Genomic DNA, 267,942 nt, shown 5'->3' on the forward strand with positions numbered 1-267,942 from the left:
TTTTGAGTTCACAGGTGAGGCACGCTGGAAGGGCAGCATATGTGGAAAGCTCCTCTATTACTGCTTGTACTTTTTCTCTTCTGGAAGTAAATAGAGAACATAATGCACCAGGGTTGTCAGTTTGGCCCCTTCTGCTAATGCTAAACTCACTTTAGAAGATCAGAAGTGTCAGCTCTTTGAATGCAAACCACATGATCAGCCCTCTGCCAAGACTCCATTCTCAAAAGTTACTGCTATATTGCTTGACCAAGGGACACAAGCAGGACAGGATTTCAGGCTGGAGGGCAACATCCTCTATCACCGAGGGTGCATATATGTCCCAGAGGGACAACTTTGGATACAGGTTCTGGGAGTCTGCCATGATTCTCCAGTGGCAAGACGCTTTGACCACAGAAAGAGTGGGAGACTCTTGGCCTGGCACTTCTAGTGGCCGAAGTTGTGGGCAGACATAAAAACCTATGTAATTTCTTGTGAGACCTGTTCCCACACTAAGATTCGCAGGGCTAAGCCCTTTGGTTTCCTGCAACCCTTGCTTACTTGTCCTCAGGTAGCTCTAAGCCACCAGTCTTTCTGATCTCCCCAACTCCGAGACTGGTTAGAGACAACATGAGAGGATCCCAGGTGAACTATGACTGTGCCACTTTGTGCACTGGTTCACTGGTGAAAACTCCAGACTTGTCTGCCAGATGCAAGTGTAGTAAGCTGTCTGCTGCTGCTATACCCTCCTTTTCTCCATCCTGAACCTGCTACCAGCAGCCCAGCCAGCTTTGCACTACTCAAAATTAGGTTGGCACTACAGTTGGGCAAGGCACTCTAGTTCAGTGCTGGATGCTGGGTGAGCAGCACACTTTTAAAAATCAGGTCATTTACTGGGATATCTAGATACAGATTTAGGAATGAAGGATCCATTTTGAACAGTGGGGTGAAAGCCGTAGAATCTGGAGGGTGTTTTCTTTTTAATGTAAATTAGACAGTGGAGTTAACAGTTTGGAGAAAGGAAGCTTTTGTTAAAAAGCCAATAAACCTGTCCATTTGATCTAGATATAAAAGCCAGTGATATATATTCTCTAGGACTGCCAATAAATCCTGCAGAAAAGACTAGACTTGACAGTCTTGGTATGTCCAAGATAAAAACTGGCAAAAAAAATCTTTTAAAAAAACAACAACTCTAAGACCATTTTTAAGCATAAAGAAGAATAAAAGTGAACCAATGTGAACAACCTTTTCCTGCTTTCAATAGTGGGGTTAACTTCAGAGCCTAACAATAAGGTAGATATAAGTATTAACTACTTTGCTTCAGAAGAAAATCTGCTTTCTTTCTCTGTTATTCATGCATAGTTGCAGATACCAGATCAGGGGAAACAGAGACAGCTCAGGTATTTGTATGAGCCAGCCATCAGTGATCTCTCGAAGTTAAGGATGATTATCATCCATGATTGTCTTATCTGTGGGTTTGATGATGGCTGATGAGGCTTATCCAGGATTGGCAGACTGTTGGAGCTTGGGCACATGTTCCCATGTGGTGTGGGTGGCTCTGGGTTCTTGGTCTGGTCTGTGAAATGCTGTTTCTGCTTCTCCCATTTTTCTATCTTCAGTGTTGTCTTAAGGTTTCAGAGTTCTGATATCCTTGCAGCAGGCTTTTCCTCCATTTGGGGTGGTACTGGGAGTTAATCTCCCAAGAGTTGATATTTTGCATTTTTTTTCAAGTGAGCCTTGAGGACGTCCTTGAAGCACTTTCTCTGCCCTTTTCTTAGGCTTCCGAGGCATGGGAAATGCTCAACATACTCCAGAGTCTTACCATGAATCTGAATTACCAGAGCTTGGGACTGCTTTTTAAGAGCTTGTTGATAGAGGGTAACATTAGTCTTCTGAATGTTAAGTGTCAGTCTCATTTTCTTGTATGCCTCAAGTAGAGATGTCAACTATTGCCTGAAAGTCCATTTCTGAGTATGTACACACTACAGCATCATCAGCACACTGGAACTCAATGACTGAGGTCAGGGTGGTCTTGGTTTTGGCTTGGAGTTAGCTGAGATTAAACAGCTTACTGTCAATTTGGTAGCTTAGCTCCACTTCAGTTGGAAGGTTGTTGGTGGTCAGATGTAGTATCACGGTAAGCAATATTGAGAATATATCAAGAAGAGTGTTGGAACCCTGGGGCAGACGGTAGAAGATCTTAGAAACTCAAAGGCTGTGAAAGTGGATGAAGGCTACAGCAGAATGAGATGTCTAGTTGTCTTGGCCTCCCTGCCATTAGATCAAAGTCCTGTTCTGTCAAGAACTGTGTGGAAGTTGAAGTGCAGCAGCTTCTCCATGATAAAAAATATCACACACAGGCGTATTCCATGGAAATGGCTTTTCCAGCACATTCTTCAAATCCTTTTGTGACTAGCTAGTGATGATCAGAACAGGATTGTGCAATCTGGAAACTCTAGTCATGAACTGACACAAAGGCGGCAGTTACAAGAAGGTCTAGCACTTGGAGCCAGGAGTGTGATTCAGCAGCTCTAACTATGACTGAGCAGCTCTCTTCAGGATCCACTCTGCTCACCCTACATAGGGAGGGGGCAAGAAAAGGTGCCCTAAACATAGTCTGGCTACCTTTTCCCTGACTGGATAACTACATCCAGTGGAATCATCTTTGCTGTGGTCAGAATCAACGAATGCACAACCAATATTGGAACTGGGAACATCAGGATCCTCATGGACAAACTTAACAGTGAATGCCCAGAGCACTGCACCACAGTCATAACTTAAGAACTCAGGCAACACAACACTGACATCACTCCACTGAGCAAGACCCAGCGAGTGGGAGATGGGCAGTTCAAAGAACAAGGAGGCAGCTATACCTTCTTCTGGAAGGGTAAACAGGAAGGAGAGCACCAGCTTCATGGAAGTGGTTTTTGCCATTAAGGACAAAATCATAAACCAACTCAATGAGCTCCCTATCAGGATGAATGAGTGCCTCATGACTCTCTGTCTTAAACTGGCAGGGAGCCAGTACACCACTATCATCAACACATATGCCCCAACTATTAATGCTGAAACCAAGGAAGTACTCTACGCCAACCTGCTGGTATGAAGAATGACGATGTCAAAATTCCATCCAAATGATAGAATCACAGAAAATTAGGGTTGGAAGGGACCTCAGGAGGTCATCTAGTCCAACCTCCTGCTCAAAGCAGGACCATCCTCAAATATCATCCCAGCCAAGGATTTGTCTACTAGGGTCTTAAAAATCTCTAAGGATAGAGATTCCCCAACCTCTCTGGACACAGTACTCCAGATGTAGCCTCACCAGTGCTGAATAGAGTGGAAGAATCACTTCCCTTGATCTGCTAGCAACACTCCTACTAATGCAGCCCAGTATGCTGTCAGCCTTCTTCACAACAAGGGCATACTGTTGGCTCATATTTAGCTTACTGTAAACCCCAGGTCCTTTTCTGCAGAGCTGCTGCTTAGCCAGTCAGTCCCCAGTCAGGATAGCTGCATGGAATTGTTCCATCTTAAGTGCAGGAGTTTTCATTTGTCTTTATTGAACTTCATGAGATATATTTTGATCCAATCCTCCAATTTATCAAAGTATCTCTAAATCTACTGTTCAGTACATCTACTATTCTCCCCCCACCAAATTGATATTGTCTGCAAATGGGAGGGAAAGAAATTCATTTCTGCCTCAGTACTAAGAGCATTAATTGCCTTCTCATTAGAAGAAACCCATACTTTTTTGCCTGCCCATTGTGTTGTCAGATGCACCCTTTAACTAGCTGTTAAAGATTTGAGATTCCATTCTGACTTTAGCATTGAAATCACACATTGCATTTTACATACAGTGACACACTGGAAATCTAGGGGCAGTGTTATACAAAAGGAACTGAGTATCAAATAATGTGTGGGCACTGTAGTGACTGGCTTCAATGAGGTTGGAGAGGAGGCCCAGATAGACTTGGCCACATAGTTCATCCTATAGAGTTTAAGTCTGATGTGCTACAAAGAATGTGGGTCTTGCATAAGACTTTTTGGATACTTAATGCAAAATTTGGTTATCTAATTTGTAAGTGATGCTCTGTGTATAAAGCAAGTTCTATAGACACTCTGAAGTCTGCACTGACTGGTGGTTTTTATAAACTTGTTTGGCCCTAAATGGCTTTGGTTCAGGGACAGGAGACTCCTCCCATGGCGTGGGTTGCAGTGGGGACAACCCACCACAACAACAAGAAGAAAAGCCCCAAGAACAGGACAAACTTAACTTCTCCAGGGACAGTCAGGCCAAATGAGTCACAGAGGGGCAGAGTGCCGGTGTGATTCATTAGCTGCTTTTCTCTGTGCATGGGGCCGGCACAGCCTGATGATGTCATCAAGGAATGCTGCCCAGCTGGGATAAAAGTTGGTGGTGAGAAATCAGCTGTGGGGTGTAGCAGGAAAGTGAGTGCCGAACCCTCCCCTAGGGCGAACAGAGGCCTCCCAACATGTACAAGGAGGGGCTGAAGAGGGACCCAGCAGAAGGATCCAGGGCTTAATTTAAAAGGGACACCCCAGACAGCGAGGGAGTTGGTCTGAAGGAGAATGCTGAGGGATGGCGAGGCCAGTGAATGCAGGATGTGTAAGTGGGGAGTGGGCGGAGGGCCCTCCCTGGAGTTTTGGTTTTTTATTTATCTTTAAGTTTACATTGAAAACCCAGGGCCAGAGAAAAGGCTGAAGGACAGGGACTGAGGGCTGAGCAGGCTGGGGCCACTCAAGAGATTCCCAACGTGGATAGGCTAGACCCATCATCAAGGCCACCTTACCACCCCCAGCATATCTGGCCAGCAGGGAGGAGGGCTGTTGTGACCACCGAGGGCCAGAAAGGCAGAGAGGGAGTGTGACACTACCTCAAAACAGAGTTGAACTGTCCTTTGTTCAGCAGCCCTGATAGGCTGGCACATGGCTGAGGTGTAGGGGAGGTGGAGCCCCAGGAATGCCCGCTAGTGATGATGCTCGGTATGTTCCCTGCTGTGGAAGGGAATCTCACTACTAAACATAATATTCAACAGGTGGCAGGCATCGGGGAATTCTCTGGGGAGAACAGAACCATGCGTCGCGACAGCTGGAGTCGTCTCTGTGGCAGACCACTAGCGCATGTTCCAGGGCCGCACGGGAGAGGCTCCATGAAGTCAGGTGGGCACAGACTTAAATTCAGTTTATCTGAGAACCTTGTTTTACTCCCTTGAAATACTAACATAGTTGTAATCTAAGGAGGGCTGGAGCTCCCAAGATCTTTGTTTGAACGACGGGGATTCTCAAATGTAGGACTCCAGGCTTCCCTTGGTCCAAGAAAGCCTACCATGCAGGCTGCACATCTCAACTATTTTTCCACACCTGTGGTGAGGGGGCAGCTGGAGGATGCTATTCATAGCTTATAAGGCCTAGTCTGGTCTCCTACACATGCAGACCTGAGAGACATTTCTTCAAGAAACCTATAATAATCCTTCCATCTGTGCTACAGCCTACTTTTTGGAAGGTTATTCTATCTTTATATAAAGGCTTTAAGTGACAGAGTCTACCACATACCTTAGGGAAGTTGACCCAATGGTTAATTTCCACAGAATGACTGCAGTTTGAGCATTAATTTCTCCTCAGGTCAGTTAGTTGGCAGGCACTGTTTGTGTCTCATCCAGGTGACTTATGCCCCTGCATCAATGAACTTCCCAGAGTTTTTCTTCAAACATCACGAAGGAAAGACTTCTCTCTATCATTATCCCCTCTGTTGGGAGGGTGGACATGGGAAAAGAGGACCCAAGCCACAAGCCTCAGGGTCTAGCATCCCAAATAGTGATTATCCTGCTTAGCTCCTGCAAGGACAACCCTTGGTTGGAAGGAGGCTGCTTCCCTAACCTCAGGATTTTTTGTGTCTTGAGTAGCAGAATAAATCTGAGGAGTTTATACTCCCAGATCTTTTGCATTTGTCAAGGCAAGTTTCTCCAAATCCTTAGCCAGCTTCCTAAGAGGTATCTGCTAGAACTAAGGATTGGAAGAAAATAGAGAATAGGACGTCTAATTGCTGGACACTGACAGGCACCTTGCTGCTGTGAGGGGGAGGCCTGCATGCCAATCTAACAGTGGCACTGCCAGCCTCTTCCTGTTCCCTTCTCTCATGCTCCTTGACCAGGTGCCAAGGTCTCCAGTCTTCCCTTACTTACCTGGGATTCACACATTTCCTCTTCAGTGAAGCAGCTGGAAGGAGCAGCTTTCACTGAGAAGGTGGCAAAATGTTGCTATAGCACTTATTATGGAAAATATAACAACAGCCAGCAGTAACAGGTTGAACTCATTTTGTTTTACTTGGATCTTTTACGAAGTTTCATTCCTTATACAATCACTTCACTTTCTCAGTCTTCTTTCTTCCCATTCCCCCTTAGTCTGCATTTTTTTTCAGCCCTTCTCTTTAGGAATACCTGTCTGTATTCAAGGACAAATCATCAGCTCCACCTAAGTAATGGCACTGCAGAGATCAAAAGGAGGATCAACCGTCCTGCAGAGAAACCAGATGGACTGACCCAAAGCTGCTCATAAACAGGCTATCCTGTTTTTATTACTAGGGAAACTGAGGTACAGAGTGGGAAAAGGACTTGCCTAAGGTCATTGTCAGAGTTACAGTGAAGGATCCAATTTGGACGGGAGTCCTATAGCAGGTAATGGGACTTAGGTTACAAGCAGACCTGTGTTTAATACAAAAAAAATCTGCATGGCTCTGTATGGGTGGCAGTTCTAGATAGGATGGCACAGAGGAAGTTATATGAGCGTTGTGAAGCTGAAGATAGGAGTGTGTTGTACCGTAGTTGTAATATATATTTTCTCAGAATCATAGGGTTGGAAGGAATATCACAGGTCATGTAATCCAATCATCTACACCGGAGGTGCTCAATGCCTCCCTGGCAGCCAGATCAGGAACAGGCCGTGTCCCTTTCTGTCCACCTGGCTGGGTCTCCCCTGTTCTCCAAGGCTAAAAACAGACAACTATCTTACAGCGAGACAGACTGGCTCAGTCTATGACTTGCACTAAAACAGGCATAGTCCAGCTGTTTATACATTAGGCTTAAATGGCAATTAAGTCAAATTAGCTGAGATTTTTCCAAGGTTAAATCATGCCCCCTGCCCCTACACAGCTGAATCAGGACCAAGCCATGACCCCTTCCTCTGGTGCAGCTAATCAGGGCTGGGCTATGCCTCTGCCCCATACAGCCAGGTTGGAGCCAAGCCAAGCCCCCTTCCTCATGCAGCTGGATCAGGACTAGGCTGTTCTGCTCTGTGCAGCTGGATGGGGAACCACTGCATCCACCCCAAGTGCCAGATCAGGACCACTGACTGGGTCTGGCCTACAGATGGATTGGTCACTGCTCATCTGGCCTGCTGGGCAGAAAAGCTGAGCACCCCTGACCTACACAGATGGTAGATGTGGTGTTCCTAAACCAAGCATTCTTATCAGTAGTTCCATAGGATTTAACAGAAATGTTAACTTTCTTCTAGATAGAAGCACATACAAAATGGGCTGAAAGGGACTTTAGAAGGTCATTTAGTCCAATCCCCGGCACAAGGAAGGATCGTCCCTGTCTAAATCATAAATGCTTTTAAAAAGGGGTAATCAACCTCTGGCCCATGAGACCATGTCACCTGGTTCAAAAATTTGGCAGTGGGGGAGCAGTGTCCACTTTGGCAGTGTCCGCTTTGCAGTTCCCTGCTATCAGATTTCCAAAGCTGTGGGAAGCACTGTGGGCTAGATGAAATGGCCCTGCAAGTTAGATCATGCTGGTGTGTGGTGAGGCCGGTGCACTGAGCCAGCACAGGGCAGGATCCGGCACACAGAGTTGGGCTGGCATGCAACTATCAATCCAAAACATGGCATCAAGCTGGCAAGCGGCTAGATCTGGCACATGAGACTGGGCCATGTGTGGTGCTGGGTCAATGTGCACAGCCAGGCCAGCATGCTGGATTGTACCTGTGGACTGACTCAGCATGCTTGTTTCAGCCCAAAGACTGGCTGCGCCTCACTCATCTGGCCCATGGGGCCAGAGGGTTAAGCACCACTACTTTAAACAGTTTTGTAGAATTTAACAGAGAATTAATCCAAGAGGTGATTAGAGTAATTTCTACAGAACTCAGTAGGTTTCATCACTCTTCAGAGCTCTTGAACACTTTTTTCCATAAACGCTGTACGTATTTATTAATAGTTGATTGTGTTGTTGTTTCTGTGGTTCGGAGGTCAACTCATGGTAATCGGGGATGTGAAAAATTGCCCCAATATTTTTAACATCTCTCAGACACGTTCTGAAAGTGACTTTTCTGGTAAATCTGTGGCGCATGCACGATGTGATACTGGGGTATAAATTTGATACACTGCGTCATACTGAAAAATTGTTCTGTCTGCTCTTGATGAATTCCAGGTCTTGTCTGAAAAAGTGTCGAGCACCCCCAAATCCCTTCAAAATCAGTGGGCATCTCTCAGGGGGTTGCTGTAGACTGCATTGCATAGTATAACACTGATGATCACTTTGCAGCTACACTATAATTCACGTAGTGGCTGATCTTGCACTACTGAAGTCAGTAGAGGTTGTGATGCTGGTAAGAGCACGATTAGCCCCATGGTAAAAGATGCTGCTGGAACTCGTATACTAGTAGGAGCTAGTGCAGGTAACCCCTATGGTTAAGGTTGAGCTATCATATTATTAGCTGTGGTGGTGGCACCCAGAAACTTGAATGGTCTCCACTGTCATGGGGTACAAACACAGCAGAATCGCTGCTGCTCCTTAAGAGTTTAAAGACTAGTTTTATAAACACTTAACATACCCTAACTTTGTGTGCCTATTACTCACACAAGTAGACCCAGGGATTAGATGGGACTGTTTCCATGAGTGAATTTATACAAGGGGCTAAAGTGTTTGTGAGTTTGGGGCTTAAAAAATACAGAAGTCCTAAAAACCAATTCTGAGAATCCTCTTTTACGTCTCCTCTATATATTTAGTCTGGTAATGACCCAAACTTTCCTCCCCTGTTCTCTAAGGCTAAAAACAGACAACCAACTTCAGTGTGAGACAGTTTGGCTCAGTCTATGACGTGCACCACAACAGGCACAGTCCAGCTGTTTACATACTAGGCTTAAATGGCAATTAAGTCAAATTAGCTGAGATTTTTCCCAGGCAAAGTATTAATCTGAATAATTCACAGGTACTTAATGTGGGGCATTGAGCTTGGTTGTCTGTTAGGTCTGGATTTGGTGTGGGCCAATATACTCTGGTGTGAATCAAACTGGTTGTCTGTTTGTAGTCCAACCCTGTACAATAAAATATAAGCTCATAGGCAATCATTCACAGAAAGTAAGGCCCCTGATCTCTTTTGTAACCAACTAGTACACAAAATTCTTCCATCAGAGAGGCTGTGAGCTCCTCACTTTCCTGCCCAAACATCCTGCTCTTACTAGTGTTGTATGCTGGAGGGGGGGAAAAAGAACTGGAAGTCTCCTGGCTAAAGTAGCCCGGGCTCCTAACTCCATCCTCAACCCCTCCCCTTGATGAATAGGGGTCAAAAGCACCACATACCATCTCCCCCAGACAAGGGGCAGTGGACTGACTTTACTGCCTTTCCAAACTTTTCAGCCCAACTTTCCCAGCTTCTGCTTCTCTGGGGGAGGAGGGAGTGTATAAGGATGATCCTGTGTCAGTATTTACATTCATCCTCTCTGCTGGGAGGAGGAGCAAGGAGAATCCATATGATGATTATCATCATTAAGGGCTGACTATTGTGGGTTATCTTCCTTTTAGGGTTTTTTTTCCTCTCATTCTTTTGCTCCTCCTCCTCGAGGGGGGGAATGGGAGGCTCCAGTTCAGGAGTAGCAAAAGAAGGGAATTGTTTGAGAGTTCAGTCATCCAAAAAACCTTCTTCCATATGGAGGGTCTGGCTTCCCGGCTCCCAGTGTATTTCTCCTCCTCCTACCGCGGCTTCCTCCTCCTTCTCTGAGCCCTGCAAACTTCCCTTCTCCCAATTTTTTCCCCTAAAACCCCCCAATCCCAAAACAACCAGCGCCAAAATACAAATAACCCCCTAAACTCAAAAGAACAACCACCAGCCCCAAACTCTGCTGCTGACTTCCCTGCAGATCCGGCCTGGAGCTTCCCAGCCCGTGGAGTTTAGTGTCTTTGTTGCTTCTCTTCATTTTGTGTATCTCTGTTTCCCCTTCCTGCTCCAGCAGAGATCTCGGGTGAGTGAAACAGCTGCAAAAAAAAAAGAAAGAAAAAGAAAAAAAGAGAGAAAAGTTTGTTTTAGAAAGAGAGAAGTTTTAATGGGTGGGATGTTTTCTCAGTTCTCTCTAGATACAGATTTCCCTCTAAGTTGCTGAGGGCACAGCAGATCTTTGTGTTGGGGCACGGGAGGTTGCTGGCTCGCTTTTTGAAAAAGAGCAGTGTGTGTGTGTGTGTGTGTGTGTTTGATGCAAAAATGTGGCAGGAGAGCAAATCGCCCAGAGGTGCCGGGGGGGGCGGGGGAGAATTGGCTGGAGCCTGCAGGTGGGAGTTGGGGGCTCGTTTGTTTCACTGTGTCTTTCGGGTCACTTTCCCGGCGTTAATGGAGGGCCCTGCACGTCCTCCCTGGTGCTGCAGCTCCAGCGCCTGCCCAAAACTTTCCCCAAAGAATCAGTCTCCCTTCCCCCAGGCAGCACGGAGCCCCGGGGGTGGGGGGAAGGAGGGGAGGGAAATTTAAGAAATTGATTTCTCCCCCCCCGCCTCCGACTTGCAATCTCTGTCAAAAACTGCTGGGAGCTCGCAGAGAAGCCTCCCCTCCTGGAAGTGCAAAGGCATCTTGGTTTGTGCTTGTGCGCAGGGGTTGCTGCTGCGGAGAGACGCGTGGGTGGACTCCTGTGAGTAAAATGTTTGTCCTCTGCTTTGCTTGTGCGGTGCTGTGTTTTAGTCCTTCCGTGAAGGGGATCAGTGAAATGGATTGGGAGGAGAAGGGGGTAAAAGAAAGTTTTATGGTGTGTGTGTGTGTGTGTTGCCCGGGGGGGGGGGAGAATCACTTTCAGCTTTGCAGTGAGACTTACAGTGTGTGCCTGTCTCGTTGCTTTGGGCTGCAACTTTGGCAGGTCCTTGTAACAATGCTGGTAAACAGAAAATGCAATAATTGTTTAGGAGAAGAGAAACGAGTCTGGCTTTCTAAGCTGCATCCAATTAAGCTTTCTTTCTTTTTCTTTTTTTTTCTCTTTTTTTAGAAAGGTTTTGAGGACTTTGCTAATCACAGTAATAATAATAGACCGAACAAACTGTTTTCTTGACACTCCAGCCTGGTAAAACTTAACACACATCTGCTTTTTCACTAAAGTTTCTTCCTGTGTTTGGGGCTCAATGCCCTAAATGTATTTCATTTGGAAGAGGCATTTCTGAGTCTATGAAGGGTTGTTTCCCCCTACCCCCCAGTTTTGTTCGTTTTAATGTAACTGTTATCCCAGCTTGAACTGTAGATCAGCTTGGACTGTTCTTGTCACAAAACAATTTTATACATGTAAAACACAGATTCATAAATATCTACGCACAGTATCAGGCATCATATTGATGTACTTAAGGCTCAGCTCTCTCTGTTGCTATGCAGCTATCTCACAGCACTGTACAATGTCTTTTTAATGTGTTCATTTGCAAGCTATCAAGCAAGTTTCATTTCAAAGGGCTAAAAATGTTCATCCCTAAAAATATTAAAAGTATGTGCTCAGCTATTTTTTAACAAGTTCTTTATTTTAGGGCTTTTTTATTTCTTTTGGGGACTGTTTTCTTAATCTGTCCAAGTTTGCTGGAGAGCATTTCGTTGGCCTATATATAGTGTATATAGTACACATTTTTTGATGGGTTGTATATTGAGGTTTATGGCTCTGGGAAAGGTTTCAGAAGAAACATTTTGAGGGTTTCCAAATGCAGAGGTTTTTTGTTTTTGTTTTTTAAATGACCTAAATAACTGAATGTGAAATTGCTTCCCTTGCTAATAGGAAGCATCCTGGAACCTGCTGAGATAAGGTAGGACAGTTTAGGGGTGGCCATGGTTTTCTGTAGGATGAATACATTTATCTGCAGCAAGAAATAACTGGTGTTTTGCTCTTTTTTTATTACTCCTTCACAGTTAAAAGAATTAATCCCATGCATCTGAGAGGCAGAACTCCCAAAAGGTGTTTTCTGTTAGTACTTCCCTTCTTGGGGGGAAATAGGGTTTATTCATATGATGCTCTGATGAAATGGATTGGACCCAAATGTGTATGTAACCACACATACATTTGAGAGATCTCTTGGTGACATCTGTGAAGATGGCTGATGTTCCGTGCACCACTCTTTTACTTGAGTGAAGGGTAAAAGGAGTAGATGAACAGGTGGTCATGTCTCAGCTGTACAGCTCACAGGGGTTGTCACATCCCTGTGTGTTGGAAAGCATAGCTTTTGTTTCTGTCGTGACTGGTACAATGAGATGGGTCACCCTACAAGGCACAAGACAGAATATGGACTGTTCCGCTTCACCTGGTTAAAGCCAGTGCTGCTGATGTCTGCAAGCCTCTCTGCAGCCCCTTTGGTGTCAGTCTGAGCTTTTCCTTTGGGGGATTGCCTGCTCAGAACACAGGAATAATTGCTCAGCTCTTCTTCTCTCTTGAAATTCCCACTCTTCCCAAAACTAACAAAACTCTCCTAGCTCTGCCATGTTGAGCTTTGAGCCCATTTTTACACTCTAAGCCATTGGCTCGTGCACAACTGAGACCCTTAAAGTCAAGTTCTGTGAAACTTAAGTCACTCCCCACAGAAGTAAGGAAAGTTTGCTGTGAAAGTTTCAGATCCATTGTTTCGCCCCACTGCAGAGAGGCTAATGGGGTAATGAGACTCCCTGTCCCCCTATACGTAAACCTAGGCAGATCCTGGTGTAGCTCATCTTTGAAAAGCACTATAGGCATGGCAGATAAAGTTATGAATATTGTTTTCTCCACACTACCAGATGCAAATGCTTGGGAATGAACCTCAGATACAAGCAGTGGGGAGAGGATCATCCCAGTTCTGGCCCTGTTACACTGGGTAAAAAGATAGGAATGCCAAGAAGGGCTTCTAAAAGGATTTCTTCATCCCAAGTACTGACAAAAGCAGATGCCTTCCCTGGACTCCCTCACAAGCCTTGTGCCTGTATGGGGATGGAGGAGAAACTTGAGGGGGCAAAGGTGGCATGTACAGGGCGAGGCCATAGGCAGCAACAAACAGAACTGTGGAGAGTCCAGGCAGCTCTGCGCCCTGTAGGCAACTTGGATAAATGCTAGAACCAGGAATGGCCTGTAGGTGTGTATGAATTGCACAGCACTCTTGGAGTGGCCCAACTAAAGCCACTTTAGTTGCCTTCCACTGGGATGGAATCTTGCACTGCTGGGCGGGGGGGTGTCCTACAAAACTGCTGGCCTCCAGGGGGAGCAGTCGAGCTGAAATCAGCAAGCCAGATTTTTGACTACAGCCATTACTGAGGTGTGTTGGTGTCGGTTGATTTGGTCTTTGCGAAAGGCTTTAATTTGCTGGTGTGTAGTGGACCAGGGATGGAGATCTCTTGGGTCAGGCCGTCAGCCTTCTGGGTGGACCCAGTCCACCTTTGTAAAATTCCTTCAGAAGGGTTTTTGGTGGATCTGGTTGCACATGGTTCAGCAACCAGCTGCTGGCCTTTGAGAGCACCTGGCTGCTCCCGGGGAGGGATCTCAATCATTAAGATGAGGTGGCTGGGACGGTTTTAAAGAAATCTGACCTGTATTTGAGCACTTCTAGTCGGGACAAGTGCTCAGAGCCTTGACAGCATATCTGTTCATCTGCGCCCTGAGGCGTTCCTCTGGGATGTCATTTTCAGTTGCATCTGAGTGAACTTCATGGTGCATAGTAATGAACGCCAGCACTGCTCATATTCATTAGTGCAGCAGAAGACTTGGTAGGGGATTGCAAAGGTAGATAGCACCATATGAACGCCAGTGCCAGATGAGGTATTCTGGAGGATGCTGGCAATAAACAAAGGGCATTGTGTTGGGGTTAAACACCTTTACCATCGTGTTGCTTCCTTGTTGTCCTAGTGGAACTGCAGGCCCTTGGAGATGCTGGTAAAAGCCATTCAGATTGCCTGCAGATATTCCTCAGATGAGTAGGTCTACAGATGAGTGATCATATGGAGCTGTGATAAACACAACAGTCTGAGTTGAGGGTTGCTGCATATACCAGTGGTACACAACCACAGCACTTGGCACAACAGGGTTCCAGTCCCTGATTGTCGCTCCTGTTGTATTTTTATAGTGCCATCTAAGGAAAAAACAATGCAGGGTTTATATGACCACAGCGGGAAGTGCGGGAGTGACTGGGCTTCAGGGAGCATATAACTGGGTTTCAGATGCAAAATACTTCCTTTCAGTAGGCAGAATGTCAGGGCACAGAAGAAAAGGCAGAGGTGAAATTTGGCTCTTAACCATTTTGCAGAGTCTTTGCTGGGAGGTACGGGGCCGGATTAAGGCATGAGCATACTAGGCACATGCATAGGGCCCTAAGTGAAGATGGGGCCAGTTGTGCTTCTTTTACATAGTATTATTATTGAGCAGAAAAAAATAATAAAATTTCATCTTCAGTTGGGGGCCCGTGAGTATGTTTGCCTAGGACCCACTAAAGGATTAATTGGGCCCTGGGGAGGTATTGGCCACTCCTCAGACAAGAGCAGTGTTATTGTGTCTAGTGACTATGTAGGCTTGTTAGGCCCACTCCAAACTGCACAGAACTCTCTGCCTCTAAGAAAATATAGCAGAGCCAAGGTGATGCAAGTTATGAGCTGCAGGGGCTATAACATTTGTACTGTGGATTGAAGACATCGGCATATCCTGCTTGGTCCACCTTCCCTGGAGGAGTTTGGTTGTTTGCCTATAACAGGCAGTAAGTCTCAACCAAACCCCAGCAGTGGTAATTCCATGTCGACACCCACGGTTCAGTCTGGCAAGAGGTTGGCTCTTGATATATCTTGTTCGTGTACAAAGTCAGGGTCTCTGGGGTGTGTGGATCACACTTTCAGGTGCTGACGTCTATTGATTGGTTGTCATGCTAAGATTTCTAAATAGGTTAGAGTCTAACTTTGGTATATTGGGATTGCTATAATAATGACAATTGGGTAGGGGAGGAGTGGGGGCATATCCCTCTAAGAACCATGTCATCAACTTTCTAACATTGAGACAGAAGCATTTAGGTTGTTTTTATTTTCTCCAAACCACTTCAGATTGCCTGAAATTAGGGTTTGGGGTTGTTTGTTTTTTTTCCATAATGAAGGATGGTGCCTTTGAAAGTTGGCAGGCAAAAAATGACAGGATAGTGAGCCAATGCACAATGCTAAATAAGGGCCTGCTATATATGATGGGAACTTGCACTGTGTGTAAGCACATTACAACAGCCTTATGAGTGGGACTGACCCAAGCAGAGCTTAATCCTTTAAGACGCTGCTATAAATGACTTGGGCACGACCTCCACTTTTGCCTTGTCATGTGATGTTGAGTTAGGGGGTCTGTACCCAGGTGCTTGTGTCACTAATATAGATATAGCCTAAAGCTAATTCCAAACAAAGCAGGTGCTACCCTTGCCTACACTGAGATGATGGATGGCCCTATGGTAAGGAAACAAGCTTGGGATCTTGGCAGTTCTCTGCCCTGCCATGGCCTTCTTGTGTGACCTTGTGCAAAATGCTGTGAACTTCCATTTTCTGCCTCTGAAATGAATACAGTTGCATCTTCTGTACTTCACAGGACAGATTGAGGATAAAATCCACTAGGTACTAAAGTTATGGCAGCCACAGTCATTCTTTAGATAGAAACCACTGTTAGTATATGGTGGAAATTACTCTCCATCCATTGGCAATGTGACTGGCCCCTCTCTATGGTCAGGGACTTGTGCCATGGAGATGGGAACTCCATGTGCTTTGTGCAGTGCCTTTAGATTTGGAGCACAAAGTGGGTGTCCTGCTATAGAAAAGCTGTTGTGTGAGTAGGACTATCCAGGAGTCTAGTATAGGTAACAGCAGAGCAAGAAATTTATGGCTTTGGGCCCTGGAGGTACAGAGGAGCCATTGTAATCTTATGTACCCGACGCTGTGTATCTCAACAAGCAAAGAGACTCCTGTTTTTCCCTCCTTTCCATCCCTTCATGTCTAGCTTCATGAAGTTTTCCTCCCTAATTGCAAATTTGGCCTTATCTTCAAAGAAGCCCTCTGATGCCAAACTTTTAAAGACGGACAGGAGGGAGGAGGCAAGTGAGAAAACATCAAATCCATTAACAGCCCCGTTGCCAGAGAAAATGTTTTCTAAAACAGAATCTGAAACCTTAGTGTTGTAAAATCCAAAGCCTCTATTAAATACGTGCTAGAGGCCGCCTCCCCAGGGAACTGCCACTCTGGGAATAATCTGGCAGGATCTGTGCCACAAGGATTTGTGCACACGTGCACACACGGTAGCCAGTAGGAGTTTGGATTATGAATATCTTCCTTCATCCATCCGAAAGAGCTCCCCCAACTCTTTGCTCCAACCCATCCACTGAAGGGCAGTCACAGGCTTGAGTGCCACCCTCACCCCCCACATATGTGGTATGTTGTACAACTGTAGGTGGCAAAGGGACTGTTGGCCAGTAGTTTAGGTCTGCCATTGCCAGGAAGAACCTCCTTTAAGCCAAAGGTCTCTGGTCTTTAGTTTTAGAAAAATCCTCTAGGGTAGCAAGACCATGCTCTAGCAAACTAAAAGGGTGAGTTGAGTTCCAAAGCCAAGGAACGCTCTTGGATATTGCACCCTGTGGGATTTGAAAAAGTATCTGAGGTGCGTTATCATTTGTTGAAAGTCTAGGAGACTTGTGTCACAAAATCCCTCGGGTGCTTTTGAAACTCCAGCCAGCTCGCTTCCCTGTTAAAGTCAGGAGCTTGTTAGCTGGAGGCCTCCTGCTCATCGTTACTTGGCTGTCACACAGCAAGTGGGGTGGTCTTTTGAGCAGTTGGATCTCCCAGCCAGTTGAACTGATCTGAACCACCCAGCTCCTGAAACTCACTTAGAAAACAAGTATGAAGCACCAGTGTGGTATGTTCTCAGTAGGAAGCATGGTAGGAGCACGTGTTAGTCTGTGAACTGACCCAGGGTGCTGTTCCAAGCAGAGGGAGTTGTCTTAGCGTAAACTTCAGGTGGCAACAGCATGGATTCTTGTATCTGAGACCTACATCCAGGAAGAGAGGGACACCCCAGCACTTCTTAACAAGCACAGATAAAAGTTGTGTCATTGTCCATATGACCTTATAGAGACCTGATCACCTTCACTGTAGTATCCAAATGCCTTGCAAACATTGAATTGTCTTGCATTCTGACACAATCAAAAGGTTACACTGTGCTTTACAAATACTTTAATGAATGTATCCTCCTAACACCCCCTCTTCAATATTGCTGTATTGTGTAGCCCTGACACTTCCTGTGGATCAGAGAGTCATTTATTGATAATAAATTGCTTTTACACCATATATTACAGATTATATACTGGCCCTGTTTCCATTGATTTCTGTGCCATTTAAAAGCTGGATCAAGTCTATAGCATACACCATAGGTTCAGCTGGTATATTTTTCACTATTATTCCATTTTTGCATCTATTACTGTTCTCCTCAGTTGTATCTAAGGTAGCTTATGATGCTAGCAGGGAGGGGGAAGAAATCTGAGTGTAAATAGGTGAGTATCTCTGGCAAAGTGGCAAGTTATGTTTATCATGCACATCTGACCACCTAACCTGCACTCTGCCCTCTAATCCACCTCCCCTGGGACTACTTTGGACATCCTAAACCTCTGAGCCACTTCAAAGAGTCACTGTTAAAAAATACCAACCAAGCAAACAAACAAAAATTTTAGCAGCCACAAAAATGTGAGCGTAACCCAGTTTTGCGTAGTTGAAGTATTTAAGATAAGTAGAGGTTTGTTAACTTATCTCTCTAGATGAAAGCCTAAGAGAGGTCTGTTTTTCCCTTTCTACTTTAAACCTAAATTATTATTTGTATTACGGTAGTGCCTAGAAGATTTAGCCAAGATCACAGCCACGTTGTGTTAGACATTACACTACTATGAGGTGAGATGCATTCCCAACCCTCCCTCCTCCTCCTTCATTTTATATGATGGGGCAAAACAAAGACAGGCATGGATACATGAAATGACTTGTCCAAGGTCATGCAGCAGGTGAGAGATGGAGGGTGGAAGAACCCAGGTCACTTGACTCCCAGTCCAGTGCTTTACCCACTGGGCCATGCTGCTTTTCTGAAGAGGTGGTCAAAGCCTAGCACTTAGGTTTTGATTTAGGCTCTCTGGAGCTGTGCCTCAGAGCTGTCTCTAGTCATGAGTTGCCTTTAGCACATATCCCTAGCCCTGATACTTTTATCAGCATAGAGAAAGTAGAAAAGAGTTGTGTTGGGGTCTCAAGGAAGACAGATGGGTGTGTGGGCACAGGGGAATGGAAGAAACCTATTATTTCCTTGGGGAACCATCTGATGGGAGAGAACTAGCTGAGGTATGGCAAGGAGTTATGAGAAGTCATGTAACAAACACGGATACTGCAGTCTTTTTCTAAATATCCCACCCCTTCTTTCTCATGGGTCTTATCCTGATCCTTCTGTTCCAAAAGCACAAGTTGTTAAATGTGCACTATAGGTAAACTCTGGTAATCACCTACCACTAGTAGGCCTTGTACTCCTCCCCCCCCCCCCAGCTGCAGGAGGGCAGCATCTCACTGGAACTCTTATGGCCGAGGCAGGAGCATGTTGTACAAGTACTTGTCACTTAGTGTCGTCCTGGTTAACATAGTTTCGTTATTACGTCACTGATCTATTAGGGAACATACATGTTTAAAGTCATGCAATGTTCGGTTATAACATTGTTTGGCCATCGCCTGCTAGTAGGTAACTGCTGTCATGCAGTTGGATTCGCTTAACATTGTTTCGCTTAGTCGCGTTTTTCAAGAATGTAACTACAACGTTAAGCAAGTAGCTGTATTATGAAAAAGAGAAGGATGGGACAGCAACTCAGAGCATGCTATGGGAGGAGAGGAAGGATAAAGAGCTACTCTCACTGAGAGTACAAAGGATCATTTGACTGGAGCTTAATCCTTTGAGCCCAGAGTGTACCAAAGAAAGCACTGATACACTAACCTGGTGGATAGAAATGAAGAGAAATTCCTACTCAGGTGTTGGGGTGGGATGAGGGAGTTATGCTTGGAAAGCTGGGTCCATTCCCCCTAATTCTAATATTATAAAAGCCTTTGTCTGGCCATAACACTTTATTTGCACTCTGATTGGTTATCTAAAACAATGAAGCGGAGTGCTCCAAGAGCCGCACCGGGCTGGAGGCAGGAGCAGTGACAGTGCAGGCCGGTGGATGGTGACGCTCTGTCCCTGCCCCCCCCCTCCCCCCCCCTTCTTGATGGGCAGTTGGCTAGTAGCTTGCAAAAATGTTTTTACCTTGAGGGCCCTGTGCCCTGTCAACTGTTGCCTGAGTTGAGAAAGGCTTGCTGGGGCTCATCTCTAGAGCCCCTGACAGCAACTCTCTTGAAGTACTGGAGGGAGCTGTCAGTAAAGGATAGCCCACCGGGTTTCCTCCAAGACCCAAACATGCAGCCTCAGTCATACTTCCAACTGTAATTGATTTTGGGGCAAGAGTCCAAACAAGACAAGTAAGGGCTGGTTCTGCTGAACAGCGATTGACAGAACTCGTGCACTGGAATCAAAGGCAGGGAGTAATTCTTGCAAGGTTGATCTCAGGAATCTGGCCATATCCAAGTGGGATTTGGACTGCGTGGTTTGAATCCAGTCTGTCTGTTATAGTCAAGTTTTTGTTTTTGTCTCCTCTCTTAAAAAATAAAATAACATAAAAGGTAGGCAGGAAATGACTTACGAAGGGCAAATTCAGACATGGCCCAAGAGAGCTGAATTCTGCTGAAGCCAGTGTACTTGCACCTGCTTGCAGCAGGTCTGGGTGTGGGCCAAGGGGTTTATCTGCAGTGTCTGGTGAATAGGCTGCTACTTGTCAGTGCTGCCATTTTGAGTGGTCCGCTAGGTTAAGAGTTCAGTGCAGTAGGGATTCCTGGTAATGTGACTGTGACTGCCTGAGGAGCCAAAGCAGATGCCCTTTGCATCATGGATCAGTTGAAACTGAGAGGCCATACCTGCAGCTTTTGGAAGAACCTGTCAAAAACAGATGATGGAGCAAGATGGCCACAGAGTATGTGCATGAAATATACATGTGCACTGGGAAGAATTAGCATTGTGTTTTTGCTAGTGAGCTTACAACAGAAATGTATCTTGGACCCCTGTTTATATTACTCGGTCTCTTCTTTTTGGGTGGGGGAAAAGGCTACTACATCCCAAACTACTCACCCAGACTACTTCACCCACTCCTTGTGTAGAAGATGGCACCTGCTGAATTGCATATAGCATCATGGTCATGCCATTGCCTCTCAATTTAATATGGTATTTCATCCCAAAAGATCTCAAAACACTTTACCAATTTTTAAATGTGATGTCTTTTCCATGCTTAAGCCTAAAACCAGATTCCCACTGTAAACTAAGGACTTACTACCCTTGCCATCAGGGCAGTTTCTAGATTAGCTGGCATAGACAGTTTTTACAGCATAGTGATAGTTTCTTCTCCTGGTGGTATTTGATTCTTTTGCATGGAAGGCAATCCCCCCCCGAGAATCTGTTAAACATCTTCAAAGTTATTTGGATGTTGCCTTCCCCAGGAGCGTGTCTCTTATCCTCCGATTTGTACAGAACTTTGGACTAAGACCTTAGTGTTGTCATGGATACAAATGTAGAAACAACAGCAGTACCAAAGGTTCATTACTCTGCTTCACTAGCCAGGTAGAGGAGGGATCAGTCCTAGCTGATTTGGTTTCTGGGAGTGTCTCACATTTTGTGTTCTGCAAAGGGACTGTTGTCTGGGAGTCGCCTGGGTTTGCCTTTAGTGAGTGGTTCCTGGGTGTCAAAGAGGTACCATCTGCGATGGGGACAGTCTTTTTAGTGATATTCTTGATAATGCCCTGTAGCCAGAGCTCATGCGAGGTGGAAAAAATAGTTTGCAACCCTAAAGAGTTCTAGTTCTGTCTCCAGCAGAGGAAACGTCTACCACCATAGGTGGAAGAAGACATTGTAAGAATCTCCTATGCTGAAGGCAATGTGTATCTGTTCATAGATGGACATTTGTATTTTCTTTCTTTCCTGTTTCTCCTGTCTTAGGGCATCCAAGAATTGGTAATCAGTGACTGATAATAGTATGTTGCTAATCCTTGTGTTCCTTGGCCTCTGGGTTGGGTAGAGCTTTGTTTAAGGAAATCTTAGCATTTAACTCTTCAGTGATTTGACACTTCAGCCCAGGGAGTGGACATTCCCTAAACATGTCTCTGTCCAAAGTGGCAAACAATCTGTTCAGAATAGCTTGAAAAGGAATTCCTACAAATTGGATTTTTCAAAACAAATAGGGCCTATTTGTTGAGAAGGCAGGGGATAGTCTGCAGCTTGGAAGTGACTCTTATAATACCTGAAGTAATCTGGTTGTGAAGTTAGTTCCCTTTTAGTCATGTCTGCATGAGACAATGCCCATTGGACTAATTCTACTGTGCATTAGTGTGGCTGGCAAAAACCATGCTAATGCTCAGTAGGTCAGTCCAGTGGGCATTAAACATCACGAAAAAGCATTCATCTGCACTAATGCACAGTGATGCCAATTGATGGTGCATTAAGTTAGTACCTGTAATAAAAGTTAATGTGCCATAATTACGGCGTGTTAATGAACCATGTAGCCGCACCCTTTGTAACTCATGTCCGAGGTCTCTGTGAGCCCAGGGGGAGAGTAGCTCTGGAGTTCTGAGTAACGTCCACCTGGGAGTTGATGGGATTAATTGAGGCCCCATCCTGGTAAAATAAGGCTTCAAGAAAGGGTTCTCTTCAGTGGAGGCCTGGCCTATTGCTCTGTGCTTATTCAGTGTCTGGATTAGCTGACATGGATAGTTTGCACAATAGGTCTTATTCTTAGTGCCCAAGGTGTTATCATAATATACGTAGCAAAGACAACTTGTTCAATAGATGTTTTTACTAGCCATCAGATTAGCATGGAGGCCAGAAGAGTTGCAGAGCCATTTTTTGTATCAGGTCTGCCATGAGACAGATGTTCATTTGCTTTCCCTGCTGTGCTGACATCTGAAATATTTAAAACAAAAAAAGTTGGCTATGGTGACAGGCACAGACCCTCCCTACTACCCTAGAAATGAGTTGCTCTGTAAAATCTGCTGTACAACTTGGTTATGCCTGAGAAATATGGGAGAAAGTTTGGCAAAAGTATATGGGATCATGTGGGAGAAGGGGAAGGACTATGGGATACAAACTTCTTATGTATGTGCAGCAGACTTACCTTTTCAGCTCCAGATGACTCCTGGGCTCGAGATTCTGCAATTCCTATTGGTGGAGCTCATCCACCAATCAGAAGCAAGCCAGGGTAAGCCAGGCCATGCCCTTTCCCCAAAGGGAGAGGGCAAGGAGCAGTCTGGACCTGGCTAGAGACTGCGCCCTGCCAGGTCTGGAGAACTTCAGGGGTGGAGCCACTGAAGCGTATAAAAGGAGAGCGTGCTCAGAACGCTGGGAGAGAGGGACGGCAAGGAGAGAGGAGCTCTGGAGACTACCGTCATCAGGACCCCACCTGAGCCTCGACGGTGCACAGATCAATACCCAGCGCTCAGACTCTAGGAGCCACTCGAGGCAGCTTTAACCTGTGAACCCGGCAAGTGACTGCTCGGGCCCACCTGGTGCGCAGGTTGGTACACGGAGAGCTGGCCCTGGGAGCAGCTTAAGACTGCTCAGGCCCCAACCAGTGTGCAGATCAGCGCATGGAGGGAGAGCTGGCCCTAGGAGCAACTTGAGGCTGCTCAGGTTAGCACCAGCTCTAGGCCAAATAACTGAAGCCCCGCAGTGGCTCTGCATTAAACTATAAGAGCCTCAGGGCCCAGAGCAGTGCCTGGGAAAGGGAAGGACCCCCAGTGAGGCCAGGGAACCGGAGCCAGTAAGAGCTCAGCTCCTGTGGAAGCACCCTGGGTGCCCAGTGTGTGGCATCAGGCCATCAAGAGGAGCTGGAAGCACCGACGGAGAGAGGCCCTTGCAGGACTGACCACCAGGGCATAAGCCTTGGCTGCTTTGGAGCGGAAGTTGCTGGGGAAGCGGGTCCTGCAGGGGAGTGGGCTTGGCAGAGGAGGGTGTGGCAGGCCAGTAGGGGGCACTCCTGTGTTGTGCCACCCACCATCCTGCACCTGACCACCTTCCAGGCTCCGAGTGCCTCCCTAGGGGTGCCTCGCATCTGGCTGGCCCCCTTCCTGAAGCACGCTCACTAGCCTGGGGGAATGTAAGCTGCCACCACCCCGAGAAAGGATTGTCTTGGCCCTGTGTCCTCAGGGAAACTCGGGCCTAATAGTCCTATGGGTACTTGACCCAGTACAGGCACTTGGGGCGCTTCCCCAAGTTGGGGGCCAAAAAGGAAAGTCTCCCTTAGTCCGCAGACCTAAGGGACCTCTTAGACATAATTTAGACCCACCCCTCAATAAGTCTCCTACACCGGTCACAAAGGCAAACTTTACTGATTACAGGGGTAGGGTGAAAATAGGGTACAAGATAGAGCAATATCATAGAAATCCCATAGAGCAAAACAGTCTGGCTGAGGTAGCCTTTTGATCAAGCATCTGAGTTACTGCCAGCTATATATCTAACAAGATCACAAATATCATCCAGAGGCTGTTGGAGATTCCCTCTGGAGGCAGGCCGTTCCTCACTCATGAGTTATGGGGGAGAGAGCCAGTTTCAGATGGTAAACTCCTCTCTAAGTCTGAGTCCCCCACATGGCTGCTGCCCCCTCCTCCTGGGCAGTCTTAACTTATATAGCCCCTGTGACCTCGTTCACCTGGTCCAATGGAGGCCAGCACCTGTTGGCTGTCGGCCAACCAATTTGAAATACATCACTAGTTGCCGGGCAGACTCTAGCCCATCAGGTAGAAGCCCCTCACCCAGGTATGTGATACCAGTCACGTAGGCAGAGGGAACAGGTTTCCCCCATCCCTCAGGAATGTATCCATCTCAGGTTACCTAAAGAGAGAGGGTAAAGGTGCGTCTCCTCTGCTGGGCCCATCCTAATCACATTGTCACAGCACAGAGATTTTGGGGAGAAACAAAGGTGGCTTCCTGCCACAGAGGGTCTGCAGCCTCCACCCTCCTCCATCGTGGGAGGGGCGTATCCATATCCTGGCGCCCCAAGGGGAGGGGCTCCAGGGAACACCGTGTGGGGTTCTGAGTGCACCCCCATATTTTGTGATTGTTGTTTTGTACTGTAGAGGTTAATATAGTTGTGGGTTCTCCTTAAGGGAGTTTTATATGGGTTTATCTGTCTTCATTGCCTATATGTGTTTATTACATATTATTGGAACTTATCTCTTATTGTTGCCTGTGTATGTCTATGGTATTGCTCCCTCAACCTACCTGGGTTTATCTAAGTTTAATGTTCATATGTGTTTGTGTTGATGCCTTGACTTGCCTGTTCCAAAGTGTTAATGCTTATTCTGTGCATATGCTGTGAACCACCCTGTACATGTTTTTGCAGTCCCTTGAAGTGGTGTAATATGTTGATTGCAGGTTATTGTATAAGGTATTGCATACTAATATTTAATGTTTCTTATTCATTTATTTATTGTAGCCATAAATTTGTATGTAGTTGAGTGCTTTGTCTTGGCCTAGCACTGTAGAGAGGAGAGGGGACTGCTCCCAGGTGTCAGGTCCCTCTCACAGCACTCTTGCCTGACCCCCATCCCTTCCACTGGTGGACAGGACACACCCCTGGGTGTACCTGGGCTACATATTTTTTTTGTTCCTGTGGTAGGAGAGGGGAGAGTCTTAGCTGGGGTAGGAAAGAGCTACTGTGGAAATGAGACTGGGAGATAAGTTTTGAATTATCGAAAGAAGATGCAGACCTGTTTTGGGTCTGGAGAAAGGGGCTACTTGCGTTGGGAAGAAAGAAAGGTAAAGTCATGTGGTAGGGAGTAGGATGGACCCGGGAATGTCATGAGAGAAGTAGAAGGCAGTGATGTCTCCAAGCTCTGGACTGTCAAAGCAGCAGTAGCATGAGATTTTCTTCCTGACTGAGATGAGCTTCATGCTTTGTAGAAAAGAGAGAGTGCCTGTCTACCCAAAAGATGGGGACATCCTCCACAGAGCTGTCCAAAAGCAGGGTTTCCAGTTTATAGGCAACTTCTTTTTTAATTTGACTGATTTTAATTTTGATGGACCGATCAGACAAAAACAAACAGGAAAAATCAAAATTTCCCACCATCTGGAAGTTTCACTGGGAAATTTGCGGTCCCCTCTAAGCAGCAGTTTATCCCATAAAAAGACCAACAGTGGGTGGTTTGGTCTCCTCTCTTTCTCAGGCACCACAGTGAAGCAAGTGCTGGTATGGAGAAGGGAAGACCAAGTTTCTTTCACAGAAGGAACAAAACCATTGCTAACCTCCTCCCTTCTGCTCCCCTGGGTTGCTCTTGGTTCTGCATTGGGCCAACCTTCTGTATTCAGCCCTTTCTGTATTCTAAGCTTTGCTTTAGCTGCTTTTGTGTGGGGTTTTTTCCAGTCTCCTCTCTGATAGGAGCCAGCCTGGCCTTTTGCTGTGACCCTGGATGTTGTGTCTTGGGCTCCACTGGCTAAGCCCAGGGTGTATCCAACATTAGAATGCATTCTCATGGGGGCACCACTGCCCAAGTGCCATAGAGTCATAGAAGAAGGAGGCTGAAAAGCACCTCAGGAGGTCATTTAGTCCAAACCTATGTTCAAGGCAGGGGCATCCCTGTCTAAACTATCTGTCTAACTTGAACTTTAAAATTTTCCTTAGAGGAGATTCCAGAACCTCTGTAGGTAAACTGTTCCACTGCTTAACCAAAGTCAGAATATTTTTCCTAATTTCCAACTTAAAATTTCCTTCTTGTAATGTAAACTCATTGCTTTTTTTCCTGTCCTTGGTAGACACAGAGGCAGGCTAGCCATCACCATCCTCTTTATACCGTAACTTCCTAAAGTCATCAGTTCATAAAGCTGTGCAGGATTGAGAAACGGACTCTGAGCAGAGGGAGGTGGATAAGAATCTAGAAAATGGCTGCTTTTAGCTAGCTTGCCAAATGTTAGCCAGGCTGTGATCGCATGTTTTTTCTGGTGTATCAATACAATGCCACAAAGTAGGTTTTCTGCTGGTGTAAGAGAAAGGGCTTGGGGAGGAGAGCACAGGAAGAATTGGCTGCTTCTGAATGCTCCAGGCTCCTCCTAACTCCAAGAAGAAACTCAATCCTCTTGTTTTCAGCCTCAGGAATGATCAGCAGAGATGGTGGTTTGTGTTCCCAGATCTGCAGGGTTCGGGTGGTGGTGGGAACCTTGTTTACTCATCCATCATAACTATAATGACTGGAAGTGGGATGCAAGTCAGGCAGAGGGGGGACCAAGAAAGAGAAGGGTGTATGCGTAGGAGATGAGCAGTCGGAGCTGAAAAGAAAAAGATGTTGTTTATGGTATTTGGAAGTGATATAGTACAGACCTGAGAATGTGAAGCAGTTGGCTCCTCTCCGTGGGAGAAGGAAGCTTGACTGGGGAATGTTTCCTCTCTTGTGACCCATTTGATCCAGACTTCAAGATAACATGGGCTACTTAAAAAATTTTCATTCCCTGCCATATCTTTCCCTACCACTATGGGTAATTTATATGCAGTTGTAACACCCTCTCTTACCGCGCACACACATGTGCGTGTGTATGAGTGTGTGTTGGCAAGTGTGAAAACACAAGAGGTGTTTGGACCAAGATGAAACTGGTTGAGGAATATGTTGGGCAGCAAGATGCTTTCTTCTGAGCCCTAAAGAGGGGGGAAGTAGAGGAGGGGGTGTCCTCTCCCAGGTGGATACCTTACCAAAGATCTTGCTTGGGAAAGCAAAGCATAGTTTTGAGGTTGTTCTGGAGTTAGCCCTTGGCCTTCCAAAATAAGAGTTGCTTCCATTAGAACAGGGAGACCCAAAGCCTAGCTCTTGGCACTGTGCTGCCTTGTATTCCACACTATCCTGGCTGTAGAAATGCAAAGTAGATATTTCCACAGGCCAGACACCAAGTCTGGTATTTCATTTGGGTCATGGTCATGCAAAATCTTAGATCCTTGCTGCTGCTGACCTTAACCAACAAGGCATCTATTTGGTTGTGTAGCAATTTCTCACAGTCAGGGCTCCTGGTCTCCACTTCCAGGTCTGTGCAATTTTGGTCAAGTTGATGATTCATTTCTGCATGCCTCATCTTCTCTGTAAGGAAGATAATCCTGCTTTCTGGACATTTTAAAGTGATTGTAGAGAGCCTTATCCTTCCATATCTTCTTGCCAGTAAAGACCTCAAATTAGTGCTGTTCAGGAATAATGGCCCAAGCCACAGAAAGTTTGGCACAATCCTAAAATCAGTATTGAGGTGTCCTGTTTCTTGAGCATCTGATTTGCACTGAGGTGGTGTGCAGAGCACTTGTTGGCATCTGCATGAAACTGGCCAGTCACATGGGGCTGATGCCTCTTTATTTCCAGCTGTTTCTGACTGCCCAGGCTCTTTGCAGCAAATCAGTCGAGCAAAAAGGGAAGGGAAAACATGCTTTGGAAGATTCTAATGTATGGTTTCTGTCTCAGATCACAAGTATCACTTGGCATATAATTCACTGCCCCAAGAACGTCACACAATATGACCTGGAGGGCAGAGGAGTCATCAAAGAGAAATCCCTCTGTTAAGACGCTGTGAAGAGTGAGTATCCACATGTCGAGACTCAGTAGCAGTTCACTCCTTTCCAATTAAAACCCAGAGATTGCTCCTGAGTGTCAGATTGTTTGTTTATAGAGATCCTCCTCCTTGACCTGGGTTGATTTCTCCCCAGGAAGCCCACCCCTTCTTCCTCTCAGCTCAGATGCTTGGAAGACCAATGTTGCATGCATAAAATACAAAAGTTTTTTTGTATAAAACCTGGCAAATCTCTGTTCAACAAACCTGGGAAGACCCTGTTTGCGGGACCAGCAGAGATCTCAACTCCCACAAATCTCTTTGTTCTGTTAAAGGGAAAACAGCTTTTTTAATCCCCCCATATGAACATCTAGTACATAAACACAATCCCCAGCTCAAAGGAGGTGTCAATGACTTCAAGCCAGGACTGTAAACTCCTTCCCCTCCTTTCACCTCCCACTTCTGGTACAACATGCAAAGTTTAACCTCTTGTGCTCAGGGAGGTCTGCTACAGACTCCCTGTGGAATAACACTTCGGATGCTTCAGCTCAACAGATAGGTAGGGTAGCCAGTAACTTGTACAGGGACATTTTCTCAAACACTGGCATTGCAGTGCCCCTGGGGTCTTGCATACTTCTATCCAGCCAGCGTTCTTAAACATAGTCCAGAGGGATTGAAAATGCAGTGCTCCCCTTTGGGGAGAAAGGCAGGGGAAAGTACAGGAAGCTAACAGGATCCAGCCACCAGGGCTCTGGACTAGGAGTCAGGAGATCTGGGTCCTCTTCCTACCTGTGCCACCCACCCTCTGTGTAGCCACAGGTAAGTCACTTCATCTCTCTGTGCCTGCGTCCCCTCCTGTCCTTTAGTCTGGTGCTTTAGATTGGAAATGTATTGGGGTGGTGATTGTGCCCCCCATGATTTACATGCCCAGTGCCTGGTCTCAGTTGGCACTCTAGCCACTATGGATTACAAGCAGTGTGTGACATTCACAACCGAACAGGGGCAGGCATTATTTTGGAGGAGTCCCAAAGCAGAATTTCAGGAAAGGACCCTATATCAGCTAATCCTTTCCACCTGCCCAGGGTGGTAATTGAGAACAAAGTTGTGGAGGGAGATTGCTCTAGCACTCCACAGGTGGAGGCCACACCTTTCCTGCCTGCAGTGTTTATGGGTTTGGTTGAACAAATTCAGTGCTTACTGAAAATCCCTTGCAGGCACTGAATGCCAGCTGTGTAGCAGAGTTTTAAAGATGGGTCTGCCTTTTCTAGTTACAGCGTCAGCCCACAACAGCTAGGCACCTAAGTGCCTATGTGCATGGCTGGAAGGTAGCAGCCAATCAGATGACATTTATGAACGGTACCCTGTTGATTTTACTGTTCCTGTTTACTTTGCTCTTGCCAGCTGGATGCTTCAGTGTTTGTTTGGCAAACACTTTCTCTGGAGTCTGTGATTAGGGATGGTTTAGTCTGACAGAACTCTGTTAAATTGCCCTGTCCTTCATTGTCAGCAAAACCTTTCCCTCCCTCGCCCTTTGGTTGCCATCTCCCATAACCACAATATTTTGTGTGTGCTGCACATTGATTTTTCTCCATTGTAATCATCATCCCACCCTTCCTTGCCTGATTCATTCTTCGAGGTTGCAATGCCAGAATGCTGACAGTGGAGTTCTGCTAATTCAGAAATCTTGGGGCTGTAGGGAAGTGGTGACTATAACGATGCTATGTTTTTGTCTAGCACCTTTCGTCCAAGAATCTGAGTGCCCCAGGATCTCAGTGCCTGCGTGAGGCTGGTCTGTATTATCTTCATTCTGCAGAATAGGAAACGGAATTGCAGGAAGGAGAATTAATTTGCCTAAGGCTATGGAATGAGTTTAGCAGCACCAAGAACTGAATCCAGCTACCCAGAGTCCTCGTCTCCTGCTGTAATCATGTCATGACACATACCTAAATACCTTCAGAAGAAAGGATGTCAAATTTTCTATGTCAATTCACTTTTAATGGCACTTTAGCACTGCGGCAAATTCAGTCCTGAAAAATAGCTTGCAGCTTTACTCCCCAGTTGTGATCAAGTATCTATAACTTAAACCATGTAAAAAACATTACTTAAGCAAACGCTTGTTGTCAGCCTATGTTGAGGCCACCCTGGGGAAGAATCACCTAAGACGAAATGGTCCTGGCCATTTAATGAGCAATAATTAGCAAGGGGCAGAAATCTGTCCTACAGCCCTAGGAACAGAATAGCAGACTGGGGGTGGGGAAGGGTGGTGGCAGCCGGGGGGGATATTTTGTATAAAGCCCAGGATCAGGTAAGAACTTGATTCTCTCCAGCCAACGTTCTTCAACGTTGTGCAGAGGGTTTGAAAACCCAGTGTTCCTCTGTGGGGAGAAAGGCAGAGGAAGGTACAGGAAGCAGACACGATCCATTACCCTTCTCCAACTGTACCCTGTCCTTTTCCATATTGACTGGACTCATTTTATAGTTTGGGGTGGAAACCATATGGAATTCAGCCGTTGCATGAAGTTTTCAACCCAAACCAGGAACATATGTTGTCTTTCGTGTAGTTACATTTTGAGATTATTGTGAGGGGAGATGGAAAGGGCACAGTGCAAAACCCCTCCATGTGTCCAAAAGTTGGTGTGAGGCCAACTGGAAGTACTGCAATTGTACTCCCTTGGCATTCACAACACACAGATGTGTGCCCAGTGGTTCTGCCTACCACTGTGGGGGATCTAGAGATTTTGATTCATTTTTTGCAGGGCTTTTAGAGCTGGGTCTGAGCCACAAAGTTGAGGCTTCCTTCAAATGGAGGGTGGAAAGATGTGTTTCAACCCACCTTGACTGTACACAACTACACAGTCCTTTATCTACCTGTGTCCACATCTATGTGCACAGTCGAAGTAGTGCTGGGGCTCTTGAATACAGTGAAATATGCCCCCACTTTGTTCTCCTTCTCCACTGCTCTTCTCCCTTCTTGCATGCTTTATTCCTTTTGTAAATAGCCTATGCCAAATCCAGCTTCACAGCTGGCTCTGCTCCACGTGTTTGTTTTCTATACACATGCAGCTCTTGCCAGCTTCATTGCACTGTTGCTCTAAGGGGGGGAAAGCAGGGGCTGGTGGGGAGAGAAACAGGAGCAGGCTGCTGCTTTCCAAACTCTTATTTGTTTAAAGCTTAAGTCTGTTTGAAAGATCTTTTGGAATGAGGGGGAAGTGGCAGGAGTGGGAGTGGGGAATGAAGAAAGTAAACTGTGTGTCAAGGAAAGCAAACTTTCAAGCTGGAGCCGCTGCTGCTGCTGCTTGTGTGAAGAGCCAGCAGAGATGCTCTTAGCGTCTCACTCCTTGGGTCTGTTTCAGAGAGCACACAAGTGTCAAGGGGAAAAAGTGTAAAGAGGAGGGGAAAGCAGTTGGCTACTCCTCCATGTCATGTGTTATCATTCTTCTACTGTATATGTTATGACTGTGATAGTCCAGGGAATGTATAAGAGACAGATTTGAAAAAGTGACTTAGTATCTTTTGTGGGAACCAACTTTATAGTTGTTAGAGATACTAGGCTAGTTTTTTGGGTCTTTTTTGAAGCCCAAAACCTCGTCTAACGTTTCTCCCAACTATACAGCTGGTCTAATAAAATACATCACTTCACCTCCCAAATCTTGCTTTGTGCGTCATTTATTGTTCATTGTAAGTGGTTCAGGACAGGGAGTGTGTCTACCTGTCTATGTACATGCAGTATTTAGTGTAATGAGGCCTCAGAGCTGTTCAGGAACCCTGGAACAACATGAGTAATAGTAGGATTAGTACCAGGGGCTTTAACGATCTATTTGGTTTAGCAGCTGTGCTTGCTAAGGCAAGGGCTAGTGCATGTCGTGTTCCAGGTTAAACAGGAATAACACCATGCTGTTATAAGGTACGTTTTGTTCAGTGACTTCAAAACATAATATGAAGGTGGATAATTTTCATTATTTTCCTTTAAGGGGTGGAGAAACTGAGGGACAGAGAAGGAGGTGATTTGCCAAAAGTAACATGGCAAGTTAATTGCAGGACAAGGAATAGATCCATAGTCTACGCGTTCATTAATGCGCCATAATTACAGTGCATTAAGTTTAGTACCTGTTATTACAGGTATTAACTTAATGCTCTGTAATTGGTGGTACTGCACACTAGCACAGATAAACACTTTTTGTGTGATGCTTAACGCCCATTGGACTACTCTACTGCATATTAGCAGGGTTTTTGCCAGCTAGGCTAATGCACAGTAGAATTAGTCCAGTGAGCATTAAGCATCTTATGTAGATGCACCCACTGATGTTTCAGCTATTGGACCAAACTACTTTATGGAGGAATCCCTTTCCCACCTACATATATCCCCACAACACAAGTGGGAAGAAATGTTTATTCTAAATATTAGCTACTGAGGATGGCTTCCTTTCATTTTTGTGTATTTAGCAGAATTTGCAGATTCATCAGGATCTGACAGGCCACGCCATAAGCGCTTCTGCTGTGGCCTCTAACTTGCAACCTCTGGGCTGTCAGTCGTGCTCCATAACACCCATGATGCATCACCCCTGCTGAAGACTACTAGAAATAAGGTCCTGAGCTTGGGTTGAATAATATGGCAGACCAATGGGATATTAGATTTGACTGCCTATGTAAGGTATTTACCTGTCCTTCATAGCCTTAGTATTTCATGTCGTTATTCTCATAGGACCCCTTTGAAATAAGGGTGTGTTGCTATTCCCATTTTGAAGTTAAGGAATTGAGACACAGAAGAATTAAGTGGCTTGCCCAGGGTGACATGGGAAATCTGTGTTGAGCTCTGATCTCCCCAGTCCTTGACTAGCAATTTCACCACTGCATAATCCAGACTAATGCTTGGGTCTAGTGCATCCACTCCTGCAGTTTGTTCCTCTCAGTTACTATGCTGTCTGGTCTGAATCTGAACAGGTGAAGATGGAAGGTCCTGCAAACTTGAGTCCCCGGCTATTTGCTGATCTCTGATTGATTGAAATTGTAGAGGCAAATTGTATATCAGGAGGAAAAGACAGGTTAGATAGCTGTAGGGCCACAGGGTTTCCTAACTTATCCCAGTGCTCTACAATGCAAGGAGTGACTAGCATCTGCCAGAGAATGCAGTGTCACCGATCTCATTTTCCTCCTGATGCTGCTGTAGATCAGTGAAAGCAGTTGGCAGGAGTGTGAACTACAGCAGGCACAAACGTAACCTGTCATTTCTGAAAAGTGTGTGTGCATGCGTGGAGGTGGTGCGGGGAGAGGTGTATCTTCTTAAGCCTTACAGCAGACAGGCCAATTGCATTATCTGCAGCAGGAGACGTGTGGGAAGCTCACATTTGCTGCCAGCCCTGCAGTTTCTCTGGCATTAAGGGAACATTGGAACATGTGGTTAAGAGGCCTCCATGAACCAGTGAGTCCAGCCTCTTGCATGCACGTGCAACAGTGTTTTCAAAAGCCTCCACAAGAGGGTCTCCTCTGGTCTCTCTTCCATACAGTAGCCAGGCACTGGAGAGTTTTCTCTGTACTTTTAGGAGCACCAGCATACCAACCTCTAGATCTGGTCAATGTCCAGTGCTTCAACCGAAGGTGGAAAAAGAAACCTCAGAAGACAAATGTATTCAATAGGGGAAAAAATTCTTCCTAGCTACCCGGTATCCAACCAGAAGTCCTGAAACATGAGATCATCAGACATATTTCATATATATTAGTAACCTACATGGAGGTCAAAGTTCCTGCCAGCCCCCCCATGGTGATATCAAACACTTGAAGCCATATATTATATACTCTGATTACTACGCCAAGATCATCTCCAACCTATTGCATTATCCCTTCCATAGATTTTTATTTCAACTCCTTGAAGGAATTCAGGTTTCCTATCTCTACTACTTGATGCAGAAGGCCTTTCTGGAACTTCAGTCCTCTAATAGTTAAAATTCTTCTGATTTTCAGTCTAAATTTGTTTGTGTTTGTACGTGTTTGATATTATGCCAGTGTTGTCTTGAACTTAAATAGCTGTTTTCCCCTGTTGTTCACCGTAAAAGTTATTTATAAGCTTAAAAAAAAGCCCGCCTCTTTTATCTTCCTCATATATAAGATACATTCTTCATTCTCCTAAATCTTTCCATAGGCCTTTTCTGGACCTGTTAATTTAAATAGCTCTTTTTTGCATATAGACAACCAGCACTGCAGACAATATTTTAAATGGGGTCTGACAAATACCTCTTACAGTGTTACTGATATTTCCCTATCTCTTCTAAAAATACATCATAGAATTGCATTAGCCATTTCGAAGCCGCATCACACTGGCAATTTATGATAATCTGATGATGACTGACCACTTCAAGGTCACTTTTTCCATTGTCTCCATACCATGAGCCTCCATCTTACAGCAGAAATTCCTGGCATTAGCCCTTAAATGTGTGACTTTATGGTTAATTTGATATCATTTGCATTACTTCACTCTATTAGACTATCTAATTTTTTCTGTCTGATAATTTTATCTCTGTATTAGTAATACCTCCCACTTTTGTATCTTCTTCAGATATCACAAGAATACATCTAATTCTTGCCTTAAGGTCACTGCCAAAAATATTAAAGAGGATGGATCCCAAGACTAATCCCTGAGGATCACAAATCCCTGAGAAATGCAAACAACTTCTCCAATCAGATAGCGCCTCTTTCAATACACTGCACCGTAATCTCCCTGTTAGCTCCTTATCTACCTTACAGTTACAACACTAATCCATATCTTATCCATTTTAGCTAATAATTTCCAAAAGGAACCATATCAAAGGCCTTGTTTAAACCTACATTGAGTTATACTCATTCAGTTGCCCTTATCTAAGAAAGTGGTTTCCCTGTCAGGGAAGGATACTGGATCAGTCTGATGCAATTTTCCTTACATAAAACCATGTTGTCTCATTCTGTTAACTCTATGTGCTTGATTTATTCTTTCCTTCAGTATCTGTTCTAAGACCATACTAGTGGTCCTGTAGTTGCCTCTCTCACTTCCTGGCCAGTTTCCTGCTGGGCCAAGATGACATCCCTGACAAGCCGAAAAACCAGATTGCAGAAGTTGGCTCTGACAATGCCATTCCATCTCTTGTTTCCTGGCCTGGGCATATGTCTACTTTGAGTTTAGACACTTCACCCTATAACTGAATGAAGGGAGTGTAGGTATCAGGAGAGGCTTCAATTTCTGATTATAAAGCTAGTTTTTTACTGACTAATGTTTTCACCCTCAGCCTTAGTGGGGCCATGTACTTTTGCACATTTACCTCTTTAGTTTTAACATTTTTATAACAAAGGTTTAAATGTCAAAACTCTCTCTCCCTTTCTTTTCCTCCTCCATTTTTAATAGAGGTAGTATACCTCTGTTTAGTGCTATTCTTCAGCCATGGGGCACCATCCCCAAATTCATGGATTCATTGAAGCTGCACATGCCAGTTTAAAGAGGTGTCCAGTGCATGCAGTGGAGGATAGGGAAGTTCCCTTATTGCCACCTGGTTGCATGGGCACTTTTTGAAGGGACACATATGAATGGGTAGGGAGAAAGGTCCCCCATCCCCAGCTTACTTGCCCATTTTTAACAAGCCACTTGGCCTATACAGCTGAGGATGGGGGAGCTTCCAGAGGTGCCACTAAAGTCAGGCACCTCTTTAAGCTGGCGCTTGCAGCTAGGAGTGAGAAGCTCCCTCATCCCCAGATGTACATCTGGCATCCTCCAGGGTTAAAGCAGAGGACAAGAGGACCTGGACCTGCCCGCAGCCTGATCCTGCCAATTGGGCAGATACGGCTTTGTCTTGGACCCCAGGCTGCCCAGTGCCAGATTCTGATGCTCAGCAGAGTAGTGGGATTCAGTGCTGGACAACCCTGGTCCCAGTTTGGACCCAAGGCAGTCTCCTATCCAATGCTAAGGACTAGGTGGGGGAGGGCTGTATTCCAGATCCCGGAGCTGCCCCATGTCCTGAGGCTCACTGGGACCCAGCACCTTAAATAGCAAGGGCTACAGAGTGATGCCAGCATTGGAACCAGAGCAGCCCCCAGCCAGATTCCAGGCCTGGAGCTGCCCAGGTTCCAATGTTGACAATCAGCTGATTGTCAGCTTTGGGATGAGGGCGTACTGCATGGTCACTTATAATCCAGCCACAAAGATGGCACAAAGCTCATTTTTAAGGAATATTTTTGTGGCTGGTTTCACATTTTATGACACCATAAATTCCATGAACACATGGCATGTTGCTATTTATGACATGATTAACATGTTAGTTGTGCCAGAAATGTAACGTGCCAGGAGCCTCAGATACAGTATTTTCTGTTGCTCATTCCGATTAGATACCATACTATTATCCTCCTACGCAGCTTCATCCTTGGTGAAGATTGATTCAAAGTATTTGTTGTAATACTTGAGCCATACTTAGCTTATTCTTTATCTCTCTCCGTCAGTATGTAGTGTCCTAACTTCTCCCCTTCTAGTTTTATTATTATGTAACTGATCAACCTTTTTCCTGCTTGTTTTTTATTCTCTTTCCAGGGTCTGGCTTGGGTAAACTTTGGGCCATTCTCACTTTATTTCTGTGCTTTCAGATGTGGCCACTCATGACCTGATATTATCCTTTCTCTGAAGTAGGCTTAAGTCTGGGTCTTGTGTGGAGGGATCCAGCCCTGTGTAAGGGAACTAGTATTGATGAAGTCTGGTCACAAATCTGTGAGCAGATGTGGTAACACACTCATGATGACCAGCATTGTTGCTGTCCCAGCTAATCTACATGCTTGTATTTCTGAAGACTGCCTTTTTAGGACTGTCTGTCCCACCCCTGTTTCAGCCACTATCCTGTTGTGTAGGTTTTGTCTTTAAGGTTGAGCTGTTCATAACTATGCTAGCAGGGCAAAGGTCACATCATTTTGTGTCCTAAAGAAAGAAAATGCAGTTTCCACCCGATCTTTTGAAAAAATGGAAATTAATCACAGACTATTGAGAACACTGTCATCTTCAGACCTTCAAGTTTCACCTCAGGTCCTTCAACTGTGGTGTCCCTAAGGAACATGCTAGTCATGGTAGGACAGGAAAGGAGGGACAATTATAGATTTTAATAAAACCAAAAGAGACTGTTAGACCATCTAGTCTGACCTTCTGAATAGCACAGATCATGGGACTTTTCTCCAGTTACCCTTGTGTTGAGATCAGTAGCTTCTGAGTAGCTTGGCTCAAACCCGTCCAGAGATTCGAGCTAGGGAATAGCAGAATTGGACTGGAACCAGTGAATTTCCCAGAGCACTGTTTATGGGCAGTAATTTTTCTCTTTTTTTTCCTGCTGACCTCTGGCATAGTTTTCATGTGATAGCCATCATTACCCTTATAACATTAATGACAGACCATTCAGTACCATTTGTGCATGGCAGAGTCAGAAGCTATTTATTTACTCCCATGTTCCTTTAGGTTTTCTCAATTTTAAAAAGTGGTTTAGAGTTGATGAAAAATATTATTGAAACCAAAATCCTTGATTTTAATCCCAACTCAAAAGGCAAAGTAATTTAAAGTAATCTGCAAAGGAAAATAAGATTGGGCTTTACCAGCCACCTGAATATTAAATGTTGTATTGGTGTCCCTGCTGAACACTTATCCTGCCTCCTTTTGCTATCCCATGTGGATTTTGATATTAACCATATTAAACTACCCTTACATTTATTGCTGTGATTTCTGGACTTGTTCCTATTGAGTCACAGCAATGTTACTTTACATTACTGGTATCATTGAACTGTGCCAAAAATGACCAGGAACTAGTTCCCAGCTGTTTTGGGACAGTGCTACTTCAGCAGATTGGTCACTTTTTATAGACCGGATGACTGGTTCTGAAGGGATTCCTTTACTAGTTTGGTGACAGTTATAGTTAACAAACACTTATGCTGATAAAAGGCTCAAAATTTAAAACAGCTGCCCAAGGTTTCTCCATGCTGGGTAAGAGAACCTGATTTCCTATGGAGATGAGAGACACCAGTTCATTTTTTGTAAATTCGTTTTGGCTTTGTTCAAAACGATTCCCTGTTGTGACCTTATGATTTTTACTCTCGTTGCTCCCTACTCAACATTAAGAACTGCAAAGAAATAACAAAACAAAGCAACTACAATGGAGATATTTAAAAAATGGGAGAGGAGGGGGTAGGTTCCTTAGGCTTATTTTTCAAAAGCATCAGCAACTGCTGGTTCTTATTCTGTAGTGTACTTGGTTTCAGCTGTTTTGAAAACAAGAAGTTCTGTAACCAGATTCAAAAATAGTTATTGACCCAAAGTCCAATACTTTGTCCTCTAGCCAACATGTTTTTACAGTATTTTTATGTGTTTATCAACTGGTGGTATTAGTTTGTGATAGTAAGTGGTTTCCTTTTTTTGATTTGGTTGACATCTTATGTTTTATTTGCATCAGGTTATGTCCATTGCTAATGAAACAGAAGGCAGTGGCTAGTAGGGCTGTGCGAGGCTTTGGACCGTGCTTCAGATCCGGAGAAACTTTGAATGCTTTGGCACCTGGAGCAACCCGTCCGGATCGAAGTGCTGGTTTCTTTGAGCTTTCCGAAGTGGTTCAGAACCGCATCGGAGATCTGGCTATAGGGTATAATGGGGAATCAATGAAATATCGATAACTTTTTGTTGTTTTTTGTCTGATTTGGATGAAACTTGCAGGGGTGGTAGCCTCTGCTGAAAGCATGAAACCTCCCAAGTTTCAAGAAGATTGGTGCAGGGATTTGGGGGGGAACTGCACCTCAAGCTGCTGACAGACAAAACTCATGCCATGGCTGACACTGTTAAGGCACAGCAGGGTGAAAGCTGCAGGGACAGTAGCCCCTGCTGCGGCCACAAAGTCTGCCAGCTGTTGAGGAGATCGGTGCAGGGGGGTTCTGGGGCCCTGCACCCCTAGCTGCTGACGGGCAAAGCTCGTGACATGGGTGTTTGTGCAACTGACTGTGTCCGTCTTGGGGCAGTTGATTGTCTGTATTGATTCTTTCCTCCTCTTAGTTTTGTGGTTTTGTAAGTGTTATCCTGTGCTCCTTAAGTTGTTATATAGCAGCTAGGTACCTGTATCAGCTGGTCCCTGAGTGAATCATGATTAATTAGTAACACAGTAGCTTACCAGCTAGGCCTGCAGGAATCCTACTGCCCCCCCCAAGACGGACACAGTTGGCATTTCTGGACAGAGAGACTCTTTTACTTTCTCTGCCCAATATTGATTTCTCTATGGAAAAGTAAATGCTTCGGACCAGAGAGAAGCTGGCTACCTAGTGATAAGGGCAGTTACTTGAAGTAGAATAAGCTCAGAATGAGGCAGAGCAGGGTCTCCTGTAAGCCAGATGAGTGCCCTAACCATTAGGCTCTTGAGTGGTAGAGCCAGATGTGGTGCAAGCTGTGCTTAGCTATTTTTGTGAAGCATCTACAAAAGTCTCCTTTGCAGCCTTCGTTAGAAAGAGAAAAAATTGGAATCTCAGATTTGTGAAACGTGGTTATAACTTTGTGGCAAGCCCTGCTGAGAAAGCAAAGCTGATTTCTCTTTGCTCATTGGTTCTCTGGTGTTTGAGACCACAAGGCAATGTCATGGGAAGTACCACGCTCCAACTCAAATACCCATCTCTCTCTCTCTCTCTCTCTCTCTCTCTCTCGGTCTTCTAGCTCCTCTTCTCTGTCTTTCTTCTTCCTGCCCCCTCCATTTCCTCCCATGCCCAGCTGGCTTTTTGCCCAGCATTGTTTCTTTTGTGCCTCCTTGGCCTGTCTCCTCTCTGACCTCCCTCCAACTCAACAGGCAATTAAAGCCGCAACCTCAGACGTAAAGACTTAGTTTTTGTTTGAAAAGCACAGGAATGAAAAACAAAAGCAGTGCCCTGAGTAATGTACCCAAGCCACAGGCACATCTGTGCTTTGGTGATGATGACTCCAAGTGGGCGGGGAAAGGTACCACCATTCTTTCCCTGTGCTCCTCTCACTGCAACTGTGGATGACAAAGGGGATGATGCTCTTAGCCTGCTTGGTTCAGAAACATGTCCCCTGAACTCAGTAGTAGATACAGCTTAAGTGGGGTCCAGACCCCACCCAATTGTCATCCTCCTGAACATCCATGGATTTTTGGACTTGTATCCGACAAATGCTACTGTCTCCCAGTCCTAATGCTAAATCCCAACATGCTGGCTGCGTTCCCCCCATCATTTGTTAGCTCCTTTGCTTCATTTGGAGTGGGTGCATGGTTCTCTTCCCAGTCCAGAGCCTGGATCCTGCCTCATTCCACGCTGCTTGGCTGCAAAAAAGAATGCTGTACCAGCAGTGAGGGGGATTTTGGGAGGGAAGAGGAAGATATTTGCTCTTCTAGAGTTTTTCCTGCTGTAAAAGATAAGATTGTGCATTACTCTAGGGCCAGGGAGAAAAGGAACAAAAATGGTTTTAAACTTACCTTTGCACCTTCCTCATTCTCAGCTGTTTGTGGGTCAAAATGCTCCTGCTGTAGCTTAGGCGAGTGTGCTAGCCTGCCTAGCGCCACCCAGAATTTCAGAGCACTACACTTTATGGGGCCTGTTTCTTACACAGTTTTCTTGCCTTGGAGCTAGATAGAAAGGCTTGTGAGGAGCAGTTCTAGTCGGGAGAAGAGGAGGGTTGAAATTTATCCTTTGGTTGGATGGAACCAACTTCTCTTCAGTCGCTTACCCCTGTCCCAGCCTGGCAGTCTCCTTCACATTCCCTCCCTCCTGATGTATCCATCTCCTATCCCTACAACTTGCCCACCTCTCTCTGTCTCCTCCTTTTTCTACCGTTCATTGTATGGGGATGATATGGTGGTGAGCGAATGGGAGAAGACAACCTTGGTGAATATAGGGCATGCAATGTCAATGTAAAAACAAACAAACATGTGAGTACAGGAAAAGCACTGTTATCTGGCATGAGTGGGGAATGGGGGGGGTGCCGGGTATCTAAAAATTTCAATTACCTGAGGCCGGCTGCTTTTGGCTAGAGCAGCGGTAGCACAGGGTGGATGTTTCAGCTGGATGTCAAGCAGTGGCAGCACAGGGTGGTGGCTGCCACTGTCATGTGCAAGTTCCCTCCTGCCCTGCGTGTCTAGCCACCCTGCCAGAATTTGGGTTAATAGAGTATTCCGGTTAGTAAAATGCCAGATAACAGGGCTTTCACTGTAATTAGCTTGTGGCCTGTCTTCCAGGAGGAGGTGGATGCCTCTTGCTTTGTCCTGTAGGTAAAATGCTGTTGCTGGATTTGAAAGAAGGATACGACTGGGTGGATGGGTTCACGACCTGCAAACATTTGGTTTTTCTTGGGACAGTCCCTGCTCTCCCAGGAGAAATGAGTATGCTTGTATCAAGGCGTTTACTCTGAGTAAAAATGGCGGCTCCAGGAATAAAATAACCTGGGGACAGCCCAAGTTCAATCACTCCTGGGAGAGCTGTCCATGATGTTCTGGGTAAATTTTTCTACCAGGAGAACAAATCTGGGGGAGTTCTCCCAGATTACGTGAATGTGTATACGTAGCAAGAATACAACTTTAGATGAAAGTAATCCCTTGAAATGACCCTGTTATAGCTCTCTGAAGCAAAGATTATTTACTACTCCTTTTGCTGCACCTATCGCCAAGCAGCCTCTTGGTGATACTATAATTCATATCGTTGGTGGAGAAATAGTCTAGCAGAGTGAGAAGCAGATGCTAAAGTAAAAGCAGAGGCTCCAATATCGGAAATCCTCTGCTGTTGAAATCAAAATGATGTTAACATGGTGTCAGGGCACACTGTCATTCTGAATCTTTTTTCCAACTGGCATCGGCTTGTGATGCCTCCTTGCCAGGTTTGTCAGCATAGCCAGAAAATAATGTTCCTTTCTTGCAAAGCCTCAAAATAAATTCAACTCACATATTGATCTGAGAGCTGAACTTGCATCACGCATGGGGCAAACCCACAAAAAAAAACAGGGAACATCTTATAAACTTTCAGAAGATGGGAAACTTCCATGAGCACAGCAGAGACGTTGCTGTAGATGTTATGATCTGATCCTTCCCTTCCTCGTTTTGGTATGCAGGGTCAGTTGAGTTGCAAAGTTGTGGTCTGCTGCTTGGAATCTTGTAGTATCATTAAGTTGGGTCACTATGAGATTTCCTTCATGCCGCTGCTGAAGATGCCCTTTTTGTCTGTGGGAACCATCGGGTCTTAAAGTAACATCCACCTAGTTGTTAGTCAAAAGGTTGAAGTTTCTGCAAATGGATTGTGGAGATGGGTGGTGAGAAGAAAGATGGCATAAACTGGGGACTGAGCCTGTGACTTGCTCTTCCATTTGGTTAAGGGTTTCCACCACCTCCCATAGCCTGCTCCGTGGTGCAGATCTGATGCCTGGTACAAAAAGGCTGCAACGCCCTCCTTATGCGGTCAAAGAAAAGAACAGAGAAAAGCCAGCTTCCCCTTGCCGCTCTGGGCTTGCTCACAGCAATGGCTTCTGCTTCCTTGGAGCATTTTGTTTCTGAAGAGACTTCCTAGCACGCTCCATCTAAAGCTTTTCAGTAGCCAGCGCTGCGTTCAGCACAGGAGGGCAGAGCTACTCGGGGCAAGACGGCTCCGCCGGAAGGACTCTGCCGCCACCTCTGTGCCAGCTCCGGCAGGCTGTTTGAATGAAGAGCAGGTTTTTTGAACATCTCGACAGCTGGCCCCACCGCATGCTTATTAGCTGCTGCTTTACTCTTGCACTCCGCTTCTCCTTCACCTTCCCAACCATCGTGCCTTGCCCTCCCCCTCCCGCCCAGCCCAAAACTCAGTCCCTTCGCTGAGCCCCCAGCCTCTCCAGATTAGAGCTCTCCAGGGACCTCGTCCTTTTGAAAGAAAGAAAGAAATAAAGAAAAAAGGGAGGAAGAAAGAAAGAAAGAAGGGGAACAGAAGAATGAAAACAGACCCAAGGGGCAATAGTTCCTTGAGCCATCTCACTGCATTACAATGAATATGGACTCTATTAAGCTCCGTTCTGCCTGTTAGTGTTTCCCAGGGCAACACAGCTCCCATATGGCAAGCATGCAGCAGATTAGGGTAGGCCTCTAGGCTTCATTGAAGACCTGAGGCTTGACTGGCAGTTGTCCCCCCTCCCCCCTTCTCCTCACACTTGACACTGCCTGTGTTTATCTAAAGCAAAAGGGGTGGTGGGTGGGGGGAGAAGGGGCATTTGCAAGGTTATTGTCCTGGGCAATGAGAGAGAGGAGAGGAGAGGGACCCAGGCAGGCAGGGAAGGAGAAAGGGATGTGGGGAGGGGTAAGGGATGAAGGAAGGGAGCCTAGGGGAATAGAAGAGGGCTAGGAAAGAGAGAAAGTGGAAGGAGGGGGGAGAGGACGGCTTCATAAATATTCAGGAGGGGTGTTGAATGGGCAGAGGAGAAATAAAGCAGATGGAATTCGTGTTAAAGAACAGCCACAATTGCTCTCCAAAAACAAGAAAAGAAAAGCGAACGGGCTTAAAGGAGCGTAGGGAGCGGCGTTTATCCAATTAGCAGGGTTGTCAAATTGAATTTATACAGAGATGGGGGGGCTAAGGGGGGGGGAAATTAAGTGCGTGTGGGGGGCCAATATATTGAAGAAAAGACATGGGTTTTTTTTCTTTCTTTTGCTGCCCCTGCACTCTGGCAAGGAGGTTTCATCCGTTTTAAGGTCTGAGGCCATTTTTGGAGAGGGGCAGAGGATCGCAGAATATGCTGTTTGGGTGCAAAGTCTCCATTTGGGGCAAGAAGTGGAATAGAGAGGGCTGCAGCAATGAGGAACTGGTGACGGGAAATAATTGCATCACTTTTTTTTTTGCCTTGCTTTGAATCTGGAATTAAATTGTTGAGCAGATTGTTGAACTGTTGAGCAATATTTGATTTGACGCCTCTGGAAACTAAAGGCCCTGGTAAGCTGACAAGGGAAGTCCCGGGACATGCCTTACTATCCCAACTCGGAGCGACTATTTGTGGGCAGAGAGAGGAGTGGTTCAGCCTCTGCAGCCAACTCAGCACTTACTGGGCCTGCCAAGACTGCCAGCAAGCGGGCTTCCTGGGGCCTGCAGGATGGGTGGCTGTTCACGAGCAGCTGACTTTCATTTCAAAGAGGTTGCTGAAGAGATGTCAGATAATGCTGATACTCTGTCACTACTGACCTGGGCCAGATTTAAACAAGCAAGGCAATGTTCCATAGCCCATTGCTGTTTCCTGAGCCATTTCATTCAGTCCCTCCACAGTGGTACCATAGCAGAGACTGTAGTTGGAGTGAGACTGCAAAGCCAGTAGTCTCATGTTAAGGAAAGATGAAACGCCCCATAACACAGATTGTAATATTGTAACATTATAAGATTTTCATCTGGGGTTTGGTTCTGTTTCTGTGAAATATTCTGCTCTGATGTGAAGACCAATTTCTACCATGAGCCTGCTTTATACCTTTAGAGAGGTACTTTCATGCAAATCCTGCCTTGTAAAGCCCTCTGATGATCCCACTCGTAAAACTAGCCCCCAGTTTACAAGGCAGATCCATTGAGCTGCACATCTGTGATGCTCTGCTTACTCCTAAGTATTTTTCAAACATGTTAACCTCATAGTGCTACAGGAATTTAATATTTCTGCATTGCGACTGCTCTACAGGTTCTAATCTCGCTAACAGCCATCAAGAGTCACAGAGGATCAAAGCCTGAAGCTGTCCCCCATCATTTACACTTATTTATTGGAGGGGTGGGGAATGTCCCTATTCTTAAGAAAGTCCATCCAAAAAACCTGCATGAATCAAAGGTTAGAGTGCAACAGCTAAACCTCAGAAACCCAAAACACCAAAGTTAAGGAGGAAACCCCAATCCTAATTTTGCTCCATGCATTGGGATACAGGCTTCAAATAATGTAGTACAATATCATACATTTTTTTTTTCTACAGTCTTACAAAAGCCACTCAACTTTGATTTCGACCCCAGCTCTCCCAAACATTTTGGTCCATTCAGTGCGTGTTACTGCTGTTGCAAAGAAGAACCATACTTTTCCCACAGCTGCACTTCCTACTCTTCAGACTCCTCCAGGGCAGCACTTGTGGCCAATATTGTGGCTCCGGTGAGAAGCACTAAAATTAAACCGTGTTTGGCTCTTTGGTAGGAGATTGAGGAGTTAACTTGCTTCCTAAAAATTCTTGCCTCTTCTGTGGCACTTTTCATTTCTGGTATTTCACAGTTTATTAGATAAGGCTCAACTAGGAGTCAGAAGGCCTTGGGTTCTATTTCCAGCTCTGCCACTGGCTAATAGTATAATCTTGGTCAAGTCGTTTCCTTTCCACAGCCTTCAGTTTCCTGTCTGAAAATGTGGCTGGCAGGACTGTTTTGTTTTTTTTTTTTATTAAGTGCTTTGGAGATCTACAGTTGCAAAGGACTATTGAAGTGTTATGTGGTGTTATTTATTATTTGCATTGCAGCTGTACTGGCTAATGATCCCAGCTGAGATTTGTGCCTTGTACCAGGCACTCAAGGGTGTAAGAGATGATTCCTGTTCTGAAGAGCTTAAATCTGATTAGACAAAAGCTAAGAGAGAGGTCTAGTATTATTCCTATTCTACTGAGACGCAGAGTGTGGCAGCAAACTGCTCAGTGTCACACAGTGCAGCTGTAGCGCAGATCTCGGGGGTCCTCCTGTTCAGCGACTTAATCACAAAAAAATCCCACTTCTCTGAAGGTAAATTATTCCTCCATTCCCTCACTTGCGTGAGGAAGAAACAGGTTGTCCAACAGGCTGGAACAGCCAAAATCTGGTCTCAGCCCATGAACATTAATTCTGCCTGTCCCATCAACTGCAGATAATCGCTTAAAATCTACAGATGTTCCCAGGTTGCTACATTTTGTATCTGGATCTACAGCCAGACTTCCCCAGTGTTTGCAGCCTGGGCTTTTGAGCAGACTGGCCTCTCAGAAAACCCATGTGCACAGACTGGTGCGTCTGACCTGAGGCTGATGATGTAAACTGGCCTTCTGCCTTAACTCCCTTGTAAATGTCACCAAGCAGCAGAAGAAATGGGTGATTTACTCTCTTGCCCGTGACCACTGAATTCATACCCTGGTTTCTCTGTCATGTCTGACCCCTGCGGACTACAAGATAAGTGTGTACTGCTAATTTTGTGTGCAGTTCCACTAAAGTGTAGTCTAAGGTTCAGCTGCTACAAGGTGGCATTTACGAGGAGGCCGAGACAGGAGTCCCAGTTTCCACAGGCTGCTTCAGCTCAAGAGGTGCTGGGCAAAATCAGTGCAGCTAGGCCTTTTAATGGCAGCTCAGCTTTGCAGCTTGTCATGGGGAGAAGGGAATCTAAATGCCCAAAGGAGATAAAAAAGGGGGACTTTGTATCTTTTTGACCAGAAGCTATACTGAAAGTCAGACTACCCTTGGAGAAGCTTCTTTAACTTGAGCTCCTTCTCTGTTCTGTTCTGGTGTCCATTCCACCACAGGGAAATCCATCAGCATTGTGCCAGGCTCTTGCAGGTACAGGTAAAAATAAAATCTGAAAGTAATGCTTAGCACTGCTGTTGCACCTTTTGTCCTCAGATCCCAAAGTACTGAAGGGGAAACTGAAGCATAAAGATTACATATCTTGACCACGTTTACGGAGTGAGTCAGTGGCAGTGGAATCAGCGCAAAACGCTGTTCCCATTCCTCTGCACTAGTCAATCATGCTACCAAGCTATATTGATTTCTTCCAGCCCAAGCACTGGTGGGGGAAGGAGTTCATAGTCCTCCCAAAACAGGACGGACTCTTGTCTTCAGTGCTTTCCTGCTTTCACTTTGCTTTTCGTTTCTTCTTCCTCACATACCTTCCTTCCAACCTGGAGCTATAAAGAGCACATTCATGTCCAAGAGCAGAAACCAGGGCTGCTTTCCATTTGGAAACCTTATAAATTACAAACAGTGTGGTAGCAACAAGAATTGTTTGATTGGGCCTTGTTAAGCAGGAGGGGGCCTGGAGCTCTGGGCAGCATTTCCTCAGTAAAACCTTCAGCTTGTAATCAGCAAGCACCTCTGTTGCTGCCTGTGTTTAATGCAAATCTCTCTGCTTCTCCTCCCTCCTTTCTCTCTCTTCTTATTACTTTGCTGTCTTCCCTTCTCTGGTTTACCTACCCCCACCCTTCCCATTTCTTCTGTGCAGTGTGTGTGTGGGGCAGGGAGCTTGGTTGACAGCTTTTACACTTCACACATCTGATGAAGCCCTCGTTAATCTCACTCTACTAATGGCCCAGCCTTTGATTTACTGGGCTGTCTGAAAGGGACTTACTACCTTCCCTCCACTGACAGGAAATTGTTATTTTAACCTGACAGGAAAGCATTAAAAAAAAAAACAGTGAGAGAGGAGAGCCTTTCCCCCTGTTGAAGCCCCTTAAATTATTTTAACTCTTTCTTTCCCAGAGCAGCTACTGAGGCCTAAGGTGGTGTAGGGACTCACGGTCTTAATGATTGTTGGAAAGAGGTTTTGCAAGAAAAAGGGGAAGTTTCTCAGGGAAAAAAGAAAAGGAAGTTAAGAGCATTTTGAGTGAGCCCCATTGTCCAGTTGGGTAGAAAGATGGAAAGTAGTTCATTGAAAACCTGTGATTTCCCAGTGCCAGGGGACCACATGCCCTGGATTTGCAAATGAGATGTAATGGGGGAATTGGGGTGGGTTATTTCCTTAAGTTGAGAGCTGAGCTTTTTCCCTTCAGCCCCTCTCTCTTACCCAGGTGCAAAGAAAGCCAGGGTGGTGACAGAACCTCAGTTGACAGAGGCATATACTTTTTTTTGTGTTTTTGCTCTGTGTTTAATGCAGACAGCTTCAGGGCAGATTTTGCAGAGCCACTGAGCTCCCACTTAGGCACCCAAGTGTCCAGATACTCAGATGAGCCTGATATAGGCTGGGAGCTGAATGCTTTTGCCAGTCTGGTCCTCGATGTTAAGCAGTAGTCGTGAGTTCATTAATTTTCCATGTTTTATGCTATGTGTTTACTTTTTTATCAGTCCTAGCTAAAAAAGGAAAGGTCAGTATCCTTGTGCCGGTGCTCTAGCAGAGGTTTGGAGAATTATCATACCCTTGAGTTGTGTACCACTCTCCATCCCACACCAAATCTCTTGAATCTACCAAGAACACTGATTGAATTTATTGGTCTCTCTCTTCAACCACCTGTGGCCCTCCTTCATTTGGTGGACTTTGTCAGTTTGGTAATTAATTGTGTATGCACATGGTAATCCTAGCTGTGAAGGGTGTATCTATCCATCTTGGTTTGTTGCCTCTGTGTAACAAGCCGAGATGTGTTTATGAGAATTACAAGGTGGTCTTGATCAGAACTCCCCTTCTCCCAACAGGTATTCCACAACATCTCTTTCCTTTTAACGTTCATTCCTCCCTCTGCCAAAACATGGTGAAACCAGAGAGGTGAAAGCTGGTTTGCTCTCCAGAAGCTTTCCAGAACTGCCAGGGCAGACTTAAATCGGCCCCCAAATTGTTTTGAGTTTTGTTTTGCTTTGGGGTCCTGAAAACCATTTATTTTCTTCTTATATCTAATAAACCAATGTTCCAGCCCTAAGCTGCTTGACAGATGCTCTGTGCTGGGGACATTATGTTCTCTTTAGCAAAAGCAACATAACTCACTTCTCTTTCCTTTTTTATTTAAAACAGTCATGACAAGAGGTAGGTATTAGGGTAGAGTGATAACTGTGATATAAAAGCCTCATGCTCTTCTCCAGACTCCAGGATACCAGTTGCAGTTAGCTACTTGATATCACCATGGCAAAAAATGTCATATACTAGCTTCCAGAATTAGTCCAGGCTTTGGCTTCTGCACCAGCACTACCAGCAGTTTTAGTATTAATAATTTTGAAACTCTTTTTTTAATTGGCACCTTGGGGCTGTCAGTTCCAGGTACTAAGTATCACTACAGAGAGAATGTGGCTAGAGGGTATTCAAAACGCATATTGTTGCGTTGTCTGATGGGAACGTTTCTCCTTTCCTTAAATCCCCTGCCCTTGGTTGAAGGTAGTTCCAACCTGCTGTGGGTGTTTGAACAATTCACCATAGGATAACAGGAGGCAGGGCTTTGCCTTATGTCTGCTGCTGTGCAGTAACTCTTCATTTGCCCCACAGCAAGTGGAGGATAAACCCGTTGCAACTTATTCCTCTTTTTTCAAAGGGCAGGTTGTCATGGTTTAGCTTCCACCTACCAAGGGCATGCATGTAGACCATTTTTATGCAACAAGCAACGTGCAGTAAAGCCCCACTTCTTTTACCCTGTACTAAATTGTTCTCATGTCCACACCCTTATTCTGGAATAAGAACATCCACACAGGGAATTAATTGAGAATAGGTGTTCAAGAGTAACTCCCCAGGTAGATGTGTCCTTAGATCAAATAGAGAAGTGTGCTTGAAACAGAGCTGTGGATTTATTGATAGATCCAGTGATGACTGGGTGGAGGACATATATGATGGTTTCTCCCCTCAGCCTGTCATAATCCCTGTTTCCCAGGAGTATGTGTACTTGCAAGGGGAAAAAACCCCCTCTTTATTTGTTTTCCCATTAAACCAAAATACTGTCTCTATAGTCGCAGCCAAGATGAAAGTCAACCCAACAGATATCCTAACCCACACTCTACTAGGAATGCTTATGTTTAGCTCCTGAAAGTCATGGTGTGTGCACAGTGCTCAGAGCCTGATGTATGTCCATGCATGTGCGATTCTGTCTGAGACTTGTGATACCTGACCAGCTAGGTGAACTTTGACATGTCCAGAGCATGCTAAAGAGCAATACTTTGTGAGGCACAGCACACCTATTCTATGCATGCAGTACACAGAAATGGATGCAACACAGCTACCCTTGAGCAGCACTAGGTATGTGGCATTAAATGCAGCCATGACAGAGCTTACCATTTTAAGGCAATTGCATTGTATCTATCTCTAGCTTGAGCACACATGTGGTGGGCAGGCCCTTAGAGCCCAGATTTCAGAAGGGCCCACAATTCCTTTAATGCCTTTTTGTATCTATTTCTTCTATCTGAAAAAATGAGGATGACAATGCATTTTAGTGCTTTATTGGCATCTGTAAAATGATTTGAATGAATTGTTTAAGAGAAGGTGCAAGTATTCTGTTATATGTGGCCCACTTTTGGCTTTCTGCACCTCTCAGGAGCTTAGTTGGTATTGGAGCAGCCCAGAGCATTGTTTTGCATTGGACTCTGGCCAGGGTTTGCCCTTCCTCTTGTAAAGTACCTGCAGAGAGTCAGTGATATCTGAGTTGGGATCAGGCATGGGGAGAAGTGCCATTGAGCTGACTTCTGTAATGTGCTTGGATCTTCAGTCTCGGGGATTTGCCAAGGATTGACAAAGATTATGAGGGACTTGTTTGACACCCCTTTCCCCCCACCCTCCTCGTTTTTCTTTCCTGTCTTCTGCAGGGCACCACAGGAAGCCACAGCACCTCCTTGAGTCTTCTGAGGCAACTTATGGGAACCCTGCCTGGGCCCTTCTGCTCCAGGCTACGCTGCATGGGATGACAATGACACCTGGAAGGAAGAGACCAGTGGCCACCATCCCCTGCCTTATCCTGGCAGCTGCTAGTTGCTTTGCTAATTTGGGTGAGTTCCATACCATTCCCATTTTTGCATTCTGCAAATGTAAAACAATTCAATAACTGAAGATCCCGAAGTGCCTGTGGGAGTGGACTCTGCTTTCCATCCCCAAAGCATCAAACTCCTCCCCACCCCGCAGTTGTAAAGGGACCATTTGCACTGTCATGTACTTGCAGAATGTGCAATTGACCCTGGTTCCTTATCCTTCCAAGGGAAAATGTCCCACTACAGAGGGAAATATGTCCCAAAGAGAATCCACACACCTGGACACAGCTCCCTTCCTTTAACCTTGGAGTCATCATTGATGCCAAGATGAACATGGGCCAGAGTGTGGGGATGCAGTCAGGAAAGCTAACCATACCTTGTCAGGCATCCACAGATGCATCTCAAGCAGGTACAAGGAGGTGATCCTCCCCTTCTATGCGACACTGGTCAGGCCGCAGCTGGAGTGCTGCGTCCAGTTCTGGGCGCCGCACTTCAAGAGGGATGTGGACAACATGGAGAGGGTCCAGAGGAGGGCCACTTGCATGATCGGGGGGCAGCAGGGCAGGTCCTATGAGGATAGGCTAAGGGACCTGAACCTGTTCAGCCTCCAGAAGAGAAGGCTGAGGGGGGAATCTAGTGGCCTGTTACAAACTAGTCAGAGAGGACCAGCAGGCACTGAGGGAGTCCCTGTTCCCCCGAGCACTTCTAGGAGTGACTAGAAATAATGGTCACACACTGGTAGAGGGTAAATTCAGATTAGACATCTGTAAGAACTACTTCACAGTCAGGGCGGCTAGGATCTGGAACCAACTTCCAAGAGAAGTGGTGCTGGCTCCTACCCTGGGGGTCTTTAAGACAAGGCTAGACAAACACCTGGCTGGGATTGTTTGACCCCAGTAATGTTTCCTGCCATGGCAGAGGGTCGGACTTGATGATCTGCTCAGGTCCTTTCCAACCCTAGAAACTATGAAACCTGGGCCAACCAAGGTCCAGCATCCCCATCTTCGTGCTCTTCTTAAATGGCCATTGGCCTATTGGACACAATGTCCACACCCCACACACCCACGATTTTCATTGCAGTGGGAAAGGGAGAGCTCCAGGCTGCTTTCCTGCCATTTGTAGGGAGCCCACCCAGGGAGTGTAAAGAAAGTTTCCTGGAGGTGGTGGGGGGGGCTTTGATTCAACATTGCTTGAAGGCAGTGCACTGGAGATAATTGGTGCTGAGGTTACAGACTCCAGCAGATGAGAGAGAAGCCATTGCTTCCCTGTCTTCCCCTAAGCTCAGATCAGAATGAGCCAATGGAAGAGCCAGGAGTTTCATGACTGCATCTTGACCAAGATGAATGGTGCACTCTGATGGTCAGGAGAGGCCAGTATTTTTCATGAGGGCAAAGTTTTTGTGGCTTTACCCCAAGTAGAGTGTTAATGCATTCTTACTTCCGTGCTTTGCCCGCAGGCTCCTGACATTTTTCTATGGTACTTTCCTCCTTAAAGGAGGCACCTTGATGAGGGCTTAGGCAATTCGATGCATCCCCAAGCATAAGTGATTCCCCATGTCAGCTTCAGCCACAGCTGAACGAAAGCTGGAAACAGCAGTTTGAACAGAAACCTGGAATCCAAACATTGCTTGAAGTTTCAGGGTCAGAATTACACCCTCCGCTTTCCAGTAGATCAAGCCAGACCCCTGGATCCCAGCATATTCTAAGCTCTAGGGTGCTCCATATCGGGAGCCAAGCTTCTCGGTCTAGCTCTCACTCTACCTGAGACGTAATCATGGCACAGTTCTAAGAAAGGCTATGTCTAAAGAGATGAGAGGAATCTGTCAGCACTAGCGGTGCTTGCCAGGCAGAGCAGGATGTGACAGCAGAGGAGCTCATCTTCTGTTCTGTGTGCTCATGCTCACATGTATTTCATCTTCTCTCCCCATCCACTGCATAGGCGAGTCTCTGCAAGTCACGGTCCAACCTGCCTCCATCGTCCAAAAATATGGTGGCGTGGTGAGTCTGGGTTGTGTGGCAAACCCCACAAGAGTGAACGTTACCTGGAGATTGAATGGGAAGGAGCTGACGGAGTCAGACGAGGTGCTGGGGATTCACACCGAGCCAGGGAAACTCGTCATCCTTGCTCTCAACAACCACACCGTAGGCCGGTATCAATGTATCGCTCGTGTACCTGAGGGGGTTGTGGCCAGTGTCCCAGCCACAGTGACGTTAGCCAGTGAGTAGCTTTTGTCCTCTACCATCCCTTCCTTTGTTTTAATCCCTCATGTTGATTCGGACTTCAGTCCTGGGGCTGTCAGAGCTTGTGATGCAGTGGGATAGACTGGTCCTGGGGTAACCATTGTGGCAGTAGGAAATCTTAGTTTGCTCCCAGGCTTTGAGAAAAGCATATTACTGGAGCATACTTGAGGGTGTGGGTGGGTAAGGAGTGCTCAGGGGCATTCTTTCTGGGACACATTGCCACTGTAGTGTAGACATACGATAAGGCACCTAAATATCGCTGTGGTATCTGAGTGAGCTTCTTAGTCATTTAGTTCACTACTGCCTTATTGACTGCAATTACCACTACCAAAAAAATCCCTTAATTGACCATTTTTCTTCTCATCTCATGATGACAGAGGAGTATGGCCATTTGATACATGATGCGCACACATCCATAATACCCACCTACGGCCATGTAACTAACTGGTCCACATGTCTTTTTAGTTGTCTCTGTCCTTGATCCTCAGAGAATGAGATACAGTTACAGTGCTTGCCTAGTGAGTCTTGGCTCTTAGCTCAAGCTAAAAGACCTCCTGTTTTTTGCTTGGCAAGTCACTAGTTCAATGCCTAGAGCCAGCCAAGACGGCAGCTATCACAGCCACATTGTGGTGAGATGATTCAGCTGGTTAAATTGAAGGATTCTCTTATGCCACCAGGTTGGTGGTGCAGGCACTGACAAGCTGACCCTTCTTGCATCACCTGGAAGAATTAAGAGGCTCCCCAAAGAAGGGACAAGGAAGTAAAAGAGAGTTAAATAACTAAGACAGCATCCCCCCCAGAATTGCTCTAGACATTTGCTAGTGGGTGAGTCTGCGAGAAGGACACTGTTACCCCAGTGGCCAAGGTACAGAGAGCTGCCTTGTAACCTCTCTCAGCTGGTAGTGAGAGGGCCTGATGGAGGGTATTGGGGAAGGGGATTTGTCTCAGAAACTGAGGGAGAAGAGATGTTTGTGCAAAACAGGGGCTGGTTTTGTTCTAACGCCAAGAACTATTGGCTTGTCATCGAGACATTAATCAGAAGTGAAATGTTTAGGCCGGGCTGGGTGGGAGGGAAAAAAGAGAAAGCGAGGGAGAGTGAAGTGGAGCTGCAGTTACTGCGCGCCAAGGCTGAGTAGGAGGGGGAGGCCATTCCTGGGTTGAATCCATGAGGGGATTTGGCCTGGGCTCTGCACTTAGATTAAGTTTCGGAGAGCACATTCCAGAGCAGAATGGGGGCTGTGTTTTGCTGGTGGCCTGATAGGGGAGGGGAGAGGTGGATGGGATTACTGAGGGCATGGTTTGCATTTAGGAAAGATGAGGAGAGCAGCACACGCACCACTCCTTAGTACCGTTGTTTGCCTCTGGGCCCTCCCTAGTGTTCTCTCAAATGTCATTGCTTAGACAAAGCCGCTGTTGTTCCATCTACCTGGGTGCTACCTTCCCCTTCCAGCTCTGGTGACTGAAGGGAGCCATCTCCAGCAGTGGCTGAGGTTGAGCAACTAGTGTGCAGGACAGTCCTGCTATCTCCCTCTGGACAGATCTAGTCTAACCACATCTAGTGTTGGGCTGGGACCCTGGGGATTGCCAGAGGGCTGATTCAGGTTCATCATCTTTGCCCTGACCTGTACCAAGCCAGATAGCAAATGGTGAATGGTAATGCTCCAGGCTTCCACTTAGTACCTCCCTGCCAATGCAACTCTATTTCTTGCAGCATTTACAAAGCCTTATACAAGGTGTAAAGGTCAAGGAGGCAAATGGTCCCTGGCTGGGGCCACTGAGCTGGAACCAGGAAAGGGAATAATGAGTGAGATTTTACCACTACTGCCAGCCTCCTGCTGCTGAGAGGAGGGAGGAGGACCAGAGGCTGCAGCAGGAGGGTGAGAGATTAATGGCTTTGCCTCCTCATAGGGGGGGATAGGACACTGATGTCACTGCAGGGATCTTGAGAACTGATGCTGAAGGTGGGTTAAATGAGCAGGTGACATCCCATGGGACTCCACATCCCCTTCCCCACAAAGTTTCAGTGCTGTGTGGAAAAAAGGCTGGTTCCCTCTGGAGCATATTGACACCCAAGAGGACCTCCCACTGATCCCCGCAGTCTTTGAGAAGAGTGATACAGGGACACAAGACAGCTCCCAGGTGTTGGAGAACCATGAAATAGATCCCACCTTGGGAAGAACTGTCTGGAAGGGGAAGAGCCTTCTTTCCTGTCTCAGGTAGGAGAGGTGGTAAGTGATCAGTCAAGAGCCGTCGTTTCAGTAGCAGCTTGGTACATGTCTGAAACACCACGTGCCAATGATAAATGCAGGCACTGATTTACGGTGTAGTCCATGGTTTGTGACTGGTTTCCATCATCCCATCTTGTATTCTTTCTCCTACCTCTGGAAGATGAAAGCCAACTATATAACTGCCATGCAATGGTTTGAAATGCTCCAGAGCAGGCTGTCAGTTATGGGATAGGCAAAAACCTGGATGGTCTTTTGGAGGGACTGTCCAGCATGTGTTTGGGACCTGAGCAACTGTGTCCCAGGACTCCTTCCAGCTTCAGGACTCAATAGGGGCACTGTAAGAGCTTTAGCCTGATCCAGAAACAATGTGCAGGAGAGAACTGGGATTGGGACATGCATGAGAAAAACAAGAAGCAATGTTTTTTCAGGGTATGATTTTTTTTTTTATTATTATTATGAGCTGGGGTAACCAGAGCATTTTCTGTGCTTTCTGGCAAACTCTTAGATACTTGTAACCCTCAGCCTTCTGAAAGGGATCCCTACAGTCCCCCATAATTATATGCATACTTAACCCACTGATAGTCTCTGGTGGCCCTGTTCACAAAGTGGATTAGCCCTGGCAATGTTTTTGACCTGTTGGCAGCTGTAGTTTAGCATTGGGACTGATGCCTAAGCTGATCTCTGTTCACCCTGCCTTGGAGGACTAGTTGAAACTAGCAGCTAATTCCTGCAGCAGAGATGAAATGACTGTTGTTTTGTAGCCCTGGGGGGAGATAGGGATTTGCAAAAGAGGTTGAGAGATGGATTTCTTAAAGCAACAGAAAGAGCATCACTTCCGTAATAGTCAAAGTCTCAGACGTTGCTCAGCTGCTAAAAGGTGAGTGGCGGGAAGGGTCTCTTGTTCAAATTGGCTTGACCCCTCTACTCACAAAGCACTAAATAGACTATGGTAACTTTGATCACTATAAATCCTAGATCCATTTTGAAAGGTAATCTGGAGATTAAAGCTCTGTATCCCGCCTGCAGGTCTCTGAGCTGTCCTCTGTCTCATCCCTTATAATGGGAGTGACTAGCCAGCCTGAAAGGATTATGCATGGTCACATGAGTGCTGAAGTGTGGATTGAGACTCTGTAAAGGTTACCTGGTGTGAGCTTGTTTTTAATATTATTTTATTATGTATGAAATATATCTGTAGTCTCTCCCCAGGGGGCACATATTTTATCATACCAAAATCTTCATTTCCAAACCACTTTTTCTTGTAGCCTCCTCAGGATGCTGTATCTGTGTCCTCCCTCCCCAGTCCCCACAGCAGCCTCTGGGCCAAAGTCAGCAGGGACATGAGCCTGTCAATGTAAACAGGTGGTGGAGGGGAGGTGGGTCTAGGGCACCTAGCAGGAACTTACAAAATAAGTAAGTAATAGGTCCCTGTCTGCCTTAGTTTGTCCCCATGGTCTCCCCAGCGCATCCATAGCCAAATATAGTACTGATGAAAGCTAGTGTAGCAGCTTGGACAATGGTAGTGATGTGGCCATTATCATATTGAGATGATTTCAGTCTATCCCATACCCCATTTCCCTTAGCCCCCATCTGAACGTCAGGTATCCATGTATAGCTGGGCTGGTGGAGGGTCATCTTTGGCATAAGTGTGAGGACAGGGCTCAAATTCATGCTTCTTGAGCCATAGTGAGATGTCTTCCCTGCTCTGCCACTGGGCCACTGTCTTTTCTTGGGAAGAGGGGATAAAAGGGAGAATTTTTATGGGGGAGGGGTATACATATTGGAAATGTGGAATGAGCTTCCAAGGGAGGTGATGCTCTCCCCTACCTTGGGTCTCTAAGAAGAGGCTAGATAGGCATCTGGCTGGGGTCATCTGACCCCAGTACTCTGACCCCATGCCTGGGCAGGAAAGACTCGATGATCTGTTGAGGTCCTTTCTGACCCTAGCATCTATGAATCTCTGGGAGTGGAGCAGATCATTCCATAAGCCTCTCAGGATCTGTGAGCAAAGGTAGCATAGTAGCTCTCCGCCTAGGGTGAGCCCATGGGGGCGAGCCTAGTGCAAGTGAAAGTGCCAGCAGGCAGTGACCCCTGCCACGGGTCAGGCTTGAAGTCCCTTAGGAATTTGCAGCTGTCTTTTACAGGCAGCCCCATTCATTCTCCTCCTGTCTGGGCCTCTCTTCTGATGACTCCCCTGACACAGTAGAGGTGGGGAACTTCAGCTCTGTATTGAAAAAGGATTTGCTTGCTGGGCTTGGCTCCTCCAAAGGCCTCCTGCTCCAAGGCCAGAGGTGAAGTGAGGAGGGGAGGGAAGGAAAACACAGGTGGTGCTTCCTGAGTCTGTCAACACAAGGGAGGCAGGCTGGCAGTGAAGATGAGGTGTGGTGGTTGTGATGTGACACCCAGCCAGACCTGGTGTGTGTGCACGAGGAGGAATGTGGTATTGGGTAAGGTGTTTGGAAGGGGTGGTATGAGGGCATTACAGGATAAGAGTATATGTGAGAGAGGGTGTGATGAGGTCTGTGTGTAAGGAGGTGTTTGAAGGGTGTCTGTGTCTTACCACTCGCTTCGTGTGTGTGTTTGGAGTGGGAGTTGCTGTGTGAGGTGAGGATAACCATGCATGAAAGGAGTGGAGGGGGAATGGGATTATGTGTGCGTGAGAGACAGGCTTTTGCTATGCTGCTGTGAAAGGTCTGTCTGTTACTTTTCACGTGGAGCAGAGCAGCAACTGAGACGCAGCTCTGTGCAGGCAAAAGCTTTACCCCGCTAGGGCTCTGGCAGCCGCAGCAGGGATTAGTGAGGAATACCTGACCCCTCCTTAGTGCTTCAGGGGCCTCAGTCTTGACTGTTTCCTAGTCTTTGAGGCTCTACCACCCTGCAGCAAGCCTGCTCTGCCTCTGACATGAAGGGAGTGGGGAAAGCTGTATTTTTGCTTTAGTTCTTCAAGGCCTCCCACTTCACCTGGCTTGATCTGATCTCTCATCTGGTCAGTCCCCTCACATAGTCTCCAGCACTGGAGTATCCTGTGATGCAAACTCCTAACCAATAGCTAACACTGGTTTTAGCTTTCCCCATCACTGGGCTGAGGCACAGACAGGCATGGAGGGTGACTTCCTTTCTCTGATTAGGGTCCTTCCTAAAGGAATCCAACGGCATCTCTGCACTTGTTCAAACATGGAGCCAGCATGCCCAGAACTCCCCATTTACTTTCCATCCAGCAGTCTCCAGTCTCCATACTGACACTGGTGTTTTAAGACACCGCAGCTCCCATGTAAACAGATGGGGATTTTAGGGCAAGGTTTGAACGGGCTAATCAGGCAGATGCATGGGAGGATTAGAGTGGTGGATATGGGGGGCACAGCCATGCAAGAAGAAGAAGCAAGCCAGGTGGTACAAGGCAGATATTGTCTCCCATTTAGCTTTGAGAGAGACTCCCGAATCCTGTCCTCCAGAAGGGTCCTGGGCTCCTTCCCACTCCTCTGATGCCTCCACACAGGTAGGGATGGGGTTGCACAAGTAGCATTGGCCTTAGCTTCTCAGCAGTGCCACACCATGGCTCTATCCCTCTGTTGGCCAGAACTGTTTGCATGGGTGCCATCTGTGCAAGCACATGTACACACACAGAGGGAATGAAGGGAATGTAGGTTCAAACTTTGTAGGCCTAAGGAAAAGCTCATAAAACTAAGTGGTGTTTATAGGGAGCAATTGTTTATGGTAACAATTTGGCGTTCAACTTTTCAATAAACAATAGTAAAAATGGTTTATTCTGTGTCCCAAGCCTGATGCTCCATATCTCTCCTTTCCTGTGGTGCCTTGCTGTCTCCTCAGTCACTGCTCTGGGGTGTCTTCCCTCCTGGTCAGGATCCTTTCTGCTCAGTTCCTTAACCCCAGGGCCTTTTGCCAGTCCCTGAGACCAGGTTGAGTGGCTGAGCGATGAAAGGAGGAAGGTTGTGCTGGTTTCCTTCTCTGGTTTGGTACAAGAAGGAGTTGTGAAACCAAAGAGTTTTGGCATTTCTGGAACTCTGTGGGCATACAGCCCCCTTAATGTTTTTGCCATCTCATGAGCCCTTGGCTCTACGCCTTCATAGATTCATAGATGTAGGGTTGGAAGGGATCTTGCAGATCTTCTAGTCTGACCCCGTGCCCTGGGCAGGAGAGAAAATTGGGCTGAAATGACCCCAGCCAGGTAAACGTTGAGCCTCCTCTTAAAGACCCCCAGGGTAGGAGCCAGCACTACTTCCCTTGGAAGTTGTTTCCAGATCCTAGCCACTGTGACCGTGAAGTAGCACCTTCGGATGTCTAGTCTAAACCTACCCTCTAACAACTTATGGCCGTTATTCCTTGTTACTCTGGGAGGTGCTCTGGGGAACAAGGTCTCTCCTATTCCCTGCTGGTCCCCCCCTACTAAGTTTATAGACAGCTACAAGGTCCACCCTCAGCCTTCTCTTGTGAAGGCTGAACAGGTTAAGGTCCCGTAGCTGCTCCTCATAGGGTCTTCTTGGGAGACTACACAGGAAAATTACTTGTGGTTAAAGTCACGTAACAAGTCAGCGGCCTAAAATAAAACTCCTCAGACTTGAATCCCAAATCTGTGTGTTTTTATCTTTCTGTACTACCCTTCTACCTCTGTTTGAGGTACCATCTTGTACACAAAAAAGTCTTTTAATTGCAGAAGTCTCACTGTAGTTTTCCATCTCCTAAAGAACTAAGTTCCCTGGCAAGCTGTCCTGCATCAGAGCTGTTGGTCTGTTCTTTCTCCTAGCTTGCTGGCTTATAGACCTCCCCTCTCCTGGGTTTCTCTCTGTGTAGGTATTTGCCTGCGTTGCTGGAGCCTGTGCCTTGGCTCTGAGATCTTAATTTAGCTATGATGAATTCAGACCACCAGGGTGGACGTTACTTTTCCTGATGTTCATTTATATTTTGTTGAACAGAGAAATAGATGTGATGTGGACAGGCAAACACTTGGTGCTCACCTTTCCTCCATCTCTTCCCATCTTTGCTTCACTTGCTGTTTTGTCTCTTCATCAAATTTTAAAGGAAGAAAGAAAAGTTAGGTCTCTTGTTCCCCACTAATGAGGAGGAATCAAATGTGCTCCAGACATCCTGCACATTAGGAGTTAACCTTCATCTGGCTTTAATACCCAGTGGAAACATGGCTCCCATCCTCAGCTTGTCTTAAAGGATTAATCATATTTCTGAAGTTCACTCTTATTCCTTTTTATTATTAATAGTATTTTAATTGAATGATGCCAAGAAATTCCTGAAGTATTAAGCATGTTCGCTGCAAATCATTTTTATGACATTACAAAACCTCTCCTCCCTTTTTTATCCTCCTGCCTTCCTCTCCCCTTTTCTCAAATCTGAGCACTAAAACACTCTCCAAACAACCAGCCTGACAACTAATAAGTTTTACATTTGGGGAGGTTTTTTACCACGTTGCCAAGAGAGCTGTTTTTTATTTAAAATTACAAAGAATATTGCTTTAATCAGAAAGTCTGTTTGAGAAATTTCATGTCACTTTTCCATGACTGTGGGTGGGAGAACCTTGGAGCCAGAGTTGTCTTTGCAGTTGGAGCACTGGTATAAATCCCAAAGAACAAAAACACATTTTTCCGCTCTCCGAGGCTGCCAAGGGAGGGTCATGTGTAGTCCACAATCCCTGTGCTGTTCTCTGTTTTCCAAACGGCCTCAGGTTACAACACCAAATAGTTGTACTGGTCCCAGTTGTATGTGCCCAAATAGTTGTAACAGGCAAAATAATTGTTCTATGATGACAACATGCTATTGTGTTGTGGTTGGTCAAAATGCACTGCTGTAACGCAGTGGTTGGAAGCAGCAATGTGGGCACGTCTCAATGCCCTGTCTTACTATTTGGAAAACATGCATTATTGTGACGCTACTGTATAGAAGATGAACTTTTATTAAGTATTAATGCAATGACATTGCTGGAGGTGTTGAAGATCTACAGCTTTTGTACCACCAAAACAGTACACCTCTACTTTTCCTGGTACATTTCTACTTTTGTAGGGCAAAGACACAGCCTACCATGCAGCTCATGCTACAACAGGCTGAAATAAATATTGGTCTTGAAGGACGCTCAAAAGAGTTTAATTCACATGTGAGAAGAAAAATGCCTGAATTTATTTGTGGTAAGCTTGAGCATCTTTTTAAACATGGGTTGTGTTATTCCATCACCTGGCTGGTCAAATTGTTATCAGAAACTAGTGCAGCTGAAGATCAAAAAACAATGTAGTTGGGTGGTTCAGGAAGCTTGATTACTGACCTTGGTGTAAGAGCGATTGTAGGCTCAGCTGATGTGTGTTTTGGAAATGTGGTGTTCTCCATGGAGCTCCTGGTGCTTCTCTTTCATCATTCACGTGTACACTAGGACACACATGCTAGGAACAGGTTTGGAAATGGGTTTCTGTGAGTTTCATTGGGATTGTCTAGTTTTAGATCCTGTGAACTTGGCATGCCTGCCATGACCAATTTGCGACTGGAACTGTTAGCATCCCCTTGGTATTTACTCTGATTCACTTTAAAAAGACAGCATTTCCTCCACTATTTACCCATCCCAAAAGGAAGAACAATGTATGTTGTTACAGCAAAATTTCTATTATGAGGCAGTGGCAGACCCTGAGTGCACCCAGAGGTTGACTTAAGGTTTTCTAGGCGGGGACAGCTGTGCAGAATGGTGAGGGGGCAGGATGTGGGTCAGTCAGCTCATGAAGACTGGTAGAGAGTCCTTGAAATGTTTCCATTATGGCCTCTCTGGCTCATGTGGAGTTGGTCAAGAAATGCTGCTGGAGAACTGTTGTCAGCAGGGGAGGAAGAAAGTAGCGGACTGGGCCAGGGAGGGCGGGCTGGGTGAAAAGCCCTGTGAAAACATTTCCTCCTGATGGATTTCTCAAATGTACCAGCAGGCAGGCACAGGCAGGTGTCATGTCAAATGCTTTCCCTGTGAAACCTGATCCACCCCTCTCTGTCTGCTATTCTCATTCTCTTTCAAGGCCCCTTCTCTCGGTTGTTTAGCCCCCAGGAATGTGGCGTGCACTAAGGGACTGGGCCTGGTAACTGGTTTAGCAGAGAAAAGACCTGGGACAAAGTCCAGTTCCTGACTACTCTGTTTCCTGCTATTTTCCAGTCTTGGTAACAACCATTTTAATTTTCTTGTGCAGAACTGCTTTTAGAAGCTGCTAGCTGTGTTCTGTTTTTAATACCATCCCCACCTCCACCATCTTCCACTAAGCAAACTAGGATGTAAGAACATCAGGTCATCACAGTAATCTAGTGGTTAACCAGCCTTTGGCTGTAGAGCATTTGACCCGGGCATGAATCCCATGTGTGGAGATGTTTGTTGTTCAAGCAACAGAAGAGTGTGACGTGATTACAGTCAGAAAAGTGGGCTCTGAAGAAGCCTCTTTCTTTTCATGTTCCATGTTATTTCTTTCCCCACTTGCTTGCAAGGTGGGAAGTCTTTCAAGTTTGTGAGTTGCAATAGGAGTCTTGTTTTCCCTTCTGTCCCAAAGTACTATGGGTAAACCTATTGAATCTGTCCTCCTGCACTCATCAGTCTAATCATACAGTCTGGAGTGTTCCTATAGCCTTCATCATACTATCCAGGAGCTCAGTAGGCCGTTTAAGCTTTGTCCATGGTGGCTTTTATACCTCATCATCTAGTTCTTTGCTCTTCCCTGGTGTCTTTGCCCCCGGCCCATGTGTAGTGTGGTGCTCTCAAACTATGCAATCAGCATTATCGCTGAGGACATGCAGGGTGCAGCAGAGCCAAGTTTGTCTTCCACAGCTACTTCAGTGTTAAAGTTCCTAGCAAAGTGTGGCAGAGCAGCGAAGACATAATCTGAAGATAAAACAGTCTACAGAGGGAAGATCGGGATAGTGAATATTTCACCTATCTCCAGTACTTTCCCTCAGAGGATCTCAAAGCATCTCATGGACACTGATGAATTAAGCCCTGTGGTGTGACATCTCTGGGATGTCATTATCCCCTTTTTGCTAAATTAAGACCATCTTCTCCTGGTTCACAGAAAGAAGATAGTGTTTGGCTCATAAGGAGCAGATCAAGGGGATATTGTTTTCTAACCATAATCATATTCCAAGTGTTCATGATGTACAGTAATTCTCTTTCCTCCGTGTTCTCCATCCTGTGTACTCTCTTGGAAGGGACTAATCTCACGATGTTAAACCTGCTTGTTATAGCTTCTTGGTAGAGTGCTACCGTTATGTTTGAAATGGCACCCTCTCCATACCTTTTTTCCATTTGCTTTTAAGTTTCTCAATAAGTTCCCTTCTCTGGCTAAAAAATTTCCTGCCGAGACACTGCCAAGAAGTAATTTATTCACAGAGTCTCATGATGAGCTGTTTTTGGAGTTATTCAGTCATAGAAATTAAAAAAAATAAAATAAAAACAGGCCAGTTCCATTAATTGCTGAGGGCAGCGCTTCAACACCTAATCTGTTCCAGGATCACAATAAAATGGAGCCTCTGACTCCAAGCCTAAGGTGGTGAAAGTTGTATTCCATGGAGGGTTTAATCCTTGCACCAGAAAGATGACCCAAACTTGACTAATGTTCTGCACCAAACTAGTTTTGTGTGCAGGGACATCAAAGTCCACACTGGCTGTGTTGGGGTGCTAGAAAATTGAATTGATTTACTATCATACAGTTCTTTGAGTTCTTAGTCTGCATGGGCCTGCTGTTCATGTACTCATACATGCATTTAATTACTGTATTTATTTAAATACAAGACAAGGTTCCCACCCCTCCGCTGGCTTGGGGGAAAAAGGGAAAAAAGCCCCTCATCTTGTAATCGCATACAATGAAATATAACTAAATACACGGTCTATCACTAAACTGCTGCCAAAAGCAGCATGTGTTCAGCCATGGAAACTAACTATGAAGTTGATTAAATGCAGCCAACACTGAGCATAGCTATAAAACACATGGTCCATATTAGGCAAACACGCTGATGGAAATCTTTATTTATTTGATTTATTTATTGCATGACCCTTAAAAAAAAAATGGGCAGTTGTTCCCCTGGAAGGGATTAAGCACCAGGCCTGGAGGTACTGAAGTACCAAACTAGCACGCAGTAAGGCCAAAGCAAGTTCCAACACCTGCTCTGGTGCCAAAAATGCTGATGGGAACTTACTGCAGGGATAGGTTAGTGCAACCTATCTGAATAAAACATATGGTAGTACCTATTGATTGCAGCCCCCCAGCATGACATTGCATACAGTTCACCTGGAAATCCCTCTGTTGGCCCTTCTCTTCGCCTGGCATATATGATTAATGGGCCCCTGCCCTCCATGAGGTGAAGCTGGATTAGGTTCCCTGAGCCCTATCTGCATGTATATTTTTGGAGTGTTCCAGACAAGAACACCCAGGTTCAGTTGTGAGTGGGGCCTAATTAGTGCACAGATTATTTGGGGGGGATCTGAAGTACATGTACATACTGAGCAGTGCTGAGCTATGGAGGTCAACGTGACTTGAAATGCTGTTGACTCTGGGGCCTACCCCAGTTAGCTGTGTGATAAATTACAAGCTTTTGGCTTTGGAGCAATATCATGCAGTTTGTATTACATACAAGTAGGTGCCAAAGTGTCACTCAAAAATATGTTTATGGAGTACATGTGCTGAAACTGCAGCAGTGTCCAGAAAAAAAAAAAGTTTATCCAGAATTGATGCTTGTTACCTAAGTGCATGGGTAGTATATGCAAATTGCTACAGCCCTGTTTAATTTCAAGATTATCATTTTTAAATTTGCTCCTTACTTTGATGTGCTCAGGCAGAGCCGGGTCTGGCAGTAGGAAGGGATTACTGGGGAAAAGGTTGGGGTTGGGAGGAAGCAGAAAGCAAAGGGCTATCTGACCCCCCAGATTTATTTTCCCTGCTGTAGCAGTGGGAGGGGGAAAAATTCAGGGCAAACCTCCAATAATTAGATTCTGTGCCTGTAAAATTATAACAAATTTTATAAATTTTTCATATATAGAATCTAATTACGGGGGGAGGGGTGTCTTATAATCAGTCATCTATTCAAGTAAATATGGTAACTAGTTATCTGGGATAAATGAGGGAGAGGACTTATTGCATGTCAGCTGCTCTGTAGTCTCTCTCCTTGTGCCTGCTCTTACCCTGTTGTGAGTGCAATTTAACCCATTGTAACGTAGGCCTCCGTGAAACAGTGGGTGCATCTACATGAGGCACTTACTTTGCAGTAGCCTAATAACACTGCTCATTGCGTGCTGGTCAAAAGCCATGCTAATAAGCTACTGCACAGTAACCCTCACAAAAAACTGTGTACCAGCACTACTGCACAGTAAATGTAGTTCCTGGGCATTCAGTTAGTACTTTGTTAAGGAAGTACTAAATTCATTGTGCAGTAAGTACAGTGCATTAATGAACATGTAGACTTGCCTAGTGGTAAGCAGTCACTTACCACAGAGTAAAAGCATACACATAGCCACCTACTGCAGAACAGCTGATGCACTGGTTTATCTCAGTCACTTTTCATATGTATTCATGTCCTTCATTCTCTTGTTCCCTATTGTATTGGAAGGTTCGCTTAGTCACGTTGAAACCTATGTTCTCTGCCTCACTACTGCGTCTTGCTGTTACCATCCTTTCAACAGATCTCAAAGACTTCAAATTTGATGGCCAGCATGTGATTGAAGTGGATGAAGGGAACACAGCCGTCATTGCCTGTGACCTGCCTGAAAGCCATCCAAAGGCCCTGGCGCGCTACAGTGTGAAACATGAGTGGCTGGAGTCCTCCAGAGGTATGATGCATTCAGGGACAAGGAGGTGGGATCCACCATTCTGTTTGTTTCTGTTTCAGTGAGCTGTGCCTTCTTTTCACACCCTTTGGCAATGTATTAACTGTCCTTACAGATTATTGCAGTCATGCAAGCTCCCATCCTGATCCCTTTAATTCTCATCCATCAGAAACTGAGGTCCTATGAAGTCTTGCCACCCATTCAGTTACTATGGTCTGTTATTCACCAAGTGTTTGACCACAACACCTTGGCTTATTCCTAAAGTGCTCAGGGCTCTATGATGGGCCCCTGTCCATGTTTTTGTCTGGCCCAGGACTGCTTGGCTTCCAAGATCAAGCAAGCAGGTGTACTTAGTCTGGCACAGCCACCCTCCTTCTCTGCCCTCTGCCTGATATTTATTGTTATCCCAAGCCAGCTGCTGAGCACAGTTCCTTTGCACGGTGCCAAAGAATCCAGGTTCAACAATGATTTACAAAAAGAAAAAGGAAACAGAATGAATCGAACATGTCCCAGTTTGGTTTTTATTCTGAATTATTCCTCTAGCATGTCTAGTGAGAGGGGGTGGGTCTGAAACAGAACTCCAGGTCTGAACCCCAAGGGAGTTTTGCAAGCCAGATCTGAACTCTTCTGGTTGAGTCCATCTGTCATCTGTATGTGCAGTAGTTTGACTTCCTGAGAGGCTTCATTTCCTTCCCAGTTCTTTCTTTTTTTTGCTCTGGTTCCAAGATGGAGTAGGATAATTTCCAGGAGGACAGATTTTGTCACTGACCCATCCCCCTCTCTTTCCCTCTTCCTTGTTTACCATAGCCCCTTGTTTACCTTTGCCCCTCTCCCCACCCCATCCTTTTGGGTATATTGGCTATGCTTATGGCTAAAAGCCCTCTCTCTCTTCTTTTTCCTTCCAGACAACTACTTGATTATGCCATCTGGGAATCTTCAGATAGTCAATGCCAGTCAAGAAGATGAAGGAACTTACAAATGTGCTGCCTATAACCCCGTGACCCAAGAAGTGAAAACCTCTGTCTCCAGTGAGAGGCTCCGTGTGCGACGTAAGATGCTCCCTTTAAAAAAAAATTGTGGTCCCTGGCGTCCTAGCTATCCCTTCTTTGCGTGAATTTCCTTCATCTTGGTATTTCTTGATCTCTGAGTGTTTGTCTGTTCAGCACCTGTGTTCTAGTATTACAGTCTTTTTTTTTCATGGACTGGCAGTGTTAGGATCAAGCAAACTTACTTTAGTACTGTATTTTTGACAGCAGAAGGCTGTGCAGTCTATTCTCTGTGCTACTCCTGCTGTCTGTGTCAGTGTAGACTAGGGAACTGTTATTCCCTCTGAAAATATTTTGACTTTGACCTGGGAGCTAAGAGTCTGCACCCTTCTGCTAAATTGTATCGGCTGTGGATGGATTCCCAAGGATCAGCCATGTTTCTCAGCTTGGAGGGTGCCCCTGTCTGTCCTCTTGTCCAGAGGAATCAATCTGAGGTGCTGCTACCTCAGGCAAGTAGTCTCTTGTGTCCTCCTCAGGCTCCATGGCAGAGGCAGCTCGGATAATCTACCCCACAGAGGCTCAGACCATCATCGTCACCAAGGGTCAAAGCCTCATCCTGGAATGTGTGGCCAGTGGGATCCCACCTCCACGGGTCACTTGGGCCAAGGATGGCACCAATGTCTCTGGCTACAACAAGACCCGGTTCTTGCTCAGCAACCTCCTGATCGACACCACTAATGAGGAGGACTCTGGGAGCTACAGCTGCATGGCAGACAATGGGGTGGGCGAGGCTGGAGCTGCATTCATATTCTACAACGTTCAGGTGTTCGGTGAGTCCTGCTGCAGCCTGCCGTCCCTCCCTCCTAGCAGAGCCTGGGCATTCCCTTGTTGCCTTTCTCAGAGGAAAGTGTTTCCCTATTACACTGTATAAGCTGAGGTGAAACACTCCTCACTGGTGTCCACATTTGTGGATTGTCCCAGGGAACCAAGCATCCTCTATCTGAGGGCTCCACCATGAGCTAGAAGGATGATAGTTCCCCCAAGGGAGTCCCATCGCTTGTCATTTATCTGTATTTAGAACAGCGTTTTCTGGGGTGCCCCTTACTGTAGTATCTGACACTGCCCAGCATGGTGGAGACCTGAGCAGGCATTAGTGGAGTATTTTTCTCCCCACTCTGCATAAGGAGGCTCCATATAGGGAGGGAAGAAGTTTTCAGAAGGGAAGTTTCAGGCATAGTCATGCAAAGTTTTTCTTTTCTGATGGGCATCATCTCAGACTTACCCCGGTTTCATTTTAACACACTGTTTCATCGGAGCTGATCTCTTGAAACCCCAGGAACCTCTTGGTAGCGGTGTTGGCTTTTCCTCTGTGGAAAATGATAGGCAATTGTGTATCACTGCCTGATTGTGGACACTGTCCACACTCTCCAAGTGATCTCATAGAGCTACTACAGAGCAGACTGGACAAGGGGGAGCTCTGTGCAGCCCTCACGGGAGGAGGAGAACTTTGGTTGACTGAGGACCCATCATCTCTGATTCCTGCTTGAAGGGAATGAATTGGATCATAATCATGTTGCGCTAGTGCTCGCGCAAGAGCTACCAGGGGCTTCTTGTTCACTGTTTTCTGCCCTACAGAACCTCCCGAGGTCACCATGGAGCTGTCCCAACAGATCATCCCCTGGGGTCAGAGCGCAAAGTTCACCTGCGAGGTGCGAGGGAACCCCCAGCCCTCAGTGATGTGGCTGCGCAATGCCATGCCCCTCTCTTCCAACCACCGCCTCCGGCTGTCCCGTAGGGCCCTTCGTGTGGTGAGCGTGGGGCCAGAAGATGATGGGATTTACCAGTGCATGGCTGAGAATGAAGTTGGTAGTGCACAAGCTATGGTGCAGCTGAGGACTGCTCGGCCAGGTGAGCCTTCAGAGGAATCTGCCAGCCCAAATGCTGGGGCTTTAAGTAAAGGGGCCAATGTACAAATCAGGTTCTGGAGCCCTGGAGAGCATAGAAGGGCAGTCATTCCTTGCTCATCCTGTTTGCGTTTCAGCTGTCTTGCTCTTCTGGCACCTTCATCCCTGATTTACTGGGCATCCCCAGCTCCCTTTTTCTCACTGGAATCTGTTATCTCACAGGCTGTGTTCCTAAGTACTCCCTACTTCCTGAGATAGGAATATGGGGCCCCAATGGGACTGTCAGTAGTAAGAGAGGTATTTCAGAGCTTGTATATGGCTCCCTTCTCCTGTGTTTAGGCCCCTCTCCTGTTTCCATGTGTCCCATTATCATTGGAAGGTAGGATGTGGGGGGAGGATGTGAAGAGCTTGATTTAAGAATTAAATGTGAAACTTGGCCCTTGTTGGGCACAGGAACAACTTACCACTGGATGCAAGGGATAGGGATTTCTGTCACTGCGGGCTAAGCTGCACCCAAATTAGCTGCAAGTTACTGCACAGTAAGAATGTGCACATGGGTACTTCCCACAGAGCAATTAATGCTGTAAATACTTGCCCCATTTTGCCTCGTGTTAAGCTGTCAGAGTACCCACTCTGACAGCCTTTGGCACAGTTGGGCTTTTTGGGAGGCTCAGTTCTGCTCTCCCCCAGGGAAGGTGGGTAGTCTCTTAATATCTCTGTGTCCACCAGTAATTTTCTAGTGGCATTTGTTCTGTGTCCCTGCTCCACTGCTCCATCCCCACTTGTCTTTTAGGAGCAACTCTGAATCCCTGGAGAGACTCCAAGCTGAGCTCAGCTCAGCCACCGACACCCACTTCTACTGACAATGATAAAGCCACACCACTAACGCCAGGGCCTACCCCACTGGCTGCTTCTCTCCAGTGCACAACTAACAGAGAACAAGCGTCTCCAGCAGAGGCCCCCATTATCCTGAGCTCTCCCAGGACATCCAAGACAGACTGTTATGAGCTAGTTTGGAGACCCCGGCATGACAGCAGGGCCCCCATCCTCTACTATGTTGTGAAGTATCGCAAGGTACTGCCCTCTGCATTGCTCCTCCTGTAGATATGCATGCTCAGTTTCTCATATGAGGTACTTACTGTCCCCCTGCTTTTGTTACTACGTTTCCTGGATCTGACTGATCAAGTCATGTGTGGCAAGGGCAGACTAGGTAGAAAATCTCTGGCCTTATCTATAAGGTTAGCTTAATATGCCTAGCAGGAACACTGTCTGGGCAAGCTGTCCCCTAACCCAGAAGGGTTACTTTTGAGAATCTGAGCCAGTGTCTTAAGCCCTAAATCAACAGGTCCAGTGGCCACTCTAAAATTTTGGGATGTTGTTGAAACAAAAATTTATTTGGTTTTTTTTTAATTTACGAATCATAGAAGTCGGGTCGGAAGGGACCTTGTAGATCTTCAAGCCCCCCCGCCTGGGCGGGAGAAAAAGACTGGACTCAAATGAGTCCAGCCAGGTAGGCATCAAGCCTCTTCTTAAAGACCCCCAGGGTAGGAGCCAGCACCATGTCCCTTGGAGGTTGGTTCCAGCTCCTAGCCGCCCTGACAGTGAAGTAGTTCTTGCGGATGTCTAATCTAAACCTCCTCTCTAATAATTTGTGTCCGTTGTTCCTTGTCATGCCAGGGGGCGCTAGGGGAAACAGTGTCTCCCCCACACCCTTCTGGTCCCCGCTAGTGAGTTTATAGACAGTCACCAGGTTCCCCCTCAGCCTTCTCTTGTGAAGGCTGAACAGGTTCAGGTCCCGCAGTCTCTCAGTGTAGGGTCTGCCTGCAGTCCCCAGATCATGCGTGTGGCCCTCCGCTGGACCCTTTCAGTGTTGTCCACATGCCTCCTGAAATGGGGCGCACAGAACTGGACACAGTACTCCAGCTGTACAAAGTTCTTGCTAGTTGGAAAATAGGGGATTTTTTTTAAAAATTGTAAATTCTGTGTGGGGTTTGTTTGTTTTTTTGTTACATTTCCTTCAGCATGGTTGGGCAACTACAGTAGATGACTTTGATTTTGCCTTCAGGTTACTATACACTGTGGTGTGTTTTGATTCACAGTCCTTGCAAAGGAAGGTTTTCAATTAAAATGGACACATGCACAGTTTCTTGGAATTGTTTAACTTCATGAAAACATTTTGCAATATAAAGCTTTATAATTCCTGCACACATCCTTGATTTTTTTTCTAAACAAAACTTAAATCTAATTAAATCTAGGGTTTAAGCTAACAGTCTCCTTAAACACCCAGTTAAAACAAAGAAGTAAGATTCAACATGAGACTGTAGCAGACAAGTTAAGAATGCCACTGGAACATCAAGTCCAGCCTTTCTGCCAGGACAAGATTCACCCCCTCCCACCCACAACCCCTTCCCCTCCCAACTTCGTATCATGTAACAAAACCAATTCTATGCATGATCTGAGCTTGCAAGCTGCAGTTTGTCCTCATTCTATTGGTTTTTTCAGTGCTTCACCTGGAAGGTCTGCAGGGCAGGGAGGGTCACCAAGGGTCACTGCCATTTGTGCTAATACATTTTCAGTGTAGTCCAAATTCTCAGCTGGAGACTTTCTCCTGTCTCTTTAGGTCCTTGCATATAAGGCTTAACACTTAGATTGCTGACATTTCCACACTGGGTGTTTGGAGACCCTAGTTTAAGCAAAACTAATATGAATAGAAATGGGGGGGTTTTTTTGGTTTACAGAGATGTTTAAAAAAATTCTGTGTGTGGGTGGGAGAGAAGGAGACGGAGAACATGCTCCACTCTGCTGAGAATCCACAGCCTGGCATTGTTCTTCCCCTGTAACCTGGCTTGCAGAGGTGCTTAATCCCTGCAGCTCCCTTTGACTTCAGTGAGACCTAGGTGCTGAGCACTGCTGAGATCAGGCCCCCTGCTAGTGGAGGGTGAAACAGCCCAGCCTATTTTCACTGTCCAACCTGAAGGAAGTGTCAAAAGTTAATAAACCCAGATAACGAAACAGAAAACAGGTTGGAAAAATGCTTTTTTGTGTTAACTGCAGCTGCTACAGGCAATAAAGGAGTTTCTAGGAGCAGCAGAATATTTTTTTTTTTTTTTCCGTCTTGACAGCATCCCCACCCTTTCCCGCTCCAGCATGGATGGGCAGTTACACCCCCCCACCCCCCCTTAAGCAGCTCAGCTCCTACACAGTCATTATCCTTGTTTTTAATATCCTCTTCCACACATTTACCCGCCCCTGCTTGCTCAAATGTAACATCCTTCAGGGACTTCTCGCAGTCCCACAGACTTGGTAATAGAAATAAAGCCAGGGAGAAGTTAATCAGTCAGTGTCAAATATTCCGAAGATGAATTATATTGTGGAGTCTTGGCATTTCCGTTTCATCACATTGCCTGCACTGCCAATGCTGTTTTCTGTACAGGGTCACTTAGGTGTCCTGCCTGTGTGCCTGCAAAATATTATCCTTGCCATTGGGGAGGAAGGGAAAGAGGAAATTGCCGCCTCCTCCAGTTTGGGGTACCCAGACCTTGCTGAAAAACGAAGCTGTGTTTCAAAGTCCTTCTGGAAGCCTTAGCCATACGCAGTAGCTTGATGTGGTGGGGTATGTGCTTGAGGCACTGTCTAAGGGTGGGGGCACAAGGACAGGAAGGAGGGGGAACCTCACCCTGGGTCTGCTTGCTGCAGCCTACCTCTGCTGGCTGCCTTGCCTTGCCTTGCCAAAACTTACTGAAAGCTGGTGCAGGCGATGGGTGGTATGGAGTGCAGAGCATTGTGGGAATCTAGTTCTGTAAAGTGGCAATGAGGTTTGCTGCTGCTGACGGGAGAACTGACCCCATTCTTTGTGGCCAAATTCAGTGAATTTTTTAACCTCTGTACATGGGCTTCAGCAGCAAAAGAATTGGGTGAATGTTTTGCTTGCCAGCAGCAAACTCCACTGCTGCTCTAAAGAACTGTGATTCCCAAAATACCTAGCATTCTGCCAGCCCTCTGCTCTGTTTCTGCACCTGGAAAAGATAGCAGGGGAGGGGTTGACCAGAGTGCATTTTTTTCATGCTGTGCCTCCAGCCACATGCTGTCATATTCCACAGAAAAGGCCAACAATCAAATATTAAGGTTGTACAGGTCGGACTTCAACAGTTAGGAAATGCCCAAGAACAGGTCACAACCTTAACTCTGCTCCGTTGTTGCTAAGCAGATCAATTTACTATTAAATTAGAGGACCACACCTTCTTCTTTATATTATACAGTGTAGCTTTAAATGGCATAGATTGTATTTAAGCCCCATACTAGCGAGGACAGGAATTTTCTCCGTAACTACAGGCTGGGATTTTCAGAGGAGCCTCAGGGAGTGTATGGGTGGCAGAGGTCTTTTGAGTTCATTTCTCCATTCATGCACCAATGGGGTAATCAGGCACAGCTCATGTAGGGCTGGGGGTGGGACTCAGAATCCTATCTTCCTTGCTGGGTGGTGAATTTTATTGAGTAACAGTTGGTCAGTGTCAGTGGGAATTCCCTACACTGGTAGGACAGGCAAGTTTAAGACCCCATAATAGCAATGGCTGGAGGAGGCACTCCCAGCATTTCACATGCTGTGGATGACTTCCTTGCATGGTATTCATTTACTTGATGGGAGAGGAGAAGCAAAAAGCTATATATGGAGATTTGGTATCCACAGGGTGGTGGCAATGGAGAGATATTCATTTCATAATACAAGAGATATGATGTTGGTTCTGAACAGGCTTGATTGTGACCTGCAAGCAGATAACTATTCACATCAGTGCAAAGGGGCTGATCAGCTAAAAAAAAACAAAACAAAACAAAAAAAACCCCCAAAGCAACTTGCACAGCAGGAAATGGATGTAGCAGTCACAAAAATGACTTGGGCCCAGACTTGCAAAGTGGATGTGTACCTAATTCCTTTTCAGATGAAAGGGACCAGGTATTTGGAGCCTTTGAGAAGGTAGGCCTGAGGAGCCTAGATCCTATAGGAAGTCAAGAGGACATAGGCTTCTAAGGCACTTAATTAAGCACTTTTTGCAAATGGTACCCTGATTTTTTCCAGTGGTAGCTTGCACATAGCAAGCATAAATGGTACAGGTTATGTTTTTGCAGACACGTGGTATAGCCAGCACTTCAATCAGAGCAAACCAGTATTAATATTAAAAGTGAGAGGATAATAGCAAGTGAAGGCACCATGGGAGATCAGTGCATGGTCTGACTGTCTGCATTGTAATGATGACATGGGGCCAGATTCTATTAAGTGTCTAAGTGGATTTAGATACCTATGTGTGATTCTAGTCTACATTGCTCACATCCCTAACAAATAGTTCATGCAAAAGGTGATCGAGTTCCTTTTCCTTCTTTCTGTGACTCAGTCCTGAGAGTAAAATGATGTGCATTACAAAAGTGAGTGCATTAATGTTTTTTCAAGGACTTGAGGAGGGTGGAATAGGATCCCAAATAGGTGCCTGATAGGTGGAATAGACGCTCTGCATAGTGTAGACAAAGAAGAAGCCATAGCTTTTTAAAGTGCAGCACCAAGAAAGGAAATTCATAATGGCTACAGAGCTAGGTATCTTTCAGAATCAATTAAGATAGGGTGAAATTAGAGAGAGGATAAACAGCAGCATGGAATGAACCTCAGTGGAAGCTGAAGACTTGACAAACGTATCCCAGCATTTAGAAGCTTTTGCTACCTGTATTTGAGTTATCTGGGCCTCTTAGCTTTCCAGAATTAGACTGGACAATCTCACTTAACAGCAGGGGAGAAAAGCAGTCCAAATGTTTCCAAACTTTTTGTTAAATTTTTTTCAAATTTTAAATTTAGATAAAAGCCAAATTCACCCTGAAGAGCAAACCAGAGCTCCTGGCCAGTGATTCCTATATTCTGATTTCATCAGGTTATGAACTCTTCAGACAACTGGACAGTCAGGGACATTCCAGCTACCCAGCACCGCCTGATCTTGACTAAACTGGATCCTGGGAGCTTGTATGAAGTGGAGATGGCAGCTTATAACTGTGCCGGGGAGGGGCAGACAGCCATGGTGACATTCAGGACAGGTAAAAGTCAAACCTTTTGCTAGGTATTGGGTGGAACTTCCTGTATAGACTGAGACACTATCTCCTGCCACCTGAGATGGCACACCATTTTAGAGTCAGCTTTTTCTGCCTTGCATTCTGCCATTGCATTTTAGATCACACTTGATATGTTTCTCTTCAGCATGTAGAGCCCCCCAGGTCCCTGCTGTGGAAAGACATCTGCCCCCAGATATACTGGGGAAAATGAGTAAGGTGAGAGGCAGACTAAAACATAGATCTGAGTAGCCTTGGGACTCCATGCCTACTTTTACCTGCGACTGGCTATGTGAGTCTGGGCAAGCCCTTTCTGTTTTCTGTTGTTAGGCCTCTGTGAAATGCAGCTACATAGTAATAATTGCCATCTTCTCAGGTCCAGCTGATGGAGAAAGTATACATTTTTTTCAGAAAGAAATAATGTATAGTTTTAATTGAGGGGAAAAAACAAGTAATTGTTGGAGATTTGAAAAATGTCAATCAGCTTTACTGCTAGAAGTACTGTGAAATCATTGGTCTACCTAAAGTGGTAATCACACGATAAACTATAACATACCACATATTCAATCAATGAAATGACAAACCAGTTGCAAAGATGTTCCACATTTAATTCAAACATGTAGCATGTTAGTTTGAAAGCATCTATATAAATTTTCTAGAATGCAGGGAGCTAGAGACCTCAAAGGCCAGGCTTCCAGGGCACTGGCAAGTTTAAAGGGGGGTATGAGAAGGTCAAGGCTTGGGAGGAGTTCCTCGCACACTGGCATATTTTAGAAGGTGCACAAAGAGTGGCTGAGAATTTCCCATTGTCCCACAGAGTGTTGAGAAAGACACCCCTAGCTGTAACACTTTCCTTTGCAGCTGTGGCACTGACACTGCTTCTTTCTTGTCTAGGCCGACGACCAAAACCCGAGATTGTCGCCAGTAAAGAGCAGCAGGTCCAGAGAGATGACCCAGGCACTAGCACGCAGAGCAGCAACCAAGCAGATAACAGCCGGCTGTCTCGTAAGGCCCTGCCTGAGTGGGGTGGGGAGTCATGGTGGGGATTGTCCGTTCTGTTCCAGGAATCTGAGGCCAGCCAGTATCGGGATGAGAGTGAGTCATAGGGCAAGGCTCAACATTGCTAAGCTTAAGTTTGTGGGTCCTAGTGCATAACGAGGCTTGCTGGGGCCATTGAGTGCCAGTTGTAGAGGCGGTTTTGTGCAGGAAGGGGCACAGGCTATTCACTGCTTTAGGACATCTTCAGTCTTAGCCCCAGCACAACCAAGCTGGTCCTGTTCATTGCATCTCATATCCTGTTTGACATGCATGCCAGTGAACAATACTATTGCACTTCCTGTGAAGAACTCTCTTGACTTTGTAGCTCCCTTTTGTTTCCATCCTTTCCCTTCCCCTTCCTTCACTCCTTTTCTCTTTCCACTTCCTTCGTATATGGGTCCATCATTTCCTCCCATTCTTAGTGGTTTTTCCCTCAGAGTTATGTCTACACAGTTTATAATGTTTAGAACTCCTTCTAAACTCCTTCTCATTCTCCTTTGCATTCTTTCAGTCTCTTCTTTCCTACATCAGCCTCTTCCATCTGTTTTTCATCATCACCCACACAGCCCCATAACCACTGCCTCCACATCAGTCAAGTCTTCTCTACATAGACATCCCTTGAAAACCAGTGATTTTTTTTAGATAAAGAAATGGTCTGAAGATAGTGAGTGAGGGGGCTATGTGGGTGATAAGTAAGAAAAAATGGGAGAGACTGGTACAGCCTCTACTCTGATACACTCATGTATGCATGGACACACATGTGCACATGCACACATGTGTGTGCACACCCTTCTTTTTCACCCCAAACCCTTTGGCTTAGACGCATGATACATTTACACAAGTATAAAAAGAAGTAGATATATACCTTGCAACCCTAAAGCAATGTAAATTTCCTAAAGTTTATCTAGAAGTACCCTGAGAGAAAAGCAGGGGTAAAGCTGAAGCAGCATATGTTACATTGGTGTGTGTGTGTTTGCTGCTTACGCTGGGGTAGTTGCTGCTTAAAGGCAACAGGTTATCTCCCACCTAAGTTTACTTTAGACAAGGAAAGGGTAGTGTTGCTCCTTCAGGCACAGAGAGAGAGAGACAGGTTGTTCTGATGTGCTACCTTGCTCCTCACAGCTCCAGAGGCACCAGACCGTCCCACTATATCCATGGCATCAGAGACTTCTGTCTACGTGACCTGGATCCCCCGTGGGAATGGAGGTTTCCCCATCCAATCATTCCGAGTGGAGTACAAGAAACTGAAGAAGCCTGGAGACTGGGTGCTGGCCACCAATGACATCCCTCCCTCTCGCCTCTCAGTGGAGATCACAGGCCTGGAGAAAGGTAGGACATGTTCTCATCCCCCACCCAAAGGTGTGTAATGAGCTCCTTCAATGCCCAGGGCAGAAGGAGCAAGGGAGTATACCAGAGAGGAACGTGTTACCTGCCACTGCTGTCTGCCAAGTGAAGGCTGTTGCTGCTGCTAACTGTGACTGTAGAAAGACCGGTGGCTCAGACAGCGGCAGCCCCTTGGCTGAGTTCCCTTGGAACCATCCCCAGTGCCCCATTTGTTCCCCCTTGCCTCCCCACATATGTTACTAGGAGTAGAGCTGCAGCTGCTGTTGTAAAGATGCCCTGGGGGTCTGGAGAGCACCATTCTGCTCTGTCCCCTCTCTCTCCCACAGATACACTGCTGGGTGTGACACTGCCCTGCCCAGCTCCTATGGTTGGGTAGGGGCAGTGCAGGGATGTGTGCGACATCACAAAGATTCCCAGATTCTCCAATGCCCCCTCAATAGTCAGCAGCCGGAGCTGGTGCCCTGCTCACCCTGCCCTAGTTATTAAACTGCCCCCAGCGCCTGCTGGGGACGATGGGGAATGACCATGAAGAATTGCGACTTTTATGGTGGGTTGCCATCTGTTATGGTGTGCATGGTGCCGCTGTATTTAAGCACCTTCATCAAGCAAAAGAAAGCCCAGCAGCCAGCCTGGTGAGATCTGCCAGATAGGCAGGGCTGTGGGCTTCCTTGAGAGGGTGCACAACTTCCTTTTATGATTTCCTGTTGAGATGGTGAAATTTCACGGCACTGACCTGAGGGTCATCCAGCCAGGCCCCCTAGGAGAAAAGAAGTGGCCTGAGTTTGGGACACAGCAGAAATCAGCCAACTCCTTTGTTTTTGGTGTAAAAGAGAAGCAGTACCCTCTCTGCATTATGTCTTAGTGCTCAGGTTTCTGGAAGAGACATAAGCTTTTCCTAATTTGGCTGTTGTGATGGCTACTGAAATTGGAGAGCCCCAGTCTTCTCTCATTGCTGTGGTTTTCCATCTCTCCCACCAGGCACCTCCTATAAGTTCCGTGTTCGGGCTCTGAACATACTGGGGGAGAGTGAACCCAGTGCTGCCTCTAGGCCCTATGTGGTGTCAGGCTTCAGTAACCGCGTATATGAACGCCCCGTTGCCGGACCTTACATCACCTTCACTGATGCCATCAATGAGACCACCATCATGCTGAAGTGGATGGTAAGAGAGTGTATCTGGGTCTACAGATGATGAGGGTTGGGTGGTTGGCAAGATAAACCCCAGGTTTCCCTTCTGGAACCTATTGCCCTCTTGGCTTGGCCTTTGATACTGGCCTTTCTCTCCAGCCAGCCAGGGCCAGGCCTCATCAGTGCTTGGGTGGGGAAGCTTGATGGATCTAGAAATCTCTGCTGGAGATTGATTGAAGAAATCTGTGTCCTCTGTGCCAGCTAGTGGTCTAGCTTGGTGCTTGGGGCACTGTATGGCTGGATGTGCCAACTTCCAGGCGGGGTATGAAGCTGGGGTCTTGGCCATTTATAAGAGAAGTGGATGGTTAATCTTGCTGTTCTAGCCAGATTCTTCTGTGAGTAGCTAGCATCACTTTACATTTCCATGTGGTTTCCATTGGGCATTGTCCCTCTTCACTTCCTGTCCTAATCTGTTGGGAAGCAAAGGGGGGAAGGTGTTGGTGACATATTTTATTGGACCAACCATATGTGTGTATCATTAGGAGATGTTTCTCTCAGTGATCCAGTTGGTCCAGTAAAAGATATCCCAAAGAAACCTCTTGTTTCTCAAATTTCCTGGAGTGTCAAAGGCTACCATAATATTCCAGCCCTACTAACCTGTTAGGTATTGTTGCTAAATAGTAGCCACAACCTACCCCTTGGGGGATTCTGTTTAGTGCCTTCTGGGAACCTCCAAGGCCAAGATGCAGTTGGAAGAGCCATAGTTTATTAATGTGGAAATATTAATGAGGGCCAAGGATGACAGGTCTTTGTGCTTCTGTCATCTTAGAGACAAAGACACTCATCCCAGGTAGTGTCCTCTAGCCGTGTTTCCTGGAGACATGCACTGGCAGCTGCTTGTTCTTTAAACAGAGGGGCTATAGCTCATGGATGGTGAGGGTGTGAAACACTTTTAGGAAAAACAGAGCCAATGGCCAGCGAGTGGGGTGAGGGATGGGGGGTGGCTATCTCCTATAGGTGGTTAGTGACCACCAGTTCTTCACAGGAAGCAGCTTGGCCAGAATGCTTAGACTTAGCAAGATTTGGGTATATGGTACAAGGTCCCATGTTTGACCAGATACATCCACTGTTGGAGCAGAACACATCGTTTACCTTCCTTGGAATCATTATCAGTCAGATATGGCAGGCAGTGTACTGAACACTTGGCTGGATGTACCAATGGACTGACTGATGACAAATTCAACCCTACGGCATCACAGCTGTTTTGTAGTTCTCAGGGAAGGGCACAAGACATCCTGAGGTAATAGAGGGGTCTCCAGACTCTTAAAGAAGCCAATAAAGTATTATACAACAGCAGCATGGGCAAGAAGAGGCTTCCCTGCAACTTTTTTCCAGTAGCAGGCAGTTCAGCAACACAGACATGTCTGCTAATTGTTGCTTTCTGGTTCCCTGCAGTACATCCCAGCCAGTAACAACAACACCCCAATCCACGGCTTTTACATCTACTACCGCCCCACTGACAGTGACAATGACAGTGACTACAAGAAGGACGTAGTGGAAGGTGAGACTGGCCCCAGCTGTCACTCGAGGGGTGGTTTACTTCCCGCTGAGAATGTCATCTGACAGGAGGGAGCTGCTCTGGAAGGGGTGCCAGGTTATAGCAAAGCATAGAAGCAAGGTTCATTCTTGGGGAAAGCCAAGATTTCTTAGGGCATGGTGAAGTAAGGTGCAGATGGGAAGCCACATCCAGTGCACCTCTGCCTTAGCCAGCAGCCTGAGTGTGGAGATGCACTGCTCTGTATTTGCCAGTTCCCCAGGCCAAAGAGGATGCAGCTGGTCCTTGCAATCAGAGGGAGCATTTATGCAGGAGGTTGAACTAGATGAGTGGAGGCCAGCCTTTATGACGGGCATTCCATGTGCCACTCCAGTCCCCCTCCCCACCCCATCTGCTGCTCTGCTTTCTGCCGTCTGTCTCTGATCTCAGGTCCCTCCCTAATCTGCCACATGGCACACACAGAGGCTTCCTGTGCCACTTGTGCACACATACTGTGGGTTGGCCACCCTTGGACTAGATGACCCTTATGATCCCTTCTAACCCTATTGCTTTGTAACCAAGCCACCTGCATTCCCTCTCCAGGTGATCGGTACTGGCACTCCATCAGCCACTTGCAGCCAGAGACCTCGTACGACATTAAGATGCAGTGCTTCAATGAGGGTGGTGAAAGTGAATTCAGCAATGTGATGATTTGCGAAACCAAAGGTAAGCAGTTGTGCTGGGTGGGGAGGCAGTCCCTGCCCAGAACTTAAAGCCTACGTAACAGCTGAGGGATGAATGACAGGCAGAGATGGCTGGAGATGAGGCATGGCTTGCACTGATTCCATCCCCATGTTCAGCTCTAGGAGGGGCCTTCTTGATGGTCACAGCCCCAGTATGCTACAGGCTATAAGCAGCAGAGCTCTTGAAATGATGGACCGGCTCGGTCTGGTGGCTGAACGATATATTTTGGATCAACATTAATTTAAAATAGCTTGTTTTTCCTCGATGAACTAAAAAACGTATCAGGCTCTCCCCCTCCTCAGTGTTGTTTCTGGTCGCTCCAAAACATTTTGTTCAGCCCAAAGTAAATGTTGTGGGTTTGATTTATTTATCCCTTTAAAAAAAAGTCACTTTGAAAAGAAAAATCCCAATGGCTTTTTTTTGTTTGTTTGCTGTTTTAAAGATGGGAAAATAAAAATAAAGTATTTAGACATTTTTCTCTCTTCTTTTCCTTTCCAAATTTTTTGTTTGGACCTAAATTTGTGTTCAATTTATTTATTTATTTATTTATTTATTTATTCTTTTAAATGAGTTTCCAGGTCACTGAAAAAATTCTGCTCCCCTGTAGTGCACACTCATGAGGGAGGTACAACCCCTGCTCCCACAGTCTGTTCAACGCTGGTCAAAGGCAAGAAATAGCAGGCAAATGAGACACAGACATACCTTGTTTGGCTGTGCAAAAGTGCCTGGAGAAGTAATAATAGTATGGTGCATGACCAGGGTGAGTTAGATCAGTTGGAGTGGGCCCCTTGGAGGACAGAAACTTTTAGTAGGCTTTAAATTGAAGAGGAGGTAGAGGCTGAACAGAGCAGTGGTTGAGGACACTGGAAAGCAGCCCACACTGATGTGTATGAGAGGATCTGATAAAATTGGTAGCAGGGCCAGTGTCATCTGTACAGCAGAGGAACCAACTGGGCAGTGCAGTAAGAGAAGGAAACTAGATGACTAGGGAAGGACGGAGATGGGTAGGTGAAGACAAAACCATCTCAACTAGGGATTGTGGAGAAGATGGGGACAATGGAGGGATTCAGTGCAGTGGTCAGTCCGATGTGTGAGGATTTTAGCTGTCTCGCTGTGGATGGACTGATGGGGGCAGCATCAGTGTCAGGGAGACTAACAAGATGTTGAGGGGGAGAAACTGTCCTCCAGATAGATTGAAGTGGCTGGCTTTTCAAGGGTTCTCCTGGGAGAAACAGCAGTCTAGGTATGTAAGGTGAGAGAGAGAGCTGAGCCATCAAAAGTGACTCCCAGAGTCTGAATGACAGGGAGGGGGAGGGCTGGTGTCAGTAGCAACACAGACTGTAGGGAGAGTTTGTTTTAGCCACATTTGCTGCGAGTTGGCAGTGAACATATCAGAGAGGAGATGTTGGGGAGGGGGCAGATTGATGTAATGTGGCACTAGAGGAAGGAAACAGTTTAGGAATAGAAAGTTACATTTATGACCTATCTATAGAGAGAGTAGGTAGAGCCATGTGAGTGGATCACGTTACTAAGCAAAAGGGTGCAGATGAAGAGACTGGCCAGTGACAGCCCTGTGGGACATTCCCGCCCTCCCAGAGAATATTCATTACCTCTAGGCTCCTTTACATCTCTCCTACTGTTCTCACTGGATGCAAGGGTCCCCTTCACTTCCTGTCCTAAATTGTTGTGCATGTTTGTGGGTGATGGCAAACTGCTGCCATTTTCATGACGAAGTGATTCTAATTACTGGTATATGAGGATTATAGTTATCACTGATATATAATATAACAATATGTAATATCTAGTCCACTGCCACTTGTGTAGGCTCAGGCAGCTGGTGGGAGCCATACACAGAGGATATGTCTAGATTGCAGGGCAGCATAATGATACCCCAGATGGCTTTACACAAGCTAACTCATGTCATGGAAGCTACCTAGTGTCCACAGCACAGCACAGAACTCCCACCAGCTAATTTACCCTGGATCACAGTGAATTAGCCCACACAGCTGTGTGTTACAACAGCTGGACTGTATGTGGTCCTGTGCTAGCTCTGGTGTCTCTACGTTGCCCTGCAGTGTGTGCAGCACAGACAGACGTACCCTGCAAGTGGGGCTGTCCCCTCCCATGTAGCTGCCCTTTGTCACTGGGTGACATCTCTTTCTAACCCTGTGTCTTCCTCTTGCAGCTCGTAAGTCCCTTGGGCTGCCTGGTCGCCTGCCGCCCCCAACAGTGCCCCCACAGCAGCGCCCACCAGTCGGCAGTGGGCAAAGTGGCCTGGGGACAGGGGCCATGGTGGCCCGCTCCAGCGACCTGCCGTACCTGATCGTAGGGGTAGTGCTGGGCTCCATCGTCCTCATCATTGTGGCCTTTATCCCCTTTTGCCTTTGGAGAGCCTGGTCCAAACAGAGTAAGTGGCTTTGTTCTTAAAGGTGCAGCTGGGGGCTGGTTTATCAGACCCAGTGTAGCTGAGAGGATCCAGGGCATGTTGGAAGTTAAACCCTCACTGTGGTGGGCAGCTCCATGCTGGGTGTATGGGAGATCTTCTCCCTGTCCAGCTTGTAACACCAAGAGGCAGCCCTGGACTTGCATAGATTTCATAAATATTAGGGGCTGGAAGGGACCTCGCGAGATCATTGAGTCCAGCCCCCTGCTATAGGCAGGAAGTCTGCTGGAGTCAAATGATCTCAGCAAGATAAGCATCCACATTTTTTAATGAGTCCAGAGTAGGTGTTTGCACTACCTCTGGACCAGGAGAGTCGAGTCAAGACCCTGGACACTCGGACTGTAAAGAAGTTTCTCCTTATGTCCAGTCTAAATCAGCCTTCCAGAAGTTTGTGGCCGTTAAACTTTGTTATCCCTTGAGGGGCCCTGGTGAACAACTGTTCTCCCAGATCCTGGTGCACCCCTTATAGGCTGCCAAGTCCCTCCTGAGCCTTCTCTTCTCCAGGCTTTTGAAAACTAATAACTAAATAGACATGGAAATAGATATAGAACTAGATATAGAATAGAATTAATAGAATATAGAATAATAGAATAGTGAGAAAATAGAGAATATAACAGAATATAGAATAGGAATAGGATAGAATACTTGGAAAACAATCAGGAAATCACCACCCCTACTCCATCAAACAGGTCCCATCCCTTCCCTGCAGGGTTATTTACATCTATTGCACTGGAGGGGGTGGGCATTTTAGCAGATGTTTGAGCCTGGTGTATCCCAACGCATCGTCCCAACAGTCAGCAGCCTTCCCTCTCCCAGTCTTATGTGCTCCTTCTTTCTTCTCTTTCTTCAGAGCAGACCATAGACATGGGCTTCCCTGGAGCTGGGCTGTTGGTGTCTTCCTGCCAATATACCATGGTGCCCCTGCGAGGGGTCTCTGCTCCTCGAGCCAGTGGACAGCCCTATTCCAATGGGGTGCACCTGAATGGCAGCTATCCCTCAGCAGGGATAGGCTACCCAAGCACAAAGCCCCGGGACTACTGTCCGGATGAAGTTCAGCAGGTAAGGTCTCACTTTCACACCCAGCTTGACAAGGGACATGAGCAAAATGCTGGGTGGATGTTTTAGTCAGGCAGTCTCTGGCCCTGTGGCCTCCTGGTCAGCCCTTTCCATGGGATTTCTGTCTTCTCCGGTACTGGTGTGGAAGGGGAATGGTTGACCAGACTCACTCATCTCACGCTGCAGCCAAGTGAATGGAGGCAGTGTGTGTGAGGGGAAATCCTTTTCCAGTTAACTATGGAGAAAGAGACTGTGCACCTGGGTCCTGGAAGGAAGGGAGCAGGGAAGCTGTTCCTAGGTGCAGTGAGGAGATGGAACAGCTCCTTGGCAGACTGGCTGAGGAGAGGGAGTGAGGGGCCCTCGCATCTCAGTGAGAAACGTTCCTTCCTTGCTGCTGGGGAAGGGTGTGCTGGGATTTTACAGGGGACCCCATCATTCTCCTGGGAACACAAGCCTAGGTAGCATCTTAACTGTTCTAATGCAGTCATCAAGGGCTGTTACTATGTTTAGCTGGAAATGAGTTTGCTAGTACTCATTCCACTTCCCAACAGGCACTCTGGCCTCTCCAGTACAAAGTGCAGGTAATCTCTGCTTCCCCTCTTTCTGATCTGCTATGCTGACCCCACTCCACCCTCCCATAGCACTGGCTTTGGTTGCTCCATCCCCTTAACCCTGGCTTGCATTCTTGCTCTTCTAAGATGTTCCTCCCTCTCTCATTTCAACCACAGGATGAGACCAACACCTTGCTGCAGGAAAGGGTGATGCAAAATGGCAACCTCCAGCAAGATTATCAGAGCTCCAGGTAAGCCCTGGCTCATGGGGCTTGGACATGGGTAGTGCAGTGATAATACAAGGACTTGTGAGACTTAGGGAAAAGATCTGCTAGGTTGGCTTATGTGCCCTCAAGAGTCATTCCCTGTTTACCTGGGCTCCAAAGTTTTGTCCAACCCTGTTAAAAAGTTTTAAGTAGTGAGGTTTCCCCATCCAGTTCTCTTGGGAGACTAGTCTACGTCCTAACAGATGTTGCTGCTAGGACTGTTCCAGGTTTCATGTTCTTTTCATTTTTCTCACACTTCTGAGGATGTTAGGGCAGCATAGGCCTCAGTCTGAAGATGACCTGTCTCTCTTTCTTCCTTCCCCTTTTCATGTTCCAGTTGGGGTTGGAGACTCAGGTAGGACCAGAGGATTACTGTTGACACTACTGATACAAAGCCACCCTTGAGAATCTCCCATCTGTCCAGACCTAGAGGGGAAACAGATGTCACCTTTGTGCTGTCATAAACATTTTTATGGTGGCACAAAGTGACAGCAAATAGGTGTCCCTCCCTTCTGTCACACCATGACAAAACGTAATAATAAATTGTGCTGCTGTATTGTGGTGTACATAGATTTGCTTTATGGCAGGAGAACATGGGCAACTGGAGCTTGAATGGGAATTCCTGTACCAGGCTGGGCCTCTTAAGCCCTGGGAGTGCCTGTCTGACTTTCCCCACTTCCAGAGACGTACCCCCAGCCATCTCTGGGGCATGTCTCTGCAAGTGGAAAAAGTTGAGGTTCCTTGCTTCTGGAGACTCATCCCTGGCATTGCTGAGGTGCATCTCTAGAAGCAGGGAAAGCTAGGACACTGGTGTGGTCCTAGGGCTGGCTGATTGGCAGCCCCAGCCCTGGACTATACTGGCTTGTCCCAGCTTTTCCCACTTCTAGGGACATGTCTAAGATCTCTGGGGAATGTATCTGGAAATGGGGAAAGTTGGGGTTCCCCGTTTCCAGAGACATGCCTCCAGCAATCTCCAGGGTTTCCCAGAGATTGCTGAGAGACACATCTCTGGAAGCAGGTAACACATTGCCTGTTGTCTCTCAAGATTGATGGGCCATATGCATTGCGCCCAGTGAAATGGATCAGCTCTGCCAAGTTGCATCTGGCACAGCTGATCCACTTTGCTGGGCAATGTCTATTGCTAGCTCTAGTCTCCTCCTCAATGCACCTCACTGCAGATTTCACTTCATTGTTTCCATCCTCTCTGGTCCTCTCCCTTCCTGCCATTTCTTCTTACACCCTTATGGAGCAGGCAGGTCCTGAGGACTCCAGACCCTATATTAAGCCTCAAGCCAGCAGGGAATTTTCCATCAGATTTCCAACAAAAATTCAGTTGTCACAGAATCACTTTATTGCTGGAAAATGTCTATGTGCCCTGCATATCATATCTTCCAGGCACCTCAGCCACCAGCTTGATGGGGGACTTGGCCGTCAGGCCTCCTTGATCTCCCAAGTCCTCCTGTGTTGGCTGGTGGGAGCCTTAGAAATTCCAGGGTGCCCAGCATCGTACAACAGAGTCAGGGCAGGGCTCCCTGCCCAGTGATCAAGCAAAGGCACTCCCATTTGGTTCTCCAAAACATAATTTTTTGAGATTTTTTTTTCCTATTAAAATTCTAACCATTTTTTTTCCCCTTTAACCATTTTCTCAACTTGGGACAAAATTACAAATAAACAAAATACCACTTTTTTTCTTCTTGGAAGGCAAACTATTTTCTGGCCTGCTCTAATTAAATTATATTTCCCCATGTAAGAAGAACAAGGCAGCACTTTTAATGTATCTGAATCAAATTCTGGGCCTGCCAGCCCTTTAGTACAGACCAGGGAGCTGCCTTCCAAGCGCTATGTGGGGCCTTTCTAGAGAGAGGCCGGGTCATAGAATAAGCGGGTGTGTATCTGAGTGTCCTTTTACCTCAGTCCCCATCGCACATGCACATACCACTTTTCCCCCATTTGCGGGCATTCAGTGTTGTGACACCAGGCTGATACTGTGTTTGAGCTCATGGAAGGCAGCACCAGGTGCAGGTCCCCCTTCAGAGGGAAACTTCCTGCTGAACCTTCAATTGGGTGAAAGAGAACATACCCCAATTCTCCTGAAGGACAAAGTATTTGGAGATAATGCCTTAACTGGAAGCCCTTTCCTGTCTTCCCTCCAGGTTGCCCAATTCCAGACATGAAGAACATTCTTTCTTCTACAGCCTCCCGGGTGATTCCACTCATCAGCTGCTCCAGCCACACGATGACTGCCATCACCTGCAGGAACAACTTGTTGGCCTCCATCGTCCAGTGATGGGAAGCAAGGTGGGAGGCCCTGGCCTGGAAGCCAGGAGGGACCCCATGTTCCACACAGGTCAGTGAGCAAGAGAGCTTGGTGCATGCTGCTGCTTTTCTTGTTTAGGTTCACCTTGAAGGGAAAGTGTTGTTCTAGGTAGGCTGGTAGAGGGCAGTGGAGATGATGCATAGTCTTTTATAAAGCTGAGTTCTGATATGCTGGCACTACATCTTCATGCCACACCAGCCAGCCATGTGAAGAAGCCAGCTTAGCAGGTGGAACCATGAGACTGATCCAGATGAGGCCTGACGCAGAGGAAACTGGCCTGCTTGGGAGCAGGAACCCAGCCTGGGTAGGTGACACCAGAGCTGTGCAGTCAGCTGCTGCAGTGCCTTAGCCTGCCAGCACTCCCATAATCCAGCCAGCCAGTCAGATGAGTGCAGGACACCTGAAAGGTTAAATCAGTACATTCCCCAGAAGGCTAGTCTGCCAAAACCATTCTCTTGTTAGGAAAAGCAGGCCCTGTGGTGTGAGGTGCCTCTGTGGGCCTGCTACCACAGAACAAGGGTGGGGAGGACCGAGCACTGTATTGGTTCCTCTTCAGCTAAAGCAAAGGTGGTTTGGATGCAGTGGAGCTCATAGCTAGTGAGTGTCCCTTGCCATCCCCCAGCACCTTTCTGTGCTGGTCAAAGCTTTGCTTTCTTTGTCACTGGTTCTTGTTCCTCTTCTTTTCTAGGTGCCCCATGCTGCCTAGGCCTGGTGCCAGTTGAAGAAGTAGAGAGGATAGGCTGCTGCCAGGCCAGAGGAGACCTACCTGTCCAGAACCCAGCGATCACTTGCCTGACCCAGGACCCAAGAAGGCATCTGTGCAGCAGCCCTCCCGCACATATGCCCATAGAGACTCCTCCTCCCACCAGTTAGGGACTGAGCTGCCTGTGCTAAAGACTTATTCTAAAGAGAGAGAATATGGGTATTTATTTTTGTATAACATCCCTATTTATATATTTATGCACTTGTAAATAGATGTATATGTGCCTTTTATAATGCTATGGAGATGGAAAGCATCCTGTTCCAGGTAGCAGGAGGGAATGAGAAACTGGGGCATCAGCCTGGGGTGAGGTGGGGCTGTTCATCAGAATACAGACTAAAAAAAGCAGCCTTCGCTCAGCACCGGCATGTTGGATGTTGCAGGATGTCAGTCCGAGCACAGTGGCAGCTTAGTGTCATCTTTGCAGCACAGACTGTGGAAAAGGTCCCATCTCTTCCTACAACAGGAAGAGCTCTCGTGGGGATGCACCCAATAGAACAGATTGGAATTATGCACTGTACTTATTGCCATTCACAGCCCTTCACGTACACGCCGCCTGTGGTAGCGCATCTGTAAAGACAAACGCATGCTTTAACATCTACAATAAAGGCTTTAGTCTTTGCTGTGGTTTGATATTTGCTGAACCCTTTCTAGTGAGGCAGGCAACAAGACTCCATTGGACTTGCTGCTTTTTTTGAGTCCCTGGGTGATTCCTCGTAGTCCATGATTCAGCAGAAGTGATCTGGCCTAATCCCTGTTCCAGCTGAGGTCAGGCATTGGAGAAGTAAGATTGGGACCTTGAGCTGACTGAGGCAGAGACTTCCCATCTTTAAATCCTTGGCTACAGCCACATAAGAACACCCACCCCACCCCCCGTTTTCTGTCTTTTTCCATAGTCCAGAGGCTGTTAGAGTCTGGGCCTGTAGATGAAGGCATTTTCTTCAGTGGGATATGAGAGTGTACCTTCCAGGAGAAGGCTGCTAGGATGCAAACAGGCAGCCCTAGAAACCTCTGCTTGGTGTGACTACCACAGCCTTTGGGATCTCTACTGTTCATTTCCTCTTCTTGACTACCGGGCTTTGCATTCATTAGGTGGGAATCTTCCCTGGTGCATGAAGGTTCCCAAAGTCTTTCCTCTCCCAGTGGCTACCATCCAGTTTTTTGTCCTTTTTCCCTGGCTTTCCCTCCAAAGTGAGTGTGGGTCCACAAGGTTGATCTTGGTTCAACTTAAGCTTAACTCACAAATAACAGCAACCTGGAAAAATTTACAAGAGGGGAAGAAAGAACTCATGGGGCATGCACTCAGTTTAACTGGTTTAAAAAAGCCCTTGGTCTTGGATGGGCTATACCTACCTCATAGTGAAACCTCACCACTGAGGGATCCGTACACAGGAAGACGGAAGTAGTTCAGAGAACCACAATCCTGATCTACAGAAGGCAGAATAAAATGGCAGCCAGGTCACAAGCTGCAGCTCTGTCTTCATACAGATTCCAGATCCCTGTGGTACTGAAAAGAAGCAGGCTTGCCCTGGACTCCTCTAAACAAGTTACTGCTCTTGTCTTTCATGTTTTTTCCCTCTCACTCCCCTCTACAGAATGAGCGGGGCTGACCCATAAGGCTGAAAGGTTTCTCTCTGACCATGCCCCCAAACTGCCAGCCCTTTCTGATGGGCCTGTCTAATGTCACCAACTCAGAAGAACTGTTAACTAACTTTTAGGTATCAAAGCACCAAATTACAGCTCGGCAGAACAATTTTAAGAGGGTGATTCTCACCCATCAGAAATTAGTCCAGTAGTCATCCAGTCAACCACATCTTCACTAACATTGCTCACTAACTGTGCCTGCATACACATGTGCCCCTTTTAATTTTCTACTTAGAACTACAATATTTGAAAACAAGAAACATGAATGTAACTGATTGTATTTTACCACATTCTTTTCCTACTTACTACTTAACAATACCTCACTTCTGTAGATCATCCAACTAACTGTGCTTCTGTCTGTACAGCTGATGCAGTCAGCAAAGTCCTTCTTGTGTCTCTGTCAACACACCTGCTATATAAAGTCCTTTTAGCCCTTCTTGTCCAGATTTGAATATACAGGGTTAACATCTGCTCTCCGAGCTGCAGGTTAGCAGACTGAGGCTCAATAAAATCCAAGGGCTGCAAGCTGAAGTCAGGAAAGAATCTCAGAAAAACAAGTAAGATGCACATTTTTTTAAGTGAGGATGATTAAGCATCAAAATGGCTTCCCATGGGACATGGCAAAGCCTCCAGCTCTTGAAAACAGGATGGGATATATTTCCAAATATCACACTTTGGTGCAACTGCAAGCTGTGGAGTTGGATGCAGGGTAAGTCTACAGCCTTCATTCAAGCAGGAGGCCAGATTAAGTTTCCCTTGATTCACATTTCAGCAGTTTTACCCCCCTGGGTCCCATCCTTTCTAGCCTTAAAAATCACCACATACAAAACCATCACAAAAGAGTGCAGAGTCCAGCCTGCTGCCAGATGTTTATTATCTACATTGTGATGCCAGCTTCAACACTGATTTCCCATGTGTAAAACTCAGGTCACCTCTCCCCATTCTTCCTCCATGTCCTTCTGCAAGACTGTGCAGGTAGAAACTGTTCCATGACGCTGAGTGAGAGGCGATAGAAAGCAAATTATGCATTAATGGGACACGCCAATTTGTGAGAATGCCAGCCAGCAAGGAAAAAGGAAGTAACTAGGGTAAGAAAAAGAGACTCAGCTCTTCTCTAGTGTAAGATAGTTGGGAGCCATGCACAGTTAGACACAGTACCAGCATGTGGTCATGGCTGGTAATACAACATATTTCTTGGGTTGCCAACAGTGGGCCTCCCTGCCTAGTCTGTTGAGTCTTGCAAGAGCAGGCCTGATTGTCATGAAGACCATAGTGATAAAAGCCATGGAAATACAGGAAGAGCCACTGTTGCAAGGATTCATATATTGTATGTGTAGGGACTGCACCTAATTTACCTTATGGCAGCCTTAGTGCAGCTTGCCTCACTGTAGCCTTGGAGAGCACAGGATCCCATGCTTCATGCTCTTGCTGGCTTGACTGGAGGAAGAACATTGCATGCTGGGACCTGAAAGACTCAGGACCTTCTGTATTTAAACTGCCCTATCGAAGACTGGTAATGAGGCAGCCCAGATGGAGACTGAATCCTGGAGTTCTGCTTTGACCAACTGTGTTGCGATGGGATGGGTGCTGACTGCACACAGACTTACACTAGCATCCAGGTTGGCAGGGACACGTAGAATGAATAAGGCTAGCACCAGAGGGAGACTTAATTCAGCATGTCAGTGCTGGGGGGTGGTAGAGGTGGTGGGAAGATGCGCCCGTCTTTTCTCCTTAAGAGAGTGATTTCCTCCTTCAGGACTTCTGCCTCTTGGGCCTGGAGCTGGACCAACATGATCAACCTCTCTCTGTCCTGGAGATCAGCTTTCTGGGGCCCCTGAAATTCTGCTCCCTGTTGGAAGAGGAAAAGGTGAGAGCTCCCTTTAAGTGCATGGGGAGACTGGACCCATTTCAGGTGGGAGAGTGAAGCTGTTCATTTGCTAACCCAAGCAACAGGCCAAGTTTATGCCTTCTCCACTGTCATCCTAACACAGAGGGAAGCCACTCAGCTAGTGAATGTTAATGTAGTCTCAGACCTCTGATCAGGGTAGGAAAGACCAAAGGAATCACATGCCTCACTTTTTCAGATTGCTCTGATTTACTGGAAGAGGAACCTCATCCCTTTTAAGTAGATATAGGATGGTTTCATCATGATGAGTGAACAAGGGAAATTTGGACATGGCTGCTCTAGCAAGAACATGGGTGAGACCCATCTTACAGTCATAAGAAGTGCAGCTGCCAGTCAACTTTACCAGTCCGTATTACTGACCAAGCCCGTGGATGCCCACAGCAGAGCTGCAAGAGACCCGGTGGGAGTAAACCGATGCCCCCTCTTAGTGCACAGCCCCCAGCCAGCAGCAGGCAGGGCTGCACGAAAGCTTACCAGATTGCTCTGTAGTGCATCCAGCTTGGTTTCGAGTCCCTGTCTTTCAAGGCAGAACCTGTTCATTTGCTGCAGCTTGCTGGTGTTTTCTTTCATCTTCATCATCAGACACTGCCGCTGCTCCAAGATTTTTTCCTGGGGGGCAGAGGGAAGGTGGAGGAAATTGGTGAGGAAGAGAAGAGGAGGATCAAAAGGTTTGAAAGGGGGAAGAAGGCAAGAAAGCAGGGGGCTCTCATGCCTTGGAGGGTTCAGTAGGCTACACTTGAATAAGTTACAGCAGGGCTCAAGGAAAATAGTGAAGCTTTTCTGTCTTTAGATCCACGTAAATGAATTGGAACCTAGGTCCAAGAGTCAGGACCTGCAGCTCAGGCGTGTGCAAAGGGCGAGCTCAGGCCTGCACCAGCTGGTGCCAAGGGAGCCGGATAGAAAAATGGAGCAATGTGTTTATGCCAGGATTTCACTCTCATCACTCAGATCCACAGGGGGCTCTCAGGTCACCAGTAGGAGCTGGTAACTACAAGCTCAACACGGGGGTTGCAAGGATGTTTTTTGAATGTGGGAATTAGCATCATATGGCACCATGTCACAAGGGGCTCCTAGTTCATAATAAACCTGCTTCTGCTCCCAAAGTCAATAGCAAAAGCCCCTAGGCCAGCTCCAGATCCAGGCTACACCGATGCAGAAAATAAGTAAAGCAGCCCAATGGAGCTGAGCCCAGAGACTCACCTAAAGATAGTTTTGCAATGGGTGTCAGTGAGAACAGGTGACAAAGGGGCAGTAAGCATCAGGTACATGCATGCAGGCTTTGATGCTTTACTTTGGGAGAAATCCTAAACTCTGGACAAAGGACTTAAAAATAAAAATAAAAGCCAGGCAAAAATTGTGCATGTTTATCTGGGAGGTTTTCCACATTTCATGTCTCCAATCAATCCTAAACTGGTTGCACGTGTTTTTTACGTCTTTCACACTTCTAAAATGACAAGCAAGGCCCAGACTTTCAGGGGATACTAGAACCTTGCTTTTTCACAAGACAGTAAGTGGATCCTGGACAAGATAAACTCTGACATCTAAAGCCAAGGGGTTAATAACAGAGACTGGGAGGGGGTTTCTTAGTCCAGGGGGTGGTTGCTATGGAATTAGCAGGAGCATCTTCCAAACAACTGTGCGTTTTTAAAACTATCATTGTCTTGGGGTAGCACTTAGGAGCACAAAAAAGGAAGCACTATACCCCAAAGAACTTGCAATCAAAACTGTAAGTGGGATTTTCAAAGGAAACTTAGGTGCTGGACTCCTAACTGAAAGCTGATGGGACCAATGTCCTATACCTACCCAAGTCTGAAAGGAAGGGACCCCACCCACAGAAAACATGGCAGTGTGGCAAGAGCCTCTACTACAATGTACCATGTAGTTTGAGGATTGGGAGGAAAGGTTGAAAATCCTGGCATCACAGACTCCAATGCAGCTGTCTGGTCTCCAGGTTTCCTAACTGTAACTCGCTGGGGGAGTGCTCCATCCCTTTCTCTGTCTTGCTCCTTACCTCCCACATTTTGAGTTCCTGGGCTTGCAACTGCTCTTTCTCCATAATTTTCACCTTCAGCTCTTCCAGGTTGGTGTTAATGGAGAGCGTCTGCAGTGCTTCCAGGTTAACCACTCGGCCAAACTTCGTCATCATCAGCTGATTACAGTTTTCTTGCAGCCCTAACAGGAAAGTCCACACATTAAGATGGACATGTCTGCTGGGCCCTCTGAACATTCATTTGTAAGCTCATAGGGTCCTTTTATCAGAGGATCTCAAGCACTTATTGCATTGTTCTAATTATAAATCAATCTTTCTTTTTCTTCCAAAAGAACCATAAAAGTACCACTCAACCCATATACGGTGGGGTGAATAATTGCCCCCCACTTTTTCCACCCAGTCTTGATTACTGCACTTGCAATAATTTGTGCACTCAGTAAAAATATCAAGTCAGAATTTTTTTCAGTGCCATTTTGACGTCAGTATTTTTAGTGCATTTTTATCGCAAACTCACTGGGTCTATATCAGTACTTAATGGGTTATATATACAGATAAGCTGTTTTTCATAAATTTGAACTATGGGGTCAACTTATAATCAGAACAGCGTGGCATAAGCATTAATTCATGCAAGTCTCTCTACGCCTTCATCTGGTAGGGTGGTGATATGAGAGGTGTGTGGACATATGCAGCAATTGAACCATTCCAAAACATCACTGATTGGGAACCGGTTCACAATTGTGTGAGGTGCTGTGACTGACACCAGGGGATGGTACTGAGCATCCAGACCAGCATGCCTGGCCGTGGAAGAGTTGGGGGGTGGGGGCAGTGCGTGCACCCACACTTGGGGAGTTCCAGGGGGTGGATGACCTGTGGCTAGGAGCATTTTCATGTTTGTGTTTTCCCTTGTTTCCTAAATATAAGTTCAGTAAACTTCAGAAACCTCCAAATGACCAAAGTCTGCTGTGTGCTTGCCCGACTTGGGGAAGGGACAGGATAGAGAGCAAGGCGTTCTTGGACCTATGCTTGGTTCCTGGGGCATGACGAGGGGCTACAATTGAGTAGGGAGTGAGGACACAGCTGGTTGTTAGCATTTGTTGAAGGAGCAGTGCAAGGGAGCTCACTGATAAAAAGTGTGAAGAAAAGGAAAACAAAGGGGGCAGTAAAGTCCTGGCTGTATACCAGAGCACTGAGTTGCAATAGTGTTGGAGAGGTGTGGGAGGGATAAGGAGCAATGCAGTGTGGGATGCTTAGAGGACCAACCAAACCCATGTTACAGTATACTTGGTGGCCGCACAGAGTGCGCCAGTTCAAAACAGTACCATATTTTTCTCACATACAACACACTCACAAATCTAATAGGTACCTTGTTTTTGAAAAGCACATTTTTTCAGTTATGGCTGCATTGAGTAGGGACACCCACATTTGCAGCTGACTCATCCTCTCTTTCCTGCAAAACTAAAGTTGAATCCCTAGCTGCTGCCGAAGACTAGTTTCCATGGGCATGTCCAGATGAGCACAGATGTGCAGTATGTGGTGCTGCAGACCTATCTGTGGTACCACACACTGCACATGCAGGCATTCCCCATGCTGCTAGTCCGGAGAACCCAGGGTCAAAAACCCCCATGCCAAAACAAAAACATGCTCCAGCTGCAGCTGCTGGCCAGGATTTCTGCTGTAGCTGCAGCCCTGGGAGGCTCCCAAGACCCCAGGTAAGGCTGCTGGAGCCAGCTCAGTTACCCCACCCAGGGTAACCTGCCTTGCAAGGTGTGTCACAGCTACTGATCCCCAGGGAAACAAATGGCCACTCTCGTCTGGATGTGCCCCATAGGAGCATCCACATTTTAAAAGAGTTAAAGAATCTGTGGTAGATAGCTAAAGAGGCTTTGAAACAAAGACACCTGAAGCAGCTAGTAGACAGCAAAGCTGCCCTAAGAAAGGTAGATTTGGTAAGTGGAACATCAGGACCAATAAAATGGAGATACAATTGTTAACAAAGGATGGAGGACAGGATTCACCTCCAAGGAGGATTACTCCGCGCTGGTCTGGTCCTGCAGGGACCAAACCAGGAAAGCCAAGGCTGCAACTGAACTCCAACTAGCTTCAGGCATCAAGGACAACAAAAAGTCCTTTTTCAGATATGTGGGGAGCCAGAGGAAAAGCAAGGGCAATGTTGGACCCCTGCTAAACCAGATGGGGCAACTGACAACTGACGCCCAGGAAAAAGCCAACCTATTAAATAGGTACTTTGCGTCAGTCTTTCATCAGTCACACGGGATGCCCATGCCTGCTATGGGACAGGGAAATCTGGGTGAGGGGGATCCCCTACCCTCCATCAATGCTGACCTCGTGAAGGAACACCTTGAGAAGCTGGATACCTTCAAGTCAGCCGGCCCTGACAATCTGCACCCCAGGGTACTCAAGGAGCTGGCGAGCGTCATAGCCCAGCCCCTGGCACGGATCTTTGAAAACTCCTGGCGCTCTGGTGTAGTGCCCGAAGACTGGAAGAAGGCCAACGTGGTACCGATCTTCAAGAAAGGGAGGAGAGTGGATCCGGCTAACTACAGGCCCATTAGCCTGACTTCTATCCTGGGGAAGATCTTAGAAAAGTTTATTAAGGAGGCCATCCTTGAGGGACTGGCCCAGGCTAACATCCTAAGGGACAGCCAGCACGGGTTTGTTGCGGGTAGGTCTTGTTTGACCAATCTCATTTCCTTCTATGACCAGGTGACCTGTCACCTGGACGAGGGAGAAGAGATTGATGTCATATATCTTGACTTCAAAAAAGCTTTTGATCTGGTATCCCATGATCACCTCTTGGCCAAACTGCCCAGTTGTGGCCTTGGCTCCACCACGATCCACTGGCTGGGAAACTGGCTCTGTGGTCGGACCCGGAGGGTTGTAATTGATGGCAGTCACTCATCGTGGTGCCCTGTGACCAGTGGGGTCCCTCAAGGCTCTGTCCTGGGACCCATACTGTTCAACATCTTCATTAACGATGTGGACATTGGAGTCAGGAGTGGACTGGCCAAGTTCGCCGATGACACCAAACTTTGGGGCAAAGCATCCACGCCAGAAGACAGGCGGGTGATCCAGGCTGACCTGGACAAGCTCAGCAAATGGGCAGACGAGAACCTCATGGTGTTTAACACCGAAAAATGCAAGGTTCTCCACCTCGGGAGGAAAAACCTGCAGCATCCTTATAGGCTCGGCAGTGCTACGTTGGTTAGCACTACAGAAGAAAAAGACTTGGGGGTCATCATTGACCACAAGATGAACATGAGCCTCCAATGCGATGCTGCGGCTAGTAAAGCGACCAAAATGCTGGCGTGCATCCATAGATGCTTCTCGAGCAAATCCCGGGACGTCATTCTCCCCTTGTACTGCACCTTGGTGAGGCCGCAGCTGGAGTACTGCGTCCAGTTTTGGGCTCCACAATTCAAAAAGGATGTGGAGAAGCTTGAGAGAGTCCAGAGGAGAGCCACGCGCATGATCAGAGGTCAGGAAAACAGATCTTACGATGACAGGCTGAGAGCCATGGGACTCTTTAGCCTGGAAAAGCGCAGGCTCAGGGGTGAACTGATGGCCACCTGTAAGTTTATCAGGGGTGACCACCAGGGTCTGGGGGAACGTCTGTTCACCAGAGCGCCCCAAGGGATGATGAGGTCGAATGGTCACAAACTCCTGCAAGACCGTTTCAGGCTGGACATAAGGAAGAATTTCTTTACTGTCCGAGCCCCCAAGGTCTGGAACAGTCTGCCAGCGGAGGTGGTTCAAGCACCTACATTGAACACCTTCAAGAGTAAATTGGATGCTTATCTTGCTGGGATCCTATGACCCCAGCTGACTTCCTGCCCTTTGGGCAGGGGGCTGGACTTGATGATCTCCCAAGGTCCCTTCCAGCCCTGATGTCTATGAAATCTATGAAACACCTGAGGAGTGAAGAACACTCTGAAAGCCATTATGTCAACTGACTCCCTCATCTGACTGAACAGTAGCACCACAGGTGCTGCACTGTAAAGCAGGAGTCAAACTGCAGTGTTTCCAACCCGAGACAAAATCAGCTTCGCTGCTTCATACATGCACCACAATTTCGGGGGGGGGGGTGTGATTTATGAGGAAAATGCATGGATTTTATGTGAGGAAATACAGTACTTGATTCTCTAGGTCCATGGTTCTCAACCTTTTTCAGACTTAAAGTACCCTCTACACATTTCACGCATTTTTTGGCTACAGAAAAATAATACGGCAATTCTCCTGTTGCAAAGAACTCAGAAAGACTACAACGGGCAAGAATCCTATTTGAAATCTCTGGGTTTAACTTGTGGATCAAGTATGCACACTTAGCAATGCCAACATTGCTTAGCACCCCACAATTGCCTTAAAAGGATGTTAAGGCACCCCAGGGTGCTGCAGCACCCTGATTGAAAATCACTGATCCAGGTACACTTTTGAACCATTCCAGGCAAATTTAAACTGGCTTCACAGGCTAGTACACCTGTCCACTTTAGGGTTAGACCACATTCAAACCATTCTAGTGTTCTGTGTATCATGTCCTAAGGAAACTGTTCTAGCATCTTGCTAGTCCTGTTTATTTTTCCTGTGAGCTCATCATCATATTTTCCATGATAATCAACCAGGATTACAGTGCTGGGGAAGGGGTAACACAGACAGCTCATGAATTAACTCAGGCTAGCAATGCATATTCCTTCTGATTGTCTGCAAGTGAGATATGATGGCTGTGCACACAGGAAGTGGAAGGAGTACTGTGTGCCCTGTGCAAAGCAGCTGAAACCCAAGTGTTCAGTCACTCACGTTCAATCCGTATCTCCATCTCCCTTCTGTCCCGGATGAGTTGCTTATGCTGTTCCCGGGCCTTCTTGTAGAGTTCCCTCTGATCTGTCTTCTCATGCTGCAGGACCATGATCCTCTGCTGAAGATATTCTAGGGACTGGTTGGTAAATACCAAAGCCTGGCAGAAGTCACTGGGTAACTCCCCATTTACTAAATACTCCACCTGCCAGAAAGAGCCAAAGGCAAGGCTGTTTATTACACTGTGCTGTGAATTCAAAGGACCCATCTGGCTGGCAGACAAGTAGTTATGCATACCATCACATAAGGACTGGCTGTATTTTTTAAGCACAGTTGTCTGAGAATGGGCCAGAGGAAGACAATTCCCAATGTGGTGGCCACGAGCATTGACAAAAACAGCTGAATGGACTCATATCTCTGAGGCTGCCTCCATCCTCCTCTAGTAACTGGAACAGAGGGAAGGAAATGCCTTATACCTAAGTGACTCTGCTTTTAGGCAGTCTGGTGTCTTCAGAACTATAAGACCAATCTTGGCACCTTTCTGATTTTTAATGAGGAAAATGGAGATGCCAGGGTGTGCTGGACCTGCCCCAGAGGTGACTAGGCTAGAGCAGTGGTGTTGTCAAGGACTGCCCTGATTTTCAACAGCCTCTGAATCAACCTCAGAACAAGGCAAACTGAAGGACCCACCTAGAGAACCAACACCACTGTATCAAGTTTGCCTCCCCATTTTTGAGTCATCAGATCCCATTAAGGCAACATGTGTGTAAATTAACCTATTGTGACCCATCCAGAGGTCCTTATCTGGACAAAGCTTCCAACAGACATAATGAGAACTTTGCCCAAAATCCAGGATCAAGACCACAGAAGTGTTTTGGGTGTATATCTGCAGCACACGAGCCACATGGTCACTGCCTAGCCTTGCTACTCCTTCTCTGGCACAGGCATAAGGGGCAAACAATAAGCACCTGAAATCCCAGGTCAGTCCAGGGCACCTAACTCCATGGAAAATAATTGTAAGCCAGAAATCTTGGGTCTGTAAGACTGATAATACTACTGGCTCTGTATTGGACCGTCCCTGGCTGGAACCTTCTTGCTGCTTCTAAGCCAGAGGTAATAAACAGTAGCGCACTCCTGTGTCACCTGATGTAGCTTCAGAGGCACTACTACATGCAGCTCATTCACCCTCTGCTGCTTCTCCCGCTGATAGGCTTCCAGGGCTCCCTCGGCGGTGTCAAGGCTGGCCTCTACCACTTTCACCTGCAGGAAGCCAAGCCATGGACAAATGTGAAAATTTTGTAATCTACAATTTAATCAGCCATTGTGGCCATGGCCATAGAAGGACACTCTGGGATGGGCTTAGATGTGTGGTCTTGGGCCCCTGGTTTTGGAAGGGGTTGGGTTCTGCATGGGAGTGGTGGCAACTGTTGCTCAATTGGAAGGGAATGCAGTGAGGAAGGGCCACATTAGTTGGTTCTGTCTTGTCATCTGTAGAGCCCATCCCTGCCCAGCAAAAGGATCATCAGTTTTTTAAACTGAGCTTCCATGCAGAATGTGTCTCTGCAAGGATGACCCGTTATTACCAAATAAGCTCTGTTGCTATACATATTGAAGGACAACTGCTTCATGCAATAATTAGAGCAGGCTCTCACTTCCGCTACCCCGCATAATCCACAAGGCCGCAGGAGCAAGGAGCTGAAGTCTGATTGTATCTACACATCAGCAACAGGATTGTGTCACTGTGTTCTGCTCGGAAATGTTTATTGATTCTGTCTGAGAAGGCAAGAGCCTGGCTAGGCTGGCAGAACCCAGGGTGAATTTGTGGTGTCGGCAGTTAGGAAAGGCTTAAAAAAATCCCACTTGTAAACTGAGTACATTTGCTGGAAGTTACAGGAAATTTGGAGCTTCAACATAGAAACACCCAGCACAGAAAGAACATGGGATTTCAGAGCAAGTTAAAATTGGAAGATGAGAGCACAAAAACAACCATTTAGAGATAATTAAACTTTGGTTGGGGGGTTATTTTGTTTTTTAAAAAAGAACATTGCAACCAGGCTGAGGTTTATTGAATGATTACCACAGCAAGTGCAGTGGACATATCTAAAGAGAAGATTTTTCTGAAGTTCATTTGCTCTTACTGCAAAGGATGTATGTACACACAAGGACACAAATTTCACTCTGCAAAACCTTACTCTTGAAATGGCTATGGCATAAGGCAAATGATGCAGCAGCCTAAGAACCTGAATTCTCAGAGTGGATCCAGTGACTTCAATGGCGCTATGCTGGTTTTCTCCAGTGAAGAATCTACCTTTATATCTTTACGCTGGGACCAAACACAGGAAGATGCACAGGGTAATATATTTTCAGATGCATCATGCAGTCAAATTACAAAACAGAGATCACAGCAAAAAACCAATATTTTTCCTCTCTCTAGTGATCCATTACATCCCTGAGTGCACAACACATGCTCCATACAGGGCTGGCTTCACCAGTTGCTAGCAGCATCAAATGCTGCGACTCTAGCAACACACAACAATGCCACATACTACTTCAGAGCAGGACAAAAAGACCATTGTGCCAAACTGTTAGGAAAGGGGGTATTTCTGCGAGCAGAATACCATTACTTTCCTTGCAGTTTTGCCTGGGCTTTCTTGGGTTTAGCATCTAGAAATATTGTTGTAGTAATCATCCAGTAAACTTCAGCTTTCTCAAAGTTAGCCTAAGCTGAGCCCCAAGATACTGCAGCTTGACAAAGTAGTAGCCAACCTAGCCTGGGTATGTCTATGCTATACTGCAGTCTTCAACATAAATACTGCCTGTGAGAGGTGAAGCCCTTGGGTTTCAATCCCAACAAAAAGATGCCAATTCCAGGAACATGGTATTCCCACCTGCCCACACCTGGCTGTGGTGTGCTGGGAGACTGGGAAATTATGCTACCTTTTTAGCCAAAGCATCATATTCTTTTCTGAGGTTATCAATAACTTTTTTCTCTTCTGCTAAGGCCTCCTCAATGTCCAATCGCTTCTCACGGAGCTGAAGAGTGTTTTCAAAGAGCGCTTCATCACAATCTGAGAAGGAAGGGCAAGGTTCAGATTAAACCAGTGGGATGGCTTTGGCCTAGTTTGGATTTTGTTACAATTATAAACTGAGCTGGTAGCTCCCCACCAGGATGAAGGTTAGGCTGCCCAGCACTTTCCATTACAAGACCTCATTTTCAATTGCTTATACATTTGCCAAACATGAACTACTTAGGTTGAAATCTTTTTTATGTTTGTTTCAGACTGGGTTTCTTTCAATCTCAACTGAAACAGTGCAGCGGTTTTCAAAAATGAGGACAGAACAAAATAAGGTGTTTTGCCAGTACTGAAAGTCAAACGCTCCTGAGTTAGGAAATACTGAAAATAAGGTTTCCTGAGCAACCTTACTTCAGGAGACAACTATGAATTACCAGAACGCATACTAATTTTCCCACGGGGCCCCTCCCTTATCCAGTGCACAGATCAGACCTGCTCATGGGATGAATTATAGCTGTGTGGAGGCTGTGTTGTGGGAGGAAAAAATATGGATACTAATACCTCCATCAAAGTCACAAAATAGTGATAAAAATATGCCTAGGCAACCTGCTTATCAAGTCTAACAAACTAGCCTAAAAAACCCCAACCTTAGCAAAGGGTCATAAAAACATATCGGCCTGAGCTCAGAAATGCACAAATAATTTTACTCACCGAAAATACGAAATTCTCAACTTTCTGAAAAGGGAGGTAGGAGTTTGCAGAAATGCTGTATAGACCAATTTATTTGAAAATAAATCCCTCAATCTTTGCTGCCAAATCTAAGAAACAGCCAGCAATACTTCCTCAAACCATGAGGTGGTAGGAAAGTGCTTAATTTACCCACCAAATTCAGAGCCATCCAGGATTTCCCCAGTTTGGAGAAATACAATCCTAGCAAACAAGCCTATTCTTTGGGTTTCCATGGTGAGAGTATACATTACATGTTCCAGCACCAGTCATGGAAATTCTGTCCTCTTGAGGAATCACCCTTGATATTGTGAGTTTTTCCTTCACATGTAATAATTAATTCTTAATAACTAGCCTTTTACTTTTTCCAGGGTTTTAAATAATTCCAGTTCATGAATTATTACACCACCCTTTAGCAACAGGTATTACTGCCTCCATTTTACAGGGGAAAATGAGCTACAGGGACAAAACAAACTTCTGTCCCCCTCCTCAAACTGGGTAATACACTGCCCTGCAAGTAGTAGTCCAATGTGTGTCATTGAAGTTACTTAAGGAGCAAAGTGCTACTCAAGAACTTAAATGGGGGGAAACTCTGGCTCATAAAAATTACATTAGACTACTGAAAAATCCTATTTTTCAGTGTAAATTTACAGTGTTTGCTCACAAACTAAAGGAGAGTAACAGCTCACTTACTTTTTGGGCAAACAGAGTCATCAAAGACTTCGTCTTCAGATCCCGAATCTTCTTCATCACTCTCGAAGCTGGACTCGTCATCACTCTCTTCCTCACTTTCCTCTTCTTCATCTAGGAGAGGAAGGTAAAAGTGTTGGTACATACCAAAAACAGGTTTTAATATGTGCCAGGTCCATTGGCTGTACTGCAGGCCAACAGAGCCCTAAGGAGCAACAGCATAGTAGTGAATACATCCCCAGTCATCCCAATGTTTTAAGGGTGATTATCTTGTTAAGTCCTTTCCACTAATTCACTGAATGCACAGGTCAAAGACGTGGAAGAAGGATCACTCACTCCAGGAACATGCACAGCGAAATAACGCTTTTCTTCCTTTTCTGTATTCCCTTCCTCAAGTATCTCCCCACTTTCTCTGTATGTAATGCAATATATTAGCTATTCTGAATTGAACAATTTGGAGTCAGTCAGCACATAGGTTTAACATTCTCCTGAGGAAACCAACAAACAGAAAAGATGTGTCCAGGTAGTAAAAGATGAATTGTGTGTTGTAATTGCCAAAATTTGCTGTTTATTTATATAGTACATAACCTCCTTGGAATCAAATGCCAAATCAGAGAACAAATACCGAACAAATATTTCAGACCAAAACACTGCCTAATCTTAAGCACTTTAAAACTAACACAGCAAGCAAAACCTGACAAATGAATGTGAATATTTTAATAATAAATGTTGTCACATGAGTGACATTATTAGAATGATTCTTACAGTGACTAGCCTATAATTATAGGTGGGGGGATGGTCCCATAGTAATCAAAAAAGACTGAAGGAAAATGTTATGCACATAGACACCAGACTAACAGCTATCCACACCTCTCATGTGATATCAGCAGCAGCTCTACAAAACTTTGTCCCTTGTTCCCACCCAACATTAATGTCTCTCAACACCGACCTACAGGAACTGCCTTTCAAGAGTCTGTTAACACTACAAATACTGTCAAATCAGGGGCCTGGGTTATAATGCCATTATTTCCCAAGGTGATTACAATACATTGGCCACATCTACCCAAGATGCTTACTGCACAGTAGCTTGTTACTACTGCACAGTAATAATGAGCTACTGCACAGTCAGCATCACAAAAAAGCCATTTGGTGACATTACTACGCAGTAACTCTAGTTACAGCACAGCCATTTAGTATTTGTTTATATAATTATTAAATGACTGCACAGTAAGGACTACACAGTCGGTGTCTTGTGTAGATGCAGCCACTTTGGTCCTGTAGAACAAATGGGATCTGCCCAGGTGATTTTTTTTTAACTAACTCAAGCAATGTATATGTCCAATGTTTCAGTGAATAGCAGTGGCTTCCATACTTCAAACATAATATATAGACCTAAAGAAATGGTATTTCTAACCTGCTTCTCCTTCTGTTTCCTTCTTCTTAACACGCCTGATCTTCTTTTTCAGGACCTTAGTAAGGAAGCTGGCAAAGTTGTTGTTTTCTCCAAGGGATGCTTGGAAGGTGGCATAGAGGGCTTTCTCACGTTCCTGAAGTTTTGCAATCTCACTTTTTTTTTCTTCCATCTGTGCAAGGTAGTTGTTTAATTTCCACTAAAAAAAATCAAAATCCAATCCTTAGGCTGAGAGAAGACTATTAGAACACTAGCCTTTTAAACTGCTGGTCCACTTCTGGTTAGCCAGTAATGGACTTGCAATGGGCACAGGGTCTGAATGAATGCCCAGCTCTCTGCCAGTAGTTCCCTGTGTAGTACCAAGCAAGTTGTTTTCCCTCTCTTTGGTTCAGGTTCATCGTAGGTAAAATGAGGATAATCACACCTGCCCCCCTTTGCAAAGTGTTTGAGATCTTCAGAGGAAACCCCTATACGAGTTCTTGTTTTGTTATGATTTAACCATTTCAGTGACTGAATTATCAAACTGTATGGATACATAAAGAAGAAACAGTTGTCAAAAATCTGTCATTAATCTTTACCTTGATCTGACAAAAGCCAGGGTTGATGGTAGTTTTACAAAGAGCTTAGATTATGGATTTACATGGGATGGTTTGGATAGGGATGATCCTGCCTCAGGCAGGGGGTTGGACTAGATGACCTCTGGAGGTCCCTTTCAGCCCGACGTTTCTAAGATTCTATTTTGATAGTGGTCACCCACAGCAGAACCACGGTAGGATAACAGCCTTTTATTTCACACTTCCCATAATCTATTACATACAACCTGAGGGACAAAATGGATTCTCTATTTAGGCTTAAAATGACTGTCTCTGCATGATAATTTAGGGCATTTTCTTTTCTTGGTATGCAGTACTAAGGCATTGGCTTGGTGCACAGAGAAGCAAAGGGATCCACCCTCTTTTTTGTAGCATATTTGTTTCCAGCCCCATCAAAAGATAAATCAGCTGCTCTAGCCTACATACTTGCATGCCCTCTTCCTCACTGATAAGACTGTTGACACGCTCCTGAAGAATGTCCTCATGTTTCTCAAAGTTCTTGAGGAGAAGCAGCTCCTCAAACCACGTGATGTGCCGTAGGTCAGCACACTTCATCTGCACATCCAACTTCAGCTTCTGATGCCTCAGGAGGCGGAGCTCAGCATCAAAGGTGACCATCAACTCATTGATCTGGAGCATGGGGAAGGGCAAAATTGAGCAGGCAGATATCAGGAAATGACGCTATGCAAGGCAACAGGAGCAGAAAAGCAAATCAAGAATTTGCCAACAGCATTTATGATGATTTACTTGGGTACTTAGGACAACAAAATTAAAATTAACTACAGAGAATGTTTTGGTATCACTGCAGAAGGAGCACATAAATCATCAGAAATGCCACAGATGCTTTTCACTGCTCAAACCACCCTCCACCCTCAAAATTATTCAAGTGAAGTGTTTCCCTCCCTATAGTGTTCTAGCCTGACCTGAAGAATGTCCTGCCTCCTGCAGCAGTAAATTCATGCTACTGACCCCTGCCTTCTAAATCATCTTGCAGAATATCTGCCAATGTCTTCCTTGGGCAAGTACACTTACTAACACCTTTCAATGGCAGGCTAACCAAACAGTATTTTTAGAGACCAGTTAATACTCACTGGGCATGTCTATACATGCTATTAATTCAAAGTAGGCTGACTGTGCAGTAAGCCTACTGAGAAGCATATCTACACGTGATCCCTCTTGGGAGCAGATTTGCTCCCAGTGGGAGCAGCCTGGTACAGGGCTACTCCCACCCTGCTCTGCCCCCCTGCAGCAGCCAGGGGGAGCTTCAGGCTCCCCCTGGATGCTAGCCCTGGTGCTGGCAGAGTGCATGGGGCTGGTCCCCAAGCACCCAGGGCCAGGACAGAGTTGTCTCTTGGCCCCATACACATTGGGAGGGGTCCTGATAGGCACGGAGCAAGAGAGCTGCTGCTGCAGAACTCTCCTACACTATGCACATGGGGACAAGCCCTGTGCCCAGCAGGGTTTCCCTGTGCAGCCTGGAGCTGGCTGGGACCTGCCCCTTCCCTGCAGTTGTTTCCCAATCCTGTGTCTCAGTCGGGCAATCTGGACAGGGGGCCTGAGAAACAGCTGTATGGGAGAGGGACTCTTCCCAGCACCTGGCCCAATCATTCAAACAGGGCACTGGGCTGGGAAACAGCTATGGAGGAGGGGCAAGTCCCAGCCCCCTGCCCTGATTCACTGGTGGGCAGCTTGCAGTGAGTCCCCTGGTGGGCGGGGATTGCTCACCCAGCCAGGGGCTTACTGCTGGCTGCCCTACCGGTAGCTCCCCACTCCCATGGGGAGCCAGGATTCCCACAGTGCTGAGACAGGGAGCACAGAGGGATCCAGTCCCTGCATTGATCTGCTCCTGTCTCCATTCATTTAGTACCTGTATTTACAGATACAAGATAATTGTGCAGTATACTAATTTACTGTGCAATGTTTTATTAGCATGGTTACTTAGTGACACTTTTCTGCACAGTAGATTAGTCTTGTGTGGACACACCCGCATTGGTCTTCTAATGCTCTTTCAGCAGTATAATGCATCAGCTCCACAGTTCGCTCCAAGCAAGGTCTCCTGAACTTCCAAAAGACTTCCAAAAAGTGAAAGAGTTGCTATTACAGCACTGGGACAGATGGGAAGAAAGCTCTGTGAACTGGTTTTGTTTTGGGGATTAGAGTGGTCAGTCACTTTTAATCTCCTACCCGTTTGATCAAGGTCTCCTGTAGGTAAATGTTTTTGATCCTTTCTTTCTTGAGAGTGTCCTGGTCCATCTCTGTTGGTTCTGCCTTTTCAATCTCAAAAACCCTTGGCTGCACTGAAACAACTGAAGATGCTGTTCTCATTGATCTCACACTTGAAGTCCGTGCAGAGATATCCATTTCCTTTAGAGAAGGAGAACGAAAAAAACTTGTACGGAAGAGACCAAATGAGGAAGACTCTCCCACCTGCTCTGAAAGCCTAGTTTTTTGGTCCTGCTCATGTTTGAACTTCTGGAGGATTTCATTGTCATACTGGAACTTTTTTTCTGGAATCTCCTCTGGGTGTAACTGAGGTATTGGGGGAACAGGGAGTTGTTCAGATGGGTCCAGGGCAGACTGTATGGATTTCAGTTCTTGCACTAGACAGTTGATCTCTTCAATAATGGCCACCTTGAGGTCCCGCAGGGAGATGATCCATTTGTTCATGTTCAATTTCTTCTCATGGATCTGGAGAGAGAAGGAAAAGCAATTTTAGCATGACTTCCCAATGATACTTCTGCTGTGTAAATTCTTTCCCGACTCAGGTAAGCAATCAAGTGCACAGTCAGCATCTCTGATTCAGTTAGTTTATAAGACATATGTCTACTCTGCCTTCTAACTTGCCCAGTGCAGAAGGGTTTAAATGCTTAAGAAGGCAAAGGAAGGGAAGATCTTTACTTCCCTTTACTGTTCCTTCAATGTGGCACCTCTGCATATTCACATTTGGGAGATCAGGGCCTCCTACTTTTGAGCTGATGGATTTCTCTAGCCAGCAGCATCTGTTAGGACCATTAGCCCACCCTCTCCCTCATCCAGAATTCCAAGGATAGAAATATATGACAGGGCCCCTAAACAGCCAGCAGTTCCTTCCCTAATTTGGGAATTTTCCCTCACTTCAGACACTTAGGTGAAGTGGGCAGAGTATGGCTACGATGAGGTGGCACTCTCAAACAATGATGGCTAAGAGCGAGTCACCTCTTTTCCTTCTTCAAATGAATTCCACATACTCTGAGATTAGCAAGAAGCATTACCCTTTAAGGCAGTGGACATCAGTTCTAGATGGCAAGCCAAAGGAGTACTAGGAGGGAGTGTTTGCAGATTACTTCAGTACCATTTAATTTATCTAAACAAATTCCTGGAGACTCTTAACTAGCATCATAAGAAGAAACTGAAAAGGAGAGTGTCGAGGACACCGTGTGGAATCTATGCTCTGTGCACTTTTGTTGGGTAAAAGGAGTTGAAAGGTGGAGGGATCTGCCCCGTCCCCCCCCCTCCATTATATACCCTCATAATCCACTGATATAGTAAGGAAAATGAGTGATCACAAAAGAAACTTCTCACTACAAATTTTCCAGAGTTCAAGTGCCAGAAGGAAGCAATCCTTCTTGTGGAATGTGCTGAGCCCACTGAAAAAAACAATATCCTCTTGGTGAGACTGTAACAAGGATCAGCCCCAAAGGTAGCCATTATGCTCCATGGTGGCCTTGTAATTCCTGCTCTGATCCAGCTTCCTGGGTCCCCTTCCTTTTCCCTCTCCTGCCACATCTAGATGTAATGAGATGCTTGGTGAAAAGGGAGGCTGCCCATGGGTCCCAGATGAAGTCATTGTTTGTTCTGCGGCTAGCTGGTCCCTCTCAGAACCACTGGTCCCAATCCTTCCCCTTACATGCTACATGGGTCAACTTGGCACATCCATGCCAGCCCCCACCCCCAGGGTACCTTTCACCTTAAGGGCTATTTGTGGCCTCTCACCTCCTCTGCAGTCACATCCACACCTCATAGGTGTTACCATGTATTCACTTTCCCTTGTAGGGGCCTCAGGCTTCCCAGCCTCAGCCCCTTTTCTCTCACTGGGCCCTTTCTGCCTAGACCCGCTGTGCTGGACCTGGCTTCTAGGTTCCAGCCCTGCCTCACCTACTCCAATTTCTTCTCCATCCTGGTTAGGGCACTGGGGTCCTGGCCCTGTCTCCACCCAATTTGTGTTACAGTTATGTCTTCCTCATTTTCACTATGCCGTAACCCCTCTCCTGGCCACCGCCTGCTCACACTTTGAACCCAGCTTCTGGCAGGGCTCAGGGCAGTCACGTGCCTCTCAGGCACTGCTGGGATCTCCACCTCCCCTCTTGTTCCAACCCAAAACATCAGTATGAATCAAAACATTAAAACAAACAACCGCTTTAACATAAACCTTCCTTCTGGGCAAACAAAACATCAGGAAAACAAAACTACCACTTTAAAAGGAAATCTCTCCTCCCCTCATCAGAGCAGCCCTGGCCCCTGGGAGCAGCCCTTCCCTTCCTGGGAGCTGTTCTCCCTGCCTCAGTGTAGCCAAACTGATTTCTTTGGCTTTGACACTGAGCTTATAAACTTCCCAATCCCTTCTAGTCAGGTGGCTCCTCAGCCATCCACAGGGGTTACTAATCAAAGCCTGATAATTATCTCTTGGAACAGCTTGCAACCACTGCTCTGGCCACCTTAACAGTGCCGATTGCCCACGCAGAGCTCTGCCCTACTGTCCTATTACAAAGCAGGTGGCACTGCAATAGGTACCCAGTCTCTGGCCTCTGGATGTCTATTTCCCTGTAGCCTGTCCATAATAGTCCCCCTTCCACCTGGGGACAACACTGTTGCTGCCTCTGCCTTCAAATAACAAAAACATTGAGTGTTTCTGTAACTGGGAACATGAGAAGGGTTTTTTTTGGTTAGTTCACTTAATTTCTGGGGAAAATGTCTCAGCCACTGGATGGTACTGTTCTCTGAAGCATGAAGAATATCTGGTGTTTCCATCAACATGCTAGAAAAGATAAATTCCCATGCTTACAGTATCTGCTTAGTTAATGGTTTGCAGCTAAAGCTGACTGTGCACGGTCCGTTCTCAGCAGTTCCTACCCCACCTCCATTCCCTCTCAAGCCTTTTTTGTAGTGGCTGGTTTTCTATACTTTGCTTTCCAAAACAGGTACAATCACAGCCCCAGGGAATCTGTTCCCATACCACCACTTCTAGCGAGGCAAGCTGCATCTTCTTCTTCTCTGCATTCATGCGCATGTGCTCAGGGATCTTATAGTTAGTGGCTGTCTTCAGTTTGAAATCCCCCATGTTTTCCTGAGCCATCTTGATCTCCTGAATATCCTTGGGGTTCTCATAATTATCACTGGGTTTGCTCTTCAATCTGTTGAGTGCCAAAAACAAGCAGAATGTCTTAGATTGCCTAAGATTCCCAGGTTATCCAGTCCAAAATTCCTGCCTTGTGCAATAGGGCTTGATATTTGATCTAGGAGTCAGCAGTGGGTTAAACAATGTTTAGAAAAATATTAATTCTTCAGAAGACTCTGTCTACATGTTTAATTTACCTATCACCCTCAGGTACTTGGGGAAAAATATCTCCTTCCGTATCAAAGGAAAGACAAATGTGTCTAGAAAGAGGTGGATTTTTAAAATTAAATAGCTCTCCCAGGATCTAGACTGAACCCTGGATGTAGCGGGCAGCCAGCTACAGCATTGCTAAGTAGATAGCACACTGTGAACCTGATTCAAGTTAGCAAAGGACCTGAAGAAAAAGGGGTGCACCAAGCATCTGCAATATGTCCCAAAATCAAAGCCCAGGGGAAGGGAATCATGAGATTCTGACTCAGCTAATGAGCATGGACGTGATCCTGATGTTCTCAGGGAAAAGCTTGGTGAAGTTCTACTTGGCTGCAGTATGCAGTATTGGGTCTAAACCTACAGGTCTAAGAAGAGTCAGAGCCTCACTGACTTCATGAGCTTGCACACTCAAAGCCCTGTTTTTTCATTTCTACCCCTAATGTCAGTTCACCCTCCAAACTGGTATTACTTAACAAGATGAGACACAGCAGCCACTATTAATATTCTAAGGCTAATACAAGAATCAAAAAACTTTGTGGCCCATTACTGATATTTGGAGCTGATCAGAATGATTTATTCCACCTCAGAATAATGTGGAATTATGTAAATGTAAAACTTTACAGGGGCACAGACACTGGGATAGCTTGGAAAGAGATGGTCTTGCCTTGAGCAAGGGGTTGGATTGGATGGCCTCTCGGGGTCCTTAGTTTTTAAAGATACTATGATTAGATTAGACCAGTAATTCTCAACCAGGATGCCAGGGCACCCTGAGGTGCTGTGAAATCCTTTGAAGAGTGCCACTGAGGTTTGAGATCAGCAGATAAGATCAAGCTCAGGCTCTGCTCTGACTGGCCACTCTCCCACCCCAACTGTGTCTCCCCTTTCAAACAAGGTAAGCACTGTAATAAATAAATTATTTTTTACAGTGGGGTGCAGCCATGAACCCTCCAAACATTATGGAGGGTGTCATGTGTCTAACAAGGGATACCTTTTCTAAAAAGTTTGAGAACCACTGGATTAGACAGATGAGCCAACTAGGATTATTTCAGATCATGATACAGAGCACCCATGAAAAAGACTGCAGCTTCTGATTCATGACTCACAGTTCTTCCCATTCGTTCTTTCTCTGCATGATCTTAGCTTTGGCTTTATCAGCTTTCTCAACAATTTTTCTGATTTTCTCAAGTTGGTTTTCAAGTAAACGGGCTGCTGCAGTTTGCGACTGTGTCTTCTTCTTCAACTTTTCAACCTCCATCTCCTCCTCAGTAACTCCAGCAACTGGAACTGAGATAAGAGAGAGGATATATAGATGTTAAGAAATTATATATGATAAACAAGCCAGTCACAGCTATTGTAAACCATACTGGTCTGTCCAACTGAGTGGTCTTTACTGCAGAGTAGACTAATTAGTTGCAGAGTAAAGTATCTCCATCTACACATGCGTCAGTATTAGGCTGCAGTAAATAAACTAATTTACACCACAGTAAAATAGTACTGTTGGGGACAGTACTGTGTTATGCTGAGGTAATTTACTGCAATTAAATGCACATGTAGACATTGACCATAGATTCAGGTATAAATTGTGCCTGGTCAGCCCAGGCAGCCAGAGGCAGACTCCTTCCTGCTACCTAGCCAGATGACTTCACACTTTCGTCACTCTTGTGCCCCAGCCACCCTTCCACCACCCAATGCTGCCACCTGGAGCCTGGGGCTGACCCCCCCATTCTCTCCCCCAGTCCCTTGCTAGCCTGGGCCTTCTCCACCCCAGCTTAAATTGCTGCTGTCCTAGGCACATGTGTAGATGCTCTGCTTGGGAGTAGTTTACTCTGGCTCAGACTGCTCCTGAATGTATTGCTTTGCATCACTTGCACACATAGATGCACCCAGCTAGTATAAATTTGTGGAGTTTAAATGAAGTCAGTCTCCTTAACTGATGTCATATTACCAATAAAAAAGGAGGCAACACAAGCTTATTTTCCCCTTTGAGTTAATGGAATTTTGTGGATATCAACCAGAATGTGAAAAAACATTTAGTAATAAAGGGTGCTGGAAAACCTGTTGACTGAGAAAATGAAGTGATGACTAAAAAAACATAGCGATACCATGTGATTGCATTTGACCACTGGGTTTCTGCATTTGGAGATGAGGTATTACAGGTACTGAAGTATTGCTATACGAAGAAATAAACCCAGTGAAAATAAGGATGGAAAGGACATAATGTAAGCATGTTTAGGTTTTTGTGCATGCCTTACTTGTCTCTTTCAGGGTTTCTCTTCTTTGTTCTACTTCTTTTCCTTTCCAATCATATTTGGTTACTCTCTTTTTCCCTGCCTGACCTTGTTTTTTAACCTTGTAATATTTCTCAGAAATTGCCAGAAGCCTGTATGTGGAGACTTGATGATTACTTCCCATAGCATGAACAACCACAGTATCAAATTCTAATGTATCCCGAAATCTGAGGAAACAAAATGGAGATAACGTTATTTACTGTCCGAGATATGCAGAAGCAAGTTATCAAATATTCTTCACTTAGCCCATGTAGCTATCCAAAATGACCTAAACAATTCATTACACTAACTATGACTATTACACAGTCATCATATCTGAGCATACAAACCAGTAAGTAACAGCACTATGCCTGTGACATTCATCAAATCTAGGGATAGAGCCACTTAAGGGATATATCAGCCACTATAGTTTGTATACCATGCTTATCACACTAGTTCTGACCATCCACCTTCCAATAATTAAGAAACATGACTTAAGCAACATGCCATTCAGATCTAATGTGTTTGTTCTATCATCCTCTCCCTAGGGGAAGAAATGTATGCCTTGTTTCAGGAGGTAGGTTTAGTTTGTTTTTAAAATAACCATACCTTGTTCCTATGCGTTTAAGATAGAGCAGGTATGTTAAAGAAGTGCAGACTGAATGAGGACAAATTTTGACAGACATTAATTAATCCCACCACCTTGGACTGTGTCAACAACACCTCATCCTTTATGATTTCCAAAGCACCACAGGTTAGCCCTCAAAGTTTCTCCAGCTCTTCTAGACTTCTTAGCCATCACCATTCAGGGAAACTGAAGCAGAGCACTCTTTCACAGCATAGTTGTGCTGCCACAGAAAGGGACAGCTTAATCAACAGTCAGGTAATTTTCTTGCTTTGCATTCCTTGTTTTTTTCTTTTTCCCCACCAAGAATCCAAAACAGGCAGTCATACAGGAAAGTCACAAAAATGACATGTATAAATTTTGGTTCTATAAACAAAAATAAAGTTGCAGTCTCATTTCTCAAGACAGATGAAACTGAAAGATCTAATGATGAAGGAAGGTAACAGAGAACTAGTACTTACCGACTTTGCAATTTCTGCAATCCAATCTGATGCTTCTCCTGTTCCCAAGCCAGTTCTTTCTGCACCTGCTGGATGCGTTGTGCTGTCTGCCTATTCATCTCCTCACAGATCCTGTGGTCCATTTCAAATTGCTGCAAACAAGTGAGACACACCGTTTCATGGTGTCCCAACCACTGAGCTATGGCACCCACAATTCTCAGAAATGTTTTTGTCCAGGTGCAGGAGTTGCCTGCACACTAGCATAAATATTCACCCCAGAGTGCAGAATCATGTTCTTTGAAAACACTTCTCTCATGACACACAGCATTAGCTGTGAGTTGCGGCTCCTGGTATATAGGGCCTAGGTATATAAGTACTTAAGGGACTAGACCCAACCCACATGGGCTGTGCATCAGTGACCTTGTAATGCTCTGGAGTAGGATGAGGGGAGAAAAGGTTGGCTAAAGTTGTAACACGCTGGATGCTGTTCCTTTTAAAAATGGGAGTCTAGTCTAAGGATAAATGACCTGTATGAAAACAGATGTACCTCTCTGAGTAGCTGCATGTGTTTTGGCAGCTCCATATTCTTCTGAAGCAAATGAAGAAACTCCTGCTTGAGGGCAGCTAGCTTTTGCCTCTTCTCATTCTTTTTGTCCTCTGCGGCCTTCATTATCTGATCATATTCCTTTTTCTTCTTGGCATTCTCAATACTGGAAATGCAGGACAAAGGAAATGGCACTGTCTCAGTGGTGGAAGCAAAGAGACATCAGCAGGCATTAGCCCAGCACCGATCACATGCAGCAATTGATAAAAGTTCCCTAAGGTGCTCCACTTTGGAACACCTTCATCTGATCCCTCATTAGGATGAGGGTTAATTTATCACACAATCAGCCACTTTTAAAGCACTCTGCAGCTATGCACACGTGTCACAGCACAGCTATAGATCACTTTCAGGGGGCCAATTGCATGACAAATGTCACTTCTGTCAGCACCCAGAGTTACCAGCACATGGAAAAGTCTCCTATCTTCATCACAGTCTATCCCACCTGTAGGCACTGGGATCCTCAATATCTTCGGCAGCTTTCTCCTTTTCCAGTTCTCTCTGTGGATCAAAAATATTATTTGTTCTTTTAAAAAAAAGCAGCAACACTCAGCAGCTGACAAGGGTGTTCAAAAGGTCAGGGAGAATGCCAAACTGATGTTTGTGAAACTAAATGAGACTTTCATGATGAACACCACAACCACCAAACATCAGGTTCAAATGTTCCTTTCAACCTAAAAGATGAGACCAATATTACCACTGAAAACAGTGGCACCAAACTGAACTGTAATACAGCATGATTAAAATTCTGTGGATTTCCATTACAGCCCTCAGAAAAAAATATGTCAGATCTTTGTGCTTCTCAGTCTGCAAATGCACAAGGTGATATTCTTAGTTTACTTAAGTGGGGGTGTCAAATATACAGCCTATGGGCCATATCTGGCTAGTGAAGCCATGTTGTCTGGCCCATGGGACTCCCAGAGGGGCTGGGCATTTGATGGTGATGCCTGCCTCTGAAATCCTGGGTACAAAGCCCCACCGGGAATGGTTGTCAGCAGTTGGAAATGAGCTATGGATGCATTAACCCCTATGGTCATCACTGCTGCTTACTCCACCACCATGTCTGGCTCTGACAAATGAGGGGCCCTGCACTCTGGATCCAGCCCACAAGGAGGGGCAGTCTAGCATCCCTGAGCTATAGGATTCCTGAGCCTTAACATCAAGAACAGAAGGAGCATTACCAGATATTTTCCCTGGATTCAAATTTGCAAATTTTGTATGAAAACTTCAAATTTTGTCATAAATGACACATGATGCAAAAGGTTTAGGCACAGCATTATTCAGCATAGAGAACTGTACAATGTTGAAGGACCTGACTTGATTTGGAGAATAAGTTGTAAGCCTCCCCACATGAACAACACGGTAAAGAAGAGTTTTGAAAGGTTTTCATTTAGTCACTTACTCTTGGAGATGGAACTTTGGCTCTTAGCTCTTTTTGAATGTCCTCTGGGGACAAGATAGTAAAAGTAAAGATGTTGCCATCTGCTCCACAGGTAACAAGAAACCGGTCATCATAACTAGAATAGATCCCCTGGATTTGGCCATAATCATTGTCATGTATGTTGAAGGACCAGTATCTGTCCAGGGTATCCACCGAGAGTTCTTTATCCTGGAGAGGGTAAACCCGCACTGCTCCATCCTTCATCCCACAGAACATCAACAGCTTGCTGATACTGCAAAGTGAACATAGGCTAGACAATTTAAGGTGCTGACCTAAAACAATTAATGCTATAACAATGAAGGTTAAATGGAGAGGTGCTAGGCAGGTGACTGACAAGCTAAGTGGCTGTCCAAGGGCACCCTTGCACTCCCTGAACACCATGAACTGTGTTTTTCACTGACCCATGCAGGATTGGTTCAGAAGATCACTTGGGGTGGACCAGGGGAAGGCTTCCAGGGAAACTGGGCTTATATGGTTCCAGCGGACACAATACATTGTGCAGTAGGAGCAGATTGATTGTAGGCATTATTTCACCCCATTGGGCAAATTAGCAGCTAAAGTAGAGCTGTGCAGCTGTCTCAAACCCTGGTTCATTAAGAACAGATCATGCTAGGCCTTATGCAGTACATAATGTGGGGAGGTGGCACGTAGTTCTCCCCTCCACTTCTGCGATTCACATAATAGCCAGGCAATGTGCTAGGCCAGGGGTGCTCAACCTCCAGGCCGTGGGCTAGATCTGGCCTGTGATACCAATCCAGCCCATGGGACTCCCCATGAGGTCTAGAAATGTGGCAGCAGTGGAGAGGTGGCACCACTCCCTTGTAGCCAGATCTCAGGACCCTGGGGAGCCCTGGACCCTGCACGCTGGATCCAGCACTCAATCCCAGAATACAGGGTCCAGTGGGGGTGATGAGGGCTTAATCCTAGAGTGGAAAGCTGGGAGGAAGCAGCGCCAGGCTCCTGGGACCCAATCCTGGCACACAAGGAGTGGTGCCTGGCCCCCAGGACCCAATCCTGGCATTTGGGGGGTGGGAGGAGGTGATATGAATCTATGACATTGCCTCCCCAAGACCCAAACCTGATGTGTAGGAGTTAAGAATGGGGGGTGGGAGGAGGTGATATGAATCTATGACATTGCCTCCCCAAGACCCAAACCTGATGTGTAGGAGTTAAGAAGGGGTGATACTGGGTCCCTGGGACCCAATCCCAGCATGCAGAGCATGGGAGGGTGTGGTGCCAGGCCCCTGGGGCCCAATCCCAGTGTGCAGGGGGTGGGAGAGGATGGCGGTGGGCCCTAGGGCCCAATCCAGCCTGAAGACAGGCACCATGCCAATCACCTGGCCCAGAGGACCAAAAGGTAGAGCACCACTGTGCTAGACTGTATATAGCTTGTTCTCTTGGTACTCTGCTCTCTTGGTACTCTGCTGTCTTGGATAATGGGGCTGAGAAACTGAAAGAAGCTGAGGTCTTGAGTGCTATCAAGGACTAGTGCCAAAGAGATACAATAGGCTGGACCCATGTATCAAGGGTAACAGTAAACTCCCAGTGCTTCACTCGAAGAGCTAGGATGAAGACTGCCCACGTAGCAAGGGTAACAGCAAATTCCCAGTGCTTCACTTGAAGGGCTAGGATGCAGACTGACCCAATGGCTGCCTTTGGCTTTTAAGCTTAATTGTGCCATTAGTTCTCAAATTTTTTCACCTTGAACAGTGCTTGAAGAAAACAAACAGTATATTCTGCACTGCTATATTCCCAAATCATGGCTGTCAGGAATCCCAACTCTGATAAATAATTAGCACAAGCTAGCAATGAACAGCACAAAACTCATCTTGAACTCTTGCAAATGGATATTGTCTACACTATGAGGAAAGAAGCAATATGCCATGGTTTCTCCAAAGCTCAGTATATTGGGCTTTAGTGCAAAATGACCGCTCATAGTGAATATGCTGTTTTACCAGAAAGAGATCCTTTGGATGGGGTTATCATCTGTGTACTCCATAGGAACCACTTCAAAGGGTTCATCTTGCCTATTCTCAGGGTCTTCCTGTTGATCATTTGAGGAGAATGAACAATGGTAAAGGAACCCAGAGTCATAGCCACCCTGAAGAAAACAAGAGCCATAAGGAAGTGGTGTTATTGTCTCCATGTTTTACACATTTTCACACATTAAAAGAGAACAATTAATTACCAAGGAGAGCCAGAATTTCCCTGGTGCTGAATAAAACCCACAGAGGATGGGGCTGGGCTCCTCTGGGGTATAGAGGGGTGGCAGCGGCTCCTCTTTTTCAGGCTCTTCTTCTGGCTCTTCTTCTACCTCCTTTCCCATCTCCTCTTGTTTCTTTATCCACTCAAGCCTTGCTTTCTCCTTCTCCTGTTTCTTTTTCTCTCTACGCTCTATCTCCTCTTCTCTCTATTACAGAAAAGCATAGACACAAAACAATATGAAACCAGTGCACCCCACAAGTCACTGATTGACGGGCTCTCATGATGAAAAAGTTAAAAACTAGCAAATTAGAGTAATATTTTCCCCTGCAACTGAACAAATATAATCCATACATCACTTGAGGCTGCAGTGGGAATCCCCTTAATTTCTTCCTCCTTTTATATTTGTTTCAAGGGGCTTGTGAAACAGCAATCACTCTTCACTGGAGCCCATCTATATGCAGCCTCCTCCAAGCAAATTAAACCCTGTATTAGCCAGAGAGGTGGCTTGACCGGGATAAGAGGTTCTCTTCAATTCGGTGACGGGGTGCCCCACTTCCACAGTGCTTCATCTAGACCCTGTCCTCTGTTTGCCCAAGAGGACAAAAGACCAAAATGAAGACTTACACCAAGGGTTGACAACCTTTTCCTCACCATGGGCCATTCTTTGCAAATGGGCTGGCACTATGGGCTGCCCATCCCCTGCTTTTCCCCAGCTGTTCCTGTTCTGGGCAGAGGGGCTGATCTCTTCCTTTTCCTCTGCAAACTGGGGCTGGATCCAATCTCTTTGCGAGCCATGTCCAGCCTGTGGGCTGTAGGTTGCCAACCTTTGACTTCCATCCACATGGCAGTGCACAGTTTGTACTCAATCATTTGAGGTGAGAAGAAAGCAGCTGTAATGACCTTCCTTGTTCTGAATACTGAAATGAAGACTGCTGTCCTCAGCAAGATAGATACAAACATTAATATATTTTCATTACAGCTTAGCACAAATATAATCCTAAAAGGGCTTTTTTCCCAGAAAAAAAATATTAGCCATATAAGAAACCAAAGAATTTTCTCCCTTCTGAGTATTCAGTTTCTCCTGATTATGATGAGTGCTGAGGTTCTGCCTAATCTTTAATAATAAGGCAGCATTCAAAATATCAAAAGTAGTCTACATGGAAAGGACTGACAAGAGGGGTCAAGAAGTGTTAATCACTCAAGAGGTAGCTCTAGGCTGGTGGACCAAACACCTTGTCTAAGGATCAGGTAATTGGAGGTCACTTTTTAAGATAATCACTGGCCTAAATCTGAGCTTCATAAAATTCACCACTGGTGAACATGGACAGAATTCTCATGATATCAAAGGAACTTCTGCAAATCCATAAAATGTATTTCTAGAACATAATAAAAAGCATCAGAAAAATATAACTGGTGAAAAATAATGGGTTTTCATATTTGGTTAAAATGGGACCAAACAGATGTTTATGAAACACTCTGAAAGAATTTCCTTTCAGGACAAGAGCATAGAGAAGCAAGCTCTCAAGAATTTTTTTCTGAAATATATATAAATAGATATATACATAGATAGTTTAAAACAGATGTGCCGTGTTATTGTAATTCTTCTATCACTAGTGTAAGCTTCTAATATGCTCTGTGGCATTTCTCAATGGGACATGTTTTGATTCCAGGGAATTAATGACAACATACAATTGTCAAGTGATGAAGCAAAGCTGTAAGTGGACTAGACCTAGTTGTCCTTTATGAAAAGATTAGCTAACCCCCTATGTTTAGCACTCCATAAAACAACTTGAGCCTGAGTGGTTTTGCACTCTGAAGACATTGATAGCTGGGGGCTAAGAGTGTAATTCCCCATAGGAGTGTCCTTTACCTTGATCCGGGATTTAATGCTGCAGAAGTGAAAATACCGTCTGGGCAGGTCTTTGATCTGATAGGTGGATACTGTGTCCTGTTCCCCAAGCATGGGACCAAGGACCTCAAGAGCAAAGCCGTTCTCGCAGAGCACGAGCAGCATGCTCTGTGCCTGTACAACAGCATATAAAAAACAAGCATGAGACAAGGGAACTAGGAAATGGGAGAAAATAAAGCTAAAGACCAGAAGGTGCTAAGCCTTAGAGTTAAACCAGTCAATGTTTGTTTTAATTGCATGCTTCCTTAATCAAACATACCTCTGCTAGAAATCAAGTAATTTTTTTATACAACATATTGCTGGCAAAGCTAATTGCTAATTGATGTAGACCCAGTGATGTAGATGTAGACCTGTCCAACTGCATGGATCATAGACCCTGGAGTCCTGCCCAGTGCTCACCATGTGAGCAGCCCAGCTTTCTCCATCCCAACTTCCCTCCTATACAGGCAACATGAGCAGCCCAGCTCTTCCCCTGTGCATATCTCAAACACAGGATGGGCAGCTGGGACTGCAGGCTACAAATACAACACAAGCAGCCAGGGTCTTCTGGCTGCTCATGCAGCATGAGCAACTTGGCCTCCTTCTTGCCAGCCTAATTCCTCTTTTGCCATACGAGCAGCATGGCTCTCCCCCTTGCTGTACATGCAGTGACCTCCCAGTAACCCACTCCAGGAGCAGGGACAGGAACCAGAGGTCAGAGGAGGAAGGAGAAGTCTGGAGACCCCAACTGCTCCAACAGCAGGAGCAAAGTGGGGTTAGGTGGCTGGGCGCCTCATCTTAACCCCTCAGACTGCCCTGCTATAGACAATACAAATATACTTCTAGAATGGTTTAGGTTGGGAGTGGAGCAATGATATTTTGCAAGTCTTCTCTTTTGTAAGAGATGAGACTGAACCAGAAGCTCAGATCCAGGGTTTGGGTTGGATAAGCACTTGAAAATTCAGAGGCTCTCTCTGTCCTCTGCAAATCTCTTTTGTCTTTAAAATTAGGCTAGAAATCTTGCAAAACACACTTCTGTTTTAACTTCTAGTCTAACACAGTCTAGCATTCGTTTGAATGTATATGTTCATATGACTGTCAAATACGAAAAGTTGCTAGTATATCTAAAGTCATTTTCACTGTTTCTCTATCCCTAAAACAAAATAAATGATCAGCTATACTTTAATTGGCATGATTTTAAGCCAGAGATTTTTTATGCACTGTTGTTTAGTTTACAATATGGGGATGCTGCCTCTTTAATAATGGAGATGGAGCCCTCTGGTACAGATACAGCTCTGTTGATTAAAGCTTTTCTGCTGTGAAAGTTACCCCAGTTCCCTCAAACAACAGAAGCTCTGCCAGCAGAAGTCTAGAGACTGCATAGGATACAGAGTCTGTTTAACAGCACCTTTCATCCCAAAGCAGCATGAAGCTAAGAGTTCTCTCCATTATCTGCACTACATTGCTGAGATGATGATTCTTGATCCCTGAAATCAGCAGTTCCCAAGCTTATTCACAGATCACCAGTGTTCTGCAGAGTAAGCTCAGTCCCTCTTTCCCAATTAAGTTTCACGATAAGATGGATTGTGAGAAATTCTGAAGGTTGACAGCAATCCATTGGTTCATATAATTTGATAACCACTGCTTAAAATAACAATACAGGATCTGTCATATTTATAGGCGTTGAAATGTTCCCAAAATAAGATCCAAGCACTACTCACATGAGATGGTGGAGACCACTGTAATGCCTGCACAGGCCCAGGAACATCAATGAACCCAATTGGCTCGTATTTGTCTTCAACAGTGAAAAAGAAGACTGTTTTGTCTTTACTCTGAGAAAAAAAAGAAAGATATCACAAATTCTTTAGAGAATCAACAAATCTTTCATCAACTTACATGCTTGAAATCCTCGATGGCTGCAAATATCTTTCAAGACAGTGAAAGAACACAACAGAATTGTTTTAATACTATGAATTCCTATTTGAAATCTCCAGGTTTATCTTGTGAATATCTTTATAAACCTAACAGTGTTAACATTGCGTGGCACCCCATGGCACCACTGAAAGAATCACAAGGCACCCCAGGGTATCGTGGCACCCTGGCTGAGAATCACTGAGCTAAGCCATAGGGAGAGATCACCAGGGGAGAATCTTTATGGTAATTGGATAGTTCAGGTAAGAGGCACTAATATATTACCTTAAAACATTTTTGATCTTTTTGGCTTAATAAAACCAATCCTTTGAACACTTCAGACCTACCCCTGTGGCAAGTACTTCCCCATTTCGTTCATAGGCCAAGGCTGTAACTACAGTGGTGTGAGGCTTGAAAGCTTGTTTCAGCCGCATCTCTGCCTTCTTTATGTTCATTCGTCCTGCAATGATGGTGAGTCCTTGGGGATCATAGATTTCAATAATGCGAACAACGCCATCTTCAAACCCAACAGCAATGAGACCTCCTTTAGGATTTACCTGGGAGTAGACAGAGGAAAAAGGATAGATACTAGATTGAGAAGAAAAGGGCAGTGAAATCTGCAACTTCAGACAAAAGATAAGCAGCTCTATGACATGCTGTTCTGGAATTAACATAGAACCTGTTTTATAGATCACTCCACATTTCTATTGTCTGAGCATATACAAACTGTTCCTATACAGGGAAAATGTTTTAAAATTAATTATAAAGGCCTATCAGTATTAGGGGAATGTTACTTGGTACTAGGAAGGTGTGCAATTACTATTAGGACAGCAGGAATTGGAAAAATTAGAAGGAACATGCTTGGAGTTCACGGGACAATTACTTTAGATATACCAGTGACTTTTGGTACATTTATTGAGGAGGAGAGTGAAATCCAAAGGGAGTGCTACCCCTACGTTCAGTCTAATGAGGAACAGTTGTCACATTATTTTGAACAAGACAGGTTTTTAAGATGATACTGATGACGAGTTAAAACAATATTATCAGGAAGGAAAAAGGCAAGGATAACTATACTTAAATGGCAGCTTTTTCATGAAGAGCTAGCATCTTCTAATGCTATAGCAAACCTTGGGTAAGGTCTCATTGTGAATGCCACATCGAGAATACAGCCATAAGAGGATCATTCAAATTAGTTTAGTTACAAATCCTCTCCTTTTACAAATACTATCCTCAGTGGTGATGCATAGGGGGTGCACAGCAGTGCCCATGCACCCCCTGAGAGCCCTGGTGCACCCCCTCACAGCCAGCACTCCCTGCTTAGGTGATGGGTAGTGGGGCAGGCGGGAGTGCCAGTGCCCCCCCTGCGAGCACTGGCTGCAGAGTGGGGGCACCAGGAGAAGCACCACTGGCACTTCCGGGTGCCCCACTCGATCAGCTGTGGGGGGAACCACCCCCGGTTGGCGAGATCAGCTGTGGGGGACTCCCCGGTTGGCACGACTGGCTGTGGAGTTGCTGACTGGCCGGTGGGGGATATGTACCCCCCCGACACAGGAGGCACTAATCACCCATGACTATGCTGCTGCAGAGTAAATTAGTTCACTCCAGCCTAGTAGGGGTGCATGTGTAGATGTGCAACATTTACTGTGCAACAAATTAGTCAACTGCACAGTTGGACTAATTCCAGATGTAGACACGTCTACACCTCATGTAGACATGTCCACACACTGCAATAAATCCCAGCACAATTTCTCTAAGAAGCATGGCACAAAGAACTTGCTTTTCTACATGTTTGCAAGTTCCCAGTTGAAAGGTTATCATCATAAAATAACCTCACTCAAAGCAATTCATGAAGCCCAAGGTGGGCTGGTAGTTTCTTTAAAGCCATGAGTAATGTACATTTGTGATTTCTGAATCCACATGAACATGCTGCAGTAGGGTAAACTTACCACACGAGGGGCCCAAGTAAGTGCTGTTCCTCCCTGTTTAAATTTAATCTCAGTCAAGAGACAATTGCTGATGAAATCATAGATACGCACTGAGCCTGTGTAGGACAATTAAGGAAGGAAGTAGAAAGGGGACAAGTTATTGTAGACATTTTTGAAAGATGACTTATTTTAAGATTGGAGGGGAAAATTCTGAGGCATACTAATGAAAACCTGGAAAGAAAGTCTACATCTACATTAGGTGATTAATGCATGAGACAGCAGGGGCCCCGGGGCCCCCAGATGCCTGGGTTTCCCCCCCACCATGCCTGGGATTCCTTAGAAGTGGCAGGTTTCCCCTTGCAGGCAGGCAGCAGTCCAACCTGCAAAGGGTCCTGATTGAGGCTTGGGGCATGGCCAGGAGCACACCTAGGCAGCACTCTGCAGGTAAGTCTAATGCAGGGAAGGGGCATGGCAGGGGCAGAACACAGCCCCCATGGGGAGAGAGGAAGTGGGGCTGGGATGAAGGTAGGGGGACCTGGAGCCAGGAGTGAGATACAGACAAGAGCGGCTCATGCAGGGGGTACGGGGGGGGGGGCAACTCTCTGCCACTGCACACATCCTCCAGGGAAGGCTTGGGGGTGGGCATGGGCACCCCCATATTTGTGCATGGGATAGATGCAGGCTGCACACTGTGGGCTTGGGGTTTTCTGCTGCCTTTGCCCCAAGGGCCCAGCACACTATGACCACCCAGCAACAGTGGGGGTGGCAAGTTGAGCTTCTAGATGGTGGATGGGTAGGGGGTGAGCAGCCAGCACAGGTACCCCGGTGCATCCAGTGCTAGCAACGTGTGTGGAGCTACCAGGCCATGGTGAAGCTGCAGCAGCTGGTGGTACATGCTGAAGCGTGCAACTTCTCGCCTGCCTACTGCCACCACCTAGCCTGCGAGGAGGTGCTGAACTGGTTCAATGAGGGAGCGCTGCAAGGTGTGGGCTGCAGGGCCATGCAAACATGGCTGTGGTTTGGTGCTGACCCACAGCAAAAGCCGGGCCAGTGGCCACTGCTACATGACAGCGCTGCAGGGCTATGGTGCCAGGCTGCAGACACAGTTGACCACACTGGAAAGGAGCTGAAGAAGGCAGCGCTGCAATGTAGACCCCACATCCCACTGCCATGCCCTGTGCCCCTGTGCCCAGGGCTTTGCTCCCTGCTACCCCCCACACGCCGCCTCCCCAGAAAGCCTCAGGGCTGGGGACACGGCACAGCAGGGAGAAGTGTCCTCAGTGGGATCAACTGGAAAGGTAGAGGGGGATGAGGGGAGGTCCCATAAGGGGAAAGTGTGTGTGTGTTCATGGCAGGGAAAGTGTGTTTGTGTCTGTGCCCATGTGCAAAGAGTGAGTGAGAGTAGAGCATGTGTGTCCATGTGCATGGCAGGGAGTGAATGAGCATATGGTGTGTATGTGTATGTGTGGGTCCATGTGCATGACAGGGAGTGAGAGTGCCCCCATGGGCAACAGCAGCAGACTGGAGAGTCCCTAACCCACAGCAGGCAGCCCACATCCACCCTCACCCCACTGCCCTCTGTTCCGGCCGTGGTGAGGGGAGTGGGGGTGGGAAGCAGTGGGGAGAGGTGGGCATGTGCCCCCCCACACCCTGCCCAGCCAAGTCCACCCAGCTTCCCCCATGAGACATAGAGGCCCACCCTGCCCTTGGCAGCAACAGCAGCAACAGGAGGGGAAGGTGCCCCTCTTCCCCTGGGGTCCAGCTCCTGCAGGGGAGATGGCCTCCAATTTTGCATTTTCCCAGGGCCCCAGTAAAGTTTAATCCACCTTTGCACTGACTGCAGGCATAAATTGCACTTGGTCAGCCCAGCTAGCCAGGGGCCTGACTCCTGCTTGTCACCTAGACACATGACTTCACTTTTTCAGCACCCTCATGCTCAAGCCAGTCCCTCTGTTGCTCAATGGCATTACCCAGAGCCGAAGGCTGACCACCCTCCACCCCCAACGCTTGCTAGCAGGGTGGGACTTCTCTGCCCCAGTCAAATTGCTAATGTCCCAGGGGATATGTAGATGCTGAGCCCAGCAGTAGTTTACTGTTCCAGAGCTGATTGCTTCACATTTATTGCACATGTAGATGAACCCACATTGTAACGGCTATTCATACTAGCATAACTGTTTCATCTGTCTGTACCCAGATGTGTTCTAAGGTAAAGTCCTATGCTGTCAGTCTAGGAAAATATGACGTGAACAGACTTGAATATGGCTTTAAGAAAAATGCTTGTCTGGATTCTTCCCCATTTTAATCTGTTTAATAACCAGCCTCATTCTAGCTGGAATTAATGAGTTAATGGAGACATCTATTCACATGCAAAAACTTCTATGTCAATTAGCATTGATGATGTGCCAATTAGACTCAGCTGGTAGAAATTTAGTATTCAGGCAGAGAAATGCATTCTTAGTAGCTGATAAGGACATGTCAAAGGCCATAAAGCACAAGTGATGCTAATGTCCTGGCCAACATTTCTTCTCTCACACTAACCAGTGCTAATGCTAAGTATGAAAGCTTGTACAGACACACACATATATATATATTTTAAGTTTTATAAAAGAGACATAAGTGTCCAAAGCTGGGTACAAGCTCTTTGCTGATAACAGGCAACTGCTAGGAAAGGCACAGGTATTAATAGGGCATTACAAAAGCTGGTATAATCATTATTGTCCCACAGAGCCTTGAATACGAAATCTTTTCAGTCATTTTCTTCTAATGAAAAAAGCTTGTAAAGCTTCCCTTTGAGAATGTCTTTTATCAAAGCCCAGTTATCAAAATCTGATACACCTGGCACTTTATTTCATTAATGATCTGTCCTATCTTTCAGGACACTGTCCCAGGAATAAATGACTAAATTTTACAAAGTAAAGGGACACATCCACCTCAAATCCACACCAGTTCAAACAGCGTCATTCTCAAGTATGGGTCAGAGCTACAGCCCTGCCCTTAAAACATAATACTTGAGATGAGGGAAAGAGAGAAAAAAGCTGTACTTACGGTCAAGAGCAGTTGTGGCCATGAGGTATGTGACAGGAGACACATCCATTGCTTCTATTTTCCCAGAATGAAAAGTAAATAGGCACTCTGGATCATGAGTCTACAGAATAAAACAAGGAAAGAGGTCTTGCTGTGTGAGGCATTATAAGCCTTGCGTTTAAACATGGATACCTCAGAGGAACTCTACAGTCTCTACAGACACATATCGTGCACATATAATACGTGGAGTCTGTGCATACAATAGATGCCAATGAATACAGTTTCACAATGGTGTCATGAGCAAATTTCTACAGGCATATTAAGCACCTGTACTTAAAATGTTGGCAGTGTCTACATAAAAATAAAACAGAATCATATTAGAGTAAGAAGCACTATGTTGGGGAAAGAAATTTCATAACTGAAAACTACTCTTCCAGAAGTTGAGAAAATAACTTTAAACCAACAACCAGGTAGGCCACTAAAAGTCTTCTCTATAAAAAGGTTTCTCTATATACTCCTATCTTCATAATGTACTTTATACATCACTTTTTGCCATAATAGCTTTGCAGTTTAATTCTTCAGTTTTCATTATTCAAAGACTACTGAAATCAACAAGAGTCTTCCCGTAGTTTTCAACTGCTTTGGGGCAACCCTTAAAGTATTTTATTTTAATTTTTCTGGTCAAATGACCCTCTCCATCAATATTTAAAATCCTGGTCAATAACTGTAAATGATGAAGCAGTTAAAATAAGTTATAACAAGATCTGGTCACAATTCTAAATCCTCAACTGTTCAAGGTAGGACTGCGGAGCTGTCTATTGTAATTATAAAATGCTATTAGGAGGGAAGTATATAAATCAGGGGGCAGAAGAGGAAAATAAAACTTACAACATTTGAAAAAGTCAGATCAAGCTTCCAGATTGCTCCATTGGAATCCTAAAGAAACAGAAACATTTAATACTTGTATGTCTTTTCAAACCGAGTATAAAAATTCAACCAGTTCCTTACAAACATTCTTTACAAATGTCAGTAAAACTTTCGAATGGTCTGTATGAAAGAGAATTTGGGCTTCAGAGAATCCAATTGTGTCAATCAGACCAGGTGCTCATGGTAATAAAGCTTGATTATCCTATTTCCACTTTCTCCTTTTGGTTCTCAAAGTCAGAAAATAGGCCCCAGTGTTTTACTACTCTAGGCGGAAACAATAGTAATTCTAAAGAAAAACAACAGATTACTTCACAGTAGATTTCCTCTCATACTGCATCATCACCTTTCTTGTTATATATTGCTCTGTTGAGCTGACACAAATGCAAATGATGTGTTACCTGGGCATACCAAACAGGTTGTCCATGGTCATGAATTTTCATCATGAAGCTCAGGTTGACATTCTTGCCAACTAGAAGTTCATTCATATGCTCCATCTCTAGTAGTCCAGTGTCGTCTACAGAGTCGGCTGTGTCTATTGTTTCAAAGTCCCATACCTTCATGAAATTGAAAGGAAAAATACTAGCAGAGCTTTCATCTGTCCAGATGTCAACATAACTCACATTAACAGATACAATAGACATATAGCAAACAATAAACCAGTGGCAGCTCCATACGTATAATATAGAAACATTTCCCTCCACATGGCTAGTTTGAATGCAATCAGCATCTGTGATGAGAAGCAGCAAACATTGGTAGCCTATGTAAAATGACCTCATTTGACTTTCAAAATGGTAATTATCATAGCACCCAAATTGCCAACCTGCCAATCACAACTGCAGCTCCAGAGCTGGTGCCATCATGTGGGTTTTGGCTTCTACAACCATGATTCACACTTCCATGAAAGAGGGATCCCGGGACGAGATGGTCTTCATCTTTCTTCTACACGTAAGATTTTATTCTCCTATGGGTTGGCTGATCTCCTCCAAAGGGCTTTAAACTAGGTTCATTGGGGGATGGGGAAGTAGAGGATAATGAAAACCTAGGATCAGTGAGCCACGATCAGCTCAGATAAGCACTAAGGTAAGCACTAAGGAGCCCGATAGACATCGGGAGATGGGGCTACCAAGAGCACCTGTCAGGGGGCTTAAATGTCTCTACTCTAATGCTATGAGCATATGGAACAAGGATGAGGAACTTGCACTCCTGCTTGCAAGCAACAACTTTGACCTGGCTGGACTAACTGAAACCTGGTGGGACCCTACTCATGATTGGGCAGTAGGCATTGAGGGTTACAGGTTGTACAGACGGGATAGAGTAGGGGAAAAAGGGGTGTGAGGGTTGTGCTCTATGTTAAAAAACAATATATATCCTCTATAATCAAGATGGAATCAGAGGAGGGACAAACCGAGGTACTGTGAGTTAGGATACAAGGGGGTCGGGGGGACTTGGTAGTGGGGGTCTACTATAGATGACAAACAGGTCCAGGGAGGTGATGCTTCCTCTCTGTGCAGCACTGGTCAGGCCACAGTTGAAGTACTGTTTTGAGGGAGCACTTCAAGAGGGACGCAGAGAATCTTGAGAGGGTTCAGAGGAGGACCACGCGTATGGTCAGAGGCCTGCAGGCAAAGCCCTATGAGGAGAGGCTGAGGGCCCTAGATCTCTTCAGGCTTCGCAAGAGAAGGCTGAGAAGTGATCTTGTGGCTGCCTATAAATTCATCAGGGGAGGGCAGCAGGGAATAGGAGATGCTCTACTTACTAGGGCACTGCCTGGAGTAACTAGGAACAATGGCCACAAATTGATGGACAGCAGATTTAGGTTGGACATTAGAAAGAACTTCTTTGCAGCAAGGGTTGCCAGAATCAGGAATAGGCTTCAAAGGGAGGTGGTGCTCTCGCCTACCCTGAGGATCTTCAAGAAGCGACTGGACAAGCACCTGGCTTGGGTCATCTGATGCCAGCGCTCTTTCCTGCCCAGGGCAGGGGGTCAGACTCGATAACCTACTGAGGTGCCTTCCAACCCTGACATCTATGAATCTATGAACTGGCACTATTCATCACCTGAAAATGATGGGAAACAAAGTATCTGCTTCCTCCAGATAGTGTATTGATGGAAGAAATGTAAAAGAAATATTGGAAAAGGTTGCACTGCCATTGCCTGCTCCAGATGTAACAAGCAGATTTCAGTTTCAAGAGCTGTTAGTCTACCACCTATTCACCCAGCTAAAATTTATGAAATGGGATAATATCAGTTTTTTTAAGGGGGGAAAAAAGTCTTGTCTGAAATGCACTGATATAAATGACACTTAGATATTCTACAACGGAAAGATTATATGAGAAATAACATTGTTGTATTCCTTGCTGTTTCAGTATTAAACTGAGCTTTGTATATACTCATTCTTTCACTGAATACTCATTCAACTTCCCATTTTTGGGGGTTTATCAACAATAAAGAAGAATACTTTCCTAAAAGAAAAGAAAAATGTGTAAAACTCCCAAATACTAGCAGGTGGAAGGAAAGGCAGGCATAGAACCTGAAATGATTTTTAGCTCATTTCTAATGGATTGTATTTTAAATTGAGAGTGTTCTGTTATTTTAAAATAGACAGTGATTTATTAACTGATTGAAATACATGCCTCTGAGATAAAAAATTGCATAGGTGCTGGTTAGTTACACAAATCTAACTGATTTAAATGAATGTCAAAATGATCAGAAAATTGCATTCAAACCCCACTGTCCTTTAAAATCTTAGCTAACACATTAATACAGCTTGAAAATGACAAACATAAATCCAAGTTACAAATAAGAAAAATTATGTTAGAGACTGGTCAAGAAAGAAACTTGTTAGAATCATCACTGAAATTTATACTGACACATTACAGCATAGGTTAGAAGTCTTTTAATACTGTCCGATCCAAAGGCCAACACCGTAGAAAGACTCCAGTTTTTATCCAGATTATGCTAGAAATTCATATTGAATGATCCGGAGTCTCCCTCCATAAACTAGCTAAGATAGGCTAAAGATTATTGTCTTCTATGAACATTTGCAAGCCCCTATACACCAGTTTGTATCCAGGCTACTACAAAAAGGCTCACCCTGACATAGCCATCTCCTCCAGCTGTGACCAGTTCACCCTCATCCAGAACCAGCTGATTAACCGGGCCACTGTGACAAGGTCTACGTCCAGTTCGACAGAGCTCTACTTTGATGAGGCCCCCTTCCCAAAGGAGTAAGTTGCCCCACTCTGACCCAGAGATCACCTTCAATGCAAGGGAAGAAAAATACAGAAATCTTATAAGCTATCCATGTACATGCATTCCTGGCAGACTAATACCAGAGGTTCTTTTTGGAAAAACAGGAACTGCTACACTTGTTGAGACATAAGCATTTGTTAGGGAATGTATAAATGGTGAGGGGATTGAACTCTTATAGGACCATTGGGATGGTTAAGGGTTTGGGGTTTCTTTTTGTCTAATAGTCTTAGCATTTTTTCTGTTTTGTTCTAATGTTTACAGCATTCAGCACAGCAGCCTTAGATAACAAGTCTCTTTTGTCCAGGAATCATGATAATAATTGATATTTTTAAATGGTTACAAAGTAAACCATCTTATTTTAATTTAAGATCTACACTGGCTTATGGGGGCTAACTGTGAGACTGGATTAAACTGTCAGAGCACTCATCACTTTGGAGTCGGCGGTAAGACTCCCATTGGTTTCACTGGACTCTGGAGCAGCCCCTGCAAGGGAGCAGTAGTAAACAGGTTCACCTCTTACTGACTCACCTTCCCATCAGGCAGTTCCACATACCCTACGATGTCAGTCACTGCTGTCTTACCAAATCTGCCCAATGCCCCCTGTAGCTTGAGGCCAGTGAAGGTGTGGGCCATCTTCCAGAACCTGAGCATAGGAAACAGAGCCTTCTGGGTTACAGGGGTTTTTTTTAAACATAATCTTTAGTATCTCTCAGTCTAGAAGGTAACCCTATGGGGATATGTCCAATGGATATCTCCAATAGGTGGAGAGTATGTTAACTTACTTATTTTTAAATATGAGGTTTTGTATTTGCTTTTTTTAAATGAGAGAAAATGTTATTATATCCACATTCATTCTTATAGAAGTACTTAACTCCCCAAAACTGTTCCCCTCCAACTCCCAGAAATAACCTATGTGAAAAGCCTTGGCCAGGGAAGGATGGGGAACCACTGCTCGCTCCTGTTCAGTGCACTTAAAACAGATCATAAACCAATGTATATATCCAGTCTTGCTGTATTTTCCACATTTACCTAGAAAAGCCTACTATTCTCTAGTTGAGCTTCAATGTAAGATGCTCACATGCTTATACCCTTAATATATACACAGTTAAACACTTTCTGCATAACTCCAAGGACTGTGGTAGGATTGCATAAATCTACATGAGCATACAGGTTGGTCCTATAGGTCCATAGCTACATTTAAACATTCAGAACTGTTCACCAGATACAGAAGTATCTTAGGAAGAATGAGTTATAGAGAAACTGACCTCTCTTATTGCAATTAGAAATAGTTATAGTTAGGTCATAGTTAGTCCACATTTATTTTAACTATGGTTGGGGTTCAGGGTTCGACACTGAATTGTGCTAAGGCTCAAGTATAGATCTGATGGCTCTTTTTCAAAGTGTTCCCAAAATGCTTTAACTCAAAGTGGAGGAAATCTTACATGAAATCAATCGATAAACTCTTCAAAGGTTTTGGACATATCTGATCTGGATATGGAAAATAAGCTCTTTTCTTGCTTTAGATCCAACTTGGAAGCAAAATGAGATCTAGGGATATAAATCTGATTCTCCTATAAATTCAAAAGGACTTCAAAATAATCACTGCTATCATTTTATAAGTCATTTGTACTGCAGTAGCATCCCAGTCAGGCTATTGGGCCTTATTGTGTTGAGCAGTGTTCAGACACAGAACAAGGATAGGGTCTGGTGCCCTACCTCACAACAGGTTAAAGTTTTTACTCCATTTTTAGTTGACAGGCTGGCCAAGAACCACTCCAAATGCACTTTGGATGGTCAATAGTAAAAATTCTTCTATCACCTCTTGGAAAAACCAAAGGCACCAAAAAGTAAGCTATTTGAGCAACCTGACTGTCTGTATGGTCTTAACAGCTTTTAATCATTGCCATTATTATTCTTAAATGGAACAGCATTCTCCATTGGTCTTCACCTGTTAGCAATTATTGTTATCATTACTAATCAGTCATCTTGTAGGATTCATGACTTTCTTGGCACTTCATATTCAGCACATTAAGCAAACCTACTTGATGTGTCCTGTTCCAGAAGTAGTTAGTTGCTCTTCGTTTTCAAGTGAGAATGTGACCTTATAAACATCCTGTGAAAAAGCTTTGGACCTCAACACAATCTTTTCCTGTTTCCAGTCCCAAACTGTCAACATGTAGTCAGGGCTGCTACCAACACTGGCTAGTAAGGTGCCAGAATGGTTGAAATCAGCAAATGTGTAGGCTTCCTCTGTCCCACCTGGAAGGACAAACCCCCCAAAAAAGAAAGAAAAAGAGAATGGTAGGACAGGCAGCTCAATGAAATCTCCACTCCTGCTGTCATTATTATTACTGTTTCAGCAGCTCATAGTCACCAATTGGCTATTGCTGCTGTTTGAAAACGTTCAGATACCCCAAAATGCAAAGACAATCATGGACAACTGTCTTTACCCTCATTTCAAGTACCTAAAAATATTTTTTAAATCTAAAAATGTGACATTACTCCACTTGCTGGAGTCTATACACACTGCCCTGACCACATAATATTGGAGAAGCAGTCCTAGGTAACATACCTCGCAATATTCTATAGGGCCTTAATGAAGGATATTCATAGATGATGATGTTTGGTTTCCTTCCTTTTTCTCCTACTGCAAAATACTGCTTACTAGGGTGTACCTAGAAAAAGCAAAGACCCTCTTAGATATTTTCCTGTTCTCTTGGGCAGTATTCAACTCAATATTGAGTTATATTTCACACATATTGCAGAATCATGACATAAATTGTGCAACCATGCATAAGCCTTTTTTTACATCTCATTTGCACCTTGCCCACCTGCCCATGTCCTCCTGAACAACTGTTGAGACGATAGTGTCTTTTTCTGCTTTTGAAGAAAGGAAATGTGGATAAGATGTAAAGAGCTGATGTGATTCTCTAAGAATTATTTACAATGTAACAGAGAAGCACAGGGCCAGATTCTGAAAGCTTTACTCATGTGGAATACTATCAATAATCAGTGGGACTAGTCATCAGGGCTGTGCAAAGTTTTGGTTGCCAGTTCGATTCGGAGGCGATTTGGCCCTATTCGGTGGCCAAATCTCCAAATCAGGATCAAACCAGGAGACCCATTAAAAGGTCCAAATTGAATCTGAAGCCTCTGAACCAATTCAGAGAGATTCAGAGATTCAGATTGGCCAGGGAGAGACAGGCACAGCCAAGGCTCTGGCTGGGGGCTCTGGGTGTTTGTGGCAGAGCTCTCCCCGCTCCAACGCCATGGGGCAGTAGGGGGGTAGCAGGGATCACCCCCCCATCCCTGCCTGGCACCTTCATGGCAGCTGTCGCATGCTGCGGTGCAGTGTGGTTTGGCAGGGCACCACACAGTGTCTGGGAGCTGGAGTTGCTGGGGTTGCTGGGACTGAGCGGTGCTAGGCTCCAGCTGACAGGTAGATACACCCCAGCTCCCAGACAGCATGTGGCACTCTCCCATGCTGTGCTGCACCTGCATGATGTGACAGCTGCCATGCGGGTGCCAAGCTGGGGAGGCACTCCCTGCTGCCACGTGCTGTGCAGAGGGGCTCTGCCACGAGCCCTCAGATGCCCTAATTGCCACTGCTGCAGCCAGTGAATGCAGGGCTTTTTATTTATTTATTTTTAAGTTCCAGGAGGCTGGGCCAGGCAGGGAATGCAGGGCAGCCGCGGGAGCTTCTTCTGCAGCTCCCACAGCTGGGGAGATGCAGGCACAGCTGGAGGAGTCTCAGGAGAACCTGCAGCTGCCCAGCTGTGCCTGCCTCTCGCTGGCTCTCTCCGATTCTGATGTGGCTGACTTGAATGGGGACAGTGATTCAAATCATTGAATCAAATCACTGTCCTCTAAATCAGCCGAATCTGAATCCGAATCGAATACTTCCCTATTCGCATAGGCCTACTAGTCATGGGTAAAAGGCTACTAAAATCAAAATAACTGTTTCAGGATCTGACCCACAAAAGCTAAAATCAAGCTAGAGGCAGGGTAGATTTGTACTTTACAAAACAGTGGTGCTCAACCTTTTGGCTTTGTGGTGTGGATGAATAGCACAAAGCTGGTCCACAGGTCAGATCAGGACCCAGGCATCAGGACTGGGCCCAACGCCATCTCACCAAGATCAGACCCTGCACAGCCTGCCCTGGTCCTGTGCATCCTGGATTGGTCCCCATGCACCCTGATCAGTCCCGCACCATTTCCACCTGGATCAGACTATACCACCTCTGCCTGCCTCAGTGCAAAAGGATTGTGCTCTGCCCATCTTCCACCAGGCCCTACATGCCCAATATAGCACACAGGGCCATTTAACTAGCTGTGGGACTCCAAAAGATAATACACACACACACACACGTATGCATTATGTATGTATATCACAAGCTTTTGTGGGCTGCATTTCTCATTTACCTATGTACTTGAAGTTCCAAATTTTAGGATAGATGAAACATTAAACTAGTATAAAGTGTAATTAGCAGAGAGGAAATATTGAACAAAAAGAGTTGGTTTTATCCAGGGCACTTTAATAATTAAAACATTAAAACCACAAAAAGTGAATTCCAGATGGCTCATCAGATCTTGTGAGTACATTAGTAATGTACCCTGGAGCCTAGACATGAATCTGCTACCTTTCTGCCCAAGTCAGGTAGTGTACATTGATTGACTGAGATATTTAAGATGACTATACTTTCTTGCCAACCCTTTAATCAATACTGCTATTTACTATTTTGTGCATGCCATAGTACAGCAGAAGTTATGGAAATCTCCCACTGAGGAACTCAAGCCATGCCTGTGTGATAAGCCGGGGAGAAGCAAACCCCACCTGCTCGCTCCTGTTCAGTGCAGGCCAAAACCCAAGAAGTTATGTAGTATAGCTAATTTAGAGCAACCTTGAGTATGTGCCAAGTGGTGCATTATGGCCACCCTTGAGGCTGGTTCTATCACATTTGGTGCACTGGTTGGGAAACACCTGACAAGGGGTGGGGGGTTTGTAACAGGAGCCTCTGCCCTTGTCACTTTCAGAGGAAAAGACTGAGCTGCCAGGGAACAGGACAGCAGGAGCAGGAGGCTTATTTGGGCTAAGGGGAAACACTTGTGTATGGTGGAGAAGCCATGGGACCAGAAGAATGGTGCCCAGAGGGGTAGAAGCTCAGCTCCTGAATGGGAGCAGCCAGTCTGGCCCTGCCCTCTGCAGGGAGAGGTGCTCCAAGGGAGAGAGGCTGCAGTAGATGTACCTGCAGGCCCATAAGGGCTGGAAGGAGACAGCTATGAGGGAAGGATGAAGAGTTGGGGGTCAGTGACCCAGAGTGATATCTGATTTTAGCTGGAAGTGTAGCAAAACCCCTAGTTTTACTTTTTTTTTTTTTTTACTTAAAAATACATTCCCTCCCCTTCCCCAACCATTTCTGACTTTCTCTCTGCCCTCTCTATCCCTTATAAGTAGTTATAAGTAGCCATAGATAAGCTAAGTTTCTGTATTCCATTACTGTGACAAGCCCCTTTTTATATTGTAAATAGTATTCTGTTATTTTTGTTTTGATTTTTACTGGTTTATATTATATTCCTATTATGTTTGTATTGATTTTTATTGTTTTATATTGATATTGTATGATTTAGGCCTGTTCCTGTAAGTTAACCAAAGTAATGTCAAGTCTCCATCTTGTAATGTTAAGTTTCCATCTTCGTGTCCCCTGCCCAGGCATACCCTATTGTAATTGTGTTGCAGCCGTAACTCCTATCTACCTCTCCTATGTAAATTGGTTCCTGGATGAATAAGAGTGAATGAGGGTGCTTGAGACATAATGGCAGCAGGCCTAAAAATAGCTCCTGCCAAATGACCGGACCATCAACTTAATGACCGGACCATCAACTTAGCAAATGGACCACTGCCTTGCATTGACTCTCCCTGAAACCACAGACCTACTCCCAGGTCCAGAGACAAAACTCAATATTTGAAAGCTAAAGACCCTCCAAGAAACCAGTAACATGGAAACAAAGAACAGAATAGAAACCAGCAACCCCATCATTGTATCCCACCAGACAATGAGGACACCTGGAACTGTATGACCTCATCTGAACAGTGCTGGCCCTTGCCTGGGCATGTCCTGCCCATTGGAGTCACAGGTAGCCCACCCCTATAAAAGGGGTGGTAGAGTGTGACCTCCTTGAGATGCCCTCTTCATCTGGACCAACACTACGCCACGCCACCTATCCACCCAGAGGCCCTGCCGGTGACCCCCTCTGGACAACACCTTGCTGGAGAAGACCCCAACTGGCTATTGAGGATCAACTCTCAGCCTGGCATAGGTAGCTATCACCCGCTTTCTTCCCCCAAGCAAGGGACCTGAGCTCTGTCCCTGCACACTTTGACCTCAATCCCTCCATTAAGCCTTTCCTCTCTTGCTATCATTGTGAGGGTGTATGAGAGAGTTTGTGTGTATGTGTGTGAACCAATAACTTCATGGGCTGTATAGCATGTTGCCTGTTTAATAAAACTGTTATTCTGGAACCCCGAGTTGGGTTTTGTCTTACTGATCTCCTAGCCCTGCTCCAACCTCTGCTGTCTGCCCTCTGACCTTCCTCCTGTCTCTCTGTCTCTCCCCAGCTCTCGGATCTTTTAAACCCACCATCTCCCAGCTTCCCCCGGTTCTTCCCTCTGCCTCCCAGCTCTCTGCAACCCTAACTTGCATCCCAGCTTCAGGCCTGGTTTTGCCCTCTGCCTCCCAGTTCCCCCACTTCTAGGCATCCTGGCTCTCTGATCTTTTAACCCTCACTGCCACCTGGCTTCTCTCTCTGGCCCCTGCAGCCTCCGGCTTCTGTCTCTCCCGGCTCCTTACCTCCCAGCCTCCTCCTCCTCCTCCAACTTTTGGCTTTTTCCTCCACCACCCCTCATTTCACCTCTCTGCTGCTCCTTCTAGCTTCTTTGATCGGCTCAGCTCTCTCTCTGCTACCCGGGCTTGATCCCCTGGCTCTACTTCTTCACCTCCTCTGTCTCCTGGATTTTCTTTTGCCCCCAAGTAACCCCAGGGCACCAAGTGACCCCAAATAACCCCAGGCACCAAGTGACCCCAGGTAACTCCTAGTGTTAACACACAAGTACCACTGAAGTACATGTTTGTGTGTATGTGCATGTGAGTGTGGACCCATAGTGTTGTATGTGTAGTTTGTGTGCATGTGTATAATTTTGTGTCATACTTTCCCGCCTAACAGTGTAATATTGAGATCCCGAGCACTGATCTGACTTATGTCAAGTCAACAGAAGCAGTTTGCTGGTGTCTTGGCTTATAATTGGAAGACCAGGTTGTAGCCATGGGAGAAATTTGGAGGCCATGCAGCAGAGTGCCAAGGGGGTACTCTGTGTTAAGTCCTGTATAGGGCAGGGATGCAATGAGGCCAGGGAGCCACAGCCCTAGACAGTGGACCAGGGCTAAGGGTCTCAGCAAGAGAAAAGGAGCCAAGATCAGAAGAAGGCCAAGGCTCAGCCAAAATGATTAGTGCCCAACAGGCAGAAAGTGCAGACAGGGCTGGCAAGTCCCACAAAAAATAATGGAGTGGTACATGCTAGACATGGGCATGACTATGGGAATGGCTGGAGGTCATGATTAATGCCCCTAAGGCAAATTAATGCTGAGGGTATGGAGATAGGCCAACAGGGCCCAATCAGCTAGGCCACATGGGCCCAGGGGGCACATACTCAGGGACTTTGGGAAACAGCCTCCCAACATAAAATAGCATTTCTACAAGATGTATCAAGTCGGACAGTGAGGAAGTTACCCTGAAGACCTGAGAAACAGGTAATTTGGCCACTAGGGGGAATTACAGCCACCTTTGGAGCTGGTCCTGTCACAGAGCCACACACCTCTGGCGCTGCCCATATAGTGTGGGGCAGATATTGTGGGGCTGTGTGCCACCAGCACTGTGTGCACATAGGGGTAGATCCCAGGAGCCCACTCCCCTAGGGTATAGCCCATGCTATCTGCAGCATGGGGGTTGCATGCTAGTGTTGCATGCAGCCCCTGGCCACACCAAAGTTGGAAAGCCTTAAGACACCTAAGCTGTTTTCACTATTATGAGTAACCTCTAGAAAACAATCTCTTCTGTAGGAAATAAAAAGTCATACCGTGATCACACCAATCCCTCCACCACTGCTGCTCCGGAGGTAACTCTGATATTTAGTTTTCATGACTAGGAGTACAAGTTGATTGCCAGCTATGTAGAGCAGTGTCTGACTATCCAACACCTGCAAGTTTGCCCGTCTGGTGCAGTCATAACCAAAAGAGTGTCTGACAACAGTTTATTAAAGAAAATAATTCATCCCAGATTTCTACTTTTATTTCTTCCAGGCAATAACAATAAAAATACCAGAAGAAACATGGATGGGAATACTGATTTGGATGGTCAAGATTTATTTTAACACTGTATAGAGTTAAGGTAAAACAAGATTTTATAAATGAGGAAAACCTAAGTGAAACCTTCAAAAGGTTGGTTTTCCATCCTTCTAACTCCATTGCACAATCTGCTTTTGCTGGCCTATCCAGATCCTCTATGGTTTCCCAAGTAATTGGTATCCTAATGCTCTTTTTCCAAAGGGAATATAGGAAGTTGATCAAATTATCAGGAAGTGAACTATAGGTAAGACACAGAACCAATGCAATGTCTTACACTCACTCACTGCCTCTACCTCTGCAAAGAATTACAAAGAAGTGTAACTCTTTGCAGATCTGCAATGTGGAGAGGCAAGGTTGTTTCCTACTCTCCATATTTCCCTGCATGGCCATGTTAGGGTGGGACACGTAATAATCCATTATAATAATTACTCATGCTGGTAAACTCTCTGCCCAGTATTAAGTGCCTTCAAGATCAACACTCTAGACTTATGTTTCAAGGTGAATTTAAACTTGACTGGCACAATTCAGACCTCAAGCTCACCACTTCTATATCAATGTGTATGAACACACATTTTCATGGGAGATGTCTTGGAAATAGGGTATGTGGTAACAGAGAAGTCAAGGTCTCTCACTACTGCTTCAGAGGTATGAGCTTGAGACTCATCCTGAATGCCACTCCTCAGCTGACCGCGGGAATCAAAGGTGGCTGGATATTATACAGGTCATGTCATTCCATTATGCATGCCATTGGCTACAGAAACTACCCTGCGTTAACCCCACTAGCTCAGTAAACTGTCAAGCCTGGATGGACCTTTGACATCTGATTATATCGTACTAGTGTAAGAAAAGGCCTGACTACTCCATATATGAAAACCCTAGTTCTTGGTCCACACAAGGCTGGACAGGAAGGATACATGAGAACAAGAAGGTTACTGGGTATCCCAGAGTCTGAAGTCACAAATGGACGTGAACACAAATCTTCATAGTTATAGAAGAAGGTTTCGGAGATTTTCTTTTCCAGCTTCTCAGGTTTATGTTTTTGCTCTGGATGTTTTTCAGTATCTTCAGGCTCCTCCACATCTTCCTCTATAGTTCAAAAATGGGAATGCATGGGAAAGTTTTACATATGATACTGATGTTTATACTTAACTGCAAAAGTGGAATCTTGTTCTTTCCTTTCCTCAGAAAAGTAATAGGCACTCCACATCCAAAAATGCATCAGCTAACTTCGCAAGAAACTAATTCCTCCACTAAGTTTACAACAAATGTTCCTGCAAAATATGAACATTTTGAAACTTCAAGGCCCTATATGCACAGGATAAAATTTCTGTATCTGTAAGATAATTCATCTTTATTGAACTTAAATTTTGCCATCTTAATTGTACTGAAACAATTTTAGTTAAACTCAACCTGATGTTTAGGTCACAGTGGTCATGTCTTCATAAGCACTTAACTGCAGACTAGATTAATTAGCTGTGGAGTAAAGCATCGCCGTTTATATGTGCAAGGGTATTAGGCGACCGTAATCTAATTAATGTCGCAGTTAGGGTACAGTGCTATCTTATGGTGGGGTAATTTACTGAGATTGAACACACCCATAGATGCTGACCACGGGCATAAATTGTGCCTGGTCAGCCCAGGCAGCCACAGGCCAGACTCTTGCCTGCCACCTAGCCACATGGCTTCATGCTTTCAGCACTCTCGTGCCCTAGGCAGGCCCTCTGCTGCCACCCAGAGCCCAGGGCTGAGTGGCCCTGGTATAAACTGCTCTGCCCTGGCTCAAATTCCTGCTGTCCCAAGCTTACATGTAGATGTTGAGGCCGGACACAGTTTGACATGGCTCAAACTGCTCCAAAGTGTATTGCTTTGATTAACTGCATGTGTAGATGCACTCAGATTTAAAAACTAAGCCAAGTTAAAGGCTTCAGTAGATATTGGGGGTGTTGGTTATAGCCCTATTGGTCTCAGATCCTCAAAGGGAATTTACAAAGCACCTTTCATAGACAAGCCAATGAACTTCACTTCATAAATCTACTAGACACAAAAAATCATGGAATAAATATAGACTTTGGATTTATGGCACAGTATAACCTTCCTGCCATCTGAAAACCCCAGGTAACCACTCTATACTTTCCCAGCTGCATTCTGTCACCTTCTTTTATTTTCCCCCTCCTCCTCCCTGCTCCCACCAACCTGCCTCACCTATTAACTCCTATTCGCTCTAAACCTCCATGCCAAGCATTTGCATTTCACAGACCTGCATTTTGCATATTGGCTTATGGTTCTAATCAAACCATAGAGAGTAGATACAGACCACCAGACTCTCCTGGTGCCTCAGGAAGGACACCTGAGCCCAAAAGCTTGCAAAGAACAATTTTTCCAACTATTCAGTTGGTCTTATAAAAGACATCACATTTACCCAAATAGCCTCAGTAAATATTGCACATATGTCATTATATGAAATAATCAGTACAAGCATTCAGTTCTTTGCTTACTTGCATATGGCAAGGTCCCCTGAAGTCCCCTGAAGACTAACAAAGTCTTACTGATGACAGATCACTCTGGACAGTTTTTTACTGAAACTTTATGTACTAAAAGAATAATATCAATGTGAATTCCAGTCAGTTACAAAAATGAAGTAAAAAATAGTTTCAAGTTTGGTTCCTCAAAATGAATTCCCTTTCCCAATTTTTGTGGATTTACAAAAATTGGAGTGAAGAGAGACTGTGGAAAGAAAAAGGTGGAATGTGCTGCATGGTTAGTGCTGTGAAATGCAAAAAGCACACCAGCAGGGGAAAAAAAGCAGAGAAAGATAATTAATACACTTTGGATGCAATGGCTTTAGATGACGTTATGTCTTACAGCAGTAGGCAAAAAATGCAGGAAGTAGCAAGATGTTTAAATCTAAATCATGTGTTAGACAATACTCACGTATAATACTGCTACTATCAGATTCACTATTTTCCACAGACTTTTCTATACCTTCTTCCTCTCCTTCTGGTGGTGGTATCCCTCCTTCAATTGGTAGTTTTTTTGGAGGACTACTTTTGCTCTCCTCTACAAAGAAAAATTTCAATAATTTCCAACAGACTGTATTTACCTATTTTACTTGTACTTGCCGTGACTGGAAAATAAAGCACATACAGCTCTAAAGCATTACAATTCCTCCTGTCTTGCAATGTACTTCCTGTTATTCAGAGTTCATTTAATTGATTAGAACTGTTTTATTTTTAGGAGAAAAGAACATTCTGAGAAAAAAAAATTGCATCAACAGAAAGAATGAAGTGAAAGATCAAGAAATAATGTGACAAAGCTTCGGAAAATACCCTCGAAGAGCCACACCAGGCTTATTGACAGGCCACATCTTCATGCTAACATCATATACTGATGCACAGAAATAGCAGCTGGACCCAAAGTACCTACACAAGACATGTCTACGAGAGTAACAATTTAAGCAATGATTAAAAAGGATTAAGTAACCGAGGGCTGTGAGAACAGCCTTCCAAAAAAAAAAAAAAAAAGGCCTTTATTGCAGCTCCAACTGGAGAAGCAGGTCTAACAAGCATGGGATGTCAGAGAAGTGGTCAAGAGAGATAACTTCTGGCCATGGAGATAAGTGCACAGCTGCTGTAGGATGTGCCATTACTGAGCAGGGTCAAGGAGGAACTGGGTGGAAAGTTCTGAGGGAGGAGAAAGAGACAGCTGGTGATTCACATTTACTGGTAAGAAGTTGATGAATTGCAACCTGGTCACCACTACTTTTGTCTAAAAAGGCAAAAGTCTTAAGAACTATGCAAGTTCCTAACTAAATGCTTAATGTACTGCCAACCACTATGTCACTGGGATACTGAGAGAATAGGGAAATGATGTAATAACTGGAATATATTCTCCCTGTAAACTTGGGAAATTCATCCTACCTTTTGCTGAAAGTTCAGGCCATCTCAGAGTCCTGCTCTCCAGCATTCTCTCCAGATTCAAATTAAATCACAGTTCCCCAGCATCCCAAGATGCTTTGCACCTTTCCTGAAAATCTCCCTCCCCCTTGCAGGGTGGGTGGGCTAGCCTTGGCTGAAACTGTCTGCTCCAGCTGAGCAGGGAGGCATGCTCTAGTGCCCTTCAGCTTCTGGCATGGGCCACTGCAGGCATGTGGCTGCATTTCCAGAATCAAAAGTGAATGTCTGTTCACTTGCTTATCGGTTCAATCTAAGCAGTTTAGATTAACCTGCAAAGACTGAATTGATTCAGCCTCAGGCTTTTTGACTGTACTTAGTCTAGATATGTAAGACTTTTCCCGCCCTGCCTGATTCTCCTGGTTTAAATTCTCAAGTGTTTTCTCATCAGATCTCTGTTTCTCTGGGTTTTCCCTCTCTCCTTTAAAAAACAAAAGCACACCTTACAGACAGATCAATACTGTCAGTAATATATTTCTATATTTACACAGATTACATGTGTGCATGGTTACATTCCCCATAATAAAAAAAAAATCTCATTAATCTTTTTAGGTGGTCTAATGAGAGTTATAAGTCTCATAGCATATGCTGCCATATCTCATGATTTCACTGCAAGTCCTTTACTACTGGGTATTTTTTCTTACAGCTGCACTTCCTGGGATCGTGAATCTCTGCTTCCATTTAAAATAGTAAAAAAAGCTTCTAGTTGCCACAAATGCAGAGAAAAATCTGAAACTATGTTTGCAGAAAGGCCAAAAGACAAAAAAGTGGAAACTGCAGTTACCTTTTAATGTCAAGATCCTTAACCAAATCTCACTGACCCTGTCTAATGATTGCTGAATGTTTGAGGCTCATAATACTGGAAAAGGATCTCCACTTAAAGAGCTAAAGTGAATTACACAGATATTTCTAGACCTGTTAAGAATGGGGAGTCCAGAGACCTGAACTCTAGCTCCAAACCTTCCACTGTCTTGTGGTAAATTTGTACCAGGTATTTCATCTCTGTTGGTCTCAGTAAACATTTATGTATTACGGTAATAATACTATTTACCTATTTGATATTTAGGTAGAGAAGGGTTTTAAAAGCCCAAATTAGTGCAGCTAAATACAAGATTTTGGTCTGAGGAGTAGAAGACAGCATTACTATGTAGTCAAAAGGCGGCATTTAAATACTAACTCATAAATGTAAAATGAACTGAGAAGGTTCAGAAATGTTTTTCTCCCTTTGGTCACAAGCCCAATGCCTGCCCTGAGGTTACATGTACATTCAAATGTGTGATTAATTAATAATGTGAAAACAAATTTACTGAGAAAACATCTTATTTATTTATGTTACCCTCCTGTGTCTTTCCCTTTTCTTTACTGAAAAAGTTAATTAAATGTAAAAAGCTAGATAAACACAATACTGAGGTAAACACAATGCTGAAGCTGGTATTTTAAATGTGTAAGAGTCAGCGAATCAACCAATCACAATAATGGAGTCTTCTATTATTTTTTGAAACTAAGCATATCTGGCAGTTAGGGCCAACGAATGAGAGTCGGAAAATCTGTGCAACGGGGGGGGGGGCGGGGAAGAGGGGGGTTGTCTATCCTTGCCCTTGCCACTGCCTGCCTATGTGGCCTCGGGTAAGACACTTCACCTTTCAGTGCCTCAGCTCCCAGGAATGCAAACAGAAATAATAATACCAACTTCTATTCAGCACCTTGAGAGGCTCAGAAAAAGGGAAGCAGAACCCAATGTTTATAGAATTATGTGTTTATAGTAATAATCAGTGATGAGCTGAATATGAAGAAGAGCAGTTCAAAGCTATGCCAAGCTTGTCTGATTTGATTTCTGACTTCACACCCATACTTAGCTGACAAACAGTTTTAGAGAACCTGGTGGCTTCAGAAGGTTTTGACTAAAATCAAAACTTACACAATCTCTGGATAGGTACAGAGGCCATGAAGTAAATCATGTGCTTTTGTAACAAAGTTTGTAGAAATGGATCTGAAGAGTCATAGAGCACCCTACATCCATTCCCTTATTTGACGCATAATGTTAAATTACACATTCATGTTTATAATGTTCAGAGTTTTTCCTTTGGAAAGGAGACCTTATCTAATGACCAAAATATTATACTACTATATAGTGGAAGCTTTCACTCACCTTCTGTTGAGGGTTCAGGCACCTTCTCTGAGACCAACTCTGCTTCAGCATCTTTGGAAGTGCCTGACTTTCCTCCATTTGCGAGTTCCTGTTGGTTTAACTCCTCTCCAGGTACCGCAACCTCAGGGCTCTCTCTTGCAGGGTCTTCCTTTTCTTTATGAACAAGAGCAAGCCATTGAGGCAAATCACTACATGTTCCTTTCAGTCTGCATCTTTTATTATAGGGCCGCTACAATACTAGCTCACAGCGCTCCTAAGGGGCAGAAGCAGGTACAAGCAATAGAAACTCTGCAGAATTTAAACTGTCCTTCTTAAAAAGAATTAATCTTCTAGTAATTTTGATGACAAAGAAAATCTTCCACCTGTGAGTCTGGGCAGTGTTGTTTACAGCTTTGCCAAACAGCAGCAAGATGAAATTAATCTGACTGGTCATTTTCTTGGCTGCTATTGAAAATCCCAGAGAGATTATAATTAGATTACTCATAGTACCGCGCTGCATTTATAAACCTGTTGCTGCTATGGAAAATTAAAGCAGCAGCATATGTGGATTCTGGGGCTGTTTATGATGGAAGTTATTCATCCTAAGGCACAAGTGTAGAAGAGGAGAAATCCTCCCTCCACCCTCCCCACAACCACAGAACTTGGGGGGAAGAAGTGTTGCATCCCTTCCTTCACACAGTAGTCAAGAGGCACTAGAGCAGGGGTGGGCAATTATTTGGACTGGAGGGCCACTGAAGGAGTTTTGGTGATCTGTTGTGGGCCGGGGGGGGTTGCTCACCCAGCCCAGTGCAGTGGGGGTCAGGGGTTGCTAATGCGATACAGTGTGGCAGGGTGGGGGTTCATCTGTGACCTGGCATGGTATAGCAAAGGAGGGTGCTGACCGGCCATGATGGGGGGGAAGGGTCATTTGATCCTATTCAGCCCCAGGCCCATCTGTCCCATGCCCACAACAGAGAGCTCTGGATGGAGTGGGCAAGCGAGGTCTCCATAGAGACTGGCCCAGACATCCATGGGCAGTGCACACTCAGCTGAGCACGTGGGATGGGGCTGCAGGCAGATGGGGAGCAGTCCAGGAGTGGGACAGGCAGGCAGGACTGGAATCTTGAGGTGGTGACCATCTGCAGCCAGGCAGATGGGATGGGGCCATGGGCAGGCAGGGTGAGATATCTGGGAGTGGGAAAGGCGACTGAGGCTGGGGCTGGGGCTGGGATCATGAGGCAGTAACAGCACGGGCCCAGGGTTCATGACCCGGGCCAGAGCTGTGATCCGCTCCCTACATATCTCTGCCCATAGAACCAGCACTCATCGCAGGGATGTGTGGGGAGCAGATCATGGCTCTGCCCCAGACCCCAGCCGCACACTGTCACTGCCCCACAATCCCAGGCCCAGCCCTGCCCACCTATCCCACTCCCAGATGCCACTCCCCACCCACCCATGGCCCCATCCCATGCACCCTGCCAAAAGCACCCTGCCCATGGGGGACTCAGATCAGTCTCCATGAAGATCCCACTTCCCTGCCCACTCTGTCCAGCACCATCAGCTCTGCATGCATGATGAACTGGCAGCAGCAGCCAGGCAAAGTGAGCCACCACTGCTGGGGCTGCCAGGAAGCTGAATCCAGCTACCGCACTGCCCCCACACCACTACATGCCCAGGGCTGGCAGGACTGGCCACACATACCATGGCCCAGGCTGCCTCCCATGCCTGAACCAGGCAGATCCAAGAAACCTGCAGCGGGCCAGATACAATCCCTTGGTGGGCTGAATCCAGCTCACAGGCTGTATTTTGCCCATCCCTGCTCTAGAAACAGCAGCAGAGATGGAAAACACTTTCCCTTCCCTAGAGGTTGGGCTTCAAATGAACAAGAAATCTAATCAGAGACTGGGATACAAAAGGTTCACAGATTCACAGAAGTTTAGGGCTGGAAGGGACCTTGTGAGATCATCGGTCCAACCCCTCTGCTCTGGGCTGAAAAGACTGCTAGGGTTAAATAACCTCAGCAAGTTGTGCATCTAGTCTCCTTTTGAAGATCTCAAGGTAGGTGCCTGCACCATCCCTGCTGGAAGTCTATTCCAGAGTCCGGTCACATGAACTGTGAAGAAGATGGAGAAGCCAAACAGGATTCAGGCACAGCATCCTTGTACAAACCTCTCCCTTTGCAGTACAGGGAAAGAATAATTGGTCACTATGAACAGTGGTTCTCTGGGTTGTGCGTCCTTTTTTAAGTAAGTTATATTACTGTACCTGTATGATTACACATTATAGATAATAAAGAAGTAAAACTGTTTCAAACTGTAAAACTTCTCCAACAACCAGTTCATTTTTTCCCCTTTCCCTCCTTTTCCTGCATTAGTATGAGCCCATTCCCATCTTCTGCTGTCCTATTCCTTTCTCTTATGAACCCTCTATGCATGTGTTGCAGTCCAAGAGCTAGAGTCACCCCTGTGTCAGAAAGACCACATTAGCAGGCAGCCTTTGCACCTTGCTTATGCGTTACATATGTATAAGATATTTACATGTTAAATAAAAATAGAATGTATGCACAATTCTGACATTAGCTGCTAAAACTGTCTATTCTCCACATCATCCAGATGCCCTTTTGTCATATAAGCCAAATCCTCAGCTCTGTTAAAATCTGTTGGTGTGAATAAAGGTTACTGTCAGGCCTTTTGTGAAGAGGAAACACAGAACAGGTCACACCAACACAGCAGTTACTCATTAACTTGCAATAAAAAGAACAATTTATAAAGGATCTTAATATATAGCAGTGAAATGTAAAACTGCAGCTGCAGCAAGTAATAAAAGGAGCAGTTTTGAACGTGGTCATGAGAAACAGCAGGCACAGCTTATTTCAGCTAAGTCAAGAGGAGCTGAAAGGCAGCCGTAGGTCAGACGGAAGTCTCCCGTGGGGCCCTACAATTCTCCCTACGATCAGTGCATGACAAGACAATCAGATGGAGCCCAACTTCACAAGACCTACAGTAGCTGTATGATGCAGGTCTTTTTTCTGAATAAGAGTACCTGCAACCTGTGCCCTTTTAGGAAATCAGATACAACCCCTGACTGAACGAATTGTAAATGCAGCTATCAGTTAAGACAGGGACTGAATGAACTTTGGTAAGAGAAGGGCTTGTTTTTCAGGCATGCCTCCTTTAAGGCAGGGAGTTGGTTTTTTTGCAGTTTTTCTAAGGAAAAGTTGCAGCACATTTGTGTTTATATATATATGTACAGCAGGGACTGGGGGCAGGGGTCGGTTCACTATTATCTGGTTCCTAGTGAATGAAATATTAACCGTAGTTCAATTTCCTTCTGCCTTTGCACTGTGGCTCAGGAGAAGGCTTTAAGAAAAGATACTGGGGAGAGGGGATAAAGAGGGAGAGAACTCCTTTTGGGATGACTGGGCTGCATATGCAGGGCTATCAAACTGGGTTGACCCTTGTCATTTAGGAAGTTTTCTGCTCCTGTATTCTGCTTACGGCAGCAGTTCCCAAACTCTAACAGATTACCCACCGACAATTTAAAATGATACAACCTTAACTACCACCAGCAAATTTTTGTCACATAAAGTAATTATAATAAATCTGTTAACACATACCACTGACAGGTTGTCTGTGTACCACTGGTGGTACCCGTACCGCGGATTGGGAACCGCTGGGGTATGGCAATGTCTTTTGATTTCTTTTTATAAGCATAATCCTTCATGGCAAGGTAGTATTTACCTGTGATAACTACAGGGAGGTTATTTCTCTACCAGCAGGTGGTTTCAGTGCACCGCTGTGTGCAATACCAACTTGCGGCTCAGTTTATAGCTAGACACATGCATGGAAGCTCCAGGATAGAAAGGAGATCTATTACAGATACTACCCAAAACCCTTGTTTCCCACTCAAAAAAATGGCATGTAATGGGGAGCCGAGTTTAGAAAGTGCAATGAGCTCAGAAAGCCCCTGAGGCAGCAGGGGCGGCATCCCCTGCACGGGGCACCCCATGGGAACAGGAGGGGCGGGGATCCCCTGTAGGGCACCGCTCGAGGCCGGGTCTCTGCAGAGGGGGCGCAGTGTGGAGCAGGGCGGGCCCCCCTGAGGCGGTGCGGAATGGTACGACCCTCTCCCCCGCGGGGGTCCCCCCACACCCGCCCCTGCACTCGGTACCTGCGGCCACCTCCTCCTCCATCCCTTCGTTTACCTGGCTGCTAGGCAACCGCTGCAGGACCGCGGCGCCTCCTGGGAAATGGAGTCCGAGCCCGGCCGGCGCGGATCCAGTGCGCATGCTCGGGCGTAGAGGTGGGGCGGGGCTGTGTTGCTCTCAGCAGTCTGTGGCGTGGAGTGTGCCTCGTGGGGGTGGTGTGTGTGAGAGACTGAGGGAGAGAGAGACAGAAGCGTGTGTGTCATAAAGACATGTGAGTATATGCGTGAGACAGGTGTGCACGTGTTATTAGGACGTGTATGTCATTAGGAATCGTGTGTGAGAGGTGGGTGTGTTTCAGGGCACGTTTGTGTGAGATGAGGGGGTGTGTGTGGGAGTGATTGGTGTGAGAGATGAAGGGTGTCAGGTCACTTGTATGAAAGATGAGTGTGTATTGGTAGGGTGTGTCGTTAGAACAAGTGTATGTGTCATTAGGATGTGTGTGTGAAAGGTGCATGTGTCAGGATGCACTTGTGCGTGTGTCATTAGGACACTTGAGAAGTGTGTGTGTGTCCGGGCACGTGTGTGAGAATGGGTGGGTATCATCCTGTGTGAGGACATGTGTCATTAGGACATGCACGAGACAATGTGTGTTTCAGGATGTGTGTGTAACAGATAGGGGGTGTTTCTTCTGCAGGCATAAAATGTTGTTGGCCCCATCTGTGACTTTTTGCCCCAAATACAACCAATTGTTTAAAATTCTGCCAACTTCCAGATCTTAGTGCTTTTACAATGCGCTCTCTCTCTCTCATAGTTTTACTTTGTAAAACACACTCTAAACACTGCCTCTGGCTGCCTGCCACTGTCTCCTGTGAACCAAACAAGGTGTCTCTTAAGATCTGATAGCCCTGCCTTAGCTTCAGCTTCTAGGATCTCTTACAGCAGTGAAGACATTTCCCACCTCATGGCTAGGGGCATAACTGTAATTAAGCTCTACACTAGAGTTGGGTGCAAAGCTGCAAGCAGATTTAAGTCTGTAGATACTTGAGCTCTCCCTGCCCTTCATTTGGTTCCAGTCCAGCTCTGCTTGAATACTACTACAGTTCCTTGGATGTCTTTAAACTATCCTTGAGTACGACAAAGCATTTAGTACCACACAACCTTGCAACATAGGGTCACAAGCAGTATCTCATTTTGTTCTTGTGGGTCTCATGTCGCACAGCTCCTGAAAGCACAGGCTTGGGGGCAGTGTTTTAACCAGCCCTATGCAAAGCTGGCAGTGATAAGACCTGTGCCAAGTCCAGAGATCATGATAATGCTCACAGGTAAAAGTATTGACGAGGCAAGGATTTCTTAGGGTGATATATTTTATTGGACCAACTGCATAGTTAAGATAGAGGTGCCTTTCCCATGATTTGTAGACCACAGTGACAACATCATCACTTTAACACTACTGTAAGATTATTAAACATTAATCTATTGTTTCCTGCTATTTCCACAGAGTCATAACAACTCCCCAGAACTTTCACCTTTCAGCAGGGTAGGTATGGGGCTATAACCATGATGGTTCGGATAATATGTAAGAAGCAAGGGTTTGGGGATAGGGGCCTGTTGGTTGTGATCTTTTATTGGAGAAAAATTTGACAAGCTTTTTGGGCACTCAGCTGCCTTTGGTCCAATTAATGATATAACCAACCTCTCACCCCCTTGTTTCATACCCTTTTTGGACTGAATTTTTCCAGGCCTAGTTTCAATGAGTGAATTTTTGTGGGAAATTTGAGCAAAATCTCTTCAGTGGCTGTTACCTCAGAAGTCCCTGGAAAAAAAGTTACATACTTACTTTTCTCTATATAAATTAATTCTAACCCTATTCTTTTAAAACAGGACTGCACCCCAAATGGAGGATGTTTGAAGCTGAAAATTTGGTCTGTACTAGAAAGGCTTTGCTAGGTTTATATTTACCAAAGTTATAAGCATTTGAAAATTACATCGTAAGTATGCATGAACAATTATTTCATTAAGTCTCACTTGAGGTCCTGCTCTAGCAGGCTGCTTCCATTGCAAGGGAACTACCAGGTATTAGAACCTGAAGTCAATTAATTTGGCTCACAGGCTGGGAAGGGGAATGGCTTTATTGTTTGCATGCCAATGTATTGTGCTTGTGAGGGTGCAGAGGTTGTTTAGCTAGGAAGTAAATGCAGGAAAAATGCTGAAGTTTCAGGGAGGAGATTGAGTGAGAAGTAGATAAAGGGAATTCTTCCTGTTCACCTTCTCTGTTGCAGGATGGGGTACAGAGGGAGGTGACTTGACTCAGGTAGGAAAGAATGTAAGGGCAGGGGTTTTACATTTCAAGAGGAGGGAACAGAAAGAGCTATGAGCTCTGTTGTTCTGTTAGTGCAGGAAGAGGCAGCTACAAAGGCAAATGAGACAGGGAGAAGTAACTTGACTCTCTAGCCCTGTGTTTAGGGCATTTTAAGGAGGAAGAGGGTTACCTGAGTGTCAGTCCCACTTCAGGGCCAGACTGTAGTTAGTTCTAGTTGTTTGGAGCCAGTTTCCACTTGTTGAGCTTCATAGGGGGAGCAGCAGCAGCAGATTTGGATTTAGCAAGGGTTAGAACTACTTTGCTGCCCTGCATCTGAGACTGCAGTGTGGTCTGACATGTGAAACCTGTGTTTTACCTGTGGTCCCACACACAAAAACTCTGCCTTGGTCCTGTAAAGCAGGGGTAGTTTTAGTTCTCAACACAGTAATGCAAGGCTACTGTCATCAATATTCATGATATTCAATTCTATTCAATATTCTGTTTAGTTGGTCTAATAAAAGTTATTACATCTACCCAAAGAACCTTGTCTGTCTCTCAATATTCATGATACATTCTGATGTTGAAAGGGACACGACTGCTCAGCTATCAAAGAGGCACCTCAACCTATTACACACGCCCACCTTGTGAACAGGGGGAGAAAGCATTTTTGTTGGAATGGTAAAACAGAACTATAGATTCCTTCAGCATGCATGTCTGCTCCAACGTGAAACCAGAGACATGGTGGTTTTCCCAAAAGGAAGTAAGAATTGGGAGGAGCCTCTGATGTAAACACACTTTAAAAAAAAGAATCTCAAGTACAACCAGGAGGCAGGGCTCTTCCTAAGCACTGAGAGCTGGGGTTATGCTAACATTAACTGAGCTGGACCTGTGAGTGTGCAGAAGGAGGGTGTGATCCACAGGAATATGGCTAAGAGCCAGGTCTTTGTTTCCAGCTGCCCTTGTGCCAGCTTAATTCACTCAGGCAATAATGAGCTGGGATGGGCAGACCTGGCCAGGGCTCGGGGACTTCTGTCTGGGGAGGATCTTTGAGTTGAAGAAGGGAAGGCGGAGTGACTCTGGGGAGGGAGGAAGCAGCTGCAGGTGACAGTGAAAGAGGGACAAGAGGAGGAGGGGTTTGTAGCCTTAGAGAGGAGGGTGCAACACTTTCAGGAGCTCTGGTGCATAGGAGATAGGAGGGGCAGGGAAAGTATCAGCCACTGCAGGTGGAGAGGGAGTGGCAAAGTGTGGGGGAGGAAGGACAGTTCCCTGGGGGAACTTGTTGCCTGCCAGGAATAGCGGGAAGTTGGGGGCGGGGAATACAGGCAGAAGGAGTGAGCAAAGTTGGAGGAAGCAGGGACATGGATTTCTAGCTGAGCCAGGTACAGGTGCAGCCAGAGCTAGGTGGCCAGCTGGGAGCCTCAAGGGTGACCTCTGGGTGAGCGATCCAGGCAGAAGAAGCAGGCGCCATGGCCTGGAGCTGGCGGCTGCAGCAGGTGCTGCTTCTCACCTGGCTGCCTGCAGGTGAGTGTGGGCAGGGGGCGGGCGCTGTGCAATCTTCCCCTGCTATTTGCAGCCCTCCTACCCCCTTGGGCACCACCTCCTCAGTCCCTTCGCTCTAGCAGTTTTGGGGCTAGGGGCTGCCCCTTTGGGAGCTTTCCCTTTGTCCCAGGGGCAGCACTTGCTACAGGAGTGGGTGTTGGGTTTTTGCCAGGCTGAGCTGGATTCTCCAAAATGGGCAGGCAGCTGTGGGAAGGAGTGATGCAGGGTGTCCAGCTCTGTGAGGTCACTTCTGCTGTGTAGAGGGGCCAAGCCTTTCACAGGGGAAGGGAGAAGGGAGGGTGGTGGTACTTGCCTCCTCTATTTTCGCTCCCCACTGAGCTGTGCTTTGCAGTGAGGGCCCAAGCTTCAGCTGCTGTTGGGAGACGAAGCCTTCCTGGGAATGGACCCTCTCCTGAGAAATCGCTGCTCTCAACCCTCCCCTGTTCCCTTCTGGCATCCAGCAGCCTGCAAGGATCCTAGCATCTTAGAAGGATTGCTGGTGGCTGGACAATTTCTGGATGATTTGGCCTCAAATATGATGTTTGAGAGCTTTGCTAGGGAGTTGGTATAGAAAACAAAATAGCAGGGTTTTGTGTGCACATCGCTGCTATTCAAAGAGCTGCATTACCATGTTGTGTTCTGGCTAAAATTTGGCTTCATCAATGAGGAAGAGCAGTGGCTTTTCACTTTCACAGATGAGGTATCAATAGATGGGTAGCATCTGGCTCTTCTCTTTCAAGCAAAGAGGAGAGGCAGTATACTCCATAGGGCACTAGGCTTGAGGCCAAAGCACCTAGATTCTTTTTTTTAATTTCTGAAACTGACTTAAATGGCCTTGAGTGACTCAATTAGCCTCATATTCTGAGCTGTTGAGTCCCTCCATATCCTAACTCTTTGAGGAGGTACTCTAGGTTCTTCATATTTTTTAAACTAGGCTTACCTTTTCAGCTCTTTTTCCATCTATAAAGCAGAGGCAGTGATATTAAAAAACATTTGTGGATCTTAAAACTTTATACAGATTAAATGGATTATTTGGATTCTAGCTATCTGATTCCTTCTTGAGAGAGATGGTTGCAGGGATGTTGTGGAAATGGATATTCTGTTGTTTTGACCAGATCAGTGGTTTTCAACCTTTTTAGACTTAAGGCAACTCTTGGTTAAAGCCAGATCTTTTTTTTTAAATTGTTTTTTGACTACAGAAAAAATACTAGAGTCATCACTCTGTTGCAGAGAACTTGGAAAGATAGGTCAGAATGGTTTTGACATTATGGCTTCCTGTTTGAAATCTTTGGGATTATCTCGTGAATCATGTGTAGATATTTGCACACCTAACAGTGCTAATATTATATGGCACCCTAAGGCACCCTTAAAAGTATCTTACAAAACCCTGACTGAGAATCAGTAGATCAAACACTGGAGAGGTTAGAATCTGATCCTCTGAATATATAATCAACTAAATACGTTGTCAGTAATGGTTGTTTTCACTGCAAAAAGTGTGTATGTGTAGTTTTTTCATGGCGAGATAGTCATCTTGCTGCAAAATCCTAGGTGGGACGAGGTGAGAGACAACCTTAGCTGTGATATAGCTAAGTGAGGTAGACACTTTACCTTCTCTCAGTCCCATTTTGTTGTGGTAAACTGTGGACTTCATATCCACAAAGGTTTTGGCAACATTTCTGCAAGACTTTATACCCTTCCATTAAGAGGATGCTGAAAGAAAGGTGATAGTAGACATGACCAAGATGTCACTGTGAAGTCACTCTCCCTTTAATGCTGATAGCAAGTGATGGAGGGAAACATTAAGACCATGAAAGCAAGGGGCTTGTCTCACTATGAATTTAAAATGCATGCCATACATTCAAATTAAAGGATGATACAAGCCAAGCACAAAGATGTTCCACATTTAACAAGCAATATCTTTTATGGCTGGTTTGCCATTTCATCACATGATAGATACTTGCTTGTGTGGCATGTTGCAATATATCACACAACTAACGTGTTAATGCTGTGATAAATGTAATGTTTTCCAGAGGTTTAGTTGTAGGATGATTGGGATACCTTTTGTGCCTTTGACAATCTCTGCCTTAAGCTTTTCCATTCTTCCCTTACCGTGCCCTTCCTTATACGGGGTACTGTATCCTACATTTCTTCCTCAGTGTTTGTATTACCTTATCTAAGGGTGCTGGTGATAGCTTTGCTATTATTTATAACAAGCATATCTCTCTGTGTGTTATCTTGTTTACATTTGATAGGGAAAACAATGGAATACATCTAACCTTATGTATAGCTTATTTGAAACATTTTAAAAACTTGCTCAGGAAATGCAATTATTTGGGATGTAAAATGACACAAAGGGACTGGTGCCTGGATGAGGTGAGAAGATAGCAAACAAAACGAAAAAACCCCAACAAAAAGCTACGTAATGAATAAAGAACAATTGATGATAAATAGATTGCCTTCGACTGGTCTGTTAAAGTGTACTATGGAAAGAAGCAGTGTTGTTTTATGTCTCTGTTGCTGCCAGAAAATATTGTGGCGAATAGTCCAACAATACAGAAATGATTGGGTGCTTTGTATCAGTGGTTCTCAAATGTTTTTAGACTCAAGGCACCCTTCAGCTCTTGGCTTTTGCTAATTTTTTGACTATGGCAAAATCATAGATCAATTCTTCTATTGCGAAGAACTCAGAAAGACCACAACAGGTCAGAATATATGCACACCTAACAGTACTAATATTGCACAGCACTCTGCAACACACTTGAGTTTCTCAGGTGCCCAGGTTGAGAATCACTGTTTATATAAAAGTGGGGTAGCAAAGGCTAGCAGGATAGTGTGTGTGTAGGAACATGTGCTTCAGAGCATAGAAGAATCACAAACATGGCTCAGGTGGACATTTCTCCCCATGATCTAGTACTGCACAAAGAAAGACAGTACGGGGTGCGTCATTCATACCTTGCTTTCTTTTCTCTCAGACTAGGGCCAGTAATGGTCACTTCAAATGGGAACCAGATTAGATGGACTAATGTGTGCCATATATAAGAAATGGGGAGTAGGTCCCCCCCAGTCCTAGTCCTGGTTTTGCTATTGTTTTCCTGTGTGATCCCTGGCAAATGTACCTGAGGTTTCCCTTAAAGTACCGTGCGGGAAATGCTATGATATCCTGTGGGGGTAAGTTTTAATAGAAGGGCACAATGTCGGTGCTGTTGTTGGTCTGCTCCAAATGGCTGTCTTTATGTGATATCCATTCCCATTGACTGGTGTCCTTATCCACAGGCTGCCTTTCCCTGCTGGTCACAGTACAGGATAAAAAGCGTTACACCATGCTCTTTGCATCTGTAACCCTCCAGTGTGACTACAGCACCTCAGCGCAGCTGCAAGATGTCATAGTGACTTGGCGCTTCAAATCCTTCTGCAAGGATCCCGTCTTTGATTACTACTCTGCCTGTGAGTTCCATATTCCTCCTCCCAGGGATTCCCCGTGCAATTGAGGGAGACATATGGGAGAGTTCAGGTGTCTGCTGTGAACTGCTTCCTGGACTCACTCAGCTTGTGGTAGGGATCCTCAGTGGGGGAGCAGTTTTACCTCACAGAAATCTCACTGCTAGCTGTATATCTTCCCCCTTGTCGTTGTATCCAACAGCAGTGGCACTGCTACCTTCACTGGCAGGCATGGAACCCAGAGGCTCAGAGCTCTGCCTCTGCAGCTGGAAACAAAAGTCCTGCAGGCAGTGATGGTTGATAGCAAAAAGACTACATCTGAGAACCATTTTGGTGGGGTGAAAAATATAGGCCCCCATGGTCCCAGCTGGAAGGCAAAAAAACGGGCACTATCATTTTTAAGAGAGTAAAGTAGAAAGACTCATGAATAATCACGTTACTGTCAGTGATGCTCTCTCTGGCTCGGCTACACTGAGAGTACCAAAGGTCAGAACAAAGAAGCTTTTTAATAACCATTCTCCTCATCTCTGCTTTGTGATAAAGCCCCAAGAGCCTAGCCCTGTTAAAGAGGGACAGGGGTAGCAAATACATATGATTAATTCCCCTTCATGCACCAAATGATTAATTCACCAGATCACCTGCAAGTGCAAGACTGTATTATGTTGCTAGCTTGTTTTCATACAAATAAAAAGCAACTAAACGACCACATTTCCCCTGGCTCTATTAATTATGTTCCCCTCCATTCCATATCATTGGAAAGACGGTGCTTTCCCTGCTTGCAAGCCAGGTGTCACAGAAAGGCTGGGGAAAAGGAAGGCAAAATCTGCATGGTTTTAAAAGTCGTGTTTTTTTTAAAAAGTTGAGGTTGCTTCAGTTGTTCCAGTGGGCTGTATGTTTCTGATTCCTTCTACACACAGAGGACTGATTTTTTTTCCCCCCCCCTTCCCCCTCCTTCCTGATTTCCCATTGTGTTAAGCACAGTGGTTGCAAGATTTTCCTTCTTTGCAGTACCTGCACTCTTAGCTAAGCAGAGAGAATTTAACTTTTCATCTCCATTCATTGTATTTGATTCTGTAAAAGATTTGCTTCCTTATTCCATTCTTTATGACCAAACATGGTGGGTCTGTGTGCATATTTGCTCATTACACAGGGATGTGAGATTAACTGCACCCTTTGTGGCAAATCAAGATGATCTTTTCACTCAAAGGTGGACTGATATCATTGCTATTTCAGTGGTGTAAGATGGTTTATTTGTAGCCTACCAGGCTGGTTTAGCTCTTGGCCAGGACCCATCAGATGACTGCAATGATAGTCAGCGGGAGGTCCGCAACATCATTCAGAAACGTGGACAGAATGAGCCTGTGCTTGGCATGGATTACAGGCAGCGCAAGATCACCATTCAGAACCGTAAGTCACCAGCTGATTAAGGGGCCTGTAAAGGAGGTATGCAAATGCAGTAACTGTCTAACATCTTTCCTGCCTGCCTGAAATCACTTAGTGAAGTATGAGTGTGGCCAGCTGTGTCTGTGACTTACACAAGTCTGTGAGTCAGAGCTGTAGCCAGATTCCTGCTAAGGATTATCACTGAACTATGTTTACAACTCCCCAAGCAAGAGCTCAGATAATGGCACTCAGACATCTGGCATGGTAAACTGAGTACTACAGCTTAGTGTTTATGGCATTGCATGAGTATTGGCTGCAGCCAAGGCTGAAGATGCTTTTACTGAGACTTAAAGCTGGAGGTTACTGGCTAGAGGGTCTTGCCCCTCTGCTCAAGGTCAGACCAATTGCTATATTTGCGGTCAGGAAGAATTTTACCCCAAGGTATGATTGGTACAGATCATGGGGGGGGGTTTCTTTCCTTTGTAGCAGGAAGTGTGACCCTCTTCCTGGGATCTCTTGAGCATATATTAACAACCTTTTACAGAAGCAAGACTTTGGCTGTCATGGTCCCCTTGCTTTGTGTATGGCAGGTTAAGACATTGCGTCTTGTGCTGTGTCAGGGTTGACAATAGTTTTACGAAGAGGTTAGATTATAGATCTGTATAGAATGATTTGGATATGGATGAACCTGCCTCGGGCAGGGCGTTGGAGTAGATGACATATAGAGATCCTTTCCAGCCCTACTTGTCTATGATTCCTACAATTTTCTATAATTTTTCTCATTCTAGAGTTTTGAGTAATTGGCCATTTTTAAGTGGGTTTCATTTTCTTCTGAAGGAGTATTTGGTAGCCACTCCTGCAATTTACTTATTGGGCTTAATGTGCATTTTATATCTGCTCTGGGGGTGAGAGGGTCAGCGCTTTAATTAGAGTGGCTCTGAGAACCGCTTTAATTAAAGCACCGCCACATCTTGTGTATACCCATGCTTAAAAATGTGGCAGGGGTGCCTGAACTAAAGCTTGTTTGATGAGCTTGTCAAACAAGCTTTAGTTCAGGTGCCCCCACTGCCATTTTTAAACACAGAGATGCTAATACACAAGATGCTGGAGGCGGCTGGAGCATAGCAAATGCCACACTCCAGCAGACTTGATTTGATCAAGTCTACTCCAACACGCTGGAATTCCAGTGCATCAGATCAGCTTTGCTGCTCATGTTTAGGCACCCGGTGTCCCCCTGTCCTGATTAGGCATAATTGAGAGATGTTGGGACACCAGCCTTGGTACATCAGTGGCTAGATCTGAAGTGGACAGGAAGTGTGATATCAGGGAAATTTTTCTTCTTATTCAGTAACTTGCTGTGATGTGGCTGACTGACCACCTTGACCATCAGGGTAAAACCAGAAGATGATTCCTTTGAGGGAAGAGAAATGATGAGCTGAAACCTAAGAAGCAAGAGAAGTGTGTACAACAGAGGTTTTGTGGTGTTTGCAGCAGAGACAGGGTATAGTACACTAATTAGTCATGTTGCCTTATTGGCACACAGGATATGGGACATACTTCTGTACCTACTAGAGGAACTATTGCTCAAGTTAAAGTGCAGTGTCCTGTGTTATTTGAAGATGAAGGGCACCAGCCCCCATCAAAGCTGCAAACACCAAGCACTCTTCTGTGTCATCTGCGGCACAAGTGTTTGTTACGCTAGGGTCTAAGAGCAGTGTCATCCCCAAAGTGCCCATTGCTCCTAGCATTTTTTCTCTCTCTCTCTCTCCTCTAGAAGCAGATCTTGTGATTAATGAAGTAATGTGGTGGGACCATGGAATGTACTACTGTATTGTTGAGGCTCCTGGAGACACATCTGGTGACCCTGACAAAGAGGTTAAGCTAATTGTTTTACGTAAGTGCCAGTGTCTGTTCTCCTGTCCACCTGTCACTCCTGCTGTTTACCATCTCTCATCCCAACCATCTCCAAAAATTCTCTCTCTCTATCTCTCTCAAACACTGGCTTCCCTTCTCCCCCATGTTAGATTGGCTAACCGTGATCTTCATCGTTCTTGGTGGTCTCCTCTTCCTCTTGCTGATTGGGGTGTGCTGTTGCCAGTGTTGTCCCCAATACTGCTGCTGCCATATCCAGTGTCCCTGCTGTCCAGCTCGGTGCTGCTGCAATGAAGAAGGTGAGGAGCAGACGAATGTATGGGTGCATATATATATTCCATGTGCTGTTGCTTTTGTTAGCATGAAATGTTTCATGCATAACATGTTTAGCCCTGCTTCATCCATGTGTTTGGAAGCAAACTAGTCTGTGACACTCTATTATACCCACATCATCAACCTGACAGTGAGAGAAACGGGTCTAAAAAAATGGCTCCCATACCCTCCACCGTGCCCCTCCACTTCCGAAGGAGTCCTCCACACGTTGCAACCCTGTCTCTGTCCTTGCCACCAGCTCCTTTCTTTCTCCCCACACAGCAACTTGCCACTGAGTAAGAGGAGCAAGGGGTTTGGTGAATGTTAGCTGCTTCATGGGGGCTCTTTCTTCATGATAACTGGAAGCTAAATTGTGGCAGCTTGTCCCTCAGGAACAGGGAGCTTTTGTTACCATTTCTTCACTTACCCATGCACATTCTGCTGGGTTAACAAAAATAAGGTGCATCAAAAGCTTGTATTAGCCAGGCTTGCCAGCTGAAGTGACGCTGAGTACCACTGGGAGTGGATTGGTAAGTAAGGAGCTGCCATTTTTTAGGATACCCTTTCAGAGACACATGGCTAAAGGTGTTAACTGGGTTGGGATTGGCAAATTTCCAGAAGCTAAGGGAAGCAGAGGAGCTAGCCCCCAAAATAGTTTGTTCAGCTATTTCTGGTGTGGAGTGTGTGCAGTGCAGTCCTTCTTCAGTGCGTTAAAATATTATGATGACTGTTTTAAGGACTCTAAAGTGAAACAGTTGACGGCAGAGGTTGAAATCAGGTAGGGATGCTGGTGTCCCTGAGGGGAATATTGCTGCTTATCTTCTTTCAGGCCCTGGGAGATGGGGAGGACCCTGAAGAATAAAGACCCCTCTTCCTTTCTCTAATTCTTGTAGTGCCCCTACCTGAGGGGGGATGTGGGTAGGTTCTCACTTAGTCTGGAGGACTTGGTTTGTTCCTGTACTGTGCTTACTAACTCATGTGGTCACTAGAGCATGGGCTGTTCTGCCCCTGTCTGGCTCTATGGTGAAGAGCACAGATCATTCTATTTCTCTTCATGTTGGGATCTGGGGGACTTAGACTCCAGTATACTCAGTGGGAGGAGAGGAGGTTTTGGCCTGCTGTTCCACACAGTCCATGCCATCTCATGCTCCATTCTCTTTTTCCTTTCTCTTATTAATTTTTGAGTGTTCTCTGTGAGGAGTCTAGTACATTTCAGCAAAGAAAGACTGGGATTCTGGAGGCATCTCAGGAAGTCCCAGTATCCCATAAAATACAGGACAGTCTTGATAGTTCTACAGTATAACAAAAGTATATGGTCTCTTCAGATGAAAATCCCCCACTAAAAGAAATGTACGGCATGGGTGAAATTTATAGTTTCTTGGCAAATACAAGCCACAAGAGGGTGCTCTACATCTTCTGAAACAAGCTAAGGTGCCACTGATGTGTAGGTGACTGTTATTTCAAAGCCCAGATCCTTATTGGGTCTAGTGTTGATTTTGGTCATAAAATCGAATGAGTTTTTTTGCATGGTTTGGAGGGTTTATTTTGAATATACAACCAAAGTATAATGGACTAGATTTATCCCTACTACAAACAGCTGCCTTTCCCATAGCTCTCACATAAGACCTTTGGCATGAAAGATGCGGGTAAAGTTACATGTTACACTTAACATTCCACAGGTTTAGTATGGTCTAAGTGGTGTTAAAGTTTAACCCTAGAACATGCCGTGAGGGATGGTACATTAATATGGCTGCTTGGCTGCACAGCTCTGACTTGCCACTAGTGGGCTGGTGAGCAGGTCCATGGCTAGGAGCCAGGATGCCTGGGCTCTACCCCTGCTCTGGGTGGTGGTGGGGAGTGGGGTATGGAGTAGTGCATCCTGGGATGCTGTAGGATTGCAAATGGCTCTTTTTCTTTTTTTCTCCATGGAGCAGACTGAAGTTACCCTAACATGAGCTAACTGGCACAGCCCAGAGTTCATCCTTGCCTGAGGTGGCTTAACTTTGAGATGCTCAGAAGGCATTTTGCATGACTTAGTGAGCTTTAATGTGCAGATAGTTGCATTTTAAGTATCCTTAGCATGGTGTAAGTTTAACACGTAACTTCACCCTCAGGGTGAAGGCATGTGTACATGACGTGCCTTCTTTTCTCCTGCCTTTTTCTGTTACAAACCTCTCCCACTCCATTGCTGAAGTAAATGATGCTTGTTCTCCATGTCTGTCAAATGCCAAACCAAGGACAAGTTCTGCCACATACACCTATTTTCCAACTCTCTCACACCAGCATTTCTCAGTCTAGAATTAGGACTAGCGTCTCTAGAGCCTTTAAAAGATGAAAAGTGAACCTTCCTCACATACCCACGGGATTACATTCTATTTGGTGGAACAGGGGAATTATTTTCTTTCCTAAAATCACTGAACTCAGAGCTGGGAGGGGGTTGGAGAAAGACAAACTGATGAGCAGGGAAGATAATTCTAGTATGTGTACTACGAAAGGAGCAGCAAGTGTGTCAGGGAGGCCAGAATGAGGGAGGTTGAAATTATGCAGACAAAAGTAGGGCAGGGTGGAGCTGAGTGCCATTAGCTTTGAGGGAGAGAAGAAAGGATGGCTTTTCAGATATACTGTAGATGATGGAATGGCTGGATTTGGAAAGTCTGCATGAAAGGGGGCAAGGAGCTCATTGTGACCCCTTTTCCTGTAAGTCTGGACAGAAAAAGGGAAATGGAAATCAATAAGATGAGGCTTAAGGAAGTAGAGCTGGGTTAAGAAGGAAGAAGGGTGCCTGGCACTATAAAGAAAGGTAACAGCATTAACCTCTTCACCACCCAGCCCCTAGCAAAAAAGAAAGTAGACTGTGCCTGCAGACATGAAGGGAGGCTGCTCCAACATACTGTAGTTACAGCACATCGGAGCAGACTCAATTAATCGAATCTTCTGGAGCATGCCTCTGCATCTCGTGTATCAGTGTCCTCATGCTTCAAAATGTCAGTGGAGCCCTTTAACTAAAGCTCAGAGCCACTCTAATTAAAGCACCCTCCCTGCTGCACATGTAAAAATACCCCTCATGTTTAAAGGTACAGTCTGTAACTATCGATGACACTGAAACTTTCCTAGATGCCTTTGGCTGGATCACAACCTCAGCTCTGCGGCATCTCTCATTCCATGGTGGAAACTTTTCCTCTTTGTTTCAGGTTTACCCCATGATGAAGAGAGCTGTTTATGCTGTTGCTCTCTTAACTGTTTGTCTATAGCTGACACCCACATGCTGACATCCTATGAAGGAAAGCTGGCTGGTGTGGGCTGCAGGGATGGGCACTTGAGATAGGGTCTTTAAATGTGTCTCTTCCCTCCTAGTCTTGGCACGACACCGGTTCCTGAAGCAGGCTCAGTCCCTTGTGCCATGGATGTCACAATCTCCATTCTACATGGGAGGTGACAAGAACTCCCAGCTCTCTACCTACCAGCTGAACCCGCTGCTGCAACGAGGTGAGGTCTTGGGTGTCTCTGAAGAGAGAGAAGGCTGGTAAATTGAACTGGGCCACTCCCTTGGGGTCCAATGGCTTGATTGTAGCCTGTAGGCCTTGGTGTGGCAGAAAGACATTACTGCCATGATTCAGATGCATCTTCACTGAATTGTTGTTCTAACTGCAGTGTAGTCTACACTTACCAGCATTAACTTTAAACTGGCGAACTTGAGTACTGTTAGCAGTGTGGCCACACCAGCCCAGAAGTCGGCACAGACTGCAAAAATGGCTTGAGAAGCTAAGTGACAATACTGAGGTGATCTGTGCCAAGCTCCATGCTGGCGCAGATAAATTCCTATGGGCAGCTGGCTTGCAGCCAGCTCTGAACTATGCTGAAGTGACTGTAAGCACTCCCTCAGCCATCTCATTCCCAAGGGGGGAAAGAATACAGTCTCTGTCCTGCTGTGTTTGTCATGGTCCATCCCTTATAGCAGACACTGATACAATTAAGTGGAGCGCAACTTGTTTGTGTGGTGCTAGTCTGCATAAATGACTGAGAACCAAATAGCTTTCTCTCCAATGACACTGGAGAGAAGACGTCCAATATTATGTTTAACTGGGAAACAAAGGAGGAGTTGAAACTTAATGTCTCTGGTTACATCTCTTTCTAGGTGGTCCCCCCTGCAAAGTGAATTAAGAGTGCAAATGTGTGTCAAAAACTGAAGGGAAAAATAAGAAGAATTTGTTTTGTTGTTTTTAACCTTAGCAAAGCAGGAAAGTATTTATTACAGGAAATAAAACAAAATATATAAACATTCATAAAATAGGGGAAAGCAGCATAATTTTCTCCCAAATAACTTTAACACTACCCTTGCTCACAATCAGTTTGAAACAAGTTTTACAAAGCAGTTCCACCAACTATACATCTATACTAAAAAACATCTTTTGTTGTAGTTTCAAGAGGTATGATTAGTAGATTTTGATTACATATTTCCAACAATGACTGCAGTGTTATTTTATGACTGACTTTGACTACCTTACTCCCATGCATGTTAGCTTTGGATAGCCAATCAGTTCTAACTCCTACAGTTCCTAACATCTTATACCCCAGTTTTGTGGCTACATTTAGATTTCTAGGCATGGTGTGCTCTATCAGCTAAAATGAGTCTGAGACTCAGCCACCATGATGTACAATGTGGGTGCTCTGACACTTTATGCAGGCATCCACCGTAGGTGCATACTGACAGAGGGAAAGGGTGGAGTTGGAGCTGCTTCGAGTCTGTATTTCCATTCTTCTCCATTTTTTTTTCTCTTAATTTTCCTTTAAATTAGTTTTCAGTCTGCTGCCTACTTTTAATGTCCAAAATGTTTTAATCACTACTGTAAGAGAACAGAATTTGTATTTAACTCCAGCTAAACAATATTTGCTGCGTAAACCAAGGCATTCCCTTTGGTTTTTGATGTAAGCCGTAAGGTAGTGAACTGTTATCTCTTCCCTACAGAAAATGGATTCTTCTCTGAATATATAAATTGGAACAGAGTTGTCCAGTTAGCAGCCTCCAAGCTGCATGCAGCTTGCAAGGGGCTAATATGTAGCCCCTGAGCCCCTACCAAGCTAACATCCCCCTTATTGCTCTGGCTCCTGCTGCCACCAGGGTTTTTTCCCTCCTTCAGCTTTTGCTTCCTGCTCCCACCTCAGTGAATGGAGTGGTGAAGCCCACAGCACTAGGGGAGCCCACAGCACTGTGCAGTGAGGAAGCTGAAGAAGGGGCAGCTCATATGCAGAGCAGCAATGTGAGGGGGAAGGGAGTAGGGCTGCCTGCACATACACTGCAGTGGTGGGGGGGAAGGTGCAGCCTGAAGGCTCCTGGCCCCTGCCTGCTTAGAAGTTGTCCAGCCCTAGATCAGAAGAATGGTTCCTAGACTGGCAATCCTAGGAAGTACCCAACAGAGTAGGTACTGTTCTTAAGCATGCCCTGTTCCCTCTGGCATACACTAGATCTGGAAATGAGGAGATGAAGGTGTTGTGGGGGCAGGTCCACCACCATTCCCTGGCTCCTTGTCTCCTGCACACTTGAGAGTAGCAATAGGGGATGGGTCCAGAGCAGTTTCACTTCCAGGGCCAGGGTAGAGGGTCAGGACATGTTTGAGAGCATCAAAGATGCATGTACACATATTATTCATGAACTCTTGCTGCTTAAGTTCCCCAGAGCATAGATAATGCTCTCACCCACTGATAGTTTGTCTTTGGTCCTCTTGACATGGTGAAGAAATGAGGGAACAAGAGGGTCACAATGAAGGGGTGGGTAAGGAGGAAAGAGAAGCTCTGATCTGGTTCAGACCCTTCGAATGTTAGCAGCAAGAGAAACATCTCACACTACTGCTCCCTTTGTCCTCTATCCACAGATGTCTCTCTGCAGAGCAGCCTCCCCATGGTGCCATCGCAGGGCCAGTTGCCTCCCAGCAACAGGGTCTTGGACTATCTGGAATCTGAGATCCAAAAATTCAACCCCTCCCAGCCCTTGCCACCCTCCCAAAAAATTGGGGCTGGCCAGCATTCCAGCATCCTTTCCTCCCTGGACACAGAGATTGTGGAGCGTAGAGTAATCCATCTGCCTCCCATCATCAAGCATGCCCCTTCCTCACAGAGGACCAGCAGCTCATCACGCCTGCAGCAAACTGCCTGGACTGCAGGATCCTGGGACTCCACAATAGAAAATGAGAGGGAAAACAGGAGGCGACACCAGTCTCAGGATGGAGATTCCTACTCCAGCTATGAGCAGGGGTCCTGGGACAGGTGGCGAGACCAGCATCCTCGAAGGCAGAGGGATGCCAGCTACAATAGCAGACACCAGAGCTCTCGATGGGACACATCACCTACAAGACAGCCAGAAAGGGGTAGGAATGGTGGCAACTTCAACTCCTATTCTGGGGAGGGAGAAATCAGGGAGTGCTCAGGGCGCCACTATGACTCAAGGCCCCCAGCCTCAGGTAGACGAGACTATCAGCGCCCTATCAGACGGAGCAACAATTCAGAGAACTGGAAGCGGCGGCGGCCTCGCAGCTACTCTCCACCATCAGGGAGAGAGTCATGGAGCTCTATGGATGACCGGGAGCATTCCCCAGGGACTCGCAGGCCACGCCACCACCGTTCCCCAAACTGGCCCGAGGACAAACCTCCCAGTTACCGCTCACTGGAGATCATCCCAACCAAGAGTGGCAAGCCCAGAAACAGCACAGGGCAGCAATCGGTGAGTTCTCTCTGTTTCACTCTGACAGGTTTGGTTTGATGGGTGTTGAGTACCCGCTGCAGTCTAGGAAATGTCAAGGTAGAGGTCAGGGAGCATTGGGTACCCTGCAGTTTGCCTGAGGAGATTGGGAAGAAGATGCTGAATTGACTGCACATTGACTGGTGGTGGTGGTCTGTCTCAGACAAATAGGTGGTTCTTCCTGGGGCTACCTTGGGAAGGAGGTCTCCAAGTTAGATGTGCTGAGAGTCCCCCATAACCAACCCCCTTTTTTTCCTGTTGCTTTCTTTCTATCTTTGCTATGCTTATTACTGCCATGTAAAAAAATATATATATACTTTGTCTGAGCAGTGATTCTCAGCTAAGGTGCCAGGGCATGCTGACAGACCTTTTTGAAGGGTGCTGTGAGGTGTGAGGGGGTAAGCGGGCAAACTGAGCAGGTAGAGCAGACTTAGGCTTGTCTCTGCCTAGATGATCCCCTATCCCCACTGCCAGCCCCACCCCTGCAAGGAGACAAGTACTGTAATCTATAAATTAGCTTCTGAATTTGGGTGCAATTCAATTCACAAAGTTATAGAGGGGTGCCTTGAGTCCAATAAGAGGCAACTCCAGTCCAAATTGGTTGAGAATCATTATGTTAGAAACACAATTTAGCATACTTGTATAAATACCACTAAGATTTTTTTATATGGCCACAATTTTCAAACATAAATGCTCAGAGTTGTATTTAAGTTCCTGTATTAGTGGGCCTCTTAAAAGATGCTGAACCATTCTAGTAAGGATATCTAGCTCACAAGGACCTATACTGAGAACTGAAGGTGAGGGGTTTTTGGCAATATGATTTTATTGTACCCACTGCATAGTTGAGACCAGATATTAGCCAAGCTTTCAAGCATGTTGCCCTGCTTCACATCTGGGCCCCTGGTAAATTGCTAATTTCAGTATATTCCATGTGGTAGTAGGGCTAAAGTGATGTTGTGGCCATGATGGTCCAGGAAATATAAAAGAGGCAAGGATTCTTTGGTGATATCTTTTTATTGGATCTCTCTCAGCTATACTTTTGGCTCGAGAATAGATTTTATAAAGAGAGAAAGGCCCAAAAACCATGGGCTAGCTTCAGTACAGCACCACCTAAAACTGAAGTTGTCACATAAGGCACTGAGCAGTCTTTCACTCCATTTTCCTTCTTCAGCCTGCAATGTGGTTTGTACTGGCAATCTGTATGGAAGACTTGATAGCCCATTCACAGCCTCCAGTTTTATCCAGTTTTGTTCCCTAATTATTTTTAAACCTTCCAGTTTTTCAATGTCCCCCATTTCACTTGTGTGGGACACTAAGATACAGGGCTGTTCTCACATAGGTCATGCCTCACAGTTCCCTTCAGTCTTCCCCATGCTACAGGGAGAAGTTTAGAAGTTTCCCCCTTTTAAATTTCCCCAGATTCAGCCCTAGCAGTAGTGCAGATATGAAGCATCTTGTACCCCTCAGCTCTCTAAGCTTTCTGTGCTTCCCATCACACTTCTGAATGTGTCTTGTTTTCTCTCACAGGATCGAGGAAGCTCCCGCAGTGGAAGAAGCGTTGTCATCTAATGTCTGCTGTGCTGAAAGGGCCAAGATTCCTTATGGTTCTGCTTTGCCAGGGTCCCTCTCTGCCTTTCCTGCACATACATTGACATGACTGCTTCTGATTTGCTGCAGGTATCCTGCTCAGGAGGATAAAGCAGGTTCCCACTGCATTTGACTGAGGAAATCTGTGCCTAAGGGCCACAAGATGCCTGGCTCATAATACCATCTAATGTCTTGATATCAGTTCCCTATCCAAGGAATTTAAGTAGTTAACAGGCCATAGTTTGAAAGCATTCCTTTTGAAGGGAAGACACTTTTTTTTTTCTGTGTTCAAGAGCATGTTCCTCTGCTATGAGCCTACCTTTTTATCCAGTTGGATGTCCTGGAACTAAGAAGGAAGCCCTTGGAACACTCCTCCTTTGCAAACTGCTCACCCAGTTAATACTCAGGCAGAGCCCATAGGGTGACAGGACAGTGTCTCATTTCTTTGATTCAGGATGCCAGCAAATATGGTGTGTGTGAGTGTAAGATTCACCAGCAAACATCTGATTGTACACTGTGATAATGAAGTAGTTTCCTGTTTGCCCCTTAATGGACTCAAGCAAACTTGTTTCTGTGAGGTAATGGAAACATCAGAATGCCTTACTGCATCTGGTGATAGCTGCACACACCCAGAGAGCTCTCAGCAACTTCTGTGCTTGATGAACATTACTAACTGGTCTGGTTTGTATCAACAAATCTATCTGCCCCAGCACAGAGACCTTCATAAGGAGCTTGAGGTGCTCTGTCCTGCCCATTGACCTGGACTTCAGTACTTTCAACTTGGGAGCATGTTGATCTACCAAGGTTCAGGTATTGCAGGCTGCTGTTTTGTTCTCAGGGCCTAAGATGGTGGGTAGCTACTCTCCTGGGTACTGCGGTCCTGACTTTTTTCCCTCAAAATTCCTGAGCTTGTCCAACCTGCATTTGAGGCCATGGGGAGCAGGAGATGCCCCAACAGCTCTGAAAATCATGACCTGTATGGATATCTCTTTGGAGGAATCTACCTTTTCCCCAGCATCTTCTCTGCTTAGCTTTCCCCTGTTGCTCCTTATCCTCCCAAATTTGGTATATGAGGGAAATGGGCTCTAGCAGAAATCTTTCAGTCTTGCATTCTGCTCTTAGTACTGCTGTTACAAAGCTAATCCTTACTGTCCACCCCAGTGATTCTCAATGAGGGTGTTGCAGCACCTTGGGATGCCTTGAGATACTTTCAAGGGTGTTGAGGGGTGCCACGTAATTTTAGCATGAGAAGTTTCAAATAGGAATCCAAAGTTAAAAACATGTTGACTTGTTGGGGTCTTTCTGAGTTCTTTGTAACAGGAAAACTGATTTATTGGTTTTTTTATTCATTTTTTACAGAAAAGAAGGGTGCATTTTCTGAGGGGTGTCTTGGGCCCTATTGAGGGGTGTTTCAAGTCTAAAAAGGTTGATAACCCCACACATTGTTCAGCTGATCTGTAGCATGGAGACTGCTGGATTGTGGGGGGGATAACCTGTTAGCTTACCCTGTGGGTGTGTCTACATGTACAATTACTGCAGACCAATAAACTCCGGAGTTTATTGCTCCAGAGTTACTTGTTCCATGGCATATCATTTGATCATGTGCTAGGGAGCAAAAAATTCCAGAGCAAATTGCCTCAGAGTTTACTCGCACACACCACATAGATCCTGTTCAGAGCAGTCCAGGTTGGCAGGGGACCCAGGGGCTCAGCCTGCCAGGCCAGGGCTGCTGTGACTGGGCTCTATGTGCTGCAGGGAGGCTAACTGGGACACAGAGTGTCTTAGCATGGGGCTAGCTAGCTGGCAGGCAGCCCCCCACATGGAGGCACACTGTGCCCCAGGCAGCTGCAGAGCAGCACATGAAGATGGGGGAGCAGCCAGCCCAGGGCTACTCCTCTGTCTCCAAGTGTTGCAGAGCCCCTTTACCAAGGCACGCTGTGCCCCAGCCAGCCACAGAGTGGCACCCTGAGACAGCTCTCCCATCTCCATGTGCTGCAGAACGGCTGGTTGGGGTGCAGGGTGCTTCAGCATGGGGGGTGCCTACTGACTAGCCCTGCACTGAGGTAGTCTGCCTCACCCTGTCAGTGCAGCATCTACACATGCACTGCTGCTCACAAAAAAACTCCATGGTGGGGGTTGTACTTGTATTTTACAAGACTACCCTGCTGCAGATTTTATTAGTTCTGTATGCCCTAAGAAATGTTTACTGTATAGTTCCTTGGTCAACTATGTAGTAAACTTCCCATGTAGATGCACTTGTATTTAGTAGCAGAGAGATTGCTTTAAAAAACTAATTTCTGTAGGAAAAACAGCAAGTGACTTTCTTGACGTGATTTGGTTTGCTACTTTGAATATGCAACAAAAAGCCCTTTCTTGGATGTTCACAGAATCATAGAAAATGAGGGTTGGAAGGGGCCTCAGGAGGCCATCTAGTCCAACCGACTGCTTAAAGCAGGATCATGCCCAACTAGATCATCTCAGCCAAGGCTTTGTTGAGCCAGGCCTTAAAAGCCTCCAAGGATGGAGAGTCTACCACCTCTTTGGATAACTTGTTCCAGTATTTTACTACCTTTACTACCCTCCTAGTGAGAGAATTTTTCCTAATATCGAACCTAAACTTCCCTTGCTGCAGCTTGAGACTGCTGCTCCTTGTGTTGTCATCACTAAGAACAGTCCAGCTCCACCCTCTTTGGCCCCACCCTGCAGGTAGTTGAAGGCTGCTATCAAATCCCCTCTTAGTCTTCTCTTCTGCAGACTTAATAAGCCCCTCTCCTCGGAAGTCATGTGCCCCAGCCTCCAAACCATTTTCATTGCCCTCTGCTGGACTCTATCCAACTTGTTTGCATCCTTTCTATAGTATGGACCCAAAACTGGGCAAAGTACTGTACTGCAGATGTGGCCTCACCAGTGCTGAATAGATGGAAGTGATCACTTCCCTTGATTTGCTGGCAGTGTTCCTACCAATGCAGCCCAGTATGCTGTTAGTTTTCTTGGCAACAAGGGCATACTGCTAACTCGTATCCATCTCACTATAACCCCCAGCCCCTTTTCTGCAGAGCTGCTGCCCAGCCAGTCAGCCCCCAGTCGGTACTGGTGCATGGGATTCTACTGCCCTAAGTAGGACTTTGTGCTTGTCCTTATTGAACCTCATGAGATTTTCTTTTGGCCTATTCCAAAAGACTGGATGACTGGATACTTCCCATCTCCACAGCAAAACTGCTTTGCAAAGGCACTTTCCTGAATTGAGGATGATCAGCACTCTGGGCACTGCTTGTGCATTTTGTAATCACAGGTCTTGACCAACCTAGTCTCTATGCATTACATCATCCAGTTAATTTTTTCAAGGTTGTTGCCATGAGGACATTTTCTACTGTTTGTACTAGTTTTAAATGTTCCAGTCCAAAATGAGAAGACATATAGTGGAGCAAGTGGCTTTTCCCTTCCCTGGGGCTGCATATACACCAGATAACTACACAGATATATGGATAAATATTTATCCTGGGCACCTCTCCCCAGCTCAATTCCATGGTTTTGCTTGCATTTGTACTGTACCATCGCAGTAGCAGTGTCCCAGTATGACTGTCTGAAGCAGTGGCAGCTAGGTTCAGAATCTGCTCGGGGGCTGGAGAAGATATTGCTTTCCCACAGTCCCCCATGTGCCAGTGATATTTCTGGGTCCATATCTTGGGATGGAGGCCAAGATAAACATACAACTCCCTCTTCTTGATCAGCAAGAAACTTTGCCAGGTTTTCCTTGGAGGTCTGCAGTTGGTGGCCAGTACTGCAGAGGCTGAAACAGGGACTTCCAGAGCTAAAAGCATGAGTCTATTTATGGCTTGAATTCAAGAATTAATCTCTATTCCAAGTGACTGTAACAAACTGCTTTCTGGCTCTTATGCAGAGAGGCATATGTAACCTGCACTTACCAATGAGTTAAACTTGTTCCATGCTGGGCTAACTGGTCTCATATAGTATTTGAGGGCGATGCTCATCAGGTAGAGATGCTCTTGCATCTGGTCAATAGCTGAAGGATGGTGATATCAAGTTGACCATCAAGTAGCCAGGAGTGGCTGGCTAACTTCAGGTGAAAGGACAAGATTTTGTCTGTGCTTCTGTTGCACTAGCCCTGACACTGCAGCAACTGGAACAGAAGGAAGAGGGCTGTATTCCTCCTGGGAAATGACCCTCTGAGATTTGATCGCTGTGGATGGATCTTGTTTTGAATTTCAAAAGACTGTAACCATGTGTTGGTGGCGGGACTTGCATAGTTTGGATGGCTTATGATTTTGTTGATCATGGCTGCTTAATAGTTTGTATTAGTTATGAAAAGTCTATGGATGTTTGCATTGATATTAAAGAATTACTTTCCTTCACAATCAGCATCCTGTTTGTATACCAGCAGTGTGCCTCTGCTATAAGAAGTAGCAGATGTCCAGGACCATACAGGTCAGTCTCCTTGAAAAGGGTAAATCATGGACACTGAGTATTCTTAAGCATAAATTGCTTCGTTAAAGTGTCCATACTTGCAATGAGATGAGCAAAGCAGCATGCAGTACAGTTCCTTTTTTTTCAGTATCAGCCTATCAGCCCTATTGCCCAAGTTGCAGGGATTAACACTGACTCTCAAAAATAAGTTCTAATTGGAGGCCAAGGCAGAAAGCAAAGTCCCCTTTATGCACAGCACTCTCTCCCTTCACCATCCTCTACCATGCTGCTTTGCTCAAACCCTTGCACAGTGTCTTCTCATTATACATTAAGAAAAAAACATGGAAGACTGTGTAACAATGCCACCTGCTGAATCCTGCCACAATACAGTGTACTGTATTGCAATATAATATTGCAATATACTGTAGTGCAATATAATTGTACTAATTGCTTAATTTAGGTTACTTACATCCAGCAAAGATAGCTTCTTTTTCTCCATTCCCACTATCTAGTAGAGAGAAGGAAACTTATTCTAAAAGTTCTAGAATTAACCATGTTTGAACCTTCTGTTCATATTTCTTGTTAAAATTCAAATGGAAAAAAAAATCTGCTGATATGGACATTCTTCAGGAAAAAATAATTTGAAGTCTGTAGCTGAAATGAATTTAGTTTTGCAGTTTTCAAATAAATTTGGGGAATTTAATATCTTATGTAACCCGGGAACAATAATGGTACCATGTGTTTTAGATATCTACTCTCTGTATTGGAGTGAGACAAATAATTGCAAAGAACAGCTGCAAATATTGCAGTTTGTTCACACACAGTTTTCTGACAGTTGTAAAGAAGTAGTATTCATGTGTCAGGCAGTTTGTGGTTAGTTTGAAGAATATTGCTACAAACCCTCAACGAAGTCTTCACTGTTGGTTGCTAATTTAGCTCTAGTTTTCATGGATTCTGTTGCACAGCTGGAGAGGAGCAGCCCTTGTCTATGAGAAGTAATTTTCTGTCCCGGTAGAGATGAAGTAGGTTGGAAGTGATTCAGGTATAACAAAACCTTTCATAATGTGAGTATGTGACTCTGCCATGGCAAATGCTCTTAACCTTCAGAGTAGCAGAAATCTTACAAAAATAGGGCTGTAAGGGACTACAGGAGGTCATTTAACCTAGCCTCCTGCTCAACTCAGTGCTTACCTAACCTGTGCTTCAAAAGCTTTCAATGTGGGGACTAAACAACCGCATCTGGTAACCTGGTCCAATGCTAAGTCATCCTCACAATTAAAGCTTTTCCTAACATCCATGAACAGATCTAGGATTGCAGCAAGAGGGTGGCAGATGTATGTGGCATGCATGCAGTGAGTTCTTTGACCTTACCTGCTGATCTCTACAATTGCCATAAGTTCTCTGAGCTCACCAGTTGATTGGCATGGGCTCTAGCCAAAGCTTCTACTTTCACATAGCTCTGGAGCCTGAAGGGTGAGTGTTATTGCTGTTTATGCTTCCTACCTTCCACCCCACCTCTCCCACTCCTCCTGCCTCCCCTGCTCAATTCATCAGCAGGGTAAAAGAGTGGAGGAGGAGCAGTGCACACCCTTAGAGCTTCAGAGCACCAGAACCCATGCAGATCAGCTGATGAACTTGGAGAGCCTATGGCATGTACGGAGTTCTGGCAGAAGGGGTGCTGACATGCCAATGAATCAGCTGAAAGGGGTGGGGGGCAACTGAGAGACCACACCCCCTTGGATCCACCTCTGCTAATATCCAACCTACATTTCCCTCCTTGCAGTTTAAGGCTGTTGTTCCTTTTGTTGCACAAAAGCGGCTCGTTTCTTTGGAGGCCCGCAAAAATCACAGACACACACTCAGCCGCCAGCATAAAAGGTTGTATTTGTTTGCAAACAAAGGTCAGAGCAGAGTCAGGTACTCAAATTACTCTGACCCCGCATTGGTATTTGCAAGTGGAATTTATCTTCTCTCTCCTGAGCACGTGTGCAGACACCGGAACTCTTGCAGCTACTTCCGTTTCATACAAGCATACATGTAGTTACATCACTACATACATCGCATGTATAGTATAATTAGCTACTTAAGTATGCAGGGCGGAGAGGTAAATATGCATCAGCTAATTAAGCATGCCCAGAAACTACAACAGGTCGCCAAGAGTTCAAATCCCCCCCTCTTTCAAGGACACAGATAATTGAATTCCAGCTTCTGTAATCAGCATGAGAAAGACTAGGGAGAAGCTGGGGGGAGATAAGAAACCTTGAGTAGCATTTCTTCCTATCAAGAGAGAAATGCAGGCTGTGCATTCCCCCCTCAAGATGCTTTCTGCTCCCCATTCTTAACTAGTACTCTTAACATCTGCCTTACTACTCACCAGCCACTTTGGGGCCAAAGGAAAAGCCCTCCAAGGCCACCGGCCTCCGGCCTCTTGGAGTCCCCCACAGGCCCAGCAGTTGGTGAGATTGAAGGTACCTGCAATTCTTTCCATCATGTCAACATACAAATTTGCTTCTGGGGGAGCAATTGGGGGAAACGGGGATATAGGGTGGCGGCTAGGGCGATTCAATCCTGCTTCTTTTACCACAAGGCATATTAAGATTCCCACCATATTCTCCCTCTCTTGAGATCAAATACAGCCTAAACTTTTTCTTTGTTACTTTCTTATTTGATTTTCTGGACTCTGATTAAGCCGTCTCAGGCACACTTGGAGATCACCAGTAGGTTCACAGCTCCACCTGCTGGCTTCTTGTTCTGAGGACAGCTCAGCTTCCGGAGTGAGCCCGTCCTGGAAGCTGGTGTCCTCTGACACTTGTGGATGTCATTTCACACGGGTATGGTGTATCCAATGGTCATGGCCAGCAATCTTTACAGCAGTGTGGGTTGTTAGAAGTACCTGGAAAGGACCATTCCACCTGTCAGTCAAAGGTTCCATTTTCTACCACTGCACCAAGACCCAGTCTCCCGGGCGGAAGTCATGTACCGGAACGTCTAAAGGCAGATGCTGAAAGGAGGCTGCATACCTGTGAAGAGAAGACAAGACAGACTGCAAAGCAATAACGTACATGTGAAGCTCGCTATTACCTAATTCAAAAGTTACATTTTCTCGCATCCCAGGAGGTAAGACTCGAGGGGGCTTGCCAAACATAATTTCATATGGGGTTAATTTAATGCCCCGTCGGGGAGTGTTTCGAATGCAAGTAAGAGCTAACGGTAATGCTTGAGGCTACTTAAGATGTACCTCAATACAGATCTTGGTGAGTAGAGTCTTTAAGGTCCTATTCATGCGTTCCACTTGTCCTGAACTCTGTGGTCTCCATGGTGTGTGTAGTTTCCAAGTGATCTTGAGGGCTTGTGCGACCTCTTGAACTACTTTTCCCACAAAGTGTTGTCCTTGATCCGACTCGATGGTTTCGGGCAGAGAATACCAGGGAATGATCTCCTGCAACAGATACTTCACTACTGTAGCTGCAGTGGCAGTCCTGGTGGGCCATGCCTCGACCCAACTGGAGAGTTGGTCTACCATGACAAGTAAAAACTTATGATCTCCGGACTGCGGGAGCTCGGCAAAATCAATCTGCCATGCTTGTCCAGGGTACGCTGCCCAGGGTCTACCTCCCATTGGCACAGGAGGTTTTGTTCGAGGGTTTACTTTCTGACATGTGATGCACCTGGTAGCAATGCGCTGAGCTTCTACATATAGCCCTGGGGCTACTGCTTGGCGGATCACTAGATCACCCATAGTCAAGCCTCCCATGTGGGTACTTGCATGGAGCTGATGCAGCACCTCCTGAAGCAATGGCCTAGGTATCATGACTTTCCCTCCTGGTACTATCTACCACCCCTGGGAGTTCTTTTCTGCACAAGCCTTCTGTGCAAATTTATCTTCTTCAGGGGAATACTGCGGGACTAGATCCCGGACGTTTGGCCATACGGCATGGGACAAGGCCTGCCTGGATACTTCCTCTGCCTCTCCTCCAATAAATGCGGCTTCTTTTGCTGCCGCATCAGCCCTTGCATTTCCAAGCTTATGCTTTTCCTCAGCAACCTTCCCATGGGCCCGCACCATGAGCTCGGCAATGATTCCCTCCATACTACCTTATCCAAGGTTACCACTGCACATCCTGTTCGTCTTTTTCCATCGATGACAGAGCTGGAGCCATCTATGAAGTATTCAGCATCTGGGTTTTCAATTGGGTCCTCAGCAAGAATTCAATTATCTGTGTCCTTGAAAGGGGGGGTGGGATTTGAACTCTTGGCGACCTGTGTGGTTTGATTCAGGACCTCAAGGCAGTCATGCGTTGGTTTCCCTGGTTCCGGCAGCAAGGTTGCAGGGTTCAAGGCTGTAGTATGTTTGAAAGTAAGTCCTGGATTAGAGAGCAAAAATATTTCATACCATGATTGTCTGGAGGGGTTGAGAAACTTTCCTCCCTCAGTCCCTAGAATCTGGGGAACTCCATGTGGGGTGTGTACTTCCATGTCCACACCCATGACTATCGTCTGGGCTTCTTCAACAACCACTGCTGTGGCTGCCACAGCCCGAAGACAGGCTGGCCACCCGAGTGCAACTGGATCTAGAACCTTTGAGTAATATCCCACGGGTCTCCATGTTGGGCCTGATGGCTGTGTCAGCACCCCGATGCGACCCCTCGATTCTCATGAACATACAGTCGATATGACTTTTTATTATTTGGGATGGCCAGGGCAGGGGGCTGGGTTAATGCTGCCTTAAGCAAATCAAAGGCATGCTGCATTTCTTTAGTCCATTTCCATTCAGTGAGACTCTCCTTAGTCAGGGAGTCATACAGTGGTCTAGCCTTTCCACCATAATCTGGTATCCATAGTTGACAGAACCCAGTTAGCCCTAGGAATGCCAGCAGCTCCTTGGGTGACTTAGGTGAGGCTAGACCTTGGATTGCCTGTATGCGATCTGCACTCAGGGCTCTGACTCCTTTTGAGAGCTTATATCCCAAAAATGTGACTTCAGGCTGACATATTTGGGCTTTCTCTCTAGAGACTTTATATCCTTTTTCCCCTAGGGTGTTTAGCAGTGATCTGGTGGCTTCCTCGCAGAGTTGCAAATTTGGGCTTGCAACTAGCAGGTCATCCACATACTGGAGGAGAGTCACTGCGGGGTGTGATCCCTTCCACTCCTCCACGTCCTTCTGAAGGGCAAGTCTGAAAATATGGGGGGCTGCTATGAATCCTTGTGGGAGAACTGTCCACATGACCTGGGCTTTATGGAAAGTATCTGGGTCCTCCCATTCAAAAGCAAACAATTTTTAACTCTCTCAGTGAAGGGGAATGGAGAAGAGAGCATCTTTCAAATCTAGCACTGAAAATATTTCAGCTTCCCCCGGTACTTGTGTCAAAATCGTGCGTGGGTTCGGGACTACAGGGTGGTCTGAAAGGACCTTCTTATTTACTGCTTGCAGGTCTTGGACCAGTCTGTATGAGACCCCATCTGCCTTCAGCACTCCAAGAATGGGGGTGTTATATGGTGAGGACCCCTCCACTAGCCATCCGCACCTCTTGTATTTCTCTATTAACGGCTTGAGTCCAGCTCTAGCCGCTCGGCTGAGTGGATACTGCTTTACCCGAACGGGCCCCTCCCCATCCTTGAGTATGATCCTTACTGGGGAGACCGACTTAGCTCGTGCAGGGGTTCCATCAGCCGATACCGAAGGGTCTACTCCAGTCATGTGATCTTCAGAACTTACTACAGGGCGTCAGTCCTCCAGGAGAGCCATCTGATAGTTCGAGCTCTGCTTGACAGGTAACTGGACCACCATCTGGTCGTCTCTGAAAAATATCTCAGCTTGCAGTTTTGTGAGTAGGTCCCGCCCAAGTAGTGCAACCGGGCAACTTGGAGAATATACAAAGGCGTGCTCAAGCGAATGATCCCCCACTTTGGTGAGGAGTGGCTTACAAACGGGGAGTCGGGATTGCGTTCCCTCAATCCCTTCCACAAGAACATGCTGCTCACTAGCTCCTGCATAGGGGGTTTTTTCTGGAATCATTGAAAATGTAGCCCTAGTATCCACCAAGGCTTCAAAGTTTTTGCCACCAACCCTAATGGTTACCATGGGATCTTCTCGGGCTCCAACCTGAAGGGTAGTGGTCTTAGATCCCCGTCCCCTTCATTCTGTGTCCTCACCCTTTTCCTCTGCCCGCATGAGGTGACCTCTTGGTTCACCCTCTCTCTTCTCCTTTAACTTTGGGCATTCCCTCTTCCAGTGTCCTTTCTCTTTGCAATAAGCACAAACGTCTGCTCCCACTCTTTCTCCTTTCCCTTTCTGTATCCCAGCCTTTCCAGGGTTACCTCCAGTTATAGCAGCCGCCATCTGTCGCTGAGCCTTTTTATCCTCCTTGCGCTCCTGCACTTGCTCACGATTCCCATATACCTTATATGCAATTTCCACCAGCTCTGAAATCGGTTTCCCAGCACCTCCCTCAGTTTTCTGTAGCTTCTTACGAATATCAGCAGTGGACTGACCAATAAACATAAGATTTACCATGCGTTGATTATCTGGGGCTTCTGGATCTAGGTCCGAAAACCTGCGGAACGCCTCATACAGCATCCCGAGGAAAGCTGAGGGATCCTCTTCTTTTCCCTGTCTCACTTCATACAATTTAGACAGATTAGTAACCCGAGGCACTGCCTTCCCCATTGCTTCCACTATAATCCCCAGATACCGTGCACTCAGCTCTCTGCCTTCTGCAGTATGATTATCCCATCTCGGTTCCTCAACAGGGCAGGTATCACGCAAGGTACGACCAGCAGCTCCCTCCGCTTCTACCCTGGCTGCTGCAATGCGCTCTGCTGTCCCCAACACTAATCTCCTCTTCTCTGGGGTCAGGAGGGTTTGGAGCATCATCTGGACATCAGCCCAAGTGGGTCGATGGGTTTGCCCAATGGATCGAAACAAGTCCCTCATCTTTTCAGGGTCTTCATGAGAAGAAGGGCTCTGATTCTTCCAGTTAAATAAATCTGAAGTACTAAATGGGGTGTAGACAAAAGTTGCATTGCCCCCCTCTCCGATAACCTCTTGCATTGGGCATTTCAACACTGGCTGTGATTCTACAGTCTTGCGCAAATAATAGCCCTTATTCCCTGATTCAGATGGGGCACTTGGCTGAGGCTCACACTCTGAATCATTAGGTATGCTTTGATACGCCGGTGGTGGTTTCCCTGAGGGAGGGAGCGGTGGTGCAGAGGGACTGGATCCCGAGGAGGTGTCTGATTCATCCTCGCTACCTGACAGGGTGACCGGGGAGCGGGTCCGATACTCAGCCAATTCAGAATCCCCACCCCTCCATTAGACTCAGGGAGTACAGGCGGTCCTCCTCGAGTCTTTCCTTTAACAATCATCACATGAGACTTTACTAAGCATTTCTTAATCCAAGGTGGCTGATTTTTACTCACCCCCAACCAACAATCTATATAAGGAAATTGGTCCCAATGCCCATCTTGCATAACTATTTCATGGATAGCTATCACTTCTTTTACTACAAAGGATCCTTTTGGGGTCCAGTGGACCCCGAATGTTGGCCACTCGAGTTGACAAAACTTAATTAAATCACCCTTTCTCATCTTCACCCCATAATCTGCCTGCTTTGCAAATTTACTAAAGTTCCGTAACATACATCCTAAAGGCGTACCTGGGTTTTCTACACAGGAGCGACCCGCACCCATATTAATGCCCACAAAAGTGCGCCCAACGCACACCAAATACCAAAAGATCCTAGTTACAGACCGTTCACAAAAGTACGTCTTACGCACACCAAATACTGGGCCAAAAATCCCCTGGTACAAAACCAAATCGAACAAATCTTTGCCCCCGGATCCAGAAACCAAATTGGGCAACGGAATTCGTATACTCACTCAGGTATCCCAGAGATCTCGATCAGAATGTTGGAATGTGTGTCTGGCGTCCTCAGAAACCAAAAATTTTGCACAGGTAGCCTTTAATCTCCCGGGTACCCCGACTCACGTCTCAAGCCCCCTGGGCGAGCCCAAAAAGGCGGCTCAGTGCGCACTCCCCATGGCGACAGGGATGATCTTGTCACTGGGTCCCGAGGTGATCCAAAGAACTATTAGTATAATTAGCTACTTAAGTATGCAGGGCGGAGAGGTAAATATGCATCAGCTAATTAAGCATGCCCAGAAACTACAACAGGTTGCCAAGAGTTCAAATCTTCCCCCCTTTCAAGGACACAGATAATTGAATTCCAGCTTCTGTAATCAGCATGAGAAAGACTAGGGAGAAGCTGGGGGGAGGTAAGAAACCTTGAGTAGCATTTCTTCCTATCAAGAAAGAAATGCAGGCTGTGCATTTCTAACACTTTAACCGTTCCCTGTAGCCACACATAATAGTGTATCATCATCTGCTTTATAAATACCCTTCAGGTATTTGAAGACTGTCATCAAATCCCTTCTTAGTCTTCTCTTTTTCCAGCTCTTAGCTCCCAGTTCTTCCAAACTTTTCCCTATGCCGTGTTTTCCAGACAACAATAAATTTTGCTGCTTTCTGCCAGATTTTTTTAAATTTGTCCACATCTTTCTTGAAGGGCAGTGTCCAGAGACCTCACAAATGCCAAAAAGAGCAGAAGAATCATTTCCCTGAACTTGTAAGTGGCACTCCTGTTAACAGCAGACTGGGTTGTATTAGCCTTTTCTTGCAGCAAGAACGTGCCATTGACCTATTCAGCCACTTTCATCCCCAGGTACTTTGCTACAGTACTGCAGCCAAGTCAGTCATTCCACAATTTACCCTGGTGATTGTTCTGTCCTACTGCAAGACTTTGCCTTTATCCTTATTGGATTTCATCTGATTAATTTCAAGTCATATTTCTATTTTCCCCAAGGTCATTCAGAATCCTAATCCTATCCTGCAAAGTGTTTGCAACCTCACTCATCTTGGTTTCTTATGCAAACATCCAAGGGTGCACTCAATTCCATCCTCCAAATCTTAAATGAAGATGCTAAATAATACCAGGCCCAGGAGAGACCCCGGGAAATCTGCTTCTATATTGGCCCCCTATTAGACATCAAGCCGTTGATGAATATTCATTGAGCATGAAGACTAGTTAAGTATCCACCTTGCAGTACTTTTGCCTACATTTAATTTTCTTATCTTACTAATGAGAAGATACTGAATACTGATCTTGGCAGCTGCTCCCCTCCAACCCTAGATTTGAAGAGTGATGTAAAAATCTCCCATTCTCCCTCTAACGGAATGGAACCACATGCATAGCTATCTTATATATTTGCAGAATGCCCATCATCACAGAATGTAGGCACCATTCCAAAAATGGAGCATGAGGGGTTCTTTGTTGTGCAATTGTTGTTTGCCTTGTTCGAAAAAAATCAATCAGCCCACTCTTGGCAAGAAAAAGGCCCAGATACAAGTTTTGGGGCTGCTATTCATGTCAGTGTTAAGTTGACATGAAAGGACCTAACTTGAGTAAGAATGAGAACAGTACAAAACATTCAAACTGCCTCAAGTTTCTGAGCAGCATGCAGGAGTTCTATTATAGGGCTGTGCGAAACAGCACCACTCCGATTCAACTTCCATTTCGCTGATTCAATGGAACAGTGTTTCGTTTTGAGTTTTGTTTCTTTTTGAAAGCACTGTTCCGTTTCGTCAAAACTGTTTTGCTGTTTCGATGCTATTTCGATGTTTCACCCAAAGGCTATTAAGGGGAAACATAAAATGCAGCAGGCAGGCACGCAGATCGGGGGCCTGCTGGCACCCCCAGGAGGGCTGCAGAGACTGCTGGAGTTCTCCAGGAATGCAAGCCCCTGACCTGCCTGCCAGAAGAGAGAAGCTGGCTGCTGTTGCCAGTCCCAAGCAGCAACACCTGGCTCCTGTCAACCATCAGGCAGACGGGGGTACGCACCCCCAGGACGACTCTGGCACAGCCCCTGCAGCCCTCCTGGGCGTGCTGGCGGCCCTGACCTGCGTGCCAGCTGACAGGAGCCGGGTGCTGCCGCCTGGGGCCAGTGGGGCCTGGGGCAGATCAGCTTGTGCGGGGCCCCTCCCCTGCCTTGGGACCGGCAGCACCAGCGATCTTACCAGTGCTGGTCCCAGGCAGCAGCAGCACCTGGCTTCTCTCATCTGGCAGACAGATCAGGGGCCTGCACCCCTGGGAGGACTCCAGCACAGCACCTGCAGCCCTCGCAGGGGTACGGGCGAGCCCCCAATCTGCCTGTCGGATGACAGAAGGTGAGTGCTGTCACCTGGGACTGGCGCTGAAGCCAGTAAGCCTGGCTTTCTAAAAGTTTTGAGTTCCCTTGTTTTGTTTCAAAACTGTTTTGAAGGCTTTTGTTTCATTTCAGTTTCACTGTTTTGAGCTTGAAATGCATCAAAACAGCTTTGAAACAAAACACCAGGCAAAATTTTGCACAGCCCTTCTCTATTGCTAGTTCTAGCAACCTTTGCTGAAATCCACACTCCCTGCCAGGCTAGACTGTTCTAAGTAAAAGTTCTACACTTATCTCTAGATCGAGTTTTGTATGGTGAGTTAGGGGTAAGACTGGTCATACCCCAAGTAAGCACCATAGTACAGATCAAGCCCTTGAAGTACTGTATTATGTTTAGTTTCTACAACATGCCTTATATCATTCTTCCAAAAATGTTCTACTATTACAGCTCTCCAGTGAAAAGACAGATGTTAACTATGTGGATTTTTTCTGAGTGGATTACAACCGACTGGCATCTCTTTTGTATTTGTATGTTTTGTTCTTTCTTTTTAGAACAGGAAAGTAGTCATGTGCTTTCAGCAGAAGTCCTGGAATCGGAGGATCTATTCTCATCTGGCTCTAAATCTTGCACCACTAGAGAGGGTTGGGGAATATTTACATTCCATCCCCAGGAAGCTTTTTTACTTTAGGAAAAAACTTTGTTTTTTCAAATAATAAAAATAGTGAAGGAAACAAGAACAAGATGAAAACCCTTTTTATTTACGAAGAGAAACAACTGATGAAAAAATTTAGACCTGCCTTCTGCAAAGATGTGACTTTAGCCAAGTCATTTTGCAAATCAGTGGGCACATCTACACATTTATTAATAAGCAGTGGTTACTGCACATTTAACTTAGTACTTGTATAATCCTAATACTACTGTACTGTAGCATATTAGCACCATTTGTACAGTGACGCACTACTGCGCAGTATTATCAGACTACTGTGCTGTTAGCGTATCATGTAGACGTACCCGGTGAGTCTTGTTTGTTAGTCTTTCTTTTACAAATGCGGGAAGCTTCTGGCTCTATGGCCCCTCCCTGTGCCACACATTGCACTTAAGACATGATAATCCAGTTAATCATAACTTAAATTGTTGTCCGACCACACATCTAAGCAATTAATGGTATCATAAAATGCAGAATAAGTTACAAAAGATATTTCACAAAAAATGTCTAATAACTTTGGCTGGTTGCTATGATGCCAGTAATTGAACATGTGGCCATGTGTGCCCCTGAGGCTGGGAGCCTGGGGGATCCTGGCAGTAAAGTGTAACGAGATCTGATGCTGAATCTCCCAGTCACGCTTTGCAAGTGAGCCATGGCAGGAAGTGCGGTTGTGTGGATCACGCATCAGATCTCATCGCACCTTTACCTGCATGTCTGGCAGTGCCTAAAATGCTTCAGGCTTTATACCAAGAGAGCAACTTTGGAGTTAAATAATGTTTTGATTGTTACTGGTTAGCTTAAATGGTGATTGAACCCTCTATTTCTTTTTTCCTCATGGGAGAAAGGCATCTGATTGCTTATTATAATTAGCGAGTATTGGTAAAGTAAAAAAATATATGGGACCTGCTGAGGCATTCAGTGGAAAAGGAGAGCATGAAGTAAACACTTGTCAAATGGAATTTGATCAGTTTGTGGAAGGGTTTGTCTGACCTGGTCGCCAGCCACAGCAAGGGACTCGATGACCCTGTGTTGCTGTGGTTCAGAGTTCAGGCTCAGCTGGACTGATCCTCCATTGCCAAATCCCAAACTGAGCAGGACTCAGGACTCCACACTTCCTGCCCATCCCACCCAGCCAACCCTCATTGCAAAAGAGCTAATGTGGAAAAAGCAAGACCTTTGACCCCTGCTGTCTCTATATTAACGTGGCATAAGCACTTAGCTTCCAGATGAGCATTTTCTCCCTCCTCTGCCTATAAGAGAGACAGGTAAGAGCAAATTCAGCCTGTAGTTTCCAGCTGCGTGAATTATACTAATTGGTATATATGGAACATCCAGAAGTCAGTAGAGCTAGGGGGCTATGTATACCCAATTTCCTTTGGCAAAGGTCTGATTTACTCAAGCTATTAGTTCTCCTCCCTATTTCCGAGGCAGTAATAGTTTATAAATTTGGGAGGGTAAAATTCATCTACTAGGAACAGGAACCCACTAATGTGTTTCATGGCAGGTCCAAGGCAGGAGGAGACAGACCAAGGTGCAAATGGTCTCTCAAGTCTGGAGAAAATCTGGCCATAAGATTAAAAAGTAGAAAGGAAACTAAGTGAACTATCTGTAAGCATTAGACAGCAGTTATCAACTGCCTAGGTACCATTAAAGGAATAGCATTTAAGGTTAGGAAATGTATACTAACAAGGCAACCTACAGCAAGCAGTTGCTGGTACACTAATCATGAGCCTTGATTAGTAGCCACTTGGCACAAATTCAGCAAACCTAGCCTTTTCAGGAGGTAGCCCACCCACCTTTCCTGCCATGAGCCACCTTAGCTTTAGTGACTTCTCCATATGTCCAGAGGTGATGTAACTTGACTACAGAGTTAACATCCTCCAGTGTAAATTATTCTTTTTGGTCTAAATAGTTGAAAAACTGTAGTTAACTTTAACCTTCTGGCTTTGACTCCTGTAATACTGGTTTTCCAAGGATCCTCTAGTAAGTATTCAGAGAGAAGAGACTGGATGAAAAGGAAGCAGTCCTCGTACTGCTTTGCTAACTGCAACAATACTAATGTTTTAGTGCACTTTTAATACTGCTTGCTAGCTGCATAAGCTTCTAGCAAATCCCAGGATAAACAGGACAGATGAAACCCTTCTGGACTTCTGCTTCCATCTTTTCCCTGTTGTAGAAACAAAAATGATTTAACCATTCCATTGTTCCATTTCATTCAGTCTCCTATGTCTAATAACAGCAATAAGGAGGTACTATGTGAGAAGATGCAAGAACCCCTACAATATTACTTTTTAAACTTTGTCTGTGCAGGTGGAAAGCTAATTGTTGTTGTTACTCCCTATCAGGTTAGAAGTTTGCTTCTGTCTGGCAATGTGGCAATTTAGATCCTCTATAGGATAAATAATTTTTAGTTAAACACATGATCACCTCAGATGCTTTCCTTATTCATGCACCTTTAATATAGCAACTTAATAAAATAATACTATATCATCATTTTGTATTGAATTAGGTTGGCTATTTAATAGAAAAAGAAAAGAAAAAACAGAATGCTAAATAGGAAGGAAAAAACCCTGCCTGCTACAAGTTAAGTGTGACATGTTGAATAGATATGCCATGATCAAAGGGTTAACTTGTGCTTCCTGCAGGTTTCTGTACCTATTGCTCTGAACTTGCACTACAAACCATGCTTCTGTCAAGGGCAGTGGCTATAGCCCTTGTAATGCTTCTCAGCACCAGTTTCTCTGGTAAGTCTGACAAAAGCTCTTCAGTCTATCTGGGGCATCCCTCAGCTTTATACGCATTTAGCTTACTCTTACCCAAGCCTATCCCAGCCACAAATGAAGGCAGAAACTTGAAACTTGGATTTTCACCATGACTTGGCAGCATGAGTGAATTGCACTAGAGGATCCCTGACACCTCTTGACTGATGGGTTTATCTTGGTACTAGTGCTCTGCCCAGTAGGTGCTACTGTCCACAGAGGTGCTTGAGCACTGGTGGTAGTGTGCTATATCAGGTTCTGCTACATACCTCCAGGCTCTAGGTGCCACTACTACTAGGTGCATGGGCTCTATTTTTGGAGGCAGGCCTCTGAATCATGGTGCACAGGAATTCTAGTGTGAGGCTCTGCGTCCTTGAATAGTTTCCATACAGTACCTTTCCACTGCAGACCTATGAAGGACTTGGTGCCATTGATGAGAATGGTCATTAGAGGTGCTTAATAGTCTTTTTCCCTTCTTCTCTCCAGAAGTGAGTGCAAAGACAATTGAAAAGAGACACGTCCGTCGTGACTGGCTGGTCATACCTGACACAATTGTATATTACATATATGAATCCGTGAACAAAGTGTCTCCTAGAGTTGGGCAGTTCTTGGCAGATGCTGTTCGGATACCAGGCATTGCTGAGACCAGGTATGAAATGGTTTCCGGATTTCTTTTTTTGACTAGAGGTAGGAAAGGAGAAAGGAGAGTAAGGAAATATGGTTATTCTCCAGAGACCAAGATCCTTGGGAGAACAGACCAAGCAACCTCTCACAGAGCAGAATACACATTCTTAATCCCGTCCATCAAAGTATAATTCTTCCCTCTTGAGTACATACATGTGATGACCCATAATCAGCTGTACTGGGCCTATCTGGAAGCACATGAACTGGTGGTGTCTGTTTTTAACTGTCTGAGAGAGGGAATCCCAGAGAATAAATTAGGACACATGATGGATTGATTCAGTTAGTAAATATTCCTCAGGCAATGGATGCTGGCAAGCAAAAGCCAGAAATGCGTTCACTTGAGAGGTACCATTCCATTCACAAGAAGTCCCCAGACCTATCCTGCCTTTTGAAGTGAGTCTTTTCAGGACAGCTGTAGAGCTCTACATTCACACTATTATGCTAAGCTGTCAGGCCAGATTAGCTTTATAGGCCAAGACAAGGGAACAGCAGCCTTTTGACTACTGAAAATAAGAGGTTCCCACACCCATCTGCATACCTTGCTAATACATCATTGTCTCCTGCAGGAACTTTTTGATCAAGGAAACCGCTAAAATCACTGTGATGGCTGAACAACTGGTGGAAAAAATAAAGGGTCTGTGGAAGAATGAGGAAGCCTAAGTAGCGGGATCAAGACAAGTCACGTCTCTGAATGTATAGCCAGTTTTCAACAGTGTCCTCTCTCCCTATGGACTGAGCAGAATATTCCTCATATTCCCCAATATTGCCACTAGAGGGGGTGGAAGCTTTAAAGACTAGGAAACTCATAACCTTGAAGAAAAAAATGTGGTACTAATAACAGAGCTGCCAAGTAGCTGTATCTCTGTAGCTGTTTAGGAAGCCAATTTCTCCTTTAACAGTATAGCCCTTTCTAATAAAACTTTGATTGCATTACAGTTCCTTCTGTTTCCTCCTTTGCATTCAATATTATACAACCACTGTCCACTTAAGCATCCTGTTCTGTGGAGAGAACTGATATACAAAGGAAGAGGCATGATTCATATGGTCTCGTGATATGGAGGATCTTCCAGGTGAGCAAAACCAAGCTCAAGAACTACTCCTTTCTTCCATAGCATCCACATGAATGTAACATCTCACACATGTGTTGGAGCAGGTGGTTTCTTTGGTGTCTGCAACAGTCCACAGACCTACAGATGCTTCTGACACTGAGTACTACAGATTTTAGCACCAGCTGGGTTCCCAGTTACTGCATCTAACTGCATCTACATCTAATTGAAACTAATACAGTCTGGCACCTGTAAAACATTTTCCATTGGAAGATACTGACTTACCTAGAAAAGTAATTGTGTATAAACAGTCTGTGCATAAATCTAGGCTGGGAATCAGAGGCTTTCTAATCAGCATTGCAGCAAGGTTCTGCAACAGCCTTTCAACAGGAGTCAAAAGCTCTCCTGCGCCTAACAACCTGTGGGGCTGGGTGGGTAAGGCATATGTTTTTGTCTCCGATGGCACACAAGGAGGTGAGATGGGAATTGGGAACCATCTTGTCTGTCTGCTTCTGACACCCTACCCTGAATGACTAGGTCTGCTGTGGACAGTCTTTGGCACAAATCCTGAGCAAGGCTTCGACTTCCTGTCTTGAGTGGCAATGAGCTGCTTTAGCTGCCCTTTCTTTCCACCGCACCCCTTCTGTCAAAATAAGGTGGGTGAAAAAAAATTTAGCTTTTAAGATGGAGCTTGATAGGTTTATGAATGGGATTTTATGATGCGATTGCCTGAAATAGCAAGGACTTACGGTCCAAAAGGTCCTTTCCACTTCTCATTTCAACCCTCTCCCAGGCTGGGTAAGGAAATCTCTATCTTACAGTTATGTAAACAGAGGTGTAGAAGGTAGGTGATTTGTGCATTATCACACTAGGAGTTTGGGGCAGAAGCTAGAGTAGGTGGCTGGGAAGTGTGTGGGGGGGGCAATGCCTTCTTACTCCTCAAGACAGGAAGATCCTTGCTTGGACTGTCAAAAAAAATCAGTCTTCCTATTGCAAAGCAAGCATTAGCTCTGCACTGGTGCTTGGAACCAGCTTTGTGGAACCAAAAACGAGGTCACTGGAATAAGTCAGTTCTTGACCACAGCCCTGTAAATTGCCTCACCTATTTCTCTGCCTTGGATCCTGATACCGCTGTCTTGACAAACTGCTTTGTGGACTTCTTGGTTGCTACTGGTTTCGTCATGTGCTTTTTGTGTTTCCTTTCTTGTGCACACATGTGCAAACACACCTCCTGTACCTCCTTGTATGTAGAAGAATGAACTGAGCAGAGTGCAACTTGAGCTGATGAAGGAGTTTACCACATGAAAAATAAAGCAGCTATTTCCGTTATAAAAACAATTTCCTACCTGCATGCCACTCCTTGTGTTTGACAGCCTGCTGTTTTGCTCTTTCCTTCTCTCTCCCCTTTCACTGTAGTCTAAGTCCATCCCTCTCACTGAGTCATTCAAGGAGCTAGGTTATTTCTCCAGCTGTACTTATCTTCCAATTATTTTGCAGAAAAAATAAATTTATGCTTAATAAGGCTGGGAGTCTGGGGTTGGCAGAAAATAGCCTGTATGGCACATGGCAGCTCATAATGCTGATTGTCCTATCTGTTTCAGAATGGATGATTTTTAGGTTGCTCTTTTGAATACGTGTATATCTATTTGTGAAGACACTGTTTTTGAAGTACTGGTAGTATACTGCAGCTAGTTGCTGTTGGGTTTTTCTTCTCTCTCGCCTGATGGTTGTAGGAGGCAAAGAACATACTTCCAATATGGATTTTCAGAGTAATAATCTGTGCTAAAATCTACAACGTTTTGGATGCTAATGAATACTTACTAGAAGTCCTTCCAATCTTCTTCAGTAATATACCCATTCTGAATCTTACCAACCTAAGTGATGACCAGTTATTTCTGCTACGTTAGCCTATGGAGAAATATGAGTAAGACGAAAGTTCTTTGTATATGCATCTGTTGAATTCCCTAATCTTTTTTTCTTTTCCACCAGTGCCTGCATGTGTGTGTTTAATTGTATTGAAAAAGGTTTTCTGTAATTTGCCAATCTAGCATAATCTACAAGTAGAAATAATGTGAATGCCTCTTTCCTCTACCCTTCTGCCTGGCTCCGCTAATTTAATTCATCTGTTTGGAAAAAAAATGGAAAGAATGAAAAGATGGCAGAGTTGGAACTGGGGCAAAGCAATGGTGAGCATCTGTTTCCAAGCTGAAACAGCATTTTGTGATCCAGTGGAATAGCATAGAAAATGAGAGTGGGGCAATGTACTGGTATATTTTACTCCCACAGATTCACCATTTGACTTTTGGACATGGCACTTAACTTCTTTATGATTTAGTGTCTACATCTGTGAAATGGAGAGGGAGAAAGCATTTCTCTGACTTCCCCCCATTTCAAATCATTCCTGCTAAGATACTTTGAGAACCTCTGAAAGGAGGGCTGTCAGAAAAAAATACAACTTAAGTGATACTTGCGTTTTGAGTAATAATCACCAGTTTGTGGTTGAGTTATTTCAACAATATCTCTGAATTAATTTTTTTTAAATTATTGACTTTTTTTTAGATGGATGAATTATGCAGTGTATGCTCCCAATTTCTGAAATGTCTTCTTTATGTTAAACTATTCACCAAATAGTAGGATGCATTGTTTTCAGAATCATTTGCAAACTGGCTGATTTTGGATACTGTTTGGCATAGGACAGTTCACACAATGTAGTTTCAATGACTAAAATCTTTCAAAGGATGAAGATTAACAAAAAATTGATAAAGATTGGATGTACTTTATTTTTATAATGAATAGTGCCAAAAATATTCAAATAAACAGCAACTTTATTTCAAGTCTTTTTTTTTTTTTTTTTGCAAAAAGATAAATTATGGGAAAAAAAGGAAAACTCATTAGGAAAGCAATCAGAACTTAAGTTACTAGGCTCAGTTAATTGCACCAAAAGTCAATCTCCTTTTTTAAAACATTTGTGTATTTTAATAGACCATATTAAAACATTTTTATTAAAAAGTTATAAAAATGCAATTACTGAAAACCCAGGTGTTAATAAATATGTTTCAACCAATAAAATATTTCAAGTAATTATTACCAAAAATATTACAGGCTGAAAATGGAAAAAAATGATGAGAAATAGTTGGGGAAAAGGTCACTTTTTCACAAAGGAACTGTTTACTGTAAACAAACTATAAGTGGCTTTAAATAGGACCAGAAAGCTGTTTTTGTTATTCGATTATTTCAAACTGTTAGCAACCCACAGCCTTGTTTTTTCAGGGGGGGTTTTGTTTTTGGGTTTTTTGGTTAGCAGGTAGTCGTTTACACAACACAGCTGAAATAAAGTCAATTTAATTACTTAGGTGCTTTAGACTTTGGTTTCTTGCAGGGTTTGGTCAAATCCCCCTGAAACACAGAATGGTGTTGCAGCCAGGTGAAAAAGGGGCTAACATGGGCTTGACACCCATAGAACAATGGCTACTCCCCTGTTATTGGGAGGGGGTGGCTATTGGGTATATGTCAACTGATTTGGGGGGATAACTGAAGAGAAAATAGGGATGGTAGTGAGGTCATAGGTTCAAAGCGAGTGTACCAAGCACCTCTGTTCTCAGTGGTGACAGATGACAGAACAAGGAGCAATAGTCTCAAGTTGCAAGAAGGGAGGTTTAACTTGGATATTAGGAAAATCTTTCTCACTAAGAGGGTGGTGATGCACTGGAACAAGTTACCTAGAGAGGTGGTGGGGTCTCCATCCCTGAAGCTTTTTAAGGCCTGACTTGACAAAGCCTTGGCTGGAAAGATCTAGTTGGGGTTGGTCCTGCTTTGGGCAGGGGCTGGACTAGATGCCCTCCTGAGGTCCCTTCCAACCCTCATTTTCTATGAACATCCAGGGAAAGGCTTTTCTGTTTCATATTCAAAGTGGCAAACCCATCGCATCAAGAAAGTCACTTCAATGATTCTGTGATTTTCTATGACACTGAGTAGAGCGCACCGGACAATGCCCACAGACTGGAGGCACCCACCCAGACTCTGTAGAGTGGAAGCAGCCCTCCGCAGACTTGAGCCCCCCTCAGACAAGACCAGCTCTTAAGTCTGGGCTTGTTTTTTGCCCATGGAGAAACCCTAGACCAGTTCTTCTGTTGCCAAGAGCTCAGAAAGGCCCACAGCAGGGCAGAAGCCTTTTACCCTCTGGCTTCCAAGAGCACAGCCCAACCGCAGAAGAAATTTCCTCTGCCTGGCAGGATTTTTTTTTTTTTTTTTTTGAACCCGAAAGCTTACTTCAATTCCCCACCCCCCAACTATTTAAGTCGGTCTAATAAAAGATACCAGATGCACCCAGAGACCCTGGTCTACTAGAAAGCTCTGCCTTCACCTTGCCAATCGTCGTGCGAGCACCCCGCCGTCCCCTGGGAAGGCGCTCCAGGTCCCCGCCTGGGAAGCGCAGCGGGAGGGGGTGGCATGGCGTGTGCACACGCCAGGTGCTCCGCAGCCCCCTCAGGGGGCCGGCCCACCTTCCCTGCCATCGGCTGGCGCGCTCTCCCCGCGCCGGGCTCGCGTGCGGGGGCCGGGCGCCGGGAGGCAGGAATCAGTCAGCGCGGGCAGCGCTGAGTCAAAGCGCGCCCAGTCGCCGCACGCGATGCCTTGCGGGCCGCCCGGCTCCGCACGCCATCCCCCCCGCTCCCAGCCCCGGCTCCGCTCGGCTCCTCGCAGAGCCAGCAGAGCCCGCGCCGGGGATGGCCGCGCTCCCAGCCCCAGGTAGGACTGCGAGCCCGCTGCCCCGCCGCTGCTGGGGGGTTGCAGCCCGCAGCCTTGTTCACAGCCCGCCCGCCACGGCGGAAGCGGCCTGCTCAGGAGGGCAAGCGGGAGTCCGAGCCTCCTGCTCCAAGCTTTTGTCATTGCTCATTGCTCGCCACCTGTTGCTGAGCTTGGAAAAATTGATGGGGAGGGAGGAATAGTGAATAAGGAACCCAATTCAGCCTCCCTGAGGTCCTGGGGGAGGCTCCCCTGGGAGCCCTGCGCCAGATCCACCTTCTCCTTTACATCCCTCATTCCCACTCCTGCTCCTTGCCCAGGCTCCTCCTGGTGCCGGCCTTTCCACAGGGCTGGGTGGAGAGCGGGATTTTTCCCCCATATTGGGCCAGGCCTGTCATCCTTCACAGTCAGGGTGCCCAGACTGTGGAAAAAGCTCTCTCCAGAGGTGGTGCAGTCTCCTACACCGGAGATCTTCAAGAGGAGACTGGATGCTCACCCCACTGGGGTCATTTGACCCTAGTTGTCTATTCCTGCCTAGTGCAGAGGGACTGGATCCCATGAACTACAAGGTCCCTTCCAGAACCTGACAGTCTATGAATCCTTCTCACCACTCTTCCAGCCCCCAGGCCGGGTTGGAGGGGGCTTTCTGTTGACAGGGGGCTGCTGAAAGCTATGGTGATGCAGGCAGCTCATGGGGTGCCACCTGGGGCAAGGGGGATAAAGTGGCTTTTTGGTGGGAGCTAACAACTTCCCTGCCTAACACCAGACAAGTCTGCAGGTGCTGCATGCACCCTATACACCCCGGGGTTTGGAGGATGGGTGCTAGAAGAGCAACTGGGCTGGAAAGAACAGGCCAGGGAGTTAGTCTAATCCTTGAAGTAGTGTTGCCCACAAAGCCAAATCATATGGAGGGAGTGGATTAGGTTAGACCCCCTGTAGCACATGCAGGCTTTGTTTGGAGTAGGGTGGATAAGCTCTTAGCTTGCAGCTGGACTGGGAAGAGCAAGGTAGGAAGTTAGTCTTATCCTTAAAAGATTTCTGTCCACAAAGGCAAATCCTAGGAGGGGAGTGGATTAGACCCTATGCAACACTCTCAAACTTTGTTTGGAGTAGGGTGAGTAAGTTGTTAGCTGGCATAGTCAGCTGAAACGACACCCTGTGGGAAGCATTATTTTTCCCCAAAGCACAGAAGCTGCTTTGGAGGTGGCTGGCATGAAAATTGCAGCTAGCTCAATCTGAGGATTCGGATTTAAAAAAAAAACCTAAGTAAGGATACCACCTTTTATCTGTCAACCTTCATTACATTAGTATGAATGCATACCTTTAGTGAGGGAGGGAGACCTGTAATTTGGGCAGGGAGTGTAGTGATAAAGACAGTGCTTGGTAAAACCTCTGAACTGTGTTATTTAGTTGATAGTACCCGATTGTGGCATCCATATTTTCTATCCTCATTTCTTTTCTTTGAGAGAATGTGAAGTTCCCTCCAGAAGCCATCTCAGAGAAATCCCAAAATTTTAGATGGCATATGCAAATTTAAATCTGTCCCCTTCTAAGTATGCCTTCTGATGCAGTCTTTAGTTATTAAGTCCCACACCACTACTCAAAGAATGTAACACACTGTGTTTCCTACAACACTAGATATACATCTATACATATCTGGCACCTATCTGGCATCTTGTGGCAGAATGCATTACTCGGGGTGTGCCAGGAAAAGAGAGTCCAAGAAAAGGATTCAAGTGAAAAGTACCATTGCTGCACCACTTGCTAAATATGTTAATAAGTGAAAGGAGCAGTACAAGCGTGGTGGAATTTCAATGTGACCTAAGACTGTAGGTACTTCATCTGCAAAGATGCTTCACCCCTCTTTCCCACCTTGAACTGTAACTGGGAGTTCCTCCTGTGTCTCCATGTGCAGGTGAATTAGTTTCATAGTTAACTGCTTCCATCACTAAACTCTACCTCAAGAGAGCTGGGCTGGAGGTTAAAGAGAAAATGTATTTGACATGGCTGTTGAGAAATTATTGAAACAGTTGCTTTAGGGAGAAGAGAAATTAACTCCTAAAAAAACTCTAAGAGCTGGAGTGCCCTTTGCCCTTGGGCAGTGAAGGAATTAATTAATTTCTTAATATTTTTTTCTGTTTTGGTAGTGGATAAACTATACCCTCCCAAATAGCCCATACAAAGAGATGTGTTAAGAACTGGGTATTATTAATTTTGCTTAAATGTAATATTTAGGACCTCTTGAGGATGTAAATGTTTGCAGAGTACAAGGATGCAGGGTACAGCCATTTAAGCCATGAGACGCTTATTATTCTTGGTTCTGTAATTCAGCATAATGCTGAAGTAGTTTTTAAAAAACAAATCTTTCTTATTATATAAAGCCAAATCTGAGGTTCCTTTACAGTTGTATTTAGTCTTTTGTCAAGAGAATGCACCACTGTAAGAAATGAGTTCGTAAACTATCTGTCTTATGGTTCTTCTAAACTGTTGTGCGTCGCAAAAGTGTCTGTCTGAGCACCTTCCACTAAATCAATAGCAAAGTCTCAATGTGACTTTCTGGAGTTTCTTGTGCTTCTCCCTTACGGTGGGGTGAGGGGGGGTGGTCAAAACTCTATTTGAGTTAAGTCTTTTTTTATAGCTGGTTTTATAGAGTGTTTTATACTCTTTTTTTTTCAAGGAAGGGCAAGGGTGTTTAAGATGTAAAATCAGGTATCACCATTTAGATAAGAATACAGGCTCAATAAAAGATGGAATCCAATTTTACAAATACACTTATCAGAGCTTCTTGAATACAGAGAATAATTTTACTTTGGATCACCAGGTTATTATTTCTTCCAAATAAAAGAATCATCAAGATAGCACAAAAACAATCCCTTGTATATATTTTCCTAGCAGATCAAGCCAGGCGCACTTTGAGCAAAGCGAGAGTCCATTCTCTGATAGCCATCATTGAAGCAACAAGTCATACACAAATGTTTTGCCTGACATGTTTATATGCACACGAACATATGTCAAAGTATCATCACGATAGCTCAAAAATAATCCCTTTTATATATAAAGGAAAGAGACTTTTGTGCTATCTTGATGATTTATTCTTTAAGATATTTTAAAAACAATGTTTCATGAAAAACCTTTGACTCACACTTTGCTTTTAGCAAGTGTGCCTGGCTTTATCTGCTAAGAAAACGCCAGTGTTGTAAACAGGATATAAAATGCCAAATAACTTCATTACCCATAAGAAAGATCTTTCTACTACTTAAATTCTATCCATTTGCTTTTAATTAATAATGGTCAGATTTTTAAAACTCTTCACTTAAATTATTTCCTCCAGCCTGTCCTGTTAGTCGTCAATTACTTGTCTATATATAAAATGGAGGGTGGTTTTGGGAGTTATGTTTTTTTGGGAGGTCTTTTTTAAACCCTTGTTTTAACATGACATAATTAGTACAGACCTTTGCCAACTCTAGTTAACTGGAATTTGATTAAGTAAAGAAAGCTAACAAGTTATAAAAGCTAATCCCTGGTTCCACAAGGGCTTGTTCCAGGACACAACAGAGTTTACACAGACTAAGGAGCAAACCACAAAGTTTTGTATCCTGGAAGAAATGTTTGTGGAGTGTCTAGACTAGCATTTAGAATACTTTGATTAATTTGTGTTAGTTGAAAGTCCAGTATTGCTAATATTTGTTCATAAATGTTTCTAAAACTTCCTTAGCTCTGTCTTTTTTTTTTAAATGAATGTTTCTAGCTTTTGTGGAGGGAGAGAAAAGCTTGAAAGTGCAACCTAAGCATAAACCTAAAAGTTCAAAAGCCAGAAAGCAACTAAAACATCAATTATAATTATTTGAGAGCTCATGATTATAATCCAATTTTATGATTGGGGGAGTGAGGTGATTATTAGATGCTCAGGTCAGAGATACTGCGCTCAGATAACTCCACGTTAAAGCATAAGTGAAAACACTTTTCTGGATGTAATATGATTGAAAGGAAAACACTAAATATTGTCGCTTGTCGCCTTCTGCCTGGGAAAGGCTCTGGCCATGGCAGTAATCTACAGCATTCTGACACCAACACTTTATGGATCAAACTCATCTGTTTCTCTTCCCCCTCTACCAACCATATCCCCATTTCTGCTTTTCACACAATAAAAAACACCTTGTTCATCTTATGCAAGAAATCTTTAGTTCATTTTTTATAGTAATGTTGCCACTCCCTGCTGAGGTTGAATCTAGCTCAAGACAAATGACAGCTGCTTTTTGTTTTTTTGTAAAACTGAAAGTAAATATTCTAGTGTGTGCTCTGTAGCACAGATCCTGTTTCCATTCTAATCTTCCTTTTACAGTTCTTCAGTACTGTTTCAGACAGCTTTGATTTCATGCCAGGCTTTGGGCTTAAAGGTGGAGTTTTATTTTTGTAGGGTGCAACAGATGTATCCTTTTTCAGGTTCTCCCCACTGAAAGTTTCCATCTGATTGTTCTATAGTGGAGCAAAGAATAAACCCTTCCCTTTTCCTAAAAGTGGAAGAGTATTTGACTTTCTAAACCAGGGAGCCCCCATGATTTATACCATAGTGTATCTACATTGCAGCTGAAGGTGTGAACATTAAGAATGCCTGTCTTCTAAATTAGCTTGCTCTGGTAAGTACTTATTATGAAGAAGTGGAAGTATGAGCCTCAAAGCAGGCTGGAGACCCAGGTTTCACAGAAGTCAGGGTAGAGATGTACCTTAGAGACTAACTGAAACAAAGATACCTAAGCTTTCTTGAGCTCTGAGTCCCAAGAAGACCTATATATTATGTGCTTGCAGGCCCTGATGCTGTGTTTTCATATAACCTATGCTAGCTAGATTGAATCTAGCAGGAAAATGATTACCTGAGCCACAGTCACTCCTAATTGTGCTAGAGACTTACCCATAGTGGATCTTAAGCTCTTCAGTTGAACCAAGGCCATTTGCCACCAAGGAGGCCACCTGTGCCTTAGCACTATGGTCTGGTTTCTGCTGATGTTATCAGCCTCTGAAGGAATGCTGTGCTACCACAAGTTCCCTCTGTGACCTACTTCCTTTCTAATTAGGGGAAAAATAACCAACAGTTACTTCTTTCTTTCCCCCTGACTAGAGGAGCCCAGAGCAGGGTGAGTGAGGTATCACCGTGGATCCAGAGATGTAAATTTGAGCCATGGACTAGTCATATCAAAGGCTGCCTCCAGTCAGTTGAGCTGTAAGTGTTGCATGATCACTCCAGCTCTGGAGCAAAGTCATCCAGGCGTGATGCGACATCTCTCCCTTGTGTGTTATGAGTAGGCCCTGTACCATGCTAGTGAGATAGACTATCAGGCTGAGGCAGGCCTTTGACCTTTTACTTTGATTGATCACATTCCTCTCAAGAAAAAAAGCTAAGATGCTGCCTCGCATTGCATCCTAGAGATGCATGCCTTTCATCAAAGTGGAAAGGGAACCATATCCTGATCATTATGTCTGTGCAGCACTCTTGAACTGTTTTGAGAGAAAAGCAGTGGCTAAGTTCGGTATGGTCTTTCTTAGATTTCTCCTTTTTCTGCAGATTACATCTGTACTTTCTACATTTTCAACCCTGTGTCCTGGCTGTCTGACTCAGGCTCAAAAGTTGTGTGTATGTGTCATACACACAGACACATACACGCACATGAAACTTTTGAGTCTGAATATTTAAATTGTGCATATATAAATATTATATAGATCTAGAAGTTTTATGTATACACTAGCCGCCTTCACCTCCAGGGAATGGCAGGGATGGAGTGGGACAGTGAAGCGCCGCCATGATGGCAGGGACAAAGCAGGTGGGCGGGGCCATCCCCTGCGTCCCCACCATCATGGCGCTCCACCGTACCAGTCCGTCTCCTCCATCCACCTCTGCCAGGAACAGAGCATCACCATGAAGGGACGGAGCTGGCCAGTGCCACTGCCGCCTCCAAGGAGCTGGGCTATGGGGAGGCGGGGGCAAGGCCAGCAGCGCAATTAAGGATATACCACTCCCATTGACTTCTCTGGAAGCAGAATTTTGCCCACTGACTTCAAGTTTCCATGAGTGAAAGTGGAGGTAGAGGTAATGTTAGAATCCATAGCTACTAGTAACTGGACATGAAACTGGAATAAAGAGCAGACACAGAAGATTACAGTCTCCCTTTCATATACTTCCAAGTGTCTCAGCAGTTTCACATAGCAATGACATGGAGCTGGGCTACAAAGTGACTAAGTTTACAAGGCCTCCGGCCTGTACTTTCAATTGCTCTGATAGAGCCCTGACTGTTAGAGGCTATTTGTCCATGAGAGAAGGAATTGTCCAGGAACATTTTTCTCCCTCTTACTGATCAGAAAGACCCAGATTAAGTCATCTCTGCATTTGGTAATTCTGCCCTAGAATATTTTCTCTTTCCGAGTGCTAGCCTGATTCATCAGATGTTTGTTGTTAATATATTTGGCTATTTGCCTTTTAAAATTGTTCAACTTTCTATATCAGAGCATAGCTTTTTTCCAAAGTCCTTCCTTAGTTTTGTCTGTTTATTCATTCATTGAACCTTTTTACTTCTCAGTTTCGTTGTGCCACAATATTCTTAAGGGAAAATAAGCTTACTGGGTGGAATCAATGCTTATGAACTAATTGTTCTCAGGGGCAGTGGGGGCTGGTGGGTAAAGCACCAGGATGGGAGTCAGGAGATCTGGATTGGAGTTACACCTTTACTGCAAGCCTGCTAGGTAACCTTGGACAACTCATATCATTTATCTGTGGCTTTGTCTGTTAAGTGCCCACAGCTGGAACTTTTTCTAAGGCTGCATCCAGAAAAGTAGGCATGTATGATTTGTGGCACTACAAACTGTATGCATAGAACATTAAAGTGTGCCCTGCTGTGCAGATTTGCAGTGCGGGGGCAAAACTGGTAGTGGGAAAAAAAAGCCGGGAAAAAGCAGCTCAGACCATGGAAAAATAGCATGTGCCAGAACAAACAAACGCTCTCACTAATGGCCAGAGCATCTCTGCTGCTCCATTTGTACCCGTGCTGCTCCAGCATGACAGGAACTAGGAGGAGCTGGGCAAGGGCAGTTTGCCCAAAGTGGGAAAATGTGTCCTTGAACATGTGCAGGGGCAGGCACTGAGGCACAAAGTAGTGCCACAGATTTGTGCCACCGCTACTTTTGTGCTGCAAGTGCATATCCTTGCTCATCTGGATGCAGTCTTAGTGTCTGTGTACAATATCTAACAGCATGAGGCTATTCTGTTAACACAAAGAATAAAGAACATCTAGATACAGGGTCTTCTGGCAGCCTTCTCTTTTGTTTCCTGGAAGTGATGTAGCCTTTTGGCATCCCCTCTTATAATTGATCATAATTAGCTATTCATTTTAGCTAGAAAAATGCATTTATACTAGGGCTCTTAAAACGGTCTCTGCTGTTCCCTGCATCCTCTCTTGCTCTGAATGAACTTTATCTGCTGCAGTCTTTTCCTCTTGTTTGTACGTATCAAAGTATTCAAGCTGTGTTCTATATATAGTGTAGGTGTTGAACTAGTGGCCTGTGAGGGGTTAAATCACAGTCCCCAGGCTCCTGCCTCGCCATGACTCCCCTATCTCTGGGCTTCCCTTCTGTCTTCTGGCTTTCCACATTCTGTGCCTGCCACAGCGGGGGATGCGGTGTGGCATGGCACAGTGCTGGGACACTCAGGCTGAGGCTGATGCTGTGTGGTGAGGCGGTGGGGCATCTGTGTTGTGCAGTAGTGGGAGAGGGAGCATCCATGTGGGATTACTTCAGCAGTGTGGCAGGGGGCATACAGGCACATAATACAGCAGGGGGAGGTGTGGGTGCATGGTGCATTGGGGGGCATCCATATGGCATGCAGCCTGGAGGCCCATGATCCCTACTGGTGTGGTCTGTGGGTCATGATTCCCCTGCTAGTGCAGTCTGTGAGGCATGTGATCCCCTGTCACTTAGAAGTTGGACAGCCCCACTGTAGAGTACTTGTGTGTTTTCTCTTGTCTCACCAAAGTGACTCAGTGGTTTGTGAGGGTGCAGGTAGATGTTTGTGTGGTTCTGTTGGAGCGGGGAGGACTGAGTGACAGGGAAAATGGGCATTGAGGGTAATCATGTGGTTGGTTATGCAGTTTTTTAAATCCACATACAGGAGAAAATTGGGTGTGTTTTGTCAAGCAGTTGCATGTGACTATATGGCAAATGCCCTGAGTGTTTGTGGCTGGCATCCTTGCTGCAAATATTGCACTTTCTTTCTAAATCTTGCTTCATGGACAAAACAATTTGTTTTCTACCAGCACTGCAGGAATTAGACTGAAATTAAAACCACTGATGCAGTTTCATTCTTTTTACTCACCAGGGTGCCACACAATTTCACAATTTGATTTACCTTTGCCTCAGACTGAGGGAAAAAACAAAAGGGCATCCCTTGTGTAACCATAGATTTTACATCATTAACCAGCCAATTGCCGGTCAAAAATGACGGGGGTGGGGGGTGGGGACAGAGCGCCACTGCCAGCTCCCAGGAGTTGGGCGGGGGGAGGAGCTTGCCCTGCCATCCTCTCTGCCCCCCTCGGCCAGCACCCCGTGCCATGCCACCTCCAGGGAGCAGGGCGGGGGGCGGCGGGGAGGGAAGAGGCCAGAAGCACTGGTTTTGCCCCCCGCTCCATTCCCTCCATCCCTGCCATCACCGCAGTGCTCCACCACACCGCCACTTCCTGTCTAGGATGCTGTTGGAACACTCTGATTGGTTGTTTCAGTGACCAACAGACTGCTCTAAGAGTGTTACAGACAGACAGACAGAAGGACTAAGCCCTTTATTACATTAGAATTAAAATATTGACCAATTTTTTTTTATTGGAAGAAGAAAACACATCATATTTTCAGGGTTTGGATGCCTCTTTTTTATTGATGCCCCATTTGAGATATCTTTCAAGGACCTGACCTTCAGAGAGTGTATACTCAGCACTTTCTGAAAGTCACTTCCTTCTCAGAGATGTCAATCACAATTCTCAGAAATTGAGACAATTGAAATCATTAGTTGCTACTAGAAAATCTCAGTTTTGCCCCCCACCCCATACCAAAGAGCAATTCAGGTTTAAAACATAGGAACATAAGACTGAAAAAGCCCCCCAGGGTCACTGAATACAGTCCTCTGCATTCACAAGCAATCATTAATTGAAAGAGTCCCCAAAATAACTGCTTCAAACTTTCTGTTTTGAGTATTGGGGAACATGACCTGAAACACAAAGAACACTACGTGCTGCAGGGAGATGAGAGCACTGCCAATACCCTGCCATTGTGAAGACAGAAAAGTTCTTTGTACACTTGGCTTCTAAGCTATTTTGCTGGGATGCCTCTCAGACAATCCCAGACATTTTAGGACACATGGAAAGTAGCTGAGTCCAATAAGGAGTAGTGACAGGAGCTGTTGGCTCCAAGTCTTCTCTGTAACCTGTTTTTTTTCCCTTGAAATGTGAGATTGTGATGATTAATAAGCACAAGGTGCAGTTGCCCCTGGAGCCTTTACAATCTATGACAAGCAAGACTGAAAGATGAGAGAGAAGGAGAAATCCTACAGTTAACATTAAAACAAATACCAGCACTTTCAAGTGGCTCTCTGTTTGGCCACTGTTAATGGGCAGTTTCTTGTAGGCATCCAAGTAGAAATTGGTCCTCCCTCTTAGTTATAACTTCTAGGAGGCCAACACTGCTTGAGGCTCCTTGTTCTTCCTATTCCTTCTTTTTTGTGCCTTTCTGCAGTCTTGTTCTCTATTTGTTATAAATTCCTACTATTTACATGGGATTTACAGAGGAGTTCAAGGGAAATTGATGTCTAAAACCCTTTTACTTTCATTGAGATTTGGGTGACCTATTCCTTTAGTCTTTTGTGAGAAGATCTGTATATCTCTGTGTTGATTTGTGCCTCTGTTGGTGAAATAATATCATTCCATTATGATGTCTGCACTGAAAAAAATGGTAGGCACTGTAGTTGCTATTGAACCTGAAGTGGTGATTACAGGGTGCATCTACACATCACCATATGGTGATGTTGCTATGGCACCATGCTTTAGTACTTCCTTTTGGAAGTACTAAAGGATGGTGCAGTACAGGCTGTTACTGTGCCATGTGCATGGCACACGGGTGGATTCACCAGCTGCATCACCGTAGCATGCCATACAATGATGTAGTAGGTCACTGTGTTGCCATAGGACATTGTATAGATGTGCCTACAGCATACTAACTAGATACTCTTTGGGTACGTCTACATATGAAATTAACATGCATGAATAAATTCTGGAGCTTATTCCTCCAGAGTTTATTGCTTTCAGGTGCCACTTCTTCATGTGTGCCCGGAACCACAGCATGGTGAGCCAGGTTGGAGCAGCCCCAGTTGGCAGGTGGCCCAGGGGATCAGCCTGCCAGCCCAGGGCCGCTCCCCCTGGTCCAGTGTGTGACAGAGGGGCTGGCTGGAGCACGAGGTTGCTTCAGTGTGGAGCTAGTTGGCAGGCAGCCCATGCACTGAAGTACCTTTTTGCCCCAGCCAACTGGAAGGCAGTGTCTAAACATGGGCCACTATAGATTAAGAAAATCCACAGCAGGATAGAACTGGTATTTACAAGTACTATTCTGCTGCAGAATAAACTAATTTACTCCAGTTTAAAAGGAGCACATGTGTAGATGCTCAATGTTTACTGTGCAGCTAATTAGTCTACTGCACAGTAAACAGCTCATGTAGATGTGCCCTGTGATGATTATGATGCTATTATAGCTAATAAAGGATAGTTTCTACTACCCCCTCCCCTTTAAGTTTGATACCTGTTTATATGATAATTACTTGGGGATCCATTACATGAGCTAGCAAGAGTTAGGGTTTGGAGGTTTTTTTCACTTATGATAAATACTTATTGTGAGATTAGCTCTGTTCCTTGCTCGCAAACCAATTTTTTTTTAATAATGTAATATTCCTGAGTATTCAGTGAATGCTTTTATGCCAGTGAATTTTGTTTCATGGGCTGCTTGCAAACTGTTTGCTTCGATGATATGGTAATCTGCAATGTTATATAATTCATGTGGAGTTGTTCCACTCCTGGTGGGATATCCAAATGTTTTAAATTGGAGAGTAACAGTAACTCACTTCTAAGTAGGGATAGCTGGATCCTTAATCCTGTGCACTAAAATTCCTGAAACTCTGAGATTTACATTTTTTTGGTGAATGTCAGTCTTCTGAATCCTCATGATTAAGATGATCTGAAAAATTGTATTTCTAAGTATTGCAGTAGCTCTATGTACCAATATTTGATTATACTAGGTACTGTACAGACATATAACAAAAACTGTTCTCTCCCCAAAGAATTTACTGTTTGGAGAGCTCACCACTGATGATTTGGAATAACTGGCAAACATTATTGGATTTATCCTCACAGAGCCCCTGAGATCAGCAAGCATTATCATCATCATTCTTCATACACAAATGTGAGGCATAGGTACATCATGGTGTGTTTCATCCAGGAAGTGTGCTGTGCAGAGCTGGGATTTGAAAGCCAAGGTGAAATCCCACAACCCTACTGAAGTCAGAAGTTTTGAGTTCTGATCACTGTTATACACACCTGTTGATAGGAACTTATTTTTCATGCATAGTGCTGGTAAAAAAGATAAGTTCCTAGCTACAGGTATGTAGTCATGATCAGAATTAATCCAAATTCTAGAAATGTTTGCTCATGCATTGCTATTTTTGTAACTTAATGTAAATCTAGTTTAAGCAGAAGGCAACCTCCAAAACAATTAGTTTCACAGATAGTCAGAGCGAAACCAGTTTTGAAGTGCATTGTTACAGCATCTCTTGGTTCAGAGATGATACCTTTTATGAGACCAACTCAAAAATCACAACAAAAATACCTTTTTCTCCAAGCTTTCGGGCTCACACGCCCTTCCTCAGGCTCAGGGAAAATTAAAGATGGTAAAAAGTCCCCATAGGTAGGAAATAAACTTCATTTTTGCACAGAAGCTGAAGATGGAAGACCATACCTCTGGGTCCATGAGAGTGTCTTTGTGAGTTGCTGTTTGTTGTGCAGATAAGGCAGATGGCAAATGGCAACCAGATAGGGAGGTATAGAAACCTTTCTTGTTGTTCAGCAATGAAGTTAAATCCAAAATCGGCTAAAATTCAGCATCTTCCATGTTTCGGGGATGTATTTGGTAGTTGTGTTGGTCTGAGACAAAAAGAAATACCTCTAATAAAAGGTATCATCTCTGAACTAAGACTTGTAGAGTTTTGCATTTCTTTTTGTCTCAGATCAACATGGCTACCAAATACATCCCTTGTCACTTGCACCTAATAAAATGTAAGCATGAAGAATTTTGTTGTGTTGGACTAATAGTTTCCTTTGCAGTTTTATCCTTCTAAACTAAACTTTTGCTATAGCTCTTGTGTATAAGTTTGCCTCATTCTATAATGGTCAGCACATTCATTCAGTTGTTTTAGAGTCAGATTCTGAAGTTGTAAGGGAAATGGCTGCAGTACATTTTCTCAGTAGAACAAATTCAATTCTGACTACCATTTTTATGCTTTCAAGGATTAAAAACAAAAGACTAGAGCTAAATTACAGTTGTGTGAAGTCTAATTTTATTTTAGGGACACTGATATTCTTCCAGTGGGTAAATGAGGTGAAGGGGAATAACTGGTATTGTAAAAGTATTTTAAAACATGATCATAGACTCATAGAAAATAAGGGTTGGAAGGGACCTCAGGAAGGCATCTAGTCCAACCCCCTGCTCAAAACAGGACTATTCCCAACTAGATCATTCCAGCCAAAGCTTTGTTGAGCCGGGCATTAAAACCTCCAAGGATGGAGAGTCTACCATACCTCTAGGTAAGAGAAAATGATGCATAGTTGTAGTGGAATATAATGAATAGGCTTCCTGGTTTGGAGGACTCAGCCTTATCTTTCATAATAAATTTAATCTGATCAGTACTTGCTGATAAACTAGTGCCATCAGCCATGAAGGTGGCCTGAGCTATGACTTTAAGGGTTCTGAATTAGTTCTTTTTCTTAGGAAGCTGGCATAGTGATGTAGATATCTTCTGTGGATTAGAGATCTGATGCTCTTGAGAGAGTTTCTCTTACAAAGTAGAATCTGATTAGGGATCAGAATGTGAGCTAATCCTTTGTTTCATTTCAAATGCTGTAGTTCTGGAGTGCATTTAAAGGATTATTGGGTTCAGGCTTCCTTTGGGAGGAATAGGAAGAATCAAAAATTGTAAGAGGTAAAATTAAGCAACCAGGGAGCAGGGGCATGAACACAATAAAAGAGAAATATACCTCATGGAAAGGGAGAAGTGAAGGGCAGGAGAGTGAAAGTCTAATAAGAAAAGATACTCTATTGTTAAAACTTTCAGAACAGCTGAGGTGATTTAGCCATAAATTTTCTAGTCAAAGTAATGGAAGAGCCATGAGGTAGTTCCTTAAACAGCTAAAGCATCATGTTTTTGACAAGCATATTCCCAGATTAAGAAAAAACATAATTTCCTTTTTGCAAGGAAAAAAATAAAATCTGAATCAACCCCTCACAGGTATTTGAGTGCAGCACAAGAATAGCAAAAAAGCCTTTTTTTTCTTTTAGCCAGTCATGTATAGGATAACTCTTGCCAGTGACAAAGTCACAATTTTCTTTAACCTTAAAGGGCTACAGCTGTCTTCAAGGTCTCTTTTTGTTTCTGTGGAAAAAAATCATGAATTGCAACACTTTGTTTTATCAAACAGTGATGATAAGACACTCCTGCTGTCTTAACGTATTGTAAGTTTCACAATAACTTGTTTTAGTTCTAGAAAGGCTAAAGGGAAAGAAGCAAAGATGACATCGCAAAAACTCAGGAAAACCATGTCTGAACTCAGGCACATTGCATATGGTGGATGCTTTATGGTATAGATTTATTACGACAAGCAATAACACATTAAGGTATGCATTTGACAGAAAAGGAGAAAAGCTGGGGCATGTTGCAGTCCGAGCTGATTGAACATAACTGATAGAGATTTACAATTAAAATAAATGCTAGTTAGCTAAACATGACACTTTATTTTTTTTAAGAGAGATTGGTATTTAATTTGCTGAAAAATAGAGGAGGGAAAAAGAGAAATATGAAGTGAGTTGTCTCTATAGAACACCACTGCTGGCTTGCCCAGCGGAGCTCATCTGCCTTTGCTGTGTGAACTGTGGAGCTTGTGACTTCCTATACCCTTTGTAAAGAGGTTGTTTCTAATATAAACCAGAGAGTCCTCTGTTGCATACATTTCTACAAGATTGCTGAGGGTTTAAACTACCAAGAAAAATCGAGACCCAGAGCTGAATAAATGCTGGCAATATTTTTTCTCTCCCAGTAATATTCATGTTTTTAACTTTGTGCCCCTTTTGCATGAGGCTTATCATGAAAGCTCACAGAAAATCAATTTGAAGCATTTAACGGCTTGCAAAACATACATGTAAATTTTGCTTTTCATGAGCATCCACACTACAAATCTAATTGGAGGAGTGTAGCTCTTACAGTCGAGGAATATAGTTTCATAGCTGTCGGGGTGGAAGGAACCTTACAGATCATAGGGTCCAGCCCCCTGCACTTGGGCAGGAAAGACTGCTGGGGTCAGATGACGCCAGCAAGATGGGCATCAAGACATTTTTTGCAGATCGCCAGTAACAACATTGTGTAACTCATGACCAATTGTAGAAATATAAACAGACTGTATTGGATTTTGAGCACCATGGACTGCAGTGTTACCAACCCCAGGATTCCAAAATCACCAAACTGCCATACAGACTCTCTAAAAATCATGAGATTACAACAAATAATCAATCTGTTTTTTAAGTTACATTCTGGACTTTCAGGTTTCAGGATGTTTGAGTTACATTTTCACCTAAAGAGGAATCTAAATGATGAAATTGTGAAATCTGTCAATTTTGGTAATGAGTATTACACAAAATAAAATACACAAAAATAAAAATAAAATATACAAAATAAAAATAGTCAGATAACTTTGACTACCAAGTACCTTCTGAGAGAATTCTGATTTGTTCATATTTATTCCATGAACAAAATATCAAAAAAGAAGCAGAACTCCAAATACATCATCTATCAGTTATTTTCTAAGCAACCTACGTATTTCAACTCAAAGCTTTTATCAATGTGACAAGAGAGTGAGAGATTGTAATCTAGCGATCTGATCTATCCTTGTAGGCATTTTGTACTGAGCACTGTGATTTTGTTTCAGACATTATACATATTCCTCTCTGCTAGTTTTGGATTTAGTCTTGGTAATGACAATAATTTGCAGGAACCTGTAGTTACAGTGTTACATTCAAGATAAGCATGTTGTATAGTTTACTGCAGGAAAGTATATGTTCTCTAATTAAACGTGCAGCCAGTTATGTTTCCCAGTTATGTTCTCTGTCCTTTTCTCTCTCACCTTTTTCCCCCCTTTGCTTATTTTCTTTTGACCTTACCTCACTCACCACCTGTGAGGTAAGTGCCACCCTCCAGAGTTTCTGTTTCTTGTCAGAAGGACATAGATCGTCTCCTCTTCCTGGTAGCATCCTCCCCATAAATAAAATAGGATAAGGAATGGCTCAGCCGAGTGTCCATAGTGTCAGAACTGCTCCTGACACTGTGAGCTTTCACTTGTGAATATATACACCTTGTCATGGCTCTACGCATATAGCAGTCAAAGAAGTAGTAGATGAAAGGGTTGGCACAGCTGTTGGCAAAGGCTAAGGGGCCGCTCACCTGCATACCCATCTGGGCAACCTTGTAAGGAAAACAGAATAGCGGGTGCTGGAGCCGAGAGATGTTGGCTAGCAGCTTGAAAAGGTTGAAAGGGATCCAGGAGAAAACAAAGGCAGCCACTACAATGAAGACAATCTTGATGGATTTCCTTAGCTTCCTGTCGTGTTTTCCAGATTTCTGATAATGCATGCAGAGCTTCCTTGTCACAGAGCAGTAGAAGGTCAAGATGCACAGCAAGGGGAAAAAGAAGGCCAGAATCAAAATTATCAGTGATGTGATCCACTTCATAGGCATCTGCTCACTGTCTGTGCAATAAGACTGGCCAGTCTCCTCTTCTAGCACCAGTTGTCTAGTCAGGAGGGTTGGCAGCCCCAGGAAGCCAGATAGCACCCAGATGCAGATGCACATTCCAATGGAATTGAATCTTGTTCTCACTTTTCTGGCAACAGAGGGGTGCATGATGGCCAGGTATCGGTCAGTACTCATGCAAGTGAGGAGCAGTGTACTGCAATACATGTTGACCGAAATAACATAGGAACTTCCCTTGCAGAGAAAGGAGCCTGACCTCCAGCTGCCCCCTGACTTCTCCTTGTCTACCCAGAGCGGCAGTGTAATAAGGAAGACAAAGTCAGAGGCAGCTAAATTGGCAATGAAGATGTCAATCAGCCTCTGAATTCCTCGTCTGAAGACGGCTGCTATCAGGATGGAATTGCCAATAATTCCCACAACAAAGACGATGGCATATAGCAGAGGAAGGAAAATGTTCGCATATGGCACAGGCTCAGCCTGGCAGCTTTCCTCAGGACTCTCGGTGGGAAGGCTGTAATCATAAGCATAGCTCGTCCCAGTTGTCACAGGGTAAAGATATTCAGAGTCCATCTCTGGCGTAGTTGTCTCCAGCCTTATTCTTATCGCAGGGGACATAGCAGAACTCTTGTAAGAAACAACTTAAATACCACCAATATTCACAATCTGTGTGCTCTTAACCAATCGTGTAAGTTGAGGTAGATGAGCAACGGAAGCATCTTTGTCTAATCCAGTCAAGTCAGGAGTTTGCTTAGCAGTTGGGGGGGGGGAGGTGTGTGCATGTGTGTGTGAAATATGATTGGTTTCAATGATTTTTATCTTCATTTTGCATTTTCATTTGACCAGAAAGACTTCTTTCTGCATTTATTGACAAGGGCGGGACGCAGATACCACAGTTTTGAACTCTTTTAAGAACAAGGGTTTGCTGTATCCTTTTTTTAAAGAAAAATATTAGCTGCAAATGTTTGAGCTTACAAGGTTTAGGAGTCAGGAAGCAATGAATTCAGTGGCCTGCACTTTAGTGCTTTTTCTGTGCTCTTGTCTAAATTGTTGTTTAGGCTGTCACAAACACACACACACACACTTTATATATGTATATATACTTTTTTTTCAGAAGCTTTGAGTTTTACACATGTACTTATTTTGTCTACTGACTTTTCTAGTTAGAATGGTTACTCACTGCCCAGAACAACATGACCAGAGAAAAATGTTTACAACCTTGTCTTCTCCATTCTGACCTAGTAGTAAATTCTTCCCACACAGCTCTGACAACGCTGTTCAATCCTGACTTATTGAGCTACCTGCTAAATCTTTCTTCATGGCTCTTTGTCTTGTACCTTTTCTTCTTCTGTTTCAAACCTTACTTGCTCATGCTTCCCCATTACCAGTTCTGCCAAATACTTCAATTCTGACCTCCAAATGTCTCTACCATTCCTCTCCTTTCCACAGGGAACTACCAGTTTGCAACAATTCTTGAAGGCATTCTTTCTTTATCTCACACACAGAGCTTTTCTAATTCACATCTCTGATCCAAACATCCTTTGCTCTCCCAATTCTCAGCTACACCACTCCACATGTATGTCAGTTTCATATGGTTCATAGGTTAAATCTCAGTTTTTGAAATCCTGATTACAGTACATCCTTGCCTAAGCACAATAATATGAAGCAGGTCTATAATGTACTGTTTTCCTGCCACTTTCTATCTTCCTTTCTACCCCTTTCTCTGCTAATATATAGTAGCTAATGGCCAGCCAAGTTGATCACAAGTAGGAGCCAGGCTTCTGCCAGTCCATCTTGTCAGACAAACAAATACTCCAGGATGATATGCAGAACAAGACCCAAAATCGATATGTATTGCCCCATCTTCCATAGCCTTGTCAGTTCACCCAGTCCTCTTGGCTCTTGCTGGGTTATCACTATGTTCTTTCTTGAAGGTCAGTATTGTTCTCTCACTGTTCTGGGGCACATTCTCACCCATTCTCTGAAGCACGCAGCATACAAAGAGAACATTTGATTCTTGATTCTTCTCCCTGGTTTTATTTCGTATACCACTGGACTAAGACGGTTAGTAGGGTTGTGCGAGGCTTCAGACAGAGCTTCAGATCTGGAGAAGCTTTGGATCCACTTCGGGGTCTGCAGCAGCACATCCAGGTCAAAGCGCTGCCTCGTTTGGCTTCCCGGAGCACTTGGGAGCCACCTCGGAGATCCAGCCATAGGGTATAATGGGGAATCAATAAAATATCTATAACTTTGTTGTTTTATGTCCAATTTGGATGAAATTTTCAGGTATGGTAGACTGTGCAGAGAGGATGAAGCCTGCCAAGGTTTGAGAAGATCAGTGCAAGGGTTTGGGGGGGAACAGCACCCCAAATTCTTGAAAGCAAAACTGTCACGTCTGTGTTACAACACGGTGGTGAAAACTGCAGGGATGGTAGCTCTTAGTGAGGCCACAAAGCCTGCCAAGTTTCAAGGAGATCAGTGCAGCAGTTTGGGGGGAACTGCCCCTCAAGCTGCGGACAAGCAAAACTGGTGCCATGGGTGCTGTGGGACTGACTGTGACTGTCTTGGGGCGGGGAGGGGAGGCCTGGCTGCTGAGCTGCTGTGTTACCAGTTACCAATCAATGAATCATGATTCACTCAGGGACCAGGGACTCAGGCAGGAGCTCAATACACAGGACCTGCTACTACATAAGGACTTAACAAGCATCAGTTAGCACCTACAAAACCAGGCTAAAGAGAAGAAAGAATCAATACAGACAATCAAGTGCCCCAGGACAGACACAGTCTTGGCACAAGTTTTGTCTGTCAGCAGCTAGGGGTGCAGCTAGGACCCCCCTGCACCAATCTCCTCCACAGTTGGCATGCGTCACAGTAGGGGCCACCACCCCTGCAGCTGTCACCCCGCTGCACCTTAACACATGCAGGGTCACCCATGGCATGAGTCTTGGTTGTCCACAGCTTGAGGTGCAGTTCCCCCCAAACCTCTGCACCGATCTTCTTGAAACTTGGCAGGCTTTGTGGCCTCAGTAAGAGCTACCAGCCCTGCAGTTTTCAGCCCCCTGTAGAGTAACATAGACGTGACATGAGTTTGGCTTTCAAGAATTTGGGGTACAGTTCCCCCCAAACTCCTGCACTGATCTTCTTGAAACTTGGCAGGTTTCATGTCCTCAGGAGAGGCTACCATCCCTGCAAGTTTCATCCAAATCAGACAAAAAACAACCAAGTTATATTTCATTGATTCCCCATTATACCCTATGGCCAGATTTCCAAGGTGGCTCTGAAACTTCGGAGCCACTTTGACTGGATCGAGGCAGACACCCGGTCCAGAGCTCCAGATCAGATCGCTGCCATCCGAAGTGGCCGGATCTGAAGCTAGATCATCACTGCTGACTCGCACAGGCCTAACGGTTAGCGATAGACACCAATCCAATTCACTTAGAATCCAAAGTATTTTTTTTTCTTTCCCAGTTATAAATACATAAGTTGACCATCGATTTCCCATAAAAATGAGTTGCCAAACTTTTCTTTCTGTATTTTCTCCTGCATTTGTTGAATGGCTTCCTTCATTGCTGTTCTTTGTTTCAAAGGTTAGAACAACTTTCCTGTCCAAACTGGATGGAAAGTCCCAGTCTGAGATCCACAGACAAATTCAGTTTTTAGATGGAGTATTACCAATGATGTTTATCATATCTTTATGATATTCATATGCATTTAAACTTTTCATAGCTTAAACAAAACCAACCAACTAAACAAAAAACAGACACACAACAGGACAAACAACACAAATCAGACAGACAAAATATTTTTTGCTGTGGTGATAAAACTGTAGCTTAGGTGAAGAAAATGCTGTTGATGGTAATGCGGCTTTATAGTCTTTCAGTCATCTTTGCTGCTAGATTGAATTTTATGCTATAGCTTCTGCAAAAGAAAACAAATACACACAAACCTGCCCAGGAAAACTCCTTGCCATAAAATATTATTCATATTTACAAATGTACAATGCTGACGTGCAGTAACAATGCACATATTATTACAGTTATTGGGGTGTTTTTCTTGCGTGTGTGTGTGTGTGTATGTGTGTGTGTATATATATATATATATATATAAAGTGACAAGGATTATTTACATTTATTTTGCTATTTTCAATGGTTCATTGCACCATTTTGGCAATTGGAATTCAGACCTTTACAAAAACCCTTGTTACATTTTAAACCAAATTGCCTTTTTAAAAATATTTTTTTCCTTTTAGAGGGACAGTTTTCCCCTTAGAATTGTTATGTAAAAAGTTTTTTTCCATATCTTTATTGCTGGGACATTACACAATCTTTAAGGTATTTGGATAAAACAATACTATTGTTCCCATGAATATCAGTTCCAAATTATACCAGCACTTCTGTGCTAAGGAAATAACCAACATATTATATTAGCCACATTCAGTATTAAAAATAATTTTACCCCGCCTGCTATAGCTGCTGGAACTTGAAAGTATTTTGCTATACCAGGAGCTACAACAGGTGTTACTGTTAAAGCTCTGAAGTTTATTGTCAGTTTTCAGGGTTTTTTGTTTGCCCTCAAAACAGACCAAAATTGGGGAGCTATACATATTAAACATCTATACTGTCATTTCCCACTTTAAACAATCTATTATAACTTTTAGTAGATAGTTTATTTCAGCCTCTAGTGAATATTTACACTGCCTTTGTGGGGGGAAAGTTTGATTTCTCATTTAAAACACATGCCTGTATTCTGCCACATTTAATTCTTTCTGACTGAGCCTTGAGAAATGCCTTCATTTACTTGTTTTGATTAACTCTATCAATTACAGTAAGAGCCTTAATAGCTGACACTGTGTTTTTAGAACCATCTTTTTTTGTCTTAACAAGTGGTTACCACTTTCCTCTCCAAAAGAGTCAGTTTCTGAAGAGTGCTGAGAGGTAAAAAAACAAAACATTTCTCACCCCCTTTACCAGTGAGATTGCAGATACTTATTTCCAGCAGTTTTACTGCCTTGCAAGACACAGAGCAAATGTACTACACTGCTCACACTCTTTGTTTTGCACCAACACCTTAACAGTCTTTGCAAAGCCACTCACTCATTAGACTCCTTACTCTCTGCTTCTGTTACAAACATTCAGTTTCCAACACGGGTTAATTTTTTTTGCTACTGACTTATGGGACCAGCAATAGAAGGTATTTTACTTAACCACTTCAGACACTCTCTGAGATCAAGTTACAACTTTCTTTCAAGGTTGCTATATTCCTTTTTGCTATAAAGCAATTATTTCTAAAATGTCATTCTCACGCTCCTCTCAATGTGGCACTAAGGTGTATTTCTGCCACACATCTCTTTTCCTTGGTCTTCACCAAGGGTTTTCCTGTTGAGGTATACTCTCCCTAGGCTTTTCCCAATAAAGGGTAACCCACAAGGCAGTGGGAGCTAGGGTTTTAAGGTGCTCTATATTCACCCCTGCCCATTCCCCAGGGTGATTATTATGCGGCCTTTTGCAGAGACTACCCCACTACAGGTAGCTCCACCACAATAACCATACCCAGGAGGGTAGCCATTTCAAGTCATACTCAGAACCAAACTCTCCACTCTCCTGTTCTGTGAGTCTGTTCTCAAACCCCCTTTAAAGAATCTCTCTCATTCCTCAACAGGTCTCTCCATCTAGCAATTCTCTTTCCACTCTCATGGCAATACTTTTTCCAGAAGATTTCTCTTTAGAATCCCAACACTTCCTTCTAGGTCTTATCTAACTTCCAGCTTTCCTTTTCTTTACTAGATCTTAACCATATCATTTCTGGTCTACAGGCTTTACAATCCATTCTCATTCATGGCCTCTCTTGCCTTGCACTTTGCAAACCAATACATCCAGCAAATCTTGATCTTTCTCTTTCAGCTTGTCAGTTCTTACAATGCACACACAATCTAGCAAGCTGTGTTCTAGGACCAAGAGAGCTCCCCCTGAAAGACTATGTGAGACGGATTACACACCACACACAATCCCCTCGGAAAAGCTCTTCCTACCTCCAAAAGGAATCCCTCAAACTATGCCTCTGTAGAGGAAAAACAAAACAAAACATGCCTCTGATAAGCCCATGTCTCTTTCTCTGCCCAGAGTAATTTATGGGCACTGATCTCTGTTTGCACAGCTGTACCCTGATGTTTCTCAAAACAAGATGTTACACTCCTGTAATAATCTCTTCTAGCCTTTCCACTGTTCTTGGAGAGGCAGGAGGAGAACTTGCATCACCAGGGAGTTGGAAGAGAATAGGTTGGAAAACTCCTTTGTTCCACTAAGGGTCTCTGCTAACATATCTTTTGCCTAGCAGAAAAAGCCCATAGGCTTCCAAAATGTAAATTGATAAACTCAGTTTGGAGCATCTAAACTTACAGTTCTGGGATATAGTTGTAGTGTGTAGTGTTTGTTCTTTAGCAGCAAAGGGCTGACCAGACCTGTGAACAGGCAGTAATCTAGAGAATGTTTTTCAGTGATCCACAGAATGAATCATTTTTGAGAATACAGCAGTGTGGGTTTGGGTGTTTCTGGAGGACAAGTGTTGCAGGTTCTCTTTTGAAGTGATCAAAGAACAGGAAAGCTGGAGACCCTTTAGTTTAAATAACAGATCTTTTCTCTCTCACGCTATGATACTGTGACTGTACAGTCTGGCAATAGTTGAAAATGGGAACAGAATTCATGCAAAAAAGATTACAGAAATTGTCCTTCTATTTCTTGAAAAAAGGTTAAAATTAAAAATGCACCGAGTAGCTCTAATGCTAGCTTGAAGACTGGGCCATCTTCATTCATTTCTACTTAGATATTTTTTTCTTTAATGAAAAAAACCATGAAAAATTATATCACCAATGGCACATATGACATGATTCCTTTGCTTCAGTACCAGTGAAGGAAATATGTTGAACTATGAGTTCAGCTGCACATTTACTCCAGTACCCCAGCAAACCCATGTCATCTACTCCTCTACTGTATAGTTAGATCTAAATGCATTCAACTCAAATCTGAGTGTTTTAAACAGCAAACAAAGAACTCTCCTGCCAGTTCTCCTCAACGGCTTAAGAATAATTTTTCCTTAAGAAGCAGGATGTCCACAAAAAATAAATATGTGCTTTAAGTACATTAGGAGCTAAAGACCTGCCTGGGAGTCAGTTGGGCCTTTGGATGATCAGGATGTAAAAGGGGCGCTAAAGGATGGCATTGCCCAAAAACTAAATGCATTCTTTGCATCTGTCTTCACTGTGGAAGATGTTAGGGAAATTCCATAACCAGATCCATTCCTCTCTAGGAACAAGTCAGTGAAGCTGATTCAAATCAAAGTTTCAGGAGATGAGGTCATTGAGGAAATTGATAAACTAAACAGCAGCAAATAACCAGGACCTGTTCGCATTCATCTTGAATGAGCTCAGATTACAAATTGTTGACCTCTTAATTGTAGTATGCAATCTACCACTAAAAAACAGCCTTGGTACCAGAGGACTGGAGGGTTGCCAGTGTGACTCCCATATTTAAAAAAGGCTCTGGAGGAAATGCAGGGAACTACAGGCCAGTAAGCCTAACTTCTGTTCCTGGAAAACTGAAAGAAACAATAATAAAAAAAAATAAATGTTCAGCACATGGATAAATATAGCTTACTGGGGAGGAATTAATTAACATGGCTTTGTCAAAGGGAAATCATACCTCACCAACCTACTGGAGTTCTTTAAGATTATCCATAAGCAGGTGGGTCAGGACAATCCAGTTGACATAGTATATTTGGAGTTCCACAAAGCCTTTGCCAAAGTCCTTCATCAGAGGCTCTTAACTAAATTAGGTAGTCATGGGATTACAGGGAACATCCACTTGTGGATTAGAAATTGAATTAGAAAGAGGAGTATAATGGCCAGTTTTCAGGATGGAAAGACATAAACATCAGGATTCCCTGAGGTTTTGGGTTGGAACTAGTGCTGTTCAACATATTCATAAGTGATTTGGAAAAGGAGGTGAGCAGCAAAATAGCCAAATTTGCAGATGACAAAACACTTCAAAATGGTAAAGACCAAGGCAGACTGTAAGGAGCTACACACAAGAACTGGCACTGTTGAGCAAATGGGCAACTAAATGGCAGATTAAATTTAGTGTAGATAAGTGTAACAGGATGCATATGGGCAAAAACAACACCAACACTCTGATAGACTCTACGTTAGCTGTCATGGTGGACAGTTTGCTAAAAAAACATCAGCTAAGTGCTCAGCAGCCATCAAAAAGGCAAACAAAAGTTAGGGATTATTAAGAAGGGAATTATCAAGAAAACTGTAGGTATCATCATGCCCCTTTATAAATCCATGGTGTGTTCATACCTTGAATACTGTGCCCAGTGCTGGTCCCCACACCTCAAAAAGGATATAGAAGAACTCCAGAAGGTCCAGAGAAGGGCAACAAGGATGAGTAGTGGTATGGAAGGGCTTCTGTATGAAGAGAGAATAAAGAAGCTAGACCTATTCAGTTTAGAAAAGAGATACTTGAAGAGGGGCGGGGCATGATAAAGGTTTACAAAATATTAAATGGTGAAGAGAAAGTAGGTAGGGATTTATTATTTACTCTCTCACAATACAAGAACTAGGAGTCACAAAACAAAACTAGAAGGTAATAAGTTTAAAACTAACAAAAGGAAGTTCCTTTTCACACAGTGTGTTATTCAGTTTTGGAACTCATTGCCACCGGAGTGAGTTGTGGAAGCTGACAGTTTAGCCAGATTGAAAAAGGGGTTGGACAAATTCTTGGAAGAAAGGGGCATCTGTAGCTATTGAGCATGGGAGTTAGGGATACAGCCTCTGATTAAGAACTTCCTAGACCAGGGATTGGCAATTATTTGGGCTGGAGGGCCACTTAAGGAGTTTTGGTGAGCTGTCACGGGCTGGGCCAGCACCCTCCCCCACCTGCAACAGCTCACCAAAACTCTCTAAGTGGCTGTGCCTTGTGCTAGTACAGGTAGATAGGATGGGGCCATGGGTGGGTGGGGAGCCAGATCACAGGGTGGTGACAGTGTAGGACTGGAGCCCAAGGCAGAGCTGTGATCTGCTCCCCGCATGTCCCTGCAAATGGGCACCGGTTCCGTGAGTAGGGGCATCAGGGAAGTGGGTTGCAGCTCTGCCCCAGGCCCTAGCTCCAAGTTGTCACCTCCCTGCGATCTCAGGGTCTCCATAGACCTGCGCAGGCAGGGCATGTGGCCGGGCAGGTGGGATGGGGCTACAGGCAGGCAAGGAGTGGCGCCTGGGAGTGGAATGGGCAGGCGGGACAGGGCTAGGACTGTAGTGTGCGGGGAGTGTATTGTGTCTCTGCCCCGGGCCCAGGCCCATGTCACTACACCAAGATCCCAGCCCCGCTTGCCTGACCTGCTCCTGGATGCTGCTCCTTGCCTCCCCACAATCCCACAACCCCATGCCATTTGCCTGGCTACATATTCTGCCCATGTGGGTCCTGGTCTGGTCTCCATAGAGACCCCGCCTGCCAGATCTGTCCCGCACCCCTAGCACTGGATGCAGGGTAGACAGGCCAGGGTGCCTGGGCAGTGGCAGCAGTGGAGGGCAGTAGTAGCTCCAACAGTAGTGGTGGCAGGGACAGGCAGTGGCAGCAGGAAGAAGCTATTGCTGCTGGGAAGCGGGTCCAAGCTGCCATGCTGCCCCTGCCCTGCTGCATGCCCAGAGGCAACGGAACTGGCTGCTCATGCCACAGCCTGGGCTGCTGTCCGTGTCTGGGCTGGGCTGGGCAGGGCTTAGTGATGTGCTGCAGGCTGGACAGAATCTCTTGGCAGGCCAGATCCAGATTGAGAGCCAAATTTTGCCCACCCCTGTCATAGTCCGTAACTGCTAGAGGCTGCAATTCAGAAAGGAACAGTGGAAAAAAACCCTGGTCATACTCTGTTCACTCTTGCTTTCAGCATTCATTTTCTGTCTGTGTGTGACACAGGATACTGGGCAAGGTGGGCCTATGGTCTGATCTAGTAAATGGCACTTATTTTTCTTTGTTATTTAAAAAATATTTTAATGTATCCATGCAGATGTATGCATGAGAAAACTAAGTGGGTGCATCTACACAAGACGCTTTACTACAGAATTGACTAATTAGCTCTGCAGTAAGGTGTCACCATCTACACATCCACCCCTATTTTTCTGGAGCAGGAGTCAGCAACCCCCAGCATGCATGCTGAACATGGCATGCAAGGCTGTTTTGTTCAGCATGCCACCACCAGCCCCAGCTCTGGATAGCTGCTGCCAACCACGGAGCCCCAGCTGCTCCCAGCAGGCCACTGGGAAGCTGCAAGTCCTGCTGCAAGCAGCCCAAGCTCCCTGGTTGGGAGCAGCTACCTAGAGCCGGGGCTGGGTGCAGCAGGCAAGCTGCAAACAGCTGTGTTGGGCTCCACAGCCCCAGCATCATCTCCATGCTGGAGTTGACTGTGCATGCACCTTGGAGTGGACAGCAGGAGGGCTGCGCTGCCTCAGGGCCAGGCCCCATCCCTGCTGTCTGGTCTGAGGTGCACGTGCAGTCACCACCAGCATGGAGCTGATGCCGGAGCTGTAGAGCCCGGAGCAGCTGTTTGCAGCCTGCTGGGCTCCAGAGCCCCACCATCAGCTCTGTGCCAGAAGCGAGGGAGAAACCAGGGTAGCGCTGCCTCAGACCTCCCTGCTCCCCCACAACTGCCTGCTCCAAGGCACGCTTGCAGCTGTTTGCAGACTCCCGGCTGCGACTAGCCTCAACTCAGGGTAGCTGCTGCCAACTACGGAGATATATATATAGAGAGAGATATGTATCTCTCTCTCTATATATATCTCTGAGGCAAGTTTGTAAGTTTTTAAATAAGACAGTTTTATGTAAAATTGTCTAAAGGTGCATTTTAGAAAACCAGGAATGTTGCAATAATGTATCCATGGAATTGTGTGACTGCACCTGAGGAATTTGAATCAAGAAATACTGCAAATACTGAGGATAGATAGATATATCCCAGCATATAAAATATTCTATACAAGTCTTAACTGATTTTACTACCTTTGGTTTTTCACTTTTAAGAGATCCATTTTTACAAAACTGGTGGTCCAAACTTTTATCTAGTATTTACCATCAATATTTTTTTAATTTTTGCCGTTTCACTTTCAAAATGCCAGTTTTTCTAAAGGAAATTTTAATTTGAAATAGCTATTGAAGCATCCATAATCTGGATTCTTTAATCCATGATCTGGATTAAAGAATCCATGATCTGGTAAGATGATTGATCTCCTGCTGAACTAAAATCCATGGTGAAGAGAAATTTTTGTCTTATAGCTTTGTAATTTTTTTCTAGGTTTTTTTTAAGATCAGGTAGTGTGGGAGGTCCCCCCCCGAACAAGCTAAATGAAAAATAAATTTAAAATATTCAAACAAAATATTTGAAAAAAAAAGTACAGTGCATTTTTTTTATTTTTTCCCCTTCATTTTTGAACAGCTATATAGATCATATAGACCATGCCAGGCTTTATAGATTGTAGAGCTAGATTAGATTAGGCAACAGTTCAGTCTGATAATCTCCAAAACAAATGTCACAGGACTTCCATTTAATTGCTGGTTCAACCAGAACATATCTTTTTAGAAAAGCAGCCAATCTTCATTTAAAAATTGCAGGTGATAGAGAATCAGACCACTTCTGAGTCTTTCCAGTCCTTCATTACTTTTGCTGTTACATAGTCATCCTTAACAGACTAGCTGAAGGCAACATCCTGAGGGATACCCAGCACGGGTTTGTTGTGGGTAGGTCTTGCTTGACCAATCTCATTTCCTTTTATGACCAGGTGACTTATCACCTTGACAAGGGGGAAGAGATCGACATTGTATACCTCGACTTTAAAAAAGCCTTCGATCTGGTATCCCATGATCACCTCTTGGCTAAACTGGCTAACTGCGGCCTTGATGTCCCCATGATCCGCTGGCTGGGGAACTGGCTCCACGGCAGGACCCAGAGGGTGGTGGTCAACGGGAGCCAATCGTCTTGGTGCGCTGTGACCAGTGGAGTCCCACAAGTCTCTGTCCTAGGGCCTATACTGTTTAACATCTTCATCAATGATGTAGACATTGGTGTCAGAAGTGGACTGGCCGAGTTCGCCAATGACACCAAACTCCGAGGTAAAGCATCCACACCTGAGGACAGGCGGGTGATCCAGGCAGATCTGGACAGATTCATGAAATGGGTGGACAAGAACCTGATGGTGTTCAACACCAAAAAATGTGAGGTTCTCCACCTTGGGAGGAAAAACCTGTACCATGCTTATAGGCTCGGCAGTGCTACGCTGCCTAGCACTACAGATGAAAGGGACTTGGGGGTCATGGTTGACCACAAGATGAGCCTGCAATGCGATGCTGCAGCTAGTAAAGTGAGCAAATCGCTGGCTTGCATCCATAGATGCTTTTCAAGCAGATCCTGGGACGTCATTCTCCCACTGTACTCAGCCTTGGTGAGGCCGCAGCTGGAGTACTGCATCCAGTTTTGGGCTCCACAATTCAAAAGGGATGTGGAGAAGCTTGAGAGGGTGCAGAGGAGAGCCACACACATGATCAGAGGTCAGGAAAACAGACCTTATGATGAGAGGCTGAGCGCAATGGGGCTCTTCAGCCTGGAAAAGCGCAGGCTCAGGGGTGATCTGGTGGCCCCTATAAGTTTATCAGGGGTGCTCATCAGGATCTGGAGGAACATCTGTTCACCAGAGCCCTCCAAGGAATGACAAGATTGAATGTTCCCAAACTCCACTGTGACCGATTCAGGCTGGACATAAGAAAGAACTTCTTCACTGTCTGAGCCCCCAAGGTTTGGAATAGACTGTTGCTGGAGGCGGTTCAAGCACCCACTTTGAACACCTTCAAGACACATTTGGATGCTTATGTTGCTGGGATCCTATGATCCCTGCTGACTTCCTGCCCCTGGTGCAGGGGGCTGGACTCAATGATCCTCCAGGGTCCCTTCCAGCCCAAAAATGTCTGTGTCCGTATTTTCACTTTTGTCCTTGTCTGTTATATTTTTTTCTTATCTATCTATCTATCTATCTATCTATCTATCTATCTATCTCTATATAACCTCAGTATCTGCAGTATTCCTTAAATTTTTCCTGTATAAACAGTGAGATTTTTTTTCTATGGCAGGTTTGGATCACTCAAAACCTGTAACAGAATTGTTTTGCCATAAAGCTGCATTAGCTTTTCAGACAATAACAGGGAAATTATTTCCTACTACCACTTTCAGTTCTGAAAAACTGACAGCTTTTGTGTGATGCCACTCTTCTAACCGTATGGTAAAATCAGGAATAAGATATACCGCTTAACTGTCAGTACAGGAAGTATGCAGCAACGTTGGTGCAATTTCTCAAACCCATACAAAGGTTTCTGTAATCTTAAGAGTGGTGATTCAGCATTTCCAATGTAAAATATGTTGACAAATCAGTTGACATCTTAGTTTATATTTACTCATTAAATGTTTTTTTATTGCACATTGTACATTGTCTTTGCTTATGTAAATTAACAAATTAATCAGATCAGTAAGAAATAGCAACAATAATAAAGAGTAAGAGGACACTTATGGATTAGAGGCAAATATAAAACAGAGTATAGCAGTTCACAGCAGGATTTGGTTTAGAAGGCTGCCTTTGGGGGAAGGAGAACAGGATTTGCACATCTATTTGAAAAAGGAAAAAAATTATAGTGAAAGTGTCAGGACAGTTAGTTATGGGAAGTGCATAATAGTCAATTTACAGATTTTTCTAATGGGGCCTTCCATAATGGAATTCCATAATTCCATTGTGATAGTAGTAGGCATGAGAGCTGATTGGTCAGGTCAGTCTCCCCTTTTGGTGCTGACTTAGAATTGCCTGAAGTGCCTGCCATGCCCAAAGTAGGTTCTCCATAGGGCCTTACAACAGGGAGAAAGTAAAAACTGTGGGTAGCTTCAGATCTTCCAGGTGCTTCATGCTGATTATGAAAGGTGTAGAAAACATTCTCCCTGTCTGGATTCTTCCACTTGTGAGAGTTACGTTTGGTAATGAAGATTTGGAAAATCATAGTGGTTCTATTGGTCTGCTGGGTCCTGAACCACTGATATAAAAATAATAAAAATGCACTAACAGTGAGAAGTAAAAACCAAAGTCTATCTAAAGAGTTCTAATAGAGTTCATGAGATTTTCTAGTGGGGTCTAGGGACACAGGCAGTCCTTGGACTTATGACACAATTGGTTCCTGAAAACCACATCTTAAGTAGAAACGTTGTAACTTGGAACCCATTTTCTCATAGGAAACAATGTTATAATGGGGGATTCGTTCCTGAACCAAGTCCTGATACCCTATTTTTGTAAAAAATAACCAGGAATTCTGTATTCAGTCAATGATAGATGAGTAATATAGCTACATTAATGTATTTATATTGTAAATAGCAATCATATTGATTTGGAAGGACTTCTTTAAGGTGACCTTGCTGGACTTTTTGAAGGGCTCTCGATTGGACTTTTTGAAGGGTTCTTGGTTGGAGTCTTCTCAGGAGTCTTGGCTACAGGTTTTTCTGGAGTCTCGTCTACTTTCTTAAAGAGAGTGTCCGAGGAGGTTTGGATAGATATTCTCCAGGGAGATGGGTGACACAGTGAACTTGTTCACTGGTGTGGCATTGCATTGGATCAGTCAGTGGGGATGCAGTCAGAAAGGCTAATTGCACCTTGTCAGGCATCCACAGATGCATCTCGAGCAGGTCCAAGGAGGTGATCCTCCCCCTCTATGCAGCACTGGTCAGGCCCCAGTTGGAGTACTGCATCCAGTTCTGGGCGCCGCACTTCAGGAGGGATGTGGACAACGTGGAGAGGGTCCAGAGGAGCCCACTCACATGATCAGGGGGCAGCAGGGCAGGCCCTACCAGGAGAGGCTACGGGATCTGAATCTGTTCAGCCTCCACAAGAGAAGGCTGAGAGGGGATCTGGTGACTGCCTATAAACTGGCCAAGGGAGACCAGCAGGCAATGGGAGAGTCCCTGTTCCCACAAGCACTACTGGAAGTAACAAGGAACAATGGTCATAAGTTGACGGACAGTAGATTCAGGCTAGATATCAGGAGGTGCTACTCCACAGTCAGGGTGGCTAGGATCTGGAATCAACTTCCAAGGGAAGTAGTGCTGGCTCTTACCCTGGGGATCTTCAAAAGGAGACTAGATAGACACCTAGCCAGGGTTGTTGACCCCAGCATCCTTTCGTGCCCAAGGCAGGGGGGTCAGACTTGATGATCTCCTCAGATCCATTCTGACCCTACCAACTATGAAACTATGGATTGAGTGTTGTAATGTCGAAACTGATGTCAGAAAGTTGAAACATGGTGTCAATTTATAAACGTTGTAAGTACGAAACATTTTAATTCAAAATGTTGTAAGTTGAGAAATGCCTCTATCTAAAAGGCGGGCCATTTGGGTAGATTGAAATTTTTAACAAAAAAGTCACTAAGTATGCCCCTTTTTACACTGATTTCTTTTAAATAAGTCATTTTTTTTGCCTTTTTTGCTAAGCTGTTATAAAGGTCTATATCATTACCAGCATATAAACATGTTCTATGCAAGTATTAACTTATTTTATTCCCTTTGGTTTTTTACTTTTAAGAGATCCATTTTTACAAAACTGGTGGTCCAAATTTTTATCTACTATTTACCATAAATATTTTTTAAATTTTTGCCTTTTCACTTTCAAAATACCAGTTTTTCTAAAGTAAATTTTAATTTGAAATAGCTGTTACAGAATCCATGATCTGGTAAAATGATTGCTCTCTTGCTGGACTAAAGCAAAAGAAAGAAAAAAGTGAAAATAAGAGATAATAAAAATTCATTGTGAAGGGAATTTTTTTTGTCTTGAAGCTTTGTAATTTTTTTCTAGGTTTTTTCTTTAAAGATCACGTAGCATGGGAGGGAGCCCCCCTCCCCCGAACAATGCTAAAAGAAAAATAAATTTGAAATATTCAAACAAATTATTTGAAAAGAAAAATACAGTGCATTTTTTTTATTTTTTCCTCTTCATTTTTGAACAGCTATATAGATCATATAGACCATGCCAGGCTTTATAGATTGTAGAGCCAGATTAGATAACAGGCAACAGTTCAGTCTGATAATCTCCAAAACAAATGTCACAGGACTTCCATTTAATTGTTGGCTCAACCAGAAGATATCTTTTTAGAAAAGCAGCCAATCTTCATTTAAAAATTGCAGGTGATAGAGAATCAGACCACTTCTGAGTCTTTCCAGTCCTTCATTACCCTCGCTGTTACATTTTTGTGCTTTCGTACTTGTCTGTTATTTTTTTTCTTATTTTCAACATCCAATGCTTTTGCCTGCTGTATTGAAGAAACTATTACCAAGTGTCTGTTTGCTATGTAGTTATTTAACCTTCAGTTTGATAAGCTAAATAGATAGGTATTTGGCTGAATTTCAGGCATGTTTTCTAGACTTTCAGTATCATGGCTTGTCTCAGAACCTCCTCCAGTTTATCAATGTCTTCCTTAAACTATGAGGACTGAATGCTGTCCCACTAGCATTTCCACTGGTGGCACATATAGAAGTTATATAACTTCTCTTCTGCTCCAGATTTCCCAGCCAAGAATTAATTTTGTCCCTTTGGCCACAGCATCACACTGGAAGCTCATGTTCACGTCTACCATTTCCTATGAGTCTTCTTCAGAGATACTGCTTTCCAGGCAAAAGTCATCCCTTCATAAGTATAGCCTACAAACTCTGCTCCTCCATTTTAAAAAGGTGATCCCAATCACTCTGTATCAGTTCTCTCTCCACTTAGTTATTTATTTCACCCCCAATCTTTATGGCATCTGCAAATGTTGATGGGATTGTTCTTTCCTAAGTGCAAGACTTTGCACTTGTCCTTATTGAACCTCATGAGATTTTTTTTGGTCCAATCCTCCAAATTCTTGAGGTCTCTCTGAATGCTATCTCTACCCTCCAGCATATCTACTACTCCCCACAGCTTGGTGTCATCTGCAGACTTGTGGAGGGTGCACTCTATGCCATCTTACAGGTTATTGAGGTAGATATTGAAAAAACCCAACCCCAGGATCAACACCTGAGGCACTCCACTTCATACCGACTGCCACCTAGACTTCAAGCCATTGATTGCTATTCTCTGAGACTGATGATACAGCCAGTTTTCTATCCACCTTACAGTCCATTCATCCCGCCTGTACTTCCTTAGCTTGCCTGAGAGAATGTTGTGGGAGACTGTATCAAAAGCCTTGCTAAAATCAAGGTATACCACATCCACTGGTCTCCCCACATCCACAGAGACAGACATCTCATAATAGAAAGCAATCAAGTTAGTCAGTCATGACTTGCCCCTGGTGAATCCATGCTGACTGTTCCTAATTACATTCCTGTCCTCCAAGTGCTTAGAAATGGATTCCATGATTTTTCCAGGGACTGAAGTGAGGCTGGCTGGTCTCTAGTTCCCTGGATCCTCCTTTTTCCATTTCTTAAATATGGGCACTATATTTGCACTGTTCCAATCATCCGGGACCTCTCCTGATCGCCATGAGTTTTCAAAGGTGATGATCAATGGCTATGCAATCCCATCAGTGAACTTCCTCAGGACCCTCAGGTGCTTCCCCTATGGCCCCATGGATTTGTACTTGTCAAGCTTTTCTAAATAGTCCCTAACCTGATCTTTCACCCCTGTTGACTGCTTACCTCCTCCTCAAACTGTGCCGGCAGGTGCAGTAGTCTGGGGCCTCTCTGGGGATCACCACCTTGTAGTGATGGAGAGGCTTGCATGTTCCAATGATCCTGACAGCAAGGCCGTCAGAAGCAGTCCTATTTAGGATCCATTCTTCTCACCCCACATGGTTCGAGGGGGCTAGAAAAGATGCCCCAAACAGTCTGATCCACTCGATCTGTTCCTGACTAGATAACTGCATCCCGTGGGATCACCTCTATGCAGTCACAAAGAAACAAAAATGATTTTTCAGAACCTGGAACATATGAACCTTAATGGACTACAGCAAATAGTGATTGCCCCAATTCCGAAGAGACAGCTGTCTCTCTGAACTGAAAAAGTTCAACATCACATTTTGCCCTATCTGAAACTTGATGTGCTGGAGAAGGACATCTGAAAAAGAAGGTGGAAGATACACCTTCTGGAGAGGGAGAGCAGAAGAAGATCCACAGACACATGGAGTTGGTTTTGCCATCAAAAATGAACTTGTGAACTGACTCTCAGAACTCCCAATTGGCGTTAATGAATGCCTCATGACTCTCCATCTGAAACTCGCCAAAAACCAACAGGCAACAATTGCGAGTGCATATGCCCCAACTCGATGCTGATGAGATCATGAAGGAGAACTTCTACTCACAGCTTGACACCATCCTCTCAAATATCCCAAGGGAAGATAAGATCATCCTTCTTGGAGATTTTAATGCCAGAGTGGGAAGAGACTCAAAACTTTGGAATGGTACTACTGGAAAAGAAGGCATTGGAAATTCAAATGCTAACAGGGTCCTTCTCCTGATGAAGTGTGCAGAAACATGGACTTGTCATCACAAATACCCTGTTCCATCAAAGGAACAAGTTCAAGATGTCCTGGAAACACCCTAGATCAAAACACTGGCATTTGATTGACTACGTGATTGTTTGGAGTCACGATCGCCAGGATGTCCTGATTATGAGAGTCATGACTAGCACTGACTGTTGGATTGACCACCTGCCTCATCCATTCCTGCATGTCCATCAGGATTACTCCGAAATGAAGAATGCAAAGGAAGCAGATCCCAACTAAAAGCAGAGAGAATTCCAGCAACTCCTGAATGAGACACTACCAACAGAGCACCCAGAAGGAGTTGAGGAGCACTGGATGGGACTCAAGATAGCTGTTCTCTCATCCTGTGAAAATACCATAGGATACAAGACCAGGAAACATCAAGACTGGTTTGATGAAAATGACACTGAAATTCAAGGTCTTATTGACAGGAAACAGAAAGCTTTCTGTGCCTGGCAGAATGACATCAACTCTGCCATCAAGAAAAATGCACACCAACAAGCAAAATCAGAGGTGCAGAGGAGAACATGAGAACTGAAGAATGAATGGTGGATTCAGAAATCAAAAGAAATCCAACATTTTGCTGACATCTGTGACACTTGTGGCTTCTTCAGTGCTACCAAAGCTGTCTATGGCCCTAGCACTCAAGGCCTTAATCTTCTAAGATCAAAGGATGGAACAACACTCCTGAAAGACAGCAAATCCATCAATGCTACTGGAAAGAACATTTCCAGGACCTTCTGAATCATGACTCAACTGTCGATGAAGATAAGATCAACAACTTTCTGCAAAAAGCAATCAGAGAAGACCTTGGTTTGCTACCTACCCTGGCAGAGGTCGGGAGTGCCATCAGGAAAATGAAGAATAACAAGGCAGCCGTGTTGACAGAATACCTGCAGAGATTTTCAAAGGAGGAGGAGAACAACTTATGTCAGCTTCACATCCTCATCCTTAAAATCTGGAACAAGGAAGAAATCCCAGCTGACCTAAGGGATGCCTTGATTGTTACTATCTTCAAGAAGGGGGACAGAGCTGATTGTGGAAATTATGAGGCATCTCACTGTTGGCCACTGCTGGGAAAGTCATGCCCATATCCTTGCTAACCACCTTCTCCCACTTTGAAGAAATTCTTCCAGAATCTCAAAGCAGCTTCAGACCATCTCAAGGAACTGTGGACATGATCTTTACAGCATGTCAAATCCAGGAGAAGTGTTGTGAGCAAAACTGACCTCTCTATTTGGCCTTCATCGACCTTTCTAAAGCCTTCGATTCTGTAAACTGAAGCCCTATGGAAAATCCTGTCCAAAATTGGCCACCTAAACAAGTTCATCAGTGTTCTGAGACTTCTCCATGACAACGTCAGCAAGGGTTCTCAGCAACAGGAATCAAACAGAACCATTTGAGGTGAAAAATGGGAGTGAAGCAAGGTTGTGTCATTGCTCCAACTTTGTTTTCCATCTTCATCTCCACCATAATGCACCTCATTGACAGAAAGCTCCCACCTGGAATTGAAATTGTGTATAGGATGGACAGAAGACTCTTCAACCTCAACAGACTCAAGTCCAAAATGAAGACCACAACATATCCATAATGGAGCTGCAGTATGCGGATGACAATGCTGTCATTGCTCAATCTGAAACGGACCTCCAAACCATTCTTAATGTATTCTCAGAAGTCTACAAGGGTATTGGTCTAACTCTAAACATCAGGAAAATGCAAGTCCTTTACCAACCTGCTCCAAATGGAGAAACAAACCCCCCTCCATTCAAATCAATGGAGAATTGCTGGAGAATGTGGATCACTTCACCTATCTTGGAAGCCATCTTTTATCAAAGGCAGACATCAACAGAAATACAACACCGCTTGAAATGTGCAAGTACAGCCTTTGGACATCTGAGTAAGAGAGTCTTCTTAAATCATGACATCCTTGCTGAAATGAAGCTCTTGGTTTATCAAGCCATTGTCATTCCAACTCTGCTGTATGGCTTGGAAACTTGGACCACATACAGAAGACATCTCAAGAGCTTGGAAAAGTACCACCAAAAGTGCCTTTGCAAGATCCTTTGGATTAGCTGGGAGGATAGACGCACAAACATCTTGGCTGAAGTAAATTTCAACAGCATTGAGGCCATGATCATCCAAAACCAACTTTGCTGGACAGGCCATTTTGTTTGCATGCCTGACTCCTGCCTTCCAAAGAGAATCTTTTTCTCTCAGTTGAAAGAAGGTCAGCAAAGTAGTGGAGGGCAAAGAAAGTGCTTCAAAGACACCCTGAAGGCAAACATGAAGAGGTGTAACATTCGACATCAACACTTGAGAGACCCTTGCTCAGGACTGACCAAAATGGAGGAAGGCTCTTTGGGTAGCACCTCAACACTTTGAAACAGCTCGTCAACAGGCAGAAGAGAAAAGAGGAACAGGTGAAAAGAACACCAGAACATCCAACGCAGCAACACAGTGCCCATCTGTCCTGAAACACCTGTCCTCACTGCGAACAAGACATGTGGATCTGGAATTGGGCTATGGAGACAATCTTACTCATTCGTGAGTGATCACAGCTGACCTCACTATTAAGATCCCTGGAAGAAATCTTACTCATTTGCGAGTGAATATATACACACACATAGAAAGAGCTAAGTCATATTCCCAAAGCATACACTTTAAGAACAATGCCGAAAATCATGACAGTTGGCAACACTGGTTATGAATACATTCAGTGCCTGTCTCAATCCCCCCAGCCTGTTTGGACATGGGACAGCCACCACTTTCCTTCACAGTAAAACAGCAGCCCTGTTGTTGGCAGAGGGGAAGCATGAAAACATGCCCCAAGCTCAACCTAAACAAGAAAGCCTTTTTTTAAAAGAACCATATTTATTTATGAAAGTGGTTACTGCCTAATGTGGCCATTTCCCTGTCGAAGGCATGTGGCTGGTGGAACTACAGGGTTGCGGAAGAGTGGCCCTGAGGGGATGGAGCAAGCCGGGCGGGTACAGGGGGGCTGGGCACGCCTGGTCCCTGACAGGGGATGCACTGGGTATGGGCACACAGTGCAGCTGCACAACATGCATCTACCCAAGCAGGGATGGACTACAAGTCCCAGCATGCCCAGCGCCTGGAACCCTTGGAGACGGTGGGGGATAGCAAGAGAGAGTCCCGTGATGTTTAGCGCGCACGCCACACCCTTTTCCTTCCCGGGGAGAGAACTACAGCTCCCAGCGTGCCTTGCGCGGCGGCCGGCCGACAGACGAGCCGGCTTCTTGGAACCCCAAGGCGGGGTGGGGACTACAACTCCCAGGGCGCCGCGCGGCGGGGGGCGGATGAGTGTGTCCGGACCGCTGGCCGTGCACCGGCTGGGCGGAAGCAGCGCTGCGGAGCTGGGGACACGAGACGGAGAGCAACGGCAGGTGAGCGCGGGCGGTTCAGCGGCTCGAGTAGGGACTGGAGGAGGCAGAGGGGGTGTGGCCAGAGGGATGGGCGGGAGAGGGGCTTGGAGGGTCCTCCCAGTGCGGGCGATCGTCACGGGATGGGGCGCGTGCTTGTCCCCTCTTCGCCCCCCGGCCCCGCCCCCCCCCCGGCCTGCGCATCGGGATAGGTACGGGGCTGTGTCCTTGCATGTCACCCCCTGACGGACGGGCAGAGATGGACATACGGACGGAGGGTCAGAGAGATGGACACACACATGGACAGGGACAGAGAGATGGACAGACAGACACAGAAATGGACAGAGAGACGGATGGACACACAGATGGATGTACAGGCAGAGAGACACATACGGACAGAGACAGACTGACACCCACACAGAGCTGAACAGACAGACACATTGAGACAGATAGACATACCCAGAGATGAACAAACAGACACACGTACATACTGACAGAGACAGACAAACAGGCAGACATCCACACAGAGACAGGTAGAGAGATGCACATACAGATATGCAGAGATGGACAGACGTACACACGCAAAGAGACAGACAGACGCACAGAAATGGATGTGCACACACACGTGCATATGCAGAGGTGCACTCAGACAGCGGCAGTGACCGATAGACATGCACACGTAGTCACGCTCTCCGTACCTACTAAGCATGTAGGAAAGGAGGGGTTAGAAACCCCTCTCCCTGTTTGTTTTGACAAAAAAAATTGTTTTCTTATGTGACCAGCCATCCATCTGAGCAGCTGTCACAGGGGATGGGATTTGGAAAATAGAACTGATTCCTGTTCTCCTGCCCCTCTTATGGGGTCCATGTCCTAGTCAGGGAGACCAGACTGCTCCATTTCACTTGGTTCGAAGTTCAGACTTGGCCTGCAAGCTTGCGTGTATGTGTTTTCACTGATTTTTTGTAATGTACCCCTTTCTAAAAGTTGTTTTAAACAGCTAAATGTAGGGCTTAAACTAGTGCTTTCCCTAGCTGCACTGAGCGGACCACTGATGGTCCCTGATGTCATGATCAGTGGTCTGCAGGTTGCTGTGTGCCTTACTCACTGGTACACCCCTCAGGCTCAGCACTGTAGTGTGGTATTTTCCTTGCCACATGACTTAATGCATCAGGCATGTCCCTAGAATGTGAGTGTGCAGCTGTCATAAAAGGGTAAGCCAAGGGAAGACCATTTGGTACAGGTTGAGAGACCACCACTCTGGTCTCTGTGTGTGTGGCAGGGATGTGTTGGGGAAGCCCTGACTCCTGAGAGAGGGAGGTATTGTCCACAAGAAATCTGGAAGGTTGACACTGGTCTAAAAATGTTTTGGGCCGTCTGGCTTAAACTGTCTGATTTATGTCCTTGTATGTAGATCTCTTTTCATGAACTGATGGTGCTTGAGAGAGAACTGAATGAATGGAACCTGTAGTTGAGACAGGAAACTTGTACTTCATGTTTTAAGCTTGCTGCAATAAGCAAAAAAATATCTGCCCCTGAAGTGCTCTGGGATCATTGGAGAAGAGTGCACTGTGGAGCAACTTCTTGTGCTTTGAAGGTAAAGAAAATGTCATGTTACTTGTTGCCAACCTCCCCTCTGAGCATGAGGAACAGTGGTCCTGTTCTCACCTTCATCTAGAGCATGGGTGGGCAAAATATGGCGTGTGGGCTAGATTCAGCCCACCAGTTCATTGGATCCGGCCCATGGCTGCCCCGTGGCGCTTCACGTGGGGTCCAGACCCACCCAGGTGGCCCACACCGTGCTGTATCCAATGCCTATGAGCTCAGTCCTAGCCAGCACACATAGCTTACCAGAAGGGCTGCTCCTGTTGCAGCTGCTGTTTGGCTTCCCTTACCTCTAGCGGCAGGCAACTCCTGCATCTGCTGTGCCACTCTGGGCCAGGAAGATGCTTCAGCTGGGCAGCTCTGGCTCCAGCTTCCAGCTGCCTTGCACCCATTCCACCTTCCCAGTGTGGGCATCTGAGCGGGTGGAAGTTACCCAGGAGCTTCAGGCAGGCAGCTCCTGCCCCAGTGCATGGGGCTTTGGCTCCAGCTCCCGGCTGCCTTCTGCAGACCTGTGTACTGGGGCAGGAGCTGCCTGGGTGAAACTTCCTCCCTGCCCAAAGCGATATAGCAGGAAGAGGAGCTGCTGCTGGTGGCTAGAGGAGCTCAGCAGTAGCCACATGCAGCCCTGCCAGTAAGCTGCACGTGCTGGCAGATGCAGGCTGGAGTGCAGTGCCAGCTGCCCTGGGTAGGGCTCAACTCCATGTGGAGCTCTGCAGGGGTAGCTGCAGATCACACCACCTGGGTGAGCTGTGCTGCATGTGCCCGGCTGCCCCTTCCTCCTACCCCTTATCCCCAGCTGGCTTCTAGGACCTAGCACCCAGGCAGCTCCGCCTCCCCCCCCACACACACGCAGGGCAGGGGCTGACCCCACAGACCCCACCTCCATGATCCTGGCCTCGCCCGCCTGTCTTGTTTCTGACCAGTCCTCCTTTCCAGCCCGTGGCCCCATGTCATGTAGGGAGTTTTGGTGAGTTGTTGTGGGGGGTGGAATGAAAGGTGCTGACCCAGCCAACAAGAACCCACAAGAACTCCCTGTGTGGCCTCTGGATCCAAATAACTGCCCACCCCTTATGTAGATGAAGAATCCACCACGTTGTAAGAGTTGGAGGAAAAGAGAGTGAATACAGGAATCTCATGGTGTTCCTCCTTTTCCAAAATGACTAATGAATCACTGCAGTCAGTATAAGAGTCACTTGTCACTGTGCACTAGGAGAAGCAAGAGGCAATTAAATAATGAGGGTCTGTGCTACCCTGGGTTCTTTCATAGTATTGGCTGCATTTCATTTTTTTCTGAGAGCTACCCTCCAGGGCATTAGTACCAGGAGGCACAGTGTAGGGAAGCACAACCTTTCTCTAATGTTGGCTAGAGTAGTCTGTTAATGGGTATAAAACCAATGCCCTGAGTACATGTCATATGTAACAAAGCATTTTTCCTTCAGTTTTACAAGGAATTTTCAGCTAGGAAAAATGTGTAAATTCTGGCTAGATGGTTCTAAAACTCTTCATTGTTAGGTTGCGCTGCTGGTCCCACTCAAGTAGTTAATACTTAGCTTGTATTGTGTGCACGTTCTCACTGGCCTTCTATACCTCAGTCTTTCCTATTATCCAGTACTACTAAAATTATATTTTTAAAATAACTTTTCCTTTCTTAGTCTGACCATAACTTCCCCCTTTTAAACACCAGTGTATTTCCACCCTCTTTTAAAAATTTTCCTTTATCCTTTCACTCTTCTCCTGACAGTTATGGTCCACATAGGTCAATCTGCTTCCCTTACTTTTAAAAACTGCACTTTAAAAACCAAATATTTTGTCAGGCATTTCTGTTTTGGTGCCCAGGTCCTCCTAAAGTTAAGCATCTGTTCTTCTGTGCTCTGTAGAGTAAGCTTCTTCCTAACGTGTTTCCCACAGCTCATACTGTACATGACCTGACTTTGTATAAACATGCCTTTTTTTGTAGAGCAATTTGAAATCTTTGTTGACAAAGCCAAAAAAGCACGGATCCCTATTGTTTAATGTTAATCTTGATAATTCCCTCTGCCCTTCCTAGTATCAGAGTCATTTGTATTTAAATCTCATCTTAAAACACTTTCTATATACTTTTGCACATAACTTACACTTTCTATGAGCCTTTGTATGGCATAAGCATTGAAAAGTATACATTGTATTATTTGTGCTCTTGCTTTCTGATGGCTGCTTCTTGGTCCTGCCTAGTTCTGCCTGGGGCTGAAAGCATGATTGTATCTTAGATAGCTGAAAACACTTAGTGTAAATGAGTGTGAGTGGATACTAGTGGCAAATGAGGATGAGGCAATGTGGGGGGGGGTGTATGTATGTATGTGTGTGTGACCAGACTGTAGAATAAACTCCCAGTCAGGGTGGTACAGGCACCTACCCTGGAGATCTTTGAAAGGAGAGTGGGTGCACACTTTGCTGGGGTTATTTGACCGCGGCAGTCTTTCCTGTCCAGAGCAGGGGGGCTGGACCCGATGACCTCATGAGGTCCCTTCCAACCCCAAACTTCTGTGAATCTGTATATGGGTTTCCCATCCTGCAGTTCCCACTGAAAGTCTCTTTACTTGTTTTCTGTATTCACATGCAGCCTGAGCACTTAGGTTCTGGAAATCTCCCTGCCACAACTACTCATAACCTCTCTCCCCAGCCACTTTACAAGTAGCTGTGTGACACAGCACTTGAATGCTGATGTTCCCATTGTTCTTTCTTCTTGTGTCCCTGACCCTTCTGCATACCTTTCCCTTCACTTTTTACTTCCTTGAAGCTGGATGGTACTTCTTAACTCTCTCCTCAGTGTTTAACTTTTCATTTTCCTCAGGCTTTCCCTCACAGTCTTACCACTTGGAGCTTGCCAGCAAACCTCAGTTTTCCCAATCTAAGGATATACTTTCATGTCTAGTTAGTTGGCCAGAGGAGCCTATATATGCTTTGCTGAATATCTGGAGGGATCACTGCAAGTGCGATATTGCTTAGAGCAATATTGTGCAATTGGAGCACACTTCTGAACCAGTTGGTTGAGCTGGGCATATACAGATCCAGGTGGCAATTTGTTCCTGAAAGGCAAAGGTCCAGTAATGCTTCCATTTTGGCTCCTGCACATGGTTGCAGAGTTCAGCTTGGTGCTCGGAAGTTGTCAAAGCACCAGAATCACTGATGAGTCCATTCTTGTGTGGTAGTATTGAGCAGGGGTGGGAGAGGGAGAGAGGAGTGAGGAAGAAGCAGAGGGTGCCCAGGTTACAACTAACTGATGATAGCACCCCACCTCATGGCCAAACCAGAACGGCCTGCTCAGTGAATTTATTCCCTTGGTCATTCTGGGGGAATACTTTGAGACCTAGTGCAGTCGGAAGCTGAAGTAGCAGCAGAGTAACCAGAGCTTATGCCTTACAAGTGCTGCCTACCATGTTCATTGCTTCAGGGTGTAGGGATTTTCATATGCAGTCACGGTTAGTAAGGATTTGGGAGCTCCCTGGGGTGTGATCAGCTTCTGTTTGGGACAGAAGCAATGTAAAGAGTTTACTCAACACCTTACTGTTCTTTCCTTCCCTTTTATGCAAGATGGCCGCCAAGTCAAGGCTGGGAGAATGAAACTCACAAGCCACATGCTAAATGATTCATAGTTTTGTTTTATTGATGGGGGGTGGGGTTGTGGGGGTTTAAGCAGTGTACTTAGGCACACATCTTTGATCTTATATAACAGCTCTCCAAAGATCTTGACTTTCTAATGCATTACTCTGATTTCTAAAAGTACACACAGTTCATAGAGTACGCTGCAAAGAAATTTGTAGAAATGGATTTGACTGTTAACCTGAAAGCTATACAGTTACCTCCGTTGACCGTATCTGTCAGTACTAAGTCACCAGAAGTCAGTTCTGTCCTTGCAAGTCTCCTTCCAAAGAAACAGTCCCACAGGGAACTAACTATATCATGGATAAGCAATGTGATGTCCCTTTGAATTAATGAACTCTTTTTAAAAACACTTCATAAAAATATGTGTGTTGAGGGGGAGAAGGGAGTTGTCTTGGTAACTGTTCATCTGTAAAGTCTGGGCAGGAAAGTTCACAGATGAAAGAGAATGGCATACCAAAATATATAAAAGCGACTAACTGAACTCCTTATAAAGAAGTAACATGGAAGGAGTTCTTTTTTTAAAGAAAACTTTTTCTCTGAAAACACTTCAAGGTGTGAAGGGTTTGTTATCCTGCCCAGGAACCTGAACATGTGGAGTTTGCTACAGGGACCAGAACATGTGAGCTGTGCATGATACTGGCATGGAGCTGCTATAGGCACAGAAAGAACAGGGACAGAGAAACTTGGAGAGAGAGAAGTGTATTCATGGAATAAGTGACTAGGGAAAAGAGGCAGAACCAGGAACTTGGAGTACCTGCTTGTAATGGTACTGAACAGATCCCAAGAGCCTGCCAGCCCCCATGCAGACTTGCAGCTCTGCAGCATTCCAGTCCAGGACCAGCCAGCAAAAGCCCATGCCACTCCTTTTTCATTTCCAGCAGAAATACATATCCCTCTTGTGATGCAAGTCCCTCTCCAAATGAGTTTGAACATAAGGAACTGTGGTTTGCTGCAGTTCTGCCACCCTTTCCAGGACTGTGCTATAATATCCACACCATTCTGAAGGTGGGATCATTCTTGTTCTCTAAGAATAGAATAGCCCAAGCTGACTGTGGGGTGGCGGGGAGAGTAAACAGTCCCTTCTTGCTTGACCCTTGTACAGTGGCTTTCCATGTGTACAAGAAGCAGGAAAGGAAAACAAAATACAAGGGGTTCTGTCAGCAGCTACTAGCAACTTTGCAGCTTACCTGGATATTGCGTATTATTGTACTTTACTCTTAATTTGTACCCCAAGTTTCCAGGTTGTACCTTGTTTCAGAGTTAAAACACATTTTGCTTATCTGCTCGTGGCCAGCAGAGCTGAGTGCATTGTGAAGTTTTCCCTTTTATAGTTTTGTGTTCTGTGTGTATTCAGCCATTATTTTCCTCTCCTTTTGGTGAACATGGGAAGCTGCAGCAATGTTGAAAGGTCTCTCTGAAGTATTAGCAAAAAGAGCAAACAGTCTGCGCTAACCAATAAAATGGCACCTCCTGCCCCCAGACTAGCAGGCACAAGGTTAATTTAAACTGATATTTTATTTGGCACAAAATAACCTGTATGCATTAGTAGTCTCCTTGCCCAGAAGTTCAAACAAAATGGTAAAGCAGGCACTTTATGAGAATATGACATGAGAAAGGTAGTTATCCTGAAGTCAGGGTACATTTGCACCTTATAGACTCTGATTTAGTTAGTCTTTAAGGTGAAAATCTACCCTGCTATCTACATGATTGTGATATTCCACAGCATTCTGATATCTATAAAACTGTACATACATTGGTAATATATTGCTCATTAAAAACACTGTGTGTGTGGTGTGGGCATGAACACACATGGCCTCTCTAACTTTTAGTTCCCTTGACACTGGGGCTAGTATTGCTTCCAAAGGTGTTTCTAATTGATTGACTTTTCAACTAGTTCATTCAACTGTCCATGCTCCACTCCAGAGGAGATGCTTACTTCTAGCTGGATGTTGTACAGGTTGCAGCTGGTCATCATTTGTACAATGTTCATGATGTTCAAGTATTTTTGAAAGCAGCACCATCTTGCCTTCAGTCTTCTAACTGTATGTTTAACCACTATTCTGTAACTGCTGAGAGCATAGTTAAAAGTTTGGTGCAGCCACTTGTCTGCTTCAGGCTTCATGAACTATGTTTGGAACTGATAAGGAGGACCTCCAGAGTTGCAGTGGGTACCTGCACCCCAGTGGTAGGCCAGGTCACTGAGAGGGGTAAGATTGCAGCTTCTCTAAGCCTATAAATACCAGGCCTCCCCAGAACCCTTTTGTTGTGCACCTGGCCTGGACTTCCTGCATTGTAGTGTGGGTAAAATGAATGCATGTCAGATGTGCAGAACTGACCAAGCTGCATATAACAGTAGGCTAAAATAACTTCTACACTCAGGAGTGTTATGGAAAGAAAAAAAATTGTCCCACTGTACACTCCAAGCCAATTGCTAAAAGGATTGTGCAACCTCTGCTGCTCAGAAACCTGGGCCATGCTCCCACAAATGCTGGCACCAAATGTGAATAGCAGTGTAGGTGTAAGTAATCAGGGCTTGGTCTGGGTTGGACAAGTGTCCTGGGTGGGAGAATGGAGGTTTGCTTGCCTCAGGCTCCTAGGCCTCACATCAGATTGTTTGATGCCTAGTGATGCAAACATATTCCTTGGTCCTTCACTGTCAGTGTTGAGCAAAGGAAAGAAGAGAGACTACAATGTATCCTGGGGGAGATTGGTCAGGGGCTGAGGCAAGAAAAGCAGGAACAGGAATCTTAGTTGTGTCTTCAAGGAGTTACTGTCATTATTCACCAGTCCTCTGTGTTTCTCATATTTTCTTTTGCAGCAGTTGGGACACCATGATGGATAACCGCTTTGCTACAGCTCTAGTAATTGCTTGTGTACTCAGCCTCATCTCCACCATCTACATGGCAGCTTCAATAGGCACAGATTTCTGGTATGAGTACCATAACCCAGCTGAGAACATCAGCGAACTTGGCAAGATCATTGTGGACGAATTCATCAGCGATGATGCAGATGAGAAGACATATACGGATGCACTTTTCCGATGCAATGGCACTGTTGGATTATGGCGCAGGTGTATCACTGTGCCCAAAAACGTACACTGGTACAGCCCACCAGGTATACTCAATCCATCCTCCATCGAACATTACCTCTCATGTCCCCACTTCCCCCTTTCCCAGCCTCTCCTGCCTGCCTAGAACCAAAGGTAACTTTCTTAGAACACATCCATGCAACCTTGTTTCTCCAGAAAGGTTATTCCTGACTCCTCTAGTTGTTAAAAACAGCCATCCTAAATCTTTAAAGAAGCAAAAAGTTAAGTCTGATAGCTGTGACGAGTGTTACAGAGCCATGATTTTGTGTGTCAAGATTCCACTTACGTTGAACTAACTTAACTGTGGGCTTGTTCACAATTAGGCTCTTTTCCAACTAGGGGAAAGAAGCTATTCTGAATTAAATCTGGATGGACTCTGTAGTTCCCTAGATGGGATTTATGTTCTAAAGAGCTATCCTGATTAACCCAAAACGCAGTAAGTGCCTCCATTTTGGTCCAAGGCCCCCATGGGCAGGCTCCTTCCATGCTATTGTGTATGCTCAGAAGTAATCCAGTTTGCTTGCTTAGTATCTAACCCCACATAAGCTCTTTTGTAAGACAGATGGGTCACTCTGGGAACTTGGGAATTTCCCCAGCAGCAGATCTATTAAGCATGCTTGGAGCATATCTATCTCCTGTCAACAGCATGGAGTTCAGATCAGAAATCTTCTCATCAATGGGTGATAATTGCATTTCTCTTGCTGTGTTCTTTCTAGGCCATGAATCCTGCACTCTTGGCCGCACAGTGGCCTAGTTAAGTGGAAGGTGCTTCCACCCATGTTAATGTCTAGCTTAGTAGTTAGGGCACTTACCTGGGAAGCAGGAGATGTAGGTTTTAATCCCTCAGGTTAAGGAGGGCCTAGAACCCAAATTTTTCACTTCCTGGGTGGCTGCTCTAACTAACTACTATGCAGAAGGTGGGCAACACTATCACTTATCCTTTCCCTAAGGCACTTTTTAAAAGTTTTTGGAGGAAAACAGTGTAATCAGAAGCAAAGCAGAAGTGTGGTAGGCATAAAAATCCTTCTAGGAAAAAAATTAATATATTTTTTCAAACAACACTTGGCTATGGAAAATTCTCAGTAAATTCTATTTTAATGAACTATCTTAGTTGAAAATACAACAGCCAACTTCCCTCAAAGGCACATTTTTTTTTTGAAGAACTTCAAATCAGCCTTGGGCTTAAAAACTCAATGGGGGGGAAACTAAGACCCCTTTACATACATTTGTAACAGAAATAGCAGAAATAGAAATTTTTTAACAAGGAATGCTTATTTTACAAGAAATGTTTAACCAGGTGTTTTGAGCTGTGTGGTGAGAAGTGCAGTTGCAATATGTAGGTGTCTTGTCTTAAGAATGTTTAACAAGTATCAAGACTCATGCTTATTTGTTGTTTTCGTTAAACTTGATAAAGATCTCTAGATTTACCTGCATGTACATGGAGGTTCTTTGTTTTTCTGTTGCAAGTCACCCTGTGAAACAAGTTCACAATATGCTTTAATGATCCATCAATATATAGTAAAAAATATATTCAGGTGCATGACTAAATACTTGGACGTTGGAAGGAGCCTGCCCATAAGGAATTAGTGTGATCTGTGAGGAAACGCTCTCTTGAAAAATACAATAGCCTGTGTTTTTGCTGCAGAACACTTTGTGTTACAATATCCCTTTTCCATTTGTTCTAAAAACACTTTTAATGGACTTAATTTTAATTCAGTGACTTCTCTTCTGCCCAAGATACATATTTTAATAGCTGTCACTGCTCACATATTAGATGCATTTGCCACCAGCCCAGCAGCCTTCCTGAAGTGGTTATACCTGATTATAAAACCAGCTAGGCAGGAGATTGCCAGTGAAACTTTTCATTATTACTGTACATTATGTATTACATCATACAGTAATAAACTGATTGTGACTCATAGAAACATCTCATGACCAAAGTATTACAGGGTTGTTTATCCTTCCCAGAAGGAGAAATAGCGCTTGTGAAGGCATGAGGACTGGAGATCTGTGGAGAGGAGACCACTATACTTGCATTGGCTGGAAAAGTGTGACATGAATTGATCCAGGAAGCATTGCTACCAGTGGGATAGGTGGGAATGGCTAGTCTTTAAGGAACCAAAGTTATAAGAATCTCCTCAAATTGAAAGAAATGCCAGAAAAGCTGGGGATGTGGAGGGGTGGTGTCGAAGGGGGTTAAATTAAAATAAATAGACTAATAGCAGTTGCTACTTTTTTGTTCCAGAAAATGAGATGACCACAAAGTGCATCAGTTTTTCCCTCTCTGATCAATTCATGGAAAAGTACATAGAACCTGGGAACCACAATAGTGGCACAGACTTGAACCGGACTTGTAAGTGTTTTTCACCTCTGTCAGGTAGACCTGTGGGATAAAGGAAAGGAAAAGATTTCATAGACATTAGGGCTGGAAGGGACCTTGGAAGATCTTCAAGTCCACCCCTCTGCCCCAGGGGCAGGAAGTCAGCTGGGGTCATAGGATCCCAGCAAGAAAAACATTCAGGTTTCTCTTGAAGGTGTTCAAAGTAGGTGCTTGAACAACCTCCAGCAGCGGGCCATTCTAGACCTTGGGGCCTAGGACAGTAAAGAAGTTCTTCCTTATGTCCAGCCTGAAACGGTCTTGCAGGAGTTTATAACTGTTTGACCTCGTCATGCCTTGGGGCGCTCTGGTGAACAAATGTTCCCCCAGGTCCTGGTGAACACCCCCATAAACTTATAGCTTGCCAAACAAATTCCTGGTCCAGCTTTTGTTTCTGGTTATGAAGTCTGTAGTAGACTCCTACCATGGTGTCCCCTGTGCCGCGTTCCCTAAGTATTTTAACCCAGAGGGACTCCAGTCATCCTCCCTGGGTTCCAATATGAATTTGCAGGGACGGGTAGCTTTCCTTGACAGAGAGAGCTACACGCCCCCCGCTTTATCTACACGATCTCTCCTCTACAGCGTATAGTCATCTATACCTGTGGTCCAGTCATGGGTGGAGTCCCACCAGATCTTTGTTATCCCTATGAGATCATAGTCTTTCTTGCTTAGCAGGAGGACCAGTTCCTCCTATTTGTTCCCCAAGCTCCTGGCATTGGTATACAGACACTAGTGTTCCATTGGAAGTCCTAGGCTTTTTGCAAGAGAAGGAAATCTGGAAGGCAAACGAGCCCCTTAAATTGGGATGTCTGTGGGAGGGGAGGGGAGGACAGCTGCAGAGTAGCTCTTCTTATACAAGTTACTTCTGTACTCATCTACCTTGGCCACCCATCTTGATGGATGACTATAGCTGCTACCACCCAGGTGCAAAAAAGGCACCCACCCATGGTGGTTTCCTGCAGTCCCACTACAGGAGGCTGAGCTTTTTGGTAGATGTGTTGGAGAGTCCTGAACTCCCCTCACTTGCTGTGCTGGCTGTGTCGCTACCTTCCTCCTCCCTGGCTCTGGTCCTGGAAGCCGTCTGGTCTGAATGACAGCGATCAGCATGAGAAAGAAGTGGATGATGAAGGACAGTTTCAAGGGAATTCAGATGCACAGGCCCTGGATAGAATGTCTTCACTTCCAGACACAGCACTAGTGAGAGAGTAAAGAAAGATACGGTTCTGTTTTGACTTGTATATCTCAGCAAATTATATAGTCATACTGTGTATTGGTCCTGATTTGAAGGTGAGGCTAAGGACTCTATTTATTTACTTCAGGAAAGCTGTTAATTCAGGAAGAAGTGTTGTCCCCCTTTTCTCACAGGAGCCTTTGGCTCTTAGCTAATATTGGAGGCCTCTGCTGAAGGGGATGGGATGAGCATAGTTAGGTAAAGAGAGTCATTCATTAGTCCATCTTTGACATATTAATAAATGTCAGTGTCTTTCTCACATTCACAGACCTTTGGCGTTTGCAGTTCCTCCTGCCCTTTGTCAGTCTAGGCCTGATGTGCTTTGGGGCTCTCATAGGGCTTTGTGCTTGTGCCTGTCGCAGCCTATACCCTGCCATCGCCACAGGAGTTCTTCATTTCCTTGCAGGTGGGTCCTGTTACACACACACACCATCTCCTTTCCCTCACAGAGCAGCATCAGCCAGGGTATATTGTAAGCTGATTCTGCTTCTGTTTCTTTCCCCAGGTCTCTGCACGCTGGGTTTGGTTGGCTGCTACGTAGCTGGAATTGAGCTGCTCCACCAGAAGTTGCCCCTACCTGATGGTGTGAAGGGTGAATTTGGCTGGTCCTTCTGCCTGGCCTGTGTCTCAGCTCCTTTGCAGTTCATGGCAGCTGCCCTATTCATTTGGGCTGCCCGCACTAACAGGAAGGAATTCACAATCTTGAAAGCATACCGTGTAGCATAAATGGGGTGCTTGGTTCATGGCCACTTGCCACTTCTTAATACTTTATTTTAATGTTATAGGCCTCTTTCCACCATCACCCCATAATTCTTTTTTAAATTTTTTTAGACAGGTATCTGTACTGCATGCTTCCTGCTAGCTGAGGTTCAATAGCCTGCGTATTTTGTGGGCTAACTTATCAAATCTGAATGGTTTTCCCCTTGCCAGAAGTCTGCAGAATTTTAACAGGCTTTTTTATTGCATATTTTTTTAAGAACACTTTTTTTATTTAGCTTGTTTGAACATGGACCTCTTCTTGGTTGAGAGATATTCCCCTTCCAAATTCTACTGTTCATTGAACTGGACTATCCCCCATTTCAGTCTGATCGGAAAAAAACGGAAGCGCTTGGAGTACAAGAGACATGAGCAAGAGTGAGGACTGGAGAGCATGAGTTATACCGGGTTGGGCAAAGGCCAGCCCTTGGGCTGCATTTAGCTGGCAGTGGACTCCAGTTCCCAGCAGCCAGTGCCCTTGTGGCTGGGGCTGGTTTCCATGGAGATCCCAGCAGCTGCCATGCTGTAATAGTATGGGGCCAGGATTTCTGTGGAGACCAACCCCAGCAGCACTGGCAGGCAGCAGCAGCACCAGCCTCTTTCTGATGGGGGGCTGTGCTGCAGGTGGAAACGGGGTAGGCTCAGCTGCCACTGCTTGTGCAGGGCAGGTAGCGGTGGTGGCATTGCTGGCTACGGGGGACCACAGGGCATTTGGGCTGGCTATAGTCCACCTCCCACAAGCCTCCCCCTAGTGCTACCCCTGCTGGCAGGGCATGTGGAAGGGTGGGGAGCTGCTCCAGAGCTAGTCTGCTGTGAAATGGAGTCTAGCTGCAGGCCAGATCTGCCATTTTGCCCACCCCTGAATTATACTGAATCAGCACTACATATAATGAGACCCCCTAAGGGCACTGAAGAGAGGTGTACAGAAGTGAGATGTTGTAGTTACATCAGTGTTGTAATTCAGTCTTTGTCTCCAGCTCTTGCTAGTTTCCCTTCTTTGCCTCTTACAACCCAGACTGGTGTAACTGCAGCAGTTTGTTTTGGGTGTGTCTGCACTGCATGCTACAGCATTTGGGAGAGATACCAAATTGGTCTACACAGAGCTACTGAGGGTAGACTGCTTTCAGTATCCAAGCTGGTTTTGTATAGAACTCACTAAAGGATCTCTTTACTGTGCTGTAGAGTTTTTAGACAAAACTTTGTGGTGCTTTTGCTTGCTGCGAAACCCAATAAATACCCTTTATTGGGTTGAAGGGATAGCCCCTTGCAAGTTTGAATTTCTAATTTGGGTGTGTGTGTGTGTGTGTGTGCGTGTATGTATGTGTGTATGTAAATATATATATATATAAATAAATTAATCTAATGTTTTTTAAAGCTTACTTATTTATCCAATGTAGCACAAAACAGAGTTTTTAAAAAATGTGCTGTTCTTTTTTTCCCCACCATTCCCCAAACCTTTTGTTTACGAGAAATAAACCAGAGCAGAGGCTCAGAAATTTTATCAGAGTTGTGTGAATTTGATGGGAAAAGGGAGTGGCTTGGAGATTTTCAGCTTTGGTGAGCTGATGCCAGTGTTCAGACAGAGAGATATGGGTAGTTTGTATACAATCAACCCTTTTCTATGCTCTGGGGAAACGTGCCTGGATAGAGATGATTGGTTTGTGGGTTTTTCTAAAATCCTCTTAATTTTAGAGGGTCTCTTCTCTTTAGGTCACTTATTTTCAACCAGGGTACCATTTCGGAGGTGCTCAGCTGGTGGAGATTAATTCAGAAGTGTTACATCACAATTTGTTTCCAAAGGAAAGTGTTCCTTTGATCAGGTGGGCAGTGAGGAAGGAAGGGGTTTAAAACTTGCTAACCAAATTGGACCTAGAGGATGGCAGATATGCATAGGAAATTAGCTCACTCTGAAGTGCCTTGAGGTGATTTTATGGGTGCTACACTGTGTGAGTACTGCTAGGTGAACAAACATGATTCACAAAATTAACCCAGAGATTTCAAAGAGAAATTCATAGTGTTATTTCTAAAAAGGTTGAGAACCAGACCTTTTCCTGTTTTCTATGTGGTTAACATGGGAAGACCTTAATTCCATCTGCTTGGTAGTCACTCTGGGTGTGTCTCCATGTGCAATTAATATGCCTGAACTTTCTGTTCAGAAAATTCAGGCTTATTAAAATGGTCCCCAGTACAAACATACACATGTGCCCCTGTTGGGAGCAAATAGAGCCCAGCAGAATCAGCCCAGTCCAGGGCTGCTCCTGCCCTGCTGTGCTTCCCTTACAGCAGCCAGGGGGCGGGCACTCCAGGCTGTCCAGGGTGCCATCTCTGGGCTGGCAGGGGGCACAGGGCTTAGCCCTGAACTCCAGAGGGTGGGGGGAGGAAGAGAGAGATCAGCCTGGCCCCAAGTGAAGCTGGGGTGGGGAGGCACTGACCTGGGTGGGCAGACAGCTACCTGCCAGCCACATGGAGATTGGGACCCATCCTAATCTCCATGGGGTTGGGAAAGCTGTCCCAGCTGCCAGACAACTTCCTCCCAGCCACATGGAGATTGGGACCTGGGTGGCAGCTGGGACAGCTCTCCCAGCTATGTGGAGATTTGGATGGGTTCTGATCTCCATGTGGCTGCCTGGTAACATTCAGCTAAGCCAGGACCTTCCCGCCCCCTGTGGCCCCCTGCTGCCTAGGTTGACCAGGAGCAAGTTCCTCCTAGTCAGTGTCTATACATGCAGTACAGTACATTAGTTAATGAACTGTTTTTCTAGTAGCTGTATCTAAGGATACTAGAAAATGGCACATTAGACTAATATACTGCACAGTAATGGTTATATACATGTAGACAATGAGGCTTTAGTGCACATTAAATAAGTCTAATACTGTACATAGTAGTGTCTCACAGATGCACCCGCTGGCCACATCCTTATGAGCAGGGGCATGTGGTTGCTGCAGGGAAAAAAAGCAGCAACACAAATTTGTGCCACTGCTTTTTGCCTCAGCGCACACCCCTGCACATGGGGTTGTGCTGGCCCCAGCAGTCTTACCTGAGGTCCTGGGGGCCTCCCAGAGCTGCAGCAGCAGCAGTCTGGGCACACAGAACCTGGCCAGCAGCTGCAGTGTGTCTGTGGCCAATCAGGCTCTGGTTTTGGGTGGTGCACGCTGCTTCCATGTATACCACACCGCTTGTTTTTGGTGCAGTTTTTTTTTTACAATGGAAGATCCCGGTGCCAAAAAAACACTGCTATGTTGCAAATCAGCAGTGTAGTGATCACATGAATTTGTGGTGCATGTTCAGTTTGCAGTGCTGTGCTTTGTGGTGCTGCAAACCACGTGTATGCTCATCTAGACTCGCCCTCTGACTCCATCCATACTGTTGTACTTAGTGTGTTGTGGGAAAGAAAACTCAGGATTCAAAGAGTCATCTAGTTCCAAGTTGGTTAGCAAGTTTTAAATCTCCTTCTTCCTCACTGCTCGCTGGATCATCTTTCCGGAACTGAATTGTGTTGTTGCACTTTTCTGAGTGAATCCCCATCAATTGAGCAGCTCTACAATAGTATCATTAGTGCAAATGCCCCATGATGCCATGGGTGAGTCTGTCATGGATACCCTGATTTTCATTGCTTTGCTTTTTTCGACTGAACATGGGATTTTGTTCAGGATGCATTCGATTGTTCAGCAGACCACCCTGAAACCCGCTGATGATGAGACTGACTAGATCAAGTATCTTTAGATTAATCTGGTAAGGCTGCTTTCTGGGTTTGCTCTAATTCTCGTCTCAGCAGGGTGGTTGGATTGACCTATTTCTCTATCCCTGATCCACCAGCATGGGGAGCTTTGCAAAATGACATGAGGCAGTTGTGGCTGTGATGCCCAGAAACCATGACCACCCCCACCCAACATCTGCAATGCCAGCTGTTGCAGAGAGAGAATTTTTCCCCTTTATTATTTAGCAGTTTCTTTTCCTCTCTTAAACGGCCTTTCTTCCTTCCCCAGAATGTCCCAGTGTAGCCATTCATACCCCAGCAGAGTGCATAGAAGTCCTCTGTGTCAAATCTAGTACTAACAAGAGCTCCTTTGGTATTGGTGTGATCTGATTTCTGTCCCTGGCCTATGCATTCTTCTCTTGAATTGTCTCCTGCCCTCATTTCTTCCATTAATAGACTAGTTGAAGCTTTGCCATGACTGATCTGGCTACTTGATCAGAGACAGAAGGTGGTGCTGTTGTCTAGGCATATCCACCAAGTTCTCTCTCACCTCTTAGTTGGTACTGCAGCAATCAACTTTCTTATCTAAGCTCTTTGGCAGTGTAGGGTTTGAGGCAGTTGTCAAGGGAGCCAATAACTAGATCTTCAGATTCTTAGGCTGAGCTATGGAATGCCTCACTCCTTGTTGAGCCAGGCATTGACTTTTCTGAAATGCAAAGCTGTAGTTGTGTTGCAAATGTTGAAGACTTCTCCGTCAGCAGATGAGTGAGCACATCCATCAGAAATGGGAAAAGCTTGAGCGGTAGTGTAACTGGGTGGTAGGGGGGCAATTGGGGCAGCAGCCATGGGTACTGATTTGGGGGAAAGGGGAAGGGAGAGTCACAACTCCTCCCCCCACCCCTGCAAACCCACTGTCACAGCTACTAACTAGCCATGCCACTGCTGTTGCCCTGTAGGTTTGAGGATGCAGGGGTCTTGTTTTCTGGATAATTTCAAATCTGAGAGAATCCTTGAAGGGCCTAGGAGAGGCAAGGAGAGAAAGAGCAGGAGCGAATATAACAGAAGATAGCAACATGTAATTTTTTATAGACCAGGCAAAGCACTTTCTTGGATGCTAGTTAGAAGGGTCTCTACCTTGAAGAGTTTACAACACAGGGTCCTAATCCTGTCATTCATGTAAACTGCTAGACGCATTTTGCTCAGCCTTCCATGAGTTTAAAGGAGCTCTGCAGAAATGCATGAGATGTAGTAGGCTTTGGGCCTAAACAGATAACCTGCTTTTGTGAAAAGGAGAGACAGGGGTGATGCCAGTCTGGAAAACTAAAGGGGGAAAAATAGGGCAGCTGAAACAAGTCTTGTTAGCCAACTGTCTTGTATTATGCAAGTTACTGAGCACCTGGCCACCTGCCTCTCCCTCTGCTGCCAGTTTGGTGCTACATGTGGCAGAGCTTGGAGCAAGAGAGAGAGAATGGACCCATTCCTTAGCAGACTGCATAACCAGTTTGGTATGCTCAATTTAATCTTGCCCTAACCTAACTTTAGTGCTTCAAGGTTTTTCTGCTAGAGATTTGAAAGATAATACATTACCCTCTGAAGACTCAATCTTGTTATCTTGTTTTCTTGTCAAGGCACAGAAACCACTAGGAAAACAGGATGGTGGAGGATTAGCAGCTACCTACAGAAAGCAGGGAAGTGGTTAATAGAGGCCACACCATATTACAGTAACATTTTTCCTTCACTGCAATAAACATTATTGTTTATGTGGAGTACTTAGCTCTGAAGGCGAGAAACAGGGTTCATTAATGTGGCTAGGCAGAGATTCCATGCCAGCCTTATAAAAGACAGCACTAAAAGATCCCATGTAGTAGATTCTACATCATTCATAAAGATAGCTATATTTCTATTCTCCATTTTTTTTAAATCTAAGGTACAGTATGGAGCACTGAATTTATCCCATGGGGTTTGGTCTCTGAGAAATACCATCTGGAATATCATCCAGCCATACTCTTACAGGTGTTTTGATGTGGCAGTCTTTGGTTTATCTCAAAGATTTCAGGTAGTCCAAGTTGCTTCCTCCTTGGGAAATTATGAAAATGTCATTTAAAAAAATCTTATGTGTGTCAGGCATCCAGATTGTAGCTGTATTAGTCTAGAGGCAAGAGGAATCAAAACTCATGAAAGAGGTGATATCTTTTATTAGACCAACTAGATATTTGCAAATATATATATATTTGTAAACTTTTGGGCACAGGCACCCTTCATCAGGCATAGAAGATTGTAAAAGTTCTCCTAGGTAGAAATGAAAATTTGTATTTCACAGGAGAGCTGTAGGTGTGGTTAAGTCTCCTGTTTGGAACAGTTCAGTTCAGAGCAGATTAGGCTCCTATGCCTGATGAAGGGTGCCTGTGTCCGAAAGCTTGCAACTATCTAGTTGGTCTAATAAAAGATATCACTTCTGCCATGAGTTTTGATTCCTTTTGCCTCTGTACCCATATTGGTCTAATCTGGATACCTGACACATGGAAGATATTGAATTTTAGCTGCTTTTTTAAATGAAAACTTTACAATTTTACAAGAAGGAAGTAAAAGTTACCACTTAAAACCTGAGACCCTACTTCTGCCTTTGTTCAAGCTAATGTGCAGTCCTAGCTAATGTGCAGTCCAACAGAGCAAACAGATACTTCTCCACAAAAGAGATTCCTGCCCAGAAGGGCATTCCATTTTTCCACTCTTCTGTGAAATATGAACCATCATAAATAGAAAGAAATATGACTTGGCATCCTGCTCACTACCAGCCATCTTCAAGGTAAAAAGACTTTTCCAACTTTTCCCTGAACCTAATTTGCACAAAAGGAACTGTTCCAAACAGAAGACTTGACCACACCTGCAGCTCTTCTGTGAAATATGAATTTTCATTTCTATCTAGGAGGACTTTTGCAATCTTTGCAATCTCCTATGCCCGATGGAGGATACCTGTGCCCAAAAGCTTGCAAATAAAGAATTTATTTTGCAAATATCTAGTTGGTCTAATAAAAGGTATCATCTTGTGGACCCTGGACCTCTTCAGCCTCTGCAAGAGAAGGCTGAGGGGTGATCTTGTGGTCATCTATAAATTCATCAGGGGAGGGGGCAGCAAGGACTAGGAGATACTCTGTTTACCAGAGCGCCTCTTGGGGTAACTAGGAACAATGGCCACAAACTGAGGGACAGCAGATTTAGATTAGACATCAGGAAGAACTTCTTTATGGTAAGGATGACTAAAATCCAAAATGGGTTTCCAGGGGAGGTGGTGCTCTCCCATACCTTGGGGGTGTTTAAGAGGAGACTGGACAAGCACCAGGCTGGTGTCATCTGTCCCCATTGCTCTTTCCTGCCCAGGGCAGGGGTCAGATTCTGATCTACTAAGGTACCTTCTGACCCTAAAAATCTGTGAAATCTATTAAATCTCTGTCATGAGGTTTGATTCCTTTTGCCTCTAGATTAATACAGATACAACCTGGATACCTGACCAGTGGTGATAAGATACTTCACATAAATTTACTCTTTTTAAAGTTTAGTGTTAGGGGATGGAAAAGAACTTGGGCTCATCCAGACCATCTTCATGCTGAAGATTATTTCTTATGGGTCATTTTCTCTAGTTTTGTCTAGTCTAAGCATAGAAGTGCCAGTATAGAGGCATCTGTCCCTTTCCCTGGGGGTGCTATTGGCTTATAAAAGGCCTTATGCATTGTTGTTGCCTACAGTAACAGAGAAACTGGACTGGATGACCCAGGAGGTCCCATCTAGCTGTATGTTTCTCTCTCATGCTATCATAAATTCAGATGCACTTTTATTTTCCTTCTCTGGTTTTAATTTGAAATTAGGGAGATCTTTTTCTCATTAGAAATTAAAGACCTCTCTCCCTCTCACTAACTAATATATAGTAAAAGCTCTGTTATCTGGTATCCTGGTTAATCAAATGTGTGCCGGGGGACAGGGAGGGGGGCCCTGCACAGGCTGCTTTTTCCTGCACAGGCTGCTTTGCCCTGGACTGTGGGCCAAAAACTTGGTGAAGAAAAACTCAACTCACAGTGGTGAAACAGGAATGTGTGTGTGTGTGAGTGTATACATTAATACACACACACACTCTTTCTCTATCCCCACAACAGTATACTTTTGGGTTACTTTTATCCAACACAGGTGCCCCAAGTGATGCACAGCCTCATCATAATTTGTGCTTGGTCACACTCTGCCCTACGTCATGGACCTGGCAGCAAATGCTTATTTGCTGTTTCCTGTCCCTTAGATTTGTGTGAACACATCTGGCACCTGTTGTTTGTAGCAAAAATCTGAAATGTGTATTGGTGGCTTATTGTTATTACTTCTCAGTTTGACTGTTTATCTTCTACATGTGTCCCCTGTTACAGTGGCTTGTGTGCTTCAGGAAATGGAAGATAACATTCTCTCTCTCCAATTTATTCATTCACTTTTCTGTTAGAGTAACTGCAACTCAGAGCAAGATGAGTTATTGAGTTTTTATGGCATGTCATAAACTAGGAGAATACAGAGTCAAAAGCTGTCCTGCTAGATATTTTAAAAAACTCCTTTTTTGTTCTGGAAATGTTACCTGTCCTGCTGCTTTTTCAGCCACAGCTTGCCAAATGATAAGGTATGTTTCTGTAACAGTGCTAGCCTTAGCATCAAAGCAAAACCTGGCTTATTAGCATCAAACAGTGTTATCTGAATGAACATGCCTGATGTATTAGTGTAGATACTAAGCTGATGGGTAGTGAGTTCCATAAGGGCAAGCTGCATAGTCAGGTGATAAACTATATGTATTATTGTTTGGTGTCTTCATCAGTAACCTGGAGAATGAGATGGATTGCACCCTCAGCAAGTTTGCAGATGACACCAAACTGAGGGCAGTAGGAGATACACTGAAGGGTAGGGCTAGGATTCAGTGACCTAGATAAATTCAAGGATTAGGTAAAAAAAAATCTTATGAGATTCAATAAGGAGAAGTGCAAAGTCCTAAACTGAGGACAAAACAACCCCGGATTTACCGATACAGAACGGGGACGGACTGGCTAAGCGGCAGCTCTGCAGAAAAGGACCTAGGGTTTCAGACTCCTGAGCAGCAACTAACCATTTAAAAAAATAATGTTGTCAGGAAAAAAAGTGCATCACTAATACTATTAAACTTCTTCCCTTTTCCCTCTGCCTTTGTAATTTAAATGTATACCTTCATTTCTGTTCCTAGAGAGTAGAAAACCCTGCAATAGGGAAGGGAGGTCATGCTGGAGGGAACGTCTTGTGCTCTGGACACCAATAGGGGATGGGGGTGAAGGGGCTGGATTTTTACCTGTGGTGGGAGCATTCTGCACCCCCAGAGTTTTCTAGGGAATAGATGCCACCCCTCCCTGCATGCTTACAGCAGGAGCAGTAAGTCTGGGAGGAGAGTGGGAAAGGCAGCAACAGGAGAGGGGAAACCAGACAGCCACTTAAGGGGTGTCTGCAGAGGAGGGAAGGTGTATCAGCTGTCAGTGCCTGGGGGAGGTCTGTCATTGAGAGCCCAGCAGGGGCTACAGCACAGTGGGGAGAACTGTAAACTACAGCCCAGCAAGGATCAGCATCCTGCCCTCATGGCACATCCAGCTCAGCATATGGGGGGGTCTGTACAGCTACAGCCCCCTACTCACCAGCCAGCTTGCACAGCAGGGGCAGATGTGGTCAGCAATGTAGTGCGGGAAACCAAACCAGATCCTCTGGTTTTCCCTTTGCTTAGTTCCCTCCCAGACCTAATGCTCTCCTTATTGATTGGCTATCAAGCAATAAAGCAGTATACAGTAAAATAGGGGAGCAGAGGTCAGGGAGGGAATACCCTGGGTCTGATCTGCTCTGTGTGGTAATGACTAGGGATCCAAGTTTTCCGTTTGTCCCAGGAAGATGTGGAAAAACATTATTTTTTTCCTTAAAAGGAGAAAAACACAGAAAACCATGTAGTTCCCCCATGCAGGCTGGTAGAGTTCCCTTTGGGGCCAGGGGGAGCGAAAGGAAGCTGATCAGATGCAGGGGGTGCCACATGCACGTGTGTGTGTGTGCACACATGCATGTGGCCAGCAACACAGCCCCAAGCAGTGTGGTGGAAAGAAGCTCCCCCAGCTGCTTGCAGGTAAGTCTGTGTGGGCAGGCTATAGGAGATGTGTGGAGGGGCAGTGGGGGAAGACTGAGGCAGCAGCTTGCACTAAGCCCCCATGGTGAGGGAGAGAGTGGGGCAGGGTGCTGCCCAGCTGAGGCAGTGCATGGGGCTGGGGCAGGAGTGCAGACACAGGGCCCAGCTGGGGAGTCGGATGGAGCCATGTGTGGCTCGTCTGCAGCAGGGTGGGGAGGGTTGGTGGGGAGGCCAGCTCCCTGCCACTGTGCACACTCCTGAGGAGGGGTCAGGTGCATAGGCAATGTATTGGGAGGCCATGGTGGGGCATATGTCCCTGCATGGCCCTGCTGCCACCACCAGTCCCCTAAGGCTGCCCACACTGCCCCCACCCCACCTCCCCTCTGAAGTAGAGTCACAGCCCAGTATGTGAGTGGCTGGAGGCAGGAGGAAGTGAGGGAAGAGTGGCTCTCTCCCCTCCCCCTCACCCCCCTTCCCAGGCCATTACTTCTTGCACTGTTGGCCGAGCAGTGTTACTCCCTGGTGGCACAACTGGCATGGGGCTCCTGGTGATGGCAGCTGCAGCAATAAGGCTTGCCAGCCTGCTCTGCCCTCCTACACCAGGTCCTGCCCGCTGAGCCGTGGAGGTAGCCTGGTGCCTGTCCAGCCAGGCTGCAGTCCCAAATTGCTGTAAAATTGTAAATATATCAATAAAACATTGTGTTCAACTGATACCTATATGTATAGTGGTGTTTCATTTTAAGTGCAGAAAAATGCAGATTTTGAATTTTTAAATCAGAATTTTGGAATTTTATCAAAGAATTTTTGATTTTTAAACAGAGAAAGCCAGGATTCCTGGAAAGGACCTTGTGTTGGACCCCCATTGTGAACAATCAGGTGAGCTGACACAAAGCTAACCACAGCCTACCTATAAGGACCAATGCCCATCAGGATCACGTCAGCTAATTGCCAGACCTAGATCAGCACAATGCTACAACTAAACTCCAGAGTCAATCTCAGTGGTGTTCAGCATGGTGCCCTCACTAAACTTGAAAAATATTCCTGTTGCCAAGAGGGTGAATTTTCTCTCTCTTCACAAACCATAAAGTTATGTTCAGCCCCATCCTGGCAAATTTGGTTTCTTCTCACTCATGTTAAAATGCAGAAATATTTAGTAGCAAAAACTAATCCTGGAAGGGAGTGTTTGACATGGCATGGCTGGCACTACTCGCAAGACAGGATGTGTAGGTGGGCTGTGGTGGCACCTTTCTATTCTGAGTGGTTTTCCACATTAATTTTCTTAAGTTCCCCTTGCTACTGCATTTGCTTGCTTCAAATAAAAATGCCACAGCAATGACTAATAAGTTTCCATTAGCTTGTATTTAATCATTTATTAAAGCCACATAAAAGGCAACTTTCTATATTATGAAGATCAGGCTGGATGGTACTGGGGACTACTACTAGCATGGGGATGCCCCACTCATGGAGCCAGGCATTGACTGGAACTGTGCTGCAGCTCAGCTCCTTGCTGTTTTAACTTGTGGCAGATATTTCAGGAGGCTACAAAACTGCTTCTACAGCCTGTTAAGTGGTAATTTTCATTTTTCTGGAGTGGAGTGGTAGAAGAAGGCTCCCCTGATTAACAGAGTGGGCACATAGGCTAAGTACAGACATTCAGGGAGGTTAAATCAGGTTTAAAATGCCTGCCCGATTTAAACTTAGCTCATCCCAGTGCCAACCTTACACTTACAGACCTGGTTTCAGTGATCAGCAATCAGTCTAAACCTGTAACTGTACAGAAGCTCCATGCAAGCAAACTGGCCTAAAAATTGCAGAGCCCAGTTTAAAATTAACCTGGATCTATGTAGTATCAAACTTACTCGATTTAGGTCATACTGGTGCATGGAATTTCTGTCCACTTCCCCTGCATAGCCCCAGGGTTGGGAAAACCCAGCCACTGGCCCCAGCCTGGGGGCTGCTCTTTTCACTCCCCCGTTCCCCAACATTAATTTATTTTTTGCCCTCCCACCCTCCTCCCAGCCAGCCCTCTCAACCTCCATCCCACAAGCTGCTTGGGGTGCAGCTGCTTTTGTCAGTGTTCACCACTGCCTGAACCAAGCAAGTAAGTCCCAGTGGGGGGGAGAGGCAGGAGGGATGGGGGTGTAGGTGGTTCACTGGGGGGCCCATCCCACCCCACCCCACCCCACTCCACCCACAGGTCATGCCTGCCCCCCACTTCATGGGTTGCACCTGCCCCCCCACCCCACCCATGGGTCACACCTGCCTCCCCACACCCTTCCTCACAGGTCACGACCCCCCCACCACAAGTCCTGCTGCACCATCCCCCAGCAGAGCCCTGATCGCCTCCAGCCTGCTGGACCCACAACCTTCTGGCCATCCCCCCCATCCTGACTCACCTGATATTGGGCTGCCATTTCGAATAGATTTAACCTCCTCCTAAGGCCCTGAATGTCTGTACTTAGCTCTTATGACTCTCTGTGGCTTTCATGCTGGTTCAGAGAATGACTTTCTAAGTGAGATAGTTTGACCTGTGTCAGTCAGTGGGTGATGTTCCTCTCCATTGTCCATTCCAGAAGAAGCGGGGTGGGGCATAGTGCATGCTTTCCAAGAGGCTTTCCAAGATTATGGCACTAGTTTCCTTTGCAAGTAAATCATTTTTACAGCACATTTGTAACTGGCACATAATTGACTTATTTATAAATCTCTGTTTTTAGGTTTCCATTAGCATTTCCTTCCTTGCATTGAAAAGCTGTGATAGGTGCCCTGAAACTGAAATATGTCTAGCAAATAAAACTACCTTGTTTCTCAGAAAGTTTTCAAGCCATGGAATATGACTTCCTGGTTTCCAGATGAGCAGGATATTGCAGATGACAGCAGCAGCAATATGTTGGCCCTACAGATGGGACAATAAGGTCAGAGTGTGATTATTCTTCACCTGATATATGAATGAAATATGAGCAGAGCATGGACTGAAGTTGGAATAAAGCCCTCCCATAGAGAATATGAACAGCCACAAAGCATGATATAGCTGCTGCTCTGGGCTTCCATATATAAGTTTTGCCAGAGCTGATGAAACTTAAAACTGAGGTAAAGAAGAAAGATGACCTAAGCTCTGAATCAAGGAAGGAGTGGAAATGAAAGGGAAAAGCCCCTTCTGTCCTCCATTATGGGATGTTCAGGAAGCTGCTGAGGTGGCTGCACTAGAGCAAGCAAAGGAGCAGCAAAAGGGGAAGGTAGAAGTGTCATGGCATTGGGAGCCAGATGTGTGACAAGCCCAAAGGAGCTCTCCACCAGCTGTGCCAGCACTGGAATTCCCATCTCCATGGGAAAACCTTGAAGCTGGCTAAGCTAAAGGAAGAAAATGACAGTGGGTGCATCTGCATGAGACACTACTGTACAGTGGTTACTGTGCAGTAGTGCCAGCGAATGATATTGCACAGTAGTGTATTGGCACTGTTTGTGCTGTGACAAGCTACTGTGCAGTATTATTTGGCTACTGTGCACTTAACATCTCATGTAGATGTACCTAGTGATGCCTATTTTATGCTCTCTGAATGAGTAGCTAAAGCCTGCCTGTGGCCTAGAAAGCAGTGGAGAACCCAACGTCTGCTCTGTCTTGACAGAAAAGCCCAACAGGCCTAGAGTAGCCAAGATGCTAGAGACAAACTGACCTCAAACTGACTATACAGATCAAGGACAATAAAAAGTCCTTCTTCAGATATGTGGGAAGTCAGAAAAAAACCAAAGCCAACTTTGGACTCTTGCTAAATGAAATGGGGCAGCTGATAACTGACAGCCAGGGAAAAGCCAATCTCCTTAACGAATACTTTGCATTAGTCTTCCACCAGCCCTGCCTGACGAGATGCAGGATCACCAGGAAAAGGGCAAACATGCCCATCATTGGCATGGATCTTGTGAGGAAGCACCTTGAGAGGCTGGATGTCCACAAACCATCTGGCCCAGATGGAATGCACCCAAGAGTGTTAAAGTAACTGGCCGACATCATCATGTGGCCGGTGGCAAGGATCTTCAAGAACTCATAGCAATCAGGTCAAGCCTATAAATAGCACCATGACTGAAAGAGACTTGGGGGTTATGATTAACCACAAGATGAACATGAGCCACCAATGTGACGCCACAGCAAACAAAACTCTGGCTTGCATCTACTGATGCATCTCAATCAAGATCCAAGAAGTCATCCTTCCGCTTTACTTGGCCTTAGTGAGGCCACAGCTGGAATATTGTATCCAGTTTTGGGCTCCACAATTCAGAAAGGATGTGGAGAAGATTGAGAGAGTACAGAGGAGAGCCACGCACGTGATTAGAGGACTTGAGAGCAGGCCTTATGAGGAGAGTCTATGAGCCATGGGGCTCTTCAGCCTGGAAAACCATAGGCTTAGGGATGACTTGGTGGCAGCCTATAAGTATATAACGGGTGTGCATTAGGAGCTGAGGGAATATCTGTTCACCAGGGCACCCCAAGGGAAGACAAGGTCCAACGGTCACAACTCCTGGAAGACCATTTCAGGCTGGACGTAAGGAAAACCTTTTTTACTGTCCAAGTCCCCAGGGCCTGGAATAGGCTCCCTGCAGACATGGTGCAAGCACCTACTGTGGACACTTTGAAGAAGCACTTGGATGCTTATCTTGCTGGAATCATTTGACCCCAGCTGACTTCCTGCCCCTTGGGCAGGGGGCTGGACTTGATGATCTTGCGAGGTCTCTTCCAGCCCTTATGTCTATGAAATCTATGACACAGGTGACTATGACAGGGAGAGGGAAACCATCTTCCAGTGGAATGTTATCAACATGAAGGATGTACCTATCTACAGGAACAAGATTACAACTCAGAATACAGACCCAAAGATATTACTGACCTTACACACTTCATCCTCACACACAACAATTTCACTTTTAATAACACTTCCTCCAGATGATGGGAACAGCTATGGGCACCAAAATGACCCCACAGTATGCCAACCTTTTTATGAGCCACCTGGAAGAAGACTTCCTCAAGAACTGCACCATCAAACCCTTGTGATACATAAAATATATCAATGACATCTTCATTCATTTGGACCAAAAACCTACAATCTTTGATTGAGTTCCATCAGAAATTCAACAATCACCATCCCTCCATCCAACTTTCTCTAGAATACTCCAGCATCAACATCTCCTTTTTAGACATGATGATCTGTATCCTGATAAAATACAGACCACATTATACAAAAAACCCGCAGACCAACATACATATCTGCACAGAACCAGCAATCACCCTAAATGCACCAAAAAAGCTGTGATATACAGCCAAGCCCTCAGATACCACTGAATTTGCACTGAAGAGAAACCCGGGATTGCCACCTCACCAATCTTAAAAAGGCTTTTACCCAGCAAGGACACTCCTCCAGAGAGACAGATCGCATGTTTAAAAGAGCCACCTGGATACCACGTGAAGAACTGCTTCAGTACAGAAGAAACCTCCCCAACAAATAGCACACCTCTGGTTATGACACATCACCCCTCCCTCGAACCTGTACGGAAAATCCACAAACGATTGCAACCCATACTAGAAAGAGACCCTACTTTTAAAAAGATCTTCCCAAAGCCACCCATCCTAGCCTTCAAACAAGCACTGAACCTTTGCTCGAAGACAGGAATACCCAATTACCTGTGGGGACACATTTCTCACAAGAAAACCACTCTCTCTCCACTCTCTCAGAACTGATCCTCAAAGGAAACTTACAAAACATTTCCCAGAGACGAGCCTATGAACTCCACTTCTTCAACCTCCTGGGTACTAAAAATCATGGACTAAATATAGACACTGGGTTAATGTCAGTGCTTAGGATGATTCTGTTATCAGGAGACCAGAGGACCTATAGAGATTTATAATCAGCCATCAGGGGTTGAAGCCAGAGATCTACTTCAAGGCACAGATCTTGGATATGCTATTCTGAAACAGTTCCTGACTGTCCTACCTGAGCAAACACAGAACTGGGAACAACACACAGGGAAGATATGATGGCTCTATTTGAGGATTTCCATATGGTCCATCAAGAGTCTGAGAGATGCATCCAACAGGTAAAAATTTTATCCTGATCATTCAAGTGAGTTTGCAGAGTAAGCTGTTTGAGACAGGAAAGTAATTTGTAAGGAAAATCTATGTGTGAGGAGATAAAGGAATCAAGACCATTTTTGTGTTGTTTTATTTTCTAGGGAGCTTTTATATACAAATGGGCTGCCACCTCCTGGTCAAATGAACAATGGTCCTGCTCTTTTTTTCCCTCTTGTGTCCCTTGCCTTTTCTTCATGCATTTAAACTTATCTCTTTTATCTTTCTTTGTCCTTCTTCTTTCTCTTACCCTTTGTTCCCAGCTATTTTTTCTTCACCAGCACCTTTATTACATAAAAGTAAACGATTAGTCTCTTCTGAAGCATCTTGTACCATGGGAGCATGGAGAACCCTTCTCTCTCAGTCCAGCTGTTGCTGGCTCTGCTTCTGCACTATCCAACCTGTGACCGAGTGATTCGGTTATCCATGGGGCAGCAATGAATTAAGTCGGGGCTCATTGTTATTTCACATGATTCAAGGCTGTGTAGCAAAGGAGGGCTCATTTGGGTGAGTAGCAGAAGAACCTCTATGCTGATGTCATGCAGGAGAATTTGGAGACTGTTCTCCCTGGGTGAATATATTTTTTTTCCCTGTCTTTCTCGTGAGCTGTGTGTTCCCTGAAATAACTAGCTAGAATGAGTTCAAGGTCTTTTTTGCCTCCAGTAATTCTTAGAAGATCAGTTGCTAGAGTTGCCAGAATCTATGGGGAAGGCTGTTGCCCTCCCATATGAAAGTAGATTTCCAGCAGAAACGGGTTTTCCATGAAGCCTAAAGGAGTTCAGCACACCCAGCAAATCCTATTGAAATTACCTGTAAGTGATAATTGTCCTATCTTTCTCAGAACGAAAGGGGGACATGTAAGTGTCCATGTTTATACACTCATATAGAATAGTCTTCTCATATTTTCCACCCAAATGCTAGGTCCTTCTCCCTGGCAATGACTCTGACCTCCATACAGTTTAGAAACAGTCAAGTGTCTTGAGGAGTCTCTCCCATCAAATTTAACAAATATTTATATTGTCTTATTGCATCATACTTCCCTTCAGCAAAAATGCAGAAATTAATTTTTTAAAAAGCCTTGAAAGACTGTTTGGTGAATTACTTAATCCCTGTGAATTATTTAATCTTCTTTCTTTCTTTGAGTAAGATTTGTGACTCTTAAAAACAGTATGATTTCTTGGATGGAACAAGAAAGACCCCCATGTCATTGTTCTCTATCACAAAGAATGGAAAATTCCAGGAAGCACCCACAGAGGTGAGCAATAAGTTAAAACAATTTGAAAGCCAGCCATGTAAATTTAAGTAGATAAATTATCAGCAAAGCTAAATGTCATCTTTCAATTTACTGAAGAAGGGCTAGCCATTACACACATGAGAGTGTAACTGGCTTTATATTAAAAGCCTGATGACTATAGACTAGTCATATGAACTTTGCTAAAAGTTCCATCTCCAACTACACACTGGAAAAGATGATCAGTTTATAAGAACTTTGAGAAAAATAAGGTGAAAAGAAACAGCTAACATGGATTTGTGACGAGCAAATACAGTACAATCTCATAAATCCAGCATGCTCAGGACTGAGTACCTGCTGGAAATATGAAAATTCTGGATTTTTTAAACCAAGCGGCAGCTGCCTCTGGAGCAGGGGGAGGAAGGAGAGTAGCGGTGGCTGATCCTGGAGCAGCAGCTGCACGCGTAGCAGCAGCATGGGATGGTGGATAGCAACAGCAGTTGCTGTGTGCAAGCTTCCACCTCCACTGTTCTAGGACCGTCTGCCACTACTCCCCGTCCAACTGTAGTTTTAAAAAGTGCTGGATTTTTGATAATTCCAGATTTTTGATGTATGAGGTTATACTGTAATGTTAAAATTATCTAGTTTCCTTATTTGGCATATAAACTACTCTGGCATGGAAGGGAAGCAGTAAATATTATATATAATAATACAGTCCCATATAACGTTCTCATAAAACAAATTAGAGAAATATGCCCTATGTGAAATTATTTTATGGTGAGTGTACAACTGGCTGAAAAGCTCAACTTGTAGAGTTATCGGTAGTTCATTGTAATGGAGGAGGACCTACCCAGTGGGTTCTCTCAAGGATCTGTCCAGTTTCCTTTAGTGATTTAGATTATGGAAATAGAGTACATTGTTGCAGATGGTACCAAACAGGTAGGACAGGATTAGAATTCAAAATGATCATGATAAACTAGAAGAAAGCTCATAGTTGGGTATGACTATTTGGAATCCATGCTTTGATTTAAGGAGAAACCAATAACTACTGAATGCATGAACCCTTCTGACACTAAACCAGGAACAAATTATTCATACAGTAGCCATGCAAGCAAAGTCAATAACAAATCAAGAGTAGTTTGTCTTATGTGGCATCCCTGTAGTTGCAAATATTGCTGTGATGTTTTTTAAAGGGATGGAGTTGCTGTAGCAGCAGCTACTGTGTTGAACTCTGGTTCTAGAGGCAGACGTTCAAGACTCCCTGTGGACTTATGCTAAAGGCTGCTGATGTTCACCCAGTGACATGATTGTTCAAGCTTGGAGCATCACAGGCATTCGGACATGACGCTACATCACTCCTCTGTATGCTGTTGCCTAAAGAAACTAGCACACCTTAGTGATTTTAGCCCAATGGATCTCTGGGCTTGTGACCTTTTATTTGTAGTTGTGTTGTCTTTCAGGCAAGTTATACGTGGTATGAGATAAATTGATCAATCTGTGATGCACCTACCTTGTAGAATACTCATTGCTTTAAAACCTAGCAAATACAATAAAATACTATAATTTCCTCACATACAACACATACCCGTTTCCAAAAACCAGTTGCTAGAATATTATATGCAAAAAATATGGCCAAGCCATTTCTGCTGCTTACTGGGCAAATTTAAAGAAAAATCTGCCTGCAATCCACAGGAATCAGAACAATGAATAGGCTCAGCTCCCTGGCTGATGCTACTCTGTTATTGACTACAAGGAAAGATCTGGGGGGGGGGTTATCACCACTGCTAGCCCACTGGGCAACCCTCGTAAATCTAGCAGGCTAAGGCACCCCTACCCTAGCCCCAAAATGATCTGTAGGGAAGCCAGGGACCCCCAGTGGGACACTTGCCTGCCTGTATACCAATGCCAGGAGCTTGGGGAATAAACAGGAGGAACTAGTCCTCCTGCTAAACAAGAATGACTACCACCTCATAGGGATAACGGAGACCTGGTAGGACTCCACCTATGACTGGGCCATGGGTATAGATGCCTATAACCTGTACAGGCGTGATTGTACAGATAAAAGGGGTGGGGGTGTAGCCCTCTATGTCAAGGACAGCTACACGTCCCTCCAAATTGACATTGGCACCCAGAAGGAACAACTGGAGTCTCTCTGGGTCAAAATACATGGGGAACATGGCTCAAGGGACATCATGGTAGGAGTCTACTACAGACCAAAAACCAGTTGCCAGAAACAAGAGCTGGACCACGGATTTGCCAGGGAACTGGATGAGGCTTCATGCTCTTGGTGCATGGTTGTCGTAGGAGACTTCAACTACCTGGACATCTCATGGGAAGAGCACTCAGCCAAATCCAATCAGCCGCAAACTTCCTCATGTGCGTGGCCAAGCTCTACCTGACTCAAGAAGTCTATGGGCCAATGAGAGGTAAAGCATTGTTGGACCTGGTACTGGCCAAAGGGGGTGACATAGTCAGTGACCTAAGAATCGATGGAAAGCTGGGTGATAGTGACCACGAGCTGATCACCTTTACTTTTCATTGCAAAGCTGGCAAGTCAGTCAGCAATACTGAAGTCCTCAACTTCAGGAAAGCTGATTTTGACAAGCTCAGGAGGCTCATTGTCAAGGCCCTAAGGGACCACCACTCAACAGGAAGAGGAGTCCAAGAGGAGTGGTTGCTCCTCAAGGGAGTGATCCTGACAGCACAACGGATGACTATCCCATCTTGGAGGATGGGTAGCAAAAGGGCACAGCAGCCCCCCTGGCTCAGCAGTGAACTTGAAGACCTTTTACACCTCAAAAGAGAGACTTATAAAGGATGGAAGGCTGGAATTACTGCCAAGGAGGAGTACTCAGCACTGGTCTGTACCTGCAGGGAGCGGACCAGGACAGCCAAGGCTGCAACTGATCTCCATCTGGCTTCACATACCAAAGATAACAAAAAGTCCTTTTTCAGATATGCAGGGAGTTGGAAAAAAAGCAAGGGCAACACTGGACCCTGCTGAATGAAATGAGACAGCTGATAACTGACACCCAGGAAAAGGCCAAGCTGCTTCATGGGTACTTTGCGTCGGTCTTTCTTCAGTCTAGTGGGACTGCCTGACCTAGCAAAACACGGGACAGCCAGGGTGAGGGCATATTTGTACCCAGCATTGGTGTTGATCTAGTAAAGGATCACCTTGAGAGGCTGGACACTTTCATGTCAGCTGGTCCTGACAGATTAAACCCTAGGGTACTTAAGGAGCTGGCAGGCGTCATAGCCCAACCATTGGCAAAAATATTTAAAAATTCATGGCGCTCAGATGAAGTACCTGAAGACTGGAAGAAGGCCAATGTGGTACCCATCTTCAAGAAAGGGCAGAAAGTAGATCCTGAGAATTACAGGCCAATCAGCTTGACCTCAATCCCTGGTAAGAATCTCGAGAAAATTATCAAGGAAATCCTTCTGGACAGGCTGGCTGAGGGCAACATCCTGAGGGATAGCCAACATGGGTTGGTCGCGGGTAGGTCTTGCCCGACCAATCTCACCTCCTTCTATGACCAGGTGACTTATCACCTGGACAAGGGAGAAGATATTGATGTTGTATACCTTGACTTTAAAAAAGCCTTTGATCTGGTGCCCCATGACCTCCTCATGGAAAAATTGGCCAACTGTGGCCTTGGCTACACCGCAGTCTGATGGCTGGGAAATTGGCTCCGAGGTCGGACCCACAGAGTAGTGGTCGATGGCAGCAAGTCATTATGGAGCTCCATAACCAGTGGCATCCCCCAAGGCTCTCTCCTTGGACTGGTTCTCTTCAACATCTTTATCAACACTGTGGACATTGGTGTCAGAAGCGCACTGGCTAAGTTTGCTGATGACACTAAACTTTGGGGCATAACATCCACACCTGAGGACAGGCTAGTGATCCAGGCTGACTTGGATAAGCTTACTAAGTGGTCAGACACAAACCTGATGACGTTCAACACTGATAAATGCAAGGTACTCCACCTCAGGGCTGGGGAAACCCGCAGCACACTTATAGGCTTGGCAGTGCTACACTTGCTAGCACCACTGCTTAAAGAGACTTCGGGGTCATGATTGACCACAGGATGAGCATGAGCCACCAATGCGATGTCGCAGATGGTAAAGCAAACAAAACTCTGGCTTGCATCCATAGCTGCTTCTCAAGTAAATCTCAGTATGTCATCCTCCTGCTGTACTCGGCCTTGGTGAGGCCACAGCTGGAGTACTGCATCCAATTCTGGGCTCCACAATTCAAGAAGGATGTGGAGAAGCTTGAGAGAGTCCAGAGGAGAGCCATGCGCATGATCAGAGGGCAAGAGAACAGGCCTTATGAAGATAGGCAGAGAGCCATGGGACTCTTCAGTCTAGAAAAGTGTAGGCTCAGGGGGGACCTAGTGGCTGCTTATAAGTATACAAGGGGTGTTCATTAGGATCTTGGAGAACATTTGTTCACCAGAGCGCCCCAAGGGAAAACAAGGACCAATGGTCATAAACTCCTATGAGACCATTTTAGGCTGCTGTGGCAGGGCACTGTTTGTGCTTGCCACTTTAAGGGCCTGGAGCTGGAAGGTGCCAGGTGCCTGATGAAGGCAGCTATTTTGAACCTAGGGCCATATAAGCAGTGCAGTCCAGCTGCTGGAGGCCAGGCCACAACATCGCCTGGCTGGAGAGCTGCGGATATCACCTGGAGGTAAGGAAGGAGTTGTAGGGGATGGTCAGGGGGCTCTTGGTCCTGGGCATGACATAAAACTGCACCCTGCCAGGAGTGGGTGGCCTGGTGGGGCTCTCAGTGGTGCGGGAGCCCCTAGAAATGCCAGGCCAGTTACCACCCCGGTGAAAGGCGAGTCAGGGTGCCTTAACACCTAGCTCCCACTACCAGGTAGATAACCCCTTGTTTGGAGGGCCTGAAGGGTGGACCCCTGGAGAAAGAGAAAAGGCCATAGACTCAGGCCTGTCTGAGCTCCCCCTGACTGGCCCATGCTGGGGGGAGGACTGGAAGGGTCTAAGGGCCGGGGGCCCACCACAAGGGACGCCCAAAAGCTGCGCGCCTGGGGTTCCGACTGGCCTGGAGGTGGGCCGGGGCTGGTAGCCAAAGGCCCCAGGGGGACCACACCCCAAGGGGAAGTGGTTCAGGGAGCTATGCTGCCCAGGATGAAGGTGGTATAGACTGCCTGAGGAGAGGAATCCAGGCAGGGTTCAATTAGGAGGATTCTGGGGCCCAGAGTGGGGGCCGGTGATGATGATAACATTGAGATGCCATCTGCAAGGCTTGGGCTGTGGTGTAGGGGATGAATGGAGCTGCAGATAGCACCCCCTGGCATCGGGGCAGGAAATGGGCAGCCTCCCACTTAATTACATCATTTAACTAATTAACAACAAGGCATGGTGGGTGAGAAGGTGGGCAGTTAGCCCAGAATCAGGTGCGTGGGCCACGGTTAAATCGGCCCGGGATGGCCCCCCCGTTACAGCTGGACATAAGAAAAAATGTCTTTACAGTCCAAGCCCCCAAGATCTGGAATAGACTCCCTCCAGATGTGGTGCAGGCACCTACTCTGGACTCATTCAAGAAATGCTTGGATGCTTATCTTGCTGGGATCCTTTGACCCCAGCTGACTTCCTGCCCCTGGGGCAGGGGGCTGGACTTGATGATCTTCGAGGTCCTTTCCAGCTCTAATGTCTATGAAATCTATGAAATCTTTTCTTCATCTATGTTTATATGATTTCTGTGATTTTGCCGTTCAAAAACAAGGTGCATATCTTATTCTGGGGCATACCGTATGCAAGAAAATATGGTAAATGAAGAACGGAATAATTGCTAAAGGCCCATAGATAATAAACAGAACAAGCTGTGTTGTAGCCTTTGTGAAAGCAGGCAAGCTCCACGTATGCCTAGATGCAAACAATTTTAGCAAATGTCTAGTAAAAGCTTACTACCAAATGTCTGCAACTGAAGAAATGTTTTCTGACTTGGCAGAAGCAAAACTATTATTTTTGTTATTTCAAGCCAAAGATGGATATTGGCAACTGTATGGGATGAGGTAAACAGCTATCTTGCCACATTTTGGTCACCAGCAGACACACACAGATGGCTGAAAATGTCATTAGGCAGCAAACTGCAGGAAGCATATTCACACCACCTGCAAGATGTACTCACACAATTTGTGGGAATCATTGTCATGGCTGGTGGCACTCAGTGTACAGATGCAGAAAGAACAGAAGTGAAGATCCTGACCACAACTTCATCCCTCTGCTAGAAAGAGCCAAGGAAATTGATACAAAACTGACTAAAAACATGATGTAACTGTGATCAACTGCAGTCTCATAAACAGGACACTGACTGAAGACTGCTAATGCCCACACCTAAAAGTATTAAATTGGTTCAGAAACTAGATTTTTAAAATGCCTGCCATCCTTCTCAACTAGATATGAAACCATGAAGGGCCTACTGGACACCGATCCAGTGTAGACACAGGTACCTGAACACAATGCACCCCTCGCACATGTCAGGGAGCAGGACCAGCCTGTCCTGTAATATTAAGTAAAGGTGTAGCTTGGCAATGTGATGCTGGCACCATACATAAAGGGTAGCCTGGCAACGTGATGCTGATGAGGCAGGGCTTTGGGCTCCACTTCTACAAAAGTTTCAGCTTTTGTTTCAGCATTACTGTCACCAGGGGAATGAGGGTGTTCCTACTCTGACCATGTGAAAAATCTGACCGCTCTGTTCAAAGATGCTAAACCATTTGAGTAAAATTTCATCATAAACTACTACAGAAAATTTTCTAAAAAGCCACTGCTAGAGGTCTCAGAAATATCTTCAGCACATTGTTTTGAAACTGCAGCATTACAATTTAGATGGACACTACAAGATAGAGAGTAAGATGTACAGAGATGACTTCTTACCCAGATCAGCCTGGCAATATAAAAGTACACCTACTGAATCAATGTGTGTGGTCC

At 45.2% G+C, this 267,942-nt stretch overlaps 6 protein-coding genes across 11 annotated transcripts; 4 read left to right on the forward strand and 2 right to left on the reverse strand.

The window, feature by feature from the left end:
- The first annotated feature begins 9,897 nt into the window (after positions 1-9,897).
- On the forward strand, positions 9,898-88,462 carry BOC (BOC cell adhesion associated, oncogene regulated). Of its 3 annotated transcripts, XM_090056446.1 has the most exons (20): positions 9,898-10,231; positions 27,760-27,871; positions 50,267-50,446; positions 52,364-52,642; positions 65,539-65,685; positions 66,588-66,731; positions 67,205-67,498; positions 68,304-68,576; positions 69,366-69,646; positions 74,485-74,644; positions 75,551-75,661; positions 76,817-77,023; positions 78,017-78,198; positions 79,620-79,725; positions 80,302-80,424; positions 82,628-82,849; positions 83,736-83,944; positions 84,670-84,743; positions 86,912-87,105; positions 87,764-88,462. In XM_090056446.1, exons 3-20 carry the CDS (start codon positions 50,362-50,364, stop codon positions 87,946-87,948), a joined length of 3,276 nt encoding a protein of 1,091 aa, XP_089912572.1. In that variant the 5' UTR covers positions 9,898-10,231; positions 27,760-27,871; positions 50,267-50,361; the 3' UTR covers positions 87,949-88,462. The 3 variants fall into 3 exon arrangements, with proteins under 3 accessions (XP_089912572.1, XP_089912555.1, XP_089912564.1); XM_090056429.1 differs by lacking the exon at positions 27,760-27,871; XM_090056438.1 differs by lacking the exons at positions 9,898-10,231; positions 27,760-27,871 and adding an exon at positions 10,598-10,885.
- A 141-nt stretch (positions 88,463-88,603) lies between these two features.
- CFAP44 (cilia and flagella associated protein 44) lies at positions 88,604-149,474 on the reverse strand. Its single transcript, XM_090040923.1, has 35 exons — positions 149,357-149,474; positions 145,208-145,360; positions 142,040-142,165; positions 140,023-140,194; positions 138,841-139,003; positions 133,282-133,384; positions 132,752-132,968; positions 131,238-131,352; positions 130,551-130,715; positions 127,855-128,010; positions 127,418-127,465; positions 126,551-126,650; positions 123,527-123,621; positions 121,928-122,137; positions 121,391-121,501; positions 119,652-119,804; positions 117,765-117,986; positions 117,532-117,677; positions 115,538-115,808; positions 114,581-114,636; positions 114,082-114,244; positions 113,556-113,686; positions 112,455-112,657; positions 111,306-111,486; positions 109,831-110,008; positions 106,803-107,306; positions 105,045-105,248; positions 104,029-104,224; positions 102,618-102,728; positions 101,122-101,252; positions 99,328-99,444; positions 98,188-98,389; positions 93,397-93,557; positions 91,860-91,994; positions 88,604-91,328 (listed from the first exon to the last, which is right to left on the reverse strand). The coding sequence occupies exons 1-35, from the start codon at positions 149,472-149,474 to the stop codon at positions 91,146-91,148; spliced, it is 5,700 nt and encodes a 1,899-aa protein (XP_089897049.1). The 3' UTR covers positions 88,604-91,145.
- Positions 149,475-152,467: 2,993 nt separating this feature from the next.
- Positions 152,468-173,228, forward strand: ILDR1 (immunoglobulin like domain containing receptor 1). The gene is made up of 8 exons (XM_090056449.1): positions 152,468-153,153; positions 156,445-156,615; positions 157,867-158,016; positions 159,767-159,886; positions 160,017-160,163; positions 163,531-163,662; positions 166,047-166,891; positions 168,437-173,228. The coding sequence occupies exons 1-8, from the start codon at positions 153,099-153,101 to the stop codon at positions 168,476-168,478; spliced, it is 1,662 nt and encodes a 553-aa protein (XP_089912575.1). The 5' UTR covers positions 152,468-153,098; the 3' UTR covers positions 168,479-173,228.
- Positions 173,229-185,039: 11,811 nt separating this feature from the next.
- Positions 185,040-188,210, forward strand: LOC149874115 (apovitellenin-1-like). The gene is made up of 4 exons (XM_090031584.1): positions 185,040-185,097; positions 186,478-186,576; positions 187,078-187,240; positions 187,842-188,210. Exons 2-4 carry the CDS (start codon positions 186,516-186,518, stop codon positions 187,933-187,935), a joined length of 318 nt encoding a protein of 105 aa, XP_089887710.1. The 5' UTR covers positions 185,040-185,097; positions 186,478-186,515; the 3' UTR covers positions 187,936-188,210.
- A 20,270-nt stretch (positions 188,211-208,480) lies between these two features.
- On the reverse strand, positions 208,481-209,718 carry GPR15 (G protein-coupled receptor 15). Its single transcript, XM_090031585.1, has one exon. The coding sequence runs from the start codon at positions 209,716-209,718 to the stop codon at positions 208,612-208,614; it is 1,107 nt and encodes a 368-aa protein (XP_089887711.1). The 3' UTR covers positions 208,481-208,611.
- Positions 209,719-231,039: 21,321 nt separating this feature from the next.
- On the forward strand, positions 231,040-245,286 carry CLDND1 (claudin domain containing 1). 4 transcript variants are annotated; one of them, XM_090056450.1, is made up of 6 exons: positions 231,040-231,115; positions 232,503-232,685; positions 239,154-239,449; positions 241,669-241,776; positions 243,300-243,437; positions 243,537-245,286. In XM_090056450.1, the coding sequence occupies exons 3-6, from the start codon at positions 239,167-239,169 to the stop codon at positions 243,755-243,757; spliced, it is 750 nt and encodes a 249-aa protein (XP_089912576.1). In that variant the 5' UTR covers positions 231,040-231,115; positions 232,503-232,685; positions 239,154-239,166; the 3' UTR covers positions 243,758-245,286. The 4 variants fall into 4 exon arrangements, with proteins under 4 accessions (XP_089912576.1, XP_089912577.1, XP_089912578.1 ...); XM_090056451.1 differs by having other exon boundaries at positions 239,157-239,449; XM_090056452.1 differs by lacking the exon at positions 232,503-232,685 and having other exon boundaries at positions 231,047-231,115.
- The last annotated feature ends 22,656 nt before the right edge of the window (positions 245,287-267,942 follow it).

This window comes from Crocodylus siamensis, chromosome 1 (assembly GCF_052110815.1).
Source record: "Crocodylus siamensis isolate JL-2025a chromosome 1, ASM5211081v1, whole genome shotgun sequence".
Lineage (NCBI taxonomy): Eukaryota > Metazoa > Chordata > Crocodylia > Crocodylidae > Crocodylus > Crocodylus siamensis.

What these genes read in the sequence shown, in the direction of transcription:
- CFAP44 (XM_090040923.1), bottom strand. Translation starts at nt 149,474, where the DNA reads ATGCGCACTGGATCCGCGCCGGCCGGGCTCGGACTCCATTTCCCAGGA. An exon ending in GGCCACAACTGCTCTTGACC is followed by an intron (nt 123,622 to 126,550) that starts GTAAGTACAGCT and finishes TGTCCTACACAG; the next exon opens with GCTCAGTGCGTATCTATGAT. An exon ending in TTGCCTCGCTAGAAGTGGTG is followed by an intron (nt 107,307 to 109,830) that starts GTATGGGAACAG and finishes TTCTCTCTCCAG; the next exon opens with ATCCATGAGAAGAAATTGAA.
- BOC (XM_090056446.1), top strand. Translation starts at nt 50,362, where the DNA reads ATGACAATGACACCTGGAAGGAAGAGACCAGTGGCCACCATCCCCTGC. An exon ending in GCTGAGGACTGCTCGGCCAG is followed by an intron (nt 68,577 to 69,365) that starts GTGAGCCTTCAG and finishes CTTGTCTTTTAG; the next exon opens with GAGCAACTCTGAATCCCTGG. An exon ending in AGATAACAGCCGGCTGTCTC is followed by an intron (nt 75,662 to 76,816) that starts GTAAGGCCCTGC and finishes TGCTCCTCACAG; the next exon opens with CTCCAGAGGCACCAGACCGT.
- ILDR1 (XM_090056449.1), top strand. Translation starts at nt 153,099, where the DNA reads ATGGCCTGGAGCTGGCGGCTGCAGCAGGTGCTGCTTCTCACCTGGCTG. An exon ending in CAAGATCACCATTCAGAACC is followed by an intron (nt 158,017 to 159,766) that starts GTAAGTCACCAG and finishes TCTCTCCTCTAG; the next exon opens with AAGCAGATCTTGTGATTAAT. An exon ending in GAACCCGCTGCTGCAACGAG is followed by an intron (nt 163,663 to 166,046) that starts GTGAGGTCTTGG and finishes CTCTATCCACAG; the next exon opens with ATGTCTCTCTGCAGAGCAGC.
- CLDND1 (XM_090056450.1), top strand. Translation starts at nt 239,167, where the DNA reads ATGATGGATAACCGCTTTGCTACAGCTCTAGTAATTGCTTGTGTACTC. An exon ending in ACACTGGTACAGCCCACCAG is followed by an intron (nt 239,450 to 241,668) that starts GTATACTCAATC and finishes TTTTTGTTCCAG; the next exon opens with AAAATGAGATGACCACAAAG. An exon ending in AGTTCTTCATTTCCTTGCAG is followed by an intron (nt 243,438 to 243,536) that starts GTGGGTCCTGTT and finishes TTCTTTCCCCAG; the next exon opens with GTCTCTGCACGCTGGGTTTG.
- LOC149874115 (XM_090031584.1), top strand. Translation starts at nt 186,516, where the DNA reads ATGCTTCTGTCAAGGGCAGTGGCTATAGCCCTTGTAATGCTTCTCAGC. An exon ending in TCTCAGCACCAGTTTCTCTG is followed by an intron (nt 186,577 to 187,077) that starts GTAAGTCTGACA and finishes TCTTCTCTCCAG; the next exon opens with AAGTGAGTGCAAAGACAATT. An exon ending in CCAGGCATTGCTGAGACCAG is followed by an intron (nt 187,241 to 187,841) that starts GTATGAAATGGT and finishes TGTCTCCTGCAG; the next exon opens with GAACTTTTTGATCAAGGAAA.
- GPR15 (XM_090031585.1), bottom strand. Translation starts at nt 209,718, where the DNA reads ATGGACTCTGAATATCTTTACCCTGTGACAACTGGGACGAGCTATGCT.